The following is a 288,358-nucleotide window of genomic DNA, read 5'->3' as shown; positions in this document are numbered from 1 at the left end:
AATGGGAGGACAGGAGGAGTAAGAAATATAATTGCAAGAATTAATGTAAATGTAGATCAAGTTGAAGAGAAAAAAAAACTCTTCTGTGTTAAATCTTGAGGCTGGAATTCTTTGCTTTTAAGGTGATGGCCTTTCAGTGACTTTTTAAAGTCATCTTTCCTCTCTGTGATCACTGTGAGTTTGGCTGACAGGCCCTAAGGAGAGCATCGTTGTCATGCACGAGTTTAGAAAGTGGGACACTGGCAAGGGCAAGAGGCAATAAGTGTCATGGGGAAAACTGGGACAAGCAGAAATATTTAGATAAAGTTGTTGAAATGCGGCTTATGAAATCCATTTATAAGATTGACAAATAAGGGGAATGTGCCTTTGTGATTACTAAGTTGGATAGTATTTATGACTCAGGAAGTCTTGAGTTTATAGGGAATTGTAGATAACACTTTTCAGCCTCAGTTTCCCAAATGACATTGTATAACAGTGACTTTTAAACTAGTATGTTGTTGGATAGGAGTTTGTGTATTTATCAAATCTGTTAATAATAATGATAGAAGCAGAACTAAAGGGCTTTGTTTTCAAGGTCTAGATGAAAAATATATTCACATTTCTCTTGTACTTAAAAATATATTTTCTCTTTGTGGTGAAGTTAAAGCCAAGTCACCCTCTTAAAGGTTGGGAACTTTCTCTCTTTTCTTACCTATATTTAGTAATTTATGAGGAAGGAAAAGTAGTCACTGATGCTTTCTAATCCTTTTGTATGTCTCATCCACCAAAAGTTGAACTGCAGTACCACCATTATTTCACAGAAACCAGGAAATGATGGTATCTGGTCACATTGGTCAGTGTCAGTCACTGAAATGAATTCTGACTCAGTAACTTTACTCTTCTACTCCTGGATGCTGTGTTTTGTTTTCTCACCTTTTATGTATGTGATTTTGTATGTGATTTTATGGAAGGGAAGTTAATGTTACGAATGAGAAAAAAGTATAATAGTTATCACAAAGTCTTCTAATTAATTCCCTCCTAATGGCTAATATTAGTTTGGACCCAGAAATATTATTACTCTGTTTTTACAGTTCCTTTAGATTTGTGTACTAATACCATGTTTCCATAATGCTCACATCAGTTCCTTGCCAAGAAACAAACTGACTTTATGGAATTGCACTTGACTGGCAAAAAAAATAACTTTTTGCTGGTGTTTGAGTAACATTGAAAATTGCAGAGGAGGAAGCTGGGGTGTGCGATTTCCTCTCCCACCATTCGTTTGTTCTTTGCATCACAAAGTGTATCAAGAGACTTCTGCAGCTTGGAGACAGCACCATTTTTTCCTCAGCTCCTCTGTCAGGACATGGACGAGGTGTTAACTGTGCTGGAAAATTGGTGTGTACGTGTCTGTTCAAGACTATGAAAAGTTCCATTGCAGCTGAACAACTTGTTACCGGTTTTGATCAAAATTGGTGCCGTAGAACATAAAGCAAAGGTGTGGGTGGAGAGAGGAGCAGGTATGTATTTCGGTCTATTTTGGGTCTTGTCCTAAGATCTGACACAGTTGTGTAATTTGAGTTTTGTCAAAAGACAAGAATATGCCAGCAGCCAATAAATACTATGATTAAGAACTGGATACTGCATATAGCTTGTAAAAGGTTATGCAAAAGTGTTTGTGCAAGTTAAATATAACTTCCATCAGCTTGAAAGAAATGGGAGGTAATATCTGTTGACATTAAGCAAACAAGAAATTCCTTAATTGTTAGGATGTTTAATGTTGCATTTATGTGCTTGGAATTATCTTTTTCTTTGGAAATACTTTTATTTCTTCAAAGGGGAAAATTTGATTCCACAAAAAAGTAAACTTGAACTCAGTGAAGCAGCATTAATATTTCAGTATGTTATAAAGGGAAAAAAAGAAAGTTTCCAGTTTTGGAGTTTTTCAAGTTTCTTGTGGTATCTTGCCAGAAGACATGAGACAATATCTATTAGGAACATGGGCAAATATTTTGCACTTAAATCTACTACTCAGGTGTGGTTTTAAATACTAGAAGATGAATTTTCAGCAAATTCCAATCGTTTGTAGTACCTATAGTGGTCCTTAATTGGCAAAGAGTGTTAACATACTGTGATGCTGAATATTCTAATAATCACTGGGATAACTCCTTTACCTTGCTCAGAGGCATTCTGAAATCAGGCCATTAAAATACTTCCATGTGCAAGGGAAGTGAGGTTTTTTTCCAGGGTGCAGAATGATGTTATTTAGGTTTTTGAAAGCAATACAGAAAAGTGATACATGGAGTACTCTAAAAGTTTAAAAAGCTGGTTAGTTCTGTCTATGTTTAGATGCTTGTGGTAGGCTCAGATTAACCATAAATGGAGAGATGACAACACAGTATTGAGAGAAAGCATAGGCTTGCATTTTGACATATGCTTTATTTTCAGCTGCCTGTTCTGTGTGCTTGCTTTTTCAAGGAACTCTTGCTTAGATAAAAAAAGGAAAGTGAGAATTGAATGTGAACATTCCTTTATTTTCATAACTGCATGGAAAACAAGGTGTTGCTCATCACAGAGCATGCATCTTGTTGTCTTATACTGGTTGGTGGGAAATGCTGGAATCTTCTAGTAAGGCAGTATTTAAACTACCAGTTTGTTGTTGCACATTGAGAGTTTCTGTCCTCTGGATTACTGTTCCCTGCAATTTGACATTTTTGCTGTCAGTTAAAGATTTCAGTTTTCTGATTAAAAAGAAAACAACAAAACCCCCAGTAGTAAACTCGTCCCTTAAGATAAATTTGCATATGTTGCAGACATGATTTGGCATGTAAAGGGACTGCTGAAGAATATGGCAGTAGTTGTTTTGAGGTTTAAATTTCACAAAAACTTTTTAAGTATGCATAGGCAGCTATCCACCTAGTAGAGTTGCAGAGAGCTTGGAGGGCAATAACTATGAATAGTAGAATAAGCATGAGTGATGTAACCTGAGAAGCGAAAGACAGAAGAGAGCTTAAGACTTAGCTATGGAAAACATTGCAAATGGTTCTGGGAGGATTTTGACGTTTGATGCTAGATGTGGGGTTTTACCCATTAGTTTTGTTAAAAACTAACAAATGAAAATAAACCCTATTTTAAAAAATTTGCAAGTTTCCTTTTACTTTATCAAAACAGAAAACAAACTCTTATGTGGGTAGCTGAGCTAATGAAGGCTGATCTCTGTAACTTGTTCTACATCTCCCAAATTTCTTCCACAATATTCCCTCTCAGTCCCATATAGCATCTGCAATTCCTCCCTATGAGACCTGTAGCTTTCCAAGCATCTCCTGCTTCCTCCAGCCAATGCTGTCCTCATTCTAGTCTATGGCCCTCATGTCCCCTGCAACACTGGTCCCTAAATACTGGATACTTCTGTCCTTTATCTTCTTTTTTTCTGCTTATCCTGTTACCTGGACAACATTAGCATGCATTGCGGCTGCTGTGGATCTGCGGAAACTGTTCCTGCTTTTGCTCATTAGAGCACTAATTTTGATCTGTCTTCTACTCAGCCTCTGATTCTCATTTCTGGAAATTAATCTCTGCAACAGCAAATCACCTTCAGGTTTGGTTGGATGACACTCTGAGAGTGAGACTGAGAGAAAACAACTAAAACAGCCCTATTCTTCCTAAATTCACTCCAAATACTGTTCGAAATATTTTTACCCTGCACGTTCATGAGTTAAAAGTGGAAGTGGTATGTTTTTCTCCATTTTCTTGTTTCAAGCAAACATCTACTAGTATAAGCAAATATATAATTCTGTTTTAACATCGTAAACTATATTAAATACCCCCCCTAAAAGCTTTAGAAACTTCAAAAATGTAACTCTGTATGGAGAACATTAAATATATTTCTGTAGCCCACACTTCTTTCCTGTCTGAAAAAAACTGAGTGTACAAGGCTTTCCCTCACTCTTCTCAAGAATGAGACCTGCAGAATGATTACCGCTTCTCTAGCCAGTGTCACAGAATCATTACCATGTGAGGAATTTGCTTCTACAATATCTCCTTGGATTTCTCCTTGTCTCTTTTATTTTGCATGGGCAGACTGGGCAATACTCTGTTTTTCCCAGTAAAAAAAAAAGGGTTTATTAATTTATCCAGATGGATGTTTGAATTATTCTGTATGTGAACAGAATACTTTCATCTTAAGCTTATGGAAGGTTACGTGTTTGATATTAAAACTATACCTTCCCATGATTGCAATCCCTGAAGATTCTGCTTACTTAATTACATTTTACCTGTTGTCAGTCATTCTAGCTGGGGAGCTTTTTCAGTTTCTTAATGTTAAAACCTAGTGCATTTGTCCCATAAGATGTAATTTATTATTAATAAGTGCTATGCCTCTCTCAGCTCCTTCTAGCAATCTAGATCTAAGTGCTCTTTCTTGTTCCTGTTTCTTAGGTTGCCGGCCTTCCTGTGTTGTTACAGTCTCTGTGGGATAGGTTCAGTATGAGTGAGGATGTGTCATTTCTTTTCTCTTGGGCTGGGGGAGCAGGTTTGTGGGGTTCTGAGGGCTTGGGGTTTTTTAATGAAAGCCCCTATTCTTGTTCCAGTTTTGTAAGCATCCTTCCTGAGTGTCTTCAGTGTCTCCTAGATCAAGGCAGGCATGCTTTGAAGTATAATCCAGCAGGCAAATTTATCTTTATTTTTAGATATATCATGTGTTTGTATATTAGAGTTGCCCAAGTCCTATCTCTGATGAAGAGCTGAGATAAGTTGTACAACTTAGTCTTGGTCATTCGAAGCTCTTAAGCTGAAATGAAAGAATTTTCACTGATGAGTGGTTTTTATTTTAAATGAGACTTGAATCCTGATGTTGAAAATAGTACACCCTCCATTTTACTTTGACAGTTGAATGTTGAGTTCCTAGTAAACACAAGAGTATTTATGATACTGTGAAAGTGTAGCTACACCAGCTTTTAATTGTTATTTCTACAGCTGTATCTGATGTAAACATGTGTTAGAGCTACTTGTTTACACCTGAGCTTGCTTTCTTTGAAACAGCAATACATGGAGGTATGGTTTTGACATCTAGGAAGCAAAATTACTTGCTTTTTGAGGAGTGTGGTAGTAGAATGTCTTGATGAGATGCTCTGTTTTAAAGTGTTTGCTGTTACAAAAGTATGGGAAAGCTTGTGACCTTCTCCATTAGCTACCTGTTGCTGACTGTATTCTCCAAAGGGCTATTTAATAAATCATTTTGTTCACTTGTCTCTTTAGTTAAGGCACCAGGAAATAATCATCTCTCCCAGTGCACCCTCGTAGGCTCCCAAGAGTAGTGGGTGAACTAATGGAGCAGGCAGAGGTGTGCAGATTTCCTTCTGAGGTTTAGGGTAGTCCCAGTAGACGTTACATTTAGCCTTGAATGGCAACTTCACAGCTAGGTGTGGGATTTAATATTGCCTTCTTAATTATTGTGATTTAAATACTCTTCTCTTGTCTCTAGGTCTACATGCGTAGATGCACTTGTCTTCCCTTCAAGACATTTTTATTCTCTTTTGCCAATACAGTAATCTATGTAATATGAATGTTTATATTAAATAGAACAAGTTGCAAGGAAATGTGTATCGGTGAATTAGGATTCTTCCTTAAGTTTGTAATGTGAAAAGAAGTCTTGCTCTTTCTTTTTTAATAGATAAAAATGCGTACTTAGCACACTATGTTCAGAAAACTGTGATACCTGTTTTAACCCTGATAATTTAAATAACTTACAAATATGCTAGCTAAATTTGATTTAACGTGACATTACTGTGGAAAAATTAAACAAATTGGTTTCATGAATTTTAATTGAATTGCATAACAGTGATTGGCAGAGCTTCATCTATTTTATGTTGCTTTTAACAGTTAAAGACCATTTAAGATAAAGATAAAAACTTGAAGTTGCAATCACTTAAGTAGGCAAAGGAGGATAGTAATTATAAGGACATAGCTATTTCCTGGAATGGTTTTGTTAAATACCTTTAAACTTTTTGGTTGTCTGAAATGAGAATATAATCACAGCACTGCATTATTCACCAAGAACCAAAACCCTGGTAAGCACAATGCAAAGCTGAGGATTTTTTTTCTTACTATTTTCTATTACATTTTGTCCCCTTTAAACAAATGAGAAAAGTGGAAGGAGAAGGGTTCAGTTACGTACTTGGGGTTCTCAGAAAAGCTGATAATACTGTGACCCAAGCTACTATACAAACCACAAGTCCATATGCAGGTCAGCAAGAGCAGCTCCAGTTCTCCTGGCCTGGCATCCTCTACACTTCTGAATATGTGACAGAACAGACGCAGAAGGAAGGCAGTGTCAATAAGAACATTAAGGCTTCTGCTACTTTGTCGTGGTGTATTTTGCAGCAAACATGTTATGCAACTTTCTGGAAGATTTGCTTTGTGGGGTTGTTTGGGGGTTTTTGTTGTTAAATTTCTATAGTGTAGGAAGTTACTGAATTTTCAGTCCTGGGTTTTGAAGGGTACTGAAATAGATGCCTGTAAATTAGATGCAACCCTTTAGTTTTTGGTATGTAAAAATGATTAACGTTGTTTCAAAATAGTTACTCATAGGAACACGTTCTGCTCATGTTGAACATTGTAGATAAAAATACATTCTGTAACTTACACATAAGACACTTAAAAACTGCAAATTTAACTGTTCTGCCTTTTAGTTCTTTGAGTTGAAAACAGGAGGGAACTGTGTCCCTGGCCTCTGATTTCACCAAGCCATTGGAAACTTGGGGTGCTATGTACTGCCTCTGTGTTTTGTCTTCACTTAATTGGACAGTCTTTATTTTATGTAATTGCATGTTACAAGGATGTTTTAAGTATATTTGCTTTCCTTATGTTTATCAGCAAAGAACTTAATAGCATTAACTCAGTACCTTTTGACACCACCAGAAAATAAGGTTAGTAAAAAAGACTAAGTATTTCTCGTTATTTTCACACAATTGCAGGGAGTCAGAAAAAACACTTTGGAATGGTGTATGCAATCTACTGCTTGGCTTTTTTCCTCACCATTTTATTCATAATTTGGAAACATTAAAAAGAGTTGTCCGAAAAGGGGGAGGGAGAGGTACAGAGGGAGAAGGGAAACCAGACAGAAGTGATAGTCTAAGATTATGTCCATAAGTAATATTTAATGTGCACACATTACTTAGCAAAAAGCCTGTTAGATATATTGCCCTGAGAAATAAATAGCAAGTTAACCTTATTCAGTCCCAGAATGAATGTTAAAAACATACTTCTCTTAGGCTAACTGTAATCTGTCAAGACCCCTATATTGTTAATTAAAATTAATAGAGTGCATTCTGATAATTTCGGACAATATGAAAATGACTTTTTTTTTCACTTTATTTCTAATAGCATTGTTTGGGTGTACATATATGACTGGATGTAGGACATAAAATGGTACATAGTTATGTAGAGAAGTCAAAACTATTCTGCAGATACTTTGTTCCTTACCAAAAAAAGTATGTCTTCATCCTGTACAATACTGCAGATAGAAAAGGAAGTTTAGCATCTGTGAGAAGGACAAATATCAAGATCATCTGTTAGAATATGGGTATTTTCAATAAATAATGGCCAGAGTCCCAAAGGATTAATTTCTTTGTAATTCTTAGAAAAAGGAGAACAATTCAATTGCTTAAAAAGATTGCCCAGATGCTTGGCATCAAATGCAGGGATTTTAATTTATTATTATTACTTACTATGGTTTCTTGTATCATTGGCATATAGTAACATCGTTAATGTTTAGTTTAGTTTCACATACAGTCTGATCTTCTTGAATGAATGTGTGCCTTTTTGGAGAGATTATAGATCTCATTGTAAAACCAACTGTTTTGGTATTTGATGTACTATAACTTTCTTTTTTTTTTTTTTTTTTTTTACTTTAAAAATTGCCTTGCGTGAAATTAACAGTGCATATATCACAGGGATGTAAAAGCTGGCTTACTGATAAATTTCTCGGTGCTGTGGTTAATAGAGACAATGAGTGGGACCTCTTCTTGGAAAGCCTCCAGGGAACTAGTGGTTACATATATAAAATAATCTCTTGGACTGCTGGCCCAGTTTGATCTGAAACCCCTCTGCAAACTGGCCATGGAGTTAGTATTGGGAAGGTCACGTTACTCTTTTAAGGTGATCTGAATAATGTGTTTAAAAGTTGTACGTAAGAATGTGTTATAATACAACTGAATGTGAGACAGTCTCACTGGAGTCAGAATGTAGATTGTATCTTTAAAATTGGAAAAGGACTTGAAAGCCAGTTAGTTCATTACCTCCATAAGCTTTTTTTTGTTACGGCAAAAAGACAAATGCAGGCTTGGATCCCTGAAAAAAAAAAAGGGAAAGTGAAGCATAAATAATAAAGTGGACTTCCAGCACTGATAAGAGTGTTACTGAAATAGTGGATCTCATGCTGGTGTCTTCACTTAGTGAAGAATTTCAAAGAAAGGTCACAGGAGTTGCACAAAGGTCAGAAGCAGGGTGTCCAAACACCATTTTCTTGCGGTGTAGAGGTATGTGAGAAAGATACCTAAAAATGAAGGCAGGCGTGAGATTCACTTCCATAGCACTAGGGAGGCTTTAACTGAAATAATTTGTTGGGGATGAGGAAGGCTCATTTGAGCACTCTCAGGGAAGAACAGGTTTATTTTTAAACAGTATTTCAATCCAGCTTCTGGAGATACAGCTTTCCAGATGCGAATGTGCATGCTAGTGGTGGCCACCCTGGCATTGGGAAGCATGAAGCCTGCTTCAGTGTGCTGCAAATTACCCACTTCCTTTGCACTATGGGCTTTTATTCTTGCTTTTATTACCCTGAACATCATTATGATATATACAATTCTGTGTTGGTACTTGAAGCCCTGAAACCTTGGGAGTCCTGTGTTTGCCTGCTGGCATCAGGGGTGTGGGGAAGCATAGGGATTGACTTTGGGGTTTGCTTTTTTTCCCTTTACCTAGTTTGGTTGTTCTGTTACTGTTTTTACTTCCTTTTGAAGCATTAAAGGTTGGGCAGGGTCTGAGGTGATGTTAGAAGATCCTCTTGTGCCAGACTGATCCTTACTCACACGATCTAGATAAAATTAGCTGAAAAGCTTGAGATAAGAAGGAAACTCACTAGGAACTGTTAAGCATGTTTCCATTTTCTGCTGCATAAGGGGTTTTTTGATCTCCTTGAATTATTAGGACAGACTTGCAATCAGTTCTCTGCTATTGCAGGAGTCTTGGGTGCTCAATCTTGTTTTGTTTCAAATTCGGGAAGAATTGTTTCATTTGAAATAGAAACTTGATACTTTAATATCAAGTATACTATCAAGTATATGGAGCAGCACAGCAGCTGATGGTACACTGAAAGGCAGGCTGAAGTGTTCAACTATCCTCTCTGGCCTAAAATTCTTCAAAATAGTTATTAAATGTCCATGTTACCTGCTTGTTCCTTGCTGTATGAAACTGCTAACCCAAGTAAAAGCCCTGATTCTGAAGTCTCTTCTGTGCAGGCAGACATGTATGTGCCTAAGGAGGTGGCTTAATGGATTTAGTGGGACTCTATGATTATGGATGTCTGTATTTTGAAAGAAATAGAAAAATTTCACCTTAGTGTGGATAATTCAGATTGGTATAGTTTGAGTGCATTAGTATCTCTTAATGAAGCCAAATATAGTTCTCTTCAATTCCATTCATTCTGGGCCTTATCTCTCTGATCCATCTCACTAGTTGCCAAGCAACCTCAACAGTAGTTCTGCACATCCAGCAGCATTTAAAAAAATAGAAAAGTAAGTAGTTGTTGCTGAAAATAAAATGCCTTCTGATGACATGAATGAAGAGAGCTACGAGAGAAGGAAATGGGGAGTGGCAAGTTTGGAGCTGATGTACTGAAAAAGCTGACAATATTTAGCACTTAAGCAGTGCTCCTTATTTTCCAAGCACTAATCAAGCAATCCTAAGATTATTAAATAAAGACTTTTTTTTTTCCTTTCAGTGAGTGAAACACAGTTATGTTTATGCTTCATAGAGCGGAGGGCAGGAGTTAGTTTAGTGTATATATTTTTTTCTCTGACCTGTATTGAGTTCCTGTGTTTCTAGCTGGACTTCAGATTAACTGGAAGGTTTTGAAAGATTTTTGTTTGTGTGTTGCTGATACATAGCCATCACTGTCTATTCATTTCATGTTGATGCACCTGCAGTGTGTTGAGTTACATTAAAATATTTATCACCTGGAAGGCATTCCAGACTAGAAGTGCAATAGACTGTGTGTAGGTCCTTTACCACTTGATAATGCTGTAATGCTTATAGAGCAATAAATGGAACTTATTTTCATGTTCTATCTCCTGTGTGAGATGTGATCTGAGTAGCAAAGAAACTGCCATAGCAAAGGATATTGTAATGAAAATGAAATCTCATTGGAGAAAATTATTCTGTTGTTAGATTGTTTAGTTTCTGGGATAGCTTCACTTCAGTTCAGAAAGAAAATGTTTTATTTCACATAGACTGACTAAAGTAACATTACTGAAGACACATAAATTACAAAATATCTAAATGAAGATTGCCTTAATTTGAGTTCATTTTAATTTAGGACAGAATGCCAGTGCCTGCTATATGGAAAGTTAATTTTAAATCCTGTAACTAACTCCTAAAAACCATTAAGTAATCCTGATGCATTTCTTCTAAAGCAGGTTCTGACACCACGAGCACTCACTTTCTCTCAGTCACAGTCTATCTGAAATTATAGAGTTGCCATCCGTGAATTAAGCTATCCTGCAAGTTTTGGTTCGGAGGACTGTTTGTCCCATTCATAATCTAATGTTTTCCTTCCCCCTTATTTTTATCTAGAGGTGGTGGTGTTGGAACCATGTGCTTATTCTACTTCAGTATCAGAATAGTAAGAAAGGGATGTACTACAAATGTGTCCGAAATGGGGGCATGTCAAGTCCCAGCTTCAGTTTATATGCAATTTGTGGATGTGTTCCGAATTAACACATTCAGCATCTGTGGAAGACAGATAGATGTCAGACATGCTTCAGGCACAGTGAAGCTTTTATATGCAGTGTGTTTTGTGCTGAGTCCATTGTTTACACACTGGATGTCCACATAGGTGTGTTTGTCAAGAAGCTTCCATCTTGCTGTTGTTCAGGATAAAATGACAAGAAGCAGTGTAACACAGGCTTTTTCTGTGTGATGCAGATAAACGCAAAAATGATTGCTCAGTGTGCAGCTTCACAGCTTGTTGTTGCAAGGCGACTTCCTGCTATCCTGCTTCCGCAGGAGTGTGAGATGTTTTAAAGGTAGTGTGATACTTTAAGCTGTTAATAAGAGAACATTTCTCATTTTGAATTGCAGTCTGTTCATGGTCTGCATCACAGAACCAAAGGAGTGCATGCCTAAGAAGAGTTGTTTTTTGCTGTGTGTGTGAGTGGTAGGTTATTCACTTATGCAGTCACTTTGAGTCAGCCGGTGGTAGGTTTCTTGATGCTTTTAACATGAGGACTACAAACAATACTAGATAATTCTAGGTTTAAGGATAAATTGAATTAAAGCATGCATACAAAAGAACTACACTTTTAAATGGTTAAAACATAATGAAAGAGCATCCCAGTGTGTATGTAGTATTTTTACCATGTTCATCATCTAAGGTTAAATATTTGTGTTGGACTATATTTTCTTTTGACAGACTGCAGCTAATAGAGGTAATTTAGAAATAGAAAAGTAGTCTGTATATGTGTCTGTGTGATGTGTATACAAAAACTGCTTGTAGTGATGGAATTTTTATCCTCATCTCCTAAGAGAAAAGACCAGTCGTAGTTCATGCTTTTTTGTAATGCATAAAATGTGTGGATTCTGGCAGCTGTCTTTTGCCTCTAGGCTTTTAAGTAGGTTTGTCCATGCAAGATGTGTGTAATTACTGTATATATATATATGTGATGTGTTAGCTGCTGCAGTAGGATTGCCATATAAACTTAGCTGCCCTTTTTTATATGTAAGTATTCTCTGTATACCTAGATTTAAAAGGATAAATACTATAAACTGGTTGCTCAAGAGCAGTATGCTATAAAAAGAGAAGTAATAAGTACATCAGTAAGTGTTGGAGGTAGTAAAATTGTACTGTAATCCTACCAATTTATTGAATTCCAGCTAATGTTATCTATGGCAATTATCTGCTACCTGTTGTACATTAACCCTTTGTATAGTAGTTGTGTATGGAATTGGTACTCAAGATGACTGCAATGCCTTAAACTTTAGGTTTTCAAGCAAGTGTGTCATCTGATTTGATAGTATTCAGTTTGCTTGTTGCTGTTATCTTTATGTCCAGCTTTCAGCGAAGAAAGGATGCCCAGTTACTTTGTGGAGAACATCTTTGACACAAAAATAAGTGTTCTGTTTTGAAAAATGAAAGTAAACACATTACTTCAGATTTTTCTTCAGTATCTTAAAAATAATAATACTGCCAAAGGTGGTAAACATTTAAACAATGAAATCCCTGCTTCTTGGATTAGATTTTTGAAGAAGCTTCATTTGAAGGTGTTACAAAAGTGATTACAGTGGAATTGTATCTGAATGTTGCTGGACTTCTGAATTCTTTCTTTGTTAACTCTGTTGAGGAAATATAATGAATTAAGATTTAGTAGAAGGCAACTTGCAGGATCCATTGCAGTGTGTGTATATGAAGGTGCTTGGCAGATGCAGCACATCATCTGCCATCATGTACTTCCACCACTGCTGGAAGACTGGATTAAATCCCTATGCAGAAACTATGTGTTTCAAGATTCAGCAGCCATTTATGTGCTGTAGGGGTTGGTTGGGTGTGAGTACAGCTGGAACTGTGGATCCAGGCCCCCCTTTCCTCATCAGGAGCAGCGTCAGAGCTGGTGCAGGAGCAACCATGGAGGGTGTGTGGGTACCTGCTAGCAGCCTGACTTTTGGACCTCCTTTGCTCCTGCCATGGAGGATTCATTATGTGTGCGGGTGCCTGCTGAAGCAGCTGTCATGGAATTGGAACATGAGACTCCTGCACGATGCTGAGTGTTGAGGGGTGTTTTTGATTCTTAGAGCAATTTGCACATGCTTTATGTTCCCTAAAAGCTGGATTGTATAAGCTTGGGAGTGCAGCTGTAAATATTCTGGAAAGTTGCGTAGCAGATGCGTGACACTAAGTGAGGTGAGATGATACAGGATTGGCTCTCATTAAATACAAGGAATCTCTCTTAGTCTAAGGTTTAAGTTCTCTAAATTCAGTCTGCCAGAAGGTGACTGTATTTAAAAATGTCCTCATACATCCTCAGACTGTTGAGGAGTTGGAAGTTGAGACTGTAGGTTTTTGTAATTCAGTTGTCTGTTGCCTTGGCACGGAGGTGGAGTTTGTAGGCAGCGTCCCTTAATTCTGGGAAGATCTTTAAAATGGCAAACAATTACGTTTGAAGTCTGGATCTCATGATGTCAATACAGATATGTAGTAAAATATTCCAGGGTGTGGTGATACTTAATCATTAGTGATTGAGACTTGGGGCATTTCCTGAATATTAATACTGGATAAGAATGTTGATTGCCCAAGGTGAAATTATTACCCGGTTACTTACTCTGTCCCCTCTTTTATCAATTACTAATGCCCAAGTGATAAATGCACAGTTGGGTCAGACATATTTGAAGTATTCTCTCAGGCACAGTGCTCGAGACAGAGCAGTCACTACCTTCGTACCTTGCAGATGGAATAATGAACATGTGTGAAATGGTTATTTTGATTTTTTTCCCCCTCTAATGACTCTAAGTCGTTACATAACTCGGACAGTCAGTTGTCCACTGGGACTTTTTCCCTCAGAATCACTTGGTGAAATTCAGCTTTGTTGTAGGCTGCTGGTTTTGAATAATGAAGCTGATAGAGAATTTCTCTAATTGTGTAACTGCCACTAAGGGTAAACTGATAACGATGCCACACCTTGCATGTACTTTAATACTTAGTCTATCCCTTAGGATAGGTTGAGCATTGACTAGCTAATGTCAGCACAGTGCTTTTTAAAAACATGCTTATTAAAATATTTATGACTAGGTTTACATGATTTCCATTTTTAGAGAAATGTAGCTTTTCTCTGCCAACACCAACTATTAGGAACCTACTAAAATGCATGGCTTAAACATTTCATAAACATATTTGGTACACACAGCATATGCAGTCGGTTGTGTTGTGTTCTATAGGAAGTCTATGCTCCTTAAAAATCTTGCTTAAATCCTGCATCAAAGTACATTAAGAGATGCCAGTGAATATCATTATGCTGTCAGTAGATCTGTGTTATCTGATTTCCAGGTAGTAGATTCATAGAGCGTTTCTGCATGTTGTTTGCATATGTTGAGAAAATGCTCTTGTAGTTGGTGGGAATAAACTTGGTTTCTCTTCCTGTTAAACTTTTCATGAAGAAAGAGATTTGGTAATTCTGCATGTTAAAAGTTTTGGAGGAAAGCGTCATCCTTCTTGCTGTACATCAGTGATTACTAACGCTGGGGACAATCTTCCCTTTCTCCCACTAGTATTTGGGAATGTATCTGGAAGGAGTACAGTCTGCCAGGGTCAGTGGTGCAGCAGGAGCCACAGCACACATCCCCATGCCTCTGTGTGGAACTCAAGGATGAACTGTTGCTGGTGGGCCAGGTCCTGCTCATTCAGCCTTCCCTCTGACCCATGGCTTGCCCAGCACAGCCTGGCTCTCCTTAGCTGTGTCTCCCCACAACATTTTATCAGCTTTCTAACAGCATGCCTTCCCCCAGGTACAGTCTAGCCCATTCTTGTCACAGAAACAATGAAGGAACAAAAATGTTTGAAAACTCCTGGTTCAGAAAGCTGGCCAGCAATGCTGAGAAGCATGGCTGCAGATGACTGAGTGAAGGAGCTGTACTGGTGAGCTGTGCCATGCTGCTGAAGCAGTGTCGTAGGACAGAACTCTTGACGGGGTTGACACATTGGGTAAATTGCTATTGGACAGTTCTGAATGGTCAGGTGTATAAAGGTACAAGCCAAAGACAAATGTTTTGGCTTTTTATTGAGGCAGGTTGTTCTACCGGTTTTTAATTTTTATTACTTTACTGTTTTTAAGGCAGGAAGGAGAGAGGAGACATGCTTTGTGTCTTATTCTCTCTCTTCCTCTCCCTTTCCAAACCCTGTGTCTGAGAAGCCTCTTCTCTTGTTAAATTACGAAATGTTTCATGTAGTCTGTTTTATATCTGATAAATAATATATTTTAGAATTTTACTGATGATTCATCAACTTTTTTTTAATTTTATTTAAATCAAATTTATGTGATACCAAGCACACATCTTCTGCAACATAGTGGCAACTCAGTCTGGTGAAATTTCTAGGAAGAGAATTTCTAAGAATCCATGCCATGCAAGGTTACACCAATGGTCTGTGTAGTCCAGTATCATGTGTCAGAAATGGCACTTGTGGAGGATTAGGGAAAAAGGGTAAGAGAAAGATTCACAGTGATTTCTTTTCAGGTCTCTTGCCAGGTTCTGCCACTGGCACTTTAGGAACTCCAAGAAGCAAGATTCATAACAAGTTTTGAAGTTAAGTCATATTCAGTATGTTTTCCTCTTTCTTTAGAAAGACTGACACTTAAATAATCAAAAAAGTCATGGTTTTCCTTTGAAGTTTCTTGCTTTCATTTTTCCATTTTATTGTCCATGAACAAAATACATTTGCAAGTTAGTCGTGCTGCCTGGTTTGTACCTTTGTTAGCTGGGACGCCACTGAGGTCAGCCAGATTCAGATAGAGCCGAGGTATCTCCAGCTTCTCAGTGCTTTCAGTATGCTTTTATTGCAGCTAAGGTAGCAGCTGGTTGGATCAGTAATTTTGCCCAAGCAATCCTGTTTAAGTAATTGTAGTGCTACAGCAATATACACACTCTCTGGAGATTATTTTCTTCACCTGGGTGTTTCTCATTTAAACAATATCATTAATATTCAAACAACCATATGTTGTGAAAGTAACTGGACAGTTACAGCAGAGTGCTGTGTATTCTAATTCGTGCTAGATACCAGCAAATTATTTATCACATTTGGCCTAGCATTCTCATTTATTATATACTGTCAGTATGAACTGTATCCTTTACTTTTCTGTTACCATTTAGAAATGTCAGGTCAGGGCCAGGACGTGATAATTGTGCCATTGTCATAGTTTGACTTAAATTACAGCAGTATAACTTCCCTTTTATCAGGGGAAATGATAATAAATGTGCTTATTCAGGTGTAATTAATTTCCAATTTTAAGCTCAGTAAAAGGTCACTCTTCTTACTGGTAGAGTCCAAATACATGTAGATGCTGAGTAAAGTAAAAGTTTCTTCACTGCATCCATTTTGACATCCAGACTTCAGTAACAGCTGTTGGGAATTTTTCCAGCTAATTTGTGTTGAGAAGGTGCTAATTTAGATCCGGAGTATTTGTCCAAAATATCAGTGAGCCTGTCTGGTCCTACATGGTACCCTCCCGATAGCAAAGGTAGATTTCCCTGGAAGACCAGGATCATGGTAGATTGTGAACTATGGGGAAAGTTCTTCCCTACCTGAAAGAGCATTTTCTAAGCAGATCTAAAACATAAATCCCCTATGTTTTACCTGAAATGTTTTGGGGTTTAATATTGATTTTTTAAATGGGAAAGATTTTCATCTTGGTGGTGTTTGTTTTTACCAACCTATTTGTTAACTTGAGAAGCTGTTCAAGTCTTTTGTACCTTGTATGTTCAGGCTTAGGTTTACACAAACGGGAGCATTGTAGGCATTGAATCAGGTTGTAGAAGGTCCCTATCTGCTTTGTGCTCGGTTGGAATATAAACAGCTCCATGAGGACCGAAGACTCAGCCTCGTGGTGTTTATTGGGAAGCAGTCTGCATGAGAGGAAACTCGTGGAAAAACTACTCTGCCAACTTAAAAAAACTGCATAGAAGGTACCGTCTTGTAAGATTCAGCTGCCTGGCACAGAGCAGATTCTGTAAGGCGATGAAAGAAGAAGCTGAGAAGAGGGTTTTTTGTATCTACCCATCTGTTTAGGGCTAACTTAGGATGAGTTCAGGAGTTGGTCCTAACTGTATGCCTAAAAACCATAGTTGCATACTATATTCATTTAAGCTTTTGTAACTAAAAATAGCTTGCTGGGACACAGTTAAGGAACTGCAAAATTGACTTGTAAAAGTAGCGTTCTCTTAATATGCAGGTTATGTGAATGGGCATAGAGGGAAATGTAATATTTAGGTAAGGGAAATGTGTATTGTTTTCAGATTCATTTCTGCAGCTCTTTTGTACTGAGGGAAGATTATTTTTTTCACCTATTTTGTTAAATGTATGGGATTTGTTTACTAAATTATTTCATCAGTTAACATACAGTGCAGTTTTACATAGATTGACTTAACCCAGAGCAGTCCATTTCAGAAGTAGCAGTACAGAAACCTGCACTTCCTTCAATAAATTGACTTCAACTTTTCTGTAAATAGAGCCCTACATGGCTAGAAATAAAATACATGTTTTTGATGTCTTCTAGTTGACAGTGTCTTCTAAAGTCAGGCCAGCAAGAACTGGTAGGTGGAACCTGTTGCCTGAAACAGTATTCCCTGATGCTAGTTAGCTGAATTTTGCTAATGGGTTTAATGTGTTTGGAAGGAAGTGAAGGTATTTTTGTTGTTATTGCCTTAATAAACTTAATGTTTATTTCCAAATATTTTTCTTCTATCTTCATTTCTGGTAGTGCAAAAATTTTAATAACTGGAAATTAAAAGATTGAATGTCCTATTAAATAGAGCTATCAGAATCAGTCTGATACTTTAAAGGCAGCTATTGCTTGATACATGTTATAATCTTACAAACTAGCTTTGTTTGGCTTTTTTAATGGATTACATATTGGGGGGGGTCTCATGGGTGAGTTGTCTTCCTCTAAGCAAAGCAGCTCTTGTCCAGTCTCACAGCTCTGTATGAGGGTCTCTCTGTGCCAGCAGTGCCTGGTGGCTCCTCTCCTATCTTCTCCAAGGTAGGAAGGAGTGTGGAGTAACAAATAAAATGAGTTTAAGTGTGACTTTACCCTATTTAAGTACACTGTTATGTACACAGCAGTATGTTCTCCTGTATTTTTCCTATGCCTCTTCTGTCGAATTGACATGGCAAAGTGGTGGTTCTGCTTGGGTTTGCTGTCACTGTCTATTTTGATTGCTATTACATACACAAATGAGTATTGCAATTTTTTATTCTTTTATTTCTTAAAGCACAGACATGGGAAATGGTTTATAAAGGTACTTACATAAACTACAGAAATGAAAAATCTAGACCATCAGAGTTAAATAGTACTAAGAGTTCAGAGTCTGGGCTTATTACCAGTGTGGTGTAGTCTTTGAGATCCGTTCAGTTTTGTGTCAGGTTGCTTTTGGAGAATTTCTTTATGTACAAATTTGATTTTTTTTGCACTTTTATCTTGTTCTTACTCTTCCCAGTACTGGCTTTGAAATTCAGCATGGTTGATCTCTTAACATGGAAACTTGATTAAAATTTCTGTATTAGCTCTTGGGCTGTTGCTTGTGTTTGTCGAGGTATTGGAATTTGACTGAACATATGAGGAAAGTGTGCTAACAGCTATAATTTTAATTTAGTTTTGGTGAGTTTAAAGTTTAATTTGGCTGCACTTAGACTGCTTTTCTTAGGGTTGGAATTTCTGTCAGTGATTTTTCACTGTTGTTACTTTGTGAGGGACTACAACAGGAAAACCCTGTTCAGAATGTGAAACTGATTGTCAAGAAACGCTGGCAAGTGCACGTGTAAGGTGAAAGGGAAACTTTTCCTCCTGCAGTTTTACAGTTTTGAGAGACGTGTTGTTTGTAACAATAGGAGATTTAAAAATACCAGAAATAATCCTTTTCTATCAGAAGAGTTTGTGCTACCTTGACTTCTTTCAGGCTAATCACAAAAGTTTCCCTGTGAGCTGTGTAAGAAATGCAAATAATTCAGTAGTTCATTTAATAGATATAAGCTCTGCCTTTTCCTTTTATGTTGAGAGAAGGCTTGCCTTGGTATGAATGACCCTTTGCTATAACTTAGTCAACATTATTTTACCTTAGAGCTTCAGGATTGGAACATGCTAGCCTAGAGGGTAGTCTTCTGTTCTGAATGAAAGCATCACTCCAGTGATGTTACAGGAGGTGTTAGAACAGCTTTGATGTTGCCTTTACTGTCTGCAGGAGGCTGAATGTCACCCAGTGAAGTGGGAGGACCTTTCAGAAGAAAAGCAGGTGTTGGTTGAGACCAACAAGATTTTTGCTGCTGAAATTATTTTTAGAAGGATGCTAAGTCTGGTGCAAGATTTTTCTTCCTGGATTCCCTGCTGTGAGTCTCTTTCAGTCCCCACATTACATTGTTATGGCTGGTCTCAGCACTTCCCAGCCATGGTCAGCAGTACAATCCACATCTTGTGCAGCCTCAAGTTTTGGCACAGCCTCATCTCAGTAAAAATGCAGTAGTAACATTAGTGATATGGAGATGTGATATAAATAGCAATGCAGTCAGGTTTCTTGGAACTCTGCATTTGCTGTTCTAATGGAAGTAACTCGTGCTGAATTTTGCTTTAATTCTCACTGTCTCATGTCATGATATAGTTGCTTCTTAATACATAAAAGTGGACAAAAAGTTGTGTGACAGTGGTATTATCAAACTGGTCTCTTATAAAGGTTGGGGGTTAATCTGTGCAGCTCCATGTGAGCTGTAGGAACTTCAGTGTTCAAGGGGAACAGAGTTAGGGGGTTTGTTTCTGGTCAATGCTGATAGAATTGCTCAGTTGAGAATTACCTGCTCAGTGACACTTGTGCTAGATGTAAGGCAGGATCATTTACCAATGACTGACACTTCAGAAAAAAATGTTTTAAAACTATGATGAATAAAGAAGAAACTGCTTTAAATTCCTGTTTGGAACAGAATCAAGCAGAGTCTATGTTTAAATCTAGAGTAGCAGAGCACTGACTAACCAATATGTTGTTGGAAACTATGAGCACACATATGTATTTTAAAGACAGGAAAATGCAGAAGCATTGGGCATATTAACCTGAAATAAAGATTAACTTAGTTGAGAGTTGTGTGTGATGCTGAGGAATTCACTCAGGAAAGAGTAATGCAGTGCACGTTTTTGGAGGTGTGGTTTGTGATGGCTTTTTTGTTTGTTTTGCTTCTTGATTTCTGGTATATAGGAGCCTAATACAATAACTTCTGCCATAGTTGTTCTAATTTGCCTTTTGGAGACACAGTCACTTTGCCTCCGTTCCCTTATCTACAGGGATAAGGTCGTGCTTTCACTGAGTGCTGCTGTGATAGATGTAGAAAAGCAAAGTAGAAATACTAAAAGACAAACTCATCTGTTACACAAAAATAACCATATAAAACTTTACTGTGATAAATTCAAAAGCTTTCTAAGTTAGAAATTGTCAGAATTATTATTGAAACTGTTAACAGTAGTAGCACTACAGAATGTGTCTATGTATCACACTAGACACTTGGAACAAGCTGAGAATTCTAGCAAAAATTAGAGGGTCTGCAGTGACATAGATTCAAGGCATTCATTTTTGAATTGTGTTTAGGGGACTTTTAAAGTCCCCTAGTAGTGTACTTCATTTTCTATAAATTCCATTTAATAAGCAGTGTTATGTAATTCCCATGCTGAAGATACCTCAGCTGTTTATTTTTGCTATTTACACGAAATCTAAAGCACACAAAACCTGTTTATTTTTGTGCTCTGCTGCATGTTCGCCACCAAGTATAAAAGGTAAAAAAATAGCAAACCCCAAACCTAAACACACATTTGTTCTCAGTTGTACTTGTTGACAAATCAAGGAGTGAAATGGCTGTGTTAATTTTAGGTTCTATTAGGAACAGTCAGAGTAAAAACTATACAGGACCAGATTTTCAGTGGTAGCAATCACAGAAGCAGTAAATTTCAGTTGAAAGGTTTGAGACAGCATTAGAATCAAGACAGACTTACAAGTGGTGGTCTTGTGTGGCCTTCATTTTCCCTGCTCTTGAAAAGAAGCTCTTATTCCCCCTGGCTTACACTGCAGGGAAAGGAGAACAGGTCACCTCACTGCCCTGCCGTTGCACTATGTGGTATGCTTATGTGATACGATGGGGAAGGAAAGACGGGTAATAATCAGCTTCAATTTTATTCCACTCTAAAATGAGGAAGGAATTCTTGAAACGTTTGGCAGAAGAGATTCGTTTCGCTGTTAGCCATATGTTTCGTTCCGCCTTTGTTACTGGCTGGGGATTTGGTAGTGGGCAGACAGAAACGGTAACATTACCTTTCATGAGGAGGGAGGCTTGATCCCTCCTCGGTTGCTGGCATCATTTAATTGACTTTGCTTTCTCCATTGTTTGTTTCAGAGCAGATACTACTTGATACTGCATTAGAACCTGTGAAAATGCACTGTTCATTTGGGACAGTATGGCTATAGAACAGAATTTTTTCTGGAGCCTTTCTGACTTACGTTATGAGTGCGGGAATAGGAGATTGCTTTTGTGTGTTACTGTTTAGTGAGTCTAATTTGATCTGGAAAACATCTGTAGAGGGATTTTACATTCTCTTTGGTTTTTAGAAAACTGTTTTCTAAACAATTTTTGGATCAACATTCAAATAAAACAAGATCCAGAATTTTTTAGTGAGTAGTTTAGATATCAAGTAAGTCACCTCTGATATACAGAGGCTATCCTAGCGAGAAGTCTGTAGAACAGATGTGGATTTTGTTTATTAACATCATTACCATTGACTGCATTAACCATTTTAAAGAAATCCAATTTTTACTTAAAAGTATCTGAGTTGTATATGTGTATGAAAGAGGCATTTGTACAGCTTTGAATATCCAAAATAATAGATGTTACAGAAAAGTCACTGAACTTGTAAGCCAGTTATAGTGGAAACTGTTACGCTGGTGTCTCTACCTTTGAAAGGCTTAGTACTAATGTTTTTAAACTGTGTCTAGTAACATCTTGCTGAGGAAGTGTAACTAGTAGCTAAGTTTTGGGTATTTTTAAGCATAAAACTGCTTAACTGTGATTCCCCATTTCAAAGCAAAGTGTGAAGGGCATAGGTGACATGGCCATAACACAGAGGTCTCAGGGAATAAAAAGGCAAACTGAAGGTACATGGACGTGAGAACTTGCATCATGTTTTATCTTCAAAGACTAGAATAACTTGCATCTCTGTGTTTACATAAGCAGAGCTGTGTTCAACTTCTGGTAGATTTTGCTTCCAAGGTGTTTATAATTTAATTGTTCAGTGGAAGAATGCAGTTTTTAATTCATGTAACATAGGCTATGCAGCATTCTTAAAGGTTCTGCGCATTCTGGCCCACATCCATCACAGTACTTAAACTGTGAGTAGCCCTATTAAAGTTGATAGAATTACTCATGTGCTTAAAATTAAACATGTGCTTAAGTGCTTTGATGGATTAAAGCCAAAGTTGTCAGCACCTTGCTTTGTTATGTGCTGTGCTACACCTGTCTCTCAGTGCATAGCCTGGATCTTTAAGGGACAGATTTTCAGATTGGGTGGTTCTGATATATAGTTACTCTATGTTTTGAAAATGCAGTGTCCATGCACAGTCATAGTTGATTGATACAGTAGAAATACACAACTACAACTCTTGAAATCTAGCAGTACTTTACAAAATGCACAGGATTTTTTTTTTCCTAAGGATTTCAGTGGGAATGTTGTGCTGATTGTTCACATGGAAACATAGCATCCTTAATATTCTTCACAAAACTACCTTTCTATTGAAATCTAGATATTAGTGAAGTGTATAATGGAAATTACCACTTGGGTATGACAGAACACTGCTAAGAAGTGACTGTGAGCTTGAACTTCCCCAATGCTAAGATCAGTAGGGACTGATCTAGTTTCTGCTGATAATGCTGACTTTTGTAAGTGTTCTTAAGGCCTATAAGTAAAGTTGCATGTACCTGGCAACTCCTCATCATTTGAGATAACTGTGGAAGTCTTTCTTGATTCTGATTTTGTCAATGCTATAAACTCCAGATCTACAGCTGTAAAGATAGTCAATTCAGTGACAGCAGTGACACTGCCATACGAAACGTGCGGTGAACAAAACATTTAACATTAATGTCTCACTGAAATCTAAGGTCAGCTTTCAGTGACAGCTGCACAGTTTAACAAACAGTTCATGTGGTCCTTTCCAAACTGCACACCCCCTCCCAAGCCCCCCTTCCCCCCTCCCCCGCCCAATTTGGGTGCTGAAATTCTACATTCACTGCTTTGACTGCCTTTCTTTTGAGACCATTCTGAATTACAGGCTATCGGTGCCAAGTCCTGCAGCATTTAGAATATGCAAAGATTTAGATTATTATTTTTTGAGTGAAGCAAAATTTTCAGGAAAATGCAGTCATGTTGCAGGTCATTTCATAGGAAGGGAGAAGCTTTGTTTCATTTCTTGATTAACATTTGGAAGTGAGTTTGAAATTAAGAGTTAAGGGACTGTTTCATGGTGGAATGTCTGTTCTAGATTTTCTGTCCTAACTCACAAATGTTTTAACTATCAATTGGTAGCAAAAATCTCTGTTACTGATGAGACACTTTTGTTTGTCCTGTTCAGATGTATCTGTAAGGGTTTCTGTGACCAAATTGAACCTAAATTGGAATCTTTACAAGCACGAGCTTATTTGGCTGTTGCAATAACTTCCCCAGATGATCTGTTAGAAACCTTGATTGCACAAATTTTTTTTAACAATCAAAGATTATGTCCCCCATAAGCAAGAAAGCAGATCTTTGTGCTTCCTGAGAGCTGTTTGAAATGGTTATCTCAAGGTAGCGAATTGTATAAGGCAAAATGATTCAGCAAGTTTGACTTGAGTCCTACTATTCCTGCTGGCTCTGGGAGGTGTCCTTCTGTACCAGAAAAGAATCGCTAAGTGTACTCTGAGGACTCCAGTCTTGTTAATTACTGTATCAAGTATCTAGAGAGAATACTAAACTTTTGAGGACATCTTTTATTGTACTATGCATAATTACCTGTACTTAGAGCAAGAAAATGGGACTGGTGTGCTATCCTTCCTATCTTCTGTATGCATGCTTGAAGAACTAGAGACACTAGAGACCAAGTTTTCAATTTACAAAGGTGTTTAATTGTACGGTATGAATTAAAGGGCCTTTGTCAACCTCCTGTATCACAGACCTCTTTGTGAACACTTCTGTTTTCATTCCTTACCTAAACTATTCCTAGTTAATTAGCTGAGGTAAATGGAGCAGCATAAGCAGAATTATGCTTATTAATACAGGGTCTGTGGTGGTCTCTTTGAACCACTTACAGGTATAAAGGGACTGCAAACCAGTTAAACTGGTTTTATAGAGGAATTTGCAAAGCTGAAGGAGAGCCCCAAGGTGGCTTCGAGCCAGAATAGCATCTCTGTGCCACATCCAGCTGGGCAGATGGTATGAGCAGGGTGCCATGTGCCTGGGCTGTTCCTGCCTGCTGGAGCAGCCCAGCCCCTCAGACAGAGCCTTTAGCATGTGTCCTGCTATCCTATCGGCTCCTTTGAACTTCAGCCGGAGCCAAGCCTGGCAGTGACCAGTCTTTGCATCTGATAGCCATGGCGGCAGAATAAAGCTACCCTTCAACCTTTACACCTGGGTTATCATGATGAGCACAGGGAAAATAAACCTAAACATGGAGCTAGTTATGTTTATGTTTAGTGTTGCTTGTTTTAGAGTAATATCATTATGGTACTGTTCCCTAAAATAAGAAAGAAGTCATACCCCTAACACGTAACATTACAGTTTAAATAATGATTGAAAATAACATCATCTTGCTTTCACAAAGCTGTGATGCCTCTTTTTTTATTACTGCTTCAGTAATTTGTATTTCTTGCCTTTTAACTTATGGAATGACAGAATCATTCTCTAAACAGAAGGTATGTCTTTGTGCTTCCATTTCTTATCATACGTTCATCTATTTATGGCCACATATGTAGATGTGTATGCAAATTGTGGAGGACATTAAAACAAGCAGTGGTAAAGCAGTTTACAAGTGCCTTTTCCAATACTTAAAAGGGAACTTTTCACACGTTTGTGTGTGTGTGTGTGTGTGTGTGTGAGAAAGTGATTGTGTTTCAGGGGATAACTGAACTAAATTCTCCTGAATCATTTAGATCACAATAAGATCTGTGCAAAGTAAGTATTTTTTAGCTGTCTTCTAAATCAGAGTATGTAATAAAATTATTCAGAATCTTGGGTTTTTCAAAAAGCTGTTCCTTACAGAGAAAGCAAATAGTCTATTCTCATAGCTGTTCTTTTCTGTTCTTAGTACTTTTTCTCCCAATAAATCATCTTTGGTGGCTGGATGGTAAAGTTTGTTGTTACCCAGGAACTTGGAGGAATAAACCTAAGAATATTCTGAGTCAAGTAGGTGATGGGGGGAAAAGGTGGAGTAAGAGGAAGAGCACAGTACTGGGGAGGGAAAACTTAATTTCTGTATCCATCAGCAGCAGGGGTCTGCTGCTTTCAGTGACGTGCTTGATACTGTACCTGGTTGGTGTTACCAGCATGGCACTGACTAAAGCAAGAGTGCTTTAGATTACATTTTGTCAGCTAGCTATTGCCTTTGGGTAACTTGATTTTGTTTTACAAAGTGACGGAGTTGTCAAGAACAAAGTATTAACGTGATCAGAAAATCTCTTTCAATTCTGCAGTTGAGCACCCAAGTAAATCGTATTTCCTGTTGAAAGCTGCACAGTGACTGCTGTGCAGCTGATGCATGCTAGCTCCTACCCCATGGTACTGCGTGTGCTCGTCCCTTTTGTTCTCGAACAGTACAGAATAGAAAATCTCTTTGAAGTTGGCAGAATTACTGAGTTCTCTGTGCTGTGATATAAATGAAGAGTTCAGTTTGCAGAAGAGATTCAGTGGTTTTTGCTGTTTCGCTTTAGCAGTTTTGTCTGCAAAATTGGTACTTTTTTATAGGTCTGAGGTGAATTAATTCAGCTTCACTCTGAATACTCTAGGCAACTATTTTCCCCCATTTTCAAGTGCCTCTAACTTGGCCTCTGCCCTGTTTGCCATTCTAGCTGTTATATTTTGAGATAATTGCCATGTTGTTCTGTTAGAAATAACCCAGGCTGCTAAACCAAATTTACCTTATTGTTGAATCCAAAGTACCACAGAATTTTTGTATTGTGGATTGGTAGCAAAACCTTAATTGAATTTCCTTGCTTGTGGTCTTGTGTCTGAAGATTTTGACTGCGCTGCTCTGTTTTTATGAGGTGGATTGGCAGGTAGTGCTGTTTGCATTTCTCTTAACTTCCATAAGGTGCAGTAAACAAATTTTAATGCAGATTTTATGGGATATTTATGAAATCCACAAGTGTGTTTGCCTGCATCAAAGACACCATTTTTAGATGAATAGCTCCATTTAAGGCCCACGTGTCTGTGAAGTGCTTGAGTGCCTATCAAAGAAATGGATTGTGTTTTAAAATTAAATTGATATATTAAATTTTCATTTGCTTGCACTGTGTAATTGTAATGGGTAAAGGTGAGCAGAAGCAGGACAGCCCATGGCTGTCTACACCTTTCTTAGTGATACCTGTAAAGCAAACCAAGGGGTGCCTGTGCCTTAACAGAACAACGTGGGTTTTTTTCCTGTGAAAAGCTAGGGGCAAACAAATTGTTTTGCAAGATTTTTATTCTGGCTGTTATAGTTGCAGATTGATTCAGTTCACTGGCAGTGCTTTGCACAGGCAAGGGAAGCTTTTCACTAGATAAGAGTTGCTCTGTCAGCAAGTTCAAGAGTGAGCAAAGTCTGACAGGCTTCAGAAATAAATGTAATTTATGCATTATATCCGTCACTGAAGGTGTTAAAGCCAGGCTGTTTACAAGCTTGTAAAGAAGACAAAAGCTAATACCCTGTGTTAACATCATATGATTGCATTTTAATATGCCCTATTAAAATGGTCTGTATATGCTCCCCAGGCATGTACATTTTGCAATGCAAATTTAAAGAGAAACTTTCTGCTTTTTATTATTTGCAGAAAGCATCCTGAGAACTAAAAATAATTTGGAACATAATAAATAACATTTTAGCATGGTTTTGGGGGGATTATTATAGAATACAAACCCAGTAGTATTTAAGTAGATGTACTCTGCCCATGCAGTTACATACCCCTCAGGATTCTAGACAGGCTCACTTGTGGTAAAATAATGTAGGCATACTATTAAATCACAAACCATTATGTGGCATTATTTATTATGCTAAGACTGCACATAGGAAATCACGTGTTAAAAGACAAACTGAGAAAATTACATTTTTCAAAAATGAAAGCTAGCATTTATAACTGCAGTATACAAAAAATGTTCCAGTATTTTGTATTCACATTGTAAGTATTCGTATTCCAGAGTATGTTCCTTTTTTAGGCCATGTTCATAGTGGGATTAATTGGCAATCATCATTTACCCTCATTAAAAGCCTTTTTCTGTTGCATATTATCTGATCACAGTCTTTTCACTTTCACTCAAATGATGCATCCCACAGCATTAAATTTACCTCTTCACAGTGTTCTTCATGACATGTCTGATGTTTGGTTCCTAAAATATTCCTACATTTAAAGTATGCAGTTTCCTGTATAATCAGAGATTTTTGGGGGAGATATGTGGTGAGTTTCCCCACTTAGATAATTGATATTTGTTAAAATGATAGTGCTTTATTAGCATGGCTATCTTTCCTTCTAAAGCTAAAAATCAATTTTATTGTTGTTGCTTTGCACTCTGTGTGTTACGGATTTTTTTCTTCTAGTTTGTGGTGTTTGAAGACATGGCACTTCATTTCTATTCATAAAACCTTACCTGTCTTTTGCTGGGAAAAAAAAAGGAGTAATATACTGCATTCTGATTTAAAACTAGGTAGTTCTTTGGAGTTTTCTCTTCAGTCTTGTCCAAACTCTGCCTGTCGAACAAAACCTTGCAACAAGGTGCACGGCTCCTTAACCAAGAAATCCAAACTTTACTTTTGGGCATTTAGATTAATGGCATAAAGGGGTCACAGGGTTTTTTAATGTGTGTTTTTGGTTTTTATGGTTTTGGGGGTTTTTTTGTTATTATTTTAGTTCTTCAGAATGTTTGGTTTTGACCATTTGTTTCAGCACTGAGGGGGTTTTTAACTTTTCTACCTGTGAGATGTTCACGCTGGGTGAGTTGGATCATTGGTCCTCTGGAATGTTCTTTTTAAACTTTAAATATTTGTTCCAAGTTCCAAATAATGGTTATTCATATTATCTGGAAGGTAAAACAGAACATTAACATTAAAATAGTTAATTTTCTGGTAATCTGTTTGATAATGTTTTCATTGCGTAGGATTTGATGAAGTCTGAATAAAAATTTTGCCATTTTAATAGCAAACCTCAGCCACAGGTGCAGAAGTTCTTTACTAAATAATGATAAGGTTTGTTTTCAAGGAATATTTGATTTTTCTGACCTCCTCTGTCATTCTAATTTCATGTTATTTGAGTTAAAATGTCATCGTTTTTTATAGTGCCTAAAATAGACTTTATTAGTTTTCCTGAAAGCTATGTACAGCTTTGCTTTGGCCCATTTAAATATTGAAAACAGCAGGATTTGAGATTTTTCTTCTAATCCTTAACTAATAGAGTTTAATGCTTTGTTTGGCCTACTCTACACAGCCTAAGCAAAAGTTTTAAACAAGATTAAAAATATGACCTTATTAACCCATGGCATCTAAAGATACAGAACAGGCCTGCAGAGACAACAGTTGTTCATTAGCCAGGATAGCATGGTGCCATTCCCAATCTACTCTGTCTGCTCCAGAGGAAAACATTTTGGGAGCCCAGCTTTTTCATTTTGTAGTTTTGGTCATTGTGCCAGCACCTGGGAATAGGAAAGAGAAAAGCAAGAATTTGTTTCTAAGTTCAGTATTTAGTCTTTGTGGTTGGGGAAAATGAAGTTCAATTACTTTTGGAAATTCAAGGTGTGACCTGGCTGGGATCTCTCAAAAAGAACGCTGTCAGAGGCGGAGTTTAGCTGTTGTTCGCTGCACTTCTTAGTCCCTGGATAAAATGAGTTTCACCTTTCTTTTTGAAAGGAAGCTACAGTGTATGTAAGCTGTTGGATGGGTGATTGATGAACTTGTTGAGTTCCAAAAGAATGAAGTATCTCATTGTCATGGAAAATTTATGCTTAGTAAACATTACAAAACATTCATTGCTGTGTAATAAGATTCCTTGTTTACTGGGCATGCTATAGGGCCATGGCAACAAAACCAGAAATAGGAACTATGAGTATTCTTGTTGTAAAGATGATGATAGTTATCAAGCAGTTTGTTAATTGCCAGAGTTTTACGTCACTCCACATTCTGCAGTGCTGCTAGTATGCATGAGGATCAGTGGAGAGGTGTAAAGGTGAAAGTTGGACCAAAACCTGTAATAAAAATAATGTGTTTTTTTATATGGTATGGAAGAGTCAGATAAACATGCACCTGAGTGATGTTTCGAAGCAGTTACCTGCAAGTGTTCCAGGGGAGAGGATATAACTGGAGCTTGCTTTAAAAAAACAAATACATGGGGTAGGAAGAAAAATCAGAAGGCTTTTTAAACTTCTTTCTATTGATGTTCCAAAAAAAAGCAAAATGACCAAATAGTATTTCCTTATTTAATCCTTTAAAAATACTGATATCTTGCTTAAACTTTCAGCGTATCAGTTGCCCTTTTGATCTCAGTGGGGTGGAATCTGGATACATGTTCATTAAGTTCAAAACCCAGCTGAAAACTAGAGGCAAAATCAAGCCAAATTGCTTTCACTGTCATGGGTAAAATGCCATTATTTACATTTTATTAAATAAAGTAACATAAGTTTTAAAAACCAGAAGGTGGCTGATGTTTTTGCCACCATACATGCACCAATTGAAAAACACAGTGTTGGTACACCTACTGTAAGTCTTAGTTTGGGGAGTAGGCAGTTTCTTAAGATATGGAGCAATAGAAAGCATTGAAGATGGGAAGGAAGAGGGTGAAAAAGGCCTCGTCTTTTCCTCTCTTTTCCTGTCTTATTTTCCTTAGTTCAGTGCTTTTGGTCTTTGTTGGCTCGCTGCCTTGTTCCCATCAGCAGTGCCAAATCCCTAAAGCAAAAAAAAACTGGTAGTCTTCAGGAATAAGGTGGTCTGTAGGCAGATCAGGAAGTCTAGGGAAACAAAGAATTAACATCAGATTACTGAGCATTTAATTTTCTTTCCTCATCAAGCTTCACTGACCTTCCTCACTCAGCCCCACAGTTTTGAGAATGCATGCAGTGGGCAGTGAGGAGGAGCTGAAGTTCAGGGATAGTCGTGTTTCTGTTTGGGTGCTGATTCAGACATGTTCTCTCTACACAGCGAAGTCATTGAATGAGGTGATTTGATGCTGCCACTTGCTTCCCATCTCTAAGAGCAGCCCTTGCATTGCAGTCATGCTGTCACAACTGTAGAATATATAGTAAGGTCCTCCATGTCTGTATCTAAAAGGCAGCGTACCACGCGACTGGCAGTGGTGTTTTCCTTAACCCTGTCTTTTACAGAAGTTGCATTAATCTTTAATTTGATAATCAAAATTCTCACCACTCTTGAATGTCTGCATCTGCCTAATTATTTGAGCAGTACTGGTTTCTTGGTTCATTTTTTTTCCCTGCTGTTCTGCATTTTTGATTGGTGAATATGCTTTCAGTTTCATTTTGGTTGTTGGTTGTGAATAATTATAGAAAGGAAAAAGTGATAAAAACCATTTGCAATATAAATGCTTAATTAACTCAGTAAAATGAGGTTTTCAAGCTGTGGTCTGTAAGCTGAAAGAGTGAGCACTACCTTTGAAAGGGTAAGAAAAGCAAACATGCTGTTGCAAGTTTAAAGTTTCTGGAATATTGTGCTGAAAAATGTTAGTTTTCAGAATGAAAAACATAAAAATAGTTGGTATTTAGATAAAGCATTCTGTAAAAACAGTTTAAGAAGATTAAAAGGTCACTTAGACAATCAAGCTGGGTTTTTTTTTTTAGTAATTAGCTAATTTGGTTTATCTCAAAGTAGTCATTTTATGTTGTGTATAGTAAGAAATTAATAATGTAAAAATTGTGTCATAGCACATCACAATTAAGTTACAACTTACTGTCTCAGTGCTAGTGTAATAGTTTTAGGATGCTAGTTCCTGGTCAATACTGTATATTTGATCATGCATCTAATTTTATTGCACTATTTAGCATTGAAAGTAACTGTTGTCAGATTTGACACATAAAACAGTGCGCACACAGTAGAGGCAGTGGTTTATTCTGGCTTGATTGAGATTGTGATGCTTTTTGTCAGTGCTCATGTAGAGCATTCCAGGTGATTTTCTAGCCTACTCTTCTGCTTGTTGTTAAAGGGGAATTTTAGCTATTTGCATTAGCCCTTTATTATTTTAGATTTTATATCTAACATGCTAGTTTGAATGTCTCTGTCAGGTTGAGTTTCTCTGCTCTAGCTTTTTCTGCTATGACATCATTTTTCTGCTGTATTTTTTTCTGTACTTTTTGATTCTTAGGTCTTCTTTCATTTGTTTCTACTTTAGTAGCTTACCTCCTCCCCATTTGTTTCCAGTTTATGCTTTTATAAGTAACTTCCATCTGTGTCTAGTACGTTGCATTCAAATGAATCAAAATCTGTTTGATTTTGCAGGATGTCTTAGTCCCAGTTTAAGACTACAATAAATTTTTATTTAAGCATAATTAGATACTGGGGGCTTTAATACAAACAGGTGTTTACTGTTTAAGTAGAAAAGTTATGAGGTATTTAATCAAATGCATCTACAAAGGTATTCATGGACTGAAAGCACTTTGGTCAATAGTAACACCACAGTTTGGGTAGTTTTCAAGTTCATGTTCTGTTTCTAAAAGATACTTTGCTTTTATGACTTATAAAATTAATCATGTGGTTTTTTATTACAGGGAGAAGAAAATGAAAATTCAGGATATTAAAAACAATATTAAAGAAGCTATAGAGGTAAGCTTACAAGTTATTGTTATCAATTATTCAGAGCTGTTTAGATACTCTGCAATATTTATTATTTTTTTCATTATTATTATTTATTTCTGTTTCTCTGCAGACAATAGTGACAGCAATGGGCAATTTGGCACCTCCAGTTGAACTAGCCCATCCAGAGAACCAGTTTCGAATCGACTACATCTTAAATTTAGCTAACCAGATAGACTTTGATTTCCCACCGGTAAGTAAGTAATACACATTGGCTGCAGTCATGATTTTTTTTGCGGATGGTTGTATTTCACTGCATTTTAGTAAATATTTACAAGACTCAGTGAGGTCTCTCTGAGAATTACCACAGTAGGTATCTTTGGTCAGTGCTAATCAAATCAAGCGTATAGCAACATTCATACAGAATATTCAAGCTGGTCCTTTATGAACACAGAGGTGCTTGCCTACTTTTTGTGCTCTACTGAAATAATCAGCAGCACCAGCAGTTAAATTTGGGTATTGGTGGGAATTGCCTGGCCCAAAGGGAGTGAAGATACACACAACAGTCTGTTGATGATTAGCTGGCATTTAGTGATACTGTATTTCTGTTTTGGAAGAATACTAGAGTTTCTTGCTGATTCAGACATGTTCTCAGAGAGCTGTGTCAGCCAGGCTTTCTGCAAAGGCTCCACATGTTATGTCCTTGCCCCAACCCTCACAATCCTAGTTAATCATTCAAAATGCCAGCAGTCCCAGAGTAAACGCAGAAAGTATAATTACTTGGTTGATGGTATAACTTTGTGCCCACTCTCTGTGATTAATTTCCCCTGTACCTCAACCAGGCTGGTAGCAGAACCCTGTGAAAATACAGCTTGCAAACACTAACCTCTTAAACACTGAGAGGATATTTTTATTAATTACCATGAAGTACTGTATACTTGAAGTCATACAGGAGTATTTCAAAGTTTGTATTCTTTCTCTGTGCGTTGTTCCAGAGGGCTGCAGGTAAGAATTATGGTGGTGTATCAAAATTGTGACCCATTTATGCCAGAGTTCTGTATCAAGCAGTAGTCAGTCCCAGATGCTGGAAAGTGCAAGCACAAATAGTAGTAAGAAGCGGGATAGTTAGCAAGGTTTTCGTAACTCTGATTTGTAAACATTATTGAGGTCTGTGAAACCAATGATAGTTACCTTGTGCAACGGTTGCCACTTCTGGGAAATGCTATGCTTTGATAGCCTTTATATATAAAGAGAAGAGCAACCAACCAAACCCACATAATTTGTGTACAAGGCAGCAGTCCTATGTTATCAGCAAGTAGGTGGAAATACTGGCATTGTAATCTTCAAATCGGTCATTTTCAAAGTTCAGCAGGCATAGACAGGTGGATGGAGAGAAGGGTGTATGGTTCTTTTCTAGCACAGAAAATGTAACATCAGTCATTTTATCTTAAAGAATCTTAAATAAATTAAAGAGATTTTGTGATGTTTAACTTTGACTCCTCTTTGGTTTTGACACTTGTCAGTGTTATTCACAGTCACTTAATGGATGATCTCCCCTACCAGGGGGACAAAAGGTTCACGCTTTGAAGATAGTGTTAGGAGACTATTTGAGAGAAAAGGCTCCTCACTCCAGCCAGTGTGCTCTTGAACTGGCTGTGTGCCACAGCTATCCTACTGCCCATTGTTTTGTGATAGTTCGGGTTGTGATCTGTAACAATGCTGCAACAAGTTCCTGTGACCTAACTCATACTGAAATACTTGATTTTCCCTGTCTCTTCTACCTCAGAATTTTGGGTTTTTTTCTTCCATTCAATTGAAATGCAGTGATTTAAAAAAACCCAATAATTACCTTTTTCTTTGCAACAAGGGCTAATTGTGCAGTGGTGAGTCAGTCCAGTGTGTGCGCATTACATTAACTGTTTTTATATAAAAGTTAATATAAGTATGCATTATCTCTGGTAGCACAAATGGTAACACGCACTTGTTGTCTAAAGCAATAGAAATATATTTACCAGGTCCATAAATAATTTCAAGTTCAGTGAAAGTCTTTGATGTGTTGAATGACACATGACTTCAGGAGTAACGGTGCTCCAGTCAAACTAGTTTTTCTTCTCTGAGCACAGGTATTGTCTTAAATTTTTAAGCCCTGAGTCTACAGAGATTTAGGTGTGTGCATAAATGTGACTAGTGGCTAGCTTCATTGGTGTGATTAACTACTTCATATGTAAATGCAGGGTTGTAGTTTTAAAATGGATATACATTATTCGCAAATTTTTAAGGAGTATTGTGGCTCCCTCTGCCCTTAGTCATTATAGAGGCTATTATGTGTCTGATTTCTGAGTTTGTCTGAATGTAGTTTATAGTACTTTGGTACCTGAAAAACTGAGCCTACGTCTCCTACATCTTAATTGTGTATTTTAAATCAAGTTAAGGTCTAGAATGTCCCTAGATGCCAACTCTCAGTGCATGATATTAGAAATATGTGATGCTTGGGTACCTCTATAAAAAAAGATTCTGACTTTGTTACAGATTAATTGAAAGTATTCTGAAGAAAAATAAATTTTCTGTAAGTGTAAAGGATAGTCTTATGCTAGTTTTGCTTTCTGTCTAGGAGAGTCTTGATTTTCTACTTTCTTCTCCAATACTCTGGTGGGAGAATTTAACCAAGTGGCAGCTAAACTTTTTCCTGTATTGCACATTAATGCCGAAGAAGGGAGGGGAATTTTTAGTGATGTTAGGCATATGCAGTACTCTCTGTTTTGAGTTGCAGAACTTTTTGTCTCTTCTATTTTCTTCTTGGGGAATCATATTTCACCTGTTATGAAATCATACTTTCTTCAGTATATTTGATGAGAGTAGGGAGAAAGAACATGCATGTGGCAAAGAGATACTCTTTGAGGGCTGTGAATACTTAGTGCTGTACTCTTAAAATACAAGGCCATTTTGCTTCCCTTTAAGTGCCCATTCATCTTTTCTGAAACATTAACTTAGCGAGCTCTCCAGAAGGCAATGCACAGACATAGAGAGTTTAGACTAAGTCTTACAACAAAGTACTAGCCCTGCTAGCTTGGATGAACACTGAGAATAATAGAGATCATGCTTTCCATGATAAAAATAGAGTTCTGCCTTCAGTACTTCTTGAAAACACTACACGACCTATTTTTTGCAAAAGATTATCATTTAAGGAGGACCGTTATAATTTCCTTTATTTGAGTTGGGTTTTTTATCATGTGATTAAATTGTCACTGGCCAATATGATGACATTAAGCAAAGAAAAAGTTAAAGTCAGAAACCCTTGGAAGTTAATCAAACTGAACTAATTTGAGATAGTGGAAGCATTTAATTTTAATAATCGAGCTGATTGTTAATGCACATTACTCAGAGCCTTAGAAATGAGGTCATAATCTATGTGTTGATATATTGTATCTACAGATCTGAAGGCATACATGTAATTACTGCTGCTGGGCTTCTGTTTTAAGATGATACTATGAGAAATAGTATTTTTAAATAGGAAGAAATTAATAAGTGATTTAGAAATTATAAAATTAACTATGTTCATCATTGAAGCTCTCTAATGAAATAAGTACCATAGTTGGTTTGCTTGAGCAGGAAATTTGAGAGCTAGCCCGAATTTGTGCTAGAACTGCTTTTTTAATTATCTCACACCAGCTGAACTTTGTAGGAATAAATACTGCTCTTTAATTTTCGTTTTGCACAAGTCCAGGTAGATGATATCAACTGCTCCACCCCTGTCCATCACTTTTGTAGCCCCGTCATAGAAGGCCACCAAATTGATCAGGCAGGATTTTCCCCTAGTAAAGCCATGCTGGCTGTCACCAAGCACCTTGCTCTTTTTCATGTGCCCTAGCATGTCTTCCAAGAGAATCTGCTCCCAGATTTTGCCAGGCACAGAGGTGAGACTGACTGGTCTGTAATTCCCTGGGTCATCCATTTTCCCCTTCTTGAAAATGGGGGTTATATTTCCCTTTTTCCAGTCATCAGGAACTTCACCTGATTGCCATGATTTTTCAAATATGATGGCCAGTGGCTTTGCAACTTCATTTGCCAGCTCCTTCAGGACCCGTGGATGGATTTCATCAGGTCCCATGGACTTGTGTACATTCAGATTCTTAAGATGGTCTCGAACCAGATCCTCATGTACAGTGGGCCCAAGGTCTAGGTTTTCACAGTCCCTGCGTCCGCCTTCCAAGACTCAGGTGCTGCGGTCAGAGCCTTTGCCAGTGAAGACCGTGGCAAAGAAGCCATTCAGAACCTCAGCCTTCTCCAAGTCCTGTGTAGCCAGTTCTCCCGAAAGTTTCCGGAGGGGGCCTGCATTGGCCTGAGTCTGTTTTTTAGCCGCTACATACCTATAAAATCCCTTCCTATCATCTTTAACATCCCTTGCCAAGTTTAGCTCCAATTGGGCCTTAGCTTTCCTAACTTGGTCCCTAACTACCCTGACAACATCCCTGTATTCATCCCAGGCCACCTGTCCTTGTTTCTACCTTTTATAAGCCTCTTTTTTTCCTGTGAATTTTTCTCAGCAGCTCCTTATCCATCCAAGGAGGTCTCCTGGCCCTCCTGCTGCACTTCCTTCTAGTCGGGATACAACACTCCTGAGCTTGTAGCAGGTGATCCCACATGACATCCTTGTCTCTAAATTGGAGTGTCATCAATTTGATAGGTGGACCACTCGGTGGATAAAGAACTGGCTGGATGGTCGCACTCAAAGAGTTGTGGTCAACAGTTCAATGTCCGGCTGGAGATCAGTAATGAGTGGTGTCCCTCAGGGATCGGTGTTGGGACCAGTCTTCTTTAATAACTTTGTCGCTGACATGGACAATGGGATTGAGTGTGGCCTCAGCAAGTTTGCCGATGACACCAAGCTGTGTGGTTCTGTTGATACTCTGGAGGGAAGGAATGCCATTCAGAGGGACCTTGACACACTTGTGAGGTGGGCTGATGCCAGCCTCATGAAGTTTTAACCATGCCAAGTGCAAGGTCCTACACCTGGATGGGAGCAATCCCAGGCACAGCTACAGGTTGGGCAAAAAGGAAATTCATGGTAGTCCTGTGGAGAAGGACTTGGGGGGTGTTAGTCAATGAGAAAATGAACATGAGCCAGCAGTGTGCGCTTACAGCCCAGAAAGCCAAGTGTATTCTGGGCTGCATCAAAAGGAGTGTGACCAGCAGGTTGAAGGAGGTGATCCTGCCCCTCTACTCTGCTCTTGTGAGACCTCACTTGGAGTATTGTGTGCAGTTCTGGTGTCCTCAACATAAAAAGGACATGGAACTGTTGGAACAAGTCCAGAGGAGGCCACAAGGATGATCAGGGGACTGGAGCACCTCCCATATGAAGACAGGCTGAGAAAGTTGGAGCTGTTCAGCTTGGAGAAGAGAAGGCTGCATGGAGACCTCATAGCAGCCTTCTAGTATCTGAAGGGGGCCTACAAGGATGCTGGGGCGGGACTATTCATTAGGGACTGTAGTGATAGGACAAGGGGTAACAGGTTGAAACTTAAACAACAGAGGTTTAGATTGGATATAAGGAAGACATTCTTTCCTGTGAGGGTGGTGAGGTACTGGAATGGGTTGTCCAGGGAGGTTGTGAATGCTCCATCCCTGGCAGTATTCAAGACCAGGTTGGATGAAGCCTTGGGTGATATGGTTTAGTGTGAGGTGTCCCTGCCCATGGCAGGGGGGTTGGAACTGGATGATCTTAAGGTCCTTTCCAATCCTAACTATTTTATAATTCTATCTGACCAGATGAATGCACACTTTACAGGATCCGTGTGGGGTGTAAGAACAAAGATCTCATGAATCAAAATTTGAGGCTTTTCCTAAAACTATTCCATCAGTTAAAATAGAAAATAAAAACAAACAATGCTTGTAACTGAACTTCCAAATGGTTTTTCTGTCACGATTGTTCTTGGATGCATTTGGCTCAACACAATTGTATGGGTATGTTTTCCATGTCAAAACTCAATCTCATAAGTATTTTTAATACTTCTGACTAGCTGTATATCTCTTTCAAATACAGTGTGATGTTGGGTTAGCTGGGTTATAGAGGTGATATTTTTAGTCCTGTTCTGCATACCAGACAGTGGTTAGGATATTTTCTCCATCCCTACTACCAACTCTAATAGTGTCCTTTTCCTCATCCCTGTCTTTTTGCTTTTACTTTTAGAAGAGGAAAGGAAATGCTGTTGTTCTATGAACATTTCTCTTTCCATGATCAACCAGTTTCAAACAAGCTGCCAAATAAAACTTATTTATTTTGGGTTGCAGTCCCTTTATAATTCTCTGGTTTTAATGAAATATTCAAAGTAGCAGAACAGTCTTTACAGCTGCCTATTTTTAATTGATCTGGACTCAGCTAGATGGTGTTCAGCTAGATAATTCAGCAAGATGGTATTCAAAAAGTAGTGGAACCCAAATATTCACTATTGAAATGAAAAATAATTTCAGAATCACTCCAGCCTAAGGCTCTCTAGAGCTAGGAAAATACAGGTTTAGAAGAGACACATAATTTTTAGGGTGTTGGTGGAATTGTCTGCAGGTCTTTTGGTCCCAGTTTATTTTTTATTACACTGCTCCATTGTAGTTATTTTGAATCTCCCACTACTAGCGCTGCTGAATAGTTTTATTATGGTTTCTGAGTGGTGTCCTTGAGCCTGAACTTTACCACATGCTGACTTCAGCCTCAAAGCTGGCTTAGCATCCCCTCTGCCCACAGCCATCCTTTCCTTCTCCTCCACACCATGATGTGCCACCCTCACGCCAAGAAAACCTCCATTGCGTCCCCAGCATCAGTCAGACCATTGAACCCCTGCAGGTTAAAAATAACCCTGGTAACCCTTACTCCTTCTCTCTTCTATTTTGGGGGGCGTTATTTTTAACAGGGATCAGTTCTGAGGGCTGGTTTATAACATGGCCCGTGAGCAGTGTAGTGCAAATGAGGTGGTACAAACTGTGTAATATGTTACTCCGCAGTAGGTCAGGGTTGGGGGTGGTAGTCCTTAAGGTGGTTTTGACACCAAAATTGTCAAGAAAGTAACAAGAGAATACAGTCTCAGTAAGAAAAGATACGAACTGGGATCTCCTTGCTGCCAGAAATGTTCCTTAATTATGCAGCAACAGAACAACATTATCTGTCCCTGTAGATAATCACCCTGATATGTATAATAATAGATATGTTATTACTCCTGTCTAAATACATCGTGGAAGAAGAGGAGAGCTGTTCTGGTTTGACAGCATTGCTAGCTTTGTAACGTAATAACAAACATACCCACTCTGAAGAGGCCCCATTTCCCGTGAAGGTACCTCAAATGTTACAGATTTTTGGGCTATGGAATAGGCCAAAAACTTTCTCTGGTGGGCAAACCCATCAAATGCTGGCAAAGGTGGGAGATAGAGCCTGGGTTCTTGAATATCTGGATAATATTACATGGATAGCTATTACAGCAAGAAAATTTTGGGCTCTTGCTTTTTCTTGTCCAGACTCTTTTTATAATTTTGAGCAGGTCACCTCAATGTCCTATGCACTTTTGTTCTAGTGCCTTTTTTAAGTCTTGTTATCTGTATAATAGTGATGATCCTGGAGCTGCATCTTGAGGTGCAGAAGTGATAAACCATGTGGATATGTGAAGTATTTTTATCTCAAGAATGTTAATGTTGTTAGTAAAAAGGAATGGGGAGTATTACAGACAGTATCAGCAGAGGGATGTGGTACCAGATCCTCTTTACTTACTGGTTTTTACATCTCTATTATTTTATCTACACAGAGCAGGTCCTTCTAGATGGACTTTTAGTTAATCCAATTGAGCTTACCTGATTGGAGTTTAACAGGACTTTAATGAAGCTGGTTTTCCTATCCCGTAATAGCAGACACCAGTTCTTTAATACAGATTAATTAAAAGATTTCTTTTAAAGCCACCTTTTAGTGTAGGAACTCTGGGGTAGGCAGCCACTGGACTTCATTTCTCTTTCTCATAATCAAAATGTGTATAGTTAGTAATGAATCTCCTGAAATCTTTGATTTTTGTCCACATTGGATAGATGCCTGATAGGAATTTTTTATTCTTGAAAGTGAATAGCAATATCAGATATCTTGTAACTTCTTATAAATAAACTTATTATAAGTGAATAGCAAATCTAGACATTGCTAACCTATTTATTGGGTGATTTTTTTAATTTCAGCTTTAGTCTGCAGTAGTCCAGGCTTTACTTAGCTTATGAACTAGCTCACTGCATTGTACTAAGAAATACTATGTTGACATGAAACCTTTTTCATTAATAATTAAAGTACATGGAGTATAAGCATAAAGTGGTACCTGACTTTTTTGCTAACTAGGCATTACTTTAATAAGTAAAAGCAAATGCTAGTACAAAACTTAGTTTTTAGGTTCACAAGCAAATTCCTGGTGGCCATCTTTCTTTGACAGCAGCTGTAGTAGGAATTGTTACCTGGAATGGCAAGTTTTTGAATGTACAGGAATTACCAATGGTCCCACATGGCTGCTGTAGCCGTGCTGGGAGCAGCTGCCTTTGTGCATGGAGAGGTTTTGGCATCCAGGATGCGTGCGCTGTGACAGGGGTGTCTAGGTCTGTCAGCTGCTGGTAAGTGAATTCAGTGTAAGTTATTCTTCAAAAACCAGATTTTTTGCTGGTCCTGGGTCATTTTGTCCAGGAAACAGTGAAGTCTCCGGGATTTCTGTAGGATCATGCATAATTTATGCAAAGCATTTTTTATTCACAGAGAACTTGATTGTTTTTATTTTTTTAAAAAAGTAATTCTTTAGTAAGATATATAATTAGAAACAGTGTGCACGTGTATAGTGAAAATATTTAACACAGGAAGTTCTTTCTTTTTACACCTAAGAATAAAGCTGTTTAAATAAGTAAAAAATATTTGTGCTGTATGTTTTGACTGCTAAATTTTTCCAGAAATGAAAGCACTGACTAGGAACTTGGGCTTCTTTGAAGTGAAGAAACCATTTATACCAGAAAATTAATCCCTGTAGTCTATTTAGCTTGCTGTACTGTACAGTAATGTGACATTAGACATTAAAAATAGGTTAGTTTCCTATTAAAACTGGAAAAAAAGAAAAAAGTAAAAACTCATTGCTTCCACAAAGCAGAGTGCTATGGTGACTGGAAACAATTACTTAATTCACCAGTTGCTTCTTTAAAAAAAAGCTTCTTTTTAAAAAATTGTCATGTATTTTGATAAGCCTTTAATTTTGCTATACTTGATGCATCCAGCTAGAATTCCGTATTAAATGAAGTTAATATGCTGGTTTCCTTCATTTAAATGGAACTTTGGTCTCCACCTAAAACAAAGGTCATGGACGAAAAGAGAACATTGTAAATAAGAAAGTGACACTGCCTGGCTGGTGATGAAGTAAAGAAAGTAAAAGTAATTTTAAAAGCTATTACAATATGCAATTGCTTATGTCTATTTATACAATATTCATGCGTTTAGCAGAAGTAACTCACAGACTGTATGTATCAGGAAATCAATGTATTTAATGGATGCCAGCTAATGAGCATGAAGCTGTGAGAAATACCAATTTAAATGATTTGCATAGGAGGTTTGATTTTTGGTAATTTAAGGCAGTGTTTCTAATTTTTACTTCAATATAAAATTTGGTTGATCTTGATACACAGTAATGAAGGCTGCATTTTTTTGTTGATTTATTTGTCCCTCTTGTCATCAAATACAGATTAAGCCCCCTAGTTTTCACATTGCTTTAGTTTCTTCTTGTGTTTTAATTTATAAGAAAAAGCTTGAGTTTAGGCTAGTCCATCAGTTCAGTAATATTACAGTGCCTTGACTTTAAATATAGCCTAAATAATGAGTACATGTGGACTTAAAAAGAAAAAGAGCCAGTCTCCCTACTGTCTTCAGTGAACAGAAGTGAGATGAAATGTGAGAGCTGAGCAGCTTTGCTAATTAGCATTGCTTTTCTATATAGTGATTAGTCTCTTGATTTGTTTGCTGCAGTATTTCCAGCTACACCTGATGCTGTTCTTAAATGTGGCAGCACGTGCAGGAATGGCTCTTTTCCCACCTTCTGGTAATCCAGATTTTACTGCCAGTAACAGCAATTTCTAAGTGCAGTGAAAATGGGGATGCTGCTGCTCCTTATGCCTCCATTTGTTAAATGCAATAAAATAAAACATTCTGTGCACGAAGATATTTTTTGCTAAAAAAAATAAAGGAATGTGGCCTTTGAATTCTGCAGTGCTTTCACCGAGGTGTTCATACAGTTCTGTGGAAATCCTATGAAGTATTCCCTTAAGTTGGAGAACCTACAGTGCAGAACTTAAGACAGCAGACATTATCTACACTTCTTTTCTGTAGAGCAGTCATTTTTATAGTAAATAAAGCCACCCTATATTTTCCTTTATTATTAATTTGATTAGCATTTGAAGCAAATGCTTTATTCTGCATTGGCATTTTTATCCATCAAATTCTCACCATACCATATTTATAGATTCATAAGTTTGCATTTCAAAATTCATTTGAAGAAATGGCAACTCAATTTCTCTTGATACATTGTTTTCCTCAGAGCAGTCTTAAAGAACAAGAACAGATTAATTCAATTTATGTGAAATAGAGAGCTGTCAGCTGAATTAAACAGGAAATAGGCATAAATTTAATATAGAAATTCTTAAGCATTTTCTGTTTTTAATCACTGTGAGAGACTACTGCAAAATACTGGTGTATGCATAGATGAAATAAAATCATACCTGTGAGCTTGCCTTGTATCGCAATGTCTTGAGAAGAGTTTCTTTGAGAGGCTTGATGAAAACTAAGGAACCTGTAAATGTGCTAGTCGCCCTGTGGATGTGCTTTTTGGGTGTACCACAAAAAATGCCTTTGGGCGTGAAGATTCTGCAGCTTACAAAGACTTGGAAATGTGATGGTAAATATGCTTCTGAAAGAAAACCATTGCTTTGGTATTTGAATTTAATTTACATCATGTCAGATGAGTAAAGGATGAACTTGGATGAGCATGTAAGTAGCTAAAAGGAAAAGTATTGTGATCTCTTGTATATTCTTATTCTGTGGAGTACTCTTTGCTGTTTTGCTCAGTGCTAAATTAGAAGTTGGTTTTCGTTTTTCCAGTACCAAATACAATGTATTGTAGTACATCTGAGTTGTACAGTTACCTTTATGCATGAAGCCTCTGTGACTTCCCAACAGGGAGACCTGTATATGGAACAGAGCAACAGGGAGTGTGCTTTTAGGTTATGATGTTATGATGAAATTTAAAAGCCGTGTCAGGTCCCAAATCTTGAGAGACATCCGCAAGCACAGGCCTTTTCCCTTGTCAGACTTGAATGGAAGTTGGCGAGAGCTTATGTGGAAATGAAGGTGTGTGGATGAACAGGTATTTGCTTGTGTATTTGCTTACTCTGAGTTTTGATCCTGCCGCAGACCTGTTGTGCCCATAGCTGACTGGAGCTGTTAAAGGCATCAGATTTTGTAAATGCAAGCATCTCTTCTGGTGGAGACCTGCTGTTCAGTTAGCCATCAGGTTCTCAGGGTGTTCCCCTTGTTGTTGGACACTACATGACATTTCTTCACTGTCCCAATCAAGTTCAGGATCTCTTAAGCTCCCAGGGAACTGGGTAACTTTTTACTCTTAAAAAATAGTCCCAGCAAATAAACAGAACTTTTAATTAATGTATTGTAAGGGTATGTGAGATTGATCTCTTCATGTTGACTGTATTGAGTCTGAATACTTGTATGAATTCAGATTCTGCTTCTTTGGGAAGATTGTAAGGTGGTTTGTGATCTGTCTTTGTGATTGCTTGAATTTAGAATGAGGAGGAACTATTTTATCTTTCACCCTTTTCTGTTGGTGGAAGTTTTTGGCAAAAATAAGCTTTTTGTTTCTAGCCTGAAAGGGGCAACAAAGTTTCTGTATGGTCCCTGGTTCAACCCATTACCTGAAATGGAGTTTGTTTAGTGCTGCTTAGTTTGCTTAGTGGTGCTTGAGGTAATAACGTAATTTGATTTGAATATTTATTTTAAATATATTATATATTCATTACACAAAAAATGACTAAATGGTGTAGTATGAAAGACCTTTTCCAAACCCTAATTTAAGGCTCAAAGGAAATTTCTCAGTGTTTTATTAAACCTTTCTTCTTAGCCAGAGGTTTACGAGAATAGCTGATGGTTGAAATGCCTCTGTTACTGCTCTCTACTGCTCCATGAGAGAGCTGGAATGGTATAGAAGACTTCTTTGTGAGCCTTTCGTGCTATCAGTGCGATTAATCCTGTAATGAATTGCCTTCTTTCCATGTATGAGTACACTGTGAGGAAGCAGAGGAACATTGACTACTCGGTGTAAAATTGCAGAGGAATCTTGATGAAATGGGGACTAGGGTCTGTGTCTGCCAACTTCCATCTCAGTGCTCTCACCAAAAGGGAGTTCTTCCTCCCTAATGAGCATGATGTGCTTTAAATAAAGTTGTATGAAAGGATTAAATCTGAGCAGTATTCTAGAATCAACGGATCAAGTTTCTGTGGCAGTGAACCTTCCTGTGAAAGTAGAAATAAAAGAAATGGTGTGATACTATGCTAGTGAGGCCTTTTAACCGAAGGCACCTTGTAGATTATGTAGATTATTGAATTGTGTGTTGGCAAATTTCTCAAATACTGTGGTATTTTGAAACCCTTAACAAAGGGGGAAAAAGTTTAAACTTCACAGGAGTTTCTTAAATAAAATTCCTTTGCTATTGTCCATTCCTTGCAGCCATATCCAGTTTAATTTGGGCTACTAGAAATGTGAAGATACTGTAGCAGAAACAAAATATTTCAGCATCATTTTTTTTTTCTAAGCATGAAAAACTATTGATAATGAGACTGAATCCTTGCTGAGGTATTTCCAGTTATGGGAAGTGCTGAGTACTCTGGCCTCTCCCAAAGAGTTTTGTATGCAGCTCTGGACACATGCCAGTAACTGGAGAATATCTTCAACTATTTGTAGGTATGTGTTTCCTTTGTGATATCATCAGCATATTTTCCCTGAAATAGCAAGCAATAATTAACACTTGTTCACACCATTAGGAATGCAGATGTTTCCCTATTCAACTAAGTGGCTTATTAAACTGTCTGATTTGACAGATTTAACATGTTCTAGTATCCCTGCCCAAACACAGGGAGAATTACAAGATGCCATCAGTTTCCTTCTCTGGGTGGCCTTACAGTCAGTAGTAATCACTTGATTTCAGATATGAGTAATGAAATAAATCAGTTTGTTATGCATTTGCGTATCCTGGAAGGAGAAAATCAACCTGTGCAGTTTGTCATGGAATGCACCATGCTGCCTTGTCCTTTGACCCTGTCTTGTTCTAATGTGGTTCCTTAGTGGAATGCAGCAGAACTGCCCAACTGTCATGAATGTGAAGTTCATGTGCCCCCACTTTGCAAAGTAGGGTTGTAAAGGGGTTTGAAATCAACAGTCAGTGTTATTTTTAAAAGCTGAACATGTCAGGAAGCAAATATCCTTCAGGATACAGTTTTGCAGTTACAAGTTGGTTTGGTTTGACCTTTAATCATTAGGTTTGTTAAGTTGATGACCTATTTAAAACTCTTATTATGAAATGTGCAACTATGAGACAGTGAACTTTGCCCAGGAACTGAATCCCAGTTTTAACCACAACATTGTGTAATGGTTGTACACACCTTTTAGTGGGTAAGGTTTTTTTCAATGGCATTGACTTTTCCTGGAATTAGTAAATAAGCTTTTCTAATGACAGATCCACCCTATATTATATGTTACAAAGAAAAGATAATGTTGCGTATCTGCACTAAGGTTCCTGTGAGTATGGTGTCATAGTGGCAAGAACTGTGCCAATGATTTTCCCCTGCCAACATCCTAATGCCTATAAAACATTGCTTCATAAACATTTTTTAAAAGTCTCCTGAGTATTTATATATCTGGAGGGAACAAAACCTTGTAGACAGTATGTTCAGTGTTTCCCTTTCATTTTCTGCTTATATTTCATCCTTTAGAATGACTCTCAAAAACTGATTTGGTTCCTTTATTTTTTCCCAGGCCTGGAGTTTGTCTCCTGAGGATTATTTTTTTTAACAACCAAAATGCTCAACCTCAGGGTTCTTTAACACTTTCTCTGGTTTGACTTTCAATAGACCACAGTTTACCTGCTGCTATTTGTTCCATTTGCTGAAATTTTCTAATACAAGTTGGGTTTTAGTTTGATTAGACCCTGCATTGCCCCTTTTCTAATCCAGAATTGTGTCATTAAGATCTTTCTGGACCAAAGCACTGTTTCCCAAGCATCCCTTCTATATGATGATTTCTGCTGATGGGTATTTTTCTCTAGAGGTCTGCATAGATTCCTGTAAGTTAATACAAGCCATTTATAAATGTTGGCTGTTGACTTACTGTATTGGGAAAACTTTCAGCAGGTGGAGAAAGTGTTGTCTCGTAAATAAAACATTCTTGCCAAAAAAGGACATGGAACTGTTGGAACAAGTCCAGAGGAGGGCCATGAGGATGATCAGGGGACTGGAGCACCTACCATATGAAGACAGGCTGAGAAAGTTGGGACTGTTCAGCCTGGAGAAGAGAAGGCTGCGTGGAGACCTCGTAGCAGCCTCTCAGTATCTGAAGGGGCCTATAGGGATGCTGGGGAAGGACTGTTCATTAGGGACTGTAGTGACAGGACAAGGGGTAATGGGTTGAAGCTTAAACAGCAGAGGTTTAGATTGGATATAAGGAAGACATTCTTTACTGTTAGGGTGGTGAGGTGCTGCAATGGGTTGCCCAGGGAGGTAGTGAATGCTCCATCTCTGGCAGTATTCAAGACCAGGTTGGACGAAGCCTTGGGTGACAGGGTTTAGTGTGAGGTGTCCCTGCCCATGGCAGGGGGGTTGGAACTGGATGATCTTAAGGTCCTTTCCAATCCTAACTATTCTATTCTAAATGCTACATTTCAAGTATCGTGAGGTTATGATATGATGGGGGGTTAGGCTTCCTCGCTATTAGCAAGTCATGGTCCTTGATACTTCAGTTACTTAAGTAAGGCCAGAGAAAGTCTACCCAGGTAGTGTATCTTCTCAGGGGGTTGTTTTTATAGTTTCACAGAAGCTTAGCCTGTTAGTTGGGGATTGCCCAGAATTCAAACTATGACCCTGCCCAGCCTGAACAGATTCAGAGTCAAGTCCTGTTTATTCTGTTCAGATTTGTGTTCTGTTGGCATTGTTTTCCCTACACAAGGATTTCTCCCTCTTCGGGGTTATGTTAGCGCTTTGAAAAGTGTAAAGTCTGGTCTGATGGTAAATAAATGCTGCAATCTTGAAATAAGTTTTAGGAAGAATTCACACCTTTGGTGATGCTGTGCTGTCATCACTTACATTGACTTTTGTTGCTTTACCCAGTTTTAGCTGGGTGTGTATTGTATAATGGCAGCAATTTTTTATAATGGAAAGTGACAAAACTTGAATTTTTTTTTTGGTCTAAGTATGCACAAGGGCAAGAGTGGATAGTTTGTAAATGCTGTGGATTGTTTGGAACCTAATGTTTAAATCCTGTTTATTGTGGAATGTCATCCCAAACCAAATTGTTATATAGTACCATTTGTTTATTTTAGCTCTTTTGTTAGGAGTTCCATTTTACAGGGCAGGAGAAACCTGTGTTGATGCTGCTGTAGAGTCTGTTATTTTAGAATGTGCCAGCAAATCAATCGGTGTTATGGAAACAAGAACCAGACATGTAAAGACTAGTTTCTGGCTATTTCTTTTCAGGAAATTTGCCTGCTACTTTTGGGTAATTTGTTTCCTAGCTCATTATTCTTAGAGAACTCATACAAATTAGACCTGTTTAACTAAAAAAAAGAACCAAGCCGAAAGTCACCCTGTTGCTAACTTGATTTTGTTCTAGTGGCCTATGAAGCCCCTGTTTTACCTAAATGCGTAACAAATCTTGTGGTTTTGCTTGCCTTCCCTGTCAGTAGCCCCAGGCTTCGTTCCATTACTCAGATGGGATGCTGAGGATTTCTTGTGTTATTCTTTTTCCTAAATATTATTTCAGAATTGTGGTTAGTGTAGGTGTACTGGGGAGGAGGGAGAATCTGGGTTTTTTTGCAACCAGCTTCTAAGTCTTAATACCAAAATCAGTGACTAGTACAAGTAGGCTTCTTGTAAAGCAGGAGTAGAACTCTGTTAAGTCTGGTTCCAACTTTTCTAGTTGTGGTTTGCAGTTGTATAGGCTGTCTCAGCATTTAGTCCCAAAATGTACGAAGATATATTTGGTGTGGCCTAAAGACAAAAGGTTGTTTATTAATAAAAGACCTTTGTATTTGGCTGTCACAAGTCATGTAGTTCAGTTTTAAAAGAAAAACAAAAACAAGAAACCCCAAATGAAACACAAAAAACTCCACCCCCCTCCGAAAAAAACAAAACAAAACTCACTGTGTCTCAATAAAATAATTACTCGTTACTTGTATTAGATACTGATTTTGAAATGGCAATAAAAAGTTCAAAGAATGTGGACTTAAATTCTTTTTCCAGCCCACATGGACGATTAATAGCCCTGTTGAAAAGATTGCATAAGTATTGCTGGTTATAGTTCAAATTATCATGATAGACATAAAGGCAGTATTAAGTATTTTATTGCTGTTTTGGCCTAACAAGACACAAACACTGATTGTTATTCCATTATTGTAATCCGTGTGTTTTCTTAGAAGTTAAAAACTGCCCTTAAAACACAGGGAGGACTCTTTAGAACAATTTGTAACTGTTCTATTAAACTAAATTCTAGGCTTTTTATTTCCACTGTGTTTATGGTAGGGCCAGGAACTGGATTTTCTTCTCATCCCATTTTAAAAGTCTTGATTGCAAAAGCTACTACAAATGATTCTTCACAAGGTATGATGGAGTTCATAAGTTGATTGAAATAATTGTTTTCTATCAGAATTTCATAGCTGTAATGAGAAACAATAGTAAGGGAGAACTTTCGTGTCACATTTATGTGGCAGTTTTACTATGCTGAGATTTTTATCTTTTTTCAGTAAGACACTGCCTCTTTTCACTTCAAATGCATATTCATAGGTGATGAAGAATCTGTCTGGTTTATTGCATCTTCTGCAAACTTGCCTGTGCCTAGTTGTTTGTTTCCTTACTGTAATGCAGGATGAAGCGAGTATTTGGGATAATTTGGAGATAATTGGCTTGACAGATGCTGACCCCAGTTTGAAGTAGATGTCTATTTTCTCCAAACCCCATTATTCTCTTCTTTACCAGCTAATGAATTTTTCCTCTGCCCTTCTACATCAGTGTTCTTTCAACGAGAGACTTCTTTCATCCAGAGGGACCTTGTGAGGTGGGCTGATGCCAACTTCATGAGGTTTAACCATGCCTTGTACGTGGCTGTGTTTCCCCCAGCTTGAGGATCAGCCCGAGAAGCCTTGGTCAGTGCTGGCACAGGCTGTGCCCGATGGCAGCACCAGAGCAGGTGCCCTGCAGCCACCGAGGGGTCAGAGTGAGTGCCCAGACCTTTGGTCCCTCGCCCGTGCCCATCCCTGCCCACAGCTGCAGAGAGCCTGAAAGAGCTGCTCTGCCAGGGCAGGGAGCCCACAGGAGGACACTTGGGGTGCCCCAAGGCCCCTCCAGCCCTGGGAGCTCAGAGCAAGGGGAAACCACTTGCCTGCCAAAGCCACGTGCGATCGCAGTGAATACAAAGAGAGACTGGGTCAGAAGAACGTTAAGAAATTTATTTATAAAACAAAAATAAACAAAAGAAACAGCAAAGAACAACCGTTCTTAAAAATACAAATCTTCTACCTAAAACTACAACTATACTACCTAAATATAAAAGTCTTATTCTTAAACTTACGCCTATCCTATATAAACCTGTAAGTCCTATGATAAAAACAACAATCTTCCTAAAGAACAACAGTCTTGAAAAAAAACAGGAACTCTTCCAAGGAAAACTTTTCCAAACCCCGTGAAAACTTCCCTGTCGACCAGCCCTGGAAAAAAAGCAGCACAAGGTCATTTCAGTGAGGCTCCTGATGGTCACTGTGTTTGCCACCCTCTGAGGAGGGTGGGACTCTGCTGCGGGGCTCAGGCCTGGCTGGGGCTGGGAGCCCGGCTCTGCGCCATCAGAGTGGGCTTGCGTGTCCCAAAGGCAGCGCAGGGCAGCGCGGTGGTGGTGCTTGTGCTGCCAGGATGAGGCCAGCGGGCAGCGTGTCCCTGCAGCAGGGCTGTCGCACACAGCCCCGGCCCCAGAGCAGCAGCAGCCGACCCAGCCTGAGTGCCAGCAGTGGATGGGGGGCACGTGCTGCCTTACCACTACTCAATTGGTATCCATAGCCTCATCCTCCTTCACATCCACTTCCATTGCTTCCTCCTCCTCAACTGTCACATCTACCTCCATCGGTTCTGCACCCAGCCCCAGTTGGGTCCCGCTGGTGGCCTGATCCTCCGGCTCTCTCAGGTGTTGGAATATCCTAAGGCAAAAGGCAAGCAGAGTACATTGGTGCTGCCTCGAGCAGCGGAGCGCAGGTGTGGGACAGGGCTCTGGGTACCCCGGTCCCCTCTCAGTGCCTGGGCAGAGCTGGGGGTCACTGGGGCCCCCCACGGGCACATCCCCAGCAGGAGGTGGTGGGAGGCCGTGGGCTTCTTGTCCAGCAGCACCTACCAGCTCTGACATACTGGTGCCTGCAGCCGGAGGATCCTCTGGCGCCTGCGCTTCAGCACCTTGCAAGGAGGCAAGGGCTTGAGGACCTGGGAGAGCAGAGAGGGCAGGGGTGAGCAGCCGTGCTCCCAGCCTGCGGGGCCAGGGCACAGACCTGGCCCCGTGCCTGCCTCGGCACCCACCGGCTCCTTACTCTGCAAAGGTAGTCCTTTGCGTCCTCGCCTCTGCAAGGGCTGAGCTGGGCCACCAGCAGGACACAGGTGCCTTTCTTCTGAGGCTGCATTTCTTCGTACGAAAATCAGGTCCAACGGCAAGGAACAAATAAATGGGACTGGGAAAAAGTGGGAAGGGCTGGGAGCAGCGCAGTAGGGATGGGAAGAAGCAGACGGGGATGGGAACAGGGCAGAAGGGCAGAGCAGGAACACAGCAGAAGGGACTGGAGCACGGAGCTGGGAGCAGAGGAGAAGTCTGGGTGAAGTCAGGGTGAAGGTCTGCGTTGCTGTCTGGGTACAGGCAGTTGCCGCTGTAACGTGGGCTGTGACATCACCCCAGAGTTCCAGAACTGCTGCGAGCAGCAGATGGGGACGAGCCCTGAAGGGGCTGCAGCTCCATGGGGGACATTGGGCAATCGTTACGTGACCCCCTGAGATGACAGAGACACACTTTGGTGCTCACATAATAAAATGGGTGAAGGCTGTGCTGGCCAATTCCACAAGGACCAGGGGCATCTCCTGTGCTCTTTCCCTGTCCCACAAGCAGTCAGCAATCGCCCTGAGCAGTGCTCATGTGCTGCACTTGGGATGTGTCTATGGGGTTGGAATTCAGCCAAGCCATGTCCTCCAGCCGTGCCCATCATGGGTGAGCCCGTGTGAGAATCTGAGCCCCATGGGCAGCAAAGGCTGCAAGGGCAGCACAAGATGTGGTGCCAGCAGCGTGTGGCCAGGGCTGCCTGCTTCAGCAGGGGTCTGCAACAGCTCCGCACCTTGAACTCGCTTCAGGGCTGCCTTGGTTGCAGCGATCAGGAGATGGTCAAATTCGAGGTCCTCAGGACAGCGAGAAGGGCGTGCAGTAAGCTCACTGCCCTGGACTTCAAGAGAGCAGACTTTGGCCTCTTCAGGAACCTGCTTAGGTTCCCTAGAGGGCACATGGGCCCAAGACTGTTGGTTGATGTTCAAGGATCTCCTACTGCAAGTTTAGGAGTGTTGCATCCCAACTAGAAGGAAACGCAGCAGAGTGGCCAGGAGACCTCCTTGGGTGGAGAAGGAGCTGCTGAGGAAAAGTAGAAGGACAAAAGAGGCTTATAAAAGGTGGAAGCAAGGTCAGGCAGTCTGGGAAGAACACAGGGATGTTGTACAGGAAGCTAGGGACCAGATTAAGAAAGCTGAGGCCCAATTAGAGTTAAACTGGGCTAGGGATGTTAAAGATAATAGGAAGGGATTCTATATGTACCTAGTGACTAAAGACAGACTGGGGAAAATGCAGGCTCCCTCCAGAAGCTACCAGGAGAACTGGCTACCCCACATTTGGAGCAGGCTGAGGTTCTGAATGACTTCTTTGCCTCGGTCTTCACTGGCAAATGCTCTGACCACACCACCCAAGTCTTGGAAGGCAGACGCAGGGAGTGTGAGAATGAAGACCCTAGGTCCACTGTAGGAGAGGATCTGGTTCGAGACCATCTTAAGGGGATGCTGGAGAGGGGACTCTTCATTAGGGACTGTAGTGATAGGACAAGGGGTGATGGGTTAAAACTTAAACAGGGGAAGTTTAGATTAGATCTAAGGAAGAAGTTCTTTAATGTGAGGGTGCTGAGGCACTGGAATGGGTTGCCCAGGGAAGTTGTGAATGCTCCCTCCCTGGCAGTATTCAAGGGCAGGTTGGACAGAGCCTTGGGTGGCAGGGTTTAGTGGCAGGTGTTCCTGCCGGTGGCAGGGGGTTTGGAACTGGATGATCATAAGGTCTTTTCCAACCCTAACTATTCTATGATTCTATTTTAGAGCCATATCTCTGTCAAATAGTTCAATTAACTATGTGAAGTCTGCTGTAAGTTATCTTCCTTCATTAGATGGAAAATGTAAATGGTGTATGTCCATGTGAACCAGCTGCTGTTTCAGCAAAAAAAAAATTCTCTTAAAATTGATGATTCAAGTTTTCAATTTCCCAGTTTGCAGTGATAAGTTGAATGAGTCATAAGATGTTCTGTACTAGACTACTGTTACTTTCAAAACCAAATACATAAGCCTACCCCAAAATGAGTTTGGTTCAAATACAGGGAGACCCAGATAATTCCTCTTCTCTCCTTTACTTTCTGTTCCTCCTGCTTTTTGCTTTGGTGAGATACTTTCCTCACTGTGCTGTGATGTAGTTGAAGATTATCAGTAATTGACAGTCCCCCAACTGCCAAAAAATTGGAAACATTCAAAATTAAGGGATCCAATGAATGCAATTCCAGCAGTGGGAGAAAGAAAACTGAGGACTGGAATTAAGATTTTGAGCCATCTTTTACTTCCTTTAACAGGAAATGGTTGTACAATCTATAAGTATTAAAAATCCAGTAAAATCTTCTTACCTACTTATGAAAGAATTTTAACTTGTCTTTTTGTTCATGAATAGTTCATAAAACCAGGGAACAAATGGAAAAGATACATTTAGTACTATACATAAACTTCATATACATAAACTTTATAATCCCTTATAAGAAGTTAGAACAAAATTGTAGTAGTGTGCTTTTACTATCGTTTTTATGTTAAATTCAGCTAGTCAATATCCAACAGCAATAGAAGCAAGATCAAATTTACATTTGATAGGCTCTTTCCATCATGGCTGTTCACAACTGTATGGTCACGCAATCCCATATGCATCTTATACCTGCCAAAAAGAGGATGATGTGAAGATCTGCATCACTAAATTTACTTTAAGCTGCCATTATGCATCTTTAAGATGCTGTTTAAAGCATCTACTGTTCTGGTACTGTTCAGGTATTAATTAGCATTCTGTTAGGAAGGTGAATCTTTTAAAAATATACTTTCAAGTGAAACGCTGGGAGTCACATTGGATTTGACCCCTTTCTCTGGACTATGCTGATAATAAAAGAATGCAAGGGACTGATACCCCAGAAGGAGATATTCCAAAGCTAAGTTAATGGAGGAACCTTGAAGCAGTAAAATAACTATTTAAAATAATACATTTTTTTTTCTTTTAAAATATTTCTACTGTAAAGAAAAGGGGTGGGGAGGATTAGGATATGTACAGCAACTATTTCAAAGGTCTTGTGCTGTCCTCAATGCAAAATGCTGATACGGAGTAAGCTACCTGAGCCACTTAAATTCAGAATGAAAGTATTTAGTCCAAAACACTTTAAAAGCTCTGAGAAGTAGCCAGAAAAAGTCCATGGTCATTAATAAAAGTAATGCCCCCTCATTGGTGTGTGTATTAAAGTCACTAGGCTGCTGCTTTTCTCTCTGAGTCTATTCGAAGTTCTTAGACCAATATCCAGAAATACAATTGCAGATGACACTTGCCCCTGTTGGAGCCAAAGCTACAAGCAAGTCGGAACTTTGCAGGCTTTTTTTTTGTGCAAGAAAAGGACAGGCTTCTGGTTGTGTTTTATACTTGTGTTTCAGTTCAAGAAAATGGAAGCATTGCATTTTTGGTTATCTGCTTTTGTATGCTGGCTTGCCATTTTTAAGGTTTGTATAGTTAATACATGATCCAGCTGTGTGTCACTGTATTTCTTCAGGAGTTCAATATCCTTTTACACTATAGAATAATAAATTCTGCAAATAGAGTTAAGTCATAGAGAGTTAAGTAAAATGCAAATGTCTGGGTAGTCCCCAAAGGTCCTCACTAACTTGCTAATTCAAAAGTAAACCTAATTATCATTTACTACCATTATTTAAGAATTACTGAGAAGTAGTGTTTTGTTGAAGGAAAAAACAATCTTGATGGCTAAATAAATATAACATTCAGTGGAATTAAGAGTTAAAGGGCAAAAGTTACCAAATAGTATTGGTTATTAAAAATGTCAACAGAATTGTCACTAATGAAATATTAACCTTCCCTCAATATCTAGTTGGTCTCAATCAGAATGATTGAGAAGCAGTTTTTTGTGTTACAAAACACTGAAGTCAGAACAACTGAGAAAGTCAATTGAACTTGTAATCATGTTCTGAAAGATGTTTTTTGTTAAATATTGCTACCATTTATCACTCATTGCAGTGGAAACGATATGGTACCATTTGCCAATTCTCTTCATATATAATCCATTATGCTAATACTCTTTTTACTCTTTCAGGAGTTTTATGAACATACGAAAACCCTTTGGCAAGATGAAGGTGTGAGAGCCTGCTATGAGAGATCTAATGAATATCAACTGATTGATTGTGCACAGTAGTAAGTACTGTTTCTATTCTGCTCTATATTGACTGCTATATCCAAATTCTTCTATTGAAAACATTCAGTGACAGTGATTTGGATGGTACTCTTCCTTACTTTTCCTTACCTTGTAAAAGGAATGTATGCTACATGGTGAATTCTTGGTAATCAGCTATTCAAAGAGGTAGGAAAAACTGGTGTTCAGTTACACAATAGCATCTCTATAGAAAACTTTGCAGATGCTTTCAAATGGTCTTAATATAGGCTGGCACCTTAATGCAGTGGGCAATACTACTGTCTCAAAGACAGATTTCCTCCTCCTCCCATTTAGACCAGTTCCTTTCCAGATGACAGCTTCAGGTACTGCAGCAAGTTTTAGTACGATGGAAGGTACGTTGGTGTGAAACGTGCCCATGTTTCTAGCTTTTGTTTTAGTGCAGTTTGTTTATCTGAAAACTAAGAGATGGCAGTAAGAATCATAGGCAACAGCCTGTGATCAGTCACCAAGACTTATGCTTGTGTGGCTGTGATGCACATATCTAAGAAAGATTAATGCTCTTCTGCTGTTTGTACCGTGATAATTTGTATTAACATAAGAGGCTTCTGCATGTTTACAGTTATTTACGACATACAGCCATATATTATGGTTCAGATTTTTTTAATGGGAACATTTGTGATAATTGTGACCATTCCTGGTATTTTTGTTGTATATACTCAAGAATTGCAGGACTTCAGTGTTCTGTATTAGTTTATACTCTCCCTGCTTCTTTGGAAAAGCTGAAATAAGATTTAATGGTGAAGGAAATGCAGGGTTCTTATTTCATGTGCTGGTGGACAAGGGCAGTTTCTTTACTACTGCATCCCTTAAAGAACATCTGATAAAATTTGTAAGGTTCTTTTTGTGTTGTTTGTTTAGGTAGACTGAAAACTAAATCAACAATTAGCTCTATTTGAAAAGAGACAAGGGAGATAATTTTACTATGACTTGCACAGCTCCAGGTCTTTAGGAGCCTCTTTGAAGTTTAGCCATTGTTTCTACTGTGAATTTGTTTGATGTGTAGCGATGTCTTTTGCATTAGGTGACTAATGTTTGATCATTTGGCATGGATCGTTTTGCAACTTTGGTTGCTACAGAAAAAAAAAAACCTACAAGATTTTCATTCCCTTCAACTATCCAGAACATTTTTTCTTCCTAGTGTAAAACAGATAGAAATGGGGAAAACCTAGCTTTGTTTCTCACAGGGTTTGGTTATCTGTTTGTTTCTGGTTAGTGTTTGTTAATAGTCAACTTCTCTGATGGGAAGAAGTAAATTGTTAAGCACAAAGGGGGTTTTGTGTTGCCCTTTTTTGGAAGAGAAGCAAATTTCGTTCTGTCCTGAATGCACAGAAGAAAGCTAAAATTCTTATCATCCCTGATGGCTGGACATTGACTTTTTCATGGGTCAGCAGCCAGGGGTGGCCTTCAGGATGGTTTTACTGTCCTGCTCCATCTAGTGGAACACGTAGTTCTACATCATGAGCTGCTGAGCCAAAATTAAACCTTGTACATTGTTGTAAATTAGGTATTTTAACTAAGGTACCATTGCTGTCTCCTTCTAAAACTGTTTCATTGTTCTAATATTTATTCAATTTGATTGTAAAGTATATGACATTATTTTCTTACAGAAGTAGCTTTCTAGTTGTTAGCTTTGGTAGTTCTTGTGCTTTCTGGCATTTTCAGTCATGCAGTGGCATTGTTTTTAATAACACAATATGCAAAGTAAGAGGTTTTTAATGGCAAGATACTTGCTTGGAGGTTAACGTCGCTTTGAAATTCTGAACTTGTTTTTGTGGTATTCCATTTTCATGGGACCTGATGAAAATTACTTCATGAAATCTGACAGTATTAATACCTTGAAATTAAACTGGTGAGCACACTCGAAATAAAAGAATGTAGCAAAGACAAAATATAAAATGTAGCTGAGATTTATCAAGTGAGTGCTTTCAATTTGAATGTGCAAGCTACTGTCAATAGGGCTAATAGAAGTTAAAAGAGAAAGCTGAGCAAACTGTGTTGGAGTTGTTATTTCTTGCAGAGAACAGTCTTGGGTTCTAAATACCTTCCCCTTTTGAAGTCCCTCTTTAAAACAAGAAAGGAATACTTAAAATGGAAGGTGGAAAAGTGGCTTTTCTCTTTCATGATCAGACCAGCTTCCAAAAATCCCTCCTGTAAAGTTGAATGGTTACATATTGATACTTGTTCAGTGGATTACTTTAAAATCCTCAATAGTGTTTCCTGTTAACAAAAATTAACTTTCTGTAGTTGTTTGTAAATTTTCAGGTTTTTTTTAAATGTCATTTTTCAAAGTGTGAATTGCTTAAAATTTGCCTTGGTGCAGGCTCTTTCTGCATTTTTAAAGAGGAAGGTTTTCCCACTATTGGAAGTGGCACAGTTTTATGTAGGAAGCTTTTCAAGGCAGTTGTGCTGAATGTTTAATAAGGAGTTTTGCCTGTCTTTGAGCAGAAAACAGTGAGGAGTGTGTGTATCTCACGGGGCTGTGTTTGGCTTTCAGAAAAGTTAATATCAAACTAAAATTCATTTGTGTTTCTGCCAAACCAGCATGAAACGTGTGCAGAGCTTCTTCAGGGATCTCTGGGGGTTCAGGGGCTGGCCTGTGTCTTCTGTCCTCAGGGAGCGGGCACATTGCAGGGCTCATGGTCTGCTTGTGTGGCAGCTGTTCCCAGCAGCAGCGCCCAGCATCCTGCCTGCTGGCTTCTGGGAACTGGCACGAGTCCCTTCCCTCCTTTTATTTCCATCTCTTGTTAATGGTGTGATGGTGGCAGTGAGAAGAGGCCTTGAGACTTACCTGGTTCCCTTCTGTTGGACACCACTGCTTTTACAGTTCTGCTTTTCATGGATAAAAACTGGTTCTCCGTGTAGGGCAGCTTAGCTGTACTCTGACAGGAGGTCTCTTCAGGTTACAGACTGCATGGCGTAGCTGCAGGATGGTGGATCACCTTAGAAAGGAAGATGTTGGGGAGGTGGGGATGTAAACACTTGCAGATTTTTGTTGAGGAAAGAAGGGAACTAATTGGTGAGTCAGAAGCTCTCCTAGATGAGCTTGGGGCCAGGACAAGGCTGCTTCTTGCTGCTTATCCTTTCCCTATAAAGTGGGAACCAGTATGATTCTCAACCTGATATCTTGTGTCTAGCTAGCTCGAATGTAGCTGTTTAATGTCTGGAAATGGCATTTTTCACCTGCTCCTGAGCAGTAACTTTAAATACTGCAATACTTCTGCTGACTCACTACAGGTTTTCAGTGCCTCTCTGTAAAAAGTTGACATTAATATGCACTATTGCCGCTGCCCCGCTAAGTGCCTGGTTGCATTGGCTCAAAAAAGACCAAAGCGACAGGTACAGTCCTGGCTTTCCATGGAATTGCGGTGGTGATCTTTGGAGGTGTGAAGCTGGGAGGCCCGCCCAGTAACCTCAGCTGTTGGAGAGCCCTTCTGGTACCCTGCCCTTTCCCCTCATGCTCACTGGCTAAATGAAAATGTCACTTCGGAGGAACCCTGTTCATTTTGAAAGAGTAGCTGCCTCTGCTCATCGTGAGCTTTACTGTACTTCCTGCCTAGGCATATTTTACAAGTCTTGAGAGGCAGAGAAAGGAGAGGAGACTGTTTCCCTTTTCTTCACTGGACTTACTAAGTAGCTAGTTTCAATTCTTTTAGAACAACATGATCTGCAGGGTTGTTACCAGGTTCTTTCTGAGAAGGATGTATTTTAGCTGTAAGGAAGGAGCATTGTCTCCGAGGAGACTAAATTTCATTACTCTTGTATCTTGTGGAGATGTATGCAGAAGAGAACAAATATACTGAAGCTGCCTTGTGATACCGCTCTTGGCTAATAATAAACAGAACAACGCAGAAAGGTCTAGAATATAGAATACCCTGAAGGGTGATAAATAAATGATTTGCCATCCTTTGTATGTCTTCCCTGAAGGCACGGGATTGTATTTTATTTAGAATATATTACTTAAAAACATAGGAGCCGTTTCCACTGTAATGTGCCAAGACCTGTTTGTTAAATATATCCTTCTGTCAAATATAAACAAACATAATCTCTTTGAAGTGCTGTTGTTGTAATACTTCTACCTCAGTTTTCATTTGGGCAGCTCTGCTCTTGAAGGCTCACAAATACACAGCAGAGTAGTTAAACAGGCTCTCTTCCATGCACATGTGCTGTTTGTGGCACAGGGGCATGGAGGATGCCTGCACCATCCTGTAAAGTCTGACCCAAATTCTGTGAACATCCTGAAGAAAATTGCTTTCATGTTAATAGTCTTTGGATTAGCTATGTAGTAAATCAAAAGCAAAGCCTGGGTTACATGAGCATCCTGGTGCTTTCTCTAGACTTACTAATGTTGGACTGTGCCCACAGTCCCTGAATTCTTGCTTTAGTTACAGCCCTCATCTGTCTGATTCTGTGCTTCATGTTACGCTGTGATTGCTGTGTGTACCTCCTAGCTGGCGCTTCCTGGTTTCAGCTGGGGTGGAAAAGGAAATAGTCTGAGAGACAGTCTTTGCAACCCATTTCACACCCTCCGATATCAGGAAGGGCTGGAAGTAGCATGAGGGAGCCCATTCTCACGCTATTTCCTGCCGCTGGCCGCGACGGCTCTTCTCCTGCCGCCTGCCATTTCGGGGAAGAAGAAAGCATGGGGAGGTCGCTGGTGTAGGTGCAGAGTCGTGTTTCTCAACCTTCAGCCCTAGCAGACTCACTCTGATAGTTTAAAACTGTGCCAGGCTGCTCCAGAGGAGTTTTATGTGAAGTATTTTTTAAGATGTTTGTTTTTAAAACACTTATCAAAGAAAAGGGGGGAGTGCAGCTATTAACTGACTGCTGTGCAGGGCTGCTAAAGGATCAGCAGATGTGGATGCACTGTTTTCTTAATTTCTAATTTGTTATGGCTTGTAAATTCTTTACATTTTTATTAAGGTTTATGGTGTGTTTTATTTCTGGGCTTGCTGACTTGTAGAGAGCAATTAAGAGCCCCGATCTGAGCACTTAATGATTTTCTTCCATGTTGATTTCAGTTCATGACAAAGTTCCCTTCATGAAACATGCAGTGAAGTGTGTGTTTGCTGAAAGTCTCACCTATTTATATAGTGGCTGATTTATCAGTGGTATTACTGTTAGTCCCGTTTCTTATTCATATTATTTATGACTTTTTTTAACTTTTACTTTCCACTCAATGTGATTTTGGCAGAGCAGTTACTCTTGTCTCCCCCAACTCTGCGAGCTATGTCCGCATACTCACATTCAACAGGACAGGAATTTCCCTGGCCTATGTTCCTGGCATACATGAGCTTCTTACGGACATTAACAATTATATTGTTAAACATTCCCATGAGGAAGAATAATATTCATGCCCCCTTTTGCTGATCTACAACTGTTGAGCTTGCCTACTGCTGTGTGGCAATAAGAATACTGCTGTATTCCTTGCTGCAAGCCAAGGAATAGACTTAGAACATCCAACTTCTAATCTTTCATCTTGATTATAAAAAAGCCCACCTTACTTTATTCCAGAGCACTTTGATGAATTAGGGTCTTCTCCCTGCTCTTCTTCAGCCTGAGGAAACAGAGATCATGTTACAAACAAGGTTAAATTTCTATTAAAAAAATCAAAAATACAACCCAGGTTATATTTTCTCTGCAATCCAATGGTGTATTGGGTGTAGAAGTAGGTTGCTGGAGATAATGGGAAGCACACTAACTCCTGTCTTTGCATAATTTTAAGGAAGTCACTGCCAATAAAATGAGCCTAAATATCTGAGTAGCTGAATTATACCTAACTACTCCATGTGTCTGCCCTTTCTTTGCTGACTGTGAATAGCAGGGATGTGCCTGCTGGCAAGTGCTGTGAAAACCAGATTACCTAAATTTAGCCAATAAATGGATTATGAATCCAACACATGTTCCCACTGTTGTCACAGCTCATCATAAATTCCTAATTTCAAGCTATACTTAACCCCAGATAAACTTCTCTGTCTTGAAAATAAATTACATCCCAATATGAAGCAAGATAAAACAAAAGGTGTCCTGAAATAGCTTGCTTGAGTCTTATGAATTAGGAACCCTGATAAGTGAAAATACTGAAGGTGATGAGCTGTAATGGCAGAAGGACCTTTACAAGTCCAAAATGTGAATAATTTAAGAAGTCATACCACAGGCTTTTGAGGTCTGTGCAATGCCCGTCATGTCAGCCTGAATTATTGTGAAAGGGTTTAACTGTTTGCTCCAGGAATCCAGTTTCTGCCTCCACTTTCGCTCACTCTGCCACTTGTAACCTCCCTGCACCCATTGCCTTCATTTATTTGCTGCTTTTATTTCTCTTTTGTTTCACACATCTGTTAATGTGTCAGTTCCTTTCTGGCCTTTGAATGTAGATGCAACTTCCTTTATGTGTCTAGATGTAAATATTAGGGATTTGCCTTCAGCTGGAGGCAGAGCTGACAGGATCTGAAGAGCATGAAGAAACTGGGTTGGAACTTCTCCCCCAGTTTCTTGACCCAGTCCTGCATCCAGATAGTCACACTTTACCTTTTAGTTAAGCCTGTCACTTGCTAATGCCTGCAAGAGTTAAGGTAAACCCTAGTGCAGGTGTTCGTGGGTGCCTCACTTGGTGGAAATGGATGCTGCTTGTTAAATTTGCTCATCCAACAGCTATTTCTTCATTTCAGTAACATTCACAGCACAAAATTTGCTCAGGTTAGACAGGGGTGTGCTCAAGAGTATTTCTGAAACTTTGGCATGAGTGTTAACATTTTATTTGAATAACATTTGACCATAAAATGGTGAATTTCTTCTGTGATCTTAAGTAGACAGCCACATGATTTGTTCAGTAGATTGCTGTTTTCCTCTGACAGAGAAGTTTCATTTTGAATTGGCAAAAGCACATCATGACAGTGTCACAAAGGCCAGCCTAAATAAGGTGCATATTGACATTTTAATTAGCTGGTGAAGAGTACTGTGTTGAGCTCAGCTGGTAGTTTGCTCAGGATGTAGCTTTTAGCTAATATTTTACTTTAATAGGCAGCTTTAAAACCAAAGTTGATGTTATCGAAGAATGTGAATGTATGAGTAACTACTGCTGTATAAACCAAAGAATGAAACAGCTTCATAAGATAATTCTGTACTAAACGTATTTGGCTGCAGTTCAGAATTCTGCAGAGTTGTTCTGTAGCCCAGTTTCTCGATGGCTCGCCTATACCCATACTGTTAATTAAAACAGAGTTAAAAATAATTCACTGAAGAGAAAAAACAGATTCCTCGTTACTAGAGGTAAAAATGGCAAACTGTGTTGCTTGATACAGAATATTATGCTTGCATCACCAAAGGATTTTGAACATTTTAATGCATTAATGAATAATGCAGATTAATGACAATTTGTGCAGGAGCCCTATGTCAGACACGCAGATTTCTGTGTCAAAAAGAAGAAATAAAATAAGCTTGGGCTTTTTTTGAAGCAAATTCCAGATGTGTATTGTTGTAATTGCTTTCAAGCCTGTTTGGTTCAGTAGTATCTGGACTTCTCAGTCAGCATATTTCTGATACATGTCCATGCTTCTGCTTCTTTTTTTTGTGGCACCGTTCTCTGTAAACTTCACATTCAAATGCAGTGGAATTTCTCTGTGGGTGAAGGGGAAGACTTGAAATGCAGTACGGCAGGATCTTCTGTTAATTAAACTTTTATGGATTTCTGCATTTTAGTGGCAGCACATTTCCCACTCCTTCCTTTTCCCATTCTCAAAGGTTTTGTTGTGGCATTAACCAATAGTATGAAAGAATGTGCTAGAAATACATGAAGAAGTATCTTTTGTCCACTGAAGCTTTTGGAGCAGATGCTGTGAATGTCATATTGATCTCTTGCTCTGTGGATAGGTATAAGTTTGTAATAGAATAAGAGGTAGTAAACTACACTGGCAGGGTGCTTGTTCTGCATGTAACTCTGATTTTTGTGTAGCTAAAGCTAAATTTACCTGGGGATAGCTGTGCAAAACAGTTGAAGAGTTGCCACTTTGCAGTTCAGTGTTTCCAGCTTTTAACTGAGGAGATGTGTAGGGTTGATGGTTTTGATTGATTATTCTAGCTGATTATTTGTAAAGTTTTGAGACTTCATAAATAATTCTCCATATAATTAAATGACCAATATTTTTCAAATAACTAATATATTAGTATACAAGATTTTGCATATGCATTCAAAGCCCTGACTCAATGCATAATCCATCTTGGAACGACTAATCAGTGTTGTTAGAGACCTGACACAAAATAATTTATTCAAGAAATCAGTATGTATCATTGTTAACATGAGATCATTAAATGCAGCTGCTAACCTAGCATTACTACACTACTGTATTTTTCTTTCATGATTATAAAGATCAAGCAAAAATCAGCAGCCTGGATTCATTCCTATAGGAACTCTCTTAAAGTAGATGGAGTTTCTTCTACTGTGAATTAATTCATTAACAACAGGTTTCACAAATATTGCTGATTGCATAGTTTCCTTGGTGTTCTGCCAAGCAGCCTTCATCCTTCAAGTGATGCCACACATTCCTGGAGTGAGGGAACCTCACTATTGTAGTAAACACCCTGACAGGCTATGCTGCTAAGGTGCTGAACACACACTTGGTGCATATTGCAATACAGGCCCAACATTTGATGAGGTTTGACATGTCCAGAAAGTCAGAATGGTAGAACTGTGTAACTCCTGAAAGTTCAAGATACTTTGGCTTATCTTCATGTATATGGATCTTACAGGTAGTATTGCCCTTTCACTAGACACAGAATATATACTTTTCTGTGGCAGAGAAAGTGCAACAAATTCATTCAAAAAATAACTGCTGCAGATGAAACTTCTGTAATCTCAGTTTGCAAAAAAAAAACACATACTTTGAGTAAATTTGGACTAGTAAAATAGTAGATTAGTGTGTACTCAGTAATCCTTAAATCCTCTGGGTTTTGTGAAGACAGATAGCAGTCTGTGTATTACAATGAATTAGGATGAGAAGTTAAAATAAGAGTTATGTTCATGTAAACTGGGAGGTTGTCATGTACATAGACTGTACTAGACCTTCATTTTAAAAATGTGCTGTTTTACTGTAAAATTCCCATAACTTTATTAAAAAACAGAGCAAATAACATCTTGTATTGTTAGTGTCAGGGTTAATGGTACACTGCTCTTCATTAGTATAGTGGTGTAAAATCCATAGGTGCCAAGCGTTGTGAACCAGTCAAAGCAACTGTTAAAACTTGTTCCTGAGCATTGATTTTTCACTCACCTTTTCCTGCCATGCTTCTGCAGCCTCCCTTTATGCAGATGGAAAAAGTCCTCAATGATGTTCTGAGCTGTGATTCGAAGCAACATTTCAATATGGTGCAGAAACAGGTAGAATAAAAGATTTCCAGACAGGTTGGAGCAGCCTCCAATAGGAATCCCTCCTGCAGGAGGAAGACCTGCAGGTGCAAAATACAGGGCACACTATAAATAAATGCTTGAAGAAAAGAGAAAGAGTGCAGCTCTAGTTGAATCACTATTGCATTACCTGTGGAACAGCTGGGCTGGTGTTCCCTGGATGGAATTGGGGGTAGGAGTGCTGAGACAGCCAGTGTGAGCACAGTGCCGGGCTGGCTGCGGGGTGTTTGTGAGAGGGGACCCCTCGGGTTTGACTGCTGCCGAGAAGCCCTAGTAGATCCTGCTCCAGCAGGAAAAGGCATGTTAGAAAGGCTGCCCAGGCAGATATGGAGCTGGTGGGACTGGTATTTTTAGGATTTCTTTTAGGATTTTGCCTATTCCTCAACTTGGTGGGTGAGCAGCTGTTGGACGTTGTTGCCCTGACCTTAGGATCTGCTGTTTCTGATGTTCACTGTCAGCAAGCACAACAGCATTTGGAGTGTGGGTTGTTCTTTTATTGTTTAGTCGGTTTTTTTATGAGAGCTCTTATCACTCATGCTGTATTGCTGCAGAAAAGGAACATTTCAAGATTAAAAGATGACAATTAGGAGAATGCTTTATCAAACGAAGACCTGTAAAGATACTGTAAAACCTCATTAAAGACTTGTTTTAAAAAAGGAATTAAAAGCAATAGTATTACAAAAGATAGGAGACAACAGAAAATTTCTGCTACAAGGATGAAATGAGGCCAGTACATTTACTGGTACAATGTGAAAGCGCCAGGTTCGATTCCCAATTACTCCCTGGGCTGAAAACACTGCAAATATATCACTGCCGGTCTCAGAGAAAGGAGTACTCGATGCACATTCTCTCCCTCCTTTTTCTCCTCTATGAACTCCACCGTTTAATGAGACACGGAATCCTTTCCTTCACTGGGGACTTTACATTTAAATTACTTTTGTCTGGGTGCTTGCCTGCATTCACAGGTATTGCTGAAGTTATGTGTTTTGAGAGACCCCTGTGACAAAGGTGTCTGCTATACATTTGGTATAAATTTACCAGCAGGCCTGAAAGTTTATTGAGACCATGTGCTTGCATGCAGAGAAACATGGTCATAAAATCCATACTTCAGGAGAAGCAGGCTGAAAATGAAGAAATAGATTAAGCTTATATTAGGTGAACAAGTTTATCAAACTGAAGCTCTTCAAGTACTTTTTATAGTTTGTGACTAAGTCCTAAATAAACTGAAAGAAGCTGTTGGCCAGTTTTACATGTGATTAAGAGTAATTTTGCAGGCAGGATGTCATTGATAGGTTTTGTGATTGAAATACCCTTTTTCAGCTGATTACTCTGTAGAACATTATATACTGATTTTGTAGCTGAAATGTGTTAAAATCAGTTGTTATAGTTAAATATAATTCTGTGTTAACTGTATTTGTATTGTGGTACACTAATGAAGTCTTAGAGGAGGTTATCCACCAATAAAGCTAAACTATAGTGTGTTCATTATGCAAGTCAGGGTTTTCAGTGTCTGGATGGTAATTTACACTTAAAATGTGTTGGCTGCCCCGTAAATGCTTTGTGAAGGCTGTGAAGTGCCTTGGGTACTCCGCAAGGTTCCCCTTCCCCCAAAGGGCTTATGTAAACTGCAGCCGGAGTAAAACAGAGCAGAGGGCTATTTTTAGGAAGGCTGTTGTGGCTGGGGGAGGGAAAGAGCTGGGTCCTGGAGGAAGGAAAGCCAATGGAGCCCGGTGCTGGTGGGAGCCACGTCCAGCCCAGTTCAGGCAGCTGGGTAGTGCTGCCTGATCTTTGCTAAGAGATTGGTGTTTTTACAGTTAAAACCAAGCAAACCCTTCTGAAGCCTAAGTTATTTTTAGAAATAAATTAAAATAGCAGTGTACCCACAAAAATCCTCACAAATTGTGTTATTTTGGCATTTTTGTTCATATATTGCCAATGTTGGTAATACTTGCAAAGTTGCTGCAGACCATGTCCAGAACACACTGTCCACCACTTTGGACATAATCCATCTCAGTTGGATTTTACTTGCTTGTTTATGATGTTATAAAATTAGGGACAGTGTGAAAAGGTTAGGCATCTTGGAGCTTTGTATCTGGCAAAGCAATCTTCCTACATAGCCTCATAGAGAGTGGGGCTGCTCTCTGGATGTTCTTTCATCAGATTGAATCTCAAGAGTGAACCAATTGTGCTCAAGTCTACTGATAGGTATTTTATTTTGGTCTTTTCATTAGCTCTGCCTATCAGTGTGCCACAAAGAGCAGATTTTGCAGTTAAGGTGTGCAGTCTCAGTTCTTCTCTTGGTTCAGCCTTGAATGGCTTCTCTCCTCCATTTTGCTGGAGAACTCTCTGTTTCACAGCACTGAGTTGATTTAGGATCCAAATACTTCGTTACCAAAGGCCAGATTTGGGTGAAAACTTAGTTTTCCCATTTGTAAATTGGTGTTGTGGTACGGCTCTTCTTCAAGAGGAATATAAAAGCTCACATCTGCAAAAGCACTTGGATTACTTTGGATAATGTGAGGTTTTAAATGAAATCAGATGAGTGAAGGGTGGTGTTGTTCAATGTGTCATGATAAAAATGTAAAGAAGTATTGCAAAGTCATCGAGAATCTTGACATAATTGAGTGGTTTTGTACAAGGGATGAGAAGATGGGTTTAAGATCTTCTCTTATCTCACCAGCATAGATGTAATATTGCCCAGACAGGTATTCCAGACTCTAGGATCCTGATATGTCACATTAAAATGTAGATACTAGTGTGGTATCTGTGTGTTTTCAATGCTAATTCTGTACCCATGTTGTTAAAAGTTTGTCTCAAAACCAAGGCATATAGTATATATGAAGTGTAGAATAGTTGCAGGTGAGGTTACAAGTATAACATGCCATTGTAACAGTGTGTTATCAAGGGAACCAGTAATTAAAATGTGTAGTTTTAAAGAGCTATTTGGAGAACATGTCAGTGTATACCTGCTTTTTTGTGATTTGTTCAGTAAATCCACAGATGTCTATATGCTCTGTGTTGTGAGTTCCTCTGTGCTCTTCTAGTGCTCATTGCTAGGGGAGATCTTGACCCTTCACAGTCACCTCTGGAGTACTTCACTGTCCAGCTCTTCTCCCCAGAGCTGATACTCCAAGCAGTTTATTACCATTTATCGTTTTCTCCAGCTCTCTTCAGACATTCCGAGCTCTGTTTTCCTCTCTCACTTCTCCTCGCACAAGGCGGGTTGTGAATTGTTCAGCTGCACTAAGGCATTCCCAGCTCATAAGGAGGGTGATTGGGAACGGGCTGGGAAAAACAGGGCAAGGCAGGACTGGACAGATCAAAGCAGAGCTGCTTTCATTAAACTAAGAAGGAAAAAAAGAAACCAAACCAAACCCTGAGCCTGGCCCTCAACCAGTTTTTAGGATCAGAAAGGTGTTGAGCCATTTCCCAGTTTCAATCTGATTGGAGCCAAGCCTTAGCAGACGCTTGGGAAGCCGTAGCTCCACTGCTGCTTAATTGCTTCTTGTTTTGAAAGATAATTAGGAACTTTATTTAAAAATAGTAACTTCAGTGTTCAGTCCATTAAATTTGTCACCAAGATAATTTCATTAGACTCCCAGCTGTTTTCTTATTGGAATTGGGAACTAAAAATAGGTAGGATTTCTGCTGTTCTGTACAGAGGCTGGCACCTCCATTTCAGTTCTGACTTTCCCTAATGATGTGAAATGTGTTTGTTTCCCTCAGAGCTTTCTTCTGGGCTGTGTTTAAGAAGGTCCTGCTAATTATGCCAGAACTGTGTGCTGTGGTTTTCTGATAAAGTCACGTGGCTCTAAAGAATATGAAACTGATTTCCCTCAAGACAAGTCTCACAAGTGAAAGATGAATGCTGCACCCAGTGCAGATTTCTTTTTTCACCAGTCTCGAAGAAGTGTTTGTAAGAATTCAACAAATGCCTTTTAAAAACCAAATAAACAAACGCTAATGAGCACAGGTTTGTTACTGTTATTATGAGGGGTGCAATTTACCCTCTCCGTTCAGCTCTCATGAGCAGTCCCTTTGTTGTGCATAATTGAAATCACAGTGTAGATTGTGAGATAGTGACAATTGCCATGTTTATATTGTATGAACATGATGGTTTTTTGAAACAAAACTCTATAATTACCAGAATCTGTACAAGCATATGCTGCTTTTATACATACATGGGTCACAGTGTGAACCGGGTTGTTGTATCCACATTTAAATAGTGTATCTTTTAAATTCTGAAGTGTTTCATATTTATTTTTAACATCCATACCACAAGGCATTGTAATGGATTAATTCTGGATATGCATAAAACAGACAAATTTTTACTTTACAGAGCTAGACACAGCTATGGCTACATAAATGTATGGCAGTTTCCCTGCATGCTTACTTAGAAATCGGTAATACATTAGAAAAGTTGCGTTTTCAGTTGTGGTATTATTTGAAGGGTTTTTTTTTCTCCATTAGGATACCTTTTGACCATAACTCCAGTAAATATCTGCTGCTGACAGTGATACAAATGAATATTAGGTAAAAGGAGGAGGTCTTGCTGCAGAGCAGCGTGAGGCTGGGATGGCCAGGTGTTTTGTTTGGTGATTTTTTAAAAGCTTGGTGTTTGGAGGCACAGTCAGGAAAGTCAGTGCCCAAAGGCAAGCTGGATCAGCCTTTTTCTTTTCCCCTCTTCCCCATGCTGTTGTCTTTAAGAAAGGAAACAGAAAAACATTAGATGCATTAATAAAACGTAGGTCTCTGAAATGGAAGTGGGTTCATTCAAAGGAGGGCATTTTTCTTTTCTAATTAAAATTAAGACTGTACTTGCCTGTAGAAGTACTCCAGTGATAATCCCTTAAAACCAGTAGTTAGATGCAGTGTATAATCCTTGCACAGTTTATTAGCAACTTGGATCTTTTTTCATTCTCTCATCTGCTTATTTGCAGTCTGTTCCTTGGACTTCCTGTCCATTTACACAAAGACAATAACTGTAGTTTTACAAGCTGAAACTATATGATCTAAACATGGGTGGGATGGGGTGAGGGAAAAGTGCCATACTGAGCTCTGCACCTGTCACTGGCGTTGAGCATCGCAATCAATACAGGGCAGCGAGTGCATTCAAGATGCTGCAGAAATGTGTTGGGCTGGGAAATGTGGAAGAAAACAAGATGGCTATATTTAGTAGTTGCATAGTATTAACTTGTGTGTAATGCACCAGTACTCTGCTTAAGCACCCTTTTTGTGGTGAATCTGATAATTTGCTGCTGGGAAGAGGAAGTGAAGTTAAAATACTGCAGTGTGATAAAAGCTGTGTTTCACATATGGTCATAATGTTTATAGACTGTGTATGTATAAGCACCTGATACAGTGTAAGTAACGTAAGAACACACCTCCAATTCACCAGAGCCATGGAGCTTTCTCTCCAGGTTTTCTCTCCAGGCTTTCTCCCTGTCTGATCCCTCTGATCTGAGACTCTTCCACCTTGCAGTCTTTGCTGCTGGTCTTAGTGTAAACCAGGATCTGGAAGCTCTCTAATATAGTAGTGCAGATCAAATGGAATCCTGGAATTGTCTTCAGCACTCTTGAATGGCATAGTTGCTAGTTACAAGTATCAGAGCAATAGCTTGAGGGAGTTCAGGCTACAGATGGGTTATGATTGTTCTGCTGTGGCTGCTGCATACCTGTGCTACCTAGCACAGCTTGAAATTGCACATTTATTATCAGATCTGTGGCTGCGAGTGTCAGATGCCCACTAAGTTTCAGGCACATACTTAAACCAAGACTGCAACACTGAAGGGTCCTGTACATCCTTTGGTGCTTCTTTGCAGTAAGACTTTGTAAGAGGGTTGCTAGGTTTATGTCTTTGTGCAAAGTAATAGACTTGGATATTAAGTGCAGCTTAGTATTCCCACATCATGTGTTGATGTGGGAATATGTGCTACATTTGGGGAAGATAAATACCTTCACAGACCCCTTCTAATCTTTCCCAGTGCACCAGTTCTACCCGTGAGTTTTAGTGTCTGGTTTAGTTCAGTTCTCTTCCTGAGACTGTTTAAATGTTCCTCTCATGTAGAAGAGGAAATTTTTAATCTGTTAATAAATAATTTAGGTTTAGTGTTTCAGCCATTTAAAATGCAAACATGAGACACTGCCCCCTGCAGACAAAGGGATAGTCAAGATGTGTGTGTCTTCTACAGGAATCTTAGGGCTTTTAGTGAAATCTGGGAATTTTCTGGAACTTGAATGCACACCTTGGGCTTTTCAGCTTGGCTTTGCTTTCTCTCCCTCCGGTTCCTGGTGCCCAGCTGTGATTGAGCATGTGGGGGCAGGGAGCCTACCCACTTGTGCAGAAAGGTGTTATTCATAGCTCTGTGATATTTTCTTTTCAGTGTTACAAAATAGAAAAGTGTAAACCATCATCACTGGGGCCTCACAATTGATGCCTGCAGAGAGGAAATTCTTTTCCACCTCTCAGTGTGTTTGTTTCGAGCTACCTGCATAGATAAAAGTTGATCGCACCGTTTTGTACTTCCTTCACAACCATAATGGCTAGAATAGGTGTTTCTACTTTCTCCTTCCCCCCATCCCTGAACAAAGGGGGTCTAAAGTTAAATTTTCCAGAGAATGTGGCAGTAATTTAACTTCAGCAGAGTTTTGCACAGTTATACCTTAGCTCAGAGGTTCTCTTCAACCTCAGCAGAGGGATGGTTTGTGGTCAAGTCTCTGGCACTGCCTGGAAGCAGAGAGACTCACATCAGAAGAGAAGGATCGGGCTGTGGGAGAAGACTCCCTGCTCAGGCTTTCTCAGTCCTTGGCCTCTGCATGAAGTCCACCCATAAGGAGAGCAGTTAAGGATGCTAAGATTGCAAGTGCGGTGTGCGTGTCGCCTTTCCTGTCTCCTGAATCCTTCTAGTCTCAGGCATATAAGCTTCCATTTCAAGCTAGAGCTATCCATTCTACTACTGAGGGGTTTTAAAGTTACAAAGCTGAAATAATTGCGTTCTGTGAATAATATATTTGTAATTGTTTAGGCAATTACAACAATTCATATGACTGCAATAAGTAGTGGCTGTAAAGCTAGTTTAAAAGAACTAATTTCACCTGAAGAAGCTGTATCATCGCTTCCCCATTGTAACATTGTCTTAAGCTAGTTAGAGAATAAGGTATTTTAAAAGTCCTTTCAAGATTTAACCTTGCCTCCTTTTTCCTGTGTGCTCACCCAGCAGCTCTTCTGAACATGTGCATGTCCATCACCCACACACATCTTACTCCATGCATACTTATTCCAGCTCTGCATAGGTTCCATGGTTTGCAGCACCTGACGACTGCTTTTCTGTGAGTCAGGGAACCGCCTTGGAAAACCTCTCTGTGCTGAAACCAGCAGACGTGACTCTTGGCTGAGAGAGGAAAAGGGCTGAGGTTGTGCCTTGTCAGGGATTTTACTTTTCCTGTACATGCTTCACTCTAAATTCTCTGTTACTTTAATCTTAAAAGCACGCAGCTTAGGAAAATCTACGTTGAAAAATACATTTTTGCAAATGCTAAAATGTGTTTTGGAAATATGAAGTATATCCTGGTTTGCAGACATCTGAATGATTAGAGCTTTAAGTACTTTTTGTAAGATCTTTTACAGACAGTCTTCTCTTTTGAAAGATGAGATTTAAAGGATTTCATATTTTTATAATGATTAAAATTCTGCTTTAGGATAAGTGAGTCAAAGATTCTAAAATGGCATGTTTTGTCCCTTGTTCAGTTAGTGCTGTTTGTGAGCCTTTCTAAAGCCACTGTATTCTGTGAGGAGTTTGTTTTAATTGTGTTAATTTAATTTAGTGCTCAAAAGCACTGAATATCCAAATGCAGGCTTGGGAACTATTCCATAGTCAATGAGTATGTATTGATGTTATCACAAACAGCACGGGGATAAGTGAAGGTGGAAGGTCTATATTAGATTTTCCTTTAAAGGAGAGTAGTGAAAAGCTAAGCAAATGCAAAGTCATGAAGCCGGATGACTGACAGTTCTTTTTGTTCCATGTGTTAAACTTCTATGAGAGTAAGAGAGGGCTGCACTTTTTCAGGAACATGTTCACTCCCTGTGAATGGCTTTCCCACAGAAGTAGTACGTTGACCTTTATTGTTTGCCTTTGAATTTGGCTTCAAGCTTGATTTCTTTCTCCTTTTATCTGCCTGAGACGAGCACTCAAATTTGACTTCTTCATCTTATTGTATAGCAGAAGAGCACAGAAACAGATATTTGCAGATGATGCTTTTCACAGTAACCAAAGATGAATGTCAAAATTAATAGGATAAAATTGCTACTGTAGCTCCCTACCATTTGCTGTGTTAAAATAATTCTTTTTAAGTGTGGTACTAATGATAAGCAAATGTTTTCAAGAAAAAGAAGAATAACTTTATATTGTAACTCGCTCCAGAACAAGAGGTGTGCCTCTACAGATGGTTGTAATACTGGTGCCAGCTTCTGTGCCTCCTTTTACAGAGGCCTGGAGTTGTTTTTCCCAAGTTGGAAAAAGAACATTATAAAAAACAAAGGTGGAGGGGGGGAAGCAGCAGCCTCTGAGAAAAGCAAAGCCTGAAACATGAGCTGCTCCTATGAGTTGTTTAAGCTGCAGACAGGTATTGACAGGTCGTCCTGGGAAGACACTGACTGCTGTTCTGGCCCTCAGTGCCAGCAGCAAGAACCACGTGTGATGTCGGTGTAGGAGAAATGGAACGTTTGAGCCTCCTGCGAGCAGGGTAACAGTAAAAATTCCCACCTTTTTTGCAAAAAAAAAAGTCCAATTTCCTAAAATGCTGGACAAAAATCTCAGTTGGGATGGTGCCTTACTAGGTGAGATTCTAGCATTCGATTTGCATTCGTATGTGCTGAAGACATGTGAGCTGTTTGTCTGTACAAGTGTATTTAGATACGACAGCAAAGTCCACCCAACCACCCTGCTCAAAACTTAGCAGCCTTTTGTCCTCCCATTGTTTTGGGCTCATCTGGGGTCTGGTTTCTTCACTGAGTTTCCCTAGTTCCTGTGGAAACTCAGTCCTGGGATCAGAATTCCTTTTCTGTCACGTGAGGTCACGTCAGCTCCACCTACCTCCATCCCTAAAATTCCTCTTAAAAATGATGTTGCCTGTTTTTCCGATTGCAGCTGGGGAAGTGCCTGGTTCTGCATTCTCCGTGTTTTGGGTTTAGGTTATACAAAACATACACGAGCTGCAAAATGTGGGAACTCTCCAAGCCTTTATTTGCCCACTTTTACAGATAGCCATTTCTTCAAATCATGGAAACAAGCACAAAGTATTAGTTTATAAATTCTTACCATGAACGGCATAGTGCAAATACCAATAAAAATGCTTACAAAGTACAGTTTTATTCCTACTTCAGATGTAGCTCTTTGGTTGTCTCTCCTTTATTTTCTTGGCTTGGTTTTTTTTTTCCCCTATTTCCTGCGTGTGGTTTTTGCTCGCAGGCATTGACAGAATGACATTGCTTTTATTGACATTTCAAATGATTAACCAAATTTTAATTTTATTTATCAGGGATGGCCCTAATTTTGTCAGAATAATGCTATTTGAAAATTATATGGGCATGATGGTCTTTATCAACCAAAAGCAATTCTACTGATTTGATGGCACTGGAGGGAGCTAAAGACCATGAGGACAAGGTTCATATAAATACTTTGTTGAAACACAATGAAAGGATATCCCATTAGGTTCACCTGTTTTAATTGCTCAGAGCAGCCTACGGTCAGGGACATACAGTTATAAAGTGCATAGGGCGTTGCCATATTAGATGACATCTAAAACTGAAGCAAGCATTCATTTGCTTATTTGCATTCAAAGATGTTGGGGAATTCAAACAAATTTATATTCTATAGAGACACTCTTAAATTCCATTTAAAATTACATGGATTTTTGCCTAAATAACTGCTTAAATAGTCTCCTTAGACCAAGTCAGCAACAACTAATCTAATACCTGGTAGAGGAGATCCCAGTTGCATCTTGTTGATTTACATAGACTTTGAAAAACTATTACATCTAAAGTTCCCCCTCCAAGTTCAGGCCTCACAGAGCATGGGGGTGATGCGGTCAGTGGTGTGGTTATGTTGGTTTCTTCTGCTGTCTGAAGTCTACAGCTTCAGCTTACTATTAAAAACATCTTACAACATAAAAATCCCTGACCTTGTTCGTAGATACAGACCTTTTTCTACCTTCCAGAAAACAGGAACTGAAACACATCAAGAATATGGGGGAGCAGGGTGGGAGAGTCCATCATCAGTCATACCTGAATTCTCACTAGTCCAGCTTGATGGCTTTATAGGTAATAAAGACCATGGAAACAATTTGTTATTTCTTACAATCAAGTTATTAGAATGGAACTTTTCATTCTTTGTGTAAAATTAAAAATCATAGTCTTTAGTGTGCAGAGCTCTTGCTGAGATAACTGCAAAAGAAACCAAACTCTATGGAGTACCTGGAAGTTTGGTTCTTCAGGATGACAGCCTTTGAGAGTCACAGGAGGTTAAAACCATTTGGATTTCTGATCAGTTCACTTCTTGTTTTATTTTAAATACTGATTTGTTCAGAGGGATAAGTAAAAATCAATGCAGGCAAACAGATCGTTTTAAATATAGAGAAGAGAGAACATTGCATAGCAAATAGTTGATAGTGTGTTGCAAGAGACAGGATCATTAGTTAGATCTGAGACTCCAGTGTGTTTGGCCCACTAATAGGAAGGAAAGTTGGAGAAGTAGGGCAAAAAGCAAAACAAGGTGAGAAATTTTGTTACATTAGCATTTAATTGCATCATTTTTTCCTGTTTTTTGTCTTCCTTTGCAGCCCACTTCTAAGACAAAAAAGTTAATAGGGATTGTGCAAAGTTCCCCCACTCACTCACACCACGTCCCGCCCTGGGCTTGCCCGGGAATAGGATCACGACGTAGTGATCTCATCCATACCGTTACCTTTCATTGCTGTACCCAGCCCTGGATTTGGATCAGCTTTATGTTTCCTCCTGGCATGGGGAAGTAATTTTCTGGGGTGGGGTGGGGTGAGGGGCTGTTCCGAAGTTATTTGACATATGCAGGTTTGTGTGGCGGGGCAAGCCTCGGAGGCATGCGGTAGCGAGTTGTTTTTAACCAGTCTGTTTTGATACTTGCGAGTGTGAAAATACCTTTGTACAAGTTCACAAAGGAGGAGTGAAGGCAGCTGGAGCAGCCTCAAGGGTTTGGGTCAGTTATCTGTGGGGGAGCTGTGTGGTACGTGGGTTTCATTTAAAGATGGGTGATAGAGTACAGTCACAGGCCAGTGGCTGTGGGGTAACATGTGTCCCTGGTCAGCGGAAAGAATAAAGGAACACAAATGCTGTGCCTGGGGGAGGCATTGCTCCAAAGCCATCACTGGAGGAGGAGCACCTACTCACGGTGAAGACCTAATGGCAGTGGGGAACTGGCAGGAGTCTTGGGGTGAAGGGAGCTTTTCCAGTGAAGGACTGGAGTATGTCGCCAGATTTGGGTGACTCTGCAGTGTCTTCTGCTCTGAAGCCCTCTCCCCCTTATCTTTCTCCCAGACAAAACTGTAAAATTTGTGCATTATATGAGGCAGAAAGGGCTGTCCAATAATAATTTATTAATTGCTTTCTTAAGGGAGAAAAAACCACATATATAGGATTTTTTAAAATATAATTTAAATCAAAACTTGCAGTAGATTGTAGGGTCTTACACTAAGCTGGAGTGTCTCTGTACAAAACAACAAATCCTGAATTGGGCTGCATTACACACTGTAACGTACATTTTCCAAAATACTTGGGTGAAGACTGCTGTTTCCTGAAACGTGCACTGTTCAGGATGGCAACTGAGCAGACTGGATGTGGTGAAAGGAAGGGGGAAGGGGAGGGAAGCTTACACACAGCGTTAAGGCCGGGTGGAAGTTACTCTACAATTTTTAGAAATTAAAATATCCATGTAGGGACCTAAAGGAATCCTGTGGGCTGCTGGTGCAGTCTGTGTGGAGCGTGTGCTCGATGCCTTTATGGCATACGGAAGATATTTTACTGTGGCTTAATGCTTGTTATAGTTGCAGTTTTTTGATTACCATCTGTAGTCTCTATTGGTTTCTGATAGAGCAACTATGATTTTGTATTTTGGGAATGGTGTCCGCTGTGTTGTATCACTCTGACTATTCCCAGTGTCTGTGAAATAACAAAGTCTTACAACTTCAGTCTGATTCCTGAGCTGTTGCTTTCATACGCTGTAGAAAATATTGAAACTCCTGATTATACAAATGTCTTCTGTTGGGTAATATTGACAAATACACTGAATAACATTTTTGACATAACATTCTGTTCCCACACAGATAATTTGGATGTAATTGAATGGGTTGATCAAGAGTCTGTGCTAAAAATACATTTTCTCACCCACTAAGTGCAAGAAAATGCTTGCTCAAAAGGCGGTTTTGTCAGGCAGAGCTGTCGGAAAGTGGGCTGGGTTATGCCGTGATTACTGATGCTGCCTTCCACCTCTGAAAGCATGGCTCGGGTCTGGTGTGAGCTGCAGACACAGCCTGTTTGGAACCTCAGTGTAGTCCACGGCTGAGGTTTTGTCCCTGGTGAGGGTCCAAAGGGACGGTGGTGAGGCTGAGGAGGAGAGCAGCTTGCTGCAGCCTGGCAGAGACTTTGGGCAACCATGTCTGTGTCAGGCACTGAGCAGCCTGTGAATGACTTTAACTGGAGCAAAGTGCTCCAGACCATGCAGGATCCCCTCCAGGATGCCCGTCAGACTCGCTGGAGCACGTGAACACGCTTGAGCCAAAACCGCACAGAAATAGTTAGAGGGGGAAGTTCTGAAGACCTCTCTTCTTCTGTTTTCCCTTGTTTTACTGGTCTCCTGGGCAAAAGACTGCATTGTTACAGTTTCAAAAGGGGTATGGTTTTGCTGCAGACTACCAGGGAAGAAAGAAAGAATAAAGGGGCTTTAGAGAAAGAGTGACTGTTGAGTGCGCAATAAAGTAACTTTCCTACTTCTCCCGATCTCCTATCAAATAAATCTCGTGCTAACAAGCAGTGCAGGCTGTCCCCCACCCGCTGCTCCCCGCAGGCCGAGCCCCATTGTACCTTTCCAGCCTTTGAAACAGCCTGTGCCTATTTTTATTTGTAAGGCCGGGGCTGGGCTGGCCCCATTCCAGATGTGTCTCACAAGATTTGGTGCCGATGAGCTATTTATAGCACTGTGGTTCCATTGTCATGGCAACCGTGCTAGAGGCCAAGGCGGCTGGGAGCTATTTCTGGACTTGTGCTGTAATGTAAAACTGATTGGGAAAGTTAGTGCATCCTCTAAGCCAGACTAACTTTAGACAAGCAGAGGGGGAAAAAAACCGAGAGAGACAACTACAACGTCTTTAAATAGACCTTTTCCCCATTTCTGCTCTCGCTCAGTAGCAGTTGTGGAAGGGAGGGTTTGCTTTCTGCTGGGTTTGTCTCAGATTCATTCATGCCTCCCGGCGGATTGCACTTTTTTAATTAGTCACTGTAGGAAGCCGGGTGTGTAACCAGCCCCGGTTTTAGAGCAAGGTTTGTATTTCAAGGCAACATGGAGTCTTTGCTGCCTGCTCGCTGGGGTATGGTGTGGGGCTTTTCACAATAGTTGCAGTTCTTCGTAACCCATAGTTTTAATATTCTATTTTTCGTATGTGCTTCGTGCTCTCCACACCATATAAGGAACTGTAACCTTGATTACCACAAGATGATTCCAAATATATGGAGTCATACTTTTCAGCTTTCTCATTATTTGCTTCAAAATTAGACCCATGGTGCCCCTCCGCCTCCAAGTGGCTGGAATGCCGCGAGGCTCTTCTGTAATTACAGCTGGGGCCGCTCTCAAAATCACTTTTCTGGGAGATGTATGCATTAATGCAAGCTATAATTAAATTCTGAGCTTTAGACTGGTTTTAAGTCTTTGTGTGACTTGCTGCTTCGATAAGGAAATCATAATAACCTTGAGATTGGGAATAAAGAAATGCTTTGCAGCTTCTTGGGAAAGCTGTCTGAAGTCATTTAGTTCACTTCTGTTCAAGTCTTATACTACATTTTGAACTTCATTTCCAATACAAACCTGGTTTTGAGTGGGGTCCTTATGCCTGAGGACTGACATGCAAAAAACTTCATTACAGGAACATCGTATGTAAGCTGTTTTTACATGCAATATAGTGCTCTTGTAATTATACCAATGCTGTTTGTTGCAGCACTGTCCTTACATGCCTGTCCCTAAAGACTTGGGATTTTTTTCCTTAATTTTCCTTGTGAAGTAGTTAAAGTAATTGCAAAGGTGTTGCTGGATTTGCTTTTTCCTTTTCCCCCTTTCTCCTTACCGAGTTTTGTTTAGAGGGAAAAAAGAACTGTCTTTTTCACTCTTTTTCATCATCTGGTAACTTGTTTGGAGCATTTGTTCTGTGAGCACCTTAACGCTAAAAAAACTTCACCTTTGCAAGTCACAGGGAATATCGGTATGTCTTGAAAAAGAAACAAACAAAAAAGTATTAATGTCTCAGTTTTAATTTTTAAGGAAAAACATGACAGCTTTGGCTTCATGTGCTGTCCGTGCTTGCAAGGTACAATAAATACTAGTAGATTGAATGTTTGCTTATTTTATTTACATTATTCCTCTAACTTTGCCTGCTTTTCTGCTTCTCTTGCAAAATAAACTGGCTGAAATGTAAAAGAAATCTTTATCACCAGTTTAAGGAATAGGATTTCCCCCACCCCCTGAATATCCCGCTTGCACCCAAGAAGAGCAGAAGCAGGTAGACCCGAGGGACGGGCATTGTGTCCATATGTGCTTCCTACTGGAAATAACCCCTGTGCCCTGAGTCAGTGTCGGTGTGTGGACGCTGGGTAGGAAGCTATGGGTTAGACGTTGTAACAGACCTGTCTGTTCAGGGTCTTGAAAGTTCGTATGTGTTAACATGTTCTTAAACTGTGTTGAAGTTACAGTATACATGTGATATATTTCTTACTGTGATGTATTAATACTCCCTTTTAAAGGGAATAGTGTATCTTTGTACTACCCCTGTGACTCTGGCTTCAGCACAGTCAACATAGCTAAAGACAGAATTTATCAAATAGTTAACCATTTAGCTTTTAGAAAACTGTTGCTGAATAACAACGGATTATGGCAGCGGGAGTAAAGTAGAAGTAAAGCATGATCTTTTCTGAGAAATAAAGAATACACTCTTGTTTATAAACACCATTAATGTTGAGTTAAATTTCAGCTTAAAACTACTTTACAGAGCTTTGAGTTAGTTTTTAGTCCTGATAGGGCATAGGTAACTTCATAAAAATCTGCTGGGCATTTGCACAGTTTTAGTCCGTAGGCAGATCAATAAACAAATATTAATTTCTTTTTTGATATAGAAACTTGATCTGTAAAGACTGTCTTCTCAGTGATCGGGGTAAATACAGCTTTAATTCTTAGTAAAATCTTGATAATTCTTGGTAATATTCTGGTTGATTCTTAGTAATATCTTGATAAAAACACATGACTCAGGAAATGAAAATTCCATTTCCACTGACTCAGGGGACTCTGGGCAATTAGCTTACTCCCTGTGTGCCTACCTTTAAAACAGGGTTAATGTAAGGTGTGCAGTTCAGGACAAGGAAAGTAGAGGCAGGAAATGCAGCATGAATGAAGGCAAGCAGGAGTTATGAGTGTGATTTACTGTCTGTAGAATACCATGAGGCTCTCAAAGGCAAGAAACTTCACTAATACAGAGTTCCAGTACTACTGCTGGGGGTTATGAAGTTATGAACAAACTTTGTATTTGGTTGGGATTGAAATTTTGAATTCTTGATTTTACTGACATGAAAAATGGGATCTCAGTTTGTCTTCTAAGAGAAACGTTTTGTGTACAAATACAGGTTATGACTTGACAAAAAAAATATGATGCAAATGAAGCTCTTCAAATATAGGTGTTGTCAGTTTGAAGAGACCTTTCCAGGGTTCTTCTGGTCTGAAAACAAAAGCTCTTCTTCACAAAGCAAAAAAGAAATAATAATTCTTGCCTGCCAACCATTTCATCGGATCACAGAGAGTAAACCTTCTAGTTCGTGTTTATTGAAGAGACTGTCAAGGAGAGGCAGTGTGATTTTCCCCTCCCTGTTCTTTTCAAATCTGTGAGGTTGTGTTGTTTCTTGAGATGGAAGATTTAAAGTATTCTGTACCTTTCCAGTGGGGAAAAATGAGTGCAGGCTGCAGCTCTTAGTCCGGCAGCAGCATTGTTCATTCAGGAAGTTCCCCCCACACAGGGATTAACAGCTTTCCCTGTATGAAGGAACTTCAGAATGAATCAGTAGCTGGCATATATCTTGATCTGAAAATTGGAGCATAGTTTTGACATAATAGGCTTATTAAAAATCTGGAAAGAATTGGGAATACGTGTATGACTTAATTACTGTGACCTGCAGGAGCTAAGGCAAGCTTCTGTGTATCTCTCTGTATGAAGTCAGCCTCCTATGTGCACCCCTTAAAGAAACTTCACTGTTTACAAGAATCTGTTTAAAATATTTCACACGCATTTTTTTCCTTCCACAAACCAAAGGAAGGGACCCCAAAATAAAGTGGATTTTTTTATTTCAGATTGCTTTTATTAATAGCTTTCATTTAGTATCTTGGTGACGTGTCTGCTGCTGTCCTAGAGATACTCCTTCCCCAGTGTTGCTGACTGCAAATGACTTAAAGCCATAAAGTCTTTATTTTGGTGTTTTTTTTTTAAATGTGTTATAGCAGTACCAATGTTTTATTATAACACAGGCAGAAGTGCCTTTAAGTGACAGTATTCTGCAGAGCAATAACTGGTCCGTTATTTAGTCATGTCCAGAATCTGGCCCGATGTGAGAATTGGCAGCAATGCTGAATGCATGATTTGCTTTCTGGAAAATAGCTTTCCCATCTAATCTCTGGGAAAAATTTACAGGAGAAAACCCTGACTTTGTGACTTGGTGCGGGACTTGCTCACACAATAAAATTCAGTTTCGTGGTTTGACAGTTTTATTTGAGTTATTTCACCAAGGTCACTTTTCTTTCTCTCTGCAAAAGAAAGGGAGCTGACATCGTAGGTGGGCATATCTCCAGGAGGCTTAGAACAATGTATAACAGCAGAGAATTCAGCACACAAAGCAGTTCTGAAGTGGCCTCGCTTGTGTTTTGGGTAGAGCAGAACAAGAATTAAAAATAGAAATTAATGATGGTGAATTTGTTTTTATTTTGAGTAAGGCTTTATTCTCATCTGACTTGATTGTTAGTTTAATTTACTGGAGAAATGATTTGATCTTGATTAACACTGACTTGGAAGTCTCTGAACATAGTGCATTGGTCTTTGCTGAACTCTCACGCTCCCACTGTTGCTCCTTACATTAGGTGAATCAGACTGGATCAAATTTCTGCTATTCTCTTCTCCTTACAGCGCATGTATTTTTCAGTTGACCAACTGAAATAATCCCTTTTCTATGTTTGAGCAAAAAAATCAAACTGGTTTTTAATGGTGTTAGCCCTTTCTAAAGCTGCTAGAGCAGACCTTCATGCAAAGGCACATGCAGAGGAGCTCTGCATTCAGCGTATTACTTTGCTCCATTTTCCCTAAAATGCCACTAGAAGCAGGGCAGGTTTTCTGGGACCTATCACACAGTGAAAGACTTCCTTCTTGAACGAGTATTGTTACGAGTATCAGATGTTTCTGAATGTTGGAACTTGTTTTGGGGGGAAGAAGAAATGTTTATTCCATTCGAACTTGTTTTACCTGGCATGAACATTGCTATTGGAATTCATCTCAAGTACAGTACTGCTGCTCCTATGTGGCTGATGTTTTTCAAGGAAATCATAGGCCTAAAAATAGTCTGCATAAACAACAGTAAGAGGTTTTGTACTTTCAGTTCCAGGTTTTAGCAATATCTTGTTGTTAGTTTCTAATTGTCAGTTTCCAAAATCCATTAAGCTGATTAGCAGAGTGTTGAAAAACAAACCCAAATTTTAAAAATAATACTTTTAAACAATCCACCTTTTGTGGAAACCTCTGCATAAAATGTTCTCCTTAGATCAGTCAAGTACGGAAATGCTGGTTCATTGTAGTATCACCTTTAGAACTTTATGAACATGTTATGTTTGGGACATTTTTTAAGCATCCTCCAACTTGTGATATTGCCACGTGATTCTGAAACCAGGGTCTTAAGGGAGAACATAATACGGAAACACAGTAGTTGGAATCCATGGTTATTACACGTTTAACATCCTCTGCGTCCTGAACAGAACTTTACTTCTTTACCTTTGGATTAAAAAAAAAAAAAAAGTAAAATTACTTCACAGCCTGGGAGAGATGAAGAAACATTGCAAACATGATTTGTTGCCAGTTTTATCCTTTTCTGTCTCCTGGTCACTTGTCATGACGGAAATTGATCTTTACACTTCGTATCATGTTTTTAGCAGCAGATTTACTATGATACATTTTCATGTGTTCAAAATACTGTAGCTCAGTTTAAACAATTACTTTTCATTTGTCTCTGAAACAAGGTCATCTAGGTCCTGGTGAGAAGGGCATGACACTGAGGTGTACAACTGTTTTTCCTCCTTCCTCTGCTCTTCATTAGGTATTTTAGGAAGTCAGTTGAAGAGTAGGGGCTGAAGCTGAGGGGCTAAGACCCTTCTTGATTTTAATGGGAGTTTGCTTTCTGATTTGTGAATCTGGGACATGGCTACCTATGCCTCCCTCAACACCCCCCCCTCCCCCCCCACCTCAAATTGTTGCCTGCAACCATAGGTAATGCTCTTCCAGCATACCTACCTGTGTGTAGGGATCAGAAGGGAAAACCCAGCTTCGTGATTTCTGCTTCATAAGGAAAAAGAATTAATGCGAAGGAATTTAAAAGGAAATTCTTAAAAGCAAGGATATTGGGTTTAAGATGGTAATTAATCATTAATGTTAGGGATAAAGTTACCTGTAGGAGCATTGCTACATCTCCTAATAGTACTGCAGTGGAAGGTGTCTGAGCATGGGACTGCCTTGCTGTATATTGAGTGTTGAGCAGTGTGGTTGGAGGGTGGACAGCATTAAATCTGCATCCTGGAGCTGCTGGGTTTGCTCTGTCTTTAGTCTCACAGTAACACCACCATAGAACAGAGTTAACAGATTGGTTTCTTGAGATTTTTACTCTTGGAGTTGAATTCAAGGATAATTAGGAAGTTACAATTAATTGGTAAGAATATTTTTAAGACCCCAGGGTATTCTCTTTAGCTAATGCCTAAAGAATTCGAATAAAATAGATCTTTTTATAGCCATTTTGCCTGCTACTGCTAGTGAGAACTGGTATCAACTATGAACAGAAAAGATCAGTATTCCCTCTCACTTAACTGAGCTTGTCATGAACTTGGTTTGGGAATTTCATTTACTGAAAGAATTATATGAACAATAATTTTTTTAAATACCCATCTAACTTTCAGGAAAATAGCATGTAGGCAAGGTGAGTCATTGCTTTACTGTTAGCGGGAGTAGATTATGTTGTACGATTTATATATTACAAAAATTGAACTACTTGTATGTTTGTTAATGGAGGGAGCTGAGCAGGAGGGGTTGGAATGAGATTTCCAGACCTGATTAATAAAACTGTGGACTTGGCCCTCTGCTGGGTGGTGCTGGGAAGTGCATGGCTTAAATACCAGTGCTTGAATGTTGAGCAGTTTCAGTATATTTAGCATTTTGTGAATCTAATGCATTAAATACAATAAATCTTATCTGGGAAGCTGTCAGCTACTAAAGTGTTGTCTATTTTGAGAATTAAAAGTGACTCTTTCTTTCCTTTCCCCAGTTTCCTAGACAAGATTGACATAGTCAAACAAAATGAGTATACACCATCTGACCAGGTAAGGAAAGTTTCATTAAGAAGTTACACAATTTATCTGTCCCCTCTGTCTTTGAGGATCATACTTATTTTCTAATTGCTATTTGTGGCACTAATACAGGTACTACCATGTACTGTACTTATTTAGTATTCCAGTAAAAATTACATTATCATTTGGATTGAGATAATGTTTATTAAATGAAAATGTGCCTAGATTCAAGACTTCCATCATGTGTCTGTTGCTGAAACTCAAATATCCATTTGAAGGAGCAATTTATAATGTTTTGTTCTCCTTGCTGAATAACCATCATGAACTTTGTATGATGCAAAGTTGGTTGGTATCTTCTCAGCCCCACTGGCTCCCACTGACACCAGATTTTGTATAAATAACCTTGTTAGAAAAACTTAATTTTTATCAGAGTAGAAGTTGTAGTTTTCATTTGGGTGCAGGTAATCTGAGGATCTTTTTAGGACCAAATCACTAATCCAAACCTACATGTATATTCCTAACTTTCTGCCAATAAATAATACAATTAAGCATGTAGTGTATTTTCATAGGATAAATAACCAAAAACCATATTCGTGTCCCAAAATTTTCACAGGCAGTATTGGTGAGGAGAGAGCTGTTTGTATCCTTTAAAGTTGTTCAAGAATAAATTAATTAGTCATACTTTTAAAAAGTAAAGGGTTCTCATAAATGAGGCTTTCTTGTCATGGAGATAATTCCACTATTTTAAAAAAAAAACAAGATATCAGAAACACAGGTTGTTATATTTGAAATTTGGAGCAACTAATCTTCAGATATGAAACTTCAAAACAAGCATCAGTTTTATACTGGAGGCAGGGGGTCTGCTTCAGGATAAAACCTTCAGTGCCCTGTTCCCTGTTTCTGCAGTACAGCATACACTGGCAGTGCTGGGTAAAAAGTTTGTATTTCTGTTGCTGGAAATATGAAGAATTGTGAAGCATCTGTGTTGAATCAGTGACTTTCCCTTTTTTCCCTAGGATCTTCTCAGATGCAGAGTTCTGACATCAGGAATTTTTGAAACCAAGTTTCAAGTGGATAAAGTAAATTTTCAGTAAGTATTTCTTTTTTTGTCTTTTAATACAATGCAGACAGTGCCAGGGTAAATCAGGGGACAGTCTCCCATACAGTCTCTGTATTTCTCTGCATTTCTCAAGTGGATGTTTAATAGAAAGCAAGTAATTTGTTGGGTTTTTTTATTTAGTTATTTGGCTTTCAAAAGAAATGCAAATTGATGTGCAATCTTCTGCTTTTATTTCAGATCTCAAAGAACAAAATGTTTTAAATCTGTTTTTACTAATGCATGAGTGTATGATTCATGCTGGTGTATATATTTATTTATATTTATATATATTTATTTATACGTGTCCAAGTAACAAGAAAATGCACGTTCTCTTTACTGTCCCAGCTTAGAAGGATTGCTTGACCTGAATAAAAACTGACGAGTTTTAGTCTGGTTTCGTTGACTGAAGATCTGTGATACTTGTTCCAGAAAATGACTTTTTTGTAGGACCTTATTTAATGTCTTAGTTTTTAAGGGTGAAAACGAATCTGCAGTGTGCATGCACAAGAGTTTCTTACTTCAAGTGTACGTCTTGGTGAAAGCAAACATGTTTTGTGAGGAATGCTCTGGGTGCACATGCTGGGAGACTTGTTAATGTGTTTGGGATCTCATAATCCTTGATTCCTTTTAGCTTCTATGACATGGAAGTCCTAAAATTTCCTAGGTTTTCTGTTTGTATTTGGGGGCAAGAAGATCCAAACATACAATGTGTTCTGACTCAGTTTGTATTTTTTCTTAGTATGTTTGATGTTGGAGGGCAACGAGATGAACGCCGAAAATGGATCCAGTGTTTTAATGGTATGATTAGAATTTATGTTTGCTTTATAAAATAATTCTCTGCAAAATGTGAATGCCCAATCTTCATTTTCTCACTGTGCGAAAGCGAAAGAAAGTGAAAATATTTTTGTCTTTGTTGTCTGGACAAACTCTGAAGCTATGCTAAAAGTGTATCTTTTTGTAGAAATGAGATCTTACAGAATAGAGCAGAACACAACTTAGAATTCATCATCTTTTGCTATGGTCATTGTCACAGGGTATCGCCTGAATACTTTACATATGTGTGGAGCTACTGTGCAGTATTTTCTTCTGTGCTGTTAATAACAGATTTGTTTGGGATTTACCTCTGCTCCTTCCTCTTCCTGTTACCTCATGATCTGACTCATCTCTTTTGCTGCTGCTGTCTGAGGAGATGAGTTTGGAAGTCACTGTAAGGGATCTGGAGCAGCACAGCCACACAGAACCAGAGATCTGGATTCTGTGATCTGGCAATATCTCCCAGGAAAGAGACAGACCAGAATAGTCCAGTGTAGGAGAATTAGAGTGATAAACTATGAATACTCAGTAATCTATTATTATTACTGTTCACACAGATCAAATATGCTGTTTGCTCTGATGTCTTCCTGCAAGGGCCTCCCTGTCCTTTCTTGATAGCTTAGAGTTGCTTTCTAGATTTTACAACTTTTAAACCTTCTTTAAATTTCTCTCTTAGCTTTCTTCAGTTTCTCTCTCTTGCTTCTGTTCCTTTCCTTTCTACATTTCCTGCCATCCTGTCAGCTCCTGTTCTGTGGCCTGCTTCTCCTGTCTTTAATGGTTTCTGCAGTTTCTTTTTTTATTTCTGGTGCTTACAATGCTGTCAGTAATAGCATTTCAGCCTGTTCTCCTCATGAAGCTGAAAACCTGGCTGCTTTTTATTGAACTTTGGGATTCCTGGATATTTCTTCTGAAGAAATAACTGATGGGTATTTCTCAATTTAGATGTGACTGCTATCATATTTGTGGTGGCGAGCAGTAGCTACAACATGGTTATACGAGAGGACAATCAGACCAATCGGCTTCAAGAAGCACTAAACCTCTTCAAAAGTATCTGGAACAACAGGTCTGTGAATTGAAGTTCCATTGTTTGTATCAAATAAATTAGTAATCCTGTCATATACAATAGTCAAGACTCATGTACTGGTTAGGGTAGAGTTAACACTTTGTGACAGTGCATAGGGTGCTGTAGTTTAGATTTGGACTGAAACAGTACTGGTAGCACAGTAATGTTGTAGCTGTTGCTGAACAGTGTTTGCAGAGCTTCAAGGACTTCTCAGTTTCTCACTCTGCCCCCGCTCAGTGATAGACTGGGGGTGTGCAGTAGGTTGGGAATGGGCAGATGACCCAAGCAAATCAAAGAGGTATTCTGTACAATAGAACATCATGCTTGGCAATTAAAGGGTAACAAGGGGGTTCAGGGAGGTTACCCACCTTGCTGGGCATTGGTCTACCCACAGGAGGTGGTGAGCGATTGCCTTTGCATCCTTGGTTTGATTTGGTTTCCTTTGTTCTCCCTTCCACTTATCCTTCACTTATTAAACAATTATTATTTACATTTTTTATCTTGACCCCCAAAGTTTCTTGCTTTATTCTTCCTCTCCTCTTCCTCTGTGCTGCTGAGGGGGAAGGTGAGCTGCTGTATGGTGCTTTGCTACCAACTGGGGTTAGCCCACAACCACAGCACAGCCTCTGTTATGTGCTTCTCACAGCGCAGTCAGAGCTCAAGGTCAATCACAGCTGCCTCCCTGTTACATTAATAGGGATACACTCACCTGACTGAAGAAAACTCTGGAGAGTTACAGATTGGTAGTTGCCATATTGAGGCTGTAATTAAAGCACTGATAGAGTAGAGCACACTAGAAATTCGATGTGTTTGGACCAGCAACAGAAAGTGGGCAACTTCCATTGCCCACATTAGAGGATGTATACACCTGGAATTACAACACAGGGATTCAGGTATAAAAGCAACCTATGAGAATTATTATAGGGTGTCATACAATTGTTGTCTCCAGAACTGGATTAAGTTTCTTTTTGCAATGTGATCCTAACTATGCCTTCTCAGAGTGTTTGTTTCCATTTTCTACAGGTGGCTACGGACCATTTCAGTAATTCTTTTCCTGAATAAACAAGATTTGCTAGCAGAGAAAGTTTTGGCAGGGAAATCTAAAATTGAAGACTACTTTCCAGAATTTGCTCGCTACACTACACCAGATGATGGTAAATTTTTAAGTTTTATTGGCAGTTTCCTTGTTCATCATATTTGTAATGTTTTTCAGCTAAGAGTTTTCAAACTCTTAAATAGATATAATCGTCATTGTCTTTAAGACAAACTAATGTTAAATTTTAGGTATTAATAATGAGAGAATCCTGACTTTTATACATTTAATATATTAATCATCATGCCAAAATCCTGTTACTTGGCTCACGTAGACCACAGTACAGCTTGTCCCTAATACGTCCTCTGGACTCCCCCTGCTCATACCTGTGGTCATTTCTCTAACCTGCTGAATGCCTTGTTCTATGGCCACCATAATATGCCTTTGTTCTCCTGAAATCTTGCTGTTTTGAGTAACATTTTATGGATTGTCTCATAGTCAGTTTTGAAAATTGTATTTCTGTTGTATGTGAGCAGAAAACAGAACAAGTTATGATTTTTAGGTGCTGTCACCAAAAACATCTGTTTTAACAAGATACTTATTTTATTATTAATCAGCAACACCAGAGCCTGGTGAGGATCCCAGAGTTACAAGGGCCAAGTATTTTATTAGAGATGAGTTTCTTGTAAGTATTTCCTTTCTTTCAGTATTTCTTACGTGATTCTTCTCAAATATAAGCTCTTACACACCTTCTGCTATTACAAAATGCTGCCACTTCTGGTGTTTAGATTTAACATCCACACTGAATAAAACACATTTAAGAGCTTTACTGCTCTTTGTTAGCTGCTCTTTGGATATTTGTTGACACGGTACATAATAATTAAAGAGCAAAAGAATTGTGAGAATTAATAAAGCCTAAATAGAATGATGAGTGAAGTACTGCAGTTATTAATGGGGCCAATTCAAGTTCTTGATCAGTTCTGAAATTCCCTGGTGTGCAGTGACCTTCTCAACGTATAATTCTGATAATTTTAAATTTGATGTTTTAGGTGAGAGAATGAAAAATTGTGGGCATTTTGCCCCTTAGTTGCACCCTTTGAGAACGCAATTCACATACATATTGCATATATTCACCTGAATGAATTCACCTGAGTTTTGAGAAGATGGGGGTTTTCCCCAGTCAGTTTTATTTTAACCCAATATCTCTCTCTTCTTTTAACAGAGAATCAGCACAGCAAGTGGAGATGGAAGGCACTATTGCTATCCTCACTTCACATGTGCAGTGGATACAGAGAACATCCGGAGGGTTTTCAATGACTGTCGGGACATTATTCAGCGCATGCACCTTCGCCAATACGAGTTGTTGTGATGGAGAGCACTTTTTTCTGTGTTTTGGACTCCTTATTCCTTATTAAAAAAAAAAAAGAAAGAAAAAACCCACCCTTGCCCACATAGGGTGGAAGAGAACTGTTTGAATCTCCCATTGATTTGCACCCCTCAACTTTTTCTCCTTGCTGGACAATAGCAGCACTTCTAAGCTTGCTTCTGTACCCCTCGGACAGTTTGAGATGGCCCCTAACACTTAAAAGGCCATTTCCATGAGGATTCCCTAACACTGTTATTAACAAAAAAGAAAAAAAAATTAAAAAAAGGAAATAAAAACTAATTAATGAAAAGCCCTGAATGTGGAGCAACTGAGAGAATTGGTGATAAAAAATTGAAACATAAAACAAAAATTGGGGAGACAAAAATAGGTAATTTAGCACTGTTGTGGGCATAATCGTGTAACCCTTGATCTCCACTTTGTATCATTCACTGCATCAGACTAAAGAAGGTGCCAAGTCACAGACCAAGTTTGAAGACAAACACTTGAGTTTGGTTCTCTGACTGTAATGTGGCTTTGAACGGAAATACTGACAATTCTACAACAGACCTAGACAGTGCAAAAACCAACTGCTACCTTTCACAAGGGTATTTTTAAAACCAGTCTTGGTGGTCTAGAGACAACCATGGACGCTTATGAATTGAACTGTGTATGGCCTGTGATTGCAGAAAGAGTTAACCACACACTGTTTTCAGTTTGTCCACTGATGATCCCGTCTGCTATAAAAATCATTATCTGGACTGTAGTCCTCACAGTCTTTCCCTTCTTTTTCTTCTTCCCTCCCCTCATTTTTTATTTTACTGCTGGATTATTATTCTTGTACAGACTGTAAAATGTATTATTTTGTACAACTTTATTGAAAATAACTTGTAGAAGATCTTTGTGCCTTGATTATGGCTGTACCTGTACAATGAGCTAAGATGTAAGTATGTTTGATTGCGCTGTACAGCTTTGTCAACCCTATCTGCAGCATTAGCTCAAGGTAGGGAAAATTTATCTGTAGTTTAGTTTTTCTGGTTTATAAAAGAAGGAAAAATACCGTTTAGTTAAAAAAAAAAAGAAAAAAAAAGAAAAAAAGGAAAAAAAGAAAAAAGTACAAATTGTGCAAACTTAACCACTTTAAAAGTGAGGTCTTCAACAAGTGACCAGATGTTGCAGCATCATGCTTTTTAATTTTTAGCTTTAATTCATTTAAATCTCTATCCAAATGCAAACCATGGCTTGTTTCTACATAAACCAAATTTTGCTACAAATTATAAATGTTAGTCTTGGGTCCTTCATAGTCCTTTTTTTTTTTTTTTTTTTTTCTTCTTGCTAAAGACAAAACCAGAACAACAACAGACACATTAGGGCATCATGCAGGTCTGGTGACCATCTCTAGGCTGGGACACGTACCCCAGCAACCTCTGCCCACACTGCGTGAGCTAACTGCTACCGGCATGACAAGGTGTGCACTGCCCTTGGATTTGGCCACTGAATTCCAGTTTCAAGTGACATTTTTATTTCTCTTTTAATAAAGAGATACTTTAGAACCTTTTTGTTTTATATTAACTATATAAGTAGCTTAAAGTCAAGATGTGTGGATTTTTCTTAAACTTGAATAATTTATGCAAATTATATGCTTAGAACAACATGTGGTACAGTAAAAAGAAAAAGAGCAAAAATCACTGTAGCAATAAGAGAGCATGTAATTTTAGTAACTACTACACTGCTTTATATTTTATACCTAGGTGTTTTATGTCTCTGTGAGTGTGTTACTTTTTCATGTGTCTAAACCTACGTGTACAATTTGTACAGTCAGAAATTACAGCTGTAATAACACATCTAGAACAGTGTTAGCCTATATTACTCAAAACACCCCTGTTCCTCCTTCATTTTCACCCCTAAACTGATCTGGATCTTACTGCAGTGACTTTAAAAGGAAAACAAAAGAAGCAAAACAAAACCACCAAAATACTTGCCTCTCTGCCTTTCACACTAGCTTCCCTCCACCCAAGAGACTGTGTGAACTTCCTTTTTTGGGAAGAGGTCCAGTTTAAATTCAAGTGAGGTTGTGGTCAGTGATGTCTGTGCAGCTAGATGTGCTTCAGGTATCAGATGCCTTTTTAATACTAAGAACTGCAACTGTTTGGAATTGTGAGGTTTTGTTGCTTTTGTGGCTAAACTTTGAATTACAATTAATCACCTGATCCCTTGTCACTAAAAGAGCAGGGACATGACGGAGTTCCTGTCCTACCTCTCTCAATTCAAATTACTGGTGATAATGATACTTAAATCATCTAAAAAAATCTATCTGCGGTTGCTACTCATCTTTCAAAAAGAATCTTTCCTGTTCACAGGTTTAGGCAGTTGCCACCTGAACTTCTCAGACCTGTAGGAGAACACCACAGAAAATAGCCCCCTACAACATAAGAATGTATCCAGTGCCTGTAGGGTAAGGGCTGGTGTTTCCACTGAGTAAAAATGGGACAGGTGTAGGGGAAAGGAAATTCGTTGTGAGCCTTAATTTTAGTTACGGGAGCCAAAATCTTTAATTTAGTGCCAACCCTTATCTCTTTAAGCCTCAGAGGAGTTGGTGTAAACACCACATTTGTAAGTGGGAAAGCCTGCAGTGCTGTGAGGAATGTCCTCTCTCAGCTGAGAGAAACAAAGCACCTCCATTTAAAAAACAGGAATGAAAACATAAGCTTCTTCCTCTGATAGTGAGAAGAACCCATACTGCAGTGAGCTGTGTGAGCCAGCAGCAGTGTAAGAAACCTACAGCTTTATATGAACAGAAATGTTTAGGGGATGCTTTTTTTTTTTTCCTTAAATGAGGGAAAAGGCAATTGTTTTGAATATGGTTGAGTTGCACAAGTACGGAGTGTGTGTCTTAATGTCTCAGTATTGCCTTTGTTAGTCTCTTTATTAGTCCATGCAGTTTGGTGGCCTGGTAAATGCAAGTCTTATTTTTAACAGCTTTCTTTTTTTTTTTTTAATACAAAACCATAAAGCTTTAATGCTTGCTATTTAATAAGTAACTGTGTTTTCTTCTGTCTCTAATTTAGTGGCCATAATTTGCAGTTAATTGAACCATTCCAACCTAATGCTTACCCATATTTCCTAGTTTTGTTTTATTTATTTATTTGAACTTCTTGTTTTCATGATTGAGGACTTTCACTTCTGTCTCATTCATCTGTTTGGAAACTTCTGACCTTACAGCCAAAACTTAACTCATTCTACTCAGTATTCATCGTGATGCTGAAGTGTAAGATACCTGCAAATGTAAACACTACCACTTTTATTAATAAAAGCAAATACAGTGTTTTAGGGCACATTTGCATCACTATAGTTGAGGTTGTGTCAGTATTTCCATTGTAAACCCATAGAGGGTCTATATCTTGGCACTAAATTGCCCTAAGCTAAATCTTTGCCGTACAAGGCTTCTGCTCAAGCATGAATTTGGTGGGTTGGTTTTTAAACCGTTTCCAACACAAACTCTTGTTTCTGTTTTAAGTTATACAACTGTTTGTTGGATGGGGGTTGGTTTAAAAAAAAACAAAACAAAACAAAAACTAACAACAAAACCAACAAACCTGGTTCAAGATTGTTTTTGGCACTTCTGTAACTCAGAAATGGTTTTGATTTTAAAACATGACCTTTGGCAAGCCAGTAACCTACAATATGGTCTGATCACTTTGGGTATTTTGTAAAAATAATAATAAATTGTAGAGATGTTGTGGTTTAAAAATCAGCTACTGTGCATTTGCAGTAACTTATTTCAACCCAAGAAATGTAGCAGTTTTTACATTAGTAGACATACTCGGCAGCCAGTGTGATGCAGCAGAACAATGATGGCTCCTGAAGGGTTGTGGGTTTTTAATCATGTGGAGAAGCCACTACAGACTAAAAAAAGAGATTCAGATGAAAGCATCAAAACCTGCTCTCATAGAGGCTGAAGCTGGAGCTCTGTTAAGTTGTCTGAAGCAGACTTTGATGCTAAAGCATATGAAAGCATGCTGAGTCAGGTGTCAGAGACAAGAGCCCTGAGGGCTTACCTTCATTTATCTAAAACCTATTTTGAATTGTGGCATTGAGGATAGGATTTAACTTGGAATATGTCAGTAACTCCAGACAAACTGAAGATCATTCTGTTCCAGTGTGTTGCACGTAATTGATACCTGCGGGATAATTTTCTTACAGCAGTAAATCTATGCACAGAAATATTAATGTTCATCACTTTAGAATCTGAGCACCTTGTAATTAGTCATGGCGCGATATTCCTGTAAATGATGTGGAATGTTTTGTCTTTATATCCTAGTTTTCAATGTCAAAAATCCTGTACCAGGAAAAACAAAAGATATAAATGTGATTACATGGGAAACTGACCACAGATACGGAGGTAGACACATGAGAGCCGAGTACCAGTCCAGTGCCTTAGTGATAATACTGTTGGTGGTTGGTGCTATACAAATGTCTAGGGTTGATAAAGTTGTTTTAAGTTATAAAATTAGTAATTTATTCTGGAAGAGAGTAAGTTCTCTTCTTTACCCACCTGTATCTAGTATGCTATGTGTATTTCTAACAATGCTGGCACTCAAAAGACCTCTTCCATGGAAGAAGATGAAAAAATTCCTGCTAACTGTAAAAAGCAGGATATGGGCCATAGATTACTATCAGAGGAAATCTCACACAAGAACAGGATATCATCCCTAAAATACATGTTGAGTTTGTATAGCAGTAAAATTATTTACAAGCAAACATCTGTTTGCAATCCAATCCCAAAACTGTACCCTTCTTCCTCAGCTTGATATTCCTGAAAATCCATCCAGTGGGAAAAAGTCTGTTCTACGACAGCCTTTGAAGTGTCTTTGCAAATGAAAATAAGCTACAAAAGGGATTTCTGAACCTCTGCTGATGAAAGCCGTTACACTGAAAAACTTCTCTGGTGACTGATGAGACAGAAATTCCAAGAGTGAACCTATTTTAATCCTGGTTGTAACCAGTTTGCTTAAATACTGTGAGTGGGTGTGTTTCGGTTACTAGGTAGTAAACTGCTTTAGAGTATTTCTACTGTATTGCAGAGATTGACAAAACTTCAGCCACAAGTACTGGCTTCATAATTAATTGTTTTCAGCCCAAATTCTCATCTTATTAAAAGTTAAAACATCTTTTTACCCTGTCTATATTTAATGGTCTGAGCTGAGCAAAAATGGGTGCAGTTTAATGCACAGGTCTACTTGGAAAAGCGGCATGGGAGGAGGTGGGGAGGCAAATTAACTTCTTTCTGCATTAAATAAAATAAGTTAGGGGTTTTGTCTAAGTTTTGGATCCTATAAATGTAGCCTGGTTCTGTGGGAAAAAAAAAGTTCTTTAGGTTAACAACAACAAGTGGTCACTGATACTTCTGCAACAAGGGGTAACTGACCAAATATGTGCTAGATAATTTTCTTTATAAGAAAAACAACAAAAACAACCCCACACCACCAAACCAGAATTTACAGGATTTCCTAATTCTTTTCACTTACGAAGTCTGCCTGAAAAGTCTTGATTTTAATGACAGGACAAAATAAAGCCTTTAGACATTGTCCCATATACAGAGAATGGTACATTTTTGAGGGAGAAGATGCTGACATTAGGGTTTTTTATGTAACATAACATGCTTTCTAAGGCTGGGGTGCCAGTAGACAAATGTAAGCAAATTCAAAATTAAAATGTGAATGTATCTCTTTAATTTACCCAGTTGTTTTATTAAATGAGTTGGCTAATGCTTTCCTTTTTGTTTTTTTAATATACTAAAGTCTGGAGGAAGAACAGGCTTAGGACAAAGGTAGTAATGTTAGGAAATCTCTCAGTTCTGCTCTTCCCTTACGCAGACTAATGTTTTTATGCTGTGAATTTTATGTGAATTATTAACAGTGAAGTACAATGTTTCTATTTGTAGTTTTCTGGTATTTGATATGACTTTGGAATTGTATCATTCTTGCAATGAAAATGCTAGTGATCCAGCAGAGATTGGGAAGAGAAAGGGTTATGAATTGCCACAGCAAGCTTGTGACTGAAGCTCCTTGGAAAGGGAGCCTATTCTAGTCCTTTTTCACTTCATTATCAGTTTGGATCAGAAGAGCTTCCATTAAAAAAGGGAAATTAAGAGATTGGGCAGTAGAACCAAATAGTATCTGTGGTAAGACCTGAAAGCGTTAATGAAAGGTATTTTAAGCTTGTTTTAAGCTAGAGCTATAAGAGACAGCATGTCCTTCCTGAAGTGTGTGCAATGATTCTTATGTATCTCAGCTTTTTTAATCTCTGCTCTCTTTGCTTGAACGCACAACACCCAAAATGAAGTAACAGATTTCATCAATGTTTTGGTGCTAATGCTGAGTTCTGTTTCCCACAGGACAAAACTCTGCTGGGCTATAAAGGTCCATCTATGTAAGACAGTCTGGAAGCCCAGTGCTGCCACGAGCAACAGCACTTGTTTTACCATATTTGTGTTTTAAAACCAGGGAGCTTACAAGCAATTGTTCTTTCCAACATTATGTCCCAAAACCTGCTACCTTTGGCTTCAGCTTTGTCATGTCTTCATCCCTCAGTCTACCTACTCTGAAAACATACATGGTTGATAAGAGAGAACAGAGCAGCTGTGAAAGAACGTTATGAGACAACCTCGCTGAAAGTTCAAAGGAATTAGGAAAAGCTAGGTAAACAAAAGTCCTAAATCCATCACCTTGGACACTGAGAAATATATTTACAGGGGAAATTCTTCATCCCCCAGGTAAGTGACCCAGTTTGGGATCCTTATGTAAGTTTTCAAGGACAGAAAAACTACTTACCTAAAAATCCAGGATATCTCCAACTAAGGAACCACAAAAAATGCACTTACTACATACATTATAAAACTGGGAGACACTTCAGTGAAGCATAAGTTTGATGATCAATATGCAAATCAATGGAAATTGCTTTGAAGCAAGAAAAGTTTCCACTTGTTCATCTTGAAAAGTACTTGTGGCGTTGTGAGGCTGTGCTTTCAAACAATTCACAGTATATAAATACAATTCCAACTTTGAAGCTGATGTTTGAAGGAGCTTAGAATGACATTATGTTGGCAGCCTAAAACCCACCTTGTTTTGTCTCAGAATGCTTCTTGGTTACCTAGGAAAGTATCGTGGTGTTCAATGTCTGGAATAACTGTTACCATTAGCTGTGAATCTCAAACAAAAATGCTTACTCTGGAGGTCCTGCTTGAGAAAGAAGAATTCTTCAGCCAAAACTCAGTAGCCTAACTTGATGCCACTGTAATTTCCTACTCAAAAGTTAGTAACCTTCTCTTTAGTTGAATGCATTGGCTGATTTGTAAAGGGCTAATGATTACAAAATACAAACTAATGCTAAAAGAATTTGTAGAGACAAGGAGCAGATAGTTAGCATACAGAGAATGCCAGGATGGATATTATTAAAGAAACATGAAATAAAAGGCAAACAGTTTTGTTGAAGTTGGCTCTTCTGTTTGGAATTCTTTAATTCCTCAAAGGAATCATGTAAAGTTGGGTCACCAGCTGTATTATACTGAGCCCTTCTTTAGGCAGGAAAACTTGGAGATGTTAAGAAATGTTCTCAAAAATGAAGCAACAAATTTTGGTAGTTGGGTGGAATTGAAACTTGAGCATTTGATACTTGGCTTATTCTTTACTCCTTTATGAAACCAACCTTAACTTCTGTTCCACATTTCTGTAGATCTGGCTCTTCTTCACACATCTAGTTTTGAGGATGCCTTTACTGCTCCTCCAAAGCATGCAGCAGAGACTCGGGCTGGCCTTCATGGTATTTTTACTCGCCTCAAGATTTTATAGAATCATAGAATAGTTAGGGTTGGAAAAGACCTTAAGATCATCCAGTTCCCACCCCCCTGCCATGGGCAGGGACACCTCACACTAAACCATGTCACCCAAGGCTCTGTCCAACCTGGCCTGAACACTGCCAGGGACGGAGCCTTCACAACTTCCCATTCCAGTGCCTCACCATGCTTACAGTAAAGAACTTCTTCCTTATATCCAATCTAAACTTCCCCTGTTTAAGTTTTAACTCCTATTTAAGTTTAAATTTATCTTTAATATGCTCATCAAAAGTCTCCTTCAATGAGAATTGTGACTCAGGAGTATTTTACACACAAAACGTAGTCAAATATGTTGCAGTCATTTGCTGGATAATGAGATATTTCAGGGACATGCAGGCAAATCTAAGTGGTTTTATTTACAAAGATTTTACTGAAACTGTAAAAAAAAAAATCCATGTTGGAGAAGATAGATAAACCCAAGAAGACACCAACATTGTATCCATTCAAAGTTGTGGAAGTTTAGTTTGCAAAATCAATTTCTGGTACATTGTTTCATCACAGTTTAAATGATACCTTGAAAGTGTTGGGTTTGATCTGACATTGCCTTTTATTGACTTGAAGTGGGGAGAGCTTGGATATTACAATTCTTCTGCAAAGGGTTATTCATCAAATGTCTGGCTCTGTTACAGGTTCTTAGTTTTCTCAAGGAAAGTTGAAAGTAAATGCTTTCAGTGTTGCTCTTTCCTTATATATTAAACAAAAAGAAAAAAAACCACAAAAATCTGTTACTGCAATCAAAATAAGAGATACACATATGTAAAAACAAAAGAACTTACAGTTTTAAGATTCAAACACTGAAATAGTATGAAGAAATTACTAGAGTTGATGAAGCACCAGTGGTTTATAGATGCTCTTTACTCAGAAAATACTTTTTCTTTTTTGGTTTGGGATACATTAAATTTAGGTCCAGTATTTTCTTGGGGAAATACCTTCTAATATTTTAAACTATTTTAAAAATATGTTCTGAATTAAGTTTAAAAATATTTTCTTAGGAAAATAATCTGATTGGTTAATCTCAGTGTCTGTTCCAAGTACACTGTTGTTTTCTCACATCTAGGAGATGGAAATTGCCAAAACCCTTTTGTCAAGGGTATTTCCATTGGCCTCCAGCCTCAGCCTGTCACTCCACTCCAGTTCTTTCCTCTTAAAAAATGGCCAGTGCTGCCATAAGCATTGAAATGTTACCTGACTGTCTTCTGGACTGCAGGTAATTGAGCAATCATCTAGCACAGGTAGAGAATGTGCCTGTTGTGCCTCTGTTTCAGTCTTGCCTTCTGTTCTGAAACTTTTCTTTCTGTTGACAGAGTGAAAAAGAACATTACCCTGGGCTCACAAAAATGCTGAAGAAATGTTTCAGAAAGGGTTGCTTCACCAGTGCAGGGCAGCACACAACAGCACAACTTGCACTGTGCTGCGGTTCAGGTGATGGTCTGTATTTTCTATGCTGAAATCTTAAATACAGTAAGTCCTTTAACTAAGACAGTGACCACACCTACAACAACTTATTTCTGAACAGGGCTTTTTGGCTTTTCCTACCATGCAATTTCACGGACTGTATGGAAGAATATGTAATCTCTTTTTACTATTTTTCAGTTAGAAACTGAATGGGAATAAAGGACTTTAAATAATTAACCAGCAATGCTCTTGGCTGCCCTTCAAATCCCAAAACATCCCTCACTCTCCCCTTTCTTACAGTCACATTCATAAAATTGGGGAACAGGAGTCAATCTGAAGAGAGACAAAGGGACTCTGTTTCTCTCACGTGGTCTTCATTTCAGTAATGCCTGTCTCCTTGCCCAGGATCAAATTGTATGATCAGCTTTTGTTGTAGACTTATCCTTTCTTCATCCATCTGTAACTTTCTAGGTCCTTGTGTTGCTGGGTGCCCTCTTTGCCTGTTGCCTTCAATCAGCACCAGAGCTGAACCCATCTCTTCTGGGACCCCTCAGCATGCCCAGGATGGTCTGTACTGAGGTCTTGAGGTTAGCACAGCCACTGCTCTGGGGATCTACCTGCATGCATAGGGGAACAGAAACAGCCCGCCTTGTATGGTTATAGCCTTCCTAAGAGCCTCGGGAACGGGGAGATGGGCTCACACAGCCCAGAAATGAAATGGGTAACTAATGCCAGTAGTGTTATTTACAGGGAGTACAGTTGGTTTATTAAGATGTTTTTTTCATATCAAAGCCTTCAGGATTTTGTCTTAGGCTAAAAGTAATGTCCTGTCTCCCATCCCTCCTCCCCCCCCCTCCCCCCCAATTGCTTGCAATAACAGGCAGTAATGTTATTTAATGCTATTCTCCAGCAAGTTTGGGGTACACAGAGTTACACCAGTGCTTGGTCATAAAACTTTACCACTAGCATCAGACCCTAATAATCTTCCCACTTCCATTCTACCAAAGTTATCTTTCCTATTCTTTTTTTCCTGCTTGTTAGGGTTATTTTAATTCCACCATAACATTTGATCACTACTATCGACTTGCTGCTGTTGTTCAATACCTCTTCATGCTTCAGGAAGCGCAAGGAAACCACTGGTACTCAGCTGCATCCAGAATTGCCGCCACCAGGCCAGGTTTCGCATTCCGTGACCAGCAGGTCAAAGGAGGTGATCCTGCCCCTCAACTCTGCTCTCGTGAGACCTCACCTGGAGTATTGTGTGCAGTTCTGATGCCCCCAACATAAAAAGGACCTTGAACTGTTGGAACAAGTCCAGAGGAGGCCACGAGGATGATCAGGGGACTGGAGCACCTCCCATATGAAGACAGGCTGAGAAAGTTGGGGCTGTTCAGCCTGGAGAAGGCTGCGTGCAGACCTCATAGCAGCCTTCCAATGTGTGAAGGGGGCCTACAGGGATGCTGGGGAGGGACTGTTCATTAGGGACTGTAGTGACAGGACAAGAGGTAATGGGTTCAAACTTAAACAGGGGAAGTTTAGATTGGATATAAGGAAGAAATTTTTTACTGTGAGGGTGGTGAGGTACTGGAATGGGTTGCTCAGGGAGGTTGTGAATGCTCCATCCCTGGCAGTGTTAAAGGCCAGGTTGGATGAAGCCTTGGGCGATATGGTTTAGTGTGAGGTGTCCCTGCCCATGGCAGGGGGGTTGGAACTGGATGATCTTAAGGTCCTTTCCAACCCTAACTCTTCTATGATTCTATGTTTACCTGTTGCCCTTCGCAGCGGGTTTCAGCCGCCATTCATCAGCCAACGGCGTCACCGCCTGCAGCGCTGAGGTGTGAAGTAACGGCCGCGCCGCCGGCTCCTGTCAGCCCTGCGGGGCCGGGGCAGGGTCTGCGGCACCACAACCCCCGCAGCCCCGCCCCGAGCGCTGCCGCTGGGAGCACCCCACCCTATTCCTCGGCCCCGCCCGGCCCGGGAGAGCGGCGGCTCCTCCCTCCCGGCGCCCGCCATTCCGCGACGCTCCTCCCTGCGGGGCGGTCGCGGCCTGGTTCCGGCAGTCGCTGCGGCTCCCTCGGCCCGGGGCGGGGCGGGAGGAGCTATGGAGGACCCTGATTACTTCGAAGGCAGCGCGGCGGAGTGGGGGAACGAGGCCGATGGAGGCACGGTGAGCGCTTGCGGGCGGCTTTGCGGCGGCGCGGCGTGGGTTTGCCTGCGCTGCGGGAGTCGGCAGCTCGGTGTCGGGCCTGGAGCGGCCTGTGAGTGGGAGCTCTCCCCTCCGGGGCAGCTCTGGAGAGCGGAGACTGCTGGGGGCGTCGAGTGGGTTCCGGAGGAGCCCCCGGGCCTTCTCGCCCTGCGGGTGCGGGGGAGCCGCGTGTGGGGATCAGACCTGAGGCGATAAGCGCCGAGTGTACAGGCAGGTGGGGAAGTCTCCTCTGTGTTGGGGGCCGGGGCTTGAGGCCGTTATAAAGGAGGAAAACTACTGGTTGGTTTTGTGCCTTCTCTGTTAAAAAGTCGTGGTTTTGTGTGGAGGAGGTCGCTTCCTAGGGTGAACTGAGGTGTGTGAGTTTCTGTGGGCAAAAGTATTCTGAATATGGGATTATAGGGGGAAACACGACAAGAGAGGTGCCTGACTTGCCTGTGCTTGCAAACAGCAAGACGATGAGGATGGGGAGGGGGAAGATGATGCCGAAGTCCAGCAAGAATGCCTGAAGAAATTTTCAACCCCTGACTATATAATGGAGCCGTCTATATTTAACACGTTAAAGAGGTGAGTGTAACCTTATATGTGTTAAAATGCATGTTATGTGTGTTACAGGTGTGGTGTGGTCACTTTGTATGGAAGTTTGTGTGAAAGCTCATTAATGATGCTATTGCTTTTCCTTTATTTAATGTTCAATTGGATTTAATTTGTAATATGACACTCAACTAGTTCTTTTGTATGCTTTCATCAGGTATTTCCAAGCAGGAGGTTCTCCAGAGAATGTTATCCAGCTCCTCTCTGAAAACTACACTGCAGTGGCACAGACTGTAAATTTGCTGGCAGAGTGGCTCATTCAGACAGGTAGGATTGATAAGTGATTGATACACTATAACTTGGGTCTTTATTCTGTCAGAAATATTTGCATTGGTGGCAAATTTGATCATACTCGAGAAGTGGATTATTGTGAAGTTGATATCCTGTATGTGTGTATGACTAAATTCTTTATATGTTTATTCTGCACAGAGAATAAATAATCTGTTGATGGACACTTTGAAATGCTCACAAACTGTACGATAAAGGATAATACAGTTGAAGCAGATGCATAAACTGTATTTTGTTTTTATAGTCAAGGGTACAGTTATGTAGGTGGTCATATCAATATTTAATTGTTTCTAAGAGTACAATATAAATAACTGAACAACTACCCTATTGCTAGCTACTATAGCTTTCAGTAGATGAATGGGTAGATGGAAAGCTGTCATACAGATGCCTGTATTTTCTTAAGAATTCTGTATTACCAGTCTGCTTTTGAATTTTTCAGCAGTCTCTTGAAAGTTTAGCGTTATCTTGAGTTATGTTTGTCCCTTAGTTAGTATAAACTTTCATTTACAAATTAGCAGAATTCTTATGCCCTGATCTTGGAATTGTAGAAGTACTTACTGCAACTTTGTGTACTCTTTTATTGTATACTATCAAAGGTACTGGTAGCAAACATACTAAAAGGGTGGACTTTAGTCTGTATAAGGTGGGTTGTGCACCATCCTTGTAATCCCTTTTGTGTTTAAGATACGTGCATTTTGGTGTCGTGCCTAGTAACAGTCTTGTGAAATGACTGACATAGCTGTTTGCATGACTGATGAAGAGAGCAAGAGGAAAGGACTAGTGTGACCTGCCTGTGATCTTAAACAGTCTGCATTTAGAAAAAAGATCAAGGACCTGAATCTGTCTGTATCAGTGTGGCTTGACGGTAGAACTGACAGCTCTCCTTTTTGTGTTGATAAATTTCTGAGTAGTTTCTGTTCTCATTGAAATATTAAGGTGTTTCTGCCATGTTTGATTGGATTGCATCTGTTAAGGTTTTTTCTTCCTTCTATACAGGTGTTGAACCACTGCAAGTTCAGGAGACTGTAGAAAACCATTTAAAGAGCTTACTTATTAAGCATTTTGACCCTCGGAAAGCAGATTCCATCTTTACAGAGGAAGGAGAGGTGTGCATGGAATCCCTGTTGCTATCTCTACATGAGTGAATCCTACACATTTGCCTTCATCTGATGGAGTAGTGGATGGTGGTGGAAGGGAAATCATATCTTCAAAGCTGTTTGACTAAGAAACAACTGGTTTCAAAAAACCAGCTGTGTCTCACTGGAGTTTTTAGAGGCCTAGAGAATGTGGAAACTTCAAAGGCATCCTCCTTTGTAATAAAGTTCTGTCCAACAACTTGCAGGACTCCTGAAAGGTAAAAGGTTTGCTTTTAATTACCTTGACATCTAAAAATTCTTACATTTCTGTTTATTGCTCTAATCTTTCAGACTCCAGCCTGGCTTGAGCAAATGATAGCGCATACTACATGGAGAGATCTCTTCTACAAGTTGGCAGAAGCCCATCCTGACTGTTTAATGCTTAATTTTACTGTGAAGGTACTATACTCAAGTCTGATAAATGAGAATATCCATAAGTGGCTGATTGTTCTGGCATCAAATATCGTATCTGATCCTACCTGTATGTTTTATGTGTTCCTGCTAATACTACTTATTCAAACGTCAGAACAGTGCAAGTACACATTGATAGGAGGAACTGTGTTACAGGTTGCAAGTAGTAAGTGTAGTCTCCTAGTTTGTTGTTTTTTCCCTGTGATCTGCACCTGAGAATTTTGAAATGCTGGTGCAGTATGACATTTCAGTCAGCTTGGTATGTTCCTGTGACAGGGAAAGAATGTTTTATCTTGCTGTGCTCTGAAATATATTTTTGTGTCATTGTAATTTGCATTTTTTGCTACATCTTTATTGATTTCCTTTTCTGTAGTGTGACAGACAAACATGAATTCCACTAAGTGTGTGCAGAGGCAAATCTTACAATTCTGTGTGTTCTTCTAGACTTGTTAGGATATCTGATATATAAATGCAAATAATACAGGTTTTATGCAATGTTTTTGGTTTTATAGCTTATATCTGATGCTGGATATCAAGGGGAAATAACCAGTGTTTCAACAGCATGTCAGCAACTAGAAGTATTTTCCAGAGTCCTGCGTACGTCTCTGGCAACAATCTTAGATGGAGGAGAAGAAAACCTAGAAAAAAACCTCCCTGAGTTTGCTGTAAGTGTTTTGGGACTTGGGGTGATGGGGTGGGGTTGGGGTTTTGGTTTCTTTTTTTCCCCCTTTTATATGGGAAGAAGATGGTGTTTTCTGGTGAGGATATACAGATCATTGTGGGATTGTAGAGAATCTTAACATCAAGGCTTCAGAAATCTTATAAAGGGAAGTTATATCGGAGTTTAAAAATAACCCAAAGAAATTATGCTTTTTGATCATTCTGTGACCCAAGAATTACTTGGGTAGCTTATGTGACATTTCTCATATTTATTAAATGGTTTGTAAAAGGTGGAGTTAGAGCTGTTGTCTTCTACATTTAACACAAGATCTAACAATCAGTCTAGTCAATCCTCTGGCAAACAAAAATAAATCTTTTATGATCCCCATCACTGTGAAAGTTGCCATGTGAATCAATCCATCTTATGTCCTATGTAGTAAAATTGCATAATGACTTTTGGGTGCCTTTGTAGTTCTCTTTTTAAATACTGCAGAGAAAGTACTGAGTGTAACTAGGAGAGAAGTTCTTTTCAGTCTTGGTATTTAAGAAGCAAGTTCTTAATTTAGCCATTTCTTCTTGCATGGCATCAGTGCATAGTGATACTGTGCTGTTCTGTACATTTTTCTTGGCTGTTGGGTTTTAGGGTTTGTTGGTTAGTTTTTTGTGTAGGTGGGTTTTGCTGCTTTTTTTTTTTTGCTGTGTTTTTTTCTTTTATTTTCTTCAGATTAGTAGTTTTAATTAAAATCCTTGCCATTATGGCAGTGTAATTCCAGCAGCATACTTGCGTGTTCCCTGTTGTGTGATAAGATTTTTGATGTGTGCTTTAACAGAAGATGGTGTGCCATGGAGAACACACTTATCTTTTTGCTCAATCTATGATGTCCATATTGGCTCAAGAAGAGCAAGGAGGGTCAGCTGTCAGGAGGATTGCTCAGGAGGTTCAGCGGTATGCTCATGAGAAGTAAGTGGGAGTTACATATATATAAGTGAAATGTAAGTCACCAGGATTTGTAAATTGTTGTGTTTTGCTCATTCTTGATTACCTTTTGGTGTAGTTTAAGCCCAGCCAGTAACTCAGAACTACACAGCTGCTCACTCACCCTTCTACCTTTTCCCCCCCAACTCTTGTAAGGATGGGGAGGAGAATCAAAAGAATACAAATCCCATTGGTTGACATAAGAACAGTCCAGTAACTAAGGTATAATACAAAACCACTGCTACTACCACCAATAGTGGTAAGAGAAACAACAAGGGGAGAGAATACAAAACTAAAAAGGGAAGGGGAAAATAACCCAAAACAAAATAAGCACAAGTAATGCACAATACAATTGCTCACCACCCACTGACTGATACCCAGCCCAACCCCAGCAGTGATCTCGGCCTTCCAGGTAACTCCCCTCAGTTTATATACTGGGCATGATGTGCTGTGGTATGGAACACCCCTTTGGCAATTTGGGTCAGGTGTGCTGCCTCTGCTCTGTTTTGGCTTCTTGTGCCCCTGGCAGAGCATATGAGAGACTGAAAAGTCCTTGATCAGGGTAAGCATTACTTAGCAAGAGGCAAAATAATTGGTGTGTTATCAGCATTGCTGTGAGACTATAGCTGAAATGCAGCACTGTACCAGCTACTGAGAAGGAGAAATTAAACTCTTACAAAGCAGCTGAACCCAGGCCACCTTTTACTAGCAAAAGGAGAATTCTTAGCTGCAGCATAACAGCTCCTGTACCAAGCTTTAATTTGTGAAACAACAGAACAGTTCAATGTCCTGTACTGGAAGACCTGAAATCATAAGAGCAAAGAATTGAAGATTCTGTCTATTAAAAAATATGTATCTTTATTCTGTGATTACCCAGGATAAGGGGTTCTGCCTTAAGTCATTATATTCCATAAGATGTGCCCTGTTGACTCGGTGAGGCTAGAACGAAAATGTCTGAATTACAAATATAAGTTGCTGTGTATGTTTGCTCTTCTAGAGGCCATGATGCCAGTCAGATCACTTTAGCATTGGGTACTGCAGCCTCCTATCCTCGAGCATGTCAGGCTCTTGGTGCTATGTTGTCCAAAGGAGCTCTGAATCCGGCAGACATCACTGTCCTGTTCAAAATGTTTACAAGCATGGACCCACCTCCAGTGGAACTGGTTGGTAGCTATCTTCATACAACCTCTGAACTATTAGTACAGCAGCAGTCAGAAAGATGGGGTTTGTTTGTGCTAAGTGTTGTAGCAACACAAAATAAAAGTTAGTACTCATGTTCATCGCTCTATAACTTTGCCTAAATGTGAAACTACTGCTTGTATTCTATTTTGCTTTAGCTTCTTGATAGTTTGGGTTTTGGTTTGATTTTTTTTTTTTTAGTCATTCCAATTTGTCTTTTTTCATAGATTAATTAAAGAGCTTTTCAATTAGGAGATAAAGATGGCAAGGAATAAATTAGCTACTACTACTAAGAAAATAATGAAAAAACCCACCCAGGTTGCAATTTGTTATAAGCAGACTTAAATGGACATTTCATATTCTCATTGGCTCCCTCTGATGTGGGTTCTGGTAGTAAACTTTAGCAGTATAGTTTGTAACTGTTTTTTTTATTCTATCCCTACCCTGCTTTATAACTTTATTCCCCACTTCCCCCCTCCTTTCTGTCAAAAGTTTGGGTCTCTTCATAAAACTCTGTGACCTACTCTCAAGGGGGAATGTGTTATGTCTCTTTCTGTGCAAGGTATACCAGATGCAAAAACCGTATTTTTAGTCACCTCTTGTAATTCTCAGGCTCTAATAAACCATTAATTTCCTTCACAGATTCGAGTACCTGCCTTTCTGGATCTCTTTATGCAGTCATTGTTTAAGCCAGGTGCCAAGATCAACCAGGATCACAAACATAAATATATTCACATACTGGCATATGCAGCTAGTGTAGTAGAGATGTGGAAGAAGGTAATATTCAGTTCTGTGAATAATACTATTTCTACTTGCAGTGGCCTGACTGTGCTGAAGATCATGTATGGTTGTGAAGTTGCTCAATTAAAGATAATGTGTTATGCTTGATTCACTTATTTTAATAGGAAATGCTTCTGGCTTCAACTGGAATGACTATAAAATATAGATCCTGACGATCAAATAGTACTATAAAAGTCTGAGTGCACTGAGTATTTGTATTTTTTTCCCTCACCTCCCCCCAAAGTTTATCAGTCAGTAGCAGTTTTGTATTACTGGACTGTATGTGCATTTTCAGAGGAAGTGGAATTCAATTCTATGAAGTGGATAAGGTAATCCATAGAGAATTAAATAAAGCAACCGTTCTTGTGCTTCAGCTCACTGGTAATTATTTCTTCTGAAACTTGGATCTAAGTTTTGAATCTAAATTTTGAGAAACATGATGTAATCTCAGGCTAATCATAGTTCCTTACCTTAAATAACTAGTTATCTGCGATCTGCACAACTTTTGCATTCAAACTTTGCAATTTTTCAGAATAAGAGAGTCAGTATAAACAAGGATGAACTCAAGTCAACTTCAAAAGCCATTGAAACTGTTCACAATCTGTGTTGCAATGAGAACAAAGGAGCGTCAGAGTTGGTTGCAGAACTGAGCACTCTCTATCAGTGCATCAGGTGAGCAGAAATACTGGTCCCAAGCTTTAGTTGTTGAAAGGAAAGTATTCTAAGGTGAGGTTAGGGTACTGTTGAAGGGAAATGCCTTTGTGGGCTACTCTGAGAACATCCTCATTGCAGACTATGTGAAGATGTGGTCTGAAAGCAGCTTTCAAAATTGTGCATCCGGCTGTTATGAGTCTCATGAGGACACAAGTTCTGGCTTTCACTGACAACTTGTCATCCTTGAGTCACAGAACACGCTTTTCTCTGCCACTGAAAAAAGATGATGGATTACTTTGTCTTCCCAGTAAAGCTTTCCTAGCAATAGATGCCTTTAGGGTGTTCTTTTTCTCCTTTTAAAAGTATGAAATAGCTAGTGAATAAACTGGAACAAGCTAGGAGTGTACATAAATTTTGTTGCCTATGTTTTGCATTTTGTGCTTAGCGAGGAGTGTCTGTAGCAAGAATTTTCCTCCAAGCTATGTAATTCCCCCCTCCCCCCCACTTTCTTTGTGGAAAAACTACTTGATGTGCTAGCAACTTTTCAGGCAAAACATTTTGAGTTTTGTGAGTTCTCCTGTAAGTTAAACTGTTATTCTAGCAACCATTAGAGTATACTGAAAGATGATTCTATAATTTTTAATTTACAGGGAGTTTTGGTTTGGTTTGGGGTCTTTCTGTAGTTCGGTTGTTTTGTTTTATGCTCCTGTGCTAAAGTGACCTCTTTTCTTTGCAGGTTCCCAGTCGTGGCAATGGGCGTATTAAAGTGGGTGGATTGGACAGTGTCAGAACCACGATACTTCCAGCTGCAGACTGATCACACTCCAGTTCATCTGGCATTATTGGATGAGGTAAAAGTGTATATAAAACCTTGTTGGAGAGTAAGAACAGTTTTGACTTTTGTAACTGGGAAGTATGTCCAGTTCACTGCATAACATTTGCAGTAAGTCATTAAACATAGAGATTAATCTCTGTTCAGAGTCAATTACTTGGTTTTGTCAGCTAAGCATTATTTATGACAGAAAAACGTGGGCATCAAAGAAATAAATGACAGAGTACTTTTCTAAAAGGGTTTATATCTGCACTGAACATCAGTGTAAGAAGACTGCTGCATAGGTTTTAAATTTGAAGTTCTGAGGATTTAACTCTCCTGTCTTGTTTGCAGATCAGTACGTGCCATCAGCTACTTCATCCCCAAGTTCTACAACTTCTTGTCAAGCTCTTTGAAACAGAGCATTCGCAGCTTGATGTAATGGAGCAGGTGATTATCATGTTAGTTGTGCTTATTCAAGATAATAGCTTTTGCTGTCACAGCAGTTAGTTTTAAGAGTGTAATTTAGGAATATGGTCATGGTTTAAAACAAAAAAAGCAGATAGGGAATCAGTAAGAATGAGCAATAAGAAATGCATGCTTCTGAGAGAAAGTTCTAATCTGTTGGTTCTTCCCTCCCCATACCATCAGCTGGAATTGAAGAAGACTCTCTTGGATAGAATGGTGCACTTACTCAGCCGAGGATATGTCCTACCTGTTGTCAGCTATATCCGCAAATGCCTGGAGAAGCTAGATACAGATATCTCTCTCATCAGATACTTTGTTACAGAGGTCAGTAGCAAAAATGCATTTACTAACATACATAAATAAATTTTAGTATCAACAAGATACGAGATTAGATTCTGAGTGATGTATGTAGTATCAGTATTCACTGGGATGTGACTGAGGCCTGCTGACTTCTGAAAGATAGAGTACCACTAAAATATGTAATTAATTACTTGTATGGGGAACAAGAAGTTTTATGTGCAGCTACTTGTATGCTTCCAAGGCTAGTATTGTGAATTAAATATTGCACTTACTCTACCCCTCTAATTGTACGAATAATCCATTTTTGTCTGCTGCTTCAGGTACTTGATGTGATTGCTCCTCCATATACCTCAGACTTTGTACAGCTTTTTCTTCCAATCTTGGAGAATGAAAGTATTGCAGGCACTATTAAAACAGAAGGTGAACATGACCCTGTGACTGAATTTATAGGTAAGTAATATTTATTCCTTCCATGCTTGCTTCCTTTTGTGTTTGTTATAACTTGCAAATAATGTTTAGGAGGAGGATTACTGAAAATAGGAATGGTTGCCAGATATTTCCACAGATAACTTCCCTTTTTGGGAATTGTGTTTAGCAATTTTCCTTTAATCAAGAATCTCTGGGTAGTAGTGAGGAACTTTGAGGCAAATACTGCTTTTTGAGAACTAGAATTGTACTAAGGGAAGTAGTCTGACATATGATAACATTCCAATCCTAAAACAAAAACATCTGTCCAGGCCCTAAAATCCTAATTATTTACATAATTAAGAAGTCTGTATGCAAACAAATAAACTACTGTACTGAATGCTTTTTTTTTTCTTTTTCTCTTTTAAGCTCATTGCAAATCTAACTTTATTATGATAAACTAAGCAGTGGAAAACATGAAGAACGCAGAGCGCACTGCTTTACCATACTCTCCACCAGAAAGGCTTTGTAACTGGGCAGCAAAGCAGCAAAAAAAAACCCTCAAAACAAACAAAAAACCCCCACAAACCAACAAACACAAACCGAGGGAGAAAGGACTGAAGGGCATTTGACTGATTGACTTGCATGGTGACCTTGAGGTTTGTATTAGAGGTCTGTTAATGTACTCTGGAAAATGGAATAATACTGAAGGTTCTTCTGTTATTACACAAATCAGTAGAAATCTGAATATTCTGAAGGGAATGGCAGGAGAAAAACATTTATTTCAAATAATGTTATTTTGGTTGCTTGGATAATTTGTCACGGATTCTTTGTGTAATATACAAAACCTGAAGAATGGGAAAATGCTTTACAGATAGTTCCCTGAAGAATGGATCTTGAATGTTCTAGGCTTTGATGTTGTAAGTTGTATAGAAGGAAGTAGTGTGATTAGCTCTTTCTCACCTTTGCATTATTTAGAGTTCAAAAAAAGTCCTACATATTTCCTGCTATGGGTTTGTAACAGTCCAGGTTAGTTTTGTATTAACAGATGAACCATATATGTGAGTACATTATCTTTCAGAATCTATTTTTTGTTAAATAGATGCTTCGATGTTACTGGTAAGTTTCATTACCATTCTGCTGTCCAGCAATGTGAAGGTGTGCAGAAATGTCATAACTGCTTCTTGTGGCTTGTTTTTTGTACTTATCTCTATCCTGGTAGATGCCAGACAGTGCAGGGATACACCCAAGATTATAATTTACCTTTAAATAAAGGGTTTTTTCTTTTCCAGAGCTGTCTTTCAAAGTTTTATTAAGGCCACTTTTTCTGTTCCTTGGGCTGGATTTTCTTTCTACAGGTAAATACTGTTTGCTTGTTTGAAAGTGAGGGGTGTAGACAAGCCCATTGTGCTTTTTTTCCAAGCACATCTGTTTTCTGAAGAACCTGCTTTGTAAAAAGACATGGAGACTTTAAGTCCAGCTGCACATAAATGTAAGGAGGAAATCACCTTGTTCTGCATTGTGATTCGTGCACAGGAACACTTAAGCTACTATGATACTTCTTGAGGCAGCAGCCAGTTTTATAGATTAACTTACTTTTCCTTTCTTACAAAAAAGGAGTGCATCTTCCAGTTTTCCAACAAGAAACATCAGCCTACTGGAATATGGCCTAAAGCATCTGATCTAAAACATGCTTATTGTCACAATACTAAAAGCTGTGCTGTTTGAAAACTAATTGATCAGAATAGCACAATCACCTCAATTCCATCCTAGATACTAGTAATTGTACTCTTTTCTGGATCTTCATGACTCTACCAAACTTATTTTCTCATTAGCAGCAGACTTCTTTGGTTTATCTGTGGAAGAAAGATAAGTTGCAGAAACTACCACCTGGGAGTCAGCAGACAGATAGTTTTGGCGAAGACATTTTTTCCCCCCTCCTCTGCACCATTACAAAGCTTTAACTTAACAGGTTTGAGTGAAACATAATTCACAGGTTGTTTTCATTTATGGTAGGCTTTGAAGATTGACATGTAGAAGTGGTATTCTACATCTGAATGTATTTTTTTCTGTCTTGTTGAAATTGGATGCTTCCCTGAAACCAGTATCTTACATTCCACTACATTTATGCACACTGGAGATTAAGCTGAATTGTTTGAACCATTATAGTTGCTGTGTAGACTGTGCTGTCACCCAACCCTTTCACAAGAAAAAGTCCAGTAAAAGCTACCACATGAGCCTACTTCTTAGGTACAACCAATTCTATGCATTAGTAAGGTCTTACAATACAGCTATAGTCACGTAAGAAAAAGTAGATTTATTAAATGCAATTAATGCCACATAGTAACATTAGATATTACACAGATTTGCCACTTGGTAACTGGCTGAGTGTTAAAGAAGAGAATTGGAAACCTCCAAATTAAGAGAGTTCTGGGCTGCGGCAATTTAAACTTTGCCTCTTTAGGAGAAAAAGGGCACAGCCAATCATATATTAAAGCAAAGAATTTGAGCAAGGACACAAGTAAGTAATTGGTTTTTGATCAAAGTAATTCCTGATAGATCATTCTGGTTGCATAAAAGTAACTGCATTACATGAGACTTCCAACACCACTGTTTCACCAGGAGACCAAGGAAACAACAGGATTTAGGTTTTTAACATGGCATGGCCAGACTTAGCCTTATGAGCAGCATCAGTTGTGAGATATTTGCTCAATACAGTCAGAGAATTTAATATAAGCTCTAGACCCAAATATTGAGTATACTTTTTCCTTCCCAGTATGCCTACATAATTTGTAATTAAAAAACCAGATATTTACAGTTTCTGCACTGAAGTCAGTATGATTTCAATACTGTGCCTCAACACAGACCACTTTCTCAAGGGTAAAATGTTTGTAAGTTGGAAATACCTGAAGGCAGCTCTGTATGTATTTTACTTTGAAGGCATTTTGTGTTGATCTGGTCTAATTTTGCAGAACTGCCTGATGGTCTTGAATTGTGAAGGAATTTTAGACTACTGTCCTTTAAATAGAAAAAGGTTGTGCTGGGAAGCTTCCAAAGTAGTTTATAAACAGAACGATGTATGCTATATAATCAAGGAAGTACAGCATCTCCATAAGCACAGTCCTCTTCAATAGCAAGGTTGTATTCTGCTCCTCTTCCACCTTTATATGCACTTGTCACAATTCTCAGCCACCCTCTTTCACCCTGTAAAGAATTAATTCACATTGTTAATTAGACACTGTCTGTGCCGTTTTCCAACTATGAATGATTTGTAAGTGAATCTAGGAATTAAGATGAAGTATAACACTAGGTTCACAGGGACAATCTGCTTAGGTGAATTTGCACCCTCCCCTCCTCTCCATCTATTCCAGGACTTAATATCTGCCTACCACTAACAGTAACTTAGAGTTGCCCATAACAGGAGTTGCATGCCCGTGAAAGAAGGTAGCATTTGGGATTGAGTTGACATAACTCACGTAGCTTTTCTGAGTAGCCTTCAGATTAGTTACACTTCATATTAGTTCAAAGAAACTTCTACTTTTCCTATCCACAAGCTAACTTTGCAGCTTCCTGTTTGCAACCCCACCTTTCCCCTAAAGTAATTTGTAAGCCTGTTTGTTCCCGTGTTTCCTTACCCAGGGTTCACCCCAGGAGTTACGAACAATCCAGTATTCTGTTCCATTTTCTACACCCCAACCAGCCACAGATACAATGTGATTCACCACAGCTGAGGGGTTGTACTCTGTATAAAGTCCTCCACTGTAAGCATCCAGCTTCTCAGTAGCCATTATGCCACAGCTGTAATGAAACAGAGGAAGCAATTTCTTATACAAGGTGATCAGGACAGGGGCCTGGCTAAAACCAGCTGGTTTTCTTACATTTTCACTTTAGGGTTTAATTTATCTACAAACAAGCTGAAGCCCTGCATGTTAATGCACAGCTGTTAACATAAGTCAGACTGAAGAAATACTCTTCAGTCACTGGATTTTAATCACAGTATTACTAGTAGATAAATATTTTTACCATTCAAGATGTATTTTACCTGATTGGTCCATTAGTATAGATTTCTGCCTTCATCTTTTCTCTTCCATTGACAGACCCGTAGTCAGCAACTTTCCAGAGAGTATAGTTCTTTATGACATGGCACTCTCCAAAAGTGACACAAGTGCCACACTGATTAAACTTCTTACACTCTACAAAACAAAAGTAAGATCATCACTGCAAGAGAATGCTTTTCTTCAAATGAATTAATTATAACACTAAGCTTTTTCTTTTTGAACTTACTTGAGGCAGATACTAGTAAGAGTAATTTTTAAATACATACTCTGGTGAAAAGATTTTCTTTTTGGAAACCACATGTCAAGTCTCTACAATTACTAGTTACAATTGCTTTACTTCTTAGGCCTAAGTGCTTTGGGGAGGAAATGTTTCAGATGGGTGTCTCTCTAGATACAGAAACTATTCCAGTCACACATGATCAGACAGGTTACATTTTTTCCTTTGTTTAGCTTGAGGTGACACTTGTAAGCATTTCGATACATTACAGATTGTGTATCACTGATTTGAGAGATTAAGTTAAAACAATTTAGCTGCGCTAACTTGTCAGGGCATGATTTAATGCTATGCTGTCTGGCTAAGGAGACACACAGAGAGGCCTGTAAGGAAAACCTGTTCTGTCAGTCAAACAGCAAGTACTACACCAAAAGGCAGGAACCAGTATGCTGAAAACCCAAGAAAATGATGGGTTTTTTTTGATGTTAAGCTCTGCTAAGCCTGGAATGAAGCCTTACAGCAGAGCAAATAGGCATCATACTTTGATCCTTAGCTTGGTAGTTGTTGCAAGTCTCATCTGGAATGCCATGGTCATGGGCATACTTCCAAACACCTGAGTGGTCTCCACCTTCACAGGATCCTGCATCAGCACAGTCAATCACATTCTGAACAGAGAGATAGGCAGAAGGCCATGCTCCTTTTCTCTTTATGTTGATTCGGTCTGTAAGGATAAGAAATCATATTTTGTTAGCAAAATAGGTGAGTGGCTACACATTGGCACTAGTGTTAAAACTGTCCCCTTCACTGAACTGTAACTTTTTGCAGGCAGTAGTACTTGTGGTTAGAAAAGCCTTTACTGTCAACAGTGAGGCACACAGCATGACCCAGCTCTCACCAGCAGGCTGAGCTGTTACTGAGTGTTTCCATGGGAAATATTTTCCATTAAAACTTGGGAGAAAACACACAGATGAGCTAGATCTGTTTAAAGCCCTGAAGTGCCCTAGACCTCTTTAAATTCAAGTCACAGCTTCTGAAACCTTCCAGATCCATTTCCTGGCTTTGACAAGCACGTTGTCTCACTAGCCTTTTGTACATGAACTCATGTAGGCAGACCTGAGCCCATGCAGCCCAGGTTTCTGGATCTGAGAGACAGGTCTTTAAAAACTTAAGGCAAGGAGAACTTTCATAAGTATATCTTCACTATTACATCAATCCTGCCATTCCAGACAAGCAGTGCCACTTGGCTGTCATGTTTTATCAGAAACAGCTAGCTTACTAGCAGATACCACTAGCTTACTTGCCAGAGAAACTTCACCATGAGTATTTATAAACCGCTTCTCACAATGCATTAACAGTCTTAACTGATGGCACTGTTGTACTTTTAGTCCTATTAGTACTAACAACATTCAGCCCTATTTGACAGGACTGGGAGGTGTTATGGCAGCCTAGTCTTCCAGCAACAAGACTAGGAATGAATGATTTAACTGTTCACAGCAGTTAAGAAAAAAATTATCCTGGTTTGTTTTTTTTCTTCTCAATCAACCTTTTATACTTAGAAAAATGCACATATTGGCATGCCTACCTCTACAATTAAGTTATATAATTAAAGTGCTGTATTTTATCTGTCCTAGTACTTCCAAGATTTCATATGTGTCTATTCTTGTAGTGCTTAAGAACTGATTCTTCATGATTCCTGTTGTTTGCTTGCACCTATGTTGTCTTTCCAGTTCTGCACAATTCCTTCTATTTCTCCTTCACAACCTGCCCTGTGCAGACAGTATTTCTGCAGCACAACTGTTGCATGCAAATCCTTACGTGTTCTCTCTAGAGAAAACATTTAAACTAAACAAACCCCTACTTCCCTTTCCCCAAGAAAAGGCTGATAGAATCTGCTGAAACAGATGTTCCTGCACACTGTGGGAGTCAGTTCATTTGACTGATGGTGCTCATGAAGCAAACGTCCTGTGGGCCCTTCCCCGAAGAGACAGCTTCATTTGTTTCCTCTTATCCAGGCACAGCTGGAGTAGCCCATTGCCGCTCTGGGTATAGGAACCAAAAAAGGGAAGGAGATGTGATATACGCTTTTGGTTCCACTGCTCCCATCACTGGGTGACGGACAGAAAATCCACTTCTTGCTCCTCGCCCTGAACAGCAGCATGACAGGAGCTATAGGCGCATTCCTTGTGCAGAGTTTTAACCTATTTTCTCTATCCAAACCAAGCCTCCTGACCTGCTTGGGAACTCCTGCTGTTGCAGTGTATCCACAGGTTTCAGCTGTGGTCTTTGCTGCCTACCTGCCAGAGCGCTGGTGCTGCCGTGTGCCCAGCAGGACCCGCAGTACTGCGGGATGTGCTGGTTCCGAGTAGTGCTGGCATAGTTGACGCCGTTGACGTTCCTCCAGTCCCAGCTCTTGGGGAGCGCGGAGATGTCCAGGTACTCGTGCGGCCGGGGGTAGGTCCTGGGGTGGGGAGAGGAGCTGGAGCGCGGGATTCCCGTGACCGGGATTCCAATGGGCACACGTGGGGGAGTTTCGTAACAGGGCCGCCGGTGGCCGGCACTGTCACGTGACAACGGGCAGCGTGACCGGTCCCGTGACCATCGCTGCTCCCCGCCGACCCCCCCTTCCCCTGGGACCCCCCTCCCGGAGCCCCGCGGTCAACGGCAGCCCGTGGAACCCTCCCGAGCCCCCTCGGGCCACGGCGACCGGACAGAGCCCACCCCCTCAACCCCGAGCCCCTCCCGGGCGGCGCCGGCCTTGCAAAGCCGCCGAGCAGACGGGCGCTGCGGCCGCTCAGCGCCTTCCCCAACTCCAAACCGCGGCGCCGCTCGGAAGGAGCCGGGGGTGTCCGCAACCCCTGCGGGACGGGGCTGCGGGGCCGAACCTCACCTCAGCCCAGGCGCCCTGCGCGCGGCCGGCTTGTAGCAGTGCTGCCCTTCCCTGAAGTAGAGGCCGGCGTGGGCAAGAGGGCAGAGGCAGCCCCAGAGCAGCAGGAGGAGGGACATGGGGCACCAGCAGGTCCCAGCCATACTGGATCTGGTAGCACTTTTCCTCACGGCCCGGCCCGGAGCCGGGATTTAAGGGCGAGGGGAGGTCCCGGTGGGCGGGGCTTCGGGCGGGGCTGGGCGAGGAGCGCTGCGCTCACCTGCACGCGGGTCCGTACCTCGAGGTTGCCGTCGGTTCGACCGGGTTGGAAAAGAGCTTTAAGCTCATCCAGTCCAATCGTCCCCAGCACTGCCACGGCCACCACTGCCCCGTGGCACTGAGGGCCTCGTCTCCTTGGTGTGTGAGCACTTGTAGGGACGGTGACTGCAGCCCTGCCTTGGGCAGCCTGTTCCAGTGTCAACTTAAGTCTGGGGGAAGCTGTGGATTGGCAAGTCCTTCCCAATGGTATCTAACTAGTTTCTTAGGGGACAGGGAGTGAACACAGGCCTGAGATCACTGTGTTCGCTCAGAAAAACAATTTCAATCCCCCCCGCCCCCCCCCCAAGAAAAAAGGAAGGGTGGGGGGAGCTATTAAATCATTGTGCTGCTGTGAGCACAGAGGTTGTGACAAGCAGCCCTGTTTATGGGAGCAGCTGCAGACCCAGTGTGCCTGCTTATGGGTTTCTTTCTTTACCTTTACCTTTGGCCTCACACGTCAGCATTGTATGAGGCTTCACCCAGTGTCTGTGAGTGCAGGGAGCAGGAGGGCTGCTTTCTTGTTTGGGTAAGGTGTTTTTTACTAGTCCTAAGTTTGAATTTCTCAATCCCTTTTATGGTGCGGTTTACAAAGGAATTGTGTCCGATACTTTATTGTTATTTAGACTTCAGGACATTTGAAGGTTCCTTATTATCTACCTCAAGGTTTAGTCAGGAGTAGAAATAGTTCTCTAATTTTCCTGCAGAAGGCTTAATTAGTGTGAGTGAACTACCAGTTCCTTCTTTCCCATCTATGGGCTAGAGGTTTCATGTTCAGTAGAACAGGTTTAGTGAACCACAACCACTTCTTCCCTTGTAGCTTTTCTGCCTTAACTCTCGGCACTTTTTGTAAAAGGCATGAGGCTTAGTAGCTCCACAGTATGAAAAGAGAAACTGGGAACCAGCACAGCAAAAGGAAGAGCAGAGCAAGGGCTCAGCCTGCTGCTGTGCAGTTGACCCTTTTGGCAATTCATCAAATGACGCAAACTTACCGGTAACTGCTGCTGGGGCAGTAGGGCCCCAGTACAGGTATTTATCACCTGGTAGATGAATTCACATGCCACAAGCCCCAGGTTCTTGCTGGGTCATATATCTGCAGTATGAGGAAGGTAATTAACTCCTTTGTTGTCTACTCCAACTGTACCAAAACTGATTTGTTTAACTATACGGGCTCATTATACTGGTGATAACTTACATGGACAGTCCTGCCTTACTTCCCTTGGACCACCTGCCACCAGAAGGTAGTCTTTACATTGTTTTTCTTACTAACTGAAATGAAAAGATTAAGCCAATAATCTTTATTGCCTGTTGAATGCAATGTTTTTTGGTAACATCTTTAAGGATTATATAGTTAGTCCAGATTAGTTGAGACTAACATCAGCTCATCTGGTAGCCATCCATAGATCAAATTATGTGGTGGCCTGGAGCCAGGCTCATCTCAAATAGGCTTTCTTCCCAACAGTTTTCTCCACTACTGTGAAAAGCCATATCCTCCCAAGCAAGCCATATTAAAAACAAAGCATCACGTATCCTCCCTGCACGTGTGTATTTGTTGCTAGTGGGTACTGTGGTGGCATTAAGCAAAAACAAAACCAAAAACAAGCAAGAACAAGAGAAACAAAAAACTCCAGTAACAAAAAAAAAAAAACAAACCCAACTGGCCTTTTGTGGTCTTGGCTTACTCCTGTAGTCAGGGCTTTAGTATCTAGGGCTCTCTTTGAAGGCAATGGAAGCAGTGGGCAGCTGATAACAGACCCTGCAGGCCAGGCTGTGCCCAGTGTCAGGCTGCTCCTAATCACCGCAATGCCAAAAGTCCCCCGACGCCAGCCCTGCCACACTGTCCCCTCTCTCTGGTGACGCTCACATGGCTAATCTGCACCAGCACATGTCCCATGGCTGTGCCGGGGAACCACACTGGGCAGTTAACAGGCTTGAGGTTTCTCAGAGCTGAGGACAGGCCTGAACCCAAATCTACTGAGAATCAGGCATCTAATGTACCAGGTTTGGTGTAAAGAGCGACAAACGGTTCAACAGGGACACGGCTGGGGAGGAGAGGGAGAGACACAAACCCACTTCTGCTTCAAAGTCCCTCAGGTGCTTTGTCATGTACCATCATTTCTAAGACTCTGTAAGGAAGTGCTGCAGAGGAGGCACATGATTCCAAGGAGCTATTTTTAGCAAGACTAAAAACAATGTTATGTGATTGCACATTTCTTTTACTTCTCCTTTTTCGTTTGTTTTGCTTGTGACATGCTCTCAGTGAGAACAGTTATTGCTGAAATTATTTGCCAGTTTTTTTTGGACAGTGAATTAGCATCTTCTTCATAAGTTGTGGCTACTGTAAATCGATGCATTGCATATTTTATGTGGTATTTATTTAGTGTCAAAATGCAACGATTGGATATACAACTCAGAACTGCACTTTTAGCTAAGCATAGGTGGTGCAAACAAATATGAATGTGCATGAGTAAGATAAAACTTGCTTTCAAAGTAAACGTCCAAATAACCTTTCCAGAATTTTGTCTCATTGAACTCTAGAGGATATCCGTTGCCACTGTAGGAAATATCTACAGGGTGGCAATGGAACATCACTGCTTCTTTTCCTGAGTAAACTAAACTGTTTAGAGAATTCTGGATTTTATAAATGCAAACACTGCTGTGTTTTAAGGAAACCAACTAATTTGACTTGAAATTAATGTCTTGCTTTTCTGGCTCCCTGCTGAAGATAGCTCCCAACCTATTGGCAGAGGATGGCAGAATGTTTGCTAGCTACTTTTGTGAAGTGCACTTCTGGTGCTAAACTTTGTCTTAGGAGCAGTTGCCTGTTCCTCTGTTGCCTGGTGAAGAAAGTGGAAGTCAGCTGTGGTAGGGAAGTCTGGAATAGGCTGATTTTTCTTTTGGAGCAATGTGGAAGCTCAGAGATTCCTTATCTCTAGCAACCCATACTGTCAATGAGTCAAGTCCTTCCACTGTCATCTTTTAATGCAAAATAACTTAAGGTGCTTTCCTAATTATAGTTCCTTTTCCTGTCCTTAAAAGGAAAGCACTGACAGCTGTCTAACATGTAATAAAACTGCTATAAGCTTCCAGAAGTCAGTCCATTCCGGGTTTCTGTTGCTCAGTGATATTAGTCCTGTTTATCAGCCGGCAACATGACTGTGTCATGTTTTGCTCAGCCTCACATAATTCCCTTTAATGCAATGAACATAACAGTTAATTTCAGTAGAACTGCATTTCCACCTCTAACATTTTCTGGGCAAATTCTGAAATACTACATCTCACATATAAGAAAATACGAAAGATAAAAAATGCTGTATTTCTTAATGTCAGGAAAGGAAGAGAGAAAAAGGGTTTGGGGTGGCTCAGAGAGAGAGAACATCTGTGTAAGTTAATAAGAAGATGAGTCAGATTTTAGATTGACTGAAGTTGCTGGATTCTTATTAAATGTTTAAGGAATGTACATCATTGAGAGTGCAGTTTTACAAGGGTTTTTTTTAGTTACTGATCCTTCACCCATCCTTTATGCAGTTAGGCACTGGGAATAACGCTTTATTAATGAACTGTGAGCTTGCCTAGCAATGTGTTGAATGTGGTGATTATAGGGGGCTACTGCCCAAAAGTTGGTGTTGGTTTTATTAGGGATCTTGTCCTGTATGACTCATACAATGTTAAAATGTCAATTATGGGGCAGAAGCACATGTACTTAATAAATTAAGGTCACTTATTTTTAGCTACAACCTCTACATATGCATATGTTTTTGTATATATATTGCGTATAAAAGAATGAACTACAAATGCAGTGTACACAGATATTAATGAACCACACTGTTTGCTGCTCAGAGAACTAGAATGTTTTAAGGGGGGGGGGGGGAGGGCGTGTGACAATTTTCCAAGCCACTCAGTCATGTACCTGTGCTCTTGTACCCTGTACACATGCAGTAAATAGGCACTTTGCCTGCTGGTAGCAGCCTGAGATGCTGGCTACTCCCCTTGCTGGCTGCGTGACAGTCCCACTACTATAAAAGGGCCCCTTTGGGCGGACTGCGCTGGGTGTAGCTGATAGAGCAGCAGAGAGGGCTTGTGCTGGGGACTGCAACCACAAAACCTGTCGGGTTGTAGCCACCAAGGGTCTAAGCTACACAAAATGCGTGAAATTGTGCATCTTCAGATTGGCCAGTGTGGGAACCAAATTGGATCTAAGGTAAGGTCTCTTTTTGGTGTTGGTCATTAGTAGCAAGGGCTCTCGGTGGTAGTAGGTCAAATGTTGTTACTGGATGGGGACTTTCAGGGGGAACAGTTTGCTACCTCAGTGGTAAGATGCGTGGCACATTAGCAGTGAATGTGAACATTTTGATATGAAAGTCTTAAGATGGGTTTGCTCCTCATGCAAAGGCCAAGACTGTCAAAGAGTGAAACATCTGCAGTAACTATGCCATGGTGATTGTAAGTGAATTCCTGCTGAGACTCGTACTTCCAGGGGCACTGATCTAGTCTGCAAAATACTGGGACAAGTGAGAGAACAAGTGAGTCCAGGCCTGCAAAGTTGTGATGATAGTGCTTTAGTTTAGCCATACAGCAGTAACTCTGCCACACTGTGATCATTCATATGGGACTGTAGTAACCAGCAGAATGAGCTGTGCTACCAGTGACCAACAAGGTCTTTCTGAGAGTGGCAGAAACTGCAGTGAAGAATTCCTGCCTAACTGACCACCTGTGCGAGGCTCTTTTTGTGATGTCATTTGGAGTACTTTTGTGTAGTTCAAACACTGGCATGCTTGTTCACTCATGGCTGAGTTTGTGTACTTGGAGAAAAAACCCAACCAAACCTCACTGCTTTTTGCTGCATGATATCCCTCTTTTTAATTGACAAGCTGTCAAAAACCAAAGGGTATCTGGGTTAATTTGGGGCCAGTAGGTCTTTGAAGACACACGTTAGCTGAAGGTTTGTTCTGTTGTACTCTTCCTCCATTTCTTTCTCCCACAAATCTCACCTTAATTCCTTTTATTGGAGCATAAAGCTGTGGATGGCCAGGGAATGTCACGTTAGACTGAGACAGTTAGAATGCAGCCAGTGTGGTAGTGTTGGCTTTGACCTGGAAATCACTTACGTGTAATAGCCCCTGTAAGAAAAGCACACATGCACACACCACTGCAGCATGCATGTGCTGGCAGGAGTGTATTTGTACACCCAAAACAAGACTGGATGCTAACCCAGGAGACCTTTAACATTAAACCAGCCTTGTCATTACAAATGGGTGGGTGTGTCACATTAACACTGCTGTGGCTGCTGCCTAGATAAGAGCCCAAGTACAAGACATCCAGGTGAATGTCAAGATAGGACAATTAGGACCAACATCTGTCTGTGGAAAGCATTGCTAGCATACAAATTTGGCCGAGCCAGCTTTGCCATGACACTTGTGCATCTCCCCAGTCCACCGTTCCAGCTTTTTCAAGCTTATACCAACTAGTACCTGTGTTATTTAAAGTAATATCCATTTTTCTTTACTATAAAGGGGCAAAATTGAGGGCCTCCACCTATTAGTACATGGGTAATAGCTAAGCAGCATACTAAACTGTTGCCTTGAATTTATTTGTGGAGGGGGAAGATGAGGATCCTCACTCTGATCTAATGAGTAAATGGCAAAACATCCCCCATTTCAGACAAAATTCTCACTGTGTGTGCAGTCAGGCATGAGCACAGCAGATCTGGTGCTGAGCACATTGTACTGAAGAAAGAGTAAATCTTTGTAAATGTGTTGAACCTGTTTCCTTTTCCAGTTCTGGGAGGTGATAAGTGATGAACATGGGATTGACATCGCTGGAAACTACTATGGGGGCGCATCACTGCAGCTTGAGCGAATTAACGTCTACTTCAATGAGGCTTACTGTAAGTGCTCGGCACTGTTTAGGTGCTGGCAGAGCAATTTTCAGAGCCAACATGGAGTTTAAAATAAGTAATTGAAAGATACATCCCCAAATCACTGTAGGGGGATTGGAGTTTTCAAAGCAGGTTATAAGCTTGTCTCTTTGGCTTTTAACAATAATTGTTCACATTTGTTTTCTTTTGTGCTAGCCCATAAATATGTGCCCCGTTCTATCTTGGTGGACCTGGAACCTGGTACGATGGACAGTGTACGGTCTAGCAAAATAGGTCCACTCTTTCGACCTGACAATTTTATTCATGGTATGTACAGCCTGCTGTCAGCAAAGTCACTGGAGTCAGCTGTCCCAGAATGGCCTTTTAAATCCCAACTTTGTGGCTGTTCTTTCTGTTCACAGGTAATTCGGGTGCTGGGAACAACTGGGCTAAGGGCCACTACACAGAAGGTGCTGAACTGATTGAAAACGTCATGGATGTGGTCAGGAATGAGTGTGAGAGCTGTGATTGCCTTCAGGGATTCCAGCTTATCCATTCGCTTGGTGGTGGCACAGGCTCAGGTATGGGCACGCTCCTCATCAACAAAATCAGAGAAGAATATCCTGACAGGATTATGAACACTTTCAGTGTTGTTCCTTCACCCAAAGTATCCGACACAGTCGTAGAGCCATATAATGCCATCCTCTCCATCCACCAACTAATAGAGAATACAGATGAAACCTTTTGCATTGACAATGAAGCTCTATATGATATATGTTTTAGAACTTTAAAGCTCACCAATCCCACCTATGGTGACCTCAACCATTTAGTGTCCCTAACGATGAGCGGTGTCACAACTTCACTCCGTTTTCCTGGTCAGCTGAATGCAGATCTGAGGAAGCTGGCTGTTAACATGGTGCCCTTTCCTCGCCTGCATTTCTTTATGCCAGGCTTTGCTCCTCTGACAGCTCGAGGCAGCCAACAGTACCGAGCCCTCTCGGTGCCAGAGCTTACTCAACAAATGTTTGATGCACGCAACATGATGGCAGCCTGCGATCCTCGTCGTGGACGTTACTTGACAGTGGCGTGCATCTTCAGAGGCAGAATGTCTACCAAGGAAGTGGATGAGCAGTTGCTGGCTGTCCAGACCAAGAATAGTTCCTACTTTGTGGAGTGGATCCCTAATAATGTCAAAGTGGCTGTGTGTGACATACCACCACGAGGCCTGAAGATGGCGGCTACCTTTATTGGAAATAACACAGCCATTCAGGAGCTCTTCATCAGGGTTTCGGAACAGTTCTCAGCTATGTTCAGAAGAAAAGCATTTCTCCATTGGTACACAGGTGAAGGCATGGATGAGATGGAGTTTTCAGAAGCAGAAGGTAATACTAACGACCTTGTGTCCGAGTACCAACAGTACCAGGATGCCACTGCAGATGTTGAGGAATATGAAGAGGTAGAAGCAGAAGCCAGCCCCGAAAAGGAAGCACAGTAAAAACAATGACAATATCAAAACATTTTCCAAATAAGCCTGTTGACACTCATGAAAATAAAAGCAATAACCATCACCTGCAGACCAAAAATAATACCTTTCTGAAGAATTCTCTTTGTCTGGCCAAAATATCTCCAATATTACAATACAGTGTTTTTGAAATTAAGGGCAGCTGTGCTTCACTATCCTAAACAACTGTTGACACTAACTTGCTCTCGAAAAAGATCCACTGTGAAGACAAGTTGTCTCCTAACAGCCTTTCTTGTAAATGTATTCACCTTTTGAAGATTATTGCCTGATACTGAATGTAATATAGTCTCTATGCTTGTGTATAAATATATACCAGGATCATAAGCAACAGCAAAATATGCTATCACCTCATCAAATGTATTTATTCTCAGGTAAACAGTCCCTGTTTTGTTTATGACCTTGTTTCTGTTTCAGGACCATGCACACACCTGTAAGGCCTGCAAAGGCGGCATTGTCTCTCTTATTACACGCTCCACAGACTGATGTAGCTCCGCAAAGTGCAGTTCCTTAAGTTGCAGGAGAAGAAAGGGAACAACACAGGGCAAAAGACCGATTATGCATATTCTCACTTTTTTAAAAGTACTTTAATAGTTCTATCACATTACACGCTTATATTATTGTAGAGCTTGTATTCTTTATCCTTGTGTGGTTTGTTTCTATTTCAAACTAGATTGACTTATTATCAGCGTACAGTTATGGACACTGTGTAAATGTCTTGGTCTGGTTTGTTTCTTTTCTCATGTACTAACTAAACTACTGTAAATTTTCTTCCTATCAGTACTACAAAATGGAAAGAATGGTTTGCAGCTAGTTAGGCCTAAGTTCAATAGCAATTACTGAACCAAATGCATATCTTCTGAGAAAAAGTTTCTTGCCATTCACAGCCATCTACTTTACAATGTATTTAAAATATTCTTTAAAATAAAAATTATGTATCATTCCATAAAATACATTAATACTTGAAACATTTGATAGGCAAAAATCAGTTTATTCTTGTAACATGAGGAAATTTGAGTTGGGTGTTTTTTATACTCTTAAAAGAGTTTATTGTACTATTAAGAACATAATTCCTCCTGTTTGAGACAACAGCAGTCCCACAGGCAGGGACACCTTGCACTAGAGTGGGTTGCTGCAAGCCCCAGCCAACCTGGCCTTGAACACTGCCAGGAATGGGGCAGCCACAGCTTCTCTGGGCACCCTCTGCCAGCGCCTCAGCACCCTCACAGGGAAAAGCTTCTGCCTAAGAGCTCATCTAAGTCTCCCCTCTGGCAGTTTAAAGCCATTCACCTTGTCCTGTCCCTACAGGCCCTTGTCCAAAGCCCCTCTCCAGGTTTCCTGTAGCCCCTTTAGGCACCGGAGCTGCTCTCAGGTCTCCCCTTCAGGAGCCTTCTCTTCTCCAGGCTGAACCAGCCCAGCTCTCTCAGCCTGGCTCCAGAGCAGAGCTGCTCCACCCTTGCAGCATCTCCATGGCCTCCTCTGGACTTCTTCCAGCAGCTCCACATCCTTCTTATGCTGAGGGTTTAGCCATAGCCTTTAGCTACACCAAACTGATTTTCACCAAGTTTGTTTTGCTCTCTGCACAAATGGAATTTAAACACCATGATGACAGAGAATTTTAAAGCCAACAGCATACCACCTCCAGCAGGGAACCAGCAGAGGTATTTTTAATTACTGAAGTTATATGCCTATATTCCCTGTTGACATAGATTTTAGCAAATAGCACTTTTTTTCTGAAGTGATAATCATTGAAGTAGGCAGAAACATTTTAAACAAGGATTAAATCTCTTATTTATGTACTTGAAATATTGCCCTGAAATCCAACAAGAGATGTGCCTTAAACATATGTTGCTACTAAATAGCAGACTGCAATAAGAACATTATTCTAACACAAGCAAAAGATGAATGTCTCTGCAAAATGGACCACTTTGCTTTAAGATGAATACTACTTCCCACACACCCATTTGTTTAACAGACATTACATTTATTAGCATGCTGATGTGTATATAGAGGCAAGTTTTACAATTAATGTGATGACATTACACTGCAGAGTCTTGAGCTTGTCCACAGCTTTGCCATTTGGTGCTGGAGTATTCACCACACATCAGTTCCTATAACAGATTTAAAATACAAGTTATTACATTCAAGAAGATGCACAAGGTATGCTTCAAACAAAGGGCAGTAATATTTAATCTTAGACCAAAAATAACAGAAGCTGTTCTAGTTAAGAGACTTCAGCTGCTCATGATGTATGCAGTGTCACAAATAAAGGTAAAGCATCTATCTTTCACATGTAGTAGATAACCCTTATACAAATAACTGCTGGTTCGAAGAAGCAGCAGTTCAGGAAGGTTAACTGTTGGCTTAGTGAAGAGACAGGAAACATCCAAGTGTCACTACAGAAACCCAGCAGTTCTGTGCTAATCCTCTAACAACTTTGACCAAACCAAAGTCGTTCTGAGCAGGTGCTGGTGAACAGAACATCTCACTTTGCTAAGTAATGAGATGAAGCAGTTTCCTTTCCAATACACTGCCTGGCTGCAGACACCCCCACACGTCAGTGTTACGAGAGCCATCAGTCCGCCCGGGTTTCATACACGGAGATCAGAGCTGATCTTTCACATACAGCATGAGATGAACCACGCAGTTACCGCCATGAAAGCAGCCCACACTGGGACACCTGCACAGGAGCTGCAGTGCAGCACCCGGCCCGCTCACCTGACTTACAGCTTACTCCTTCTTGGGCTTCACGGTCTTCACCGTGGCCACTGCCGCCCTTTCTGCCTCCGCTTTGTACTGAGGCTTCATCGCCGCCCTCACAACTTGGGCGCAGATCTGGGAAAACCGGATATAACTAAAACAGGAGAGAAACGGGGACAGAAAACGACGGTGAGAACCAAACCCCTCCCGAATCTTCCCCCCTACCCCGCGAGGAAGGAAGTCATGAGAGAAGCCCGGCGGCCGCGAGCGGGTACCTGAGCCCGGCCTGCCGCCAGTACGCCACCATTGCTGCAGGCTGCAGCTCAGACACACCGCAACCCGCCCCTGCGCTCCGCTCCCGGGCAAGGTCAGCGCTCGCCGGAAGGGGAAAGGCTGCAGCCCTGCTCTCTAGCCAATCAACAACCAGGAGTGATCCTTCCGCCAATCGGAATCCAAGTTACCTCAGGGAACCTGACCAACGGCATCTACTCAGTCGCTTCTCCAGTCAGAAACGCTCTCCTCCGGCATCTACCAATCAGAAGGCTGAGCAATGAGTCCCCGCCCTTCCTCCTGAGGGGCCCCGCCCGCGGCACGGCCCTCACCGCCCCCCGGGATGCTCTCCGTCAGCACCGGGGTGTGTTCCGCGATAGAAACCGTTTGGGAAAGGTTCGGGCTCTTCCCGGTTGCGGAAGGTCTCAGCTTCGCTTTCAGACGTGGTCAGCTGGGTCTTGTCTTTCAAAACCGTGCGGGTGTGTGAGGTTCTCGTGTTTCAGAGCAGGTAATTCGCCAGGAACACAGCACACATTAGTTAACTAGAGAGCAGAAATTAGAACCCGGCTCCTCGATGAGGCTAACATAGCATTTACGTTACGTATTAACTCATTCCTAAGTACCCCTAATCTTAAGAACACAAGCACGTGGTTAAAAGTATGTATTTTTCCAGCTAAAAAACTTACTACCCTTCTGTGCCATAAGGTCTTAGGTTTTCTAGTTAAGACTAAAGAAGAAAATATTTTTGCAAGCATGTAAAGACAGTGAGTTACAAACAGACTTCTCAGTTGGGAGTTCTGGTCTGTGTGTGGCCAACCTGTGCTATGTTCAGAGGTTTGTCCTGTCAGACATGATGCCTTTGCATGGGACTTTTTGTGCATACACCTGAAATGCTGCAGCCCTCGCAGCATCTCCATGGCCTCCTCTGGCCTGGATCCAACAGCTCCATGTCCCTCTTGTGCTGTTGCCCCAGAGCTGGATTAGGACTGCAGGGGGGTTCTCCCCAGAGCACAGCAGCTGTTGTATGTCTGCCCACCCTCTGGGGTGCAGCCCAGCACACACTCATGGGTCATGGGGAGCTTCTCATCAACCAGCACCCCTAAGTCCTGCTCTCAATCAATTCTCCACCCAGCCTGTCTTTGTGCTTGGGGGATTGCCCCAATCCAGGTGCAGGACCTTGCTGAATTTCATGAGGTTCCCACCTTACAAGCCTGTCAAGGTCCTTGTGGGTGGCAGAGCACCAGTGGCAATACCAGCTCCTGAGGAACACCACTCATCACGGTGCTCCACACTGCATACAACACAAATAACTGCAGTATTTCCATTTATTTATAAAGTGCATGTTAGAGACATATGCTATTTTAATGCTAATGTTCAATGTTTTAATAGGTAAAATAGTTATCAATAAGATTTTTTTAACCCTCATGGGCAGCCCAGGCCACAAATATACTTTGACAGAAAAAAGTTATGCTAGCAGAGTTGGATACCTTTCTTCCACCTATGTGTCCCTCTGTTCCTGCCCCACACCTTCTCTGGTTCCTCTCCCTACTCCTTATTTTACCTGCTCTTTTCCCCCCATTTTCTTTTCCCACCACATCTCTCTCTGTACCTCCATGTGAAATGCCTCTGCCTGCAATTCTGTGCAATGATCTCAGGTTTAAATCCGTAATGGAAGACATACAACTTGGATGTAACTGTTTGCACATGTAGCTCTATTCGCTGTTTCGTGGTCTTGACAGATAAAAATTCATAGAATCATAGAATAGTTAGGGTTGGAAAGGACCTTAAGATCATCCAGTTCCAACCCCCCTGCCATGGGCAGGGACAGCTCCCACTAAACCACATCACCCAAGGCTCTGTCCAACCTGGCCTTGAACACTGCCAGGGATGGAGCATTCACAGCTTCCCTGGGCAACCCATTCCAGTGCCTCACCACCCTAACAGTAAAGAATTTCTTTCTTACATCCAATCTAAACTTCCCGTTTAACTCATTACCCCTTGTCCTATCACTACAGTCCCTAATGAATAGTCCATTCCCAGCATCCCTATAGCCCCCCTTCAGATACTGGAAGGCTGCTATTCAGCATGAATTAAAAACATTAAACCTCTGGGAGAGGTACCATGCTGAGACAGAATGGAAATGAAATCAGTGACAGAAATTGTGCTCTACAAAAATTCCAGAACACATTTTGATATTTATGCAACTGTGAACAAGGCACCATTGTAGATCTGTATGACCTGTTTTCATGCCCAGTTCTGTTTAGATGCTAGGATATCTTTGTAAAGCCCTAAATTTTCCTCAGATAAGAACTTTGAGAGACAGAATTTAGGAAAGAGCACATAACGGAGGTAATACTGGGAGGTTGCAGTGAGAAGGGATATGCCAAGAGGGTTAGATGCAGAGATCAAGAGAAGCTGAAGCGGTACAATTAGCCACATTCAGAAATGTGGGAGTGGATAGGTCTGGGGGAACTAAAGATGTGAGAGTAGAAATGTCCAAAGAAACTGACGAAGTGAGGGAAGAAGCATCCTGAAAGGTGAGATCGGAAACATCCAGAAAGGGTGTAGGAACGAGATTAGAAACATCCTCAGAGGTTGATGCAAATAATTCGGAGGAGCTTTGAAACATGAAATAGTTAAAATTTGAGAGATCTAGTGAGTCTGAAGAACTTGAAGAGGTGTGCTCTGAGACACCTAGTGAGGGTGGAGGGATTGTATAGGAGTCCAAGGAAGCTGAGGAGTTGTGACTGGAAATATCTGGGGAGGATGAAGAACTGACACTGGAGAGGTCTAGAGAGGGTGAAGAAGTAGGACTGGAGAAATCTGGGGAGGGTGAAGAGGTGAGACTTGAGAGGTCTAAGGAGGCTAAAGAACTGTCACCAGAGTGATCCAAAGATCCTGATGAAGTGAGACTTGATAAGTCCAATGAAACTGAAGAGGTGAAACTAGAGTGCTCCCAGGAATCTGAAGAGGTGAGACTGGAGATCTCTAAGGAGACTGAAGAGGAGGTACTAGAGAAGTCTGAAGAGGCTGAAGATGTGAGACTTGAAAGGTCCAGAGAAGATGAAGTGAGACTGGAGAAGTCCACAGAGGATGAAGAGCTCAGACTGGATAAATCCAAAGAATCTGAAAAGGGGATTTTAAAGAGTTCCAAGGAGGCTGAAGTCTTGATGCTGGAGGGGTCCAGGGAGGCCAAAAAATTGAGACCAAGTAGGTCCAGGTAGATTGAAGAGATGACACTGAAAAGCCAAATAAATCCACAACGTGACTGATGTTAAATCAGAAGTATTTTAAACTAAAGATCTCTAATAACATGCTAAAACAAGCCAAAAAGACATAATGAACCTAAATAATACTACTTTTGAAAATAACTAAGCATACAATCTTCATCCTTATGTCTCTTAGCAGTTTCTCTTTTGGTACAGAAACCCCCTAGTAATAAGAGCTCACAGACTTCAGTACAGAAGTACAGAATCATACAGTGACTATTCCTGATGATTCTAACAAAAATGGCAAATAAACCAGTATTTTTCTCTGCAGCATGTGCAAGATGTCTTTTGGGAAGCTATGTTAAACTGATTCTGTGATTATAAAATACACATTTCAGCAACATCAATTCTACTTGTTTTTCAGAGAAAAAGAGGTCTTAATACTTCTATTTTGTACTTCTGGACATAGAACCTGTACCAACAGATTATTTTTATTTGTGGTTTGAATGATTTAATGAAAATATCCTTGAGAGGTTCTGATAGAAGGCAGACATCTAAAGGGAACAGAACAGCTTATATTTCAGTTCATAAAGGTGCATCTAATTATAGTATGAGTAGATCAAGAGGCTGATCCTACAGCTGCCTTCTTTCGTTTCAAGACTGTGCTATGGAGCACAGTAGCTGAAACCTGCTGTTGCCTTTCCAGACGTAGGCACAGCAATACACACAGAAATTTTTCAGAAAGCCATTACAACAGTATTTTATGAAGCCAGAAAGTCAAAGATACACTTGAAAGATACAGGAGGCTGCAGCTTCTTAGGTGAATGCACCCAAGTTTTGCCCATGTTATTACACAACTGATGTCCAGATGCATATATAATGGATTTAACATAATCACCATGGGTGGAACTCCCACTGAGGTCACCTCTTAACTGAAGCAGGTGTCTGCCTGTCTGACAGAAATAGTGTCTTCCTATGCACATACTAAAACTATGGGGATTTAGCATAACACAAAATCTACCAGGCTGAAAAAAAGCTACTTATGTACCAATGATGAAACCCCAAATTCCTGAATACAACTAATATTTATTCATAATGCATCTGTAATTTTAGAGCTCATGCAACATGACTGTAATTCTATCAAGAGTACAGTGTTTATAGATCAAAAGGCAAAGACTGATTTTTCTTAACATGTATAATTTGTGATGAAACAAGTCTGCTTACTACCCTATATTCTTAAAACAATGAAAATAAGTAACCCCTTAAAAATATCCCTTGCTGTCTAACACTATCATTTTGTGACTGACTTCAATCTTAAGTTTCTCAAGTGCATTGTTAAGGAGAACAACAAATTATATAAAAGGCATATGGCAATAGAAGAAAAAGCCAGCATCAACATGATTTCCAACAGAGTGTAAATTCCATCATCTCTTCCCTGTATTTCTTCTGCCTTAATTTAAAATGTGCAAAGTTATTGCCTATTTTCCTATGTAACAACACTGTCAAGAAACATGGAACTACAGTCACTATTGTATAAAAAGTACAGGTCAGTAGTAATGCTTCCTACCTTTGATAGCTGTGGCTTTATCTCCTTTCTCTGCCTGTGTAAGCCATATTGGGCTGTGCTGGTAAAGCTCTGCTGTTCTCTCTGCTGATGACCCTAATCTGATCCACAGCTACTGGAAAACATGCTGTGCTGATGACAATAAGGGTCATCTCCTGTTAAATCTCCTCTCGTCTAAGTACAACACTGCACAGAGCACCAGCAGAAAACATGCTGAAATTACCTCTAATCTTAATAAGTTGCAGTTCTGTGATGTTTCTTATTACAGGACAACATTTTCAAGGTTCATTGATGAAGCAGATGAAGACATTCATTTCTAACTCTTGAACACCTGGATTAAAAGTAACAATAATTTTGCAGTGTCATCCAAGTTCTCAGCTGTCCATTCTACAAAATCTAGCATAAAATAGTCCCTGGAGGGACCCAGTATCTGCAGAGCAGAACTCAGGTAGGCTCATGTTTCAAGAATCATGTGCATTATGTACTATCTTAATGTGTTTAATAACTTTTGTTAGCTTTATGAATGTTGTTCTGACAAAACAGCATAACAATGTAAAACATTGTCCACAGCTGATGATAATATTGAGTAAAGGTTTTAACCCCCCCAGGTGACACCAACAGCTGGAGCCTGTTTTCAGAAATTTGTAAGTCTCACAGGTGCTTAAGCTTCTTTGAAAGCCAAGGGAGACTTAGGAATCTTGGTAAATAAGGGCCATTAGTGCATCTCACTCTGCAGATACGGAAAAATATCACCTGTGCAGTAGCAGCCTGCTTTGTTCTTTCTGTTCTTTCACAGGAAAAGCAAGGAAATGGCATAGCTTGCTGAAATGTCTCTCAAACCTGGCAATTATAGAGAAAGTAAAACTGTACAGAGCATCAGCCTATGTGCTCCTAGTACTTCAGTTAGATCATTGGAAGCATGACACAAGTGTAAAATGAAAAGAAATTTCAAGTGTAGGTTCTGGTACACACTTCCTTAGTCCCAGCTTCACAACATGCCTACTAAATTGTGCTGCAGCTGCTATATGTAAGTAAGTTTAAATCTAGATAAACCAGCACAGTTATCTCATAGGTAAATAATATCTACTTAGTCCCCAAAAAACTATTAAGAAGAACTCATCCAAAGGATGCTACATGTCATAATATGAACCAGATTCCTTACCAGGGTGCCCACAAAGTTGAACAGGCTCCAGGAATATTAAAGTTCACAGCAGGGGCAACTGTCTGATTTAATTTGATGTAAAAAGGATTGGGTACATGATTAGGAAAATATTTGCTACATATGTTGTTCATTTTATTATATTCTAGTTGATATATTCAGTTTGATAATATATAAACTATTTCAGTCTTTAAACTTTTTGATTCAAGTACTGCCAAACTTTTCTAGAGAACAAAAAAAAAATGTAAAAAAGCCACCTTGTGCTGAACTTTGTATGTGCCTGAGAAGACCTTAACTTACCAATGTTACTGTTTTACAGAACTGTAATTTTTACTGTTTAATTACATTATTCAATGCTGTAAACACTTTCTAGTAGATGCAACATGAGATCATTGTAATACACATTGCAGAGAAAACATAATTTCAGCCCACCTGATAGCTTCCTACAGATAAGGAGATCCTCCATTTCTACTCTTACAGTGCCTCTCACCTTGCTGCTGGCTGCTAAAGATGATACCTCTACTCCTATTCATTTTCTGGCTCAATAAGGGGTGTGAAGACCACTACCTTCAGTGCTGGGGAAGAAGGAGAATGGCACAGCCAGGACGAAGGAGGCAGGCAGACACACATAGGGCTGTTTCCTTTAATTGAAGGTAAGCAGTTAGTTAAGCTTAGCTGTAACATGTACCCTCAACTTTTAGAATAACACAGTTCTATGGCAACATACAAAGCTACCAAATTACTTGAGAAACTACCATGTTTAGTGCAAGAGAAAGAATATGTTTCACTTTGAGAAACAGAAGGTTGCTAAAACCACTCGGTGCTTTCACACAAGCTCTCTTTATCAGAACTCTTCAGTTCTTCTATAAACATGAACCTCAGCAGGATGCTTATCTTTCCTCTGAACTGTCTGCCACAGGGCTTTGACAAACAATGGGTGCTGAGGTTTACTGCACATAACATTTATTGGAAATACACTAGACTGTATAGTTTAACTGCAAGTGTAGACTGCAACAGAAAGATCAGCAACTGTAGGAAATGTGGTTAAAGTATTTTCTCTGTTTTCCAAAACAAAAAACTGGTTTACATTTATAGTTAACTGCTGTCACTGGGTAGGTGCTGACAGCCACTGTCAGCAAGAAGAAAGATTTCTCAGGTAAATTAAGCCTTTTTAAAAGTACTTAGTTTTTACTGCTGACTGAAGACAGTGGTGTTATTTTAGTGTTCATACAGACACAAGTTGTTTCAGCATCACAGTAAATTCAGGATTTTTTTCTTCCACAGTAGCAGCTTTCATCATTTCAGACTGTCAAAAGCAGTACCTTGCAGAACACAAGTAGTAAGCAGACTTTGCTAGGTGCACATACACAAGTCTTCAACACGTTTTAGTGCAGATGGATACATGGAAACCAGACACCTACACACATCAAAAAAATTTTAAACCCAATAGACACGTTTCTAGAATGCCTTGCAGTTACTATAAAACAAGTTAAACATTATACTGCAGCTTGAGACATCTTGAACCTGTTTAAATCAAGAAGTGTAATTTACTAAGTTAACATCAAAATCCCAGCACTGGTATGGCCAATTCTTATAGCAAGCCTGAGGAAAAGTAATTTTTGCATTTCTTTTCTCAACTTTTAGATAAAGATTTAAGACCCTTTCTATAATCATGTGGCAACATCCATACAAGCATTTAACAATTGGAGAGCCCAGTGTTTCCAGCAGAACCAGCAGGTGATGCTAGTGTTCAGTCACAAAAAAAGAGGGCATTAAGCTTGCCAAGACTTCAAACTTCCAGCTACTGCAATCTAAACTTCTGATTTTAGATCAATTGTAATAGCATTTCTAGATACAACTTGCTTTAAAACAATTATTTGGAAACTTGTGATATGTTCCTCCTCCTGGCAGGAACATGAGAAAGTTACCCAAACGATTACTGAAAACTTCAAATGTGAGCAGTGGGAACAAAAGATTTAATGGTGACATCTTAAATATTCTCCAAGCCATTTAGCTTTGGCTCTAAAAGCTAAATGGCCTGGAGAATATATAAGACTTCTCAATTTCTCACTTTTGTTCCATTTCTCAGCAAAGTTATTTGCGCAAGTTCAAAATTTAAGTGATTTAAAAGCTGGCAAGTTGAAGCATTAATCCATTTAGTCAAGCTGCAGCAGGTAGCAAATCCACCAGAGACTTTACCACCAATCTGTTCACATTGTTCCACCTCTGTCCCTCCCTCCCCCGTTTTCTGTCTTCCTAGTCCTTTTAAGTTTTGTCCCTTCAGCCATAGCTCCTTTCTCTTACCCACCTCCTCCATTCCTTTTAACCACCAGAACCCAGTTTCTCCACACTACCTCAGGATGCACTTTTTGCAATGCCAGTGTAATTCATGTGTGACATCCTACGTTCGTCAGAGCATTGTCAGCCATGCCACAGCTCTGCAGAGCACTGTGACATTGATTCACAGGTAACACACGACTTGCTGAAGTGGCCAGCAAAGAAACCACCCGCATATCTACACGCATATATACCTATGCCAGCTGAGCCCAGGGCAGGCATCTACTTCCCTTTCCATATACATTGTAACTGCTGCACACAGTTGTCCACTCCCTGTCAAGCAAAGCTACTTTAGGTGAAATCTCTTACTGTGAGACTTGGAGGTGAACACACTGGGCCCTCACATGACTATACAGACCAAAACATTTTGTTCTCTTCTGCTCCTAACGATAGTGAGCATTACCAATCTCAGTCCAAGCAGACTGACAGTCATTCCACAGGATCTAGCAAACTGCAGTCTGGTCACTGGTTAATGTGTCAGATTTGCAGAAAAGCAGAGCTACTAAGAAGTAAAAAACAGCACAGGAGCTATAAATGTGCTTTTTAGGATATGAATTTCAAAAAGCAGCTACTAACTCCAGCGTATTTATTCACCTTCACCCCCCTCATCTTAGGGCACTTGTCTAGTAGTTATAAAAAACAAAGTTTCAGAGCTAGCCAGAATTCAGATAAAGTTTTATTTAAAAACCGCCACATATCTGGCAGAGTGATAATGCAGGCATATAAATAACATAGAATAAAACAATGATCTTTCAAGATGTTGAATGATTGCCAAGATTAAACAGTTGTTTTTTTTGTTCAGTGCAAAGGCAAACTGTGAGTTCATACTATGCAGTCCTTAGTGCAGAAAAATCAGGAAAACTACCAAGTAGGGCTAATGGCTAAATAAACATTTCAGATGAGGTTCAAGCATTGTATTTTTATCAGAAATGATGGTACAGTTTTGCAGAAGTTTCACGTATACCTTTTAAATTAAAATGCTATTTCAGTTGTAATAATCTCCTATAAAAGCATGGCAAAGCTTAGTGATTTCAATTTAGTAAGAGTCTCAAACCATTTCTTTTTAGAAAAATATTTAGAATAGTTATATTTTAAAAAAGTTATATTTCTACACACACACTCACACCTGTTTCCTTCCCCCTGCACAAATCTTACAGAAGAATGTTCTTGTGTGTTTACAACTTAAAATAATCACTGGTTCATCTATATAGCAGACACTATTCAATAGAGAATTCTGATAACAGAAATGGCATGCAACATAAAATATACTGGATAGGTGACATTACAGTTTTTAAAGACTAAGAGAGTCTTGAAATCACTTGCAAGCTTAGAATCAAAATTCCAGGAACAGCCTCTGGCACCAAACTACAAGCATCAACTCGTTCAGGGCTGCGTCCTTCCATTTTCCCCTCACACTGAAGAATCCTCACGGCCCCTGCTGGAGTCAAGAGGACTACTAGCAGGCTGGTGTACTATGTGAGGATGTCAGGGTCTGACCTTTACGCTCCCACAGCTCATGACTGGTGACAGTACCAAGAATCTACAACGAGTACCAAGAAAAAAAAACACAAACTGTAGAACACTATATTCTCAAAGTTTTCATTTAAAAAGCCTTGTATCATGAGCAAATTAGTTCAGAAGGTAAAGGAACTTCTGGAACTTAAAAACCACTTTAAAGGACAACACAATATTCAGTTGATGTAAGGTTATTTTTGGAGCATGACCAAATTAACAAGTATACTGTTAAAATTCATTAATAGTACTTACTTTTATGTTTAGGTATCTTTTTAGCCAAATTTACAAAGATTTTTTAGATCTTTAAGTGTTTCTTTGAAATTCTGAAATGAATACTTACTATTCTTAGACATCCTAGCAGCTTGCAAGATTTTATGCATATTGTATCTCTGTAGTTAGCAGGCTTTTAGAAAGGGAGATACTTACTACAGGAGTTTCAAATTGGATTTTATTTTCAGTTATGGCACACCCAGGTCACTAATGTCGCACTTTAGAATAGAATTTAGATCTTAACAGATAAGAGACACTTTGTATGTTTTACCCATATTGACTGCAAAACAATTTGAGTACCATGGTAGCTCAACCAGTCAAGTTAAAAAGCTTCTCAAAAGATATTTTGTACATTCTTCCGTATTTCAAGCATCAAGTAATAAACTTTCTATTAAACCAAGTTGTATCACACAACTATAGAGAATTAACAAAGAGAACAATGATGGAACAAACCATTCTGCTTAATTTTGGGCTTGGTCCCAAAAGAGGTAGTCCATAAGTTATACGCACACATAAAAATTTCACAGAAGTTAACCTAACATGCAGTCTCTTCCACCACACGCAGCCTCATCACTAAACGAGGCTATTTCATATCTGAGAACATTACAAGTTAGTGTTCATATAAGGAACTACACTTGAAATTACTTCTTCATCTGTAACCAAAATCTGGTTCAGCTGAACCAATATATTAATTGGGCTTTGCCATCAATCTCCTTAGTAAGAATGCAGTTTTTCTACAAATTAAATTTTAAACCTGCCTAATACACAGGTATGCCTTTAAATAACAAAGGATACATGTATTTAGGCTTGGAGAGAAGCTTCAGATTGTTAAACCTCCTTAGTAATACAGGTATATTTACTGTCATTTCTCTACAAATGCTGCTGCTGCCATTGAACTCCTCATGGTTCCTCTTGCTGAAGCTGCAAACTCTTCAATCTCTGCATTCAGCCTATTAATTACCCATTCCAATGCTTCACGGCCCTACAGTTAAAGAAAAATTTATCAGTGTATAAATCTTAGTAAATAAACAGGTTACACCCTGTCTTGCTGAAAATGACTAGACACAATAGTTGAAAACCAAAGGAAAGGTACAGAAATACAGGCCTCTGTGGTACTTTTCACTTCAATAACTGGAGTACTGCAGGAACACATCCTGCCTTACATTCCATGAAAAAAACTCCTTATGTGAGCACTGCTCACATTATGAGCCACAAAAGTTTTTATCCAGATTGTTTTGTCATTCTTGAGGCAGAACTCAAGACATCTTTGGATTCCTAGAGAACCCTCAACTAGAACACCACTTCATTACTCCCTCACAACTACTTCAACTCTGTCTTTTTCAATAACAAAAAACTAATGGATGCCATCAGGAGGGCAGCAAAAGCATGAAAGTGCCAGACTTGTTGAGTGGAGATTTTTTTTCCCAGTGAAGAGTCAGGGAGCTTTGCCAGTAATTCACAAGAGGAAAAAAAAAAAGGAGGAAGTTCAGCAAGATGAGCATTAAGTGTCTACAGTACAGACAGCAGAACTGTGTGGGCCCTTCCCAAGGCTGCTGTCAAAGCCAAAAAGTAAAACAGAATTTTTTCCCCTTTGTCCTTTAGCCAGTGGTCACACATTACACACAAGGATCATACTTACTTTATTAGCATTGGAAGAAATTGTGTTTGCCATTAGCCCTTCTAAGTAACTGCTGAGACTTACACCTTTTACTGATATTATTGCTTCTTGTGTCAACATGGTTCTGAAACAGAGCAAGAAACAATTATTCTGAGTAGCTTAAAAAATAATGCATTGCGGAAAGAAACTCACTCCTTCCCAACAAACATTCTCTTATCAGCTTTGCTGTGTAACACAGAACTTCCCCAGAAACATAACCCATTTCCAGAGTGTACAAATGCTTTATTAGATGGTAGATTTAGGTATTAGAAAGAAGCTTTTCCCTGTGATGGTGGTGAGGCCTTGGAACAGGTTGCCCAGAGAAGCTGTGGCTGCCCCATCTCTGGCAGTGTTCAAGGCCAGGCTGGACACAGGCGCTTGGAGCAACCTGGTCTAATGGAAGGTGTCCCTGACCACGGCAGGGGGTTGTAACTAGATGAGCTTTAAGGTCCCTTCCAACTCATTCTATGATTTATGCTTCTATTCATAAAATAAAATCCATGAGTCTCCACTAAGTAGATGTGTCCCTTCATGCATCTTTAGCAGTGGGAAGAGTGAAACCAGCAGATTTGGAGTGAAGGTATATTGGGAAAATAGTATTAAAACATCCCCTTCAACAACAGGGATTTAACACTTCTGACCAAGAAAGAAAAAAAACCCTCTTATGTTAGAATCCTTGGAAAGATCCTTCAGAATTATCAGTAATTCCTGCAATACAGACTCAGAAAGCTCTTAATTTTGCCTCCAAAAAACCCCCAAACAACCAACAAACTAAACACCAAAACCCAAACCTCAAAAATTATACACTACAGGGAGACAGATGTACCTTCTAGTGCAGATTTATGTTCAGGTAGATAAGGAGATGAGGAATAGGGCACCGTAACTGAAGCAGAATACAAACTTCAAGGTACTGACAGGACACAAGACAACACCCAAAGAGCTGATCTGAACTGGGCTCCGTCATTGTGTGACACTGCATATCCCACCAGTGCTCTGCAGAAGCAGTGTCACCAGAGAGAATGGCAGGCCATTTAATTCTTTTAGAGACAAGGTGTTCAAGAGAAACCATGGAAATTTTCAAAGTCAGACTCTGTACTACTTCTGGGCAACACCAGAACACAGAAGTACTTACTTGTAAGGGTCATGCGGGTGTGGTTTATAGACAAGCCTCTCATCTACTGACACTAGATTTGTAAATGAAATCTGCAGAACACAAAACAAGATTACCCTTTGATAGAAATATTAAGCAAATGCAGTAAATAAACCTGCAAATTCAAAACTATGCTTCTATGTAAGATTAAACATTGTACTTTTCCTGCAAATATTAGGGTTGAGATTTCTCTATGTTGAAAAATCCAAGTTCAGCAGTTGCTGATCTGGTTCCCTTTCCTTAAGTTTCTGTGACATTTACCTGTGTAACTACCCCATTTATAACAACATTTCAACAGTGGGATTGGGCAGTACAAAGAGCAAAATTAGGGAACAGTGACAGTGTACACCAAATGGCTTTTAGAAGTTCCTTTTCTTGATGCTTCTCTCCCCCCAAAAGTACTCCTGTCCTGCTCATCAGCATGTTCAGATGCTTCTGTCCTGACAAGCTCCAAAAAGCCAGTAGAACCTTTCTGCAAAGCAGAACTGGTGCACTATGAACACATTACATAAACCTTTAACTTGTATTGTTCTAATGCAATTTTCAGTCATTTTCAAGATTAATTTCCAATTTACAAGGTATTATAATCTGCAGTCTCTTTCACAGCTACTTACATTGCTGGATTTAAGCTCCATTGTTTTTTTCACCGGGTCAACAACAGAGTGCTCCTGAACATAGGTCTTTGTTCTGCATGTGCCAATAAGCTAGAAGGCAGCAAACATATAGAGCATTAATTACGCAAACCAGCTGCTATTTTTTAGTGCCTTTAAAGATAGAAGTATTGAACAGATACTGAGACATCAGAATTAGTGGTTAGCTTAAAAAAATTATTCAGCTGAGGTAGATACCATTTTCAAGATGGAAGCAATCTAAGGCTTGGGCATTATTTTGCTATGAGGAAGTCCCTATGTCTACTGCTGCTGAGCTTTCCTCAGCAGATACATAAATGCTTATCTTTTCAAACCATTACAGTTATGAAATGATACACATCTATTACAACACCTGACTCACAAGCTTCCCTCACCCTCTGGCATACTTTCCAAGCTCTGCGACAAGACACGTACCGATTTCACAATGGAAGGTATTCCCCATTCTGTACTGAGGAGCCGGTAGCTGTGCAGCTTTCCACTAGGATCAACATGTCTGTCCAGCACGTCGACACCAACCACACTGGGGTTCATGGGATTTGGGTATTTCTGCATGGCGGCCGTTGTCACAGTTTCCCAGGGGTGGCTGCCAAACCAGAATCAAGACAGAGTTGTACACCTTTTTTTTTTTTTTTTAAGGGAATTTGTAGTAAAAATAAGCACATCAGTCAAGTTCTTTTTTTAAAGCAGTTCAATTTCCAGTTCTCAACCCTGCAAATACCCTACCCTAAAGGGAAACACCCATTTTGCAGGTTGGGCAGAGGTACACAGATCACATACAACACACCTGATTCATCTTCTAAGCTCAACTACCTTGTGGCTTCTAATTCGATATGAATGTTTTCCCTGTGACATAATGCTGAAGGAGTGCAACTTTTATGAGGCTTCAGGAATACTAGAGCAATTTATTAAGCTGTTACTTTACTCCAACAAGTAATTTCTTCGGATTATTTTTCGGCAGAGGTGTTTTGGGGCACTGGAGCCCCAGTAACATGAACAGACTCCTAACACTTCGGTCAGTCTTACACCCGGACGCAAGGGCAGCACAAAGCCGACCTTCACCACGGCAGACCCAGTAGATACGCCTCCCGGTTCAATGGGAAGCAGCTTCCACAGCCTTACCGGTTACGCCTCCCCAGAAGCCCCGGGCTAATGGCAGGCCCCCACCAACTCGGCAGGGGTGCCCGCGTTCTAGTAGCTTAACTGCGCCCCAGCCACCCGGAGGACGCCCCCGGAGCTGGCAGCAGGCTTGGTGCTCTGCCCACCGCAGCCACATGCCTCAGAGTTGTGCCCCGCCACCGGCGAGCGGTTCCCCGCGGCGAGTGACCCCGGGGCGCAAGGACACGCAGGGGGAAGGTCAAGAGATGCGAGCGAGCACGACCGCCGGAGCAGAGCCGCTGCACCGGGCCGGGACAGACGGCTTGCAGGCCGGGAAGAGCCCTCAGCTCCTGCCCCTCCCCGAGGAGCGGCCGCCATCCCCGAAACCAGCCCTACTGCTCCCCTTATGCCTTCGCCCGCCTCTCACTCACTCGAAAACATGCTCCGAGGTCCAGATCTTCATGGCCGCGGGTACCGGGCAGCGACGGGGGCAAGGACCCCGGGGCACCGCTACCGCGATCTCCTCACACCCCGTCAACCCTGTACCCACGGGGCCCGGCACTTCCACCAGCAGCTGCTGCGCCTGCGCAGTCAGCAACGAGACACCACCACCTTCGGGCGCGGAACGCTGGCATCCAATCGTCGCGCAGCGCCGCCTTGACGTCAGGAGCCACGTAGCGAGTGAAAGTCACGCAGAGGGCTCTCGGTCGCAGGTGTCAGGCGGTCGCCGGGAGGCCCGGCTGTCCTGACTGCGCGTGCGTGGGGCGGTGCCGAAAGGTGCTCTGCTCCCGGCGTTCCTGAGGTGTCAGGGTACGGGAGCCCGGGGGTGCAGCTCGGGGTAGGTGCCGGGTTTCTGGAGCTCTGCCCGCCCTGAGCTGAGGTGTGGATAGAGTGCAGCTGCGTGGCTGCCGCCAGCCGAGTGCTAGTCACAGCTGAAAGCGCTCCAGATTATGCAAGTGCTTTACAAGACGCCCGTTTCATAAACACAGCCCGTTAGGTTCTGCAAGGTGTAGTTGGTTAAAGTGGGAATTAAGGCACCTTTTATGCTAACTCGGACTACCAAGAGCCGCGGGTACCGTGGGCTGTTTTCAGGATGAGCCGTTATGCACGTGGTGGTTTCAGAGGGCGCAGGGGTCATGGCGAGCATCAGTGGTATAACGGGGCTGTGCTGGACGAAGAGAAAGGGCTCAGATCGAGGTCAGCAGTGCCCCGCCCGGGGCAGCTTACTGGAGTTCTTAGCCAACTTGTTTTGTAAGTGTGCTGCCTGGAAGTTATTTTATAACCAACACTTATAAAACAGCCTCTTCGCTCTTTTGGATGTTAAGAAGCATGTTCTGTAACGTGCAGGCTGTTCCAAAATGGAATGTAGGCAGGCTATTCCAGAATGGAAGGGTTTCATCTAACTGTTGTGAGCCATTTTACTCATTCTTGGAATAAAACAGAAGTGATTTACAAGACCAATAAAGCAGTGGGAAACCAGCTACAGCTACAAACCAAACTCATATGCATTTTGTGGCTCATCATCAAACATTTTCTTTCAAAATTCTCAAGATAACAGTATTGAAAGTACCTCGAGTAGTGTAGAAATTGTATGTTTTTCAAACAGGGAGACAGCAGGACAGCCTTGCACACTCACCACTCTCAAACAGTGAGTGACTGGTATGTACTCATAACTACCCAACAATAACCTCACTGGAAAAGGTAGAAATGGAAATTTCCCAGAAACAGGTTACTCCACACAGTGAAATTTCTATAATCTTTCTGCCATGCCAGAAATCCTGCCCAGTCTGTGGAAAAGTTCAGATTCCAGGAATATTCCTGTGCATTCCTGTTCGCACTGAACATCAAATACAGAAGCCATTATACAGAGAAGATACTATTTAATGATAAACTACCAGATGCAGTCAGCAGCAGATATTTAAGCGAGGATTAAGAGAGTAAGTGTTTGCTGGAGATACCTATGATCTTATTTTATGGAAATACTTTTCCACCTCACAGGACTATCCGTAAACATTGTGAACATCCTAGTCATCCATCATCTTGTACAAAGTTATTTCTGGAAGACTGCAGGACAGTTCTAAATCCATTTTAGTCTTAATACCCACTGAGTGATTTATGCAACTGGAGAATTTTGCAAAGGATGTTAAAAATGCTAAGCATCTTGCAAGGTCTCAGAATGCAATACATAGTTGTGGAAGATGGTGACCCTCCAATAGACACTGGCAATTCAGCAGACACCCATCCCTTATCCCTTAGGCTATATGTAGTCTCTCATCAGGGTTTTGTTTTTTATCTGTAAAAGAAATGTTAACTGCTGGAAGCAAAGCAAAATGATGTCTCCAAGAAGGAAACATGCCAACATATAGTGCAGATTAGGAGCTAGATCTCAAAAGTTCTTGCTCAGATAAAATTTGGTTTATTTTAATGGAAGTTTTATTTAAGTGAGTTTCTGTATTTGAGTGATACCAAGGGCCAAACTACTTATAAACCTGACTTTTAAAATAAAACCAGACTTTAGGAAAATAAAATTTTTATTTATAACTGCAGAGGAAAAAGTTGCACATCTTAAATATTAGAATTCTTTACGTTGATCATGTTGCATCTAGAAAATATTGTGTCCATTTTTATGACCAAGAATTAAATACTAGAAGATTCTATTATCTTTTCCCCTCTGCTCTCGTGGGACCCCACTTGGAGCACTGTGTGCAGTTCTGGTATCCTCAGCACAAGAAGGACATGGAGCTATTGGAGGAGGTCCAGAGGAGGTCAGATATAAGGAAGAAATTCTTTACTGTGAGGGTGGTGAGGCACTGGAACGGGTTGCCCAAAGAAGTGAATGCTCCATCCCTGGCAGATTTCAAGGCCAGGTTGGACAGAGCCTTGGGCAGCACGGTGTAGTGCAAGGGGGCCCTGCCCATGGGACCATGTCACCCAAGGCTCTTGTCCAGTCTGGCCTTGAACACTACCAGGGATGGAGCATTCTCTCTTCAGAGAAACACAGATGGAATAAAAATATTTCCTCTTCTGTACTGAAAATGTGGTTTTATCTAAATAACCAGCATTCTTACCAGTTTTTCCCTCTGCATGGCATTAGCAGTTCCACTGCTGATGTTGAGTCCTTACAGATGCTTCTCACTGCTTCAGCAAGCTGGTCTCCCACTCCACAACCTTTAACTTTCCTTCCTCATAACTGATATAGTCTCACATTCCTTGCTGCAGCTGAGGTCTGAACTCGTCATTTGACCCAGGGCAGAGGGAATGGATGGTGAGCTCTATACTATCTTAAAGCTACCTGCCTCAGTCAAGGTATCTGCAGTGTCAGACTAGGCTCTATACAGGTGATTTCTCAACTTCTGCCAAAGCTGGTTAAGCTGGCTGGAGCAGGTGCCTTCTGAGGTCAGTGACGCCTATTCTTGAGCTGCTGTTCGTGTTGCTCTGGAACAGCAGTTAATATGGCCAGGAGAAGTGCTGTAAGGGAACAGTGCAGCTGAATTTCTGTTTTGCGCACAGTGAACCATGAATGGAACTGAAGAATCATCTAATGACCATGCTGGTATTGCAAATGAGGCCTGAGGTGAAAAACAAGTGGTTAGGGCTGGGTAAGCCAGTGGTGTGGACGCCCTGGAATGCCTACTGGAATCACAGCTTGGGTTCACACATTCAACAGTGTTAGGAGGTCAGTGCATTTGCTCTTCATCCACTAACAAACACTGACATGGTATTTGTTAGTATCATCCATTTTGGTTCAACCCAAAATAAACCACAGATCAGTGTAAGACAACCAAATGCCTGTATTTGTTTCTGTACTTTCTCAGTCAATCAGGAGAGTCTTTTTCTCTGTCCTTCAGTATTTAGGACTCTTTATTCCTCAATTTGAAGAAAAGTCAGATTACAGAAATAGCCAACAAATCCCTTTCCCCTCTGTTCTGGTGAAAATGGCTGTGAAGTTGCACGTGAAAAGCAAATAAAAAAAATTAAAGATTATAATTTTATATTCTGGACTAATACCAGTAACCATATCAACTTTCAGAGAAAAGATGCAGGTATATCTGTTTTTATTCAGAACTAAGTTCGAATCGATTCATACCTTCTGTTTGGAAAAACCACAAGAGGGGGCTAGATTTCCATGAGGTTCTCCACTCGAAGACAAAATTATTTCATCAGAGAGAAAGCACTCGGATTTACCGTCTCATAAGCGAACCCACTGCCAGGTTTCCACACCTCTGAGCTCTGCCATGTGAGAAGGGCCAAGATCCCTACTCTGATTATGCGTCCCAGCAGCAATTACTTTCAAAGGACTGTCCACCCCTAAATCTAGAGCGTATTTTTCTGCAGAAATAAATCATTCCACTGCTTCCAACCTAAAATGTGCTCCAGACAGAAATTCCCTAGGGGGAACAAATTTGAAAGATAGAATCAATACTTTTTTTTTCCCTATATTTCAAAAATATTAATGAAAAATCAACATAAAAGCAATGAAACATCCCCAAATAATAATAAAAAAGTCCCTTCTATGTCCTCTAGTTAAGCCTGGTTAGTTTGGCAAAAACATAAACTTACTGACTTACTCCTGGGCCAGTTTACTGCTGTTTTACTGGCTGCTCAGCTGTGTGACTGCAGCAGCAGCAAATAGTGAGACAGGAACATATGGCCACATATAGTTTGACAACAGTATGAGCTTAGACTAGTTTAAACCATTTCTAAAAGTACCACCTAAGTGGCCCTGCACATACTCACCACAGTATTTTACACTGCATACTACCCATCCAGCATGTACCTGATGCCCTGCTAGTGAAAGGATAAAAAGAACTGTTATTGGCAATGTGATCTCTGACATAGGTAGCCTGCAATGAATAAAAAACACATGCATCCAAAAATGTATTGCTTCTGCCAGCGCCTTCCCAAAGGACTGAAAAAAACCCAGGAGTTTTCAGATAACCGGTATATAAACAACAATCTTGCAGCATTGTTGGATCATCACCTTCCACATTTGTCTTCATCACAAGGACAAGTGGAATATAGGCAGCAGGAATCCTGTGACACTCTGATTCAAAACATCTGTTTGCCTGGCCAGAATGTGTTTTTATGCAGAAAATTAAATAACATGTAAACCTGTGGAATGGAAATAAAGGACGAACAAGTCAATTGATAATGAGGCAATACTGAACCCAGACTCGGACAATTTGATGTATGTGCTATTGCTCACGTACATCTTATTGCAGTGATGAAATGCAGTGAGTGCAAAGCACAACATAGAAGTTTGTCTCCGGCAGCTTTTCTTGTTTTCTGGGGAAAAAAAGATGACACAAAAGGCAGAGTGTATAGTCAGAATTATTCATCCTCAGATGCCATATTCTATTTCCTGTATCATAAAAAGGGGACATATACTTCCTTCTTCTGACTAAAACCAGTAAGGTACTCTTTCCCACAGGCTTTTATGCAGATCCAGAATTTGTTTTCCAATACTGATTGCATAAAAGGATTCTTCCTGGAATTCCTTAATATATATTATTTTTCTACCACTTAAATGTTTCATATATTTGTATGCATGCATAGCTATTGTACAAAGGCCAAAGACAAAAAAGGCTGATGTTCTCTTGTACGGTGGTACAGGGAGCTGAAGAAAAAAAAAGGGTGTAATTTCTTAACAATACTATTACAAATCTATTTCCTGTTTCAAAATGCTGCTCATTTCCTTCTCAGGCACATTTAAAGCAGTCTGTCTCCCCAAGTAGTTTCTAAGTTTTAAAGTAATACATGATCTTTTGAAAGCCATCTGAGATTTTTTTTTTTTTTGTGGGAAGGACTTCTCTCCATACTGGTGCTTCTACTTACTCAATAAAACCAGTCAAATTACTAACTCATCAACTTGACTTACCAGGTTGCATAAATTACTTCAACATTGGACAGTTTAAGCAACTGTGGTTTGGTCATGTTTTGCTGAGAGTCAATGGATCTCTCCGTGGCAGTGACAGCAAACAGACAGAACAACAGCATGTCTTTCTCTCAAGGCTGCAGATCTCTCTGTCAACTTTTTATTGCCTACAACAACAGGTTGAACTTTGGATAGGTGCCTGCCCTACAGAAAAGGCCAAGCTTAGAAGTAAGTCACACACACTTCCTTTGTCAATTTTTATACACTAACACGTTTGCTTTGCTCACTATCTACACAAAGAGTTGCATACACAAATCACAGGACTTTGCTGTCTACGCCTGTAAATTTGCATCCGGAAACCTAGAAGGGGTAAAAATTAGAGCTAGTTGAAGCTGAGAACATCAGAGAGATTGAGTTTTTGTTACCTAGCATTTAATGTCTCTCCCTTCCCTAAATAACCACCACAACCTGGAAAACCAAACCAAACCACCCAACCAACATTCCCTCTCCGCAACCGCCCTCCCCAAAAAAGAAGAAAATTCAAACCCAGACATTATCTTTACTTTAGAAGATTTAGTTTAAGTTAGGGTATATTAAAAAAAAATGCATTTAATAGAATAATCTGGAACTAGCCCTGGAGCCAACATTTGATTTTCAGATCCCTTTTATTTTATTCTACTGCCAGAAAATGTCCTAAGATACCTAAAGCTGCACACCTTCAGAGTACTATTGCCTCATATGCAAAACTGGCCAAGTACCTTCCTTATCAAGCATGTGATACACCTACTGCAGTTGTGAAACATACTGTCTAACAATGTTTACACTAACCAGTCTCTAATATTGTTTATATAAGATGAATGCAAATAATTGTTTTTCTTATCAGCTTTCTCTCCCACCTCGCAACATACAAAATGTAAAAACTCAGTGAGCACACAAGCACACCCAGCTGGCCCTCTCATTGCCTCATCATTAGCATACTGGCTACTCTAAGGTTAGGTCTTCCTCCTGCTGTCTGTGGTGGTTTGTTTAACATATTCATACCACACTACATGAGTGTGCTTTATTTATGGTTTGCAGCAGAACTCTTAAGCAGGAGGTACAGAGTCCTTAAATGGCTTTTGGTGACTGAATGATTTCAGTTTAAAAACTGACTCAAAATTTGTAACAATATATGTGCTGGATGACTCATTAGAACCATGAATTTTAATTATTTTAAAACAATTTTTTTATTAAATTGTGCAATTTCCTTGACTTCCATAGCTCAGGGAGTTTGATTTGATTATGACTATACAGTTCCATCTTGTCTGTGTCATTAGTGGGAGCAGCAGCTGCCACTGGGTGTTTGAGTTCAGTGAAGATGCACAATGGTGTACAGTTCATGGATGCAATATGACTATTCTGTTGTCTGGGAAACAGTCTCCTAAACTCTGCATAATATGACAGTTACCAGCCAGATAATGTTTTCTCTTGCAAGCATCACAAATGTGCATGTGATCAAGTAGGCAGATGATAATCACATGTTATCACCCACAACTCATGAGCAAGCACAATAACAGCACAATTAAAGACAAAACCATATATTTTAAAGTACATTGAAATTGCTAATGTATTTGTGTTGTTTGGTAATAACCATGCTTCTTTACTACATCTGATTCTTGTTTAAATCTAAAGATGACAACATTTCTCATAAAACACAAATGCTGTCAAACATTCATTGAGCGCAAATTTATAATGTAATTCTTGAACGACCAGTGATGACAGGTCATGGTTGTAACATATTACATGTTAAGACACAAACATAACTCATGGTCTTCAAATACTGCTCTTTTATTCAAAATTTATATAAAACTCTCTGTTTCAGAAATCTTGGATTCCATCAGCTATCTTTTGACATGCTTTAGAGAAATTGCAACCTGGAAACAGAAGTTGAGAATTCTTCATGCATAGACTACTGCATGAAAGTGGCTACTTAGTCATCAGTGCTGACATCTTAACTATCACAGAGACAATTATAAGATCAATTATAAGCAAATACTCTTGACACACCTTTAGCTTACCTCTCTCAATGGCTGACTACAGAACTATGATGAAAGCAAGCCATTAAATCAGTTTTGTTCAAAATTTTGTGGGCCAGAGAAAAACTTAGATCCTGGGCTTAGGTCTATTTATGCTGTCTTTAGTACTGGGATTGTATTTAACACCTCTTTTGAGGAGGGAGGACCCAGTCTCAGCAATCAAGAGCACAAGACCTTTCATCTGTGGGACTACAGGCCTTGGATCTTTAACAGCAGCAGCAATTAAGGCTCAGTCCTAACCTTCTCAGCTGGGCTTGACAGCAGGAATTCCCAACTCTAAGCTGAGAAGATACTCTGGTGTTTGGGCAGAACTGACAACTCAGAGAGAAACAGCTTGCTCAAAAGTGAAAAATCACATCAGAGAGTGGCCCTTTCCCTTCTAGGGATGAAGCACAAGGCACTCCAAAGGTTTAAAAGTTTTGATATCTTACCAGGCCAGTGGTAGTTTCCTGAAAACAGGTATCTTTTCCAAGTAGTCTTCTGAAGGTTTTAAAGAGTATTTCATCCAACCTAGGGGATAAACTATAAAAGAAAAACAAATTAAAAAACTACTAATTTAATAGGAGAGTTTAAGATGGAAGCATAATGCAAATATCTTCTACATAAACAAAGTAATGGAATACTCTTGATGCACAGTTGGGACAAAAGTATTTTGTTTCATGGTGATCTCTAGTGAACATTTTAAACTAATAAACAGATTCCATAAAATCAAAGATGTTGAGATTGTGTGATCAAAGTCAAGGGGCAGAGTCCAGCTAGATAAAATGTGTGAATCTGCTGTGTACTGTAATCACTGACAGTTACTACAGGTTATGGATTTTTGTAAAATACTTAACTGTGAAATATTATATAGAACTTAAACAAAACCAAAGGAATATGTGGGAAACTTCTAGTCTTGGGAGTCTAGAACTGTCCTGATCCAAAGTCAAACACATTCAACAGGCTTGTACAAGTCTGGTACATGCAGAATATGAAAATTCAAGTGAAAATTATGCAACAACTTAAGTTCTAATAATTTAGTAAGTCTTACAAGAACATACAAGCTGTTGAAAATACATTCTCAGAACAGTACCTGGAAGTGTTGCACTTCATCAGGAATACCGAGTTAATGTCAGCACAGCCGTAACTCCTACCTGTGCACACAGTATACCTGTAAAATCGTACACTTCGTTTTCTTCGTGCTGTTGCTGGTACTCTGTACCAAGGATGGAAAGTGTTCAGTGCACATGACAATTCTTAGATACAGAATTTAGGCACAGAAATTTGGACTCTTCTAGGCCTTCCCCATTCTCATTGTTATTATTAATTTGTGCATCGCTAATTAATTAGTAATGATTAGTTAGCACTTTGGGAGACAAAAGTTTTCTCATCATCATGATATCTGCACTTAATGCAGTGCTGAAACTAAGCTGTATATACTAAGCTGCCTGCATCTTAGTGTTTCAACAAAAACAATAATTAAAGAAATAAACAATATGTATAAATGAACAAAATGTCAAATTCAAAGCACTTTCCATAGGATGATTAAGCCATATTGGATTAATGCCATCCATCTCTTCAGGATATACACACTGTTGCATCCACTGATATATTCTTTGTTCTGTGTGTATAGAGTCTAAAACATTAACATCCACAAACTGAAGATTGAAATATTTAAAAAAGGAATAAATATTTGCATAAAGTAATTTTAAAAGTTACTTGTCTTCTCACAAAACAACCATCTAAAATGTTATTTTTCATATATGGTTCTTGCACGGTGTACATTAAAGCACTTTCTTAGTAGCTGCCTCTATTTTTTTCTCTAAACTTGAGTAATTTAAGACCTACTTCAAGTTGCTGCACAAGTAAATAATATTTCTATCAGTTCTGCTGCACTAATTCAATAGGATATGCATTGTTTTTCCAGCAGGTTAGTGATGGAAAAATTGGAGTTTGACCTTCTTGGCTTGTGTTAATATATGGCTTCCAAGCTCAGACATAAGGATTAGTTTTATATACACTTTCTACAGGTGACAACCTCCGAACATACAGCAGCTCTCTGAAATACATAAAATACTGTAAACCAGTAATCATTAGAAATCAAGCTCTATAAAAAAGTAAAATAAAGAGCATAGGAGCTACAGCAACTTTTCTTTTTAAACAAGATATGCGTACTATGTATCTTGCAAGTAAAGGGCTCCCAAATGTACAGTATCATAGGAACAGAAAAAACAAATACTGTTGGAACAGCTGACTACTCCCCTGAGCATATGGACTCCAACAGGGACTGACGCTGCCAGATACATTAGTAATGAAAGCAGCAGGCAAGGCAAGGCAAGTTCTAAGTGAAAATACGATATTAATAAAAACCTGCATTAAGCTTCATTAAAAACAGAACTGGAAGACAACACAGGAGCAGAAGCAACTAAAACTAATTGAATTTAATTTAGTTACTGCAAAATCACTCTTCCTTTTATAAATGTGTATTTCAGTGTGTCATACAGGTCTTAATTCTTGCTGATAAAATTAGAGGAGTACTTTCAAAACCACCTGGACACTCATACAAGGAATTTGCATGGATTTAAACAAAAGTTAACTACATCTACCTGTAAGAAAGACCCTTCTTTAGAAAAGTGATGGTGAATATTCTCTTTAGTTCAATATTCATCTGATTATTTCAATAATTGTGAGGATCAAAAACATGAAAAAAAATGTCTGCAGAATTAGGACTTAGGCAAATCTCAGATGTTGAATCTTTTCTGTGCTCACTTAGAAAAGACTTCCTTCAAAAAGTAATTCCTACCTCGTCTGCTTATAGTCTTGTTTTTTTTAAGGCCTATATTGACAGTATGGTATGTCACCTGCTTTTTAATTAGTGTATTTTGCTGTAGCCTGTTAGGGAATCCAAGAAATGGGTGTGCATTTCAAAAACCTGAAATACTAAAAAATAAAGATCAGAAAATCTGTTTCCTGAAAAACATGGCTATAAATGGAGAGAAGGAGAACAATATTAGCCTCACTGGAACAATCACAATTTAGGGAGATGAACAAAATGGAATTATACCTGTCAGCTTTGGTAGTTAAATTGAGCAAATCAATTTATTCTGTCTTTTCAGAAATAATATGAGAAAGCACCAAGAGCTCTGACAGTTCATGGAGATTACTGACTAAGCCAAGGGGGAATACCACTGCTGCAAAGATGGAATCTTTTCACAGGTAACCGTCTAGATAACAAACTCTTCTCTATGGCAGTAGTGAATAGAACAACAAAATAAATTATGACACATAACATGCACACCTTGTAAATATTTTGACGGAAAAAGAATAAAATTCTGTGTTGACTTCCTAATTGTCCTGTTACATATCCCAAAAGTGGAATGCGAAGTTTTGCATGGGCAGTTTGCATGAGAGTTTAGAGCTGGCCTACAAGCTGCACCAGGCCCAACAGCTCCTCATTCTTGTGGCTGTGCTGTCAGACTGCACACAGTCATGTTTGTGGCCCCCCTTTCTGGGGGTGGAGATTTGATGGGCTAATTTTCATGTTTTTTAAGCTAACTTCAAGAACACGGTAGTTTGATTTAGGAAAGAGAAAGTGCCTAAGGAGTCAAACTCAAGGCTAAATTAGGAGGACATGACAAAAACATTACTCCATTTAAATGATGGTAAGAGCTGAGGTATCACTGCATCACTGGCCTTATGAGGGGAAATTAGCTGTGTTTCAAAACTGACATGTTTCCGAGTAGTTTTTGTTTTCCTGCTTCCCTGAAGCTCAGTGGAGGTATTTGAATTTTATCAATGAATTAATGATATTTGGATGTTTTCTTTATACATGTTAAAATGTTCTCTCTAGTTATCTTTTCAGTGTTAGGAAATGTTCCCATTACAAGCTGTAATAACCAGTATTTTGTATGGAATATAGAGGTGGGATATAACCTCCTTGGTGTAGAAGATTTTTATTAGGAAAAAAAAAAAGAAAGAGATAAAGATAGAAAGTGTGCATTTACAGTCTTAAATTGTAGTAACCATGTGGTATAATCAATATAATTAGCCACGAAGCTATTTACATCTGACAAGGGATAAATGACCACTAACTCAAAACCTTGTTATTCTGTCACAGATTCTGCAATGGCTTTACTCAAGAAAATAAAGAAATACTTATGCCCACAGAACTCTTGTGAAATAAGTAAGTTGTAGTATCTCAGCTGTTACAAATATGGAAATGTTGAGGAGATTTTCTCAAAGCTCTAGGATCAGCTAAGGACCTAATTCCCAGGAAGAAAAACAGTGGGAGTAGAGCTTCCAACTTACATGTATCTTTTTCAAGATATTAGATGGTTTTTGCAAGACAAAAGTATGGTTCACTTTGAATTAAAATTTCAGAATTCCCAATTCCCAGTTCAACCAGCTAAGCCCCAGTTCCTCACTGTGCCTTCGTATTTCCACTCAGGCATGCAAAGGAGTCCTTGCCCAGAACACATGGCTCAAAAGTTTGTTTCCCTGAAGTAGTTTTACTAATGATTGTTGGGGAGGAGAGACCATCTTTTCCTCTAAACCTCTGTAGATGCCAGAGATTTGGAAAGGTAATTATTGAAAGGACACTGTAATCTTAATATAAATTCTGTTCTAATTCTAATGTTGTATTTTTAATTTAGAGCAGCCTTGAGGTGTTAATAAAATTTTAAATACTTCAGAGAATTTAACTGAAAGGATAGTCTAGAAATGGATCTTTATGAACACAATAACTGAAATATATAACATGAGAACAGCTGTTCAGATGACTGTTTCCATAACAGCACAAGCTACACGAAGGTCCACAATGACACAGGATACTGTTTCTATGGTAATACAATGTTTAAGCCTCAAGGATACACAGAAAGTCCTTAGAAAAAGTAGAAACTAATATATAAATTAAAGGGATTTCCTTGTTTATACTTATCTGTGTCTAACCACTTGTCACTATTTTCTCATATCTAGATTGGAAACTTTCTAGGCTGGTGACTCTCTTTAGCTTGTATTTCTAAAGAAATAGGTGATATCCAGTCATTCTTTCTGTCCTCTTACGACTTTTTAAACTATGGGTTAATTTTAATCAAGTTAGACTGTGGGACTAGTATGTGTCTGCTGGCTGGGACTCACTAGACAGAGTGCAGAAACCCTGCTGCTTGGTCAGGCAGCCACAACAGGGGTGACTCCTAATTAGGGGGTGTGGGACAAGCTGTGCTGGGGCAGGAGGAAAGGGAGATACCAAAAAGGAAGGTTAAAGGTATAGAATATGGATTTATCGTGCTTTGTAAGGACTTCAAATAAGCAAGTACATTGTAAAAAATAAATTAGAAGTGTTAAAAGACAGCATAGTAACAATTTCAGCATGGTAGGAGTGTGCATACAGACAGACACGTGGAACAGCCTGTCTAGGAGTTTCAGTTTTTCTCTTAAGAAAACATGAGTTATGCCCCTGCTAAGTAACACTAGTTTTTAGCAACACTGGTGCTCTCAATTCTTTGTGCTTTTTCCATGTTCCTGTATCCTGAGTTGGCTAGATATCTGGCTGTAAAAATTCTGCCAGATTATTCATAATGGATCAATAACATGTTAGATGTTGGGGTTAACACCTCCCAGATCCACAACAGAACCTCTGCGTTTATTTGCAGGTGCCCATCAGAAATTAAAACTAATACAACTGAAAAACAGACTATTTTCAGTAATTTCAGCTCATATTTTGTGCCAAGACTAAGGCATTATAGAACAGGTGCTTGGAAATACAGCTTGTGCCAATGAGATGCTCATTCAATACAGAGTAATTGAAGCTCTCTTCATTACCACCCTATCACCTGGTACTTCAAAAGCAAAGCATGGTCAGGGAAACCTACAATTAAAAGTTAACTGTCACATTTCATTGCATTTATTTAAGGAATCTTTAGTAATTTGTAACAGAAGAACAAACAGGTGAAATCTCCAGTTTTGCATATAACTTATTAGCATGGACAGAAAACTGCATTTAAATACAACAGCAGCTTGCCCATTCCTGTCAAGAACTAAATAAGTTAGAATCCCATTTACAGAGTCTGAGTCTGGGTGCAGTGAGTGTTTGGATGCTGAAGACTTCTTAGCATGTACCCAGTATTTCAGGACAAGGAGATAACAAATGTTAATAGCTGAAAAACTGCTGATACAGTTTTGGTGTCTGCTTTTGAAAATGGGAGCCATTAGTGGTGTCAATAAAATACAAAAAGTCATGGTAATCCAATTACTGCTATTTTAAAACACAGGTTGCTTTGTAGCTATGGAAACAAAAATGCAGACATTAATGAGCAAGGGGGGAAAAAAAATAGGTGTTTCCTTGACAACAGATAGAAGCATAGCTCCATGAAACCCAAAGGAGAGAATGACAGAAATATCTTTTACCATGATATACAACTGAAATACAAGTCCAGTGCAATAATATACTTCACTCTGACAGGAAGCTACAAGTACTCTTTTCACACGACCACTTCCCATCTTTATATTGAAGTTGTTCAGTAGTGTGAGGCATTCTGTATGTTTCACTGATCATCTTCATGCGGGTGAAAATTCGAACGGCATGCTCAAGCCTGTGATAAGAACTGGGACGCCTGTGTGGCATGCATGGAGCAGGTGAGTGTTTTACACAGCATGCCGAAAAAACTTATCAGGCAGCAAGGACAAGACATAATCAATAGGTACCAAGCCTGAGACTGACCGAGTGCTTTGCCATGGGGGTGTGAGTAGTGTGCTCCACAGGAAGCTAACCATGGGCAGAGTACAGAGTGTACTATTGCACACCTGGGCACTGAAGAGCAGCTGTTCCCTGGAGTGCATCATAAATTCTGTGTACATTATACATAGAGTACTTTTTTCCCAGCGAAGAGCTGTGTAAATATTAGGTAAGATCAAGAAAGGGATACAAGGAATGTGCAACTTTAACTTCATTACTAAAATATAGCAGGCAGCTCTCACATAATCCAAAAGAAGAGGAACTCAGCATTGTTCAAAGACAATAAAATGAGAGGAATTTTGGTAGAGGTAAATTGAGAGGACACCATTAAGATTATAGAGCTGTTTTTCAGTGGATAGCACACAGCATAATAGAATGTAAAATATTTATATATATATAAAATATAAAATGTAAAATAATGTAATAAAATTAATACATAGACGTGTTAATTGGCAGATTTCCCACAGGCATTTTGGAAGGACTGAATCTTCAAGAACCAGGTCTTCCTTCCACTCTATCCAGCCTATAGTATTCAGAGCATTCACAGTGGGTGGGAAAGTATATCAATCAGTTCAAAAACCTAAATTGTTTTGTGTCTGTAGCAATCAAAAGCTGGATACTAAGCTACAGGAAAGTAAGGTTTCCTTGACAACATGTTGAGAAAAAAACACAACTACATAGAACTACATAAACTATGTAAACCTGCATAAAAACTTAAGGTGAAAACAACAACAAAATAATTGAGTTGGCTGCATGGTGTGGAACATGGGCTTACCTCGGTGACTGGTATTGGCCTGGGGTCATGGTGACAGGACTGCTGTTTCTACAGTCCTAGTTGATGCTTTAATGATTTTTGACATTGATCTGAAAGTTGGTTCAAATGATCAATGACCTTGTCAAATTCTAGTCCCATTTTCCATAAAGTACATTTAAGCTTGTGTAGCTGGTGGCTTTTAGAGCATTTCTGAATGCTGTCAGAAACCCTCAAGTTATGTTTTTCTATGACAAACAAGAAACAGATGGAAAAATTAGGATGACTATACTCTAGTTTGTGCATATGTAAGAAGCAGCCCGCCTTAGTGACCTTTTGAGTTGCAGCAACTGTTACTCTGAAAGCTTCATTGCTTTTAAGTGCATCATAATTGTAATTATTCATATTTGTGAGTGATAAGCCTGAAAATATTATAGTTCTAGCAGTCTAAAAGACCTGGGAAGACCTTTCATATTCCTTCTGCAAAACATCTATTTTGTAGAGAAAGCACAATAGCATATTTCACTTTTTAACCTTCTAACTGTCAGCAAAAGAATGACTTAAGCAAGGAGGAGTAATAGGAGCTCTCGTCATATCTACCCTGTCACCTGGTACTCTAGAAGCAAAGCTAGACTCACACATCTGCTTTTTCTCTAAGATGTTTAAGTTTTTTCTTGGGTTGTAGCCTATCCTTGTGAATTAATCCATAAAACAGCTTTCAGGAGACCTGCTTATGCTGAATTAATACTAAAACCTCAAACCAAGTAAAACCCTAAATCAAGCCTGTATGATGATGATGATTCAGCATTTAGAGCCTTACCTAAAACATATTAAATCTCAATTTGCAAAAAAGCTCTGTGGGATTTTAATGGGAGATGGTTTGAGGCTAGCCTTCCCTCCCATGTCTGCATGGATGTGAAAATAATGCAAGCACTTTAAAGAAGAAATTCAGTTCTTAGGAAATGTTCAAGTTGTAAGCACAACCAGCTGAATCTTTTCATTTTTATGATTGCCTTAGCATTTTCTCAGCAGCCCTCAAGTCTAATTCTCTATGGGATCTATTACTTTTGCCTTGTGTTTTATTTTTCTCCTTGTACTGGCTTTTCTTTGGCAAGTAGACCCACGTTTGTTTCTCATGAAGCTGTCTCTCTCCCTTTTGCTGTTCAAGCACATTTTTGCCTTAAAGTTCTTTTCTCTTGGACTTTTTTTTCAGTAGGGCCTGACCAATACATGAGCGGTTACATTTCTCTTTAGGTGGTGGTTCTTGCTGTCTCAACAAACAGACCAAAGTGCCATATGAATCTTAATAGTTGCTATGCAGTATTGAAATTAAGTCAATAGTTGGATGTCAATTTACTAAAATGCTTTTCATTCCTCCTGCTTTAAATATTACTCGTTTTCATTTTTTTCTCAGATTCTTAATAATTGCTTTAAAAGATTCTGTCAATTTACAGAGCTCGATCTTTGGGGGAAAAAACCCCATGCTAAGTACCATGGTGGAAATGTGCCTTTGGTCAAATGGAAGTTTTGCTGTTAACCACAACTTCTGTACATTCAAACTTAGGAGTTCACATCTATAAAGGTCACCACATCTGTGTGATGACTGATAGCAATATTATGTAATGCTTCTTCATGGGACTAGTCCTCAGAGGAGGATTAGGTACATTCAGACATTCCAGATGTTATTTTATCTGCAGCAAAGTGGCCAGTACTGTGGCAGAAATGATGAATGCTGCAGTGGCTTGGAAATACAACTACTAGAGTCACTGTATGTAGTTGTTCATGACATACTGAAACAAAACTAACTAACACACACCTTTTAGAGTTACTACCTTGGGCTGTGTATTTTGCTACTACAGTTTTCAAACTGGGTCAAGAAAATTGTAATTAGTTGGGGTTTTTTTAATATGACTTCAAGGATTCAAATGACACTACTCACTAACTGCACAGTGTTAACTGGGCAAAATGTGTCTTCACTTAGCAGAGAGTACACAGAGATTAATTTAGAATTTAGAGAAAAAGTAACATGAAAGGTAAAACCTGTCTTTTGCACTTCTATACACACCAAAAATTTACAGTGCTAGAGAAATTACCAGTTTTACTTAATTGATTTAAGCAATTTCAGTTTCAATCTACAGCATATTGTACAGTTGCCCTCAGTCTGCATGAATATAACCCTGATGGGAGCCATATTTCTTTTCTTTCTCTAAACACACACTTTTCTGTATCAGCTGAGGCCACAGACATTTCTCTGGCAAATTTTTCCTGAAGCTGACCTCAGCTAGTTTATATGTGAAAGAAGAATTGAAGCATCTATAGGGATGCTGGGGAGGGACTCTTCATTAGGGACTGTAGTGACAGAACAAGGGGTAATGGGTTCAGACTTAAACAGGGGAAGTTTAGATTGGATATAAGGAAGAAATTCTTTACTGTTAAGGTGGTGAGGTGCTGGAATGGGTTGCTCAGGGAGGTTGTGAATGCTCCATCCCTGGCAGCGTTCAAGGCCAGGATGGACGAAGCCTTGGGTGATATGGTTTAGTGTGAGGTGTCCCTGCCCATGGCAGGGGTGTTGGAACTGGATGATCTTAATGTCCTTTCCAACCCTAACTATTCTATGATTCTACTGCAGCTAGTAGCCAGATCCCACTTAATACCAAGTCAGGCTGTGCTTCTGTGTATTAGTAGTAATATCTCTTTGGCAGTTGTACCAGATAGATATAAAACTGAAGATTGTTTTTAATTCACTGTAGTGAGATTCATATGTAGTGAGATAACTGCCTTTATCAGATTCTTTGTTAAAGTTTGGGATTACTAGTCTCAAGTCCAGTCTTGCTGTTTTTACTCATACACTGACTTACGATTTGGCATTCAGCTCTGGGTCATTGACACTGGGATCTCTCCGCTGATTCCTTCACACCATGTCCAGGATATGGGGTAAAGAACTGCCATTGATACTATGTAGCACTAAACAGCAATATGAGCATCACAAAGTGTCTCCTCTCTTTCCCCATTGCCTAAGTATCTGGATGCCCTGCTTTTTTGTTCTCTGTCAGCAGAATACCAAATGCAATAGAAATCCTGGTTGATTTGGGGCTCATCTGAATATTTGAGAAAATGCACACCTAAACCATTGCATTCAAGAATGCATACGCCTTGTGTCCAAGCACACGGTTTTCAAGCTGGATGTCTTCTCTCATACATACATGAATACAGGTATTTAAGAAGGGCTCATCCCTTACTGTCATGGAGCAGCAAGTCATAAAGGTTTCTTGAAGTTTTTAAGCTTCTTCCTAAAACTGTTTTGTCTCAATTTAAGTCTTCATGGTCAGAAATATGTTTGAGAAGTGTTCTTGTTTGTCTGATAAAAGAGTTCCACCTGTCTCTCCCAAACCCAGTGTATTCATAACCATTTAAATTCATGTTCTCTTGCAATAGCAATTGTATTTTAGTTTGAATAGCATTTTCCTCTCACTCCCATGATACTGTAGAGAACAGTCCCTTTGTCTCACTCCTGTTGGTATCCATCATAGCCAGTAGTTACAACAAACACTGAAGCCTGTTTTCTGCCTGATTGGGATGAGGAAGCCTGGCACATTGCTGGACTGCTGAACACAAATGGGCTACCAGGATGTCTAATTTCTCCTTGGCTATGTTTTGTGGAATATTCAAGGAAATTGTCATGGTCTAAGATTTCCTGTCTGGTTGGTTGTGGAGTGGCTTCTCTATCTATTGTACCATAACACTTGATGCTATCAAGATTTGGGTACCTATTTAGCATATAAAAGGCAGAAATATAAGTGTCCTCTGAATACTTTTACTGTGGAAATCTGGATGTGTTTTGGAATACAAGGTCTTTAGGTTAATTAAAAAAAAAAATAGCAGCAAACCCCATAACCAAGTGGTCACAGTGTGAAATCAAAACATGCCTAAATACCTAATTCACCTTTTTTTTTTTTTTTAATTTAGAGGCTGAAGAAAAAACTTGACTGGATTTTATCTGCTACATGAAAAAAACTCCACACATAAACCCCACCAAAGAAACCTCAGGAAAAGATGACAGAAAAGACAGCAATAATTTTTCATTTGTGTCTGATGGGGTTGTGTTGTTTTTATGTTTTTAACTGTTTGCAAATCTTCAGTGTAATGGTTTCAAACCCAGTCGTGTCGTTTCTTTACGCCCACACACAGAGCTGCAGTAGTGCAGACACTGTAGCAGCAAACCATATTACCAGCATCGGCCATTAAAACTCTTCCTACACCAGGCGTGGGCTGGCTTCACCTCCTCCTCTCTCCGCACACACCCCACCACCCACCTGTCAATTTTCACATGCTTAAAAAAAAAGAGAAGAGAAAGACACTGAAAAAAGAAAACAGGATGCTGCTTTTCTTCCAACGCTATTCCAGAGACCTGAACCTCTCCAGCTGCCTCTGAATTGGCCACCAAAAGGTTAGCAAGTGTTTTGTTATCATTCTATGCAGAGAGAGAGATAATTAAATTCTAGATAGCGAGACAGAAATTTAAAAGTTACCATTTTCTTAATGTGATGGTTCTTTCACTTAGCAATGAGAAAGATTTTTTCCTGTAACACACAGCATTTTCCTGTCCCCACTTCTGCTTTTAAGAGGGCTTTAATCACTATTCCTTCATCATTTAGTCCAACCTCCTAAACTTTAAAAGATGGATTAGGGTTATTATTTTCTGTTAGAGCAACCTGTTGATTATAGACTGCTGGCTGGAGGCTGTTAACTCTTTCCTAACAAGGGAAATGCACAGGAGTGAATTTGATCAAAGGACAAAAGCCTGGAAATCTTTTGAGGTTTTTAGATTTTGTGAGCACTAACAATCCCTTTTTTTTTGTCCATTGTGAAGCCAACAACAGTGTTACAAAACCAACAGATGTGTTTGATCAGTTTCTTTTTAGCAAGAAGTGGTGTCAATTTTAAATAAAGACATAAAATAAACTAGAAAGCATTTCTTATGGCTGGACCTGAGAAAAGTACCAGCATGAGAAGTAGAATAGGAAATATTCTCTCATACAAATTGCATGAAGAGATCAAAGGGCCAATACAATGTTCACTTATACTCTAAAATGTATTTTAGCTAAAAATGTTCTTATTGATTTAAGACTTTTGAATGTTTTCATTTATGGATATTCAAGAAAAAGAGAACCAAAAAGATAGAAAACTATACTGATGATCAAAGCGGTGCTATTCTAGAGCAAAGGAAAAGTATTACAGACCACACTCTTCTTCACAGGTTTTAATACTGTATTCTGGTACAGTGTTTAAAAAAAATAAATAAACTAATTTTGCTGATACCACACCATTGTGGAAGTGCAATGTCAAAAATATTTGTCCTCAGGATATGGTACAAGAAATTCTAGGTTCAATCAAGATGATTCCTTGTTGTTTTGCACTATTCTAACAAGAAGCAGGGCAAAACTTCAGGAACAATGACTTCTTAACAAGTAGCAAGATTTCTGAAAGTCACAGTTTGAGCAAGAAATGTTGTCATTGAAAGCCTGTGAGGGTTTCAGGAAATTAGATAGTCACACATTTTCAGCCTCACTCTGCAGGGAACTGAGGCTCTCAACTTTTTTATTATGGTTATAGCAGTGTGCACACTGCTGGTGGAACTTGCAGCCTTGTAAGATCAGATACATCCCTTAAGAGCAAGTGAAAAGGTGAAGTCACTACTTCTGTTATGAGACGTTTCAAGGTATGAAGTTTCTCAGTTTGAGAAAAGGGAAAAGGCAGAAATAGTTTTGAAGTACAGCAAGATTAACTGTAATTTCTGGGCTGATTCAGAAATGTATCAGTTCCATTTTGCTATTTTGAATTGAGGACTAGAAAGTGTCAGAATTAGGGTAGGGTGCACTCCCAAACTTTTCTTTTTCATTAAACCAGTAGTGTTTAAAGCACCTGTGGGACACTATTACACTAATATTTAAGTAGAAGTTTTGTTCAGTCAGTTAGGGGAGTTCAGGAACACCTTGTTCTAGCCATCAGTGGTAGGCTAGCAACTTAGAAGTGATGATTCCAGTATCTGTATCTTCTGCTGACGATAAGGAGTTGTGTGCTGTCATCATTGTCATCCTTGTCTTCATAAGAAAAATTAACAGTTTACAATCCTGTAAGTTGCTTTCTCTTAATATAAGTTTGTAAAGTACTTTAAATCATGTAGTTGGTGGGGTTTTAAAAATCTATTTCCTTATTAGTATAGGATATTTATTGCTACTTTCACTTGATCACATCTTTGACTAACACCCTCTAGGTATCTTTGAAGGATGCAGGGCTTTATAGACACCTGAAGAAGCTCTTTCCACAGGTTCTTGGACCCTAGAAATGCACACCAGTGGTGTGTGGGTTTAAGATCTGAACTGAGAGTGAAGTACAGTATAACATCACATGCTCCCCAACTGTGTAGTATCTGGCAGTAGGCTTGTCTTCATAGATAGTTAAGCCAAATATTTTGCTGTATATTGAGCCAACTGAAGTTAATCAGGTTTCTCTGAGCAGGATAATGCTTTGAACTTAAATGGATATAAGTAGTCTTACATAGAGATTCCAGCTTAAGAAGTGACGCCCAAAAATAGATTGGTTAGTCAGAGAAAACAAAAATCACTTAATTTCAAATAGAACTAATGCAGTGTAATAGTGGTCTTCTGTATTAAGTGTACAGTTCAAATACTTTTAGCCATTACAGCATCCATGTAAATGGGAAGAATCATAGATGCTGTGGGGTCTAGCAGATTCAAGTCACTTATTCAAGATTTAGAGATTTTACATCAAGCTTCAAAAGACTTTGCTGAGCCCTGAAACTTGTGTGATAGTGGTAAACATCCATGCAGTCACTTGCTTTAGCTGTAACTTGCTTTATTCAATTACTGCTTCTTTAAGCCTGTCGGGATAAGAAGTTTTCAGTTTTAGCATTTAGAATTTGATATGCTGCTGAGTCTTCTAAGTAATGAATTTAAAAAGATTATATATTTTTTAGAGTTGTCCCTAGTTCCAGCATACTGCTGTAATTATTAGGGCTGTTTAAAGTGTTCCTTTTAGTTAAGTTCACCTTAACTTAAAATAATAATAGTCTCAAAGTGGAACAAAATATAATGGACTTCAGATATGAGATAAAACTGAAGAGAAACTACTTGTGACTGGTTATGTAAAATGCCCATAATCATCTGTTTGTATGATTTGATTCCTGCCAGGATTCTATTCTAAGATGTGCATCTTTTTTTTTCTGTTAGTTTGTTGACTGTAGCATGCACTACTCCTCCAGAAGATCTCACTTATATGTGATAATCCATTCCTTTAGGAAAGTATCTCCCAGGAGAGCTGAAACTAGCTGCTGCAAGTAGTTTTATCCATATGGACAGAATGAGTCTGTGGATAAGCAGCATGAGTAATTGTAAAGTAGTTCACAGTGTCAAGTAGTTTTCTAGATTCACTGATTTTGAGCATTTGCAGTGCTATTACCAATTACTGGGAGCAGTTAAGGGTGCAATAGAAACTAGAAGGATTTTAAGCTACAATACTAGGCCCTGTAAAAGGCCTTTTATTTTTTTTTTGTGTGTGTGTGTCCTGAATAACTAAATGACAGGCAAGAAAGACAGGAAGAATAAGAAAAATATTTCTCCACCTCCCAGATTAGAAGCCTACTAAAATAGGGTCCAGAAACAAACTAAGAGCAATCCAAACAGCAGGCAAAACTCTCCAAGATCAAAAAAGCTGCATAGAGTGAAGATCCACTGATACATCTGGCATTAGACTGTCATCTGAATTACTAAAAGAAAGAGCTTCCACTATGGTGTATATTGGACAATCTTAACTTTACAGTTTCACCAGTATAAAATTACAAAATACAGGCTGCAGCCATCTGAACTGGACAGGTGCTCATCAGAGCAAGGTTAAAAGCTACATTTTCCGTAATACAGTGTTCCTAAGGAATTTTTACAGGCTAGATATGCTGATTTTGTAACATAATAGGAAATGCATGTTCCAGTTTGGGATTCAGTCTAATAGCAGGAGGAAGTAGTCATTTGTAGTACCTATTTTAAACGTTGTTGGCTTAAAGAACAGCTGCCCCCTAACAGGACACCCTGGCTCTGCTGTCCGCTTTACCTGAGCACTCATTAGGAAGTAAACCCACAAATAAAATGTAAACCTCTTCTCACTTCTTTTGATTGTCCCCTATCCTGTTTTCCTGATAGCTTTTCACAAATTTTAGGGAAGTTTGTTGAACATGACCTAAACACTTTTAACATTCTCAAAGTATTTTCCCTCCTGGCTACTGCTTTTTTACCCTAATGCAGAGCACCATTCAAAGAAGCTGGTGGGTAATACCCATGCTGGATAAGCTTATAATTTCAAACGTAGCAAGTGTCTTTATCTACCATTTTCCTTTTTTCCAATACATTTTAAGAGAGACCTTTACTGTAAAGTTACCAGCAAATTATATTTAAGGGTATAAAGAAAACAATCTACCATTGTGTCAGTGTGTGTCACTGAATAATATGACTGTGTACAGTGCATGAAACACCTGTGTTTTGAAGACAGTTGATTCTGTTTAGAGGTTCCTACACGAACAGTGATAAAGGATATGAAGAGAGTGAAATGCTACTTCATTTTCTTCTGTTTCATCTCTTCCTGTTTTGTGAAGGTTGTTACAGTGACAGCAATGTAAAAAAAAAAGAAAAACCCAACTTCCTACTTCTAATCTGTTTCAAGTATTTGTCCTCGTTTCTCTCTGCTTGCATCAAGTATTGACAGACACGAGACTTCTTTTGCTGATGCCTGGCTCAATAAAAGGTATGTGAGCTGAAATTATTTAGAGACTCATGGGGATTCCACTTCTGTATGCTCTCTGATGTTATTTTTAAGGTAGGGAGCACCAAAAGCTTTTAAAAAAGGCAGACTTCCAATATAGTATATTATGTACGTTTAGAATGTTGAAAAGCTGCTTCTCTGTGGTTACAAAATTAATGCTGTCATGTCTAGAGATTATACCTGCCAACCAAGCCAGGTGATTGATTGCTGCTTCTGCTTCAAGACTATGACACTCCTTTCAATGGTGTGTCCCAAAATTATATGTAAGTGCAGGAAATAAGTAGTTATATGTTTATTTAATGATTTTAGTAACAGTGATGGGCAGTCGAGCATGCATTTATGTGTGCCATGTAGAAGACAAAAATCTTTTGGTTGCATAATCCGAGATTATGATAACAGTGCTGATAAAATGAAGCAAGCTTTGTACAATATATTTGTAATTTAGGAAATAATATATACAAAAGAGGAACACATTGGATTTTAAATGAGTTTTTTGTACTACCCTTCCCTCTTATTAGATTACTTTATACTTATATACAGAGTAAGATTTGCCATCTAAAACTACTCCACCCTTTGATTTTTCAGTGTTCCATAGACCTACCTGTGCTGTGTACCTGAAGATATAATTCAAGCTAGGAACAGAGTAACTGTATGTAAGTGGAATTTTACTGAACAGTTTTGATGGCTTAAGAAACTAATTTAGAAAATTTTGGACTGGCCAAATCCTGCTTTTAATTTTTAATTTTTCCTTATCTAATCAGGATCAAGTTTTTATACAAGTAGTTCAATGCCACAAGTTACAAATTGAGCTCAGAACATCAGGTACATGCTCAGTAACAGAACCTGACAATCATCAATGGAAGTTTTCCTACTTTAGGGAAGGACTACTGAGAGTTAGCCTTGGGGTACAATTAGTTTGAGATAAGCTATTTTTGTGAATGTACAAAGAAATAGAGTGTTGGTTTTTTTGTATGTAAAAGACAGTTGTGAAAAGTATGATCGTAGTTGCCACAGTAGAATGCAAGCCACAGAAGCTTCACTTAGGAAGAAAGTATGTTTTGTTTGCTGTGAAAAGCAGCAAGCTGCCACAGCTGGTAGAAATGTATTATTAAACTCTTGAAAGTAATGAGAGTGTGTGTCACCATTTAGTTTAATTGTTTAGCATTAGTTAAAACCTCCCTTTAAATTTTCTGTAATCAGTTAGGTATTGTCTTTGTGGAACATTACAGAGCAACGAAATGATTCTCAGAATTACACTGTATTTTGGGTCCCAGAAATTTACCAGAAAAAGCAAAATCACACAGAGAATCTGGTACCTTGGAACTACAGGATTCATCCACCGCCAGTCCTACTAATGTACAGGCTGGCCTTGAAGGGCCCCTCAACTACCCATGTGCATGAGGATATTCAAAGACAGAACATAGTTTGTGCTTATTGGGATGGAAATGTAAATTCCACATTTCCACACTTCTGTCCAGGGGAAGAAGGGGAGCATCAATACTATGGCTTGTTTCATCTCTATGGTACTTGTTACGTGTTCTAGCTACATGGTGTTCAGAATTCACTTTTCTTCTGAGAGTCTTGTCTCTGCAGTGTGCTTTTTCCCCTCAACTTTTCTTTATTTTCACATCTTTGGGAGAACTACTGCCTGCTTAGTTTATGAGTACCATTGGCTTGTGTCTAATCACTTACTGCTTGTCTTATTGTATGCTGTATTTAAATTGCTATAAATAAAGGTGACTGTATAGCTTAAGAACCATCTTAAATGGACTTGAAATATCTATAACCTCACTTTGAAAACTAGAGAAATCCACTTTTATCCCATAGTGTTAACCACACTGCAGAATATGGATAACAATTCCTTTAACAAGCCATTGTTCTTTGGAGAAGAGGCAAAATCTAACATGTTGCTGTGTGCAGATCTGTTCATTTTGCACACAGTGGCTCATCAGCAGTTTTGTTGATGCACGTAATGGATGCAGAGGCACTAATGGCCTTGCTTATGACTAGAAGGAAAGTCAGAGGACACATCCCAGGGACTGTGTTTGTTGGTGTTTGACTCCATTTTCCCGATTCTTACAATAAGCAAGTTTCAGAAGGAAACTGGAAGAAGCCTTGGCTGTGAAACATAAATTGCCAGGCAGCAACAGAACTTCCAGAAGTGGTGCAGAGTGGGGAGCACAAAGCAATAGCTGCCAGTTTCTTGGTACCTTAGTGTTGTGTTTGCTCAAGGAGGGAAATATTTACAATTGCATTGTGAGCCACACATAGGGATGAAATAATAATTTGTATTAAAGGCAATATCCTAATATGGAAAACCTTTTCCTTTGCAGAAGATAACCAAGAGAGTTGCTTTCTTTTTCAGTGTCAATGCTTTGTACATTTAATATGAAAACTACCTGAATTCCTACTCAATTTAATGAGATGCTAATTACATTTATTACTGAGTGTATAACTTTCTGACCTTAACCTGTCCTATTTGATCATTAATATAAAGTTATTTTCCCATTTTTTTCAGTTGTGACGTGAGTGAGATATTATCATTTTCAGTTGTGAAGTAATAGAACGTCTCTTGGATCTCCATCCAACTTTATATCAACTTAGCAGATTTAGTAGCCTCTCTAATGATAGCCAAGGCATACTCCAAAACGATTACATTGAGTTTGCCATTTCTCCTTTACGTGAATTATTTGCAAAATTCTCACTACCTGTGTGCAACAGAGATACTGCTTTAACTAGGGGTAACATCATATGTGTGTGTGTCATATGGAACCTGTCTCAATTTCAAACAATTTTGAGCAAATACTGTTTCTCTGTAATGATTACCTAATAAAATGATCTGAGGAAGGCACAGAAACACCACGACAGGTTATGCAGTAAGACAACAAATTGCAGATTTCACATTTCGCCACTGATTATATTATTTCAAATGGGGTTTTTATGACTGCACAAGAACAGCCTATTACTGCTAACAGCCAGTGGATACAGAGCTGTGAGTACAGCTGAATAAGAACTTAAACAAACATTCACAGATCACCTTCTATTTCTCACCCAAACTGTAATTACAAGAGGTTATGCTGATGCCTCTATCAGCTCTTCCGGAGATAATTTTCGACTAGCTTATTTTGACAGTTTCCTAGTTTGTTTCTAACAAAGAAAACAGACAAGATACATGTTGCTTAAACTCTGGACCAGCAGCACTCTGAACTTTTTCCAAAAACTGTGTCTGCAAAATGTTTTAATCTGGAATTGGAAGCATCTAAACCCAAGCAGTGTATCATAGTATTGCCTTTAATTAGAGAAAATTAATCTGGGCTACACAAAAGAGAGCTTTAATTTATTCCATTATTTGCCTCTGATACCATCTTTTCTATGTTATACATATTTATGTGCATCTCCCTTGTACAAGACACAAATTTCATTTTGTTCATATATTTTCCTTTTTCATTACCTGTGCAGTGTGTAAAGCCTCACTTACTTTGGGTAAACACACATAATATGTTTCATGTCCTGTGTTTGGAACAGGTCGCTCACAGAAGATGTGCAGGTTTTATCCTCAGAGGGTTTCAAAACCAGATTGGGTAATACCCTGTACAACCTCATCTGGCTCCAGTGCTAACTCTGCTTTGAACAGGTGTCTGGACTTGATACCTTTTAAGGTTCCTTCTAACCTTAATTGTTTTGTGTTTCTATATTAACATCTATTAATGTAAATTCTTAAATTAAAGAACATGGTATAAACATGTAATGGGAATACCATTCCAGAAAATTAACACTGGATTATCTGGGAGGCCTGCAGGCCTCCATTTGCAAATCTGATACTTGGATTTATTTCTGGTACTTCGAGTTCTTACTGTAGGTTTTAAGTGCAATATTCAAGGTTCTTTACATACCAAACTTTAATTCCTAGCCAAGAAATGAAAGATGAATCAAGTTAATTGGAAAATGATGTAATTTTGTCTGTATAACACCGGTGTGTAAGATCTGTGACATTCTTAATGTCTGACCTTCCCAGTTCAGCAGTTGAAAGTGCTTATTTTGCTATCTGAAGATTCCTACTTGTTTTGTTTCCCCTCCCTCATAGATACATGACCACATGGCAGATAACCTTTGAGATGGAGGCACAGAAGCAGCCGGGTTTGACAGCTGCACTTGCAGATCTACCAGTTTCAACCTTGTCTCTCCAGCCTGAACAGAACTCTTCAGGTCACAGCCAAAGCAGTGTGATTCCTCAACGGGAACAAGCGCTGCCCCAGCCTGTGTATCTAAAAGCCCTCACTATACCACTCTACCAGCCTGTCCAGGCAGGATGCTTTCAGCCAAGCAGTCAGTTAGTGACTGGCAGGAGCTGTGTAAATCTAGACAGCAGCAACATACCTCTAATCCTGAATCCACTTCTTCCTTCAGAAGGCACAGATCAACCTCAGTCAGTTTTTCAGAAACAGTTTGGGCAAACTCTAACACTGAACATAGTGAGCACTTTACCAGTTTTGTCATCACCAAATCCTTGTGTAAATGCATCTATTGGAAGCCCAGGAAAGTCAAAAAAAGCTGGGAAATACATCTGCAAACACTGTGGCCGAGATTGTTTGAAGCCAAGTGTCCTTGAGAAACATATTCGCTCTCACACTGGAGAGAGGCCCTTTCCATGCACCACGTGTGGTATTGCATTTAAAACTCAAAGCAATTTGTACAAACACAGAAGAACTCAAACACATGTCAACAATACCAGACTGCCCTCAGACTCTGACAACAGCAGCCCATTGGAGCAGAATGACAAATCCACAGAAAGCAGCACCTCACATCAAGGCACCAAACTACTTAGTAACACCTGTGAAGACAAAGGGATACAGATGAAACAACTGAGTACAGAGCCCAGTGCTGTAACAGGCACTAAGAAACTTCTTAATGACCTTCCACTGCTGGCAACAAGTGATACATCATTCATTTCAGAAAATAAAGAAAGAATGAATCAGTCCTTTACTCCCAAAGGTAATCTGAAAGATTATGAAAGAGAACCTCAGAGTTTGCCATCTCCAGGAGCTTTGCCAAACGGTCAGTGCCAGAGAAAGAAAATACAGGAACAAAGAGCTCCAACCACCAATAAGCATATTCAGTTGCAAAGGCAGCAAGCAACCTCTTCAGAAAAACAGTGGGATTACAAGCCATTTGATTGCAAGCTAAAGAAGTGTGAGAGCACTGACTCAGGGTATCTGTCGCGCTCTGACAGCACAGAACAACAGATGGCATCACCCAGCCCATTACACAGTCTTTATGAACACAGCACAGAACAGGAAAATGAAACTGCCTTCAGCAGCTCGAGCTGCACCTCCGGAAGCAGTGCAAAGCTAGATGCAGCTGAGAAAGCTATGGCCTTGATGCTAGAGAAAAAGAGGCTGGAAGAACACATTTCAAAGCTTATTTCTCATAACAAAAGTGTGGTGGATGATACTCAGTTAGACAATGTTAGGCCTAGAAAAACTGTCCTTTCTAAACAGGGAAGCATTGATCTGCCAATGCCTTATACATACAAAGACTCTTTCCATTTTGACATCAGAACTTGTGATGCAAATAGGAAGAAGAATCTTTCCCTTTGTTCAGCAAAATCTACCTTTGCACCCTTAGAAAAATGCAAGCCAATGTTTTTTCATTCGGTTCCCACCCAGTTCTCCACAACCATAGATACTGTGCCTGTTACACGAAGCAACTCTTTGCCATTTGTGGAGGGCACAAGAATGGGACATGACAAAGCAGGTTGCTCAAAACCGTTTTCTCTTACTAAGCAGTCTGCAAACACAGGCCCTGTGAGTCTGCTGCCTAGCAACAGTTTCACTGCAAATTCAGTGGATTTTCCTAACAGCCATCCCCGAGCTCTAGTCAGACAAATAGCAGTGGATGATTTGCCATTAAGTAATGTGGTCGATCATTCTCCTCCATCAGAGGAGTTGCAAGGGAGTAAAAAAGTTGGGGCTGGAGAAGTAATCAGTGCTAAAAATAAGAAACACAATCAAAGGAAGTTAAAGATGTTCTCTCAAGAAAAATGGCAAATGTATGGCGATGAAACATTTAAGAAAATCTATCAAAAAATGAAAAGCAGTCAGAATGCCAAGAAAACTAAACAAAGGGGAAATAAGATTACAGGTATTACAGGCTTCACTCCTGATTCAAATGAATCAATCAGCAGTACCGAAATTACTGAGGAAAGCAATGGCATGAGCTCTGTACATGACAGTCTTTCCTCCTTTGCGACAACATGTTTAAGCAGTGATAAGTCCGAAACCTCTGCTAATAGTAACCATATTCTACAGAATGTGTCCTCTGAGGAACCTGCAGGCAGTGTAACCTTCCTAACGGAGACATCACGTTCAGTAAGTGCTGGTGCCCAGGCTGTAATGAGCAAACCTCAAGATCTCAGGGGCAGCGACACAAACAGACACACAGCGGGCAGCAGCACATTACTAGGTCCAAGCAGATGTGAGCTTCAAAACACTCACTGTCAGCTTGACACCAGCAGAAGGAATGATGACTGTTTGCCAGTACAGAGGAGCAAATGGGAAAAACCAAGGCCTGGGAAAGAATCCAGTCCATTTGAATCAGATTGTAAAACCACTTCAAGCAATTATGGAAACTATAGCAGGAATAAGGAAATTGGCCAGCATGCCCTGATGCCCCAGTGGGTCCTCTGCAACAACAGAGAAGCCACAGGGAAATCACGGAATTTACCAGAAAGAAAAAAGCTGAAATTTGAAGTGGAGAAGACACAAAACATTATTTCAAAGTCCTGCCCTAGTCCCAGTAGTGAAAAGAATGCAGAAAATGAAGGACAGAGAGTCTCCTGCAGTAGCACTCAGTGCCTTTCCACAGCACCAATGACATTCTCCAGTAAAGCAGAGGAGCAAAAATTAAGCACAGGAATTAATGAATCCACTGGAGATATTGAGAATGTGGAGTATATTAAAACAGTCAAACTCCCTGCGAAAGCTGTTAATTACAGTGATGCTAACCTTTCACATTCAGCAGGTATTTCAAAGAGTTCATTTGTGGGGCTTTTAGTGCCTGAATCAAGGGTAAGTGATTGCAACTCCTTTGCCATGCACAGTGCAACAGATAAAGATGTCAAAACAAGTCTTGTGAAAACAGGAGTAAAAGTACCACTTTGCAGTGACAATGCTGTTGATATGTCTTCTAAAAATCATCATCTGCAATCTGGTCATTTAACTCCAGCTGCACAGCAAAATGCCTTTTCTCCAAAATATATCCTTAAACTACCACAAGAGAAGAGAACCTCAGATTTGTCACTTTTGCTTGGATCAGAACAGAAGATTACACCTTGCACATGTGTGACAGACACCTTAACCTACTCCCCCTACTCTCCCAACAGCCCATCACTCAATTCTCATTCTAATGACGTCTTTTGGTCCCCTTTAAAATTTGAAGTGAGACAAAAAGCCAGCAGAGGAGAGCTACGATGGAATGTACATGCAAACTGGAAAACTCCAGTGTTTTGTTCACCAGTCAATTCAGAAACAACAAATACCTTAACCACAACAGATAACACCTTTTATAACCAAAACTTGAGGCGGCAGGGTGCTGTAAGAGATGCTTGGAAAAACAAACAAACCAAAAATAAATTAAATTACCAAAAGCAAACAGAAGAGAAGTGGGTGAGCATAACTACTTCCTCTACCCAAACCCCAAAGAAGAAAATATGCTTTACTTCTATGTATACAAGTGGTTTTTTCATATCAGCTGACATCAAAGAAGAGAGAAAGGTTTTACATCACCTTTGCTCAAGCAGTGACTCTTTGATAATACCATCAGCCTCTGGCAAGGGTGCAGAGCCAACAGTCACGGGGTGGGACAGGAGCGGAACACCGTGTGTTCTTAAGGACATTTCACCAGCACTGCAGATTACACAGCATGCTCACAGCTCAGCAGACAATCCCTCTTATTTTTGCCATTCTTTTGGCACTTTTTATTGCCACACTCTCACCACTCACTGTAAAGAATTCCCAGCACTACCCCGCAATAATCTGACTTGCTACTCTGGAAGTTTAACAGTGTCAAGTGTGAAGAGCACCTTCCCATCACTAAATGCTGAACCTCGGTTAACTTGGTGTTGTTTAACAAGAAGCCTCCCTCTGCCTGCGGAGCAGAAGGGGAGTGCAGACTCTGCTTACTCCTCCATGCACAGCTGTGACAAGGAGTCTAGCAATGAATGCACCCTGTCACAATACGATATTTCTATTTTCAAAATGAAAAATATTAGCAAGACTGTGGCATATGGCTTAACAAACAGGAGTTTAAAAACATTGGTGTCATCCTTTTCTAAAGGAAAACAGATGCAGGAGGTAACGGTAAGAATGCTATTTCATTTCTCAAGAGGGTGTATTTGGCTTACCCCCCATTAGAAAAATAAAAGCAGTATCAAAAGTGGACATTGACAGGCATTTGTTGATATAGGATTTACAATTTATGTATTTATAAGAAAAGTTACATAATCATTTGTTGCATGAAAAAATCCATACTTCTGTGTATTTAACTTTCACTCGAGAATTTCAGTAGGAATGCTGTCTTAGTGCAAAGAGAGTATTTCTTTTCTTGATTTTCCCCCTTATGAGTATATTTTACGTTCTTCTGCAAGAGCCTATGTGTTTCACTGTTTTCATTTTAAATGAATATCTGAATTAGAGTAGGACTTAAGTAGCCATTAACGTAAAGATTTTATTATACTTGGACATGTGTGGAGTCAAAGACAGGCTGTGGACTACATCTCTCACTCTTCAGATACACGGAAATGTCAACAAAACCAAATCACATTAATACCCCATCAAGTGTTTAAGGCTTGAAAGCTTTTCTGTTTTAGGTAAGTGAAGGTAGACTAGTTTATCTGTACAGATCCTAGAACAGCTCTCTAAGACAAAGCTGACTTTTTATACAGTAAGAAGAATATGAAAGAACATACACTAATTCTATGTAGATCCACAAAAGCAGCGTGTTGTTTTATTTTTTTTTATAAAAATAGATGGACAAAGTGATTAGAAAAAGCTAACACACAAATTCCAGGAGAAACTCAGAGTTGTGCTATTTAACTGGTATGTTACTCAGTGCTATTTAAAAAGAGTGCAAATTTCCACTCTCTTGGTTGATGAACTCAGAAGTTTCATGTACTTCATTTCTTTTCCAATATTCTCAACAGTTGGGCTCAGCAGCTCCTGGTGGTGCTTTCAAAAATATTTCAGAGCAAAAGAAGAAAACAGTAGTTTGCAAAAAGGAAAAACTCTCAACAAATAAACTCAAGAGGAGCCACAAACAGAAAAAGATTAAAGTCACTCCAAAATGGTGAGTCACGTGGTTTTCTGCTTAGAAATTCCTTAGAATTCTTAGATTAAATTTTGCTAAAATGAGTGTAAAAAATCCACAGAATATAAAAAATTCCCAGAATTCAACCTTGCCAAAATCGGGAGAAGGAGGTAGAGGGGTGAGGGGTGGGGTAATCTCAGAAGGAGATTTTCCCACATTGCAGCAGTTCCACAGAGGTAAGCTATAAAAAATGTCAGTATGTTGTTTACTATCAGGAACAGAGTTCTCTAGGAAAAACAGACATATACACCAAAGAAAGATGATGAGTGGTCAGTTGTCTCTCACTGTGCTTTAGGAATTCTTATCTGTCAAAAGTGTCAGCATTTACTTTTGTGTGAAGGGAACCAAAATACTTCAGGTTTTAATCCTGTTACAGCTAAAAGCAGTGTGTGAGACCCTTTTGTCCTCATGAGATCTGTATCCTGAACTTGTATTCACTAGAGAATAGAGAAGAATAAATATCAAGTTCTAACACAACCTAACAAAACCATCTCTAGTTTAAAGGATCATTCGGTTTAAATAAAAAGCAGGAAGAATTTGAGTATAAAACTGTCAAAGGCACATTGTATCAATCAGCAGAGCAGCTCCATATTTAATGGGGGTTCCTATCAGTGGAAGATTTAGCCTCTAATATTTCAAGAGTGTGGTGCAGCAGCATATCTGATTAATTGCTTCAATAAGAAACAGGTATTGTGTGCATACATCCCCCTTATTTTATTGCATGACTAAAATCAGACAGAGTGAGTCCCTTGAGGACAAATCAATGTCAGCAACTTAATCACTGGGTCTAGTATGGCAGAGCACCACAATTTTGAACGATCATAAGAACAGGAGACTCAGGGCTGTATTATCCAGTCTAGTGACATTCTTCTGGGGCTTTCTTCTGGTTTGGTTTTTGGGTGGGGTTTTTGTCCTGTTTTTTTTTTATATTTTTTTTCCTCTGCTGGTCTCAGGATTTATTTATTTGGCTTTACCAAATAGCTTCAGAGACTCAATTAGGTACAGGGCTCTGAAAGATCAGGTCATGCTGATCAGTAGCTAACTGGCCAGACTCTTAATCATAAAATGCAATGTATTTTTCTAAGACACCAAATACTAGAATAAACACCCCATTTTAGATTTACTTACTACTCTGCATATAGTGACTGATTCTACTGATACAGGAATGGGATCTTGCAATGTACTTTAACCTCAATCATTAAGTTACTGAAAGATCTAGCTAGAGTAGAAAACAAAGCAAAGCTGGATTATTCAGTGCGCTTTCTAAAGAAGTGAAATGTTGATGTTGTTCATTAGTGATGATGAATAGGTAGCATGTAAGTGAAAGGCAAAAAAGCCAACAACTGTGCAGTCTCAGGTGATTCCTGTGTGATTCAAGTCTTTATGAAGTATGTTGTTTCAAAATCCCACATATAGGAAAAAGGATCTGTTATTCCTGAATCCATTTCTCTTATCAAACCTGGGGTTTACTGAACCCTACTGAGAAAAAAAAGAATAAAATAATTGTGGGTCTCTTGCCTAAAATCCTGGACTTTTTTTTTTTTGAGTTGACATAAACAGGCATCTCCTCCACAGTAGTAAATGGTTGTTAGACTTAAATTTACTTGATGATGTGGGATTATTCTACTCTGGCTGCTTTCAAATCACGCGTAGTGTTGACCCTTTCAATGCCATTGGCAATGCAGGTACAGAGGAAGGCACATACACAGATCTGCTCAACTGAAAATGAACCGCCAAAGCAAGCAGCATTGTTTCCCAAACAGAACACTGGATGCTTTTAGGAAGGGCTGTTCATCCCAACACTGTAAATTTAAGTATAAGAAGTACCGTTCTCCTCAGTCAAAGGTACAAGGTCAGTACTTTGAATATTTTTTCATATACTGAATATATTTTTAAAAGCAGGAATGTTTGCACTGTCTCTGATGTGCACCACATGGAACTGCAAAAACACTTTTTGCACTTCAGTAAGTTCTGTGAGTAAAAACATGAATATCCTGCACCTTTTGGGAACTGAACGCACAATGATTTTCATGCACATTCTTGCATATGTTTATTTGACAATTAAGAGGGCATTTTTAAAGGAAGTAACTCAAAATAACCTTCCACTAAAAGTCTAAAAAGTTTTAAGATGCATCTTTACCATTTTCTGAAACAAGACTGTGTGTTTGCAGCGTGAATTGAGTTTGGTGCTGACTTGCTTTCTGCATTTCAGTGACCACCCCCATTTAATTAGTAGTATTAAAGAAAATGATGTTTATGCCACTACCATCTGGAAGCAGACACAATTCCTTGTGTTGATTCATAGCAGACATAAGCAGCTATTATTTTGCAGGACAGTAATGGCAAATGAAAAAAATGAAAAGCCAACCAAATGTGTATAAAGGAAATGAGAAAATGCATTAGACTTAGAATAAAAATTTATGGAAAATAGAATATAAAATTTAGTTCAGTGATATGATAAAAAATTCAGCAAGTTCAAGCATGTGGGGGAATAAAAATCAAAGTAAAAGTTTCTTCAACCTCTCTTCAATAGGAGATTACCTACACCAGCAGAAAGAAACATCTTGTTCCACCTCAGACAAGCCACTTTGCAGAAAGAAAAAAGAAGGAAAGGTTAACTCAGGAATATCTGCCCATACTGAAAATCTAAACCATGTTAGACAAAAAGACAAAATGGATAAAAAAGTAGGTATTGTGCCTTATTTCATATATTACTTTTTATTGAAAGGAAAAAAAAAAGGATATTGGTAATTAAAACCTGTATAACGTTCAGCTGCTTTAAAGTTCAGGTTGAGAATACCTCATATCACGGATTCTTTAAAAAAATCTTTGCATTAATTGAATAGGATATTTCTTGTGCTTGTTGTCAGAGACTTGGTTAGCACTGATGTTGGAAGTGCCAGCAGAAGTGGCAGGGAGTATCCTGAGGCAGAGACAGTGAGGCTGGAACTGGAGAAGTGGGGAGGGCCGTAATGGAAGAATGTGTGCCCAACTGAATCACTTTAGGCCAGTGTAGAAGCCAGTGCTGCTGTGGTTTCAATGCTACCAACAGCTGCATTAGCTTGAGAGGGCCTGAGACACAGCCGCTGTCTTGCAAGGATGCTGCAGTGTGCAGTGTCAGCACAGCTCCTGGAGCATTCTGTGCTTGCCCTCATTACACTCCTCCCCAGGCATTCACTGGCCCCACCTGAGACAAAAGCTCATGAGCCACACTGCTGTTACACACCATGAGCACTTGTTCCTCATGTAGCATAAGTAGTAACATATTTAGGAACTTAATCCCTAAAATGTTTTTTACTAAGTAATTTTATTTCCTACATGTATCTTGCCACCTCAGACACTGTAATATTTCTGACAGATTCATCACAAACCTTTCCCTCTATGTTGCACAAACATCATTGCAATATGCATATTAAAATACCTTAATGAAAAGAACAACTCCCTGGAAAGTATATAAGAATGAGGGGTGAAAGCCCTGGCCCCCATCAGCTCTAAATTATGATGATCTGTGATGAGCCCTACATTAGCATGATCTGTCACCTACTCATCCTTTACTACACCTCCCACACACACTGGGAGAGAAGAGGTTCCAGTGACAGAGTCAGCTTAGTTATTGTGGCACTTTCATGAAGGATGCAATTCTTTGGTCTGAAAATTTAAAATGTATTTTCTCTCTCCTCCTCCCCTCCTGCCCCCTGGTTTCTACAGGACATTTCTGGGCAAATCAGGGAACACACAAGAACAAACCTCTCTTTTCAGAACATTACAGCTCCTCTGGAAATATCTGTGACAACTCATTCCTTTTCATCCACAGTTACTACAGCCATGCAGCAGGTCAGCAGTGACGTGGAGATCTGCTGTGTAGTGACAAAATCACTTTTGCCTCAGCGGCTAGTCCCAGGGGAGTCACAGTCAAACGTTCAGGGTGACTCAATGGCACCTTCTTTTTGGTCTTGCACTTCTGATTTTACAAATACAGGCACAGGTGACAGCAAAAACTCAGAGACTACTGGTCCTCTTTCCTTACACCAAGAAGCCAGCCAGGAAAATATACTATGTGGAGAGTCAGAGAGTCAAAGGTTTGGTACATTAGACCCAGTGATGCAGGCCTCGGGAAGGAAGAAACCTCCAGTTGAAGAGAACACATGTTCATCTCCAAAAGAAAACTCAACTCCCAGCTCCAAGCCTGGATGTTCATGTTTCTTCAGATCAAAAGCGGAGTCCCTTACTGAGGCAGTCTCAAGGGATGAATTACCCAGTACAGAACACCCAGAGCAGGCAAACTTTTCTCAAAGAATCCTTGACCTTCCCAGGAGTGCAGACAAGAACAGAACCCACCTGCAGCCAGACAGCGATGGAAGGCCACACAACGCTGCTGCTACTGCCTTTCAAAAGCCCCCAGTTCCTCTCAGGTCCCCTGAGTTCAAGACTTATGCTGCAACACCTTCCAAGACATACAAAAAGAGAGGTTTAGAGATGATGAGGAAGCAAACCAGAATTGAGTATGATGACACCAGCAGTGATGATGAGGATAGGCTTGTTATAGAGATATAGCAGATAGACTGCTAACAAGATGATGTTAGCAAGATGTTAGCCCATTACAGAAGGAAATACCATGGATGTTTAATCTGTGTTTGTGGAGCACCTTAAAATCAGAAAAGCCATTCACCTGCATAGGCAGCATTCTCTTCTGAAGAGTCCTTTCTTTCAAGGACTTAAACCTTTTAAAAAGGTTTATCTGAAGCAAGAAGGGAGCTGGTACCACACATTTAAATGCAAGTGGTAAACCTGTATTTATGAGAGGTTTCCAACACTGTTACAGTTTTAGCAGTCTTACACAATCTCCATGGGTGCTCACTGCCAGAGGCTGTGTTTCTGAGAGGCTGCAGTGATTTACTTGCTACTAACAGTACAATAGCAGTGGCTTTCTCAGTACACAAGCTAAGATCTCCTGGAAGGGACAGGTGTATCCGCTTCTATGTACTCCTCTTTCCTTGTAGTTGCTGGCATCTGTATTGGGACTGACACACTGGCATTAGTGTTCCCTACAGATCTGTGATATTGGGAGAGTCCAGAAAAATGCCAATCCTTTTCCATGTTGCACAAACGTCAATGCTTCTTTGTGACAAATGACACAAGCATGCTTGGCTTTGTGTTTTGTGCCTTTTATGCCAAAATCTACTCAAGTACTCTTGATTTCTAGTTGGAGAACATGGCTGTTAGCTATTGATAGTTCCTTGTGGTAACATTTCTAACAAGGATGTTCTCATTCATCATGTTGTGCTCCAACTGATACAACATGGAATGTTTCATTTCTATGTACTCTTAACTGTGATGATGTTACTTTATTGAGAGTGAAGAAGCTATATGGCATAGCTCATTTTCTTTTTTTAACAAAAAGTTTTGTGCTACCAACCCTAAAATTTACTGGTTTCTATGTGAATAAATAATTAGATATTTTAATTTGACCAAGTGTATTCACTTGCTTGATGAGACTGATAAACATGAAAACCTTTCTACTTGTACATTATAGTCAAATTCTATACTTAAACTTCTACTACGCTTACACAGGGAATCATACAAAGGGTTTAATGGATTAACCTAAGGGGGATGTTTGGAATTGCTTTTGCTTTAGTTACACACAGGTAAGCTGATATAGGTCATACTCTCAAAGAAATCTAGTATATGCTACAAGACAAAAATAAATGCCTTTGTGCACAAAGAACAGCTCACAGATATGAAACAAATGCTGAGCCCCATGCAGTTCCTGGCTTTTCATATCTTACAAACACGACAAGACTTGAGGTTAGCCTCAAATTCTGTTCATTAGTTTATTATTGATGCAAAAAATCATGATCAAAATACTACAGCAATTCCTAATTCTTATGTGTATATATATATAAAGTTAGGAAAAAAAACGACTCATACAGAATAGACGATGAACCATGAAAGGTATTTTTCACTTTATAAAAATATGACAATATTACACCAATCACACTGAAGTATACTGGTTTCAAAACTGCAAGAAAATTCTTAGGAATATAAGCTTAAGGAGTTTTGCAATTTTATTCTTCTGCTTTACTTCTCATTTGTCAAGTGCTGAGGATTTATAGCAATAGTGCTACTACCAATATTTTGGGTTGTGATCAGCAGTTGTAGCTCAGCCATACAGTAACCCAGACTGTTCTTGTGCTTCACGTTCTGGTGGACTTCTGTAAACCTCCATTTATCTCACATACCACAGTGTGGAGGCCATGGTGAAGCAAGAGCCCCCAGAGCTGGGAAGGCTGGTGTTCAGAGCTCAGCCAGCACGTGCATGGAGCTGGAGCTTGAATGGCTTCAGGAGGGGTGGCTTGCAGGGCTCTGGGCACTGCACAGCATGTATTTTGTTGGCTGAGGTACAGCTGAAAGAATGATACAGCTGTAGATTGGTTTTCTATTAGATTTTTATCTTTATATTGTTAAATTATTTTGCACTAGTACTACAGTTCAAGCATATTAATGTTCAATGATTTTTAGTCGCAATTATGCTAAATTTGTTAGTCTACATCAGACCTCAGCAGGTCTCTTGGTTTAAGTTAAGAAACTCCTGGCATTTGCATATCCAGATCACACTGGCCACATGACAGACAGCGTATCTTGGCTTTCCAGCACATGCTGTGCTCACAGAGGACCATGCAAGGCTATACAAGGAAATCATTCCCTACCTTTTACACAGCCAAAGGGCCAGCCATGCAGTGATGTATTCAATTAATTCACAAGAACCTGAACATCAAAGCCACATGAGGGCACCAGGCACAGAGTAAAGACTCTGTTTCTTTATCCTTCAGTCAGCAGCCGTCCTGATGCACCACTGCTTTGCTATAAGCAGATTTGAAATTCTTTGCACACGAATTAACTTGTTCTTTGCACACGAGTTAACTTTGCACACATTAACTTGTTCTGCCTTGTGTTGAAGGAAGCAAATTAATAAGGAATGCTGATCACCGATAAGATCTACATTCAACACCTACGTCTACTCAATCAGACTGTAAGCAAGTGGGTGTTTCAGATTTGCCCTCTTTAGATGTGAACAAACTATTTCTTACTGTTTCAAACTTTTATATTGGATCTTATGAATTACTGACACTTCACTGATCTGCCTGGCAACCCCAACTCCTCCACAAGTGCTGCGAGGGGTGAGAACCAACCGGGGCAAGCCCAGAGATCACTAACAAATACAGAAATATACCTCAAATACATAATTTATGAGAAGAGATAGCAAGAGCTGGCTAGCTATGAGGAGAGAAAAGGGAATATGCACAAAAGAGTTCAGCAGGAGAACATGGGAAAGCTAGCACAATCATCTGTCTTCCACATCTATTCTGGGAGAACACGAAATGATGGGCTTAATTTGCAGCATATAAACTAGATACTAAGAAATGCTTCCTATTTAAGGAAGCAAGTAAGCATGTTACAAATAACCCAGGAAGATCATAGACCCTGCATCACTTGGGAACTTCAGTAGCAATTAAGGCAAATTTTTCTTACTACAGGTGTATGTGGCTGACCCTGGCTGGGAGCCAGGTGCCCATCAAAGCTCCTCCAGCACTGCCTGCCTCAGCAGGACATGGGAAAGAAAATGTAAAGGAAGGCTTGATAGAAGAGATAAGGGCAGGGAGATCACTCACTGATTGCCGTCAGTGGTAGAACGGATATAACTTGGGAAATCAGTTTAATTTACTACCAGTCAAATCAGAGTAGGATAATGAGACATCAAACTAAACCTAAACACCTCCTCCCCACCTCTCCCTTCTTTCTTGGCTCAACTTCAATACTGTATTCTCTACCTGGTCCCTCGCAGCAGTGCAGGACAGGGAATAGGAGCTGTGGTCAGATAATCACACATTTTCTCTTCCACTCTTTCCTCCTCAGGGGAGGACTCCCTATACTTATCCCCTGCTCCAGCACAGGTCCCTGCAGTGTCACAGCTCCTGCCAGCAAACCAGCTCTATGTGGGCTCCTCTTTCCATGGGGATGCAGGTCCTGCCAGGACCCTGCTCCAGTGCGGGCTTCCCATGGGGTCACTGCCTCCTTTGCCCATCCACCTGCTCAACGGGGTCCTCCCCAAGCTACAGGTGGATATCTGCTCCACCATAGACCTCCATGGGCTGCAGAGGCACAGCCTGCCTCATCACTGTCTCCACTACAGGCTGCAGTGGGATCTCTGCCCTGACACATGGAGCCCCTCCTCCCCTCCTTTTGCACTGACCTTGGGTCTGCAGGGCAGTTTCTCTCACACAGTCTCATTCCTCTCTGCAGATGTGCAGGCTTTTCCCCCCTTTCTTAAATACATTATCCCAGAGGCACTATCACCATTGCTGATGGGCTCAGCCTTGACCAGAGGTGGGTCTGTCTTGGAGTTGGCTGGTGCTGGCTCCATTGGGCATCGGGGAAGCTTCTAGCAGCTTCTCACAGAAGCCAGCCCTGCAGCCCCTCTGCTACCAGAACCTTGCCACATAAACCCAATGCAGTATAACATTATTTTGGGTCGGAAGAGATCTTCTTTCCAGGCCACTTTTTATTCATAAATTCTTGTTTGTCAGTAGCTTCCCCAAAATACAATGCCTAAACCAGTCAGTATTCCTGTGGCTGTCCATGCACCATGGATACACACTGAGAGTGGTACCTAAACGCACTTGCTTTGTATTACTCACAATGTATGTCTGGTTTTGTATGTTGCCTGTGTTTTATTGACACAATCAAATGTGTTCCTATTCATGAGTGTTTAAGTCAGAATCATTTTCATGTAGTAGAGTAGATCTGTTAAACCAATAAATCCATCTTAAGGATTTGCGTGGAGTTATTGCTGCAGACTAAGACTCCTGGACTGTATTTTTCATTTACCATCAGCATTCCACAAAAGTTCCATGGGTGAAGAGGTTAATATTATATTTTTTAGGCTTTAAAATCCCGTGAGGTTTTAACAGCGCATTTAAAGCGTCCCAGTGGAACCAGATAAATGTCACGTAGAACCACATACTGAAAAGCTGTGTCTTACAGGGAACTGCAATGTCACCACAGTTTGTTATAAACCATTATCTTACATTTAAGCAGTACTTTAAAAAAGCAGGTTTCTTTCTCCCAGTCAAAGTCAGTGCACCTATTGACTACTTGTGACAACTGCTTAAATATGTTATGCATTTATGCAATGCTTGAGTTTAGAAGAGCTACAGGAACCAGTCAAACAAGGGATGAACTTCCCTGAGCATATCTGTGGGTGCTTTGCAAAGCGGTCAAGGATTAAGGTAACGGCCCCAGCGTGTGCCAGGGGAGGTTTAGATTGGATATTAGGAACAATTTCTTCCACAAAGGGTGCTCAGGCATTGGAACAGGCTGCCCAGGGCAGTGGTGGAATCACTGTCTCAGGAAGTGTTCACAGACTGTGTAGATGAGGCCCTCAGTGCCATGGGTTAGTCGTGGCCTTGGCAGTGCTGGGGAATGGTTGGACTGGGTGATCTTGAAGGTCTTTTCAAACCTAGGTCATTCTGTGATTCTTGTGACATAAGTGTATAGGCTATTTTGGCTTTAAAAATCCTGTTGTGTAAGTCACATTATCAGTCCCTAAGGATGGTTAGGGTTTACGAAACAAAACAAAACAGAGTGATTCTAACACAATCAATCACTCAGTTTTCAAGCATCACAAGTTTTGTGTATATGCATTTGTAGCATGTCTCAGTGACTGACAAACCAAGCAATTCTATGTACAACACTGGATATAACAGCAGGAGTAACTACTTAATCCAGCAATGACTGGAAGCGTTTCAGTGAGCTAGCTCAGCTCTGTTAGACTCTGACTCTTCACAGATTCTTACATGATTAAGAAAACAAGCAATTGGATGAAAGCCGTAGGAGCTGTTTCATAACCTATCCTGCTCTTGGTTTCCAGATGTCTTTAAATGCTGCTTAGGTTCAATAGTACTGCTGATGTCAACCACTCTAGACAAATGTAGGCAGCTCAGTTTTTATGGAGTTAAGCTTCAATGTATCTGTCTGAACTACACTTAACCTCTGCAAAGCAAAGCCTCATTAAAAATATATTTTTCTATAATTATATTTCTATAAATATAAAAAATATTCTTACATAATGTTTTATGTAATAATTTTTTATGATATAATTACACAGTACAGAGGCTTTCACAGGGCAAAATTAAGGTCACATCAACTGCTTTCCCCACTCTTCTTACACTGATAGAGGTATATAGTCAGTGTTTATATCTAAAAACCTTTCTGCGATTTATCATTCTTTATTACACAGAGCATATTTGGATTTTTCTTGAAAACACCCTTCTCATTTCATTGTACATTCCCAGATAAAGCATTCTGACTCAAATACACAGCTGAGACTATGACAGGGTGCAGATGAGCTGCTGTTGTCCTCCCTCCTCTGTGAAAAGGAGCCCTTAAGGAAGGCTTCTCCATCAAAACGGTTAATGCAAAAGGAACAGAACTTATGTCCATAGCACACTTTGGCAGCAATTCATGCTAGAGAGTGAACAGGAGAAAGGGAGCCACCATTTTTCCTACCTGTGTTAGGAAACCACAGTCTTCTCCACAGAGAAGAGGAATAATTTGCTGGGAAGCTAAGCCAGGGTATAATAGCTTGAATCTCAACACCTGTACGTACAAATGCAATTACAAGATTGGCACAGCTAGCAATGTAGATAGCTATGTGCACATACACGTTATGTGTGTTGGCTGGAAGGAAGAACATGGAAAATTACACCTTTTATAAGTAATTTGACCCTTAACTCTGCAATGTCTCTTAATATTTCCATTACAGACAATGATTTGCATTGAGCTCCTCAAATGGAAGGCAATAATGGCATAAACCACGTCATCACAACCCCTGCAGCCCACGAGTGGTTTTTACTTCAACTCAGCGCTCTCATAAAGAAGTTTTGCATAACTGTTGATTCTAGTTGTGGGTTATGCTAGCTCCAAATGGAGCAAGCATTCAAAAGGAAACCATACAAAGGTCTCAGACCCCCAGTCACTAGTTGTCCAGAAGAAAGAAAGTAATTACAACTAAGTAAAGCATAAAAAAGCTGCCTAATCCTGTGTAATATTATAAAGGTTAAGAGATTATATAAAAAGGGCTTACAAACTTTGGTTTAGAAATAAAACCAAAAGCAAAATGGTCATTTATCCCATGTTCGATATACAAAACAAACCCTTTTTTTATTTGTACCAGATGCAGCTATGCAGATGTGAACTGTTGGACAATAGTCAGAGAAGTGGAATTAGAGAAATATCCATAATTTAATAACATGCCTGCGGAAACATGTTCTGTGCTTCAGAAAGAATTCAGGTGCCGGGAGAACCTCCTTACCCTGAAGATGTTGATAAAATTGAAGAAAATCCAAGCAGGGAAAAAACACTGACTGGGGAAATAGATTACTCATAAAGAAAGATTAAAGGAACCAGTCTTCTGCTCTCAACTATACCAATGTCATCCAATTACATCCAGTGACAATGTACCCATATAAGCAGGAGAAAAGCTTGACTGAAACAAATGACAAGAACAATTTGCTTGGACATGCTCAGGGAAATAATTCCCTTTAGGAGAGAAAGAAATTGGTATTTAAATTGAAAAGAAGGAAAATACAGCCAGGGGACGTCCCACTGCCGTTACATATACTAAATACCTCCTCTGGGATACCTAACATAAAGCTAAAACTCAGCCACTCACTGTACAAAATAATTACACACAGGAGATCACCAGAGAATGAGATCAAGCAGTTCTTCTCTTAGATGGCCCTGTCATTCATGGAATCACACACAATATCTAGTTTAATTGTTTCTACCCCTACATCCATTATTTCTCTCCACCTTTGGAGAAAAGTAGTGGTAACTAATCAATTATGAAAATTTACAACCAAGCTGCATCAATTACTAAAATGTATGTTATGTAGTTTAGGTACAATGTCTACCAGATGCTCCATTCTGTACACTGTGTAAGAACAGCTCTTTGGGGAAAAAAAAGAACAAAAATCACCATTCTGGTTTAATTACAATGACACTGCAAAAAAGAAGTAGGGCAAGAAGGAGAGTAATCTTACCACTTATCCTTGCCTCCTGGATAATATGATCAAGAGAGAGTTTCTAAGAAAATACATGTATTTGTTGGTATTTTACTTTTGGCAATACTGAAAACAATGCTTGCCAGTATTTGAACTTAGTAAGTATGAGGCAAAGAGATTTAGAACATGTGCACTTATGACCAAAATGCACCACAATTCTGCAAGGTGGAATTCAGACAGAAGGCAAAAAAATACTGGTATTCAAACCCAAAGGCATCTTCTCTTCCCCAGGGTGAATATTGTCTCAGCCTCACCTCACTGATCAGGGACTCCAGCCTCCAGGTCATCATGGTGGCCTGACACTAAACTTGCTTAAGTTTGCCATTGCTGCTGTTTTGTGGAGTCTAAAAGTGGACACAGTAATCAGGTTGGGGTCTAATGAATGCTGAGTAAAGGGGGCTAACACTTCCCTCAGTCTACTGGTCATGTTCCTTTTGACACACCCCAGGATCCCCCTGGCTTGTGTTTAGCCCACCAGAACTCTCGATCCTGTTCAGAAGAGCTGCTATCCAGCAAGTTACCCATCAAATGAGGTCAGTCTGTCCCTGGTGGAGGACTTGCATTTGTCCCTGCCAAATTTCATGATGTTGGGGTTGGTCCATGCCTCCAGGACTAAATTATAAAGTTAAGGCAGATAATATCCACTGCAATCCTCTCATCCACAAATGTAGTAATTTCATCAGAGACAGAAATGAATCCATCCTATTCCCAATCATGACCCTCTTTACATGTTCAGGAATTTCTGCAGGATATGGCTGAGGTTCACATACTGAAAGATGAAGATCTTCCATTGTGTAAGTCGAATAGAGAAAAAAAGGTTTCAAGTCAGATGATGCTACCTATATACAAGCACCTATATTGCATCAATAGGAATTCCAGAAGCACTGTGTTCATTGAACTCTTAATTAAGTTCAGCTGAAACAAAATTAGATTGATACCAAACATTTTGAACAAATACCTATCTTAGTGTACAGACATCCCATGCCAAGTCACTTGAGCCATTCGGGTGGCTGGGTTACCCACCTCTGCAACTCTACAGTGTTTCTGGCTTCAGAAATCAGTAGAAATCTTAATCCAAAAAAGTAGCAAAAACCAAATCTGGTCTTTAAAATAGCAACAAATCCATCTAAAATTAACTGGGATTTAATTTGCCTCCCAAGCTGTAGATGTGACAAATTTCAGAGCAATGAGATATGAAACATTTAGGAGTCAGTACACAAAACAGCATTTCTGATGGAAAGATTCCAGATTGGACTGTAGCAACAGTAACTATGTTACAGTAAAGCCAAGTCTAAAAAAGCCACCAAGATACACAAAGAGTGCATGCCATTTCTTCATGCTTCCTCACATGCATATTTCCACCACCCTTGATCCCACGGTGCATGACAACAAGAGAAGGAGTGCTTAAGTCAACAGAAAACTATTTAGTTGGCTATCCCTAAGCTCTTTATATAGCTTGTATTGCTTTAAATATCTTTGCCCTCTGAAAAGTTAGATTCATTCTACATTCTTTTGGGAAGACTCGGGGCTAGCATTCCAACAGGCAGTTAACTTAGATGTTGAATTCCGTCTTTTAAGTGTGTCAGATAGTTTTGTTGAAAAAAAAGAATATGTTTAAATTACCCATGAATGGATCTCTCAGTTATTTCCCATAATCTACATAAATGAAAACGCAGTAGCAAGATACAAGCCTTGTTTCAAACATCTCCTGAAAAGAAATCCAAAAAAAGGCAGTTACATGCAATAGGTATTTAACTAATGCCTGACTTCTGCTTAAAAAAAGCCTTTTTAATATATTGACACCACTGGCAGAACATGTTTACAGCTTGCTCCTCTTTTGTCTCACTATATGAACTCTACTACTCTAAAATCTACAATTTGGTATTTTTATGAAGTAGTTTCATTGGAGATAGCCAAAACATTTACTACTAAAAATAAATATAAACCTTAGCAAGTTGTTTTGAACTAGTCTGCTCACAGCAAGTACAGTGGCTGCTGGCTGAACTCTTCAATAATATGTTCATTTCTCACTTCCCCTGGCACCATTTACATGATGGTTTTCTGTATTTACACACAAGGTGGACATTCCTACATGCTTTGGGTTCAGGAAGAGCTAAGCCAGTTCTGTCCAAACTCACTTAACTCAGCTTAATACTGGAAACATGGAAGATGAGAACAGACACATCAAGCTGGCTTAAAGTAAATCGATTCAGTCTAGTCATGCCTATAGGGAGATGCACCTAAGCCAACAGGCCCTGTTTAGAAGCCTTGTAAATTCCACGGGTAATAAAAAAACCCTGATTTCAAAGCATGTAATGAATAGCTGTGTCAACAGACTGCTACCAATATATCCTTGAAAACTACATTTCAGGCCAAAGAATGTTGTTACTCCACTCACAAAATCTCTGCTTCACCAAGTCCATCTTCACTTGTCAAGTTAACATACTGAGAGAACTGAAGAAAAAGCAGCAGGGGGACCCAGCCAGGTAGCGTTTTAACTCATTTGTTTGTTCTTTATTTCCAAATCTGAATGGGTGCCAAGGGAAGTAGCTATGCTGTGGGGCATTGTGGAAAAAATGCTAGAGGAAGGATAGCAATAGCTGTCTGTGAGAAGACAACTCTTACTCAAGCAACCAAAGAGAGGAAGAGTCATTCTGGAGTACAGGAATTCAAGGCAGGAAATGAAGCACAAGAATGCAACAGCAACAGGAGTCTGAGGAGGAACTAGATGTAGCTGCAGAGCAAAGTTCAGATAGAAAAACTTCCATCATTTAGGGAGTCAGTGCTGAAAAGTTCCATTTTTAGGGCAGAGAGCCTTAAAGAGAGCTCTGGAGCTTTCCCTGCTATGAAAGATTGAAGAGGCTCAGGGGATTAGCTGATGAGTAAGTGCTGAAATCAGCAGAGATGACAGCCTGAAAAATTAACATGGGAGCAAGATCAACAGCAGATAAAGGAAAGCTGTGAACATGAATTAGGAAGAACATTGCCCATATACTTGGAAAAGTGTAGGTTTGTGAAGCCTCTTCCTCTGTGCAGTATAAGCAGCTCCAGGAGGACGCTGAGAGCACCCCAGCAATCTCAGACCAAGAAGAGCCCTTCCTCTGTTTCTTGGAGAACTGAGGGGCAGAATTAGAAGCCATTAGCAGCACCTAAGAGAACATCACAGAACTGAAACATACTCACAGGTGTTTTCCCTTCCTCCACCAAGTGAGAAATCAAAATTATGCAATGTGGGCAGAATTAACATCATTTGGGAGAGAAAGGCTTCATAAAACAGCACAACTTAAAACAGACCACAAGTCTGCACTAAACACACTCAACTCCAAAAAAAATTACAGAAAGCAGTAAATTGCTCCAAGGGTTCTAAAGCATACATGTCTTTATCTTTTTTTTCCTTTCTTTTTCCTTTTTTTTTCTTTAGTGGGAGAACACTGGCTGTTCTGCAAGAAAGCAGAAACATAAAGTCATCCTAAAAGCAGTGAAATCCTAATAGTTCTTTATCAGACTAAAAGGATTTAAATTCTTCCACTAAATTAATCAAGATATAATATTAATTCAGAAAAAAAAATACTTTGCCAAGTCTACAGGATTGTATGACTCTGGCAAATATAAATGTTGTAGTCAATGAAACTAAGACTTGTTCTTCCACTCAAAGCTGCAGATGTGATCATGCCTCAGGTTGTCTGTAGAGTTGGTATGTTCTGGTATGTTTTAGATGAAGGTGAATCTGAATGCAGAGTACAGGCTTACAACACTGAACATTTATTGTGAATGTAAGGAAAATGGCTGTTTTCAAATTTTCTAACTATGTTTTGCCAACATAATGAATCTAGCACAATATTTTCCCCTAAGCACCCTCTGAGGGGGTATGAGATGCAAACAAATGTATATGAAAAGATTTTCAGACAGAAAGTAGGTGTTTTTCTCTGTAACTAATAATTACTTTAATAGCTCTCATCTCCGGGATTGCGGAGTCCTGCCTCCCTGGAAACATCTCTGTGTGTTGGTAAGGTGTAACTAGTATCTTCATTTACCAATGTAACCTTGGCTTCACCAGTTTAGGTGGCACATTTAGAGCAAATATCATGTATTCTGTCTAATTTCTTTTACACTCCCCTTACACAAATATGAGATGCTTTTCTACTCTTCTTTCCGCTAAACAGGGATGAAGTGTAGCTCTGGCAATAGCACATTTCAAGAGAAAATGTAAACTCTGTGAATATTACTGACCCATTCTGTTCAACAATGGAATAGAAATACTTGTTAGTCATTGCAGCTAAGCCATTTTACAAGTGGCCTAGTCAAAATTGGTAAGAAATCAGTTTCTTGTGCCAGATGCATAATTTCATCCACAATTATACTTCAATTTTCAAGTAATCTCAAAAGCTCTTCAGCCCTCCCTAGGTGCAGACAGAAGGAAGCCTGTATTATTTTGTTTTGAGAATACCCTCAATTGCTCGTTCAATTTAACATTATTATTGACTTCTAGACATCCTATTTTTTTAGGTTGCCATTGCAAAGCTGGTACTTTCACTCATAGAATAAAATTACCTGCTAGAAAGCAGGACATCTGACTTGCACATCTGGTTGCCAAGTAATTGCAAAATTATCTATTTCTTTAATATACAACCTTTTCTTTCAGATAATACAGAATGGTTATAGCCAGCAGTATCTGTAAACTTTTTATCTACTCAATGAGCATTTCTAGTTCTACCTAGTTCTAACAATGGATTTTTCTTCCATGAGTAGTTCATGTCACAGTATCAGCTCATAAATTTCATCTTTATCTTAGTCATACAGGCCTTTAGCATCTTCTATGGCATTTTATTACATGGGAAGAATATGATCCCTTGAAAAATATAAATTACTGACTTAGTCCTTAATTCCAGAGCTATCAACGTGCTAAGAAAGAACATTCTTTCAATTGGGAGTAAAGGTTTTAGGCTTCTTTAAAGGATAAGTTAAAAAAAACCCTGCATGACTCGACTATGATACTGTCAACAGTCCCCACAGGAACTACAAGTTTCCAGTTTTGTGTTGACAGTGAACAGCCATCCAGAGTGCTAAAAAAGCAGTTTCCCCATTTGGTACCCTCATGAAGTTTTCAAACTGTTCAAACACAGAGGCATAAATCAAGAAAACAACACTGGTGCAAAATGTTACAGCTAAGTTATACTAAAACCTTAAAGAAAACCATCTGGGCATAAAATATAAACACAGCCAGCACACAAAAAATAAGAAGAAAATAAAACTGCACATTACCAATGCCCCAAATACAGAGCCTTTATTCTGTAAGACCACTGAATTTTAACTCCAAACATCCATCTCAGACATTCAGCTTTCAAAACATCACTGAAACGGAATACTAAAGTTTATCCAAGCTGCAGCTTATTTCAACCTTTCAGCTTCCTTAAGAGACAGTTCTTTCATATGGGGAATAATCAGTGTATCTTCAGTGGTAGTTACAAATCACTAGAGGGACTTAACGCTTACTAGAAGGACTTACCACTACTTATTTTACATTTCAGTTGTACTTAGAGTCAAAATGCAACACCGAGGTGGTATTCACACAAAAGATGAAGAGAATTTGCCTCAAATGGTGTATAACCTAAGTAGACAGGCCTGAAGAACAATACTTGCCCAGCTTATAAAATACCACCAGAAAGAGATGGTGACTTCCTAAATCATAATGTAAGATGTCTATCAGAATTAAATCTAAACGGTTTGGTTCAGCTTTCATGTATTGCTCCAGCTTCAGTTTCTGAATGCTAAAGCAACCTGGGCATGCTTTGCAGACCCATGAGGTTTTCAGTAATCCTGAGAAACAGAAAAAAAGGAGAAAGAACCAATGGTGAGTTTGACAACCCAGAGACAGGGGGAGACTGTGGTGCTGGGGGAAGTTTAGAAAATAAACCTCAAAAGGCACTGTATCTGTAAAGCAACTTTTTTCAGAGATGTCTCAAACAAACAAGCAAACAAAGAAAGGATCTTTTAAAAAACAAAACCTAGTTCTTAAGGAGACAAAATCCCAGAACTCTGAATTCTCTGTGTGCAGTTCAGATCACTTGCATAAGCAACACACTTGAGATTTGATTACATAGCTAGTGGGTTTTGTTTATTTATTTACTTTTAAACAGGATGCTTGCTTGGGTTTAATTTATTTTGCGGAAAGGGAAGAAAGATTTTAAAAGCAAACAAATTCTGAAGAGACAAGTTAAAAAACCAAATTAAAATATAAAAATCTGTCATGCCAAAGCAAACCTCTAGTGGTTGGTACCTTTGGATTCCCAGCACATTCCTCGTCCTCCTGAGCTGACACAATAGCCAGTAGTGACCCACAGCCTGTCACCCTTGGCAGCACAGCTTGCAGATGATGAGACTCAGTTTGTCACTAACTTCTGAACTACTTCTCAAGATAGGGAATCTTGGCTTCAGTGCCCAGTTCAAGAAGGGAGTACATGATCCCCATTATAAACCATACTCTGAGCAGCAAATGATGTCTTAACGGCACTTAGAGCTGAAGCTTAAAATACTCATGCAGTATAAAACAGATGTGAATTTTCAAACTAAGCAACAGTTTTTTACTAAGAGGAAAGAAGTTGAAGCACCAAAGGAAAGCAGAGTGTCCTCCTCTACTTCTGAGCAATCAAACAGTGAATGATTGTTCTCTGACAGCTAATGGATTTAAGTTTCAATTCCTGCTGATCTGTTTTTATTCTTTTTCCCAACAATTTTTTCCTATTCTACTTTTCATGTTTCTAGGAAATTTTAGCTACATATCACTTTGTTGATAGGTCTCACCTGTTTATTTAAAAATATATTTTTTCCCCACAAATACAATTTTTTATTAGTCTTCTGTGTTGAAGATATTGTCCCAGATACTGTATTTACTTGTGCCTTTTGCCTGGAATTTGCATCCTTGCTTAACCTATCTATAGGAGCCCTAATATATCTATAGTAGGACCTGAAACCACTAGTGTGTTAGTTTTGCTCTCCATACTCTCCCATATCACATAATGTAAAATAGCCTGGGTCATGTCCTGGAAGGACTATATTTTCTAGTGAACAAATCAGTTTTTGGATTTAACTGCACTTGGCTTTATCATGCTCTGTGCAATAAAGAGGGACTGCTAGAGATGGCTCATATTGAACATGGTCTGTATAAAAAAAGTTACTGTCAGTTATTTATTCTATCTTATGCCAGGCAAAGGTGTTTCACAGTATTTTCCTTTTCTAGTCAATCTTTCCTAATCATCTGACCTATCACTGCCTTCAGTTTTCCAAATGTGCAAACCTACTGTTATAATCAGGGACAATCAGTGGAGGAGATAGGAACCGCTTCTGATGCCCATGCAGTGTATGTAGCAATAAAGTCCTTCTTCTGGTTTAGCCTTCTAAGCTGTTGCTACAAACCAAACATTGAAATAAAATAAAAAATAAAAACTCTGAAAAGCATATATTGAAAAATTTATATTTCTCACTATTTAGCTGTGAAGTTATGGTTAAGGGTCAGGAAGGCAAGTACAACAAAATAAAACAGTGAACAAAAGTGATCACCAAAAACTGGCAACTAAATCTGAACCACAGACTTAGAGGAGACTTTTCTTTATGCATAAGGCATACCCCTTAATTAAAGCTTAACATGTTCTGCCAAAGCATTTATGTGAACACATGTAGCAAGTACAATGGAGATTTCCACTGCCTGATGTGGCATTGCCTCGAGTGGTGGAAAAGAAGTGGGGTTTTATAACAATTGAAGTGTGACACAAAACTGTAATGAATTATAATCTCAGTGGGTTGAGACACTCTGAAATTACAGGAACATCTGTCTGGGGGAAAAATATATAGAAAAAATCTACCCTTTTGTATCCAGATTATCAGGAAAATTACTTAATTTTTTGAAAAATACATGAGAAGTAACAAGGACACAGTGCCACAGTACTAGCACTCTGCAGAGCATTAGAAACACATTCAGTTAACTCAGCATCCAACCCTCTTGCTGCCAGACCCATGAAAAATGGCTTCTGATTGTTGTAATGAATAATCATGGAGGATTTGCTACATATGAGAAACCTACTGAGCTTGAACAGTGTTATGTTTTTATCCCACTGAACTGCAATATCTGGACATCTGGCATAGCTGCTGACCCTGGATATACTCACAGGTTGGTAACAGGAACCACAAACATAATACCTCTGATAACTGTAAATTTGCTACATTGCCTTGCTGCCTCATTACTTCTCTTTCATCTTGCTTTCCCTACTTATTTTTCTTGCAGTAAAACTCAGTAGATTAATAATGCTATTAGTACTTTACCTTCTCTGCCAGATCTTCTTGGGTGGCCACTTTCCAGCAGTACAACCACCTTTACTTACTGACATCTCCTTACTCTCAATGACAACCTTTTTTAGCATTTTTATTATATTCTACAAATTTTAAGATCCCGGTGCATTTTGATAACTCCAAATATAAACTATCTGAAGCAAATACATTACAGCAATAGTCACAATCTGTTATTAACTCATGCATCTTTTCACTGAATAACTGAAAACAAATGGAGCTATCTGAACAAATCTCTATCTGATCAGATACCTATTAGATTCAGTGAAGAACTATTCAGTGAAAGCCTGATCGTGATTCCTCAGTTCATATTTTACGCTATTTACCTGCAGCCTATAACAATCCACATCATCCTTTTGGCAGCTACATTATAGTAAGACAGTGAATTTCTGCCCATCATTATTATAACAATTATGGACATATAAAATCCTTGTCCCTAGATTCTGATTCATCACAAAATGAATGAGAGTCCTGCGTTCTCTTCCACTGTACATTGTTAGGACAGACAGTCGCTACCAGTTTAACTGGTATAGACAATCTTTGCTTGAAAAATTACAGATATCAAAAGCAAAAACTCTGACTCCTAGTTCTCTACTCCTAGCCTGAGAAAAGATAAAATATCCTGGAGGAAGAGAGAAAGGTGGAGAGCAAGAGATAAATGGGGAGGGGAAAAAAGGAAGAGAAGGGAAGGGTAATGTTAAAACAACAATAAATTATTTCAGAGCCAGGGATAACAGATTGCATTATGTGGAGGGCTTTTATTCCAAACTCAAAAGGCATGGAAAGAATTTCACTTCAAGAGTGACAGAAGTACAATTACAAATGTGCGTACAAATGTGTGTACACACAGGCAAATCTTGCTAGCAGCTGTGATGCATTCTGGCTCATTAGCTCAGCAAGGTACATCAAGATTTCACAGAACAGCTTGAAGCATCATTGTTTCTTTGGAAGTGAAACTCAGTAAAAATACTGACAAAGGAATGCAGCCAGACTGTTAATAGAGTTGTACAAATTCCAGTCCTTCTTCATTCCCTCCCTCATCAAGTCCTTCTGTCAATTAAACAGCTTTTTGAACTTGCCTTCTGCTCTAGTTTGCCTCAATAATCTTTTCAATGCTACCACAATGTATATGAAAAGTAACCCTGTACTAAGAAATCATCTGAGATGATCTCTTTTTTCCATGCTCTTAACAACAAAACTGGGCCCTGAAAATGTTTGCAGCTGAAGAATTTTCATCAGCGAAATAGTGTAATAGCTAGGAAGCTCAAATGACATCAAGTAATCTAAACAGCCTGGTGCCCGGTGAACTATTTGCTTTAAAGAAGCACTTGGAAGCAAAAAGCAGAAGCAAAATCCTAGCCATGCTGTTAGAGGGATATACTTGACCCTTGGAAAAAGATTAGTATCTTGTGTTCTTACTCTACCCCGTTTCTTTATACCTTTTCTCTACTTCCCCATTAAGCCTCCTATTGTATTTTTATTTTTTTCTTTATTTCTCCTGCTTTTTCCTTTGTTGCCTTTTTATAGAAAAGACACCTCTGTGAAAACCAAATTAATTTACTTTCTCTTTTCCATTTCTTTTGCATATTCTTTTTCCCCATTATCTTTTCTATTTTTCCACAAAATGCTGTTACCTTCCCTGTTCTATTTTGGTTAATGTTCTTCCCTTGAAACGAGTGGATAACATTCTTTTGGTACCCACTCTTTTCTTATAATCTTATTTACAAGCACTTGCTTTACAGCCCTAATAAGGTAGGGTGAAATGCATTGTGGAAAATGTGAGAAAGGGAGAAGGTATATCAGCTGTATTCAAAACTTAGATGCAGGTTTTATGGTGCACTTCCTCTTCTTCTCCCTCTCTTCCTATCCTGATGTTTCAACTGAAGAGAAAGTAATATATGTGCTTAAATGTATAAAATATATAGAACTCCTGCCATGTCTGAAGTACTGCAATTCCCAGACTTGAGTTATTAAACTGAATGTGAGGTCAAGACCCTCCATAATAAGTGCAATCATATTAATGAGAATGGCTAAATGGATTAAGAATTCCCAGGTTACATTAGTCTTATGCTTGTAATTCAGTATGTTTGCTCTGCAGACTTAAGCCTCTTATGGAAATAACTGTTCCTTTTGAACCATGAAGAAGGATATTGCCAACTCTTGTTCTTCAAACAAATCAGATAGACATGACATAGCCACAGACATGGATTTTGCAATGATGACCACATGGGATATCTGTGCTGTTATTTACCAACAGCATCTCAAGATGAAAACAACCTGGTAATCTGGATCTGAATGGCAATTATCCCTTTGCAATAAGATGTGTTAGGCCCGTAACTCATACCTACATGGATTTTTAGAATGCATAAAGTTAGCAGTGTGCCCTATATGAACTGTAAAAAAGGTTAGAGCACAGCACATACACTTCAGCAATCCAGGAGCTTCCTTAGCCTCACTTACTTAAAACTGCACCAGCTCTTGAACACGCAACCCGCACAGATGGTCCACAGTTATTACCCCAGATTTCATGACACAGCCTCCTGATGCCCATACACACAGTCTTTCTAGGTATTAGAATGATATAAATTACTCAGCTTCTACACCAAACTTAAATACTCCCAGAGGACTGAAGAGTCAGATCATTCACAACACTAATGCCCAACTTGGCCTTGTGTTTGATGATTTCATCCCAACAAATGGTCTGAAGAAAATCTGGAGGACTACAATATCACGTCACTGCAATATGTAATGTATTCACAAAGCTAGGTTCAGTAAGTAAAGGTTCAGGTTCAGTCAAAGCTTATCAACAAAGCAAGCTGCTCTCAGAGGACTAGGTGTGAGCAGCACTTGCAGTTTGTCATGTCGCACTGTTTAAATAATAAGGGTTCATTTTTCATTTTATTTTCCCTTTACTAGTTCACAAGGGCAGACATTTGTTTATTTCTCTCTGAAAGTCTTTTCTTAGTGAGAGATAAGTTACTTGGGTAGAGGAAAGGTTATATATTCAAACATGGTGTCACGCTTGTTGCTAGACTGATGAGTCTCAGCTGTGGAACCTCCAGAAAAAGAAATGGTCAGACCTGTAACTTGTCTTTAAATTTGGATTTACCAAGAAGTTGCAATGAGAAGATGCTAAATTTATTAGTAGCTAGTAACTGCAGCAGAACTTTCATTTATAGTATGCTACACGGCAGCACCAGAAACATTAAGCTCTTACTGATGTTAAGTACAGATTTTAAGAGGACATTTGCCACAGAATAAATGTAATTATAACCAGCCTGTTTAGTTTTCATTTAGCTGAATAAATTATTAGCACACAGTATACTGACTGCTGCATGAACATTAATAGTCTTGTCAATCTGGGCACATCATACAAAATAAGATTTTTGTTACTCAATGTGCACATTTTTTATTCCTGCACATTTTATTAAGCTTTGTTTCAGACTGCCCTTCTCATGTAACACAAGAGGCTGGTAGAAGATACAAACAGATGTGTAAAAAGATGTTCCTGCACATCAGTGGTCCAACAGAGGGGTTTTAAACTCCTGCAATCACCTGTGTGTCACATCACAAAGCCACACTAAGAAAAAAGCCCCCAGATTGCTTAACTAGGCACACAGGAATTGTCACCACAAAAAGAGGCCACCATTTCTGCAAAATCTATGCTCTTAATTAAAATCCAGATGTTGTAAAGCTCCCTTCAGAGCCAGAAGGGCTATGAAACAACATGATTGGCAACACAAGATTTAGGCTTCTATTTCACCCAAGCTGCTACATCTCTGACCAACATAAGCTGTAAAAAGCAGTATCACTGCAGTGCCTCAATACACTTCATCTTGTTGATCCATCCAGCTCCACAGACCACAGCAGTAGCAATGGCAGGCACTCACCTCTCCAGTAGTACAGTGGATCCCTCCCTGCAGATCCTGCTCCAGACAGGACAGCTAATTCAAGGTTTCTGGCCCTTTGGCTTTCCAACAAATGCAAACAATGTGCTCTTCAAAGGCATCCAGGCAGGCTTCAGCTCGGCACATTCCAAGAAGGGCAGCTCTCAAGGAAGTGCTGTCAGAGAAGCACACGAATTTAACTTTTTGTATAATAGCCTGAGGGCCAGCCATAGTCTTCAGAACACAACCTGCTCTCTAGCCAGCCCCCTCATCTTATCTTTACACCTTCCCTTCCTCCCAGGACTATAGACTTCCCCAGTCACTCATACTAGAAAGAGCTGACCACAAGCTCTCTACTAGGCTGCTGAGGAAGGAAAACCAAGCCAGAACCCAAACCCTCTTACGTGCACACCACTCTCACCCTCTTCTCATCACCCTCCACAATGGCTTCTGCCCAAACTGCTTTGTTCTGGTGCTCATGTTTTCTTCCTCCTGCGAGTGCACCTACAGAAACAACCTGTCCGTCCCAAGTGGTCTGTATCTCCATCTTACTCATTTTTAAACATGCTGTTCTTCTGGCAAGACAGTCACCCCAGTTTTTTTTTCCTCCAGCTTCTCATTTGCTGGCAGCTCTGTCCATTCTTTACAAACACAAGAAGAGTTGAGATTGATCATATTTTGATACGAAATTCTCTTTGTTTAGTAACATGCCCAAACCTGAATAAATGTTGAGGAAAAGAACTGTTTCACGTAATAATCATAGAAAATTCTCTTCCTGTAAAATCCTGTCACAAAGACAGAAATTGTTTGGATCCAGGAAGCAAGGTCAGGTTCAGACCCTGGGGAGAGTGGTGCATAGTGATAATAACACTTAGCATTTTTGCAGCATTCCTTATCCACAGATCTGAGCCCCGTGTCCAGTATATTACAACAGCAGGATATGTTATCTTATGCAAACTCCTTCCTAAATTTCACAATAGCTGAACCAAGCAGGAATCATTAAATTTGTGTGCTCTACTTCTATGAAGGCCGAAAAACAGCCATACAATTCCTTCTTTACTTTGCTTTTATCTAAATAAACTATAATGTGGTCAGGGCAGAAGCACTGAACCTCTTCACTGTTTGCCAAGTACCTACATTACTTTTAATGGTGTACAGATATTAAAAATAATAAAAAGAATGGGAAAACAGAAATAGGTAACAGAATTCTCCTCCTTTAAGCAAATTACCCAACTGCAACCCCTACAAAATGCTCAGTTGCTGTTTTTACTACGTCTGGTTCAAAGGCCATTAAAAATGGGATTCTTTGCCCCGACATCAAAGGGCTTCAAATAGGGCTGTCTGTGACAGGAAGGGAGACAAGATTAACTTCAGCTTTCTGGCTATAGATCCCAAACAAAAAGTAACAAATAATAATCAGAAGATAAGGTCTTCTTGCTTTCAGCACATTTTTTTTCAAAGATCAACTACCATCTATTAAGCTGCTTGCTTTGTGAGAATGACGCAGTGTGCTATTAGTGTTTGCAGCTTAATATGATCTGTTTTTTCAGTAACACTAAACAGCATTGTGATTAAGAAGGGAGCAAGAGAGTGGGAAAAGAGATAGGAATGGTTTATAAATGTAATAAATAGATTGGTTGCTTTTATTTATTATCATATGTGTATCAATCAGGCTTTCCTCTTGGCCTGCTGTGAAGGTATCAGTGCCATAACATTCTCCACTGCTGCTGAAATCCCACTGCACCTTTTAAATACAGGCCTTATTTCTAAAGTAAATACAGCCTAGAAGGTTTAGCTTTTAAAGTGGTTTCTCTCAGTAACCAACTTATTTAAACACATCTGGAACTTCTTTGTAACTTGTAACTATTTTGTGTAGTCACCTGTATGATGAAGGTTTAATGCTGTGGAATTACTGCTAGAGTCTGATTGCTACACAATCATGAGTGTATTTATAAAGTAGGGATACAAGGGGCAGAGAAGCACTAAACAAAACCAAGATTATGTTCCTAATTGAAATGGCAGTCCAGAGGTTTCAAATATAAAATACGGAATCTAAGCTTACTTTTCTTAACATCATCTCTTTCAGCTGCTCCACATTCCAGGACTCCTTCAGCCTTGACCTCATCTCTAAGATATATTCTCCCTTCAGTCAATTACAAGGTCTCAAATATACAATATTTACACCTAGCAACAGGGCAGATCTGCTGACTGTCTTCCTTAAGCTGCTTGGGTGGCCCTAAGAACCAGGAAGTGTCCTGGCACATGGGAATTCTGATTGTGTGGAGAGTGCAGCTGGCTCCTGCAGCACTCTGGGGCTGCTCCTAAATGAGGGCAGGAAGGAGTGTGCTGGAGGTGGGATGATTAGAAGGTATAAAGAGAAGGATTCACTCCACACATCTTGTTCAGGACTCTCAAGATTTTTGCAAAGTACCTGTCTACCCTAGAAACACTTAAACAGAAAAGGAACCTATAAAATTGAAACAATTTTAAAGGAAAAGCTGTAAAATAATAGGAATTGGATCTCTTAGATTCCAATTGATGCCAGCTACTTTAATAGCTGCTACTTTTATTTCATGTTTCAACCAAATTAAAGTATAATCGTTAAGTAGATTTACACAACCATTTTGCATCATGTTGGTATCACCAAGACTGATTGATATCTAGACATTATAGGCTCTGAAGTTTTAAAATTTATTTGTTGCTGTTTGCTTAACCAGCATTCTTCTGAGTGTTCTATTTATTAAATAAATAGCTATCACATTAGGGAATATGTGACACAAACGACTTGATAATCAATGTAAATAAGAATCAGGCCCAGAAGTATTAATTCCTTTTAATCAGAGTCTCTTTCTTCCTGTAGAGCCTATGTCTTACCTTCTTTTGAAGCTTACATGATGTCATTTGACCAGACCCTTACCCTTCTTAATTTCTGAACCCTGATTGCTAATTTCAGAATATATTTTATTACTCCTTTTGTTTGCACAGCACTCAGCATCAGTGCTGATTTGGTCTCCCTGGCTTTCCAGAGATTAAACAGCACATGAAACAAAAGCTAGTGCAATGGAGAAGAGGCCTCCAAAATAGCATTTTAACAGTATTTTATAGGGAAATGTGGTTCAATCACAGTACATGACCTTTTGTACCATAACAAATGTATGGTACAAAATATACGATAGTTACATATTTCTCATTTTAAACGTCTTGCTACTATGATTGTTTTTCATCACTGTTAATAAAAAAAGAAAAAAGCGTAATGAAGAAAATGAAATTCATAATTAGAATTCATACTTACGGCATTTGTTACTTGTCACACCAACAACATATACCAGTACTTCCTATTCACTGCTGTGAAGGGTTCTGTTCAACAGTAACTGCACAATAAATCTCTATTTTTTTCCTTTTCAGGTAAGTTAAAATGCAGTCATAAGCCTTTATCAAAATTAATCCTGTATCCAATCAAATCAGAGTGCAGTATATAGAACGTCCTGATTTGAAAAAAAAAATTTACTTCTGTAAGATATGGAAATAACTTCAAAGCCATTATTTTTTTCAGAGATGTTTTTGTCATGATGATCTTAAAAGTCTTTTCAAACCTAGTGAATTCTATGATTCTATTCTTCCTCAAGACAGCAGCAGCTATAGACCTATGAAGCCTGTCACTCTGCTGAGGCTTGGGTAACAACCCCCCAGTCCAGCAAAACAAATGATAGAAATACTCAGGTTGGTGCAGCTAATCATCCTCACAGATAACCAAGTGCTGACTTTCCTCAGTCAGGTGTGAACTTCAATATGATGTTAAGTTCAGAAATTCCCATAGGATCAATTTCCAACCCAGAGTATCAGTTATGAGAACACTGGCAACTGCAGTGAAACTAAAATTTGCAGAACTGAAATCCACAACATACTTTGACAGTCCTGTTTTAGCACTCAAATATTGACAACACCTGAGCAAACTACTTGCAGCTACATCCAGATGAACAGCACTGGGTACAAACCTTAGAAATGTACTGAAATCCTGGCTCTTCTAACTGGGTTTTGGAGATAGGGCATGATTAATGTTTCTGATGTTTCAACTTTATATTACAAAAACTTGTCATTTGCACGAACTGTGCAAAACAAAAGCAATTGAAGCCTCCACAGAGAGCTGTGATCTCTCTAAAATCTGGGAAAAAAATGAACTTTTAAGTTCTTACTCAGCTTTTAGTATCCATTATGCATTTCTTATTAGCTGGGAGTATGGTCACCTAAAGATCTCCCAGAAAACTCTCCATCTTTAGAAGCAGACAAAGGGCAAGGTTTGACAACCTGACAAAACATGACATCTTAATGAGGTCGTTTTTTTTTTGTCAGTATTGTTACTGAATAGTCTACACCAGAAGCTGGAACTGGGGGCAGGGCTGGAGAAGAATGTGGTGGAGTAGAGAACAGCGTTCTACCTTCAGATAACATAACCCAAATGATCCTACAACCGGTTTTCTACTCACAAAACAGATTTCAGTGAACATGTCAAGTTGGCACATGATACATAAAAGCAATTTTGGCTGCAGCTCTTCCTGTTAATACTGAAACATTCTTGAATAAAACATTGTGCTTTGATTTAAAATATCCACAATTAAATTTGCTAATCTTTCTCCACGTGCCATCTATGACATTCGTTTCCTAGAACATGGTATATTATACTTACTACTGTAAGAAAAGATATAGCCAATTTCCTTAACCCTTGAACCCTTACCTATTATCACTCAATTGCTGATATGATAATACCAAAAGGGGCCACGTGCAGGAGTGTTTTCCTAGCACAAGTGTCAGATATTTCACACAATATGAAATCTCTTTTTACCTTAAATTTTGTGCTCTAGTCAGATTTCCCCTCAAAGAGGTGGTCAGAGTTAAACTGGGGGAAAACAAAGTATTAATAAATTGGTGACTTCATTTCACCTTGTAAATCACTGGCAGACTCCGAGGAAAAAAGCCTCGAACAATTCCCAAACCCATTAGCCCATGTGAGTCAAAACTTCGCGGTTTTATCGCACAAGCAATCCTCTGTCCTGCTGGAATTACACGGGGAACAACAGGACCAGCTTATTTAAACGTGACGAGCCAAGATCAGCATTAGCAATAATCACTCGGGGGGAGAATTGCTGCTCCCCGGTCTTTTACCTGCTGGGTAGGGAGCTGGGGGCCAGGCGAGGGGGGGGGGGGGGGGGGGGGGGGGGCGTGCTGCCCGCGGGAGGGGGCAGGCGGCTCTCGGCGGGTGGGAGGCGTCTGCAGCTGGAAAACAGCAGCTCCGGTTTCTGATCGGTTTGGGGGTGGGGTGGGAGGTGTGTGTGGGAAAAGCCCAGCGATGGATCTTCCCTGCTTTTGACAGCACTCTCCCCTTCAGGCCTGATCCTGCACTGGAGGGAATTAACTGCGAGGAGAACCACTAATCACACCTCCGTGTGGGAACTACCTCCGGTAGCAGCGTGTGCCGCCAGCCCTGCCTCCAACCTGCAGCGGTTGCTCCGGGACGGGCTCGCTCGCCCCTGCAGTTCACCTTTGCCTGCACTTCACGCGCGTGCAATTTGGGTTTAATGGAGCTCAGTTTATTGTTCCTCTTTGGCCTTACAATTACGTCGACTGCAGGTAACGTGAATTTCTTTCTTTCTTTCTTTGCCACTTCCACGCATGCACACAAAGGCTGTTGTTTTTTTTTTTTTTTTTTTTTTTTTACTTCTTCCAAAAGGCTGCGAGCAACAGCTCACTCCCATGCGTGGTAAGTAATAACTAGACGCCAAAGACATCGCTTGGCCGTATGTAGGTTTAAAACCAAACCACTGGCTAGCGATGCACCCCGGGGTGAATACAGACGTAACGGTGCTTTTCACAGCCCTGAACCCCCTCCGGGTGTTCGCGTCCCGTTACGGAGGGGGCTACAGGGCGCCTGGGGTAGGGGGGGTTAGCTCTTGACGGGGGCGCGAGAACTGAGCCGAGCTGAGCTATTCTTTACTGCGGTGCAGGGTTCGCGCTGCCCCGGCCACATTCGCTGCCGGTGCCGGTGGGAGCGGAGCCGCGCCCCGCAGCGCTGGGGCAGAAGGAGCGGGAGCAGAGCGAATCGGCGGCGCTGCTGGCCGGCGGTAGGACCCGGCTGGACGGCGGGGGGCTGCGGACCCGAGCCCGGCGCTGCACTTGCTACACCTACAAGGACAAGGAGTGCGTCTACTACTGCCACCTCGACATCATCTGGATCAACACCCCCGAGTGAGTGACTGCGGCGGAACGCGAAATGGCGGGCCGGGCTGCCGAGGGCGCGACCCCCACGGCGGCGGGAGGTTCCCCGCCCGCCCCGGACACCCCCGTGGGAGGCGGAGCCACCGTAGCCCAGGTAGCCCGGGCTGAGCTGCCGGAGCGGAGAGGGGCTGGGGCGGCTCTGCCCGCGGGGCCTCCCGTGCCTCCCTGCCCCGACACCTGCCGGGGGGGGGGGGGGGGTGGATCGGCGAGCGGAACGGGCAGCGGGTAAGCGCCTCCGGCCTGGCTGCCGCCGTTCCCGTTCGCGGTACCTGCAGAGTACGCGGCGGGGAGCGGGTGCCTCAGCGAGCGCTGCGTGTGCAGCCGCGTGTGATCAGCCACGGAGGATAAGGACTTAACTGTGCAGAAGAAATCTGCTTCCAATAAACCATTTACTGGGAAAGGAAGAATAGTTTGTGCCGTTCGAAATAAAGAAAATAATCTGGAAGTACACTTTATGATTAAAACAATTGTCGAAAACCTCAATCTACCAGATTTAAGATGTTGCAAAAGGGCCTCTTTTACAATAATGTTTTACGGCAATGGCAAGGAAGTTTTTGTTTCAACTCGTAATAAAAACAGGGTTGAAAACATAGCACTTCCCAGGCGATGGAAATTCTGAGTTTCCCACGGGTTGGTGGGTGCAGAGACGCGGGTCCCGGCACTAGCATCATGAAAAGAACTAATTTCTTTTCTATGCCCACACTGTGCCTACAATCTGAAGGATAGAAGCCTTCTTTTCCTGCACCCCCGGGTATATATATCCTGTCTCTCTGAGTAACTAAAACAGTCCTAAGGATTTGTAAAGGTTCTCATAGGCTGATAGGTCACAGTCCTGCAGCAACCATAGCAGTCTGTTCATCAAAAAAATAATCAGTGGAGTAGTTGAATCTTCAAGAATTAAAGATCCTTGGGCTGTGTGACTGTAAACTTCTACACATCATCAAGTACACCAATGACTACAGCTTGGGAACAGTTGCACTAACTCAGATCTGCCTTTGAATCAATTGCAAAGCTTTTAATTAAAATAACAAAAGGGATATTAAAAATAGTAGCAATGAAATAGGTTCAGTCAGATGGGGTTTAGGGCACTTAATTTGTAACTTCACCTGTGTGTCCTGGCTAAAGGCCATGTCTGATGACAAGTCTTTTGAACTCCTACCAACCTGTAAGTATCATGTGTTCACACAAGTCATTCAATTCTTGGAGTTCCATACCTGCACTAATCCACCCAGGATTACTTGGAATTATTTTAGCCAAATATTTATGACTCAGTATATTTAAGTCAGAGCTCACCAGTGAAAACAGGGTAATGACATTCCTTTTCCCCCTACACACTGAATAAATAGAATTCTGCTAATTTTAAACACATCTCCCTCCCCCCTGCCCCCACCCTCCCTGTTCTTTTTAGGATATCCTGTTTTAAGTCTACGGAAATTAAAATTTTCATTCCAGTGGGAAAAGTATTTAGTGTGCATTAAAAGTGGAGGATTTTTTCCTACCTGAAAGTTTGGTGCAAACATCACCAAATAAAGAAGAAAATTAAAGAGTAAAAATATATAACATTTTCATGGTATCTACAGCATTAGCAATGAAGTACATACAATAATCCAAATATTAAACAGTTGGGGCTGTAAGTCTCTGCCTTCTTAACTGCTCAGTTGTACATAAAATAACAGCAGATCTCTCAGATATGTAAAGTCTACCCCTGCTGTCCAGTGTATAGGTTAGCCTGTAACGACTTGATGTGAGGTCTAGGAAATTCTGATTATCCTACTCACATTTTGTGCCATGTTACTGGACATTTTTATGTAAATTATAGAATATATTAAATTTCAATATTCAATTTTAATATTAAGTATTCACATAGAACAACAGGTTTTGGCTACTGTGCTCCAAAGATGTGAAGCTGTATAATTTAGCAACACTGTTGGAACTAGATTGATCAGGATGCTGGGGACCCAGTGGGGTTGATAAGTAGTGGGTGGATGATGGTGGAAAGTAAGGGAATTAGTATAGTAGGAGCAGAATTCTCTTGGATGTGTCAGTGCTCATTAGAACTGGGCTGCTTTGCTGTCCTGCTCCTCTCACTGATCCATGAGACTTGGCTGCTCTGAGCCAGCAAGGTGAGCAATGAAAGGAAAGGGTCTGTGCAGGGCTGAGGGGGATATGCAGGTCTCCCTCTAAGCTGAAAGAGTGCTGTCTTGATTTTGAAGTAATCTAGAATTTTCTTCCTAGGAATGCTTCTATATATGAGAGCAGAGGCAGTCACTGAAATAAGTACAGATATTAGATATTTTGGACTGTGTTCAGTGCAACAGAGGCAGGATTAAGAATTCATGTCACACTTCTGAATGATCAGGCACTAATTCTGGCCTGGTGTCCTACTTGGAACAATGTTTCTGTAAGCAAGAAGGTACTTCTGGATGTGGATGAGAGAAATCAGGCCTGCTTTTGCAATGTAATATCCCAAGCAAGTTATGCTACTTCTTTTAAATGGAAGTAACCGCTGGATCTGTACAGACTGGCAGTTTGTAAATGGGGTTTTACATGGCTATTGAAGGTTTTTATATTTACTAAAAATTTGGCTCAGATGCCATTTTGAGAACCATACACATAATGGAGGTCAGACACAGGGTGTTAAAGACTGGGGAAGTTTTCCAGACATCTGTTAATTCTGGTCTTCTCCCTGCTTATTTAACTACCACATCTATTCTGGGTTTATTTTCTACATTAAACTCTACAATTGCCTTTTATTACTTTTTATTTCTTATTTCCCCTGTCTAATATCATTCAGTTTATCATTTCTTATTCCTGTTACAAATTCCCTGTTATCTTCTCTTTCCAGGTTACTCTCTCCTCCATACTTCAAAGACAAACTTTACTTTCTTGCATTCTTCCCCCTGCTTTTCCCAACAGAAGATACTGTTAAGCATTGTTGTGATACATTCATAACAAATCTTGGTCATGGCCTCTCTCTCCTGTTCTAGAAAAGTGGTTAATGTTTTTATTGGAACTGTTGGAGGCAGAGTGATGACAGGGGATCTGTTCCTATCCTTGTGGAGAAACCACTTAGATCAGCAGGGTGACAGTTGTAGGAAAGCACGAAATTGCAGAACATGCAGTTTTTGACTCTGTAGTTATTACTAGTTAAATGACAAATCATCTCTATGCAAGTTTGAGTACTGCTTTATACTTGTCCATGAACCACTGTTGTTAGTTCAGATCAGTAAGTGCACCAGTGTTACTCTGACATGGATAGTCTTTTTTTTGCTGGGAACAGTGAGAGCCCTAAGTGGAAAAGACAATGACCTTAAGAAAGTCAGGTAAATCAGAGGAGAATAATGCAATTATGCGGTGTAGACAAAGGTTGTGTAACAAAGCTAATTAAAAGCTGGTAAGTTGTTCTCACTGATAAAATGGATTATTCAGGAATTAGTTTGCAATGTATTTTTTTTGTCAAGTGATTAAAACATGCTTATCTTGATCTACAGCTAGGCAGGTTTTAAAGAAGGAATGAATCATAGAATCATAGAATAGTTAGGGTTGGAGAGGACCTGAAGATCATCTAGTTCTAACTAGATAGTCCTTTAAACAGTACTTATTGATGTAATACTGCCAAAACCTGATGCTTACTTCTCTAAGTTAAAGAAGAAAATACAGGCATGATTTTTTTCAGATCTGCAGTTCTCCAAAGGGTTCCTATATTTCAGTATGAACTGAACATGTGCATCCGACAATAAAATGTGGTTCAATCGATAACATTAGTGTTGCCAAAGCAACGCTAGAAGCTTCAGAGATGCACAGAATTATTAATAAGAGATTAAAAAGTGACAACTATTAGAAAATGGTACTACCATGAGAGTACAATATTGGATACTCAAGCAGTCTTCAATTCTGAAATAGAAGTATAGGGAGAATTTATGGCAATAATCTGGACAGTTTCAAAGGAATATTAGCATAGATCCACAATGGTAAAGTTACTTCCTGGCTCAAACTAGGTGCCAAAAATAATAAATTCTTGAAGTGTTAAATCAAAGGAGTTTATTTTCTATATGACGTCTTATTTCAGTATTTGCCTCTGTGCTCAAAAAAGGAGTAATGAATGAATGAAATTATGTTACAGACACCAGCTTACATGATGATCTAAAGAGTCTGCCAATTACATGAATTTCTGAATCAGGAGAATTGGATGGGTAAAGTGAAAGGAAGAATTTGATCTAACACTGTGTTTGCAGCTCAGATCCCCTGTAGTTACACATTCTGTTTCCTCTGTGGAAGGACAAGGGCATGCACACACTTGCAATCTGTTGCTTTGCTCTGTGGGAATATATTGGTAGAGGATATGGTGAGTTTGCGGTCACCTGGTGACACAACAAGGATGTGGTGTTTGTCCCTTCAATAAAGAAGAAATTTGTTTCTGTAACATATGCAAGTCATATATTCCTTAGCACTAGGTTGGCTTCAGATAGTTTCCTCTGCAGAAATCTGTTTTCCTGACCTCATATGACCATATGTTGGAATGAGAAAGGCTTTTCATACACTTTCATTCTTTTAGGCTTTCCTGGAAGTGATGACAGATGGGTTTGTTAGGGGTTCAGGACTTGTCAGAAGCTGAACAGACAACAGCAGCTGATTCCACATACAGTCAGTTCTCTTAACAGGTATCTTTGCTCATTACTGGCTTAGGTCACCATCAGAAAGTCATCTTAAAATGAAAACAATTTGTGCCCTATGATAGCTTCACTCATAGTTTCCTCTCATATAGAGAGGAAGTGATGTCTTGGGATGCTGTTACAAAAGAAATGAGTTAAGACAACCAGTTGGATGCTTGTTCTGACTGTATGGTCTGCTGGCTAATTCCTCCTTCATAACATCTTTTTGCTACCTGCATCTCACTGGTGATTGCATTTTGTTGAATGGAAGCTCACACAGAATCATGGAATGGTTTGGGTTGGAAAGGACCTTAAGATCATCTAGTTCCAAGCCCCTGCCATGGGCAGGGATGCCTCACACAAGACCAAGGCTCTGTCCAGCCCAGCCCTGAACACTGTCAGGGATGAAGCATTTACCACTTCTTTGGCCAACCTGTTCCAGTGCCTCACCTCCCCCACAGTAACGACCTTCTTCCTTATATCTAACCTGAACTTCTCCTGTTCAAGTTTAAACCCATTTCCCCGTATCCTATTGCTACAGTCCCTAATGAAATCTCTCTCCAGCATCCATGCAGGCCCCTGTTGGATATTGGAAGGCTACTATGTAACTGAAAATGCTTTTCATCCTTATGGATACTAAGTAGTATTATAAAGTATCACAGTTACCCCATTGTTTGAGAATTCATCATTGGATAAGGCTGGATGATATCCTGTATATTACTAGACATAAAAGTACACAGCTAAAGATCTGTTGTTCAGCAAAACAATTAAGCATGTGCTTGTAATCTTAATAGATCAGACTGAAAAAACCTGCTAGCCAAAGGCATGATGATAAAACAGTGGCTGCATGCCAGGCCATTCAAATAAGGAAGCCGATCTGTTGTTTAAACAGTGTGCATGGTTAACTACCAGAACTGAGTGCCAAAAGAGAAATGCTGAGTCTTCTGTTGAGTTTATTTTACTTTTCTGAATTAAGTTTGCCCTGTATTTTGCAGACTTTACTGTCCACATGTTCACTGAAATCTGTTTGTCTTACATATGTGAATGCTACCAAGATTAGACTGTGTATAGGGACTGTATGTCCTAATCATGTTCAAAGTATGTACTGACTTCACACTTTCACTGTCTTACTGAAATGCACACAATTTGCATGCCCTCCACAGTCTAAAAGTAGAATATGTCCTCTTAGTCTTCCTGCAAAGCTTTCTTACAGTACTCACAGTACTGATGTTCTAACAGCAGCACCCTCAGAAAGACTTGAAGTGATTTGGCTCTGCAGATTGAAACCCCATGGCACTGTAGGAGCTGGCCTGGCAGAGGACAGGGTCAGAGGTGAGACAGGCGAATAGCCAGAACCTTGAAAATTCACCACAGGTGTTCATGCTGGTCTAATTCTAAGAGTAAACAGTCTCAAGGGCTGCCAAATCACAGTCACTTTCATCCGTCTGAAACTTTAATGTGTTTATATCCCCCCCGATTTTTGGTTTATTTTTTTTTAAACCAGCAGTGAGCTATACACTATGCAGAGAGTGGTAGAAACATGCATTAGGGCATGTATTCTGTGTGCATGTGCTAGTGTGGTGGCTTCAGAAGCTGGCAGTAAGCACTCTGAAGTTTAGTTTGAAAAAGCTACCATTTGACGCTTCATTTGATTCCTTTCATCTGTATTTTCCAGCTGTTCTGCCTTTTGGGATTTACCTCAGCATATTCGCATTATAACCATCCCACTTACTAATAATATTCCCTGACAGCCAGAGGAAAAGGTATAATGGAAACTTGGGCCTCACAGACAGAAAATTCTGCACCGGATTTCCCTTATTTATTTAAACAATCATGTATCTTGCCACAAAACTGGGAACAAATTAGGATTGGAATGAGAATATAGGCAGTGTTGTTTTGAGAGAAGTATTTCTGTGAAACAGTGTCTCAGTTTATTAGATCAGATGAGCTCTACCTCATCTAACTCATAGCCCAGCTTTTCACTCAACAACTCAGATATTTTTCTGATCATATTTGAAAAAGAAAACATGTAACATCATTTTGACACCTACAGGAGGAGGGTGACTAGTGATAAAAATCTTTCAGTCTCTCACAGTACATTACTTGAGTACCATGAAGTACCAGTGGGAGGGAAATCAAAGAACTCTTGTAATCAGTGAGACTGGATGGTGAAGTAGATATGTGCAATCCTTGGCTAGTTACCTGAGCTAGTTATAAATAATGAACTATAACTAACCTAGGTCCTCAGAAATGCTGACTACTACTAAATTGAGGATGTGGAAAAGACAGGCGTGGCTATAAGGGATAAAAGTTTGTTTCTTCTGGAAACAGTGTTGTGGCAAATAACTACTTGGAGAAAGTACAGCTTCTGTGAATGGAGCACATGGTTAGGATGACAGAAGGCAGGCACTTCTTTGAAGATGTTTTTACTTCTTAAACGATGATGATGAGAAGGAAGGGATAATATCAGAGGTACATCTACTGTGAACTAATCTTAAAAAGTATGCCTGTTACAGAGTTGGAGCCAAAACTTTCAGAGCAGCCAGTGATCTTTTCATCTACAGAGCTATACAGTATTACCGCAGTAGCTATATGTGAAAGTATATACAGAAATATCTTTTATTTCTCCAAGCCTTTTTCATTCTGGAGACATTTTGTTTCACTTGGAGGATGACAAATTTTGCTTCCTTTCCGTGTTCTTTGTTCTCTGTGGTACTTACAGGGATCTCATACATTTTAAGATTGTCTGGAAACACTGGAGACTGTTGGGAGCGTTGTTGGCCTGGATGCACGCCAGAAAATATATTGCTGAATACTGAAATCACAGCATCTAAGATGATTGCTGCAACCTCCTCATCCCTTTGTTTTGGCTGAAACTCTCAAATGCCCTGGAGGTATCTACTGTGTTTAAGTGGCTGGGAAAGTAGAAAATAATAGGAGCTCATGGGTCAGTTATAACACAGCATGAGAAACTCAGCCACATGTAATAAAAATTAAAATAATTGATTTTGTCTGAACATTCACTGAAAATGTGTGAACATTGTCTGAATGGCATCTGAACACTGACTATAAGTGAGGGATAGCTGGACTTAGGCAAACTACATTTCCCAATCAAACCTGAAGGTAGTAGTTATTCAAGGGGCAGTTTGTTTCCTGTGGGAAATCTCCACCCAGATCACTGGTTCAGGATGGCTATTTCATTATTCCATGGTATTTCTTGTCTACTTCTAATGTAGAAATTTCTTGTGTACTTCTAATGTAATCTAGAAGATGCATACAATAACTTAAGGGCAAAAACTTGCTTCAAAAGATAGCTGACTTTTAGGGGGAGAGCTTGGATGATTGTATTTTGTGGACACAAAGTACAGAAATAATATAGGTTATTTCAGCATCTGCAGATCTATACTTTTTTCTTCTAAAATTCTAGGAGAAACACTGTCTGACCTAAAGACTGCTGTGTGTTCCTTCTACTGCAGAAATACAGAGTATTTTGCAAGGGACAAAAGCACACAGTGCTTTGATTAGCTTTATGCTGTCTATATTATACATGGAAGTATCTTCAGTTAACAGATCTGTTGCACTAATTTTATCATTTGGAATAATTCCAGATAGTGGAGAGTTGCATTAGCATCTTCTTTCTTTGCATTTGGAATAACGAAAAAAATATCTTATACTGAAGAAGCAGCTATTTCCTTAAAATCAGACCTTCTGTAATTTAAAAAGTGCTTTAAAACTGAAGATGCAGAATTTTGTGCACCTACTCACCGGCTGCAATAATTGTAGTGGTAACTGAACTCTACAATAGAGGGTTGCTTCCCCAGAGGTGCCACACAGATACCAGTTCAAAGTAGCACCATGGGAAGGCTGATCCAGAGTTGCATAGATTTGCTTCTCCACTTTGTAGAGGGCAAAGGCATAAAGGATACACAGTGCACCTTAGCTTTTAAGAATGCAGAAACCCATTTCATGGCTTCAGGAGAATTTTGTTCCCCTAAAGAAAAAAGTGATGCTTACAGAGTTAAAGGTCAGAAATTCAAAATTTCTTGTAAAATGTTTGTGGGTTTTTTTTTTTTGTTGTTTTTTTTTTATTTTTATTTTTAATCTGTGGATTTGGGGTAGAAATATTCAAGAAGTTTGTAAATGGCTCTTAGCTGGTACTTTGTCCAGGGATCTGGTTGCAACCACAAGGAACACAGCGTAAGGGAACTGGTTGTTCAGGATCCCCAAAAGCTTTGCAGATGGCTAACTCTATGTAGTTCATCTGTTTCTCATCTTCACTGCAGAGACACAAACTGTCCTGTGCATACTGAGGTCAGCAAACTTTGGCTAAGGAAAAGAGATGCTTCAGCTGGAATGGAAAACAGAGTAGTGTCACAGATGCCTGGTGACAACTAAATTTTGATAATAATTCCCATTCAGCATGTTAAAATTGCTTCCGTTTGAACCTGAGCATTGCAGCCTCATAAAAAAAGAATATAAAAAGCAACAGGTAACGCATGTAGCAACCTAAGATTAAGCATGCTGCTAGGCAAATGCTTCTGATACTTGTTCAGCTGAATCTTTTTGATATCTCACTTCTGAACTTCTGAGAAAGAGGCATGAACTAACTTGAATACTAGTGTTTTCAGCTTCTGGAAAGATAGTCTTACACACACTAACATTTGCTTAAATGTGATTTATCAGTTGCATCAGAGTAGCTGACAGGCAAGAAAACATCTATGATATTTTAGCTCTTTATTATGAATATTGTTGAAAGCCTCTGGGTTGCTATTGAAGTTTATTTGTTTTGGGCTTGAATTTTTTATTAGAAATCAAAACCAGGCATATTGGAAGAATTATGGTCATTACTTCATAAAAACAAGGAATGTATAAAAAAAGATATGACCGTACAGCAGTTATTCTGTCAGAAGTTACCTACATTAGCCATTTGGCATTCATTATGCTAAAGTAAATGGAAGTACAGAATTATTAATGTTCTTCACTTACAACATGGGACTCATCCCTAATCCTGAAGACAATGAAGAGCGTTTTAAATGACTGTTTGAGAAGGGGCAGCCAAGAGTTCTGAAGTCTTCTAAGGTCTCTCCAGTGTCTAGGCACAGCATAGAATAAAGTAGTGAAAATACACAACAGTGTGTGCTTATAGGGGCAGCAGAGCAGCACCTGCTGGAGAAGCGCCATCATATGGTGTCTGACACACGGCGTTTTCTGTGCTCCAGTATGATTTTATGATAAATTTCTATACGGTAGGTATTCTTTGGTTCAGGCTGTGGAAGATGCACTGCACTAGTGCAAGCTCATACATACTGTAAGTGCAGAGATTTGAAGAAATTCTTTACATCAACTGCACTGATATTACATGAGAAACTTATAGCAGAAATGAAGAAAACAGTGTTTCTGAACGTTTCAGTCTACCACGAATGTGGGAAAAGAGCAGATTCGCAGCTTTGATGTTTTTGTGAAATCAAATGAAAGAATTACAACTATGTGATTCATGGTTCCAGACCGATTGTTTGTTCTGTAACCTTCCCAGATCTATCCTTACTTATCCTGATTTCCTCTTCCCTGTCTCTTAGTTTTTGGTTGGTTTTTTTTGGTTTTTTTTTTTTTTTTTTTGGGGGGGGTTGTTTTTATTTATCCCCCCCTTTCTCACCTTTGAATTATGAAATCCTTGTCAGATTTTTAGTGTCTGTGCTTGTGTAGCTTGCTTAGCCCATCCCTGAAGTACACAGGAATGTTTATGGGTCTTCAGAAGTTCCGCATGGTGTACGCCTGCTATCAGTTGAGATTCTTTAACAGCTTGTAGGAGAATAATTTATGATATCAGTCTAAACTATCCAATGTTTTTTGTGGATGTTAGCAGGCAGATGTTAGAACCGTGTCCTTTTCCAATAATAACATTGACTCTAACCCATTAAAGAACAGAGCATGCCAGATTGCAGGGAAATAAAGAGAACCACCTCTGACTATTACTCTGCAGCACAGAATATGATTCCTCGTAGAAAAGCACTAGTAGATATGCACAAGGAAGATAATCTAGCCGTTTTTCACATTTGTAACTCCATAGGTCATGATCCAACCATGGTGCCATAAATCATGCTTACAGTTTTCTGCTTTTCTCAGTGATAAAATTAACGGCAGATCAGGCTCTGAATCAGGAGGATGACAACAACGGTATGATGTTACTTATCTGGGGGAAATCAGCACAGCTTCTTTTTCACGTCATACCAGCTGCAGCGCTGAACAGAACGCATTTTGTGCATTGCTTTTTTTGGGGGGGTGATGGGGAGGTTGAGTTAGGAAGCCAACAAGATAAAGAATAAGCAGTGAAGAAGCAATAACCTGGGGACGTATTTGTATCAGCTGTTGGGTAATAACTGTTTTAGGTAGCCAGTGTAGTTGCAAATTAATTCTACCAGTTGAGCTGGTTGCCTGCTACTTTATAACTGTCTGAAAGCCTGAGTTGAAGAGCAGAAGTTGTGATCTGTTACTGGGGGAACTTCTTATGTAAGCATATCGATTTTTGTGCTGCTATTTATTGCTTTGCATCAAGAGATCTATTTTCAAGCCAGAAAATATATGGAATATAATTTTAATTGGGTCCTAAAATGTACCATTGTTTATGATTCTCACAACAGGAGGACTGTGCCTTATGGGCTGTCTAACTACAAAGGTAATTTTAGAGGCAAAAGATCTACAGGGCAGATTCAAAATACTTTCCAGTCTTCAAATAGGTGTTCTTGTATGAATGCTCATGACGAACAGTGTATGCAGTTTTGCAGAAGAATGCAAGACAGAAGAAGGTGAGTAGCTTTTCTTAATATTGCAGACTTCAAATAGTCAAATATGATTTGCTTGTTTCATGGAGGTGAATTAGTCCAGTTGCATGTATCATATGAAACCAATTAACAAATAGATTGATTTTTAAATAAACATTCTCCTCTCCAGTTGTGGTGAGTTAACCCTGGCCAGCAGCCAAGCACTTACACAGCTGCTTGCTCACTTCCTGCTTAAGAGGGATGGGGGAGTGAACAGGAAGAGCAGTGAGAAAACTCATGTGTCACAACCAGGAGAATTTAATAGGTGAAGGAAAAAGGCCAAGCTCTCTGCAGTACTGCTATTTGCTGTTTCTTTTTATGATGTGGTGTTTTTGAAACAGCGTATCTCCTGTCCAGTTAGGGGCAGGCACTGTTTTAGAGTGATTTGAGTTTTATCTAATCTAATAATGAGTGCAATTACATTGTCATTTTATGAATGGCTCTGTGACGATAATTGATGAGAACACAGTGGCAATCTCTCTTTTACAGAAATAATGGATCAATGAAAGAGACAGAAGAGAAAGACCAGTGCAGGGAAGAACACACTTTGATTCAGTAGCACAGAGAGTTCGGAGGATTCTGAACAGTCAGGTATGCTACAGATATTAGTATTTCTTTTCAACATTAAACATTACATAAACTTTCCTTATATTTGCAAAACTAAATTTTTTTTAACTGAGTACTATCATAAGGGCAGAATCTGGCTTAGGACTTGTTTGGGGTTTTATTCTTCTAGTGTTTTTTTTTCAATTACTGTTTTTTCTAAATAACCTTTAGTATACACAGAACTGCTCTAGATTTCCTCACGCTGATGTAGCTCCTTTAAAAGCTGTATTCTTTGGCTATAAGCTGATACATATTTTGGCAACAGTCCCCCGTTTTCTATTATTTTTGAGGGCAAGGGCTGTTTCTGTCTCATTTTTAGCACTGCAGCAGCTTCAGCTACATGTCTCCATGCAGTGCTTCAGTAAAAAACCGTGAAGGTAAAGAAACAGAACAAACTTTGTGGATAAAGTATTTGGAGGGAAAAAATAAACCTAGTTTAGATATTAGATATAAGGAGGCTACTGTGACCTAATAGCTAGTTTCAAAAAGTTCCAAGTTCCAAATCTACCCTTAATGCTATTGCTACATACAAAATGCAATATGATGTCAGGATAAGCAACTACTTGTAGGTAAAATGAAGCAGCCATTTGAACTAGAAAAATTGTTTGGTTTTTTTTTAAGTAATTAATCACACCATTATTAAAAAATTTTTGCTATGAAGGGAAGCACTTGGATTAGAAGTCCCCAGGCTGCATTTATCGCTATGATTATGTGATCAGAGGCAATTAGACAGCTGGGTAGTATTTATTGTGCACAGTCAAGGAGATGAACCATAGTTCTATCAGATAATAGGCAGTTAGTCTGAATAATTTGGCAGTTTTTTGTTTTGTTTTTAGAGCTTTAATGTTTATTTGCTGAAGCTCAGAAGCAAGAACTTAAAACTACAGCTCTCCCTTGAGATGGACAAACTTGATGCTTCAGTCTGATGCCAGTGGAGAATTCAGCAGAGTGCAACACTTTCATTTCAACAATGCCACTTTGAGGGCATGTGAACATATATGAAGAAGCTTTCTCCCATGCTCCCCTCACAAGAACCTCAGTAAAGGATAATACTTATCACATAAGCTGGCAGGGAATGTATAACTATTGAAGAATTCAAAGGCAGATCTGAATTTCATCAATACAACGCTTCAGAAACATTTTTCTATGCAATTATAAAAGAATAACAGAAATTTACTGTTCCACTTACTGCTCACTCTGTGTCTGAAGAATCCATCCTCAGCTTCTTGCAGGCAACTGTAACTGGAGAATGTGATGAGTTAGAGAGAGAGTGCCTATACATGAGTTCTCGTTAAGAATAAACTGATACAAAATCTTGCTCTTGTTAATGTATGCAAGCCTGAATCATCATATTTTAACTTTGTGGCAGATGTTTAAATGACAGCATCTATGCAGAATAAGGATGGAAGGCTATTATAAATATTATAAACTATAGCAAGCTAAAAGTATACATTGAGTATTCAATAGATTACCTAATTTAGGAACAAATTATTCCTGCACTTCAAAGTTCCATTCAAAAACTTCTACACTAGATGCACTGTAGTTGACGAACAGAACTCCAATTACTCATTCCAAAGATTTTCCTGTAGATGAAAGGGTAGGACTGTGGAACTTCAAATGAAATGTCATATAATCAGACTAACTCACTGTGCTAGACCATGTGTTGTTCTAAGCCCCTACGTATGTTATCATCCACATTCCTCTTTATTAGTACTATAAATCACATTTTTATCTCTTCATTGAAACATCATCACTGATTAACTCAGAAACTTGCCAATAAGGATTATATCCAGCCCTTAACATTTGTGAATGACTTCTTTAGAAATTATGGACTTTGATAGGAGGATGCAAGAATAAGCTGAAAAAGAAAAAAAAGTAACTTTTGCAAATCCTGTTCTGTATTATTAAAAAAAAAAAGAGAGGAAATCTCTTACTTGTGACATTACCGATGCTTTTGTTTGACTGACCTTCACACAGCCTTTCCACAGAGCACAAAGGTTAAATAACCCGATGACATTAAATTATATTTTAATGTAAGAATGATGGAGACCAACAATAAAATGAAAATACATTAACAGCAGAAGTGGTTGTATGTAAACTTAAAACAGTGGTAATAGACTTTGTTTGAAACAAGGGAGGTCTTTGCCAAAATATATATATTTTATATATATGTGGATATATTTCATAAATTATTATAGTTATAAAATTAAATATATCTTTCAGTTATTGCATTTGTATTAGTTTCTTGGTATACAGCTGATTTTGTACATTAATGGAAAAATAGATTATTTATTGTATAAAAACACTTCACATACTGTTTTCCCATAATTTTTAAAAGATACTGTATAGTTTTGGGGTTTTAAAAAATAATGAAGCTTTGTTATGAAGAATGCTTATAATGTTCCTTTATAACCATCAACTGGATTCCCCCCCCCCCCTCCAATGCATATGCCAGGGTCATACAAAAACTTGCTTTCTTCAGGAGATTGAGAGTTCTCCTGAGAGTTTGAGAATTGAGTATGAAAACACAATAAAAATACTTTGATAATAATTATGCATAAGAAGTTCCATCACAATTTTGTGTCCCAGTTACTATAAATATTACCCTCACCTGGCCTGATTTGTATCCTGACACAAAGGGGGAGGTATTGGTCATTTGCACTGCAAGTTCTGTTTGTGAACAGTGTTCACTGAACTTCAGCTTCAGTCATTGTATTATTTTTTCTTTCTCCCTGGAACTGCAGACACATTCCAGTGCTGACAGAACTGCCAGTGCTTCCTCATCTGACACAATTCAGCTTTTAGCTGAACTGTCCAAGTCTGTGGTTTTATTTCTGCTGTTTTCTCCCACATGAATTCAATTTAAAAGTTTAACTTGAAGATGGATTCACACCTTCCCCATGTGCTATTTTCACTCCATTTTAAATGTTCACAGAAAAACACCACAACAAAACACCTCAAACTGGTTTCTTTCTTTGGCATGCAGGTAGATTTATCCCTTGAGGTGGGTTACAGGTGTTACTGTTATGCCCTTTCCTCAAGAAAAAAACCCCAACATTTTTCTGTGTGAATGCCAGTTTCAAATAGTGTGGTGTAGGGACTCTGCACAGAAGCTGAAAACATTGTGTCAATGTACCACAAGCAGTTTATGCAAAAAATCAGCCCATCAGGAATACAGCAGTAGAAAGAAAATGAGAAATAATTGTTATATCAAACACAGAAGAGGAAAAAATAAGTAAAAATCTAAAGTTCACTGTAGATATCCCCATATAAATCTATAAACCATACACGTGAAAGTTGCATGCAATGGGTTGTGGTGTCAAACTACCATCATTCTGTCTGGGAATAATTAGTGGCCACGAGACTAACTTTACCTAATTTCATATGTTTGTGTCACTATTAATATTCCTTCACTCTTAGGGACTCGCTTTGCCTACTTTTAATTTGTAACTAGAAGATGTTAAGCTAATTTGAAATCCGATTTTTCAAAAATTACATACAAAATTAATTTCATATACAACTAAGGAACACTTTTCATAGAATCATAGAATAGCCAGGATTGGAAAGGACCTTAAGTTCCTCTAGTTCCAACCCCCCCTCCCATGGGCAGGGACACCTCACACTAAACCATGTCACCCAAGGCTCTGTTCAACCTGGGCTTGAACACTACCAGGGATGGAGCATTCACAACTTCCCTGGGCAACCTATTCCAGTGCTTCACCACCCTCACAGTAAGGAACTTCTTCCTTATATCCAATCTAAACTTCCCCTGGTTAAGTTGAAGCCATTACCCCTTGTCCTGTCACTACAGTCCCTAATAAAGAGTCCCTCCCCAGCATCCTTGTAGGCCCCCCTCAGATACTGGAAGGCTGCTATGAGGTCTCCACGCAGCCTTCTCTTCTCCAGGCTGAACAGCCCCAACTTTCTCAGCCTATCTTCATATTTGAGGTGTTCCAGTCCTGTGATCATCCTCATGGTCTCCTCTGGACTTGTTCCAACAGTTCCATGTCCTCTTTATGTTGAGGACACCAGAACTGCACACAATACTCCAAGTGAGGTCTCACGAGAGCAGAGTAGAGGGGCAGGATCATCTCCTTTGACCTGCTGGTCATGCTCCTTTTGATGCAGCCCAGGCAGGATACGGTTGGCTTTCAGGGCTGTGAGCACACACTGAAGCCGTCTCATGTTCATTTTCTCATCAACCAACACCCCCAAGTCCTTCTCCACAGGGCTGCTCTGAATCTCTTCTCTGCCCAACCTGTAGCTGTGCCTGGGATTGCTCCGACCCAGGTGTAGGACTTGCATTTGTCATAATTAAACTTCATAAGGTTGGCATCAGCCCACCTCACAAGTGTGTCAAGGTCCCTCTGGATAGCATTCCTTCCCTCCAGCATATCAATCGAACCACACAGTTTGATGTCATCAGCAAAATTGCTGAGGGCACACTCAATCCCACTGTCCATGTCAGCAACAAAGATGTTGAGCAAGACCGATCCCAACACTGATCCCTGTGGGACACCACTTGTTACTGGTCTCCAGCTGGACATTGAGCTATTGACCACAACTCTTTGCATGTGGCCTTCCAGCCAGTTCTTCATCCACTGAGTGGTCCACCTATCAAACTGATGTCTCTCCAATTTAGAGACAAGGATGTCATGTGGAAGAGTGTTGAATGCTTTGCACAAGTCCAGGTAGATTATATCAACTGCTCCACCCCTGTCCATCAGTTCCTCAGCCTCATTTATTTTTCGTAGCCCATTTTCTTTTAAGAAGCTACTCTTAAATTGTGATAAACCACAAGGAAAAAAAAAAAGATTACTTGCATAAGTTAGAAATAATGTTCTTTCAACACTAGCATAGTTAGTCGTACACAGCTCTACTCATCTGGGATATTATTTTGAGGACAATTGTGTTTACTTTTGGACCAACAAATAAGTTTCCATTCTTACTCTATTTCATGTAAAACCATTTATATGTCACTGCTGTGATTCTGTCAGAGTTGCATAGCTCTCGTTTTAGTTCTCATTAATAAAAGTTCATTTTTCAGTTGTTAACTGAAATTGTTAGCAATAAGAACAATAAATGATTAGAAGTCTAGAAAGCAATGTAGAAGGGAGGTTTGGAAGAATTTCAGGGTCTTAGACTATGAAGGAGAGGAAGGAGACCTGACTGCAGTTGTCAAATGCAAAGGGCTTGGACAGAAAGCCTTTCTTTGTTCCCTGTGTTCCCAAAAGGAAGTACAACACAAAGAGCCTTAGACTGCAGCAAGGGTACCCGTGTGCATGGTTTAGTGCTGTGAAGACACCGGTCTCCATCACCATTTCCACCTCTGACTTCTTGGCTGAGCCTGGTAAAAGGCTTTCATGTCAGAGATCCAGAGGGCTGTCAAAGATGAGAGCGAGAAGGGGCTACATCTTCCTGCAGACTTGGGTGACTACTTCTTGAGCAGACCTCCTGTCTCATTTCCTGTACATGAGAACAAATGGCTCCTTTCCTGATGTTCTGTAGATCCTTCTCCTGTTATGTCAGTAAAGGGATAGCAAAATAAGGCACGTAGAAGGAAAGGAAACTGATTTTTAATTGACTTCACCAGGAAAGATGTTTCACTTTTATAAAGAATTCTACACAAATTAAAATAGACCCTTAATTTATTCATTCAGTTATCTTTACCCTTACTAAAGTTGTTTTTTTTTTGTAACACACTAGAGTCTACCAGATACATGAGTGGGAGGTTATTTTATCATACAGGCAAAAGAAGTTTCTCTTGGCTAAACTGTGATGACTTACATCATTCCTCGTGGGCTTTAAAATGTGCTAAATGGTATTTATTGTATCTTCCAACTATTTATTAAATACTGAACTGAATTGTTTTTTCCCGCCTAAGAAGCATAGAGCATCTGGAAGAGATGCCATCCAGGGAGACCCTGATACTCTTGTGAGCTGGGCCAATGTCAACCTCATGAAGTTCAACCATGCCAAGTGGAAGGTCCTGCACCTGAGTCAGGGCAATCCCAGGCACAGCTACAGGTTGGGCAGAGAAAAGATCCAGAGCAGCCCTGACGAGAAGGACTACAGGATGTTGTTTGATGAAAAACTTAAAGTTCTTCACTGTGAGGGTGGTGAGGCACTGGAATAGCTTGCCCAAAGAAGTTGTGAATTGCCCCATCCCTGGCATTGTTCAAGGCCAGGCTGGACAGAGCCTTGGGCAACATGGTCTAGTGTGAAGCATCCCTGTTCATGGCAGGGGGTTGGAACTAGATGATTTTAAGGTTCTTTCCAACCCTCACTGTTCTATGACTCTGTGAAGCTCCTGGGATAATGTGTTAGCACATTATGCCAGCAGTGACTGAGCAAAATGCTTTTGGTGTTTTTAATATCCGCATGTTTGACATCTAAGCCTCTCACAAACCACAGCTCAACAGAAAATGGTTGTTAAGAATTTCTCTTGCTACAAAAAAAGAATGAGTGTTACATTATAATACTCTTTTTAGGACCAAAATAAAATCAATCGTGGCCACAGTTCTGGGATATGTTCTTACTAAATCCATCCTGAATACTTTGGGCTACCCAGCTCTCCAGCCTGAAAGATGTTCCCAATGGTACCATCTTTCACGCATACTTCAGATGTTGCTTTTAGGAGCTGTTTTTCAGAATAACTATGCAAAAATAACTTGGCTGTGAAAGATTACTAAGGACAACTATGACAATTTGTTTCAAGGTGATTTAAGATGACAAAATTTTGTGTCTTTATAACAATAAAATGCAGGCTAAGATGAGTATGACTGAATAAAATAGCTGAAAGTTATTGCTAGAAAAGGAACAAATTTAGCCATATGAACATTAAATCTTTAACCCCCCAGCTTGCAATCTACTGGAATAGTAATCAAGCAATAGTATAAATACATGAGTTTGGAAACGTCTGTTTTCACTATTGTAGGGATTTAAAATGGGGAACATATAACCTGATCTGGAGGCCTTTATGCTACAAAGAAATGTCAGAATTGAGAGACTTGAAATACATTAACCAAGTTAAACAAAATATATTGACTTTTCTGTTTACCTTGCACTAGTATCTTGGCAAATTTAGTTTAAAAGCATACTTTATAAAGTATTTTGACTTCCAAGATTTTCAGAAGTGCTTTACCAGCAAAGGCATGCATTGATGTGAAACCCAAAGTTATCTCTGTAGTTGAGTGAACCATGCTGACAGTCAGTAGCACAGTTGAGCTTCAACAGCGATTTGGGATGAGGTTCAAGTCTCAGCTTCTGTTCTGCTATGGGAAACACCTCACTGGATCCTTGGGCTCTTGCTGGCTTTTAGCCTGGAGTCCCACCAGTATGCACACTGAACACCCCTCTCCATATCTAGATCATCTAGCTTAGTGTTCCCATTTATTTAAATATGATCCTTATCCATTTTATAACAGAGTAGGTTGCTTGCCATTTCCTATATACACCACTTTTAGAAATTAGGTAGATACATAAGCCCATCTAAAAACTCCTGCCCCTCTGAGTTTCTTCAAGCCTCTAAGCATCTTTATCGTGTGCTATCATTCATGTCACCAGTAAACATATATCTCAATCAAAACTTCCTGCAGATGTCTTTATCAACATAAACGGGATTATATCAACTTGCAAATGCTGAAGTTTTAGCCCCTTAATAAATTGATTCAAAGTCTTTCACATTCAAACTCCATTTTTCCTATGAGTATTTTAATAACCTGTACAGACAGGATCATTTAGACACTAAAGGGCCAGTATGTTAAACAATGTCATAATCTTAGAGAAGATGAGTTTTCTTTTTAGTAGTTATAATTGATATTCCATTAGACAGCAAATCACACTTCTTAAGTATTCATTTTTGTTAGAGCTGTTTCTCAGAATGTGAAACAGCTCTCCTTTAAGTTAGTGCTTATGTGCTTCATGACCGATAATTTTGCTGTACTTGTCCAGGAACTGTTTATTGTGATCAGTTAAATGATTTTCATTTTTATTTTCATAGTTAATTTTGATTTAGCCATCTTATTTTTCCAATTAGTCCCTTCAACACCTTAAAGAACTGACTAAACAATCTGGAAAAGCTTCAGTATCTCACTGTGCTTTTCTCTTTGGCATCCCAGGCCTGGCTATTTATATTGCTCAGAAGCTGTCTCCCCTTACCATTAGCTATGCAAACACTTTCAATGTAGACGTAAAAAAAAGTAGGAGCCTTCTGTCATTAAAAAATAAATATACAAACTATTGTAGCAATATAAAGCATATTGAATGACTAGTGGGTTAGGTGAACTACAGAACTAGAGTAAAGCAGATGTAAAATTCAAAGCTCAGAGGCTCTTTTAGAAGGTCCTGGAACTATGCATGTGTTTATGAAATTCTGATATCATTAAGATGCAGTTCCCAAAATAGATGGTTTTTAAACCTGCACTTTCTTTCCTTCTATCTACCACAGAAGAAAACTCCACAATGAATTTCACAATGAAGCCAGCTTGCAGCTCCTTCTGGTGTCAATTTGGATAGTCATGGGTCAGCTAAGGGTCATATTTTCAGTGTTTTTAAGATACTACAATTAAGAACCAGATTGAACCTAAGCATTTGAATTCTTAAATGTAAAAACTTTCTTTATACAAACCTGATGATGAATTAAAGCATTCGGAACACCTGTGCCAGATCCTGAGGTTTGTCTTTAATTAACATTAATTTAATTAACATTTAAGCAGAGTTTAAGCAGATTGGATAATTTAAATCTATTTGGAGGGGCACAGAAGAAAAAAAAAAAAGCTCAAGGACAGGAAATCCTGCATCAGAGTTCAGTAACCTCCAAATCATAGTTCTGATTCTGCTACTTTCTCATTATAGATTCTTGGGCAAATTATTAAGGCTTAAACTCAAGAACAAACGAAAGGCAAGGTCCATGTTAAGATCCCTCCGAGACCAGCCCTAAGCCATATTTCTCTCCAAGGAACAATTTAAATTATAAGTGCTCTGGTCACCCTAGAGAACATACGAAAATCAATGTCTTTCAGTGGAACTGTCACTGTATCTCCTTGAGCATTTTCAAGGAATTGGTCACCTGTCCTCTACCAGAACAAAACAGGAGTGTACAAAACACTACCATACTATACAGAAAGTAGCATGCCCACATGAAACTACGCTGGTTCTGGTGGTGATTTAGAGCAGAACTAAGGCATATAGATTTGAATAGCTGTTTCGTTTGATTATGGCTACTTGTGCATTCAGGCTTGTATTGGTTGTCCTGAAACAATGTTGGTCTTGCTTTGGATGGTTGGTTCTGCAAGCTTTCAACTGGATTTAAAGAAAAGCTGCCATATTATTACCATTATCTGAATTGCGGAACTGAAGCATTGGTGGAAACCTAAGGAAAACTAATCAAGGGGCATCAGGTATTTGATTAGCAACTCACTGTCCGTGGACATTTGATGTAAGAATCTTGGGAAAAGACAGTCTCAGAAAGTAAAATAATGTACATAGCATTCACTATGCTGACATGCTCAGAAATTTCTCAATACTGCAACATCTGGTATTAATATCAAAATGCACATCTTAGTTGTCCACATCCAACTCCTGAAATACAACTTTGTTGATGTATGATCTCTCATATTCTTAAGGTCAGCATGCAATTCAGACAAGCTGTTTCACCATGTGTCTAGCAGAGGTGACAATGTGGGCACTAGGCCTTTCTGGCTTAAGACACAGGACTATGCCACCCAAGCAAAGGATTCCAAAGGAGGACATTTTACTGTAATGATTGTTTCATTGATGTTACAGATGTGTTCTCCTAAATATCACAGAGTAAGCTGAGTAAACTTTTTTTTTTTGCCAGCCACATGCATTGTCCTCATAAATAGTTCTCAAGGCCTTTATTTCCACACATAAGCAAGATTATTAAGTAATTTTTTTTCCAGAAGGCAGTGCCTGTTTCCAAACTGCTTCTACCTTGCCTGTCTCACTGTGCAAAAAAAGTATAAATTCCAAACCAAACACTGTCTATTGGAAGAAACACTAATTCCAGACTGCCCTTTCCTTATCTTCAAACAGTGCTGGTAAAGAAAGAACATGGCACAGCTGCAGCATCTGGATCAGAGAGGCCTCCAACATCTTTTGCCTTTGCTACAGAATAAATTCAGTACAATCTTTCAACTATTTTTGCACAACTGCCAATATTAAGTGCGTTTTTTCTTATCTGTTCCAAATAAGGTGTGATTTTTTTTTTTTTTTTTTTTTTTTTTCTTAAGCAGTCTCTTCAATAGTGCTTTTACCACAGGGTTATCCAGAAGTACAGACTGGGACGTCAGCTGCCCAGAACATTCATTCGGAAGTTAGTCAACTTTGATTTTTCAAGTGTTCTTCTGTTTGTACAAAATTGTTCTCATGCCACGTTTCATGCTTCATCTGTTTCACCTTCTGAAGATTCTACTGTTTGCAGATCTCATTTATGGAAAACAGCCATAGGATGTTTATCAAGCTCGGTTTTCACTTAAAAGCCGTAGGAACATCTTGTGTTGTGCAAAACATCAGAACATCCTTTTCTTGAAAAATTCCTCTGGAAATTTTTAATTTCTCTGTCAAACATCCGTATTTCCTAATCCATGTGATCCACCAAAGCATTCTTTTCTAAACTATACAGACAAAACCAATTCTGCTGTCTGCTGCTTAATCAAGCCTACTTCTATCAGGCAAAGAGAGACCTTGTTCAAGGCTAAAATATCACAAAAAAAACCCCAAAAACCATACACATTAAGGTGGGGAGGAAATCCTAAGCAACATGTCTCAAAGTATCTATGTCAGCAATACAAACACAAAACCATTAATTCTATGAAAACAGATTAAAAGAAACCCGGATTTGTGTTTTTTTTTTTTTTTTTTAAATTAGCTTTTCAATTGAATTGTACACTTTTTTTTCTGTATATTCCTTACACAAATATAAAATTCTTTCCCCCCCCCCTCCCCCCCCAAAAAAAAGGCTGGTTCAACAGAGGATTAGAAACAGGCAGGCTGCCTTGAATGATTACAGATACTGGCTGATGGGGCATCAAGGCCAAACTTGTGAATGAAGTTGCAGTTGCCTGATGACTTGCTTATACTGAACTCCTAGGCACGTAAGTATAGCTAAGATTATAACTCATCCAGCCATCTATCAAAGTGGTTGTAAAGTAGCAGAAGGTTTGAAGGGTTCAAACACCCACACACCACTTACCTAAAATGCAAGAGTTCGCTTTCTGTAGGAAGTAAACAAAAGTGCTTCAAATTTCAGAATTGTGCCAAATTAAAAAACTATAACATATTACCTAACTGAATAGCTTTTTACACAGTCCCTCCCTCCTACAAATAGTAAGTTAATCTCAAAGCTGTAATAAAATATTTTTGTATTTCAGTTACAATTTCATGGAAAATGGCAGCTCAGTCAACATAAAGGAGGAAGTTTATGGTTGAGAGACAGTATCCAACAAAAATCTCAGAGAGGTGTTTTTTCTGTAATGCTATTGAAGCGGCAGTTACCATAAACATGATGTGCTGCTTTCAGTGCATCTTTTTGACCATCTACATCTTGGCATTCTCACTCTGCTTCTTCCAACAGGTAAAGCAACTACGCTCTGGCATTTTCCTTATTGCAAGACAGGCAAAGTTCCTCCCAATGGTTAAATCAAGTTTGTGTGAGAAATGCCTCATTGACAACAAAAATTTCTGGGTTTGATTACAGAGATGTATTTGTCATACTCATAGAGAAGTTAAATCAAGTTCGCGTGAGAAATGCCTCATTGACAACAAAAATTTCTGGGTTTGATTATAGAGATGTATTTGTCATACTCATAGAGAAGTTAAATCAAGTTCCCATGAGAAATGCCTGATTGACAACAAAAAATTCTGGGTTTGATTATAGAGATGTATTTGTCATACTCATAGAGAAGTGCCCATATGGGAATGATGTGTAGTCATGAATGATCTGGACCTAATTAACTGACAGGTTAGTCTAAAAGCATCTGCACAACCATCCAAATGTTTGAGTTACTTTCACACATTGTTATATAACACTTCACACCTTTCGTCACATTTTTTCATGGAAAAAAAAGCATGTAAGATAATAAACATTCAGTTACATAAAAAACTAACACCTGATGTGGTTTGCTCATACTCTAGCAGTCTGGTAATTGCGTCTCAGTGCTTTTAAGCCTTGATCTTCTACAACAAAGTTTTGGTACGTCAAAGACACCAGATGCAGTCATCTTCTGCATCTAAGGAAATAAATTTAAAAATCAGATTTAAAAAAAAAAAAAGTCACAACTTTGCAGAAAGCCGTGAAGTTTTCAATGCAGATTTGAAGAGTGGGAAGGGGGTGTTGTCATTTCAGTTTAAATACTCAAATTACTTTTATGATCAATATTTAATCAGAATTTTATCAATATTTAATTGGAATTTTGTCAGTATTTAGTTTTCAGCCCATTTGACATTAGTCTCTAGAACAGGACAGAGATGACAACTGTGCTCCATTCTTCTATTTAGGGCAATTACCTTCAATTACAGTTGCAAGGTCTATCCAACCTGTTAGTCTTTGCTCATTAGCTTTTGTAGTATACCTAGCCCTCAAAATCCTCAGTGCTAATTGCAACATCCATTGGAAACAACGGTATTACTCTATTTAATGTGTTAAATATCTTTTCTAGTAGACAAAGATACTCAGAGGATAGTAGAAATAGCTGTTTACTTTTGAAACACTGCCAGACGTGAACCTATTCAGCTTCCTCAAGGACTGCAGAGATTCTGCCATACAGGCTAGAACAATACTATCTCATTTATATGAAGACAGGCTAAGAACATTGGGGCTGCTCAGCCTGGAGAAGAGAAGGCTGCGTGGAGACCTCATAGCAGCCTTCCAATGTGTGAAGGGGGCCTACAAGGATGCTGGGGAGGGACTCTTTATTAGGGACTGTAGTGACAGGACAAGGGGTAATGGCTTCAACTTAACCAGGGGAAGTTTAGATTGGATATAAGGAAGAAGTTCCTTATTGTGAGGGTGGTGAAGCACTGGAATGGGTTGCCCAGGGAAACTGTGAATGCTCAATCCCTGGCAGTGTTCAAGGCCAGGTTGTACAGAGCCTTGGGTGACATGGTTTAGTGTGAGGTGTCCCTGCCCATGGCAGGGGGGTTGGAACTGGATGATCTTAAGGTCCTTTTCAACCCTAACTATTCTATGATTCTATGATTTTTACATTCTGTAATTTATCCACAGCTCTCAAAGCTACTCACAGAAGTCAGTGTCATCATTTCCGTTTCACCAACAATAAACAGGCCGTAAAATGGGTAATGCCTTTCCTAAGTTCATCAACTGGAAATAAAATCCTTTCCCTATAAACCTCCATTCACCTCTTACTCTGTGAGGGCATCCCAGCGTTCTGAGGATCAGATCCATCTTTCTAGTATTTTATTACGTAGTATCTTGTAGAATTCAAGTTCACTTTGCAAATACTTCAGTATTTGTAAAGCCTCTCTTGAATGCAGTTTAAGGAGGGCAGAGTCCACAAATACTACCAAAGCATGGAAAAACTGCTGTTCTCAAAAAAAAAATGTTTTCAGAAGAAGCTAAATGAACAAATAATTACTCCTCTGCAAAAGAAGTGGACAAAGACAAAAGGAAGGAGCTTTCTTGAGCAGTTTCATTAGCTTCCAGAGCAGAACATTCTGTCTGCAAAAGTTTTTCACTATTCTAGAACAATAAAGTAGCTGTTCCACCCTGAAGTGCAATGCTCCCAAGCCTGCCATTGCTGACATTCTGGGGGGCTTTCTGGAAAATAATAATAATAATAATAAAAAGCCTCAGAAAACAGCTATTTCATCTGCTCTTCTGAGACACTCTTGCTTGTTGGCTTTTTGTTAACTGAAGAAGAGAGAGGGATTAAAAAAATGGGGAAAAGGAGACAAACAGCATTGATCATACACTTTATTGTAAACTGTTTCAATTAAAAATATTTTGTTATAATAAAGCTAAGAATTTCTCACAATTTTCTTTTCTGACCAAGCAGAGAAACTTCGCAACAGAGCTTTTAGTTACCACCGCAATTCGGCTTACTACAAAAAGAAAGTCACAGCATGATGCTGGGGATGGTATTCTGTTTTTAATTTATTTTGTTGTAAAATTAAAATAAATCAACAACTTTTAATAGGACTGTATTAAAAAGTCAGTGAGAATCTCTCTTTTCTATAATTATTTTATTAAAAAATAAACTTCTGATTAAAACTGCAGAATTGCAAGCTCAAAATCAAACTGTAAAAATGAACGCATGTCTATACTCAGAAAAGAGCCACAAAATGGACCTCTGAAGGTGGCTTTCACCCCATTGCACTGAGTTACAACTTTCATCCCTTCTAACATTTCAACTCCATGAGGATCTGACATCAATATGACTGCTTTTTTTGTTCATCTCAAGTAAATTTGCCCAAGTAAGGACACAAACCAGGAGAATGGTGCTTTCCTCTGTATGGTACAGTGATACAGCAGACTTCTGTCCATGTGCAAACATTTGTTACCAAAGCAGATAAAAGCACAGGCAGATAGCATCCCAGCACTATTTTATTGTAGAATAAGGCATTCCAGTAAAGACATATGGAGTAGAATAGCTTAGAAATTAGGATTTTTGAGTCACACTGTAGGCTTTTCAGTGAGTCCTGTTACTACTTTTTCAAGGTCAGGCTGGACAGAGCCTTGGGTGACATGGTTTAGTGTGAGGTATCCCTGCCCATGGCAGGGGGGTTGGAACTGGATGATCTTAAGGTCCTTTCCAACCCTAACTATTCTATGATCCTATTGACAAGAAGACTCCACATGTCCTGCATTGAACCCTAGCTTAAAGACCAAGACTGACCTAAAAGCCTCCCACATACTTACCAACATGTGCATTCCATATGTGGTTTCTTCCCTTCTGAAATGTGATTACTGCAGTATTTCTTCTCTTTCTGTCTTTCAAATACAGACTTATAGGATTACATGTTGCTGCATTTTTACTTAAGATATAAGTCCTTATGTGATAGAATCATGACAAGGAAACATCTATCAGAAGCAAAGATTAACATTTTGATTTTTTTTTTGTAGTGAAGCTGGGACATGGACTTTTGATGCTGATCAACCTGGCCTCTGTGCACTGATAATCACTCCATTCTTGATTTTCTATGTAGAGCTTTCAGTCCCTCTACTGCTAGCCAGATTTAAGGAAATAGTACTGCAGAGGATGATCTTCATCTGATCTCTTGTTCCCATGTGGTGTCTTATAAGAAAGTGATCCACAAACTGTTAATGCTGTGGTGGTGCTCTTGGAATAAAGAAGTCCAGGACAAATGCAAGAAGAGGAGATCCTGATGATACATTCCTGCTTCTGATGTGACCAGCATTGAAGCCTATGTAGGAGGCTTCCTTAGACAGCACTTTTCTCCCTTTCCATCCTGACCTGTTCTTCATCTCTCAGTTTACTCTCCCTACAGCTGTGTTTATGTAGCCATCTGTAGGATTACATGCAGAATCAGATCCGTAGAAGGATGCTTTATCATGCATTGCTCAAGTTAGAATTATACAATAGTATATATTCTAAGAGGACATGTGAAGATCATCTGGTTAGCCAATTGGTTAGCCAATTTAATGGCTAACTTTAAAATTAGAGAAAGCTTCAAATTTAGATCAGGTCGCTCAGGACCTTGTCCAGTTGAATTTTGAAAATCTCCAACTTTCCATTACTCAGGCTCTATTCCAGTGACTGGACACTCATTTGGAAAAATTTTCTCCTTCTATCTAGTCAGTTTTCCCTACTGCGACCTGTATCTTTTGCTGGCCACTTGTGTGCCTCCAAGAAGAACCACAGTGTGTTTTCTGCATAACCACCCATGAGGTTGCTAAGAGAGCCTCTGCTCCAGCCTGAACAAACAGAGTTCTCAGGCTCTGTCTGTATGTTAAATACTTCAGGACCCCAAGCAATAGCTGGGTCTCTGGAGAAGTTCATCAGTATCTTTCTTGAGCTTGGATCCCACACAAGCCTCTAAACATGGAGATAGTGAATACAGACTATAACCACTTCCTCAACCCTTGAAGGAAGATAGCCTTCAGCTGCACTGACAGAAATGAAGGAGCAGTAAAATTCAGATGTGTAGGGATGCCCGGAACAGAAGTTTCCACTGAGACTTATTTCAAAACTTACTGAAAAACAACAGAATCTTTCCTGACTTCCCACATCATTCAAATCCTCACTAGGTCCAAATCCTGCACGCCCTAGGGCTATTCTGCATGAATACATTTAAATCAGAACAAAATGCAATGAAGCAAAAAAGTACTTTATAACTGCTTTGATCAAAAAATAAAACAACTGCTTGTGAGACAAAGTGAGAAGTTTTAGGCGTTCTGGCTTTTCCACATGTTCCAGTCCAAGAATCAGCTAGTCCAAGCATCAGCTAATCCTAATGCAGAATTTCTTGGATATATCGTGCATGTTCCATATGAGTTTCCACTTTCAACTAAATAAAAATTAGACTAACCTTTAATTAATTTAAGTTTAATTAATCCTGTTTGTTCCTCTCTGCTTTGCTGGCATATGTCTGAATATGTGCATACCTGGTTTAAAAAGATATTGTCTCCACAATTATTCCATCAATTGTCCACAGACACAGAAAAACTGGTTTAGGGTGAAGAGTAGATGGGGGGAAGACATGCATGGAGACAGTCCTCAGCTATGTTTAAGCTACTGCAAAAAGATAGGCAGTAATTGCTTTCAAAATTGTATACTAGAATGCTCTTAAATTACAACAGATGTCATTCATGCTGAGTATTATTTCAAGGTTTCTTTCTTCTCATAGATCTGGGTGCCAGTAAGCAAGCAAGAAGAAAGATGAGTCTTAGAAGGATGAAGACAACATCATGATGTTCCTTTAAGAAATACTCTTTTTGGTACAGCTGCACTCCGTGCAGTGCTGCTTCTGGGTCTGGCAAAGTAATGTGGCCACCTTATGTTACAATGCTTGTCACACCTTGTGAGATTACAAACAGTTTTTCATTCACAAGATTTCTGAAATGTATTAGGGAAACTCAAGAGATCCATATTGTTGTGTGTCCCTCTTGCATGAAGCCTTTGAGTTCATAAATGGAAAGGGAAAAAAGATTTCAGGCTTTGGCTAATTGGAGTAGGTTTGTTAATCACAAAGCAGCTTAGTCTAGGAACATTTATAATACTAGAATTTTTGAGAAATCTCCATAATCTTCCATAAAGAGAAAGCAAGATGGCTTAGGAATAAGACATATAGTACTAAAATTACCTGTTGTAAGCAGATTTGATTGTAAACTGAAGAACTAATTAGAACTTCCATGATTAAAAAAGCCTTTGCCAGACTTCTGGTTCACATCAGCTGCAGGATGACTCAAGTGTGACTGTAGGGGACTGAAATGGAGAAACAGGGTGTCTAACAAACACCTGAAATAACGGGTTGGTATCTGCTATGTGTTATAATGATGTGATGCAAGAATAAAGAACAGCACCTCATTGAAGAGCAGGAGAGATCAGCTTTCAGTGTGGTTTAAGTATCATAAATGCCAGGTGTGGAGGCTCATTTTTCCCCCGGTAAAAGAGCCTTGTTTGTTAGAGCACACACAGGTCTCTGGCATTATGTTAAATCTGCATGCCCTTTGATCATCTGATTAAGCACAGCAGAACCCAAGTAGTAACTATTTAGGGCTTTCTGTGTGATGGACAATTTCTTAAAAGTACTGTGTGCTTTTAACTGCTACTTTTAGAATAGAGTTATGAAAAGAGAAGGAAGGAGTGGGAAAAGTAAGCTCTTTTTATGGATAGTTATTAAGACCTTATGGATCCTGGACATATGAATGACAATCCCAAGATTAGTAATCTACCTCAAACACTTCCCTGTGCTGCTTCTTTAGTACAAGACACAGTGGAATTTTTCAGTGCTTAGGAAGTTTCCTTGGTAAGAACTTTGACTTCTGTGCTTCTCAATCTTTGTGATCTACTTGTGCTCCTGATTTATCTATCAAATTGGATATTTTGTTCCTTTAAGGCTATCTGTGTATTATATGTATTTAGTACAGGTTAAAATTACCCTACTGTACAGCTGAAAGCTCTACAAAAAATATTCTAGATTTTTTATTATGAGTTCCCATTATATAATGCTTTCATATATGATGCTTTCAAATATTCTGAGACAGCTCTTACCTTTTCCAAATACATAATTTCAGTAAATCTTTCTATGTATTAATGATACTAATGCATAGAATACATCAGTGCAGAACTACTGGATGACCTTGATTATAATGACATTTACCTTCCTGTTTTGTTTTTCATGGTGCTTCAATCCTACAAACATCCATATACGTACTTTCTTCATATGAATATTCCTTTTGAAATCAATAGGAATGGCTTCACATATCAAGTTATCTACCAGCCTGTGAATTTGGAAAATAAATGTGGAAAGACTGAAGTTGCCCAGGAGCAAGCAGTTAAAAACCACATATGGCCTCTTTGAAGAAGTTAAAGCTAAGTTTTAGGGTTATTAAAATTATTTTTCAAATTAGAAGCAATGACTTCTAGTATAACAAAGAACACAGATATACAGAAATAGCTCTGGAATATTAATAGCATTACTAGGTGAATACTTAGAAGCATTTCAGAATTACAGTTTGTTCAAACAAAAATTCTTTCCCTTTCTCCATCCCCAAATACATCTAAATTTCAAATATTTTTGTATGTTTCATTAAAAGCTGCTGTTCTCAGCATAACTCAGCCTTGCACAGGTAAACCTCATGAGCCTATTACTTCCTTGGCAGACAGTTCAAAGACAAGATAGAGTTTATTTCTTTGTTTCCAGTTAGACTGTTTCACCTTTCATCTTGAAAAGAGATTGGAAAGCTGATAAATGTAACCCACTGAAGGAGATATTTGTGAAACTTATTTTGCTCTAAAGCCACTGGAAGGTTGCTTATTTTCAGAAGCATCATCATGTACCTTTTGAGGAAAAAAGAAACTGCACATGAAGAACTTAACATGACAGGCACTTCCAAAGTTGTTTAAAGAAAAAAACTCCAGTCACAGTGATGGCAATTTGCCCTTTTACCAGGCCTTTTCTCTTTCTGGTGCAAAGTTTTGTTGAAATTTAAACATATTACCTGCACTGGAACTAGAGTTAGTCATCCATCTGGAAGGACTCAACTCTGGCTCTGCAGAACACTCCACAGTAGAGACAGCTGGAACTGAGAGAAGGGCTTAGAAAAGCCTAATGTCCAGGAGAACATCACAGCATCTACTGAACATTCACAGAGGGCTTAAGTGTGGCTAGGTGCTGCCACAGCGTAACTATCAGCAAGGCCAGAGATCACAAGTAATTTTATAGAAATAAAATTCATTAAGTGTTTCGGAAGTTAAAACAGGAGAAGCAAGCATACAAAGAAAATCCAGAGATGCCCCAGCCTCCATGGTTGATGCATGGGAATGACCACTTTCAGTACCCAGCCGTGGGGCAGACTCTCTTTACTTGGGAGGTACATTTAACCATTCAGTATTTTCCACTGGTTTTGCTTTAGTTCTGTTCTTACAGTTTGCTTTCCATGCTGTTTGCTTTTCGGCCTAAGGATGGGTGAATTAACCTAAAAAAATAAAGTCGACTAGCTCACGTACTGAAAGTGATTTAGCCACAGCAATGCCATGTTATCCAGTCTCCCTTGCCCAGAGGATACAGAGACAGATAAAACTACTTTTTTGAACAGTGAATTAACTTCCATGATGTTACACCCTATGGTGTCTAAAACTAATTTCCTCATCTCTACACTATATTTTATGGTTACATGATCATTCATCTAAGACTACATCTGCAAAACCAACTGCTGAGAGTTGGACAGGAGAAAAGTGGAATTAAGCTGTTCAAAAGCTGAATCTCTTCACACGGGGGGAACTTCCCCTGACCCCCGAAGAAACAGTCTCCAATTCTGCCTTGCAATTGCACTTTTTTAATGTTTTTTTTCCCCTGGCATTCTACATCATGACAACACAGAACATTGCAGACATTACACACTTTCATGTCAGATAGGGGCTTGGTTTCCCTTTTTTTGATAAGGAGGAGTTGTCAAATACATCATTGCACAACAGCATTCCTGTCAAGTTTTAGGGGCATATCAAAGGCCAGTTACAACCAGCTCTGCACCATGACTATTACAAAGAATCCCCTGAAACAGTAAGTGCAAGCTTTTAAAAATAGATAGCTTATTCAGAAAAAGCTTCAAGAACAAACAAAAGAAAATATTTGTGAGATTGCAATTTCTCAAGACAACTTCAGAACCCACCAAAGGGTCTGCTGATTCAAAATCTGTGATAAAGACTGATAAGCCCCATACAATTTAAAAGAAATCAGTGATATGGAGCCTACTGATTTCTTGCTATTAAATCATCTCTGTCTTTAAAATTTTTTTAAACATACAAGTGTATTGGAATCTTGAATAAAGAAGTATCTGCCTGATATCTGCATAAAATTAAATTAAATTTGAGGGCATAAGACAACCTTACGGGCACATCCCCCTCCTCGCGGACGAGAAGTTTCTGAGAACATTACTACAACACGTATTGAATTTGTATCCTTCAGAAAATGAGAACATTTAAGATATTAAAACATGGTGATAACAGTAAAAGTGGAGATAAGTCTTCCCATATTTTATCCCTAATCAGGAGAGTTGAAGGAGTGATTCCACTCTGTTCAAAACACCTGACATAGCACAGGACTGTAGATGTCAACTAACTTGAGCAAGGTAGGTGTAGAGACATGCCAGACTGATTGCTCTTTTGAAAAATGCTTTCTCTAAAGTGTTTCAGTTTAAATAATATGTTGTTTTTCAGGAACAAACCGTGCACTATAATGCTGCAGGAACTGGAACTGCAGGTGTTGACCTGACCTGTTGAAAGATATTGCAATGAACAACAGAGGTTTAGAGCCTAAGGCCTCAGATTGGAGTAAAAGTGCCAGGGAACTCTATACTGAGAAAAGTGATAGCTGGAGGCTTAAACGGGGTGCCCTGAAGAAGACCATGAACAAGGTCACTGAAGCAATTTATTTGGGAATTATCACACTATAGACCAACATTCATTAGAGGGTAGGCTTGCCACTAGTTTGGCTATTCAAACTCTCTGAAGGATAGCAGCACTTGTAAACACTCCCCTGCCTTGTGATCAGCATGCTACCCGTGCAAAAGCACAACAGGAGACTGCCCTGCATGATCTGTCTGTATGGTCCATGAAAAGCAGTGTTACAGAAAATCCACAAAGCACTATAATCATATCAATAAGTCTTTTTTTTTGAGTTTTACAGACTTGTCACAGATTTTGGCATATCAATTCCAAGCCATCATTCTAACAAAACTCAGGAGGATTCCTCAACAGCTTTGTTCTCATCAAACATTCTTTCCAGGACTTGATTGCTACTGTGAACTCTCAAAGGCTGATTAGATTACATGGTATAGATGCACTTCCCACCCTTATATCTGGAACAAGAAACTCTTACCATAAAATAGATTTAAATACATATAAAGTGGTAGATGCAGCTGCCAAAACTTAGTTACTAATTTTTACTTTGGAAACAAACCCAAACCACCTGTGTCTGTAACAAGGCATGCCCCTCCTAAAACCATCAGGCTAGCTGTAACTCAGAGCTGAGAAATGCAGTGATTAAAAAAGCAATAAGCAAGAAGATTTACAGAAGACTACATGTAATATAGCATGAAGATGGAAAAGCAACAATTTATGTAACAGTCTAACAACTCTGTTGAAAAGAGCTTTGTTAGCTTTCCAATGCCTGATGTTGTAGAGTATGTAAAATGCAGTCTTGCTCTGATTTCACGAAGAATCACTAGCAAGCATGATCACATGATAAGAGAGAGCTTTGTGAGGATGAAGGCAAAAGAAACTATATTCTCTGATCCTTGGTACCAAAATGTTTTCACTGGGTGTGACTAATTTTGCAGGAACAGGCACTCAGTGTTTTAAAAATTTATACCTAAACATAAACTCTGTTACTCACTCAAAATACAATTATTATTCCATTTAGTTTACTTTTTCAGGATGTTTTTCACAACTTCATCCCTAAAGGCACTAAATGACTAATTCTGCAGACTTTATTGAGACTCCTTGGACTAGTCAATGAAAAGAAAGCTCCCCAAAATTATCCCATGCATGATAGTCTATGGAGTCTAAGTTCCATTTACTGCAATGGGCTTCAGATCAGAATCTGAAAACTAAACTATTCTCTCCTAGAAAATTCATAGTTTTGTAAGTATTTTTAGTTATTTTGATATGTGATCTTCACCCAGATCCACAAACACCTTCCTGTGGAGGTACCCACGTATTTTGCAGATACCTGTCTCAATATAATTCCAGAAGTTTCCTGTATTCTTTTTTGTGCTCTTCTGTACTAAAGTTGTCCATTTAATTGAAATGATGGTCCAAGCAAGTATCTATCCTTACAGTTCAGTTCATACATGAAACTTGATTTTCAGAAGTAGCTAAGGGACTTGGGAGCACCAATTCCTTGCGCTGCTCAGCAGCCAGAGGATTTGAAAAGTCCCTCCCCTGAAGCCAACATTACCACAACATTAACATCATAAATAAGGCAATGGCTAGAAGTTCCACAGCATCACCTTTGAAGGGAGATTTAAAAACTTGCTGTACCACAAAAGTAGCTCAATCAGATATTTTTTAGAATATACAATCTGTTCGCTGAATGAACACAGCTTACGTATCTGGGAATGTCAATAACAAAGACATACATCACCCAACACAATTACTACCAGTCTGAGTACAAGAGATTCAAATCAGAATTCAAATACAATATAAGGTGATTAAATTCCGTTATTTAGTCACAACCTTAGCAGAGCCAAAATTCAATTTGCTGACAAATCAAACTAAAAACCAGTTTTTAAATCCTGTGAAGGATTCCTGAAAGTTTAATAATAAACTGAACAAAAGTAAACTGTTAGATTTGGAAAGAACATGCTCTTGTGCTGGAAATGACAAACTCCTAATAATAATTAAAAGTAAATACAACCCCCTGGAATAAAATGCTAATGAATATTAGCATCTACAGCCAAAAGTATCAGCAACAGCCTGCACAGATGCAAACAAAGAACAGCCATATAGAATTCAGTATCACTGAGTCTCTCACACGAAGAATGTAACACACTTCACAACTCTGATTCAACATTGGGGATAATCTGCATTATAATTTCTAAACACATTTATCAAATACCATAGATGTTTTCACAGAGCATGTTATTCAAAAGCATTCATTCAGAGCTTCAATTAATGTACAGACATGTCAGTAACACAAGTCCATAGCATGCACATGCATTTGGTGGACAAGAAGGTTCTTGAATTTTTGCCAAAGGGAAAAAAAAAACCACAAAAACCCCACAGCAAATAGATTATCTCAAATTGCACAGTGGGATTAACTGAAAAATGAATAATAATGAAATAAAAGGTTCAGACTTGCTGCCATTGGCTAAAAGAGCTTTCAAATCCAAAGCAGTCTTAGAATAGTTTGTTATTCCAATTCACAGAACAAACATCTACAAGTAATTCTCCCACACACAACATTTATGCCTTATGGGGAAGGCTTTTCTCATGAACAGGTCCAATTAAAACCAAATGAGGAAGTAGGAAATTGGGGTCAGAAAACTAGAACAGAACAAGGCAGAAGATGCTGTAATGTAGACTCCAACCCAATTAAGTGATTTTTACATGGACCTAAACAAACATTCAAGGACTTAATCACTAAGTTTACTGAGAGATCAAAACCAAAAAGACCTTTGTCAGGCTGCCATGCTTAAACAGAACTTCCAACTTCACACGAATCCTGAGTCACGCTGCTGTTGGAAACTACTCTGCAACTTCCTTCAGAATCTTAATTTTGCCAAAGGTTTGGGACTAGTTTCTCTGCAAGAGCTGCTGTTCTCTCTGCTACATAAAAATAATTTCCTTGGCTAACTGAGGACATCATATTTTCCCAATTCTGGTATTTTTTGGCTACATCTCAATCTGCCACCTTCCCTCTGACTACTGAAGGTAATATTACCCATTCCAGCTTAACAGCTGTGCAAGGCAAGTAAGAGAATCTGAACTAACAACACAGTGAAGGCTTTTGTTCAAAAGTTATTTATTCTGTGGAATGTATGGCTCAGTCCCATAACCTTTGTATAGGGGGATATTCACATCTTACTTTTGAGTACATATAATCTCTTTCACTTCAAACAAACAAACAAGAGTATAAGAAACACTAGACAGGAATATTAAAAGTTTGGAATACATTACAGTCACTTTCACATATAACCTAAGGCAATATTCATTATGTAATGAAATCCCATGACTTCTTTGCATTTAAACAAAACAGGTTTGGTTTATGCTGTGGGAATACTTATGAATGATGAACACAATGCAGGCCAATACTTGGCATTCTGATTCAAGGAGAAAGAATTGACCAGAGAAATTTGAATCAAACTGCAGACTCAGAATCAGCGCTAGATAATTCAGTTAGTTTGTTAATATCTCTGAGAAGCCTTGACACAGACACACCTCACCTTCACTAGAAAGTTAGGAATGGCTACACAATATTCAGATTTTTCTCCAGCATCTGGAACACAATCCAAAAACTGGAGAATCCACAAAATTCTTTGTTAGACAGGAGGGGAAAAATAAGCTGGCTTTAATTGTGCTTAGCTTAAATAAGATTTATTTTTTTTTAATCTTTTTTTCAATCTTTTGTAAGGATAGCAATTATAAAAATGCAACTCATGAGCCAGCATTCCAACCAAGTCCTGGTAACTGCTTTTCTGTTCTCGGGTCTCAAAAACCTGGCTTTTATAGAGACAAATCCTCTTTTTTTTTTTTTTTTTGTGGTGGGGTAGGTCTGCGAAAGGGATTTTCTACATGCCCCAGATCTTGAATTCAGCTTTTTTTGGCCAAACCTGGTAACTGCATTATCTTTTTTATTATTATTATTTATTTAGATTTTGATTTTTCCTCACTTATTTCTTTAAAATGTCCTCTCAAGAAACATGCTTCATCCCTAATAAATATACACAGCTTATGAGCCTGATCCCTTCCCCTGCCCTTTTTTTTTTTCTTTTCTTCTCCTAAGATCAGATTTCTGACACCTGAATAAAATACTTTCCTTGGAAATGAATACTCCAAATTTTGCCATTGCTTGCAGTATTCTTGCTATTATACCTTTGGCGATCCATGGCTGTAAGATATCCACTTAGAGAAGACTGGGCATGCACCACAGAAACAGTAGCTGGGGGGCAGGAGCTACAAAGCCTGTAGCTCTGCAAAATGTATCTCCAGAGCATTCCCATATTTATTTTTAAATCCTCTTCCATTAATTTTAATGGTAACCTCTCCTGCTTACCTTCTTCAGTCCCAGTTCCTTTCCAAACCCTATTTTTCTCACTCTGATGGATTTCTACAATGAATGATTTTGGCCATTCCACCAAGCCTGGATGCCCAGTTCAGAGTCACAAGTAGCAGCCTCTGGGCACCCAACAAATAAAACCTGCAAGTGGGGAGTGACTTTGCATCACCCTCACATGCACAGTGTTGGTCTGGACAGATACTGCATTCAAGCAATGCACAGAGACACTGGCCAAATGTATCATGTGTATGTAGTATATATGCAGAATACATTACTCATCAGAGGAATGCCCACCTTTCTGGATATCTGGCTGCCCAGCATCCAGGAAAGCAGCCAGTTGGCTTTTCCCCATATATTCATGACATGTTACATATACTTTCTGCAATATATATGCGCCCTCTGGGTATTCACACTGGATGCGAAAGTGCCTTACTAATTTTGCCCTTTTGTATAATATAGGAATTCCCATGCTGCATCCTAGCTCCAGCTGACAGATCATACTACCTCTTTGAAATGTAGGCTTGAAGCCCTGTTGGCTTACCAAGTTCTGTAATTTTTGCAGTTCTTTCAAGTTAGATCATGCTATTAAACAGTTCAAACATGTTACGCTCTGCCTGTCACCAAATAATTATATCCAGTGCTCTGAAACAAAGCAGTCTTAAACCGCTGCTCTGTGGCCATGGGAAGAACTCTGTATGTAATAAGCCATCAGTGTTTCTTGAAAATGTGCTACTGCTTGCCAAGTAGGTGCACAGAGGCAAAAGTCAAATGTGATTGAAAATATAAATGTAGCAATGGTTCTCTCAGTTTTAGCATCATCATCAATATTGCCAAAGCTTGTCAAAATTGTTTGTCAAATACTGAGAAAGGGAAAACTCTTAAGACATAAAAAATGGAAATCAAGATTTCTGGGAGATCACGTTGCATGCTAAAATATGGAGTTGTTGAAAAAATTTATGGGAGGCATGCTCTGGGAATGTACATTGCTGGTGAAGTGATAGCCAAGTTTTCAACAGATTTTGGGGGTTGTGTTTGTTTTGTGAGGGTTGTTTGTTTTTAAGTATGCACCTTAGTGGCTGCCAGAAGATTAAGAACTGGCCCAAACCCAGTTAAAATCAATGGATGACTTCACAATTGAAATTCTTCAATTTAGACCAGGATTTACATTTTAATTCAGTACAGCTTTTAAAGTGTAAGTTTAGCTTTTACAGGAGAAGTTTCATCATTTGTAGCAAACACAGATTGCTGAACTGGAAGTGAAGCTAAGCTATATGCTAGAAAGTGTCATGGTTTAAGCTCAGCCAGTAACTCAGAACCAGGCAGCTGCTCATTCACTCCTCTTTTTCAATTGCTACTCCTGGAGGGATGGAGACAACTGACAGAATGTAACACCCACAGGTTAAGATAAGAGCAGCCCAGTAACTAAGGTATAACACAAAACTACTACTGCTACCACCAATAATAATAAGGGAAATAACAAGGAGAGAGAATAGAAAACTAAAAAGGGAAAAGAAAACAATCATGAGTAACGCACAATACAACTGCTCACCATCCACCGACCAATACCCAGCCCGACCCAAGCAGTGATCTGTGCCTTCCGGGTGATTCCCCACAGTTTCAATACTGGGCATGACAAGCTGTGGTATGGAATACCCCTTTGACTAGTTTGGGTCAGTTGTCCTGTCTCTTCTTCCTCCTGGCTTTCTGTGCCCCTCTTCACTCGCAGAGCATGAGAGACTGAAAGAGTCCTTGATCGGAGGAAGCATTACTTAACAACAGCTAAAAACATCGGTGTGTTATAAGCATTGTTCTCAGGCTAAAGTCGAAAATACAGCACTGCACCAGCTACTAAAGAGAAAAATTACTGCTACAGCTGAGCCCAGGACAAAAGGAATGAAAAGATATGCAAGTAGCTTGTACACTGTGTAACAGCTACATGCTAAAGGGCTCTGCAGCCACTATGTAATGTGAAATCTTGCACTGCTTTGGCTAATTCTTCATGATCAGCTTCTACAGCTAACAGACCATCCACCAGGCTGAATCATGGACAGGGCAGGCAGAAGCTCAGGAAACCATTCAGACACTTCCATGTAACTCATTTTTTTTTGGTACAAAGCAAGACTGTGGTGGTTTAACCCCAGCCAGTACCCATGCACAACACAGACACTCACTTGATAATTGGAAGGCTACAAGTGAGAAACTCCTGGGTTGAGATAAAGACAGTTTAATAGGTAAAGCATAAGCTGTTCACGCAAGCAAAGCAAACCAAGGGATTCGTTCACCACTTCCCACAGTCAGGCAGGTGTTCAGCCATCCCCAGAGAAACGGGGCTCCATCACGTGTAATGATAATTTGGGAAGACAAATGCTATCTCCCTCAGCTTTATCCCCTTTCGTATTTCCCTCAGCTTTATACACTGAGCATCACAGCATATGGTACAGGAAACCCCTTGGCTCAGCTGGGGTCAGCTGTCCTGGCTGTGTCCCCTCCCAGTTCCTTGTGTTCCCCCAGCCTCCTCGCTGGTGGGGTGAGCAGCAGAAGAGTCCTTGACCCTGTGTAAGCTCAGTAGGGCGGCCTTCCTGGACCTAAGGTATCAAAGTGCATAGGGTAATTCGGCAGACCCTCAAGAGAAGATGGGGAGCAGTCAGTAAGGGAGCGGGAAACCCTTCTTACAGAGCGGGACTGAGCAGACAGCCCGCCCTGCGGTCACAGTCTGCCCAACACCGCCACCTACCGGTCGCGGCTGCGCCCACCGCCCAGCGCCAGCGGAACGGACAGTTCAGTTTCAGCGGCTACAACGTCAGCAAACGGCCACTGAAGATTCCCATAAAGTCGTTGCACTGAATAAAGAACCCCTGGGTTCAGCAGTACACTAGCATGTTCTTGCCACATAAGCCGTTTGGAGCTCTACGACTAAGTCTGAGAACCACATTACACCAGAGCGGAACGCTTTGCAAATTGCCATTGGTGAATTCTTACCTCTTTCTATGTGTACAATTGGGATGACAGTGACTACAGCATAGTTTAGTATAAAAACCTCAAGTTACACATGCCGTCCTTGAAACAGGACTTACTGAGAGCTAATAGGATAGAAGATCTTAACCTTCCAGAATTAATTCACTTTCTAAAATACAAACCAGTTGTATTCATAAAGCAGTCTCAGGAGTCACTATGGATTAAAACTACCTAAATTTCTCAGTCTAATAATACATTATTAATAGAAACACAATTCAAACGAAAGGTGTCATTAACCTTTCAGTTTTGGAAACATATGGTTACCAGCCCAAAGAATTTCTTGTACAATTACAGGGAGATAAGGAACCAGTAACACTGAAGATGGATCACTACTAGTTGAGCTCTACTTCATTCTCATATGGAACTTTCCATTAAATGCTTGACCTCCTCTTGAACATATACACACATCTTCAGAAGTATGTTACGACTGCACCACCCTTTGCTTAACACAAGCCAATCCTATGAGGTGAAGGACAGGAAAAAATAAAGGCTAAATGAAAACAAAGTTTTCTGTAAAAAGAGCCAAGATCTCTCAAATATAGCTGGAGTAAGGAGGTTATCCCAGCATAAGGTAAAGATTAATTACTTCTATATTCACTGCATGCTTTACCTAAAAGAAGTCCTACAAATCTAACAGCCAGGGAAGGAAAAGAATTTAAGTCTTCTGTGCAAGAAAAATGAATCACAACCAGCAGCATACATGACCAGGCATATAGGCTTTGGGACAAAAAACTATTGGTAGGACAGCAGGATATCAATAATTGTTCCCATTTTGTTGTGTAAAGGTGGGAATAAATTGCATGTTATCTGTGTTGCACAGGAATCACTGCACAAGAAATGAAAAATTTTAAAGGTCAGGAAAGTCCTTAAAAATCAGGCTGTACTTAAAGATGGCTTTAGTTATCAAAACTACTGATACATCTATATTTTTACTGATTTCCACCAGAGCCTCTTCAGTGTGTACATACATACACCTATTTTACTCAACTTGTTCCCATGACACCGTAACTTTGTTTCAGATTCAGAAATGAAAATGAGAGAAAAATACTGAATCCTGTCAGAATGGAAATAATCTAACAGGAAAAGATCCTGTCTGGATGCTTCCAGAGGGGGAACAATTACACCACAGGGGACCCTGGGTGAAATGATCTGGAATGGGAACAGAAACCTCAGAAATATATTTCCTTTATTCTCCTCCACAGGTTTTCTTGAGCCAACAATACTTATGGCAATAGTTTGTACTAAATTCCTCACAGAAACTATTTTGCACATGGTCACTATCAAACAAGTACCTCTAAGACAATTAATTCACAGTTGATTACATACAAGATCTCAAATGGGTTGATAAAATATCTCCATTAAGTAATTATACATCTGTCTGAACACACTTTCAGGCTTACTGGCAGATGCAACTAGTTACAATATTAGATCATTGTCTTTCACCAAAAATAGCTTTAATGCACATGCCCATCTATATCTAGAAATCTGAAATATATAAGGAACCTTCATAATAGCATAAGAATATTGCTTGCCAGCTTGTATGATGCTTTCAAAAATAGAATATAAGAACTTTGCATTTCCTTAGAAATGCCTCCAGTGCAGAAGCTAAGAAGGTTTTATTTCTGTTCTTCAGTTTCTCTTGTGACCCTTCAAACAAAAATCACATGGCAAAGTATAATTACAGACTGAGTAAAAACAAACAACAAATAATTTCATTAAGACTGGATTCATACCACTGACTTCAGGGAAAAAAATCATGAGCACAAGTTAATGTAAATAAGTATAGAATGGCAGATTTAAAACAAGTAGGGTTTTTGTTTTTTTTTTTTTTTTGCGTAAGGCTGTGTTTTGCATAATAAAATTCCAATACAAAATGACAAATTTACCATGCAGTCTATGACAAAAAGCATAAAGCTGTCTTTCAGCAGCACAAGGTCACTTACTCTTCCCCAAGAAATGAGTTCCTTCAAGCCCCATTTTTCTCATGATACTGTTTGTGGTTGGGAAATTATAAACAAAGACCGTTATACCCCAGAACATGTTTGTAAAGATTTGCTTCCTGCACCCTATTCACACATCATTTTATTTTCTAAAGGCACTGTCCTACACTAATGCCATGCATGTGTGATGGTTCAAACATACACTTTTCAGTATTCTAACCTCCATTTCAGAAGGATACAGCCATAACCAGCTGCGGATGATCCACATCTGAGTGAAAAATAGATCCATTCTCCAGCTTTAACTGTCACTGGCCTGCCGGCCTTTGCTTTTCTGGGATACTTAAATCTGGTAAGCAGTTTGAGTTAGGCTATGTTAGCAGCCAGCAAAACTAACAGTAAAGTGAAAGGAAGGCTGCTTCTCACAGGGTTTGTGTTCAGTTGCACGAAGGTCAGCAATGGCAGCCTTAGCACACCTCGTACCTCCTCCAAATCTATGGTATGTGGGCAAGCATAACTAACCATTCACATGTTCATCACCTTATGCCATCATTGCTCAACTATTACAGAGACTGAAGCTGCCTTTCAATAAGTACTATATATTTATAGAGGACTTGCTCTGCCTTTTACAGTCTAGAGACAGGAAATTATAGCATGGATTGCTACATATATAAAATTGCGGCACTGAGAGATTAAGCCATCTACTCTCTGGAAGCCTAAACTGGAAATAAAACTAAGGCCTCTTGACACAAAGCTCACTGCTTTATTGTTAAGGGCATGCCTGTTCTTGTTGGGTTCTCCTAATGAATGCAGGAGATTTTCAGTTGTATCATTTGGCCCTAGTTAGTTTTTTGTTACTGCAGGCATGCAGAACAGAGAAAAGGGAGCTTTCTCAGCCTCCTGGAATTAATCACTATAAAATGAATGGGGAACAGAAAATTTTGAAATCTGACAACAGTGTAATGTATATACATTTTTACTTTGGAGATCTAAGCCCCTTTCGAATTCTCAGTTATCCCTCAACATTCATTTTCAATTCTAAACTTCAAAAAGCAGCAGAAAACGTTGCTTGATATTGAAAAATTTTTAGCTGTTTATGTAGATTTTAATATGAAAGTCTTCAGATTGAAAAAAAAGAAGAGGAGGGAGGGGAAGAAAGAAGTAAAAATCCCCATAATAAATAATTCCCCAGTCATTACCTCAATTATTAAGATTTGGATTAATTTGGAAATACGTTGGATCAAGAAGTACTTTGAGCACTCTCACTTAGCTGGCAACAACTGAAAGCCAATAATAACAGGTAATGATAGACCTTCTTTGGCTTAGATATTCTGTCTGTCAGCTTTACAGACTGCAATTACTGACTTTTTCACCACGAGGCCACCGCTGATCCTTATTTTTCATGATTCCTGGAAATGTGCATTAACACACTAAAGACTTCTAAAAGCTTGAGGCAAAGCTCAGTGTTCCAGGCAAGACCACCAATGAATTTCCATTTACTCACAGTCTTTAATTCCAAAAGGTACTTAAAACATTTAATCAAGACTTTTTTAGGTTTTTTTTTCTCCACAGTGCTTCTCTGAATACAATCCTTCTTCCTCTAGTTGTATAAGGCATTACAACATGTTTAGATACATGCTTATTAGTGAACCTAGTAGACTGGCATAACTATCCTGATTTTCCTAATTATTTACCAGTCCATGACTCATTAATGCACAAAGATTGTAGACACCAATTCTTAAGTTGCCCACTGCTGGCACAGTGCTTTGTTAGAAACCCCAGGAGCAGATAGATGTGGGCATCCCCCATCCCTCCTGTAAAATGAACTGCTTCTGCCACTACTGAGAATTGCTGCCCCTTCCACTCTTACTCCCACCACTGCTAACATGAACAGGAGCAAAAAACCTTCAGACATGAGGACTTGGTCAGTAGGAACAATAATAATTCAGCCATTTCATCAGCAAACAGAAAACACAAAGAAAATTAAATACATAAAACCTACAAATGTTTGAGGTTTGCCAAATGGCTCTAGACTCAACTCTGCTGTAAGGACTGGAAATGATTGGGAAGAAAGCCTAGAAACTCAGCTAGCCTCTTCAGTCTCCAACAACTTACTCTCAGCAGTAATTAACAAATCAGGTGTTCTCTTTGTTCTAACAGTGTTGCTAACCCCATTCAATCCTAGGATTGATTTTGTTTTATAAGTCTCGATTACACAAGCGGCACTGAAAAAACAACATCCTAACTCTCAATCATTCTGGTCACTGGACAGTTTGCCTACAATGAAGACTGAAAACAGAACTGAATTGTTAACTGCACATGCCTACAAGCTGCAGAAGAAGAGCTGCTGCTTACAATTTAAACAAAAAAATTGGTTATTGACTTTTCAGAATACTTCAAAACCCAAGCATACTGTGTAGGATGCATATGGAGTTATTACATATTCATCTGCATGATTTCATATGTTTAATCTCCTTAAAAGCTAAACCAAAACTTAATATCCCCTTTTGTTCAAATAGATTGCTACTTTGCTAAACATAGTAACTGAAGGACTTATGGGCTCAATAGCAATCCTGAGTGTACGAATTGTGCAATACAACATTCTTTGCATCTGTAATGCTGGTGACAGGATTTCACACTAACAATACATAAACTAATTTCTCCTTTTAGTCTGTAAGCCCATATTGATAAAGTCTCCCAAATAGCTCAGCATACCCATTTCAGTTATACACATCTTTATGGGCTCAGAATGGAGGGCTTAACACTCGAGATGATAGATACATTAAAGATCAGGAGGGCTTTTGCAAGCCAGAGGCACTTAAAATTGCAAGCGAGTAATACTTTCTCTTCCTGGCTTTGCTTCCTCCAGTTATGAAGTGCTTCCTTTGCATTTTGTTCCAGAGTCTGGAATTCTCTGATTAAGTGCTGGAACATGTTGCACAGAGAAACTGCAATCTCCATCCTCAGAGATTTTCAAAACAGGACATGGTCCTGAGAAACTTGCTTTAACTTAAAAAATGGCCTACTTTGAGCAGGGAGCTCAAGGTCTGGAAAACCTCCACAAATCACATCCAGCCTAAATGTTTTTAGGGTTCTGTGATGTCTAAAGAGGGATTAGATTTAAATAAAAATACATATACAAAAGATCCTTGAAATGCAGTCATAACATTGCTGCTTTAGCTTTCTGAGAAATAGTAAGAGCCAATTAAAACATACAGCCCTTCACTGTATGTGAACTCAGAATGACCAAACATACTTCTTTATAGGTAAATAATCACTGGAATTCTTTCAGAATACAGTGTATCCAGCTATTCTAAGAATCTGAAATACTAGAGCACCTTTCTTTTAAGCCTTCTTTTAATCTCATGACGGAACATCCCAGTAGACCCTGTTCAGAGCCTAAAATTTACAAAGGAAGAAAACTTGTGAGAACTAAACAAGATAAAACTGGAACAGAACACACTCAATGTGTGGAACTACCATGACATTTCGTTAAGAACTTGTTTGGCAACCAGGCTGCCTAGCTCCCTTGAACAGATGGAGTTCAGTGGGTCCCCAGTAGTGTTAACACCAGGATGAAAAGTAAATGTCAGCTGAGTGGAATGCTGACTGAGAACTCCCCTGCTGCTAAAAGTTAGTGAATGCACCCCACTTAGAATTCCAAGGGAGGGGAACTACTGTCCTCTTCACTTTTCCTTTACATATGCAATGCTAACTATTTTTTAAAAGATTGGCTTAATATCTTTTTAGAGGAGGCAGGTTCCAGATCCAGCCAAGAACATTGTTTCAGCACGACAGATTCTGCCAGGATGGACAATCACAGGTTCTTGGCCATATACAAGTTATTTTATAATCTGGGTGTGGTACATCCCATTTCCTACAACCAGGATGATAGGGCTCTTGCACATACCAGGGCTGCAAATTGTATTGTGGGTCCACTTTCCCACTTCTCTTTTGCACTAATGAAGAAAAAAAAATTTATTTAAGTTATATATAGAAAACCTGCAGAGCATTTATGTCTGTTCCTGGCCCTTCCAGATGAGTTTTTAGGGCACAATGTTTGAGAGAAGTGCTATATGAAAGCAGAAACCATCAGTGTGTTCATTTTCTTCATAATTAAAAACTACCCAAGTTCACTTTCTGATAGCAGATTTAGAAGAAATATTTTTAATAACATGACAATGTGCTCCTGTTTGCTACATCAATTCTTACTTTGACTAAAAGCCAACCTCTTTATCATCAGTTCATTCAAAACCTTTACATTCATCTGACCAATGACTTGCTGAGAGTGATCTGCAGAAAATTCATTAGTTTAACAGGTTTATTTTTATTACACTTTGATTCCTAAACTAAGAGTGTTTTCTCAGCATGAAGTAAGTGGCTCCAGTTAAGTAATCAGAACTAAAAGGGTTATTGCTGGTATGTAACACAGGAAATTAGTAAGATTTGTATGGTTACTGTGCCCAAAGCCACTGCTAATAATAATGTTTCTTCATTCCAGGACATGAAAGTAACACAGCAATGTAACAATGTAGTGTAGTACATATATATTATTGGGAACTATGTGAATCATTTGTGATAACCAAAAGACTAAAGCAAAACAACCCCTCCTATAGAAAAATCTTTTATCTTAGCTTTGTAGAGAAACTATTCCAGATTACTGTTCTACAGGACCTATAAACACTTATGGCTAAACGTCCTATGCTGTGAGAGTGTTATTTATGCTAAAAGCTAATATTTGTATGAGTTTATTCCTGGGACTCTTCTTCACAGATGGAAACAATGAACAGAATGTAAAGTAACAGTGAAATGCATTCACCAAGCCACTGTTATCTCTCAGATGTCTCATCAGTTTGCATAAGCCTCCTGGCAGGCAATATAAATTTGGGATATTGCATTATGTGAGTCAAGAAGGGGATAAACACACAATAGAAGAGAACATAGCAGGGAATATCAGAGCGAGAAGATGAAACACATTGCTAAATCAACCTCAAGACTGATTAAGATTCTTTATTAAAATGGAACTCATTGCCAACCACTGTTGTAAAGTGTAAATATAAAAAGAACAAAACAAACTTGAGGCTAGCTCTCAACAGGCTAAGTTGATTAAAATCAAATAAACTTAAAAAAATCATAAAAAATTAGGTGATTTTACAGTGCAGTATTGACAATACTTTTTTTTTATAAGTCTTAAAGAGGAGATTGTGAGATTGTGTTTTGTAAGGTATCTTTACATCAATATATTTCCAATTTAAAAGGGTGGGGAAATAGTACTTGGTCGAGTTGTTCTTATATATCTCCCCAAAACCAACCAACCTTGGATTTTTCTGGCCAATTAACTAAAAGCTGTACAAATTTATTTTAAAATTTAATTATTTCTAAAGATTTGTGAAAACTAGTTTCTGGTCATAGGTGCCGGAATTAGTGCTCTGTGTGAAGGGGAACACTTAAGTATCTGTAGGCAGGTCAGACGATGGGCAGTGTGGAGTGAACCAGAGCAGCAAGTGTTTATTGTTGATCTGCTAGTCTGGGAACTCAGGACGGAGCTGTGGATAGAATGAGGATATTTTGCAGGTAAGCAAAGAAACCAGGAGGGGTTTAGTCAGTGCAGTGAAAAGCATTTGATAATGAGAGGCCAGAGAGCTGGGGAATGCTATTAATACAGTCAGTATGGAAAAATATGGAGTCAAACTTAGAAGAAAATGGACTGTAGCAATTCTACTGCTTTCAGAGCAATTTGCTGCTTGTGTTCACCCTGTTGTGGACTGCAAACAGGGGAAGTATCAGCAGAACAAGGAAAACTAATTCTACAGGCAGGAGGTCTGCTACAAAGAATTGGGATCTGCTAGAGAAATTAAGATCACTGATAAGAAGGCCTTCCAGATCTCCTTAGAAGGCAAAAAATTTCTGAGCTTTACAAAGCAAGTTTATTACTTTTAACTATTCTTCCTTTAATACAGAGTTTACTGTGTACTGCCCAGTAAACTAGACTTACCCTTGCGAACTTATACAAGACATCAGTATTTCCCAGATTTTCATTACTTGTTTGTAAGTTGTGTTTTGTAAGCTGTGTTTTGTAATAGGTTTGGGGTTTCTTTTGGTTGATTGGATTTTATGATTATTTTTTAATACACACTGAGAACACAATGTGTGTTAAACCCAGACAGTTCTGCATTTCACCATGGCAGCAAACAAATTAAAAGTGCCAGTTGGCCAACTCAGACCATAAAACTGAGAACTGACCAGGGTGTAATTTATATGCTGTCATATCATTCATCACAAGAACATTAACCTTTAAACTGTGGCTAAAGCAATTCCAATTTCGTTACCCCCCAGAGGATTCACCTTGGTAATACTCTGCAACCTCTCTGGGCTTTTCTGTGCAGATGTAGGGGGTCTTCCTTTGATCTGTATCTCTGCTCTAGAGGGAGGGCAATAGCCAACTCGTATTTTATGACTTGGAGCATTAAGCCCAAAATAATTCTAACACATATTTCTCCTTCCATTGTTGTCTTTAATCCTATTTCTCATCTCTGACTCCTCTGATTCACTATTATTCATCTTCATCTCCTCAAAGGAAACTGAATTGCATTTTACCATTGAAAAAAATAGACTTCAAAATCCTTACATAGATGGTAATGAGAACACAGGAGTAAGATTCAACACAGACAAACTTCCTTTCTACAAACTGCTTCATTTCTCAGTGCATATGTGGAAAAGAAAACTACCTCACAAAGGAGATGGGGGAACAGAGCTGGCATGAGAGCTTCCTCACTTTCTCATTTGCAGCTGTCAGCAAAACCTGAATTGGCAGTTTGCAGGTAAGAAATATTATTTACTGCCTTTTAGCCATATACAGTATGTCATAACCATTTCTCTGAGATTCCAACATTTTTTCTGTGCAAATAAAGCCAAATTTATGGGAATTGTAAGGCAATCCTTAAGACAATGAATCAACTGTTTACCTAAAATTTGGGAAAAGCATGTGATCTAGTTGAAGATGTCCATACTTATTGCAGGGGTTGGAGTAGATGACCTTTGAAGGTCCCTTCCAGCCCAAACTATTCTATGATTCTCTGTGGAGCATGATCTCAAATATCTTTGACAGTTCACTCAAATATCTGCCTTGACAATTACTATGCATGTTCTTCAAATATTTACTATGTGCACCTTGCTCAAATAGTACAGCAATTTCAGGTATCATACCAAGTTTATTATTTTCAAAACCTTTTCCTTAAAGAATTTCAGGCTTCCTATAACTCACTCACATCTGCCTTTTGTAAATTGGAAATTTCCAACAGTGACCGTATACGGACATACCTGGAAGAATAAGAACATTGCTGCCTCCTCTCCTAAGTTCAGCTCTCTGGCACTTGCAGCTTAGGGACTGATCCAGATTCTATTTATGCACATCTAAATCCCCGATATTCTTTTTCCAAGTTTTTATCTAGTGGCCCCAGAACTTCTTATGCCAACATCTTCCTTAGCTTCAATTTTATAAGCCAGTATCAGGGAAGAATGACCATACCTTTTAGATACATAGTAGATACTCCAACTGTACATGCACAGTTCACTTCTGTTTGACAGGTATGTCCCATCAAGCACTATATTTCTTCAGCAAAATACTGTTTAATCTAAATTACAGAATTCTCTGCAATTCTGTTGGATTAAATTTGTACATTCATAAAGAGATTAGAGCTGCTAACACTGGATCTCCTTCTGATTTTATATCAATTTACAGCAGCAAAAGCCCTTTTAGATATTTCCTGTTTCTGTTTATTACAGACAGAAGAGATAATTGTCCTTGGCTAGTGCTGAAAGACTGTAAATATTTATAAATCTTTAATTTTTTAATGTACCTACAAATGCAGGAAAAAGTACTTAGCAAATCAAGATTTGTCTCTCAGCTCAGTAGCATTCTGGAAAACTTTTAACAACAAGATTTAAACTGAAGAAAAGATGGAGGTTATGACAGTGTTAATACCAACTCCTTACATTTTGCTTCTAATATCCTCTCTCCCTTTGGGGCCATAACCTACATACACTTGCACATGCAAGCATCAGCTCTCAGAAGGAGGAATGAACATTAGTGTTCACAGGACTGTACCCTTTGAACTAAAAACCTTGTCTGGCTTGATACAGTTAGTTTTCCACTCTACTTCAGGAGATGTTAGTGACAGGATTGTTTGAATTAGATATTCTCAAGAGAACTCAAGTGATGTGACAAAGATAAATTGGGGCTAAGTATCATGCCAACTGATTCAGCATCATTACAAATGTGCAAATAAACAATCAGTGCACTGAGCCTAGAAGAACTGCTCTGTATTTGTCACTGCATTTGTTGATTTGTCCATTGAAACCTTCTATTTAGAAACTTTCTGTTGATTTTACCAGCATTTTAAATTTGACAACACCCTGAAGTTAGATAATGAAGGTAGAAGCTGTCACATATAATCATTCTCTTTTACAGTGCCGTAAATGTCTAGTGGCTAGTAAGTACATGATAAGCTCACACCTCATCTGCTGTCATTGTCCCATTAATAGCTCAGGTACATAAACTCTTAAGTTATAAATGAAACATACCACTTTTCTAATAAAAATGTATTATATAAAATCAATCTAAAACATAAGAATAAAAATCAAAACTATCTCAAGCTGAAGGGGGCCTATAAGGATGCTGGAGAGGGACTCTTCATTAGGGACTGGAGTGAGAGGACAAGGGGTAATGGCTTCAACTTAATCAGGGGAAATTTAGATTGGATATAAGGAAGAAGTCCCTTACTGTGAGGATGGTGAAGCACTGGAACGGATTGCCCAAGGAAACTACGAATGCTCCATCCCTGTCAGTGTTCAAGGCCAGGTTGGACGGAGTCTTGGGTGACATGGCTTATTGTGAGATGTCCCTGCCCAAGGCAGGGAGTTGGAAGTATTCTATGATTCTATGAAGCATCTAGAATATAGCAAGTCCCAGAAGGGTACTGCTGTTGCTATTAAGTTTGCAAAGGTGACTCTCCAAGAAATCTTCCAATGCTGAAGCAAAAGCAGCAAAAATAAGGATTGTTGGAAAGCAGCAGCTTTAGATAGGTACAGGATGCAATTCTTTTTTCCTCCCAATGTATTTATAGCAAGTACATCCCAGAGTTCATGGTGCTAACGAGTAGATGCAATTCCCCTTAGCTTCCTGGGATCTCTTTTCTCATGTGATCTTCATAACTGTATTCCCTGAGTATTCCTCTCTTGTAGCTGTCAAGATATTTAGCCTCCGATCATCTTGGGATAGATTTATTACTGCATCAATTCTGCAGATAATGGATTAAGACACAGACAGTCTTTACTGTAATAGAAAGTGCAAACACAGAAGCAGATTTATGCAACCCAATCTCCTTGATGCTTTCAGAATACATTACTGTTTGTAAGCTTGGCTTATGTTAGTCATAGCAAAACCTGAGCTCAGGATATTTGCTTGGAGACAGATTGTTTTTCATGCCCACTCTATAGTCCTGCTTCAGCTCATTTGCCAATATGTGGTTAAAACTTCTGTTAAGACAGAGAACATAGACTTCTAGAAGACTGCTGGATTGAAAAGGGAAACACAGATTACAAGGACAACTATGCCCTGAGAGCACTCAACAGCAATACATTCAGAGATGTTTGAGCTAGGTAAAGAAAACTGGCTCAACAGCTAGTGCAGACACATTAACAATGTGGTACGCACACTAAGCTACTTGCCTAGAGGAGCTACCACAGTGCTAAGTGCAGCACTGCACTGCCCAGGACAACGCATGCTCTGTTTCTGCAGTATGTCAGTCACAAAGAAAGCCACTAGGTTTTGATTTCAGGACCTTGGAAGAATGACTGTAAACTCTTTGATATACTCATCTTACTGGATTTATATGCTGAGTGTAGCTTGGATGCTAACTGGTATTTGTAGAAGAAAAAAAACCCAACCTTCCTGCTGCTTATATTTCTCCCTTTTTTTTTTTTTTTGGCTCAATAGATAAAACTTCACTTGTGAATTTTAGTTTATTTCTAAAGGGGTGCAGTGTTACATGTGCGCACCTGAGTTCCCAAGATCACCTCTGAAGTTTTATAGTAGTCATGATTTCAGTATAATATGCAATGTTTCATTATTTACTGAGACCAAACATGCCAGATGCCTTCACTTAACTTCCATTCATGGAAATATTAAAACCAGTGAAAGGTTAAGCAGGATATTAAAACTTCTTCTCTTCTCAAACACACACAGATTTCGGCCATTTAATTTAACATTAATTAAAGTGACAAAGAACAGCTGAGCTCCACTGAACTTGTCTGGAGTGTCCTCCTAATGAACAGGCACAGAAAAAGGAACATCTAGGAGAGACCTAATAGTGAAGCAAGCAAGTTGCCCTCTACATCAGACAAGAGAACAGACAAGAAGATTTTCACAGCAAAAGTCACAAGGTGTATTGTGCCTATTATATATTATGTTGTGCCTGTGAAGTTACTAAACATTAGCAATTTCTAGTTCCCCAAGTTTTTATTACTGAAACATTACAGGTTTTCAACTAAAACAAGAAATGTTTTCATGAAAAGAGTCATATAATTTAAAACTTTACTGACAGGGTAATAAAACAGTGGCTGCATTGAAAAAAATACAAAGAGCCAAGCCAGAAGGATGCTTCCCTTTGCATCCATAGCCCTGCATACTACTGGCATTCCAGAAGGGACTGTGCAATTCTGCTGCAGCAAAGCAGCCATGGAATAGATTCTCTGGATTCATTGGACTGAGGCAAATTAAAGTAGCTCTGTCATCAATGCACTTAAGTGTATTGCAAACCCAAACCCTTAAACTATACAAATCAGGCCCGTAGATGCTCCACAGAGCAGCTTGCTTTCGGACTAGGTAGTACTAGACAATGAGCGCATTTGCCATCCTTTACTTACAGCTTCTAAGAAAACTGTAAAAGCTCTGAAAGGCAAGGCCATGAGGGATAACAGCAGGATATACACACAGAAAACTTGGATTTACAGGGAGTGGACAAGTGGCCTCAGACAGCCCAAACTGTTGAAAGGTGTGTGGGGAGATGCCAGGCAATTTCAAACCACTGGCTCCAATTGTGCTTCAGTTATTTGGCCACTTTCAGCAATTTGTGGTCATAACTTGTATTATCAGAGCCATCAGAATGTTCATCTCGTTTTCTAGCATATGTCTTTGCTTAGGAAAAAGCTGTCTAAATATTTTGTCAACTTATACTGCAACTGGCATGAAAACAATTTGGCTTTTTGATTTCCTCCTGTCTTAGTCTTAGAAGACAAAAGATTGAAGAGGTCAGTAATGTTTGCATTTTTTTCTTCCCCAGCAGCATTTCTGTATCAAATTACAAGCAGTTTATTATACATTTATATTTTATCATTAACAACCACCACAAAAGAAGCCTGGACTATGCCTAAAGTATAACACATACTAATGTTCATTTAAAGAACTAGGAAAAAAACACCCCACAACACCTTACACCTACATAATTATATTTGCATAGCAATTCACAAGCCTTTTGTACTGTGATTTTTCTAGAGGTCATTGACTCATCAACCTATGATTCACTTGTGTACACCATCATGAATGGAAAATAGTCACTCAATTTATGATCTAAAAGTTTGCCCTCCTGTATTTCAGTTCTATGGGACTTGGACCCAGCAAACTTTTCTGTTTGCGTATTTAGATCCCATGACTGTTTCATGAAATCAATTAACCCAACATTATTTACTGAGATATCATTGTCCCTAATAAAACATGCACTTACATTTTAAGATAACAACTGGAAAGTTCAAAAGGACTCCTGTGGATACACAAAGTAAGTATAGGATTTATGAGAAACTAACAGGAGGAAAAGATGTTTATTTAAGTATCATGAGATATTAGCCTGTCAGCTATTGCATATAACATGATTAAATTTAATCAAAAGAATAGCTCATAGTGTTTTGTGAATTTACAGACACAGCATTCAGAAGATAGAACAGGTATTTTAAACAAGTCAAACGCAGCAGCTGGAAAAAAAACACCACACTTAAAAAAAGGTAAGAGCACACACTGTTCTTGTGAAGCATTAGTAATCACAATAAATAGCATATTAGGTTACTACAGTAAGAGTCCCCCAAGTTCTGCTAGGATATATTTAACAATATTTTTGCATTGTCTTTACATTACTGCAGAATATCAATGTTTTGTCTCTTTATCTTGTCTTGAGAGTAAGTACTAGAAGGCGGCATTTGTTGCTCAGTGTCTTGCAGAAATCCTACTAGCTTTAAATGTAGCCTCTAAGTACCAAATTAAGCAGTACGATCTAAGCAGCCAGGAATGCTGGTTAAATTTGCAACTTCCATTACAAAGGAAAACTGAATTAGCAGCATAATCTTTCTCTGAAAAAGAACTGGGCGTACACTCATATTTTCAAGTAAAAAAAAAATCCAGTATGACAAATACAATTTCCAGAAGTCCAAATATTTTATACAGTTTTTTTTGTCAAAATAAAACTAGGCAGCCCAAGCTCCAAGCAGGTATATGCTGGTCCTCATTCTAAGAAAAGCCTCAGCTGCTCCAGGAAAGATAAGGACATTCTACAAAGTCCTCTTGAAGTCAGGGCAAGTGCTAGCAGGGAACATAAAATCCCAAACATCCTCACTTCAACCCAAAAGTGTCAGGCCTATCAACTTTATCAGTCCTCAATATGCATGGCAGGGAACCAGCAGGTCCCATGAGCCTTCACTTAAGATGGGATTATTTGCACTTCCATTCCAGTTCTTGAAACAGGATTATGGAAGACTTACAGTATTCTGGTGAAGAAGCTGCAAATATGGAAAACCTATGATTTTTAGCACCCTGCAAGTCAAGCAGGCAAGCTTCTGACAGATACATGACAGATCATTAGTGGAAGTGTGTTAAAATAGATACATTTTTGCTTCACTAAGTCAGTATTTTTCAAATAAACCCCCACTATTTGATTTTAAATTTTCCAAGCCACCTACTCAGAATATCAGAATCACAATTTTGCTATATCACAAGTATCTTTGTTTCCAGCTCTTCCACAGATACAATTTTGCAGTTTCGTATCAGCTCTCTCTAAATTACCTTTCTAGTAGGAACTGTATTGACCCAGGTAGTTACCAAACAAACAGTGCCAATAGATTCACACATTACAAATCTAAATCCAAATGTTACTTACATGAAGAAAGTGTTTTCTCCTAGTCTCACAAAGCAGATAGTGGCACCTTCTCACAAAAGAAAACAGCAGTTCTGCAGAGGCTTAGAAGAGTTTCCCAGTGGTCACCCTGAATCTGTTTTCCAATTTTGCACATTAAGAGTGCTGTGCTCTCCCAGATGTTTGCTGCCTCCCCCACAAGTGAGCTTGTGCTTGCAATTTAGAGCCAACACCTTCCACCTGGAACAGAAATCCTCTGAAATTCACAGCTGCTTTGCTCTCCATATTCCAGTCCATCCTAAGGGCTCTCTCTTTTTCTAATCTTAACTCATCTCACGAGAGAAGATACAAATACCTGGCATAACATATAAATTCCCTTGCCAATTTAGAAACAATAACTTTTCATTTTATAATTTTCTACCCAGCAGCTGCTTAATTTTGAGATTTTTGTTTGAAGATGCTTGTTTTCAGTCTCCCACTCTCTAAATTAACAATAATTGAAAATTTGATTTAAAAGGTCATTCTGGAAGACTTACATAGTCTTTCAAGAGTAGAGTTCACTTTTTCATACCTAGGAATTATGGTTGAGTCCCTAATATCTAGTATCACTTTGAGCCTTCAAGTGTTCAAGTCCATTACCTCACCTCTCTCTGTCCCCTGTATCAAAAGTCCACAATCATGCCCAGCACTCACAGATTCTCTCTTTATACAGACTCGTGTTGCCACCAATTTTAAGATAAGACACATTATGATAAAGCTGGGTTCTTTTCTCTTTGAGTTTTCAATCTTTAGAGTTGGGTGCCTGCCTTTCTGGAATAACTGTTTTTGGACACTCCCTACAAGAAGAGAATGTGTGTCAAACTATTTCTTATAAAACCAACATACTTGAAGAAGGGGTCCATGCCATTCCTCTGTAACGCACGTGGTCTAGCTGTTATTGTACAAACAGTCTCCTAAAACATGAGTAAGAAATCTCCTAAATTGTGGCTGAAGTGTTGGTCATAGTTCACATTTTTATCACCTGTATACACACTTGGTTGTCAGACAGACTACAGGATCAGGTGATGACTAGTTATTAAACCACAAGCAGCAGCATGTTGGGCACAAAGACTTTTCCCAGCTAGTTAAGATGCTGCTGACATTGGTCTTTTATTCCCAGTTGCCTACAGGCTCCCTAATTAGACTCTCTTCCCCATCATTCACAGCACTAACTAGTCACACAGGTAACAGCATGTTTAAACTACTTTGCTGAGGTCTAATTATTCCATTTCATGACACCTGCGTGATGCTATTTCATGCCATTATGAAATATTAATTGCTTTCTGTTTTATAGAATAGAACTTATACGCAAGAGTGGAAAAAACCCCAATGGCTTTACAATGCTCCCCCCCCCAATAATAATAATAAAAAAATATCTTTTCCCCACTATCACTAAGCTAGCAAAACAAAGTTTTTTGCCACATTTTCTACACTGTCTTGGGCTGAAATTTTCTAGCATAAGCTTCAGCCATCTAGATAACCTGCAGGTACCTAGTGGCCAAACCATTATCTTCTACTGAAAGTTCTTGATTTGGTTGGAAGGACTGAATGCAGGGTAAGTCTTGGTTTTCTGAGAACACATGAACACGTCACCTCAGTTAACAACTGGCAAGTACCTTGGGTATGCCTTGCTTGGAAACTATACTAACACGATAAAATACATGTCCTGGGTTCAGCAATAGGAGTCATTTTTCTCCTTCTTAGCAGCTGGCGCAGTGCCATGGTTTTGACTTTTGGCCTGGGAACAGCATTGATAACACTGAGTTTTTTAGTTACTGCTCAGATGTTTAGCCTGACCAAGGATTTTGTGAGTCTCATGCTCTGCCAGGCAGGAGGGGAAGCTGGGAGGAAGCAGAGACAGGACACCTGACCCAAACTAGCCAAAGAGTTACTCTGTACCACAGCATGTCATGCCCAGGATGTAACTTGGAGTTACCCAGAAGGGCTGGCTCACTGCTCGGTATTGACTTCAATTCCTGAAGTTGTTCCTGATTTCAGTATGACAAGAATTTTTCCATGTCTGAAAGGAATACCTTACACCTTACATACTGGTACATCAATTTTCTTTATCCCACATACTGGTCATTCTCTTTAGAGTGATTGCTATCTTATGTCACTCCCCCTGAGAGCTGATAATTAAATGAGAAGAGAGAAATGTTTACTTCCTGGAAGAGTTTGCGCAATAGTTGCCATTTGGTCCAAAAAATTAAAAGAAAGAGAAGAAAGTCCATGGTCTTAAGAGGAGAATATATTCCTCAAACAATTTCAGACAGCACCACTCTTGGCAAATATCTAACTATTTAAATATTACAAGAGATTTATTATGTGTGCACAGTATACTCATTCAAAGCTAGCTTTTAAGCTCAGATACATACATTTCCTAGATTACTTTACTTAGGGACAGTCAACAGGTCCAGGCTCAGCTACATAGAACAAACATCACAGAACATGTACGAGTATGTAAGGTGTAAGGTATTCCTTTCAGACATGGAAAAATTCTTGTCATACTGAAATCAGGAACAACTTCAGGAATTGACTCCAACAAGGTCAGGATTTCAGTGCTCTGTTTTCAGCAACTCAATTTCTACTTCCTTCTCATTCGTATAAAGGAGACAATGGAAGTATGATTCAGTCCAGCATCATACCAAATTATAGGAATTCCTATATAGTTATTATAGGGAAGAAAACCCAAGAACTTGTGCATATAATAATCCCTCTCCCCTGACTTGCCTGTTCAGTGGAAGAAATAAGAAAACACAAAGAGTCTGAGCACTTGTGCCCTCTGTGCAGAGCCTGTTGGTGTACTCTTGGCAATAATCTCGACTTCAGTACTGCCTGGAAATAATTAATAGGAAGGCAAATCAACTGTAAAGAGACATCTCGATCTCTGCTTAAAGGTGAAGAGGGAACATGCTTTTGGAAAATTAAATACTTATACTATGAAAAAGAAATACTTGTCAGACCACTGACACATATATACAATTAAATAATGTATATAAGAATAATATTAATAAGAATATGCATTAATTGCCACAAAGTAAAGAGAGTTTAATATTCCAAGAATGAAAGGGAAAGATTCGTATAACACCTTTGGAAATGGATCCTTGGACAATACAGATTATTGTAGCTTTGCAACTGAAGAATTATCCTCCAAGGCATTTATTCCTAAGATAAAGCAGATAAACCAGTGACAGGTATGCCTGGGAGGAAACATCTGGAATATTTTCCTTCAGGGTTAAGATCCAATCTATAAGGCTTTTATAGCCAGAAAAAAAAAAAAAAAAAAAAAAAAAAAAAAAACCAAAACCCCAAAAAACAAACAACAAAAAGGAGTGTTTCTCAAGCAAATAGAAAAAGGCTAGAAAGTTTAATTATACTGGAACACATATAAAAACCTGTATGCTTTGAAAAGAGATGCAATAAAGTAGGCTTAGACTGGGTTGGAAAGAACTAGAATAACATTGCAACTATATTAAAAAAAAAAAGGAGAATAAATGAAAAAAAGTTGTTAGGTAACCTGACCAAGGTTAAATAACCCATGTGGATTAATTCTTTAGTACATGTTGTAATTTTGCTAAATGTAACTGTTTACATAAATAAAATGTTACTGACTCTTCTCATGTCTCTTTTCTAGGTGGGGAAAAAATAATAATCCTATTACTAATTCCAGTACAACACACACACACACAAATATCTTGTTTCATTCAGAAGTAATTCAGGATGTTGCTTAACCTTGATAGAGACTGATATTTGTAGGTTTTTCCCACAAAAGAGTGAAAAATAAAAATATTTTGTTTAAAGAATTTAAATTTGAAAGAGTGGATTTATTTTGGAACAAAATCAATTTAAAAGACTTAAAACCTTTGCAAAACAGATCTTCCATTCTCTTCCAAGGTGGATTAGTAATATCCTTGGAGACATGCAAGAACTCCAGCCAGAGGCAAACCATGTTGGGACAGAGAGAAGAGATGTTAAAAAGGAATGCTGCTATCCCACTTCAAATAGCAAAGATTTCACAGGGAGAATTTTGGTTTAGGAAGAACAGATAGAGACAGATGAGAACTGTGAACAACTAGACCACCAGTTAAGTAAGCAAACCTTATGAAACAAGCCAGAAGGCATGACTCAAGGAAAAAGTACAGAGAAGGAAAATTTCTTCATGTATCAGATGACAGAATCAAAGTGTCACATACACTGAGGGAAGAAAGAGTACTGAGAAACATTTCTTCCGAAAGTATTTCCACTGAAGAGTGGTAACCAAGTCCATAACCTCATCAACAGCAATTTACACAATGCAATTGATAATGCCAGTTTTGTTTGATGGAAAAATTAAATTAAATTCCTAAAAAACAGAAGCCTTTCTCAAACTGTAATCTAGACAATCTGTGAAATAAGATTAAATGCCATGGCTCTGCCGCCTAGAACACTCCTCTCTTGCTGGTTTACATCCCCAGTATATTTGAGACAGAGTCAAATAATTAACAAGTTGTCATATTTCTTTCAAATCTAGTAATTACGTCTGATGATTATGAACAGCACAGGCTGCAGTTTAATTCTTTGACAGAATATAAAGAAGTGCTCCTCTCCACTCCCCAAACATTAAATTGTACATATAAAAGTAAGTTCTATTGCTGTTTCAGGATTTCTCTATAGATTCCTGACTGAAATCCTTTCCTTTGCAGGCAGGTTGACAGTCTTAACAATCCAAATTTCTTGACTGTAAAGGAGAAGGAAACAGTAGATATCATTAGTTTTAAATGCTGAGAATATCCTAGCAGCACTGAATGTGCAGCAAGCAGGGAAGCAAGTCCTGAAAAAACAATCAGCACAAAATTTAATAAAATTAACATGTGGACATCGACTCTCCATAAGATACTCTAAATTGTTTTGCAATAAGAAAGTATTTTATTTCTATTCTAAAGAAAACTCCAACTATTAGAGGTTAGCCTATAATAAACATCTTGTAACATTCCTTAAGCCAATGGATCCCTAAACAATATCCAATTTCCAGAGCATTATGGAAATCTTTTAAATCTCTTACTGAGCTCAGCAATTGCTATGTGCAGCTGCCTACAAAACATGTGCTCAGGAAGCTCACATAAATGTCAACATAAGTCAAAATAAGAACAGTTTTTCTCAAACTGTGATAGGACAAGTTCCTGAGGTACCTAAGCTAAATCTGAAGTTGCATCTAACTTCAAAAAAGCTCTTTTTCTGAAGCAGAGGCTTGGACCAGATGACCCCTAGAGGTCTCTTCCAACCTAAATAGTTCTAAGATTCTGTGCAAATTAAAAAAAATAAAATTAAATAAGTGTATATATATATATATATATACATGACTTTTACAGTACGATGTTTCTCTATGCCTTCTCCAGGATTCAGAATATTTGAAAACCAGGCCACTTATACAGTTGCCTAAAGCTGGTCTCCACAGAATTATTCTGAAATATTGAGTTATAACATGTATTTTTAATGGTTTGCTTCTGCTAGTTATTTGCTAAAGCCTGTGTCTTCACCAAAAGAAAAAGGCCCTAGAGAGGTTTTTAAATATAAATTACATGGTATTATTAGGTCATCTTCATATAAAAGCCTCCAAATAAAAAACCTCTTAAGAAACCATCACTAGATTTCATAAACCTTCCCTAGTGAGCAAGCAGCTAAGTAGAATACAAGCAATTATTTAATGCAGTTGAAGTAAATTCAGTATTTACTGCCAACAAGTAAGCATTCAAATTATGTATTTCAAGGTGTGTCTCCCTCAAAACAAGCAGTTCAAGACACTCTACAGTTATAAGAAAAAACAAACCAAACCCAAGCAGCTTAACTTTAGACACTACAGCCTACTTTGAAAATATATATAGGAAAACTACATAAGAGCAGCAAATTTATTCTTTTAAGATTTCTGGTCTGAAAAAATCTAAGAAAGACTAATGGTCAGAAGTTAACTAACTGCACAATCTTTCCAGGAGAAAAGCTTGCACTTTTCAAGACAATACATGCAAATACATCTGAAGAATGAATTCTGCAATGTGATGCTCTCAGGGGCTTATCCCACTTCTCTAGGTAGATAAAAAGCACAACTACTGCTAAAATTCATCCTCCAACTTCAAAGTTAAACTCTTGGGTTTTCCTTATTTTAGACCTAAGACTGTAGTATCTAACCTGTTTTCAAGTATCACTAAATTGCCAGCAAATATGTGCTTGCAGCCCAGAAACCCAACCATACCCTGTGCTGCATACCCAGAGCATGAGCAGCAAGTTGAGAGATGGGATTCTCCCCCTCTACTGTGCTCTGGGGAGACGCCCCAACCTGTAGTCCTGCATCCAGCTTTGGGGCAACAGCACAAGAGGGACATGGAGCTGCCGGTGTGAGTGCAGAGAAGGCCACAGAGATGCCATGAGGGCTGGTGCAGCTCTGCTCTGGAGTCAGACTGCGAGAGATGAGCTGGTTCAGCCTGGAGAAAGCTCCAGGAGACCTTGTGCCTAAAGGGGCTACAAGAAACCTGGAGAGGGAATTTGAACAAGGGCCTGTAGGGACAGGACAAGGGCAATGGCTTTAAACTGACAGACAGGAGACTGAGGTTAGATACAATAAAGAAATTCTTTACTATGAAGGTGGTGAGACGCTGGCACAGGTTGCCCAGAGAAGCTGTAGCTGCCCCACCCCTGGCAGTGTTCAAGGCCAGGTTGGACAGGGGTTGGAGCAACCTGATCTAGTGGAAGCTGTCCCTGCCCATGGCAGGGGGTTGAAAGTGGATGAGCTTTAAGGTTCCTTCCAACCCAAACCATTCTATTATACCATTCTATGATCAACTTAGTCCCCAGACACTGCCCCTTTCATGAGAGCAGGGAGCAGGTTCACCTTGTGAAAGCAACTAATTCTGATGTGCATGAGCCATGCAAATGACTCTTTTGTGTCTGCCCAAAAAACATTAATAGTTCCAACCCAGTCATTTTCATACGACTTCTCTTCAGAGCCCCCATATATATATATATATAAAAAATAAAACTTTGATATTTGATTATAACTAAAAGATATTATTCATCTTTTTTAATACTTAGTAGGTAGTATTAAAAGTATCCCTTGAAAAATATAAACATAGTCCTACAAATTTCAAATAGCCTTTCATCTTACTCCTATGAAAGCTCAGGTAAACATAATGACCTTTATTTCTGTGAAGATGGATGCCTGATAAGTCAAGAACACTGAACAACTCTAAACTGACAACAGGGTTTAGTTGTAACCAGTTACTTTAAGAAGACCCAGTAGATTTCATTTCAGTTACCCTAGAAAGACAATGTGATTCAGACATGATTTCTGCTTCCTTTATTTAGTCATGGAAATGAAGACTTAAAACCGTGGGGAAAAAAAATATAAGACTGAATTAAAACACAGTTCATCCCATTTTTCCTCCAAATTTAACATAAAAAATCACAGTTTTACAGTGCTACAAAGATACACTTTTTAACAACAACCAGAAAAGACCCATTCTGCCAAATCGTGCTTCCTCCTGTAGGCTCATTTCTGGGCAGTCAACTTTACTGTATTAAAGTTTCCAGACTGCAAGTGCTGGGAATTTGTTATATAAAAATAAGGTTTCCTAGAAGAGCTGGATATATAAAACCAAAAAGAAATTCCCTCCTTGGTTTTAAATCTTAACCAACTTAATTACAAGCATATAGTTATTAATTTTCATTTGTTCCAAACAGAAACCATACCCAAACACAATAAACTTCAAATGGAACACTTCCCCACATACACCCCCCCCACCCAAGACAGCAAGTATTTAGATGGTTAATCATGTACCTTATCAAAAGACGAGAGCAGTAACATCAACCACAATGAAGTAAAAAAAAAAAAAAAAAAAAAAATCTATACCTGTAAGTCTTCAGCAGCATCATGCACAGCTTAGTTGGCCTCTCAAATAAACTCACTGACCTTTAGCTCTAAGAAAGAACCCTTTATGGCACACAGTAGGCCATAACAGGAAGAACCCTACTCTATGCAGGCTCTTCTGTCTGCAGAGCCACTGAACTTTCTCAGTTAACATACCTCTGCTTTTCATTAGCCCTTTTCAGAATTCCTTTGTAATACATTGTCAAGCTTGCTTTGCAGGACAGTCTCTTCATTTCTTCCTTTGGCTTTTTCTTTACACATGTGTCATATGCCCAGAGGCATGGTATGAAGACTTAATTGCTTGATCCAGATGGCACTCTACCGAATCAGAGAGCTGATTACAGGATGAAATACAGCTGTTGAAAACCAGTGGGATCCTCATTTAAAGTCACAGTGACAAATAATCCTAACCCTGCCTTAAATTTAAGATTTCAAAACTTTTAGCATTTGGTGAAGTCTTTAGATGAAATGATGGCACTCAGACTTCTGTTTTCATAAGAAACACCCCAAACTCTTTACACTTTGAAAGCAGTTTTAAGCTTGGCGTGCAATCACTGCTGTAAAACTGTAGTATTAAAAAACTGCTTGTTCTTCTGCTCAATGCCTTGAGAATTTGAAGCCATTGCAGGGTCAAGGAAAACATCTCCCTGCCAGCTTGTTTTTCTGCCTTAGTTTTGCCAGCTCCTCACCATTTGCAACATATGTCTAAACCCTGTTGTGAGGAATGGCTGTCAATACAGCAACAGTATCTCCTTCCTAGGACTGCTTCATAAGACAACAAAACTGTTGTCCCACTTGTACTGGATTGCTTCACTTGTATTAGATTTCTGCAGAACCTAGAGAGCACATTTTGTCACTGAGGAAGGAGTCAGATCATACTGGGTGGCAGTGACTGTGGATGGGAGGCAGGATGAGAAGTATCCCCTTTTTTCAGTTGTATTTTCTTTCAGCAGCTCAGTTTGCACAGGGTACCCAAGCAAGTCCCACCCTTCATGGGTATTTAGCTATGCCTTCAGGCTTTGGATTGCTACAGTCCGTTTTGCCTGCACAGCTGAAATTGTTTTCTTGCTACCACACCAAAACGAGCACAAACAATAAGGCCACTGTTTGTCCATAATGCTCCTGAAGGATATTGCTAAATCTACTTCATATATAGCATGTGGATGAAAAAAAAAAAGGGAGAGAAAAGAAACCTCAGGAAGTAGGCATTCTGTGAGCTGAATCAGTGAAAATTTACATTTCTTTAAAAGTAAGCGAGACAAGTAATCAAGGAAGATTTATGCTTTTAGCACTCTTCTTGGAAGTTCCCACTGACCAGTTTTCTGCTTTGTACCTTTTATCTTTGGTGAAAAATAACCAGTTAAGATCACTGACCAGGCTCTTTCATTGGTCTCCTCAGGAATATGACCCTCTTCTCCCAGGAAATTGCAGGGAAGAGGGAGAAAGCTAAAGAGGCCCAGCAGGCTGAGACATGTTACACACACGCCTTTTGCCAAGCAATCAGTGGTCAGGTGTAACATGAAATCTGAGATGGTTTACAGCTCTACCCCACTGAAAACATGTTTTCCTCCCCTACAATGCAGACTATGAAAGGAGTTAGAAACTTGAACGCATTATTTTGCTCTGGGATGGAAAAGGTAATGTGCTTCTAGAAAGACTATGCAGTCTATAAATTTCAGTGGTATCCAAACCACTCAAGTGGTATCCAAGTTATTTTACTTCTGCATTTTATCTTACATTTACATATATGTAAAATGTGTGCTCACTGCAGAAGTTTGTTTTAATGTAGTAGCAAAATTTGAAAGTAGCAGGCATGGAATTTGTGCTCAAAAGGCATACACCTTTCTACAGTTGCTACTGGACCTGCTCTTACTATCCCTCAGACCTAAAGGCTGAAGAGCTATGGCAGGTTCAACGGTAGTGATATTGAAGAACAATGAGTTCTAAACGTTCTTTAGTCTACAAATATGCTTCATAAAAGGTTTTAAATAACGCATTCTTTTTCTCTCAAGTGGAGACACTGCAGGTGCAGTTCCACAATGCTACTATGTGAACTGAACATCTGGTTACAGACAAAAGAATTTCTCTTCCCCTTCATGCCAGCTGCACTCTGGCCATTTCTCTAGTATGGGATATGAGTCTTATAATGCAGCAATATAGTATAGGGAGCTAAACCAGAAAAATAACGCTGCAAAATCCACTGCTATCAGTTACGTTCCCTGAACTAAGCATACAAGCAAACACCTTCACTTGAACAAGGAAGATGGTAAGAGCCACATCAGGATTAACACAGTCAGTCTCACCTCTGTGCCTGTCAAAATCTTGGAGCAGATTTTCCTGGAATGCATGCTAAGGAAGATGAAAAACACCAAGGTGGTTGGTGGCAGCCAGCATGGCTTCACTAAGGGAAATCTTGCCTGACCAATTTGGTGGCCTTCTATCATGGGGCTAAGGAACTGATGGACAGGGGTGGAGCAGTTGATACCATCTACCTGGACTTGTGCAAAGCGTTCAACACTGTCCCACACAACATCCTTGTCTCTAAATTGGAGAGACATCAATTTGATAGATGGACCACTTCAGTGGATAAAGAACGGGCTGGATGGCCGCATGCAAAGAGTGGTGGTCAATAGCTCAATGTCCAGCTGGAGACCAGTAATGAGTGGTATTCCTCAGGGATCAGTGTTGGGATCGGTCTTGCTCAACATCTTTGTTGCTGACATGGACAGTGGGATTGAGTGTGCCTTCAGCAAGTTTGCCGATGACACCAAGCTGTGTGGTTCAGTTGATACGCTGGAGGGAAGGAATGCCATCCAGAGGGACCTTGACATGCTTGTGAGGTGGGCTGATGCCAACCTTATGAAGTTTAACCATGACAAGTGCAAGGTCCTACACCTGGGTCAGAGCAATCCCAGGCACAGCTACAGGTTGGGCAGAGAAGAGATTGAGAGCAGCCCTGTGGAGAAGGACTTGGGGGTGTTGGTTGATGAGAAAATGAACATGAGACGGCTTCAGTGTGTACTCACAGCCCTGAAAGCCAACCGTATCCTGCCTGGGCTGCATCAAAAGGAGTGCAACCAGCAGGTCAAAGGAGATGATCCTGCCCCTCTACTCTGCTCTCGTCAGACCTCACCTGGAGTATTGTGTGCAGTTCTCAACATAAAGAGGACATGGAACTGTTGGAACAAGTCCAGAGGAGGCCACGAGGATGATCAGGGGATGGAGCACCTCCTGTATGAAGATAGGCTGAGAAAGTTAGGGCTGTTCAGCCTGGAAAAGAGAAAGCTGAGTGGAGATCTCATAGCAGCCTTCCAGTATCTGAAGGGGGCCTACAAGGATGCTGGGGAGGGACTATTCATTAGGGACTGGAGTGACAGGACAAAGGGTAATGAGTTAAAACTTAAACAGGGGAGGCTTAGATTGGATATAAGGAAGAAATTCTTTACTGTGAGGGTGGTGAGGCACTGGAATGAGTTGCCCAGGGAAGCTGTGAATGCTCCGTCCCTGGCAGTGTTCAAGGTCAGGCTGGACAGAGCCTTGGGTGACATGGTTTAGTGTGAGGTGTCCCTGCCCATGGCAGGGGGGTTGAAACTAGATGATCTCCAGGTCCTTTCCAACCCTAACTATTCTATGAATCTATGACTCTGTGATTACTTCGGTGGTTGCTGGTTGTTGAAATGGCTTAGCTTTATCACAGAAGCTGAAATTCAGCCATTTTTGGGGGTGGAATTTCTCATCCAAAGCATTTTTTCTCAGGCAGGGGGTATGCTCACAAATTAAATTAAGTAGAACAGAATGAAAAAAAATCAAGTTAGGTTCACTGAGCTGTAGAAACTGCTTCACTTGAGGAAATGATGCAAGGGAAAAAATTATTTTAAGTGCTACTGATTATTTTTAATTGTCCTCAGAACTGAATTAGCAATTTATGGGAAAAATATCTGAGCCTTTAATTTGACCAAACTGGAAGCAAAGTACTTTTAACTGGTAACCTTCCCATTCAATTGGTGAACCAGGAAAAGCAAAAGTTATTCCCACAGCTTTAGTTACAACAAAGAAAGGCTAGAAACAAGCCAACACAGTATGCTGTTCTGATTCCCAATCCTTTTCATGTCATTTATACCTTGTCTGTGAAACAGAATTATTACTTATTCCACTTTTATCTGGAGATCTTACACTAATCTAACAAAACTATTAAAAATACTATTCTTTGTGCAGACAAAGTAAGATGCAGAAGATAGGAATATATAAAGAAATTTCTGCAGGGCAAGCAAGGGTATAAACTTGAAGAGCTCCAGTTATTCCATGAGAAATAGATACATGCACATCCTTATTCTAAAAAGCAATTATTTCAGGAGGAGATAAATTTTTGTCTTACCTCAAGATGTAAAAGTGAGGTGGATTATCTTCTAGTCCTGGAGCAAGAATGTCTGTTTGGCAATGCTGCCGAAATTTGATGGTTTCAAGTTCACACAGCAGTTTGCCCTGAAGTAAGTTCTTTACATGTCCCTAATCAAAGAGACTCACACAAGCTCAGTGACAAAGTCAAGACAGAAAGGTGCACAAGCCCTGCAGCTAGCTTGATGAATCTTCACTACACTGTGTCAAATCTTGCAGCTTTAAAAGCACTTTACACAGCTCATCAGTATTACATGACAATTTCTTAACAGCTTTACCAAAAAGTAATAGGCACCAGTTATTTTCTATTGCTTTAAAGGAGTTTTACAAATTCAGTTCAGGACATTTCAAAAATTCTCATCATCACACTGGAGACCATTTTGCTATGGCATCATCTAGGGGGCACTTTCACAGGTTCACTAACAGATTATCTCTGTGCACACTGAAATGTTGCCAAGGGGCTATAAAACAGCCATCACTTTAGTTTTGGTCAATATAGTTCACACACACATGACTGAGAATTTTTGTGATCTGAATCTTGATGCAATCAGAAACAATTTTTAGAAGACGCCTGATTATCCTTGATGGAAATCCCTAATTAATGAATAACATTTTAAATTATATTTTGCATATAGACCTACAAACTGAAACGTTAAAGATACTTTATGGGACAGACCAGCAGCAGAGATGTGTAGTGAATGTAGCAACTGCCTTACTTAATATTTGTTATGGATACAAAATTTTTGTAGGCCTTCAGTTTGGTTGCTATCAGATGACTCCTATCTCTATTACTTACTTCCTGCCAAAAAAAGATTTTTAAGTAGGATTCCTACAAAAAGGAAATAACAAAGATGATATAAAAACTTGTGCTTTTGAGGTATCTGATCCCTTTTCCAGTAGCTTCATCAGCTGGATGGAGAAAAGAACAAGGAAATAGAGAAAATGAGGGTGATGAGTGTTAAACGATTCAGCTTTATGAAAAGTAGGTTTAAATGAAATTGTTTCAATATCAAATCTTAAAAAAGGCCAAGTGAGTATTTGTCTATACTAGCACTTATCATACAGCTAAGTGCTATAGACTATTTTGGCCCTAACACATGGTAAGTTGTCTTAGGTCATGAGGAAAGTGTGAACTCCAATATATTTCTCCTCACAGGGCAAAAACTTCTGCTGCAGAATTTAACCCCTGGCTACCATACTGGAAACAAACCCCAGTACTGGTGTAGTCCCAGAGAAGCATCCCAAAAATCCTTGAAAACTTTGGGGAAATTCCTGGAAACTTTCTTGGGGGAATTCCTAGAGGCATTTGGGGGCATTTCTAAAACACATTCAAGAAATTCCCAGAAAGCATCACGGAAAATTCTCAGACAGCCTTCAGTAAAATTCCTAGAAAGTATCTGTATTGAGTCCTAGAAAACAGGTGAGAGAATTCATACAGAGTAACCTAAATGCAATTACAAATATTTCAATTGAGCATCATTTCTTCCCTTAAGTGACAAGCATATTAAAGGTTTGGACATAATCAAGGCTGAAAAAAGAAAGCACCAGAGTCCTCAGCAATTTGTAGAGGATGAGGAAATGTTTCTTTCCTGGCCATGTGAGTGCTGGAGCATCACCTGCAAGACCCATCCAATATGTTTGGATATCTACTTCTGGGGAAATTAAGGCCAAATTTTAATTTTTTTTTAAACCTCTTCTGTATTAATGGATTTTCACATACTTGCCTGCACACCTTCAAACATAAACAGCTCCATGTATTTTAAGTCATAACGATTCATTAGCTATAAATTCTGAAACACATCTCAATTTCAGTATTTGTCGCTACTTCAGAGCATAAAAGTGATTCAATGAAAAAGCACTAATGTGAAGTGTGTAGGCACTAATTTTTTTCCCACCATTATGAGATGCACTAGCATAATACAAACCATATATATTCTTTCTTACTTCTATCTGGGGCCAGAAAACCTTAGGAGTATGAGCTTTATGAGCAAAATAAAATAGAAGCTGCTATATGTTATGATGCATGACCAAAGCTAAGACAGAAGATAAAGAATGAAGAGTTAAATGCAAACTTCAGTTAATTTGAACAGAAATCAATGCAAACATCCAAATCAATCACCTAAGTATACACTAGGGGATATATAAAAGCACTGTTCCAAGGGTGTGACCCACAAACCTTTGCAGATTTATTAACTACTATGAGAGGTCATGGATTTTAATAAACTGTTCACACTTCTTCATTCAGTTAGGCCATAATCTGAATGTTGTTTATTGCAAATTGTTTAAACAAATTGTTTGAGTAATTTTTACATTTCATCACGGAATTTAAAACCAGTAATGTTTTCCATATGAACTCCCACATAAGCATTTGGGTACTGTAAAAATAAATAAACATATGGTCTCTCTCATGAAGTTTCTTCAAAACTGGAGAAGAACTACGAAAAAGAACAAACAAATATACAGGGACACCTGTGACTGTGATGAGATTTTTTTTTTTTAATCCTTTGGTTCAATGTGGGCTTTATCACTGAGTACTTCAAACCAAACCTGCTAGTGACGTTTTCAAGTTTAACACTGGCATAAACAGGCTGGCAAACTCAGTTGGGGATCTGCAACTCAAGGTAGGGTGTTTTTTTTTGTCTGATCTATTTAGGTTTCTATGTGATGAATACTATTTTCATGGGTGGAATCTTTCACATCACCGTGTGTTTAATTTACACAGCTGGCCCTAATATTTAATATCTTCTGAATCCAGATTATTTTCCTACAGCTGCTCTGAACTAATAATACTGACAGAAGTAAAATTTACTTCAGTCTAATATTTGGCTCTGCCTCTCAGCACCAACGTGTTAAGTAAGGAAGCACCATTCTGCAACAAGCCTTTTGCTGACCACAGCTGCACTAATCACGTGCTGTAAAAGGAACTGCAGCCCTGCTGATGGACACTCTGGACTGGGCTGCTCCTTACCTCCTAGGAATATGTTTTCTTCACAATCACTGCCAAGTTTTAAGTTACAGCCTTTCCACCTTCTGCTCATACAATTAGCTGAAAGATACCAATGACTTCAGTGACAAAGTCCTCCCCAAAAGGACAGAAGAGCTTTAAAAGGATAATGCATGAACATAGTGGGGTCTCTGACAGCTGATTTCAGAAGGCAGTATGAAAAGGGAAAAAAAAACACCCCAAGGCACAGGTACTTCAAAAGAAATAATTAACACTGTTTTCTGGGGGAGTTTGAGAGAGGGGTCATGTGATATCTACAGAAATAGTGTTGCTCAGATAAGGAAACATCAAATACCAGGACCAGGAAGAAAGAAGCAGATTCATTTCATGCAGCATTTTTCCTTTAAATTACCATTTCTAAGAGTTTATGTATTTAAGTTATATATTGACTATAAGAGTTTATGTATTATCCGCTCCATTCATGTTTTACTGAATCATGAGGATTTGAGGTAAAAGTTTTTCTAAGAACTAAGCTAAAATAGAACTTGATTCACCAAAAGTTATCTATACAGCATTCATCCTTTGATATCACAAAAGTTATCTATACGGCATTCATCATCATTCAATCTTAAGGTAAAAATAGTCCACACATTGACTTTTCCTTGCTACATTGCAGATCCCTGTGAAACTCAAGCAAGAATTAAATGTCAATGTAATAAGTCCTCAGCAAAAGCATTAATTGTGTAAGACGAAATGCCAGAGGTGCTAACACCTGGGCTTAATATATGTGCAAAATACAAGAGGACTCTTTGGAAATGTCGTGGAAAAATGCCTTTTGCAATTTACATTGTAGGTCTCTAATGGGCTCCCACGCAGTACCTTGGAAAAGATATAATCACACAGTGCTCTCTAGTGGCTGTCCGGCCAAAAACCTCTGCAGGCTGCACTGCCGTTGGAATAATCACAAGAGTTCAGCTGCCCCTGTAGTCAGAAGCAACTTACAGAGAGAAAAGTGCTTCTGACAAAGAGGATCTCACCTAATACACAGGTCTGTTTGCAGCAGCTTGCAGAAATGAGCTTGAAACACCATTAGTTACAATTCATCAGAGCTGACATTTTGAATATGAGTCAGAAAGTAAAAAAATGTTTGAATGAGAATGAACTTGGCATTTCACTATGTCTCCAGACTTTTTGACCTTACATCTTTAACAACTCAGTGAGGAGTAGATGGTGAGTTAAGGCATAGAGTTGGGTAATTCCTGATGCAGAGAAAGTGGCAAGTAACTGTTACATTCCTTCTTGTCCCTTGCTGAGTGTGATCACATTCCTGCATGTTTAATAAATTGTTGTGAAGCTTTTTCAAAACCAAACTGTCAGCTTTTCCAGATACATGAACTGGTCAGTGGATATGAAGAAAGTTGGGGTTGGCAGAGTCTGTAAAATTATCCACCAAGGAATTATCAAGTCTCAGGAGAGAGAAGGCATCTATGTTGGCTTCAGCCTCCTGCACTGACTCAAATCTTGTTATTTCTTAACGAATGCATTCCATAAATGCAAATATTGATGTGACTGGAATTATGCAGAACAAATCTAAGACATTTAACGATGCTTTAGTATACTAGGAGTCTCACTGGTTGGCATCAACACAGGGGACTTTCTGACTCTTTAACAAACTCCAGTTGTGCCAGGTATTTTCCTCATCCTGCAAACGGTGGTGCAAGGAGAAAAACATTCCCTTCTGCTCCATCCAGACTTTCCAGTTGAGAAGACCACATTACAAAATGTGTGCTTATTCTGGGCTATTAAAACTGTACTATCATACTGTGCTCAAAACACGAGTCATACATCAGGCCTGACACCAGCAGTCCTCTCCCTTTCTCTAGGCCTTCCACCATAGGAGCTTCATGTAAAGACAATGCAGAGCCCTGGGAAAATCCTGGGAGGCTGAAAGCAGAGATAAAGTATGTGGAGAGTTCTGGTTCACTGGGCTGACCCTCTTTAGGAAGTTCAGCCCAGCATACAGCCAGCAAATGCAGCTGTCTGGAACCTGTACATACCACACCCCAGCCAAAAACAAGACCAAAAGTAACTGTTAGAAGTGCTTACTTGAATTTGTATGTTATGTAGGGATCCTTTTAAAAAAGTACATTTAGGTATGTTTCCAAAACTGAATGGCCAAGTGTTTGTCTCTAAGAATGTCACGGTATATTTATGAGTGCAAAAAGTACAAGTCAGAATACCCTACATAAAAGGGAAATTCTGGGAGCATCCAAGTCAATCATGCCTTTCCTTACTGTTGAAATATGAAGCACTCAAGAAATCAACTAATCCCCATTTGATTACAGTGCCAAGTCAGAGTGGAAGTTCAGGGAAATGAAACAAAATACCCTGGATTATTTTTAGAGTAGTGCAACAGTAAAACATAAAAACACAGGACCTCTGCTGCTACCAGTTTTCAACTTGACTGTGTGACCAAGAAGAAAATAAAATCAAGGAGTACTCCATTGTGATTTCTTTCTAAGATATAGAACTTTGTTTTTGTAACCTTTCAGAAAGCTTTTCTCTACAGCTTTTTTAAAAACATGATTTATTTCTACTTTTCTACCCACACTGTAGGATTTGTAACATAATTTAAAAAAGAAAAATCCAGTATTAACAGGTATTCCTTAAAATTTTTGAAGATGGAACTGAAAAGTAGTTCTAGTTGCTGCCATGCAAGTGTCTGTAAAAACAAAAAAATATATCCAGCAAGCAGCTTTTAGAATAATAGCCCCACATCATAAACCTAATGAGTAAAACATCTGAAATGGATCAAATTAAAATTAATTACCTATTTTAAAAAATATAAACAGGATAAAGGGAAAAAAACATAAGAAAACACTTCAGTGATTAAAGTGTTAGCAAATGCAGATAAGATACTTGATTTGACATTTTCACGGTGATGCTATTTAGGAAAATGGCTTCGGAGTGTGCTCTCTTGTAATCATTATATATCATTATATATGTATAAACCAGCACTGAACTTATGAGTTCTATAGGACTAAAAGTTGCAATTCTTCCTGTGGTCTGTAACATTCCACGAGTGGAAAGGATGTGGACAGCTACTCAAATATTTCAAAGTTGCTAAGGAAGACGAGAGGGAATAATGAAAGAAATCCACCAAAACCAACCTTGTAAGTGAAACTGCAAACCACAGAGGTTCTGTAGTATGTCACGAAGAATTGCATCCTTGGCTGGAACAGCACCTGAAGGAAAAAACACAAGTTCCAATATAGAACAGAAGCCGCAGAGGGAAGAACTATTCCTATTACGTCAAGTATAAGTATTTCTGCAGGATCAAGGGCTAAAGACTTAGTATGATCACTGCTAATGATCCAGAATTAAAACAAATAAAAATCCAAAGACCTGAGTTCTTTTGTACTCCCCTAAAGAGTAAAATAAGCAAGACTGGCTCATCTCTATCTTTGTTTCAATGAGATCAGAGTGGCATGGGTTGACACTCATAAAAGATTTAGCTTTGGAGCAGAATTTATATATGGACATCACGAATTCCTGAAAATCAGAACACACAAGCTCTCATAAGCACAGCAAACTCATCAGTGCAGTATGGATTTCAGCATGGCATTGCTGAAAGGTGAGCAGGAAGGTGGCTGGTGTGTGTGTGGAGGACAAGAAGGCACTTGGCCGTGGGAGCCCCTTGTATTCCTTCCTCTACCCCCTACCTTGGGAGCTTTTCCTCAGCCCATCAATAAAGGTTTCCCATAGCTAGTTTTGGAGAGGTGCGGGATGGCTGCTGCGGTGCTGCGCAGAGCTGCTGCTGGCCTCGTGGGGGGTGGGGAGGGGGGTGGGGAAGAGCCTTGGAAGGCCATATGGGCACCCAGGACCCAGAAGTGAGAGGCAGAGGGCAGGAGCTAGCACCCCTGTGTGAGGGCTGCCCCTCTGGCAGAAGCCTCTTCCTGAGCATGGTCAGACAGTTATGGAAACTTCCAGGTATTATTGTCTGCAATATGTTGTGTGGATACACTTTATCTGTGGCTTTTCAGTTCTTAAAAGGGGCCTCTAAGAAAGATGGGAACAGGCTTTTTAGTAGAGCCTGTCACAATAGGACAAGGGGCAATAGTTTTAAGCTAAAAAGGGAGATTCAGGCTGGATGTGATTAAGAAATTCTTTACGAGGGTGGTAAAACATTGGCACAGGTAGCCCAGAGAGGTGGTAGGTGTGCCATCCCTGGAGATATTCAAGGTCAGGCTGGATGTGGGTCTGAGCAACCTGATCTAGCTGAAGATGTTGCTGCCCATGGCAGGGAGGTTGGACTAGGTGTCCATTGAAAGTCGCTTCCAACCCAAACTACTCTATGATTCTATGAGTCTATGTATGGAAAAAACCTGAGACAGCAACTGGAATGAAGAGTCTCAGGATGCCCACTTAGTTTAGCTTCTAGACTTTCTTACTTTTGTACCTGCTACTTGTAAATCTGTGTGCACAACACCTCCCCTGACCCTTTCAGACAGTTTCGCCCTTTTTCATTTCAGTCCCTTTTTGCTATAAATGGGCAGTTCACTAGCTTCCAAGAGCCAAAGCAACTGTACCAATCCCAGTGTTTCAAATGCTGCCAACTTCACAGCAGGAAGCTAAAGATAAAAATGGAATCTACAGTGTTTGGAGTATCAAAAAATCTATGACACTGGGGATCTTTAACACCTCAGAAGACCGAACCCTGAAGTACAACTATTTATCTTATCTGGTAAGTTGGATATGGACAGAATACAACTTTGGAGAGCAGTTTAAAGCAGAAAGCTCCCTTACACTACTTGCAGACCTAGATTTTATTTTTAAGGTTATTGATCAATGAAAGGAAAACACTGTGTGATGGCTGCAGAGAATGCTGAGCTAATATCCCACAACAAAGAAAGCCTATCAATATCCACAAAGTTCATCATACAACGTCAAAGAAACCTTTTCTCCTGGTTGCACTACTTCCTTTCTTGCTGTCACCTTCAACATCTTTCACTTACTACTAAGTCTACTGATTACTCCCCTCAGCCTTCAACATCCTCCTAAGAACAGGAATATTTGGTGAAATGATTATTTTATCTAGTAACAGCTGTGCAGCTGCCTGGTATCAAGAGATAATTGATTAATTCTATTAATGGAAAGGTAAGCAGGTATGTGCTTTTGTTGAACACAAGAAATAACAGCTCTTTCACAATGGGCAGTGGGAAGACGGGTACATCTCTGGGAAGAATTTTGAAGATTGATGCCAAGGAAAGAGTTATCTTAAAAGAAAAAGCATCCCACAAAACTCACCCAATATCATCCTACAGTACTGAAAGAAAATGAAAGGTTGTTTTTACAATATTTTATTCCAACCCTCATTTCTTATAATGCCTTTCTATTTGATTCCTATTGAATTCAACCTTAATTGATCATAAACAAAGAAAGTTGCTTTTAAACCTTTTTCTCAAGAAGGCAGGGTGGTGGTTATAATATTAGTCTGAAAAGGAGGCTCAGTCCCTTGCTCTCACTTTGCCAAACTGGGTACACATTCCTACAAGGGGATGCAAATATTTTAAAATGAGGGAATGGGATCTGTGTTGTCCAGTATGCTCATAAATAACCTGGAAAAGGGAGTGAACAAAGAGGTGAGAAAATTTACTAATGAGATACAAAATGACTCAGGATGACAAAACCAAGGACCAGTTGTGAAAAGTTTCAGAGAAACTCTATTAAATAGGTAACTGCACCATAACATGACAGATGAAATTCAATGAAGAGATTTCAGGCAATGTATCTAGGAAGAAACAGTTTCTAACTGATGGCTCTGAACAGTCATTACTGCTATAGAAACATGTCTTGTGATTGATATGTAACTAGGAAAATGATAGCTCAGTGGTGAAGAGTGCTTAAAAAAAAACAAATAAGGAATTACTCAGAAAGGAACAGACAACATTATATTGCCACTCCATATATGCATGATTCACCATCACCCTGCATATTGTGTGTGAAGCCAGGCCTCCTCCTCTCAAAACAGAATGGAAAAAGATGGAGAAAAAAAAAGATGCAAAAGAGTAACAAAGATGATCTAGAACAAAATGTCTTCAAACAAAAGAAGTTAGAGGATAGTAAGTAATGCTAGCAAAGGCCAGTTTCAAAACAAACACGAGGTGGTAGTCCTTCACAAAACATGTGGCAAGGCTACAGAGCTCCTTGTCAAAGCATATTGTGGATGAAGGAAATTTTCAAGGATTTATGGGGAGGCCAGCCAAGAATCTGGGACAGATCTATGCTGTGATGTACATATACATCCAGCACAAGAAACTTAAAAAAGCTGGAAAAGCATTGGGTGGAAACATCATATATATGCCTGCCCCTGGTGTCTGCTTGATTTGGTAGTGGGAGGACAACTAGGCCAGTCATATCTTTGCTCTGCAGCTCTTCACTGCATAATCTGGGACAGGAGTAGAAGGCTTCTAAACACATTTGAATATTTACAGATGAAGACAGACTGCTACCTAGCTTTTGGCAATTACTATTCTAATCCAAAACTATTTAGGTGATTTGGGATATTCTATTGAGAAAATATCTGTCTTTAGAATCCTAGATAAAGTAAAAATTTGGTTAAGTCTGACTGTACTTCTCAAACTACATCATCACAATATCGTAACTACATAATAGCTTGGAAAGTTCCTGGATTCTAATGCAAGAGAGAAGAGATTCAGAGCAGCCCTGTGGAGAAGAACTTGGGGTGTTGGTCAATGAGAAAATGAACATGAGCCAGCAGCATGCACTTGCAGCTCAGAAAACCAACTGTATCTTCAGCTGCATCAAAAGGAACATGACCAGCAGGTCGAAGGAGGTGATCCTGCCCCTCTACTCTGCTCTCATCAGGCCTCACCTGGAGTATTGTGTGCAGTTCTGGTGTCCTCAACATGAAAAGGACATGGAACTGTTAGAACAAGTCCAGAGGAGGGCCACGAAGATGATCAGGGACTGGAGCACCTCCCATATGAAGACAGGCTGAGAAAGCTGGGGCTGTTGAGCCTGGAGAAGAGAAGGCTGCGTGGAGATGTCACAGCAGCCTTCCAGTATCTGAAGGGGGCCTATAGGGATGCTGGGGAAGGACTCTTCATTAGGAACTGTAGTGATAGAACAAGGGGTAATGGGTTAAAACTTAAACAGGGGAAGTTTAGATTGGATATCAGGAAGAAGTTCTTTACTGTGAGGGTGGTGAGGCACTGGAATGGGTTACCCAGGGAAGTTGTGAATGCTTCAAAGCCAGGTTGAACAGAACCTTGGGTGATATGGTTTAGTGTGAGGTGTACCTGCCCATGGTGGGGGATTGGAACTAGATGATCTTAAGATCCTTTCTGACCCTAACTATTCTATGATTCTATGATTTTAAATCCGTCATAGATGACTTCTTCCAGACCTCTGAAGTTCTGGTATATGACAGTCTGACAAACTATTATCCTCTGCCCAAAGTAACATTATTTCATAAACATTGGCATGTTAACACTGCTGTTGTAAAATGTCTTACTAAAGATAAATTAAACTTTGGTATTTGTTATTTCAGATGCAGAAATAAAGACCAAATGGCAAAATTACCCTCTAAAATCATTACGTAATTCTATGCCTCCCTGGCAGGCACACCAGTAATTTCCTCTGTACAACGTTTCATCAGTGTATTCTCTCAGCTCCATCAGATATTTATGCAGCCAAATAAAGCACAAATTGCTGAGCTTAAAACCACTACTGAGTGCTTGCAGTATCATCCATTAGCTCCATGATTTCCTTGACAGCACAAAGGATTGCAGGCTGCCAATTATAATTTTAAAGAGCTTCCTGTGGTCTTAACCAGAGCTCCCTCTGGTCTTAACCAGAGCTCCTTGTTGCACTGGATAGGAAAAGGCAGGTTAAAACCCAGGAGTAATATAAAATGGACCCAAACTTGTTCTTAGTAACTGTGTTTTACAGAATTGAAAATATTGCTGTAAACAATATTTACATGGCATCATATCCATTGGGCAGAATACACAGGCTGTGATGTTCTGATGCTGTCAGCTGGTCTCCTAGGCAGGAAATCCAATAGGAGGTCCACATGAAAATTTAAGAAGTACACATTGTATCATTCAGATGTACATATATAACATCTTTACAAATTGAGAGAAAGATTCATTTTGACAGCTTCAGTTCATAATGCAATAATAAACAACTTTTGTAGCAGCCACAAAGCCAAGGGAGAAAGAAGACAAAATGTTAAAATAATTCGTGACTTCTGAATGATGAAGCAGCAAACCCACTGTCACCTTCTCTCATTGATCTAATTAGACTAATTTCCACTTTATTCTTGTGGGTGGAAGGAGAACACTGCCAAGCAAAAAAAAACCAAAACCCTGTTTGCTAGTCCACTAACCCAGGGCATAATTGCCTAATTGCAAATACCTTGAGTCATACAATCCTTTACTGCATGGGCACCTACCTCCAATACACATGCCTACAAATGGCAAGGAAGATTTCTAAGAAGCCCTTCATGTACATAATTATTTGCATATTTAGCAAAAATTTGTATTCCAAGCCTCTGGAATTCACACTGGGTTAGAATATAACAGCTTTAAACTACATGTAATAATAAAAAATCTAGTTCTGCAACTGCACCTTAAAACTTGAAGGATATGGCCTTGCAGAAGCAATTTGTAGGAGAGAGGCCTAAAATATCTATATGTTTCACAGATGATAATAAGCTGATCTTGGGAACTCCTTTCCAATGCCTTTTTTTGTATGTAGCTGTAGCAGTATAGGTTTATATAATAGTGAGAGGTACACAGTAGGGACAACCTCTATGTGAAAACAATGGGATTGTTTCTGTTGACTGCAAAGGGATTTGGATCAAACTCTAAAACCCATTCCATATTCCACCTTGACTATGTCTCTGCTTTTAGTACAGTTCCTGGTGTTTCCAGTATAAACTGGCATTCTTTCCTCATTAAATAACACTGCTGTACACTTGCACAGTACTCAAATGACTAAAACTTCCCAATGTTTACAAACACATGGCTGTTAGACCAGCATCTGATGGTATGTGGATTTTCCTTGTTGCTCTGGCTTTGTATTAGGTTATACAAAGGGCTTGGAAACACTGGATGCAGTTGGGGCTGTTGGCCTCACAAAATAAAAGTTCAGAGCTGCAGCCAATGATGTCCTTCAAATACATACATAATATGTCCACTCCACAGCATTTCAGTGTTTCCTGAATTTGCTGGTGAGTGATGAGACTGCTTTGCTAGAATGTCACTTTTGATGTAATTACAGGGTAGGAGGAATTTGCCATAAATCATTCTTCCACAACACACCCTACTGAGCTTGTAACTTGCAACCCTGTTTCTTTTGCTGAGGCAACTCTTCATTTGACCATACAGAAAAGCTAATCACTGACCTAAGCCAGGTTAGAAGTAGCACTGAAGAGACTGGTTTTTAACTTTCATCTTTTTATTGATTCAGTTTATGCTACAATCCCACAACTATATTGGCACAACTGAAGAAGACAGCAAATTACAATGCACAGGACAAGCAGGTCAAAACAGGATTTCTCAAACCAAATTACTGTGAAGTCACCACATCATGTAAATGTACTCTCAGATTCTTGTGTTTTAAAGATGCAGTAATCCTAGTGAAGAAAGACTCCTTCCTTTAAAATACTAATTAACTAACTTACATGCTCATAAAATCTGGTCCAGATTTTGGCTCTTTAATAAGTTTATCAGAAATAGTGTTTGTAAAATCCTACTTGCATTTTTATTCCAGTGTGACATTTGGCCCAGAAAGGTGCTTTGTAACAACCATCTTAATTTTTACCTCACGGAAAGAGTATGACAGGCAATATCTGTGTTTTACTTGTCGAATAAAGATGGTAAAGGATTTGTTTCCAAAATACCTGAACTCAAAACTGCATGAGCTGAAGGTGTTCACCCGATTAGACTACTGCTGTTTGGAAGCAAGGCTGGTAAAGGGTGTGTTTTACAATAGAACTGCAGTACAGAAATTTCCACAATTAAATTGTTCTGACTTTGTTTATGATAATGTCATAGTCTTCAGCTTTGAAGTCATGGAACAGAATATCCATCTAATTCCATCTTGGTCTAATTTTTCAGATTAAAAGTTTACTATTAGAACCAATCCTAGAAAAATACCCACTATCTCTGTCCCTCAAAGAAGTTACATCTAAATTGCTAAGAAGCCTGCTCTTCCCAAATTTGCAGCAAGATGGCATCTGCACCATTAGGAAACAGCACACTGAGCTGCAATACAGTGGATGACCATATTGGTTTCATATCGCTTGTTGTCATGGCAACATACACAACTGTCAAAATGATACTTAAAAAGTAAAAGAGTTAGCTCAGTTTTTGCTGAAGAGTGGTTTCTCAAAAGACTTACGACAGCTGCAAAAGAGCAGAAGCACAACCTTTGCAGCAATGATCTTACTGAGCACCCTTATTTTGGCTAAATGAGGATGCAAAACAGCACGTAATTCCTTACAGAGCAGTAACTTTACTATGTAGGAATGGCATTCAGTCCTAGTTTTCCTTAAAATTAAACTAAGATTTCCTGGAATTTATTTGTAGCTATTCTCCTTCCCCTCTCAACTCCTGATTCATTTATTGGTGAGCAGAAAATTGAATGGATGGAACCATCCAAAGGTTTACTCTATTGCAGACACACATAAAACTAGATAACACACAGAAGCACTCCAAGAAGAAAAAAGGTGTACCACAGAGTGACCACCACACTCCTTGCTGGAGTAGCTCAGACAGCAAACTTGATTCTCTTAAATCAGTTCTGCATGCTGCAGCTCAATTGACTCTTCTGACAGAGCATATAGTAGCTGAGTATGAGAAAACTGGAACCAGTGGCTATAATAGCTGGGGAGTCATG

General features: G+C 39.4%; 8 protein-coding genes across 14 annotated transcripts in view; 5 read left to right on the top strand and 3 right to left on the bottom strand.

The window, feature by feature from the left end:
• Positions 1-94,896, top strand: part of GNAS (GNAS complex locus) — a 158,500-nt gene extending 63,604 nt beyond the window's left edge. For both annotated transcript variants that reach the window (XM_034066664.1, XM_005147542.4), the window contains exons 3-12: positions 31,953-32,007; positions 32,111-32,230; positions 54,952-55,049; positions 84,333-84,387; positions 85,371-85,444; positions 86,193-86,251; positions 87,209-87,329; positions 88,353-88,483; positions 88,980-89,047; positions 89,585-94,896. In XM_034066664.1, coding sequence (XP_033922555.1) covers positions 31,953-32,007; positions 32,111-32,230; positions 54,952-55,049; positions 84,333-84,387; positions 85,371-85,444; positions 86,193-86,251; positions 87,209-87,329; positions 88,353-88,483; positions 88,980-89,047; positions 89,585-89,731 — 928 coding nt within the window. In that variant the 3' untranslated portion in view covers positions 89,732-94,896. The remainder of the gene's footprint in view (positions 1-31,952; positions 32,008-32,110; positions 32,231-54,951; positions 55,050-84,332; positions 84,388-85,370; positions 85,445-86,192; positions 86,252-87,208; positions 87,330-88,352; positions 88,484-88,979; positions 89,048-89,584) is intronic.
• Positions 94,897-101,039: 6,143 nt separating this feature from the next.
• Positions 101,040-111,172, top strand: NELFCD (negative elongation factor complex member C/D). The gene is made up of 15 exons (XM_034066617.1): positions 101,040-101,181; positions 101,669-101,784; positions 101,969-102,078; positions 103,096-103,205; positions 103,527-103,634; positions 104,159-104,311; positions 105,137-105,267; positions 106,280-106,445; positions 107,104-107,238; positions 107,774-107,913; positions 108,632-108,746; positions 109,061-109,156; positions 109,358-109,498; positions 109,795-109,924; positions 110,309-111,172. Exons 1-15 carry the CDS (start codon positions 101,116-101,118, stop codon positions 110,341-110,343), a joined length of 1,752 nt encoding a protein of 583 aa, XP_033922508.1. The 5' UTR covers positions 101,040-101,115; the 3' UTR covers positions 110,344-111,172.
• A 999-nt stretch (positions 111,173-112,171) lies between these two features.
• Positions 112,172-117,221, bottom strand: CTSZ (cathepsin Z). The gene is made up of 6 exons (XM_034066618.1): positions 117,039-117,221; positions 116,446-116,609; positions 114,693-114,872; positions 113,922-114,072; positions 113,515-113,677; positions 112,172-113,083 (listed from the first exon to the last, which is right to left on the bottom strand). The coding sequence occupies exons 1-6, from the start codon at positions 117,176-117,178 to the stop codon at positions 112,970-112,972; spliced, it is 912 nt and encodes a 303-aa protein (XP_033922509.1). The 5' UTR covers positions 117,179-117,221; the 3' UTR covers positions 112,172-112,969.
• Positions 117,222-118,525: 1,304 nt separating this feature from the next.
• On the top strand, positions 118,526-125,683 carry TUBB1 (tubulin beta 1 class VI). 2 transcript variants are annotated; one of them, XM_031047657.2, is made up of 4 exons: positions 118,526-118,570; positions 123,108-123,216; positions 123,403-123,513; positions 123,609-125,683. In XM_031047657.2, the coding sequence occupies exons 3-4, from the start codon at positions 123,453-123,455 to the stop codon at positions 124,679-124,681; spliced, it is 1,134 nt and encodes a 377-aa protein (XP_030903517.1). In that variant the 5' UTR covers positions 118,526-118,570; positions 123,108-123,216; positions 123,403-123,452; the 3' UTR covers positions 124,682-125,683. The 2 variants fall into 2 exon arrangements, with proteins under 2 accessions (XP_030903517.1, XP_005147597.1); XM_005147540.3 differs by lacking the exon at positions 118,526-118,570 and adding an exon at positions 121,384-121,530.
• A 985-nt stretch (positions 125,684-126,668) lies between these two features.
• On the bottom strand, positions 126,669-127,831 carry ATP5F1E (ATP synthase F1 subunit epsilon). 2 transcript variants are annotated; one of them, XM_005147538.2, is made up of 3 exons: positions 127,681-127,831; positions 127,424-127,559; positions 126,669-126,816 (listed from the first exon to the last, which is right to left on the bottom strand). In XM_005147538.2, the coding sequence occupies exons 1-2, from the start codon at positions 127,710-127,712 to the stop codon at positions 127,436-127,438; spliced, it is 156 nt and encodes a 51-aa protein (XP_005147595.1). In that variant the 5' UTR covers positions 127,713-127,831; the 3' UTR covers positions 126,669-126,816; positions 127,424-127,435. The 2 variants fall into 2 exon arrangements, with proteins under 2 accessions (XP_005147595.1, XP_005147596.1); XM_005147539.3 differs by having other exon boundaries at positions 127,433-127,559.
• Positions 127,832-136,602: 8,771 nt separating this feature from the next.
• PRELID3B (PRELI domain containing 3B) lies at positions 136,603-270,210 on the bottom strand. Of its 3 annotated transcripts, XM_031047641.2 has the most exons (10): positions 270,073-270,210; positions 219,771-219,823; positions 200,239-200,410; positions 150,663-150,753; positions 141,601-141,769; positions 141,151-141,240; positions 140,519-140,589; positions 139,369-139,471; positions 138,590-138,711; positions 136,603-137,484 (listed from the first exon to the last, which is right to left on the bottom strand). In XM_031047641.2, exons 4-9 carry the CDS (start codon positions 150,734-150,736, stop codon positions 138,592-138,594), a joined length of 627 nt encoding a protein of 208 aa, XP_030903501.1. In that variant the 5' UTR covers positions 150,737-150,753; positions 200,239-200,410; positions 219,771-219,823; positions 270,073-270,210; the 3' UTR covers positions 136,603-137,484; positions 138,590-138,591. The 3 variants fall into 3 exon arrangements, with proteins under 3 accessions (XP_030903501.1, XP_033922906.1, XP_005147593.1); XM_034067015.1 differs by lacking the exon at positions 270,073-270,210 and adding an exon at positions 262,179-262,324 and having other exon boundaries at positions 136,603-138,711; XM_005147536.3 differs by lacking the exons at positions 150,663-150,753; positions 200,239-200,410; positions 219,771-219,823; positions 270,073-270,210 and adding an exon at positions 142,713-145,018 and having other exon boundaries at positions 136,603-138,711.
• On the top strand, positions 170,639-180,521 carry ZNF831 (zinc finger protein 831). Its single transcript, XM_005147535.3, has 5 exons — positions 170,639-174,874; positions 175,723-175,865; positions 177,572-177,738; positions 178,420-178,571; positions 179,595-180,521. The coding sequence occupies exons 1-5, from the start codon at positions 170,639-170,641 to the stop codon at positions 180,438-180,440; spliced, it is 5,544 nt and encodes a 1,847-aa protein (XP_005147592.2). The 3' UTR covers positions 180,441-180,521.
• Positions 205,558-219,898, top strand: EDN3 (endothelin 3). 2 transcript variants are annotated; one of them, XM_034067017.1, is made up of 5 exons: positions 205,558-205,860; positions 206,235-206,475; positions 217,796-217,960; positions 218,465-218,566; positions 219,418-219,898. In XM_034067017.1, the coding sequence occupies exons 1-4, from the start codon at positions 205,809-205,811 to the stop codon at positions 218,532-218,534; spliced, it is 528 nt and encodes a 175-aa protein (XP_033922908.1). In that variant the 5' UTR covers positions 205,558-205,808; the 3' UTR covers positions 218,535-218,566; positions 219,418-219,898. The 2 variants fall into 2 exon arrangements, with proteins under 2 accessions (XP_033922908.1, XP_033922909.1); XM_034067018.1 differs by lacking the exon at positions 205,558-205,860 and adding an exon at positions 205,967-205,990.
• Positions 270,211-288,358: the final 18,148 nt, after the last annotated feature.

This window comes from Melopsittacus undulatus, chromosome 10 (genome assembly GCF_012275295.1).
Source record: "Melopsittacus undulatus isolate bMelUnd1 chromosome 10, bMelUnd1.mat.Z, whole genome shotgun sequence".
NCBI lineage: Eukaryota > Metazoa > Chordata > Aves > Psittaciformes > Psittaculidae > Melopsittacus > Melopsittacus undulatus.
The sequence above is the reverse complement of the archived record's forward strand: the minus strand, read 5'-3'. Positions and strand labels throughout refer to the sequence as shown.

Coding starts and splice junctions, on each gene's coding strand:
- NELFCD (XM_034066617.1), top strand. CDS start 101,116: ATGGAGGACCCTGATTACTTCGAAGGCAGCGCGGCGGAGTGGGGGAAC. Junction 101,785..101,968: donor ATATTTAACACGTTAAAGAG/GTGAGTGTAACC, acceptor TGCTTTCATCAG/GTATTTCCAAGCAGGAGGTT. Junction 107,914..108,631: donor ACTCTCTATCAGTGCATCAG/GTGAGCAGAAAT, acceptor TTTTCTTTGCAG/GTTCCCAGTCGTGGCAATGG.
- ATP5F1E (XM_005147538.2), bottom strand. CDS start 127,712: ATGGTGGCGTACTGGCGGCAGGCCGGGCTCAG. Junction 127,560..127,680: donor TGGCGGCAGGCCGGGCTCAG/GTACCCGCTCGC, acceptor CTCCTGTTTTAG/TTATATCCGGTTTTCCCAGA.
- CTSZ (XM_034066618.1), bottom strand. CDS start 117,178: ATGGCTGGGACCTGCTGGTGCCCCATGTCCCTCCTCCTGCTGCTCTGG. Junction 114,873..116,445: donor CAGCACCAGCGCTCTGGCAG/GTAGGCAGCAAA, acceptor TTATCCTTACAG/ACCGAATCAACATAAAGAGA. Junction 113,678..113,921: donor TATACTAATGGACCAATCAG/GTAAAATACATC, acceptor GTTTCATTACAG/CTGTGGCATAATGGCTACTG.
- PRELID3B (XM_031047641.2), bottom strand. CDS start 150,736: ATGAAATACTCTTTAAAACCTTCAGAAGACTACTTGGAAAAGATACCT. Junction 141,770..150,662: donor AGGAAACTACCACTGGCCTG/GTAAGATATCAA, acceptor CTGGTTTGGCAG/CCACCCCTGGGAAACTGTGA. Junction 140,590..141,150: donor TGGAGCTTAAATCCAGCAAT/GTAAGTAGCTGT, acceptor TGTGTTCTGCAG/ATTTCATTTACAAATCTAGT.
- ZNF831 (XM_005147535.3), top strand. CDS start 170,639: ATGGAGGCACAGAAGCAGCCGGGTTTGACAGCTGCACTTGCAGATCTA. Junction 174,875..175,722: donor AAGGAAAACAGATGCAGGAG/GTAACGGTAAGA, acceptor TATTCTCAACAG/TTGGGCTCAGCAGCTCCTGG. Junction 178,572..179,594: donor AAGACAAAATGGATAAAAAA/GTAGGTATTGTG, acceptor TGGTTTCTACAG/GACATTTCTGGGCAAATCAG.
- TUBB1 (XM_005147540.3), top strand. CDS start 121,474: ATGCGTGAAATTGTGCATCTTCAGATTGGCCAGTGTGGGAACCAAATT. Junction 123,217..123,402: donor CTACTTCAATGAGGCTTACT/GTAAGTGCTCGG, acceptor CTTTTGTGCTAG/CCCATAAATATGTGCCCCGT. Junction 123,514..123,608: donor ACCTGACAATTTTATTCATG/GTATGTACAGCC, acceptor TTCTGTTCACAG/GTAATTCGGGTGCTGGGAAC.
- EDN3 (XM_034067017.1), top strand. CDS start 205,809: ATGGAGCTCAGTTTATTGTTCCTCTTTGGCCTTACAATTACGTCGACT. Junction 205,861..206,234: donor TACAATTACGTCGACTGCAG/GTAACGTGAATT, acceptor ACTGCGGTGCAG/GGTTCGCGCTGCCCCGGCCA. Junction 217,961..218,464: donor AGAATGCAAGACAGAAGAAG/GTGAGTAGCTTT, acceptor TCTCTTTTACAG/AAATAATGGATCAATGAAAG.